Genomic DNA, 288,358 nt, shown 5'->3' with positions numbered 1-288,358 from the left:
GAAGGAGGTTTGCACTCAAAATCTCACGATACATGGCCCCATTCATTCTTTCATGTACCCGGATCAGTCGTCCTGGCCCCTTTGCAGAGAAACAGCCCCAAAGCATGATGTTTCCACCACCATGCTTTACAGTAGGTATGGTGTTTGATGGATGCAACTCAGTATTCTTTTTCCTTCAAACACGACAAGTTGTGCTTCTACCAAACAGTTCCAGTTTGGTTTCATCAGAGCATAGGACATTCTCCCAAAACTCCTCTGGATCATCCAAATGCTCTCTAGCAAACTTCAGACGGGCCCGGACATGTACTGGCTTAAGCAGTGGGACACGTCTGGCACTGCAGGATCTGAGTCCATGGTGGCGTAGTGTGTTACTTATGGTAGGCCTTGTTACATTGGTCCCAGCTCTCTGCAGTTCATTCACTAGGTCCCCCCGCGTGGTTCTGGGATTTTTGCTCACCGTTCTTGTGATCATTCTGACCCCACGGGGTGGGATTTTGCGTGGAGCCCCAGATCGAGGGAGATTATCAGTGGTCTTGTATGTCTTCCATTTTCTAATTATTGCTCCCACTGTTGATTTCTTCACTCCAAGCTGGTTGGCTATTACAGATTCAGTCTTCCCAGCCTGGTGCAGGGCTACAATTTTGTTTCTGGTGTCCTTTGACAGCTCTTTGGTCTTCACCATAGTGGAGTTTGGAGTCAGACTGTTTGAGGGTGTGCACAGGTGTCTTTTTATACTGATAACAAGTTTAAACAGGTGCCATTACTACAGGTAATGAGTGGAGGAAAGAGGAGACTCTTAAAGAAGAAGTTACAGGTCTGTGAGAGCCAGAAATCTTGATTGTTTGTTTCTGACCAAATACTTATTTTCCACCATAATATGCAAATAAAATGTAAAAAAAAAAACAGACAATGTGATTTTCTGGATTTTTTTTTCTCAGTTTGTCTCAGTTTGTAGTTGAGGTCTACCTATGATGTAAATTACAGACGCCTCTCATCTTTTTAAGTGGTGGAACTTGCACTATTGCTGACTGACTAAATACTTTTTTGCCCCACTGTATACTCGCCTCTGGCTATCAGGGATGCCAGTTCTAGTTTCTTGCCGCCTGACTCTGGAACTGGAGTAGTTGTTTGAGGAGGCGTTTGGAGTGTTTATCTAAAGACTCTATGCAAATTGCCTCTTCTGAGAAAAAGAGGACTTAAACTCTATAGCGCCACCTGTTGGAAGTAGCGATCCTACAAGTCACAATCAACTCTTTAACGAGTCGTGCAATATGACTTAGGATAAAAGCCAAATTAGTATCTCAATTCGCAGACACGGTGTTTCGGGCTGTTGGCCCTCGTCAGTGCGAAGCATAAGAACTAATTTGGCTAGGTGAGAGGCTCTGGACTGGGGTCTAAGGGGTATCGTTTCTCCTTATGGAGAGTGACATACCATCTCTGGCTTGTAAAGGTAAGGAGGCTTATTCGCCATGCAATGCTCCTCTGGGAAATATAATATGCAAATTGCCTCTTCTGTTCCTTGGTTATTCGATTGTGTGAACATTCCTATCCTCTCCTATTTATTTTTTATCTTCCTTCACTCCTCGGTGTACCTTTCTGTTTGTTTGTGAGTGCATATTTGTGTGATTTGGTATTTTCCTTTATCCCTGTATGTATTCCCTTGTTTATCTGGTTTGTGTATTTTCATACACTACACTACTACTCCCCACTTCCCTGGGTAGGGAAGGAAACAGATTAAAGGCGGATTCAAGCAAGGTTGAATTCAAGATTCAAGCAAGCTCAGCAAGGTTCAAGACCCCAGCGTTTTTAGCATTTGAAGTAACCCAGGGAGCAGAGATAGGTAGGGCACCCCTAATGCTAGGGACAGGTAAGGAGCCCCTGCTCCAAGGATATCAGACAACAGAAAAATGACAATACGGCTGCTGACAAATCTTTTTCTGACCCATCTTCAATCGGCCACCGCGTACCATCCCTGTGGGTGCACTTCCCGGGCTGTAAGCGTGGGAAAGGATGGGGCTTTGCTGAACGGAGCGAGAGTTCTCATACACTGTGTGCTTAGTGCGGTCTTCCTTCAAGATGCCATACCTCACTCCCTGTGAAATAGCAGTGCCATTCCCCATGTCTTCAGTTCAGCCAGTTCCTCGTCATCTGGGTTCTCACTGTGACGCTTGTCACAACCCACGGACAGGCCATGAGTCAGCAAAGTCAGATGTTCCGGAGTCAATACCAAAAGACCACGTAGTTAACCAAAAGAAATACTCAAGCTACTTACCGGTAGCGGTGTTTTTCAGGAGCCCATGACAGCACCAACGAGAGGGGATCTGCTCTTCGGGGACAGGAAACCTACAGACATAAACGGGCTGTACCTCTCTCCCGCATCAGTTGGATTACAGAGCATGAAAGGACCTCCTTGGTTAGTAGCACATAAACAACTTATATATTTCGCCCATGTGAATAAACTTAAAGCTCCAAAGAAACGAGGTGTTAACCCATATAGGAAAGGGAGGGAATATAAGGGTGCTGTCATGGGCTCCTGAAAAACACCTCTACCGGTAAATAGCTTGAGTATTCAGTCGCCATGACAGCACCAACGAGCGATTTACAGAGAAAAGAGTCTTAGGGAGGGATTACTGCCTCCAGCACCCTTCTTCCAAACGTGAGATCAGAAGAGCCACCCAGATCTAGTCCATAATGCTTAAAGAAAGTAGATGGAGATGACCATGTGGCCGCCTTACATATGTCCTCAATCGACACCTCCGACCTCTCCGCCCAGGAGGTTGCCAGAATTCCAGAATTTCCATGCTACCTGCTGAATAAGCAGGTAGCTTATTCCCTAATCCATCTGCCTAAGGTGTTTTTGGACACTCTAAAGGTACCTTCACATTAAGCGACGCTGCAGCGATACCGACAACGATCCGGATCGCTGCAGCGTCGCTGTTTGGTCGCTGGAGAGCTGTCACACAGACCGCTCTCCAGCGACCAACGATGTCGGTAACCAGGGTAAACATCGGGTAACTAAGCGCAGGGCCGCGCTTAGTAACCCGATGTTTACCCTGGTTACCATGCTAAAAGTAAAAAAAAACAAACAGTACATACTTACCTACAGCCGTCTGTCCTCCAGCGCTGCGCTCTGCTTCTCTGCTCTCCTCCTGTACTGTCTGTGAGCCGGAAAGCAGAGTGGTGACGTCACCGCTCTGCTTTCCGGCTCACAGACAGTACAGGAGGAGAGCAGAGCACAGCGCTGGAGGACAGACGGCTGTAGGTAAGTATGTACTGTTTGTTTTTTTTTACTTTTAGCATGGTAACCAGGGTAAACATCGGGTTACTAAGCGCGGCCCTGCGCTTAGTTACCCGATGTTTACCCTGGTTACCAGTGAAGACATCGCTGGATCGGTGTCACACACGCCGATCCAGCGATGTCCACGGGAGATCCAGCGACGAAATAAAGTTCTGGACTTTCTTCAGCGACCAACGATCTCCCAGCAGGGGCCTGATCGTTGGTCGCTGTCACACATAACGATTTTATTAACGATATCGTTGCTACGTCACAAATAGCAACGATATCGTTAACGATATCGTTATGTGTGAAGGTACCTTTAGTCCTTTCCTAACTCCCTCAAAGGATACAAATAAGGAATTATCTTTCTTCCAAGAGTCTGTTACTGAAATATACCTGAGCAGACATCTTTTTACATCTAACGAATGAAGCTTGAGCTCCTTTTAATTAGTGGGATTAGGACAAAAAGAGGGAAAAATTATTTCCTGTAGTCTGTGGAACTTTGATGCTACTTTTGGAAGGTAAAGAGGATCAGTTCTTAGCACTACTCTATCATCTCTAAACTGAATGTATGGAGGTTGTCTAGAGAGGGCCTGTAGATCACTAACGCTTCTTGCAGATGAGGGCATCTAAAAGGGCTGTTTTAAAGGACAGGACTTTTATAGGAGCAGAGTCAATAGGTTCAAAGGGGGCTTCAGTTAAAGCTGTAAGTACCAGGTTTAGGTCCCATGGAGCTAGCTTTGTCTAACAATGGATCTTGACCTAGCCGCTGCCTTGATGAATCTAGCAACCCAGTAATTGCTAGCTAAATTACAATTGTATAGTGCTCCTAGAGCTGACACTTAAACTTTCAGAGTGCTTGTCGCTAGACCCATCTTTAAATCCCTCTGCAGGAATTCCAGAATCTCACTAATAGAGACTTTTTGACCAATCTCCGATCCCGAAACTGCTAAGAATTTTTTCCATATTCTAACAAATATTTGTTGTAGAAGGCTTCCTGCTTTTCAGCAAGGCATTTACAAGTTCGTGGGAAAACCCTTTCTCTCTTAGTAATGCCCTTTCAAATTCCACGCCGCCAGATGTAAATTGGACACTCGTGGATGGAGAATCGGACCTTGGTAGAAGAGATCTGGGAGCTCCGGAAGAATCCAAGGCTGAGAAACGGACATCTTCCTCAGCCAGGGGAACCATGGTCTCCTTGTCCAGAATGGTGCTATTAAGATTACCCGAGCTCTGTCCTCCCGTGTCTTCCTCAGAACTATCGGGATTAAGTTCAATGTGGGAAAGGCATAAGCTAGACTGAAATGCCATGGAATTAAGAGTGCGTCCACTGCATATGGGTTTTCACTGGGATTTAGGGAGCAAAACCGGTGTATCTTTCTGTTTCCTTTGTTGGCGAAGAGGTCTATGTCTGGGTACCCCCATAAAAGCCTGATCTGATTGAAGACGGCCTGATTCAGGACCCAATCTCCTTGTCTGAGTCTGTTGCGACTTAGGTAATCGGCCATGATGTTGTGTTTCCCTTTTATATGAAGAGATGTGAGTGACAATAGATGAGCCTCGGCTATCTGAAAGATACGATTCGCCACATCCATTAATGACCTGGACCGAGTCCCCTCTTGATGGTTAATGTAGGCTACAGTTACCACAGTTACCTGGTTGTCTGAAAATAGCCTGACGTGTCGGCCATGTAGGGATATAAGGAAATAACTTCGAGCTCGATCTACAGCTAATAACTTTAAGGTTGGAAGATAAAGTTTGTTCGGATTGGGTCCAAATTCCCTGGACCCTCATGTCACCCATGTGTGCTCCCCAACCCCTGGGGCTAGCATCTGTAGTTAGCACTTGAGATATATGGTTTATCGAGGGAACACCTGTCCGTAGGTTTGGTATGTGCAACCACCAAGGATTGTATAGAAGTAGCGGACAAGGAAAATCTACTCTCAAGGTGGCCTTCTAGACGACGATCATTGTACAGTACATCCCACTGCAGGGTTCTGGTGTGGTACTGGGCCCAAAGAACAGCCGGGATGCATGACGTGAGTGAGCCTAACAGTGACATGGCCCCTCTTAATGTGACTGATGGATTATTAACGACCCTGAGTGTCTGCCGTCGAATATTGTCCACCTTTGCCTCTGGTAGGCGGAATTCCTGCAAAATGAGGTCTAGGATGAGACCCAGGAATTCCTGTACTCTTAAGGGTTGCAATCGTGATTTTTGAAAATTAATAATCCACCCCAATCTCTGTAAGGCTGATATTACTTTCCTTAGTTGGGCAGAGCAGTGTGATTCTGAGTGTCCAACAATTAATAGGTCATCCAGATATGGAACTACTAGCACATCCTGTTCATGCAGACGTGCTATGACCTCCACCATTATTTTAGTGAAAACGTAAGGGGGCAACTGCAACCCCAAAGTGGAGTGCTCTGAATTGGAGGTGTTCTACTGTCCCGCCCAGTGAAACTGCTACTCTTAAAAACTGTTGGTGGTCTGCGTGTATAGGGACATGATAATAGGCGTCTTTGAGATCTAAGACTACCATGAAACAATTGTTAAACAGTAGCTTTATTGCTGTTTTTACAGACTTCATTTTGAACGAATGGACCAGTAAGAATTTATTCAGGCCTTTCAGATTGATAATAGTACGAAAGGAGCCATCTGGCTTTTTAACCAAGAAGAGGGGGGGAGTAAAACCCCTTACCTCTTTGTGCTTCAGGAACTTTTATCAATACACCCTTGTGTTGAAGTTCCTGGACCTCAGATTCTAGCGCTAGTTGTTCTGTAGGTGAAGAACGGATAGGCGTTAAAAGAAACTTATTCTGAGGTATCTAATGAAAATCAAATTTTAGCCCTGTCTTAATAATGCTTAGGATCCATGGGCTATTAGAAATGTTTAACCAGGCCGGATAGAAGGCTAAGAGCCTGCCTCCCACTCGGTCTGGCAATCATTGTGGTTTTCTATTGTTCCGAAAGGAGTTGAACATAAAGCCTCTACCTTTCCTCCTATTGGCGTCATATCTGGTCCTTTCTCTAGTAGACCTTCTACGGTCGAACCACCTTCTATTAGTAGCCCGTCAGTATGAGGGTCTTCCTAAGTAAGGGAACCATTTTTTACTATCGCCCGCCTTTTCTAGTAGTTCATCCAGAACTGAGACGAATAGATGTATCCCTTCGCATGGAATGCTGCACAGTTTTGACTTGGCCTGCATGTCCCCCAGCCAGCATTTCAGCCATATGGCTCTACGGGCAGCATTAGAAAGAGCTGCTGAACTGGCTGCCAGCTTTACGGAATCTGCTGATGCATCAGAAAGGTAAGCCGCCACTCCCTGAATTATGGGAAGGGAGGATAAGATCTCATCTCTAGGAACCTTTCTTTAAGTTGGTCCTCTAAGTGGTCTAGCCATACCATTAGAGATCGTGCTGTACAAGTGGCTGCAATTGAAGGTCTGAGAGCTCCCGCTGATGTTTCCCAAGCTCCTTTAAGGCTAGTTTCACATTTGCGTTAGAATCCGCAGCGTTTAATCCGCAACAGCAAATGAAGGAAAACCACTTTGAAACGCGTACAAACACAGAGTTTTTTAGACGCATATGTCAACGCATGCGTTTAAAAAACGCTGCGTTTTCACGCTTTTCCATGCGTTTTGCATGCGTTTGCGTTTTTTGTACGCATGGTGAAAAATTTAACAGAAACAAAATCTAGACAAACAGACACCGCCAATGGGACTACAGTGGGCGTGTATTATGGGATATCTATATATAAACCCTTGGACTGCTGAAATCTTTACAGTTTGCTACTGTATCCTGTGTCATGATGGATCTTCTCATGGAGAGCTTTTATTTCAACCTGGATTTAAGCATCAAGCTGTTTCTTGCCTGTGCGTTTGCTTGGGAGCAACAAAGAAATAGAGAACGACAGAGAAGGACACGGCATAGGCGTTTTTGACACCCCATTATTGAACTCCGGGAGAGCCGTGGAGCCCACCACACGCTATATGGCGAGCTTAATGCCAACCCGGACAAATTCCCGGAATATACCAGGATGTCTCAAGACTCTTTCCGGGAATTGCTTGGTCGTGTCCAAGGAGCCATCCAGAGACAGGACACCCAGCTCCTTAGAGCGATTCCAGCAGAGGAACGTCTCCTGGTTACATTAAGGTACATAATAATTCTAAAGAAATGCCAGTCATAATTATTATTGGTCTCCCATGTATTATTTGTATTTTCCTTTAGGTCTTTAGCTAAACACCACCATAAATGGAATTGATTGTAAATTTATTTTTTTATTTTTATTTCAGATTTCTGGCAACTGGAGAGAGCTTATCATCCCTCCACTTTCAGTACTGGCTTGGAATTTCCACCCTGTCTGGAATAGTTGCGGACACCTGCCGGGTTTTGTGGAATGTTCTTCGGGATGAGTTTATACCCCTACCCACGGAGGATATGTGGATTGAAATTGCTGAAAAATTCTGGAGTGTGTGTGATTTCCCCAACTGTTTGGGAGTGGTGGATGGAAAGCACATACGCATTATCAAACCCGCCAGAACTGGATCGGAGTACTTCAACTAGAAAAATATTTTTCAGTTGTGCTCATGGCAATAGCAGATGCAGACTGTCACTTCATCGCCGTGCACATTGGAGCCTTTGGCCGTGGGAATGACTCACAGACTTTCAAGAACTCGGATATGGGCCGACGTGTGTATGGAAGAAATTTTAATTTTCCACTGCCACGACCTCTCCCCAACACTCAAGGCCCACCGATGCCATTTGTTATGGTTGGGTATGAGGCCTTTCAGATGTGTGAAAACCTACTGAAGCCATATCCCAGTCGGGACTTGAACCACACTGAAAGGATTTATAACTACAGACTGACCAGGGCCCGAAGAACAGTGGAGTGTACCTTAGGGATTCTTGTTTTAAAATGGAGCATTCTTGCGACAGCCATTAATCTAAAAATGGAGACAGTCAATGAGGTGGTCAAAGCCTGTGTGGTTCTCCACAATTACATAATGGCTAAGAAGCGACCCAACATTGAACTGGATGAACCAGTTGCAAACCCATTGCCAGATTACCAGCATCACCCGCTGTGGTCAACAGTTGAAGTTGGCCATATGCGGAACCAATTTGCTGCCTATTTTGATTTTAATATTGGACGTGTGGCATGGCAAGACAATATTGTGTAAAATTTCCTGTTGGGTTTGGCCTGTACCAGTTATGTTTTAAATGTTAATAATATTTTTTTGTTAATAAAATTCGTGTTTTGCTATCTTGACCAAGTCTCCTATGTATTTCCTCTAAAAACCACTTATGTTGATAGTGGAAAGGTAGTTGACTTTATTACGTCCAGATTCTGTTCTGCAGTATCTATTGGACGCAGACTGAAGAGAAGATGGAGGTATAATAAAAAGCAGATCTACACTCATCAAGTCAGGTGTCAGAAATAATGAATTCATGATGCACAAATAACAGCCTCATGAATTATTTCTGACACCTGTCCAGGTGAGTATAGATATGCCTTGTATAACCTACATCGTCTCTTCGGTTTGTGTGAAATAGATTACGTACACTGAAGAAAAAATGAAAAATGGAGGTTATACAAGGCAGTTCTCTACTCACCAGGTCAGGTGTGATATATAATGTGTTCATGACGCAGAGTTTTGTGTATCATGAACTCACTATTTATGACACATGACCTGTTGAGTATAGTTCTGCTTTGTATTACCGCCATTTTATCTTCAGTCAGCAACACAGATTAATCAGACTGAAGAGATTATGGAGAAAATACAAGTTATATTTTTTTTGCCACCCCATAGCTCTATACCAAACACACAAAGCTGCAGTCTTGTACTTAATAACTACTGGAGCTATGATTTGGCAAAAAAAAAAATACTGTGCGGTGCAGTGTTTTATAGGTGCACGGTGTATGTTGCCGGCGGCGAAATACACAAATAACCAAACATTATTGGGGGCAAAAAAATTATTATTTATTTATAAATCCCAAAAAAAAAAATTAACTGCACCTGCTTGGGGTAGAGTGACGGAACTGGGGGTTGTGTAGCTGTGAGGACTGGCTAAGTGTGGACGACGCAGGGGTGGCAGGAGAAGGGGCAATTAACGTAGTGGGATCTGTGAGTTCGGGGATGGGGCTTGACGCATGAGAGGGCTGAGACATACTGGAAGGGTGAGACAAACCTGACATTACAGACTCTCTCCAATTGAAATCGGGGATCTGGACTCTATTCCTTTAACGCCTCTATCCTGAGATAGGGATTTGACCGAACCCCTGACCTCCTGTCTGACCATCTGTCTTAGGCTGGTGGCAAAGTCTGGTGTCTCCTTAGCTATCAAACACTGAATACATGGTCTGCATAGTTTCTTTACATGGCCGTCTGGAAGTGGAACCCCACATTCAGCACATTCCCTATGCTAAGCCTTAGCGGACCGTTTTTTCCCCTGATAGATACGGAGAGAGTGAACATAAGGGGAGACAACACATCACAAAGTGAACTTTCTCGAAGATCACTTACCCCTGACATACTAAAGAGTGGTACCGTAGTCTGCGGGGGTCCTTCTCAGCCTATGACTCATCTCTATGGCTTGAGGACTTGCCGGGCTTAGATTTTTGAGTGGTTCTATCTCCTCCAGGGAAACTACTGCCACTAGATCACCGCTGGGTAATCGTTGCTTGGGGCTTCTCTAAGGGCTGACACTGCTGCTCTGGAGAGTGCTGCAGCGCTTCTTGCTCCTGAGACTCCATTTTCAAAATGGCCGAGAAGCATATGGCAGCCCACAACGATTTCTTAAGTTGCCGGCCTCCCCTCAAGGAACTTCCCATGGACGGGGTCAGCAGGCCAATCCGGTTGATCTGCCCGGTACATAATACGTATGCCACTGGAAGGCCCCTCTCACATGAGACCTCATCCCCGCTCACTGTGCCGCGTGTCCCAGCTCACCACACGGCCTCGGTGTCTACCTGTGACCTGCTTCCGGAGCGTGAGCCCCACCGTATCGCGAGTCACCATCATGTTGGCAACCCGCGGTGCTTCACAGGGCCACGCCAAACCAGACGATCACCATCGCAGCATCGACCGTATATCCCCAACTTATCATCAGGTCGCACCATCGGCCGCATCATGAAGGACCACCCCTTCTGGCTCTTCTGGGCTATAAATTTAGAACCTTCCTTAGGGGTGCACGCAAGTGGGGGTGCACGCTAGCGTCCCATAAGCAAAGCGTCACAGAAGATAAGCGTCGTGATACCGCAGTTATTTCATGGCAGTTAGTCAGGGCAGGAGTCAGGTAACCCACACTCTGATCTCCCTTCTATCCATGTGCTTTATTCCTATCCTCCTATGTTCCCTTGTAATCCACTTTCACCGCCCAATCCCCCCTCCATCACGACTTATATACATCAGCTCCTCTCTCCTTCCCTCTCCCATGTATAGCTCCCATGCACTTCTCACCTTCCTGAAAAACCTCAGTCCATCTTACCCAAACAGACTGCATAAAAAAACTTCATACAATCCCAAAAGCTACTTGCTTTTTATCTTCCTACTCCTGCTGATATCAGGAGACATCTCCCCAAACCCCGGTCCACCATCCACCAACCTCAACCCCTACCCTACCTCACATCGAAACCTTAATAATCTTACTAATATTAATTGCACTCCTTCATCTCCTCCTTCTTTTAATTGTGCCCTTTGGAATCCACGGTCTGTATGTAACAAGCTTCCTTTCCTACACAATTACTTTCTGAAAAACTCTCTGAATCTGCTGGCCCTCACGGAAACCTGGATTCAGGATTCTGACACTGTCTCTCCTGCTGCCATAACCCATGGTGGCTTACAATTCTCCTATTCCCCGAGACCAACAAACAGACCTGGTGGTGGAGTTGGCATACTCCTGTCCCCACAATGCACTTTCCAGGTCATCCCCTCAGTTCCATCACTCTCATTCCCTTCTTTTGAGGTCCACACAATCAGGCTCTTTCGTCCCCTCTCCCTCAGAGTAGCGGTCATATACCGGCCCCCAGGCTCACCCACCCGCTTCCTGGACCATTTCTCTGCCTGGCTGCCGCACTTCATGTCCTCAGAACTACCAACCCTTATCCTGGGAGACTTCAACATCCCCATTAACAGGCCCACTTCCACATATGCATCCCAGCTTCTGTCACTAACCACTTCTCTCGGCCTCTCACAGCTCTCAACCTCTGAAACACACAAAGACGGTAACACCCTGGACCTGGTTTTTGCCCGGCTCTGCTCAACCTCCTACCTAGATAACTCACCGCTTCCCCTCTCTGACCACAACATTCTCTCCTTCACACTCACATATCCTCGCTCACCCCAGCACCCTCCTACACACCATTCAGTCAGAAATCTACAAGCTATTAACCCTCTTACACTTTCAGACTCCCTACGCTCATCATTGTCCCCAATCTCTTCCTTTTCCTGTCCTGATCTGGCTGTACATCACTTCAATGACACTCTTAGAAGCACCCTGGACCAAGTAGCTCCCCTCACCCTCAGAACCTCCAAACACAGAGTGAAACAGCCCTGGCTCACATCGCAAACCCGATTTCTCCAGCGATGCTCTAGGTGTGCTGAACGCTTATGGAGGAAATCACGCACACCAGAAGACTTCATACACTTCAAATTTATGTTAAGGACCTATAACTTTGCCCTTCACTTCGCTAAACAGACCTACTTTACCACTCTGATCTCCTCACTATCCAACAACCCCAAGAAACTTTTTGACACCTTTCACTCCCTCCTCAGGCCAAAAGCACAAGCCCCTATCACAGATATTTGTGCTGGTGACCTGGCCTCCCACTTTATAGAGAAAATAGACAATATCCGTCAGGAAATCCGCTCCCAACAACTAAGTTCAGTGACTCCCATCCCTCCCCTCATTGCCCCTGGCTCACTCTCCACATTCGATCCCATCACAGAAGAAGAAGTCTCCAAGCTCCTCTCCTCTTCTCGTCCGACTACATGCACTACCGACCCCATTCCCTCACATCTCCTCCAGTCTCTCTCTCCAGTTGTCACAAGTCACCTAACTACAATCTTTAATCTCTCCCTCTCCTCTGGCATTTTCCCCTCCTCCTTCAAACACTCTATCATTACTCAATTACTAAAGAAACCCACCCTCGACCCATCCTGCACAAACAACTACAGACCGGTCTCCAATCTCCCCTTCATCTCTAAACTCTTGGAGCGCCTGATATACTCCCGCCTTACCCGTTACCTCTCCACTCACTCCCTCCTAGACCCTTCACAGTCCGGTTTCCGCCCCCTACATTCGACAGAAACTGCACTCATCAAAGTGACCATTGACCTTCTGACAGCAAAACGTAATGGTGACCACTCTCTGCTCATTCTTCTCGATCTCTCTGCAGCTTTCGACACTGTTGACCACCCTCTCCTTCTCTCTAGGCTCCAGTCACTAGGCATTAAGGACACTGCTCTCTCCTGGTTCTCCTCCTACCTTTCTGACCGCTCCTTCAGTGTTCTGTTCTCTGGCTCCACTTCATCTCCTCTTCCTCTCACTGTTGGGGTACCTCAGGGCTCAGTCCTTGGCCCCCTTCTGTTCTCTCTCTACACGGCCCCAATTGGACAGACAATCAGCAGATTTGGCTTTCAGTACCATCTTTATGCCGACGACACACAACTATATACGTCATCCCCTGACCTTACCCCCGCTGTACTACAGAACGCCACTGACTGTCTGTCCGCAGTCTCCAACATCATGTCCGCTCTCTATCTGAAACTCAACCTCTCCAAAACTGAACTTCTTCTGCTCCCACCATCTACTAACCTCCCTAAATCTGACATTTCCCTCTCCGTGGGTGGCACCATAATAACACCCCGGCAGCAGGCGCGCTGTCTGGGTGTTATGTTTGACTCCGATCTCTCCTTCACCTCCCATATACAATCTCTTGCCCGCTCGTGCCGCTTACACCTAAAGAACATCTCCAGAATCCGCCCTTTTCTCACCATGGAGACAGCTAAAACCCTCACTGTCGCCCTGATCCACTCCCGCCTGGACTACTGTAACGCTCTATTAATTGGCCTCCCCCTCACTCGACTTTCCCCTCTCCAGTCCATCCTTAATGCAGCAGCCAGGGTCGTCCATCTGGCTAATCGTTACTCGGACGCGTCCGCTCTTCGCCAGTCGTTACACTGGCTACCCATTCATTACAGGATACAATTCAAAGTACTTGTTCTCACCCACAAAGCTCTCCACAGTGCGGCACCCCCTTACATCTCCTCCCTCATTTCTGTCTATCAGCCTAACAGACCACTGCGCTCTGCAAATGTCTTTCGATTAACCTCTGCACTAATCCGTACCTCCCACTCCCGACTCCAAGACTTCTCCCGTGCTGCGCCAATCCTCTGGAATGCTCTACCCCAAGATATTAGGACCATCCATAATTTGCATAGTTTTAGGCGCTCGCTCAAAACACATTTGTTCAGAGCGGCCTATCACGTTCACTAATCAAAGTTATGTTATGTTTGTGTGTGTGTGTAGCCCATTCACTATCCCCATCTATTCCCCAACCCCTGAAGATGGCTGGACCATGATTGTAAATACATCATTGTAAATACACACCTGTACTTTGCATCTCCCCCACCTCATTGTAGATTGTAAGCTCTCACGAGCAGGGTCGTCTTATTTTGCTTTAATTATTGTATTGTTAACGTTGTTACTTATGACTTTTGTGTTTGAAACTGTTAAACTGTAAAGCGCTGCGGAATATGTTGGCGCTATATAAATAAAGATTATTATTATTATTATTCCGGCTGCGTCATCCAGGCCGTGACCTGGCCACGTAAGGAAGCGCCGTACGCGCTACGCAGGGACACTGCACCCAGCGACACAATCCGGGAAGAAAGGCCCCCAGTGGCTAATACTTACCTGTACCTGCGGCGATGGATCACCAAAAAGCAAGCACTCCCCCTGAAGGTTGCTTTCTCCTGCCGCTGCCTACCCCCACAGCCCTCTGTGGTGTGGCACTTCCAGCACACCGGACAGACCGAGGAAGGGGACCCTCGCCTCCTGAACCGGCCTGCCGGGCCTGGGTACAATCTTCCGTCTTTACCTTTCTTCATAAGGTATGTCTGAAGGGGTCCCCTGTCAGGGACAGGAAACCAACTGATGCGGGAGAGAGGTACCACCCTTTTATGTCTGTAGGTTTCCTGTCCCCGAAGGGCGGATTCCCTCTCATTGGTGCTGTCATAGCGACTGAATAAAATACAAATTCACAAGTCAGGTCACATTCCAGGTTAATAATACCAGGAAAATAGCGAATAAGCAAAGGGGCATTAACAAACGGGTAGTCCCCATTTTGCAGTCCACTCCTCCCTCCCCTCTATCGTTTGCGGTCCTCCTCTCCCCTTGCTTTTTCATTTACAGTTCCCCGCCTTACTCCCCCTCCATCATTTGTGGTCTCCCTCTCTTCATCATTTGCAGTCCCTCTCCATCATTTGCGGTCCCCATCCTCCCTCCCCCTACATCATTTGCTGTCCCCCTCCTCCAACCCGCCATCATTGGCAGTATCCCTCCCTTCATCATTTGCAGTCCCCCTCCTCCCTCCATCATTCGTGGTCCCCCTCCCCCTCCCTTCATCATTTGTAGACTCCCTCCCCCTTCATCATTTGCGGTCTTCCTCCCTCCATCATTTGCAGTTCCCCTCCTCCCTCCCCTCTATCATGTGCGGCCCCCTCACCCCTTCAGCATTTGAAGTCGCCTCCATCATTTGCGGTTCCCCCTGCAGCACTGTACCACAGTCCAGTAAGTGGGAGTCCTATTCTCAACCTGTGGTTCCACTTCCTCTTTCCTCCTAAAGGAATTAGTTTTGCCACTATGGCCGGTACTTAGCTTATGAGCTTCTGACGCCTTTGTCTCTCTTCATCTCGCGTTCCTTGATTTGTCCCCGCCTGTTACCTCTCAGAGTTATAAACTCGGGGCCTTACTGCTATGCATCCTGTTCCAGAACCCATCTCAGGTTGACCACTCCTTTCTTCTATCAATTTTCCTTCCTCTTTATTCAGGATCACGCTATCCCCTGCCTCGGTCTCCACTCACGTCAGGGACACCCACGTCACATGGCTCTGCTAACTAGTCAGACCTTAGGTCTGCTCCTGCTGCATGTTGAACCATATCTAACTTACTGACAGCAAACGGTCTTCCTCCCTTCACCCTAGCCCCTCCCACTCTGGGTTAGTTCCATAATAAAGAAAAAACATCCGAAAAAATTGGAAAAAGGGAAAATCAAAAAGCGTGTAACATATATACTCCCTTTAAAACATATAGTTTTATTTAGAAATAGTCTAAAAAATACCACTTCCCAGTGAATACAGAAAAAAGGAATACAATAACGAATCCAATAGTGCACCTGTCCTCACAAATACCCTACACTCACCTGCTATCCCTTCCTAACAGTGGAGGTTGGCACCCTGATAGATGTTTTGGCTCCCCCACTCCGCGACGGCTGACACCTGCTATCCCTGTTAATGTAACTAGTCAGCTAAAGGAGGGAAAACAATGAGCAATAAAAAGAGATGAAGGAAGATATAAGGTAAAGAAACAAAGGTGCACTAAAAATAGATATATCGTCCTCCCTCAAAAATATCCCATATTGCACAGCGAGACACTGAGACAAAAAATATATAAATAATAGTATGCTCACAACGTCTCAGTGTCACGGTCCCAGAGTATATACGCACGGGACATGGCTCTGTGCATAGAAGGCGAGATGACAGTGGGAGGACTGGTATACAAATAGCAAAAGACCCGGTTCAGTCTAAATTTGACAAAATGCACAGTAGTACCCCCTTGGTAGAACGGTCAGTGTATTTCAAAATGTGAAGCAATACAATACGTCTCAGTAAAACTGTAGCATAATACTATATTGATAAAGGAAACCCAGAGGAATATTATGGGCTACACATTGGGTAAACTACACAACATCTAGTGGGCTTACATGACCAGTAGTGGGTACCTATGTGAATGCATAGTCAGAAATAGACAAAAAATATAGATAATGTCCACAGCAATCAGTGAAGGGGGTATTGACCCAACACTTAACACTTAGCTGTCAATAAAAACGCCCCGACGCGTTTCCCCGTCATACGGTTCCTCAGGGGGCCAGGATGATAATAAACCAGAGGTCATAGATACAGGTGCCGTGATGTCCAGGCAAACCTGACTAGATCCAAGAGGAAGGGGATTCATATAATAGCATGTGTCACCAATTGACCAATCGGCAGGGGACAGCCCCTTCCTCCTCCCAGAATCCAGAGACACCGGGTATGTTTAATCAAAGTCCATAGGTACGGACCACTAGATAAGCCCATGTCCATTGTAGTGTGGGGTTCCCCTCCCCAATCACACAAAAACAGATCATTAATTATGCAAACAATAAAGATCATACCGCACCGGACACCGATCCCAGAGAGACGCTCCTATCCACATGGTTGTAGCCGGGCGCCGCCATTGTGTATCTAAGACGCCAAAAGAACCACGCAGGCGTACAGCTCCAATGCTAGGCTACGGGGCGGCGCCTGCGCATTCGGACCGGAAGGATTGAGGGCCACATCGCGCATGGTCCGTGCCGTGCCCCGCCATGTTTGGTGCGTCCGTATAGAGGCGGCGCCTGCGCACTCGATACCAGCCCTGTGGAGCGCCTGACTGTGACGCGGCGCCTGCGCACTGGGATACAGCGCCGGAGCGCGCACAGTCAGTGCCAGGCGCCGCCATGTTCGGTAAGCCCACACAAAGGCGGCGCCTGCGCACTGGGGCCAGAAGGGTAGACCGCCGGAGCCCACATAGTCCGAGCCGGGCTCAGCCACACTTGATTAACCCTACAGTTTCCGCATTTGAGCCCAGACATAGGGACAGACGTGGCATGAGCGTACCCAGCCTACCCAGGTCATACCTAACAGGCCTATAGTTCCAAAAGAAACGGCGCGTGTGCACTGAAGATATACATCCAGGTACCCCCCCAGAACCAGACATCAATATGTCGATATATTAAAGAATGTTGAATAAAAATAAAGATAAATAATGAGTCACAGTAGGCACCCACAAAAAAGCCAGGCCCCAAATGTCATGGACATCCCATGTTGATACAATAGGCCTATTCCCATAGATACGGGATTCACCACTTGAGGGGCACCAAATTAACACCAGCAAAAGCGCCATCCGCACAAACAATAGATCGGTGCGTGAGCCGGAGATAAGCACCTCCTTTTTGATATAAAGAAGACCTATGTGTCCAGGGGACCAAAATCCCAAAGGATGCCCACTCTGATGGACCATATGCCTGAATGATGTGTATGTGGAACACTATCGGTACCTGAAAACCAGGAAGCCAGAACGGTCCCAGGACGTATCTGTGCGGTATTAATAGAGAAATAACCAATTATAAGTCTCAATATTCGTCACAATCGACATCTGCATACTAACTGCAGGGGTTTGATATAGCGGTTCCAGGGTCAGTCAGCCCATAAATCAATGCCACCATGAGCACAGGGGCAAAGCAAAGCCTCAAAAGTGTATAACCGATACGAGAAAACGCTGTGTTATAAAAAGCAAGCATAGGTTAGAGATTCATTTAGTCCTCTTGGCGACATAGACTGCATGCGAAAAATCCACTCTGCTTCCCGTTTCAGGAGATCCTTATCGAAGTCACCTCCACGTGTCTAAAGGTACCTTCACACATAACGATATTGTTAACGATATCGTTGCTATTTGTGACGTAGCAACGATATCGTTAATGAAATCGTTATGTGTGACAGCGACCAACGATCAGGCCCCTGCTGGGAGATCGTTGGTCGCTGAATAAAGTCCAGAACTTTATTTGGTCGCTGGATCTCCTGCAGACATCGCTGGATCGGCGTGTGTGACACCGATCCAGCGATGTCTTCACTGGTAACCAGGGTAAACATCGGGTAACTAAGCGCAGGGCCGCGCTTAGTAACATAGTAACATAGTAACATAGTTAGTAAGGCCGAAAAAAGACATTTGTCCATCCAGTTCAGCCTATATTCCATCATAATAAATCCCCAGATCTACGTCCTTCTACAGAACCTAATAATTGTATGATACAATATTGTTCTGCTCCAGGAAGACATCCAGGCCTCTCTTGAACCCCTCGACTGAGTTCGCCATCACCACCTCCTCAGGCAAGCAATTCCAGATTCTCACTGCCCTAACAGTAAAGAATCCTCTTCTATGTTGGTGGAAAAACCTTCTCTCCTCCAGACGCAAAGAATGCCCCCTTGTGCCCGTCACCTTCCTTGGTATAAACAGATCCTCAGCGAGATATTTGTATTGTCCCCTTATATACTTATACATGGTTATTAGATCGCCCCTCAGTCGTCTTTTTTCTAGACTAAATAATCCTAATTTCGCTAATCTATCTGGGTATTGTAGTTCTCCCATCCCCTTTATTAATTTTGTTGCCCTCCTTTGTACTCTCTCTAGTTCCATTATATCCTTCCTGAGCACCGGTGCCCAAAACTGGACACAGTACTCCATGTGCGGTCTAACTAGGGATTTGTACAGAGGCAGTATAATGCTCTCATCATGTGTATCCAGACCTCTTTTAATGCACCCCATGATCCTGTTTGCCTTGGCAGCTGCTGCCTGGCACTGGCTGCTCCAGGTAAGTTTATCATTAACTAGGATCCCCAAGTCCTTCTCCCTGTCAGATTTACCCAGTGGTTTCCCGTTCAGTGTGTAATGGTGATATTGATTCCCTCTTCCCATGTGTATAACCTTACATTTATCATTGTTAAACCTCATCTGCCACCTTTCAGCCCAAGTTTCCAACTTATCCAGATCCATCTGTAGCAGAATACTATCTTCTCTTGTATTAACTGCTTTACATAGTTTTGTATCATCTGCAAATATCGATATTTTACTGTGTAAACCTTCTACCAGATCATTAATGAATATGTTGAAGAGAACAGGTCCCAATACTGACCCCTGCGGTACCCCACTGGTCACAGCGACCCAGTTAGAGACTATACCATTTATAACCACCCTCTGCTTTCTATCACTAAGCCAGTTACTAACCCATTTACACACATTTTCCCCCAGACCAAGCATTCTCATTTTGTGTACCAACCTCTTGTGCGGCACGGTATCAAACGCTTTGGAAAAATCGAGATATACCACGTCCAATGACTCACCGTGGTCCAGTCTATAGCTTACCTCTTCATAAAAACTGATTAGATTGGTTTGACAGGAGCGATTTCTCATAAACCCATGCTGATATGGAGTTAAACAGTTATTCTCATTGAGATAATCCAGAATAACATCCCTCAGAAACCCTTCAAATATTTTACCAACAATAGAGGTTAGACTTACTGGCCTATAATTTCCAGGTTCACTTTTAGAGCCCTTTTTGAATATTGGCACCACATTTGCTATGCGCCAGTCCTGCGGAACAGACCCTGTCGCTATAGAGTCACTAAAAATAAGAAATAATGGTTTATCTATTACATTACTTAGTTCTCTTAGTACTCGTGGGTGTATGCCATCCGGACCCGGAGATTTATCTATTTTAATCTTATTTAGCCGGTTTCGCACCTCTTCTTGGGTTAGATTGGTGACCCTTAATATAGGGTTTTCATTGTTTCTTGGGATTTCACCTAGCATTTCATTTTCCACCGTGAATACCGTGGAGAAGAAGGTGTTTAATATGTTAGCTTTTTCCTCGTCATCTACAACCATTCTTTCCTCACTATTTTTTAAGGGGCCTACATTTTCAGTTTTTATTCTTTTACTATTGATATAGTTGAAGAACAGTTTGGGATTAGTTTTACTCTCCTTAGCAATGTGCTTCTCTGTTTCCTTTTTGGCAGCTTTAATTAGTTTTTTAGATAAAGTATTTTTCTCCCTATAGTTTTTTAGAGCTTCAATGGTGCCATCCTGCTTTAGTAGTGCAAATGCTTTCTTTTTACTGTTAATTGCCTGTCTTACTTCTTTGTTTAGCCACATTGGGTTTTTCCTATTTCTAGTCCTTTTATTCCCACAAGGTATAAACCGCTTACACTGCCTATTTAGGATGTTCTTAAACATTTCCCATTTATTATCTGTATTCTTATTTCTGAGGATATTGTCCCAGTCTACCAGATTAAGGGCATCTCTAAGCTGTTCAAACTTTGCCTTCCTAAAGTTCAATGTTTTTGTGACTCCCTGACAAGTCCCCCTAGTGAAAGACAGGTGAAACTGCACAATATTGTGGTCGCTATTTCCTAAATGCCCAACCACCTGCAGATTTGTTATTCTGTCAGGTCTATTAGATAGTATTAGGTCTAAAAGTGCTGCTCCTCTGGTTGGATTCTGCACCAATTGTGAAAGATAATTTTTCTTGGTTATTAGCAGAAACCTGTTGCCTTTATGGGTTTCACAAGTTTCTGTTTCCCAGTTAATATCCGGGTAGTTAAAGTCCCCCATAACCAGGACCTCATTATGGGTTGCAGCTTCATCTATCTGCTTTAGAAGTAGACTTTCCATGCTTTCTGTTATATTTGGGGGTTTGTAACAGACCCCAATGAGAATTTTGTTACCATTTTTCCCTCCATGAATTTCAACCCATATGGACTCGACATCCTCATTCCCTTCGCTAATATCCTCCCTTAAAGTGGACTTTAGACAAGACTTTACATAGAGACAAACCCCTCCTCCTCTCCGATTTTTACGATCCTTTCTAAACAGACTGTAACCCTGTAAGTTAACTGCCCAGTCATAGCTTTCATCTAACCATGTCTCGGTTATTCCCACTATGTCAAAGTTACCTGTAGATATTTCTGCTTCTAGTTCTTCCATCTTGTTTGTCAGGCTTCTGGCGTTTGCGAGCATGCAGTTTAGAGGATTTTGTTTTGTTCCAATCTCCTCACTGTGGATTGTTTTAGAAATGTTCTTACCTCCCTTCTGAGTATGTTTTCCTGGGTCGTCTTTGTTCGAGTCTAATGTTTTTCTTCCCGTCCCCTCTTCTTCTAGTTTAACGCCCTCCTGATGAGTGTAGCGAGTCTTCTGGCGAATGTGTGTTTCCCAGGTTTGTTGAGGTGTAGTCCGTCTCTGGCGAGGAGTCCATCATACCAGTAATTCACACCGTGGTCCAGGAATCCAAATCCTTGTTGTCTGCACCATCGTCTTAGCCAGTTGTTTGCATCAAGGATCCTGTTCCATCTCCTGGTGCCATGCCCGTCTACTGGAAGGATAGAAGAAAAAACTACCTGTGCATCCAGTTCCTTTACTTTCTTCCCCAACTCTTCAAAGTCCTTGCAGATTGTCGGTAGGTCCTTCCTTGCCGTGTCATTGGTGCCAACATGTATCAGAAGAAATGGGTGGACGTCCTTGGAGCTGAAGAGCTTTGGTATCCTATCGGTCACATCCTTGATCATCGCACCTGGAAGGCAGCATACTTCTCTTGCAGTTATGTCCGGTCTGCAGATGGCTGCTTCGGTGCCTCTCAGTAGTGAGTCTCCCACCACCACCACTCTTCGTTGCTTCTTGGCTGTACTTTTTGCTGTCACTTGTTGCTGTGTGCCCTTTTCTTTTTTGCTTGCTGGTATTGCTTCATTCTTAGGTGTGCCATCTTCATCCTCTACAAAGATTTGATATCGGTTCTTCAGTTGTGTGGTTGGTAATTTCTCCATGGTCTTCTTGCTTCTTTTGGTCACATGCTTCCACTCATCTGCTTTTGGAGGTTCTCTGACACTTTTTGCACCTTCTGTGACCAGTAGAGATGCTTCTGTTCTGTCTAGAAAGTCTTCATTCTCTTTGATGAGTTTCAAAGTTGCTATTCTTTCTTCCAGACCCCGCACCTTTTCTTCTAAAAGGGCCACTAGTCTACACTTCTGACAGGTGAAATTGGATTCTTCTTCTGGTCGATCTGTGAACATGTAGCACATGCTGCAGCTCACCATGTAGGTTGTCACATCTGCCATGTTGCTCCTAGATCCTGCTGACTTGCTGTGTGTTTTCCTTCTTGTGTAATCTACTCAGCCAAGCTCTCTTGCAATAATGTCCTACAGGCACCATTGCTTTCTTGGACCTTACTATCTTGAAGAACAGTAGCGGGGGTATTAGTACATATACGTACCGTAAACCGACTGCAACAAACAGTCTGTTGCAGTGGCAGAGTCACCATCCTACCCCTCTCAAGCGTGGGATACCGAAAGGGCAGTTTCTGCGGATTCGTAGAAACTGCTCTGAGGTGGATACTTTTAAACATCAGGCTAGTGATCTACATCGTAGATTCAGGGAGAGGGGCTACCCTCCAGAAGTACTTGCCAAACCCTATAAGGAGGCATTGCTAAGTGATAGGTCTACCCTATTGAGAACCCGGCCTAAATCTAGGGAGGCCCCGGACCTGGTCAGACTTATAGGGACCTTTGATAACCAGTCTGACAAAATCTATCAGGTTATTAAAAAACATTGGGGTATCCTTCAGGCGGACCCTGGATTGAAAGATTTTATCTCCCCCACACCCAGTATCACCTATAGAAGGGGGAGATCGATCGGGGACCGCCTAGTACACAGCCTATACCAAAAACCACAGGGAGCAGGCACGTGGCTTGAGAGGAGACCTCTTGGGTTTTTTAGGTGTGGCAACTGTTCTAAGTGCCAATACGCGAGACAGACCAAACAATTTAGGAGTGCGGCGAATGGCAGATGTTTTGACATCAGAGACTTTGGCAATTGCAAGTCATCAGGAGTGATATATAAGATCACTTGCCCTTGTCCGCTTGACTACATTGGTAAAACGAGAAGAGAACTTAGAACAAGGTTCGGGGAACACCTTGGGGATATTAGGCACAATAGGGACACTCCGGTTGCCCGGCATTTTAATCAGGTACATGGGGGCACTATGGAAGGGATTACCTTCTGCATGATTGAACTGCTGAAACCTAAGACACGTGGAGGTGACTTCGATAAGGATCTCCTGAAACGGGAAGCAGAGTGGATTTTTCGCATGCAGTCTATGTCGCCAAGAGGACTAAATGAATCTCTAACCTATGCTTGCTTTTTATAACACAGCGTTTTCTCGTATCGGTTATACACTTTTGAGGCTTTGCTTTGCCCCTGTGCTCATGGTGGCATGGCTGACTGACCCTGGAACCGCTATATCAAACCCCTGCAGTTAGTATGCAGATGTCGATTGTGACGAATATTGAGACTTATAATTGGTTATTTCCCTATTAATACCGCACGGATACGTCCTGGGACCGTTCTGGCTTCCTGGTTTTCAGGTACCGATAGTGTTCCACATACACATCATTCAGGCATATGGTCCATCAGAGTGGGCATCCTTTGGGATTTTGGTCCCCTGGACACATAGGTCTTCTTTATATCAAAAAGGAGGTGCTTATCTCCGGCTCACGCGCCGATCTATTGTTTGTGCGGATGGCGCTTTTGCTGGTGTTAATTTGGTGCCCCTCAAGTGGTGAATCCCGTATCTAGGGGAATAGGTCTATTGTATCAACATGGGATGTCCATGACATTTGGGGCCTGGCTTTTTTGTGGGTGCCTACTGTGACTCATTATTTATCTTTATTTTTATTCAACATTCTTTAATATATCGACATATTGATGTCTGGTTCTGGGGGGGTACCTGGATGTATATCTTCAGTGCACACGCGCCGTTTCTTTTGGAACTATAGGCCTGTTAGGTATGACCTGGGTAGGCTGGGTACGCTCATGCCACGTCTGTCCCTATGTCTGGGCTCAAATGCGGAAACTGTAGGGTTAATCAAGTGTGGCTGAGCCCGGCTCGGACTATGTGGGCTCCGGCGGTCTACCCTTCTGGCCCCAGTGCGCAGGCGCCGCCTTTGTGTGGGCTTACCGAACATGGCGGCGCCTGGCACTGACTGTGCGTGCTCCGGCGCTGTATCCCAGTGCGCAGGCGCCGCGTCACAGTCAGGCGCTCCACAGGGCTGGTATCGAGTGCGCAGGCGCCGCCTCTATACGGACGCACCAAACATGGCGGGGCACGGCACGGACCATGCGCGATGTGGCCCTCAATCCTTCCGGTCCGAATGCGCAGGCGCCGCCCCGTAGCCTAGCATTGGAGCTGTACGCCTGCGTGGTTCTTTTGGCGTCTTAGATACACAATGGCGGCGCCCGGCTACAACCATGTGGATAGGAGCGTCTCTCTGGGATCGGTGTCCGGTGCGGTATGATCTTTATTGTTTGCATAATTAATGATCTGTTTTTGTGTGATTGGGGAGGGGAACCCCACACTACAATGGACATGGGCTTATCTAGTGGTCCGTACCTATGGACTTTGATTAAACATACCCGGTGTCTCTGGATTCTGGGAGGAGGAAGGGGCTGTCCCCTGCCGATTGGTCAATTGGTGACACATGCTATTATATGAATCCCCTTCCTCTTGGATCTAGTCAGGTTTGCCTGGACATCACGGCACCTGTATCTATGACCTCTGGTTTATTATCATCCTGGCCCCCTGAGGAACCGTATGACGGGGAAACGCGTTGGGGCGTTTTTATTGACAGCTAAGTGTTAAGTGTTGGGTCAATACCCCCTTCACTGATTGCTGTGGACATTATCTATATTTTTTGTCTTTTTCTGACTATGCATTCACATAGGTACCCACTACTGGTCATGTAAGCCCACTAGATGTTGTGTAGTTTACCCAATGTGTAGCCCATAATATTCCTCTGGGTTTCCTTTATCAATATAGTATTATGCTACAGTTTTACTGAAACGTATTGTATTGCTTCACATTTTGAAATACACTGACCGTTCTACCAAGGGGGTACTACTGTGCATTTTGTCAAATTTAGACTGAACCGGGTCTTTTGCTATTTGTATACCAGTCCTCCCACTGTCATCTCGCCTTCTATGCACAGAGCCATGTCCCGTGCGTATATACTCTGGGACCGTGACACTGAGACGTTGTGAGCATACTATTATTTATATATTTTTTGTCTCAGTGTCTCGCTGTGCAATATGAGATATTTTTGCGGGAGGACGATATATCTATTTTTAGTGCACCTTTGTTTCTTTACCTTATATCTTCCTTCATCTCTTTTTATTGCTCATTGTTTTCCCTCCTTTAGCTGACTAGTTACATTAACAGGGATAGCAGGTGTCAGCCGTCGCGGAGTGGGGGCGCCAAAACATCTATCAGGGTGCCAACCTCCACTGTTAGGAAGGGATAGCAGGTGAGTGTAGGGTATTTGTGAGGACAGGTGCACTATTGGATTCGTTATTGTATTCCTTTAGTTCCATAATAATAATAATCTTTATTTTTATATAGCGCTAACTTACTCCGCAGTGCTTTACAGTTTGCACTAGTGATGAGCGAATATACACGTTACTCGAGATTTCTCGAGCATGCTCGGGGATCCTCCGAGTATTTTTTAGTGCTTGGAGATTTAGTTTTTATTGCCGCAGCTGAATGATTTACATCTGTTAGCCAGCATAAGTACATGTGGGGATTCCCTAGCAACCAGGCAACCCCCACATATACTTATGCTGGCTAACTGCAGCCAGAAGGAACAAATCTTTACCTCCCGGGCATAAAAGTTAACTGGAAGGGTATCAGAGGCCTCCAGTGGAAACAGGTGTTCAAGGAGATGGTTGGCATAGCAAGGATGGCGGATGTTATGAACTGGTGGTTTAGGAGCAACATGGGATGAGCTCTGAAGGAGGTGGTACCTGTACTGACCGCAGTCCCTAAGCTCAACACAACACTAGAAGTAGCCGTGGGATGCTCCTGTCACTCCCTAGGCACCTCGTCACAGCCTGAGGACTAACTACCCCTAAAGATAGAAACAGGAAAACTATCTTGCCTCAGAGAAAATCCCCAAAGGATAGATAGCCCCCCACAAGTAATGACTGTGAGTGGAGAGGGAAAAGACATACACAGAATGAAACCAGGATGTAGCACAGGAGGCCAGTCTAGCTAGATAGATAGGACAGGATAGAATACTGTGCGGTCAGTATTAAAAACTACAAAAATCCACACAGAGTTTACAAAAATCTCCACACCTGACTAAAGGTGTGGAGGGTAAATCTGCTTCCCAGAGCTTCCAGCTTAACTGAATTAATCCATACTGACAAGCTGGACAAAACATAGAATGCACAGAACGAATAAGTCCACAACATGTGGACAGAAAAGAGCAAAGCAAGGACTTATCTTTGCTGAACTGGTCAGGATATCAGGGAAATCCAAGAGAGATGTGAATCCAACCAGGAACCATTGACATGTGGCACTGGCTGAAGGAAAGAGCCAGGCATAAATAGCCGAGCAGAAAGACAATCAGTGGAAGCAGCTGCAGACAGCTAAATCCAAGGAGCAGCCATTCCACTTAAAACCACCGGAGGGAGCCCAAGAGCAGAACTCACAAAAGTGCCACTTACAACCACCGGAGGGAGCCCAAGAGCGGAATTCACAACAGGCGGAACACCCGGTGATAATGGTGTTACACGCGGGTGGCAATGACCTAGGTAAACAAAAGGTGGCCGAATTGTACAAATGGATGACAACGGATATGGAACGGTTCAGCTGTCTATTCAGGAACATAATACTGGTGTGGTTGGATATAACACCACGGGCCGTCTGGCGAGGAGCAAGAGATAAAAAAGCCGTAGAGCGGACAAGGAGTAAATTCAATGCTCGGATTGGAAAATTTGTGAGAGGAAGAGGAGGTATCGTGATTCGTCACCACCAGCTACAAGGGGATAACACGCCACAATTAACACCGGACGGAGTTCACCTAACGGACATTGGCCTCGATATTTTTCTGTCTGGTTTACAGGATGGGGTTGAACAGGCGCTAACATTGATGGGTGGGGTCGGAGTCCCGTGTAGGGCTAATGGAGATACTAACCTGCGGGATAATGTAAATTTGTAAATTCTATTGCAATAAAAAATAAAAAAAAATGTATATACGTATGTTGATATAACTAACCTTAGTAATCTTTATTAAGTCACAGCGGAAAAAGCGGAGGAGGGCAAAGGTCGTAACCGCTCGTTGGGCCAATTCCCCTGTCGATCACGGACAGGAGCTCGGCGCAAGACGCCCATTACAATATGTAATTGCCTTTCTCTGCTTATTTAATTAATAAACTGTGACCGACCTGTTCAACCCACCTAGGACTGTGTGTGTTTCATTACAGGAGTGATGGGAGGGGGGAAGGCACTGGTTACGACACCCAGGTTTCCACAGTCTGCCTTTATATGCATGAACTCTGTCTGTGCTCTGTTTCAGTCACAAATCTCTTTACAGTATGATGTTAAGTTTTCGTGAAATATCTAATTTTTTCATACCTTGTCCAAGGCATTGCACTGTTTAATGCTTTTCAGCAGCAGAGAGATCCTTTTAACATGGGAAATATTGCTTGAAACCTGTGGCCTGCTTAATAATGTGGAACATCATTTTTAAGTAGTTTTCCTTTAATTAGAATCACCTGGAAACCTAATTATCACGTGTTTAAGATTGATTTCAATGATCCATTGAGCCCTGAGACACAATACCATCCATGAGTTTATTTGAAAAACAAAACAATTCAATCTTTATGACAGTTAAATCCAATTTGCATAATAATTTGGAACACAGTGTACAAACTTCTTGCAGATTTTGTCCTTGGTGGGATTTGAACACAAGACTCCAGCGCTGGAAGGCTGCAGTGCTAACCATTGAGCCACCGTGCTACCTGTATCTAAATATTAATACTAACTCTCCCAGCTGTAGGGCGGAGACAACACTATTATTATTATTTATTAATTTATTATTATTATTTATTTCATAGCGCTTTACATGTGAGGAGGGGAATACATAATAAAAACAAGTACAGTAATCTTAAACAATACAAGTCATGACTGGTACAGGAGGAGAGGGGACCCTGCCCACAAGGGCTCACAATCTACAAGGGATGGTATCACCAATAAGGCTTGTCACTGCCATGACTCCACTACTCAAGGTGTCCTAGGGATGCTGCGAATGTCAGTTCTGCCGTCCTATGGGATAGAGGGCTGGCTGAGCTGTCAGAATTGTTAGTTACACTTCTACTGCCCAGTCTGAGGCAGAGGAGTTAATATTGTGATTGCTGAGCCTTCCTATCTGGCTGGGTCCTGTAAGAAAGTCCTTACTGAGAGCTGGAAGAGCCGGGAAAAATATGTAGACAACTCCTTTTATCAAGCCGAGAATTAAGTTTATTCGGAGATTCGCAGCAGGACAGCACATGGATAGTCAGAGAAATAAAGCATGTGAGCACGAACAGAAGTCCAGACAGACAAAGTATCGCTGGGATATCTGGCCGATGGTCTGGCCATAGCTTGGCCATGGTGTGGCACAGTGGCAGAAGGGCGATGGAATGGCCATGTTGTGGCACGGCAGCAGGTTGGCGATGTAATGGCCCCGAATAACAGTAACAGGGGCTTTTTATACATGATACAGACAAAGAAAACTCATTGCGGCAAAAAGGGCGTATACATGATAACATCATACTGCAGAGAAAAACATATTCACATTCAAAACAATGGATATATGTAATGACTTTTAGGCTCTTTACGCCAAACTCTATTAGAACTCGTAAATCTCTATGTTCCTCTTAAGGTACCGTCACACATAGCGACGCTGCAGCGATACCGACAACGATCCGGATCGCTGCAGCGTCGCTGTTTGGTCGCTGGAGAGCTGTCACACAGACCGCTCTCCAGCGACCAACGATCCCGAGGTCCCTGGTAACCAGGGTAAACATCGGGTAACTAAGCGCAGGGCCGCGCTTAGTAACCCGATGTTTACCCTGGTTACCATCCTAAAAAGTAAAAAAACAAACGCTACATACTTACATACAGCCGTCTGTCCTCGGCGCTCTGCTTCTCTGGTCTGGCTGTGAGCGCCGGGCAGCCAGAAAGCAGAGCGGTGACGTCACCGCTCTGCTTTCCGGCTGACCGACGCTCACAGCCAGAGCAGGAGGAGAGCAGAGCACAGCGCTGGAGGACAGACGGCTGTAGGTAAGTATGTAGTGTTTGTTTTTTTACTTTTAGGATGGTAACCAGGGTAAACATCGGGTTACTAAGCGCGGCCCTGCGCTTAGTTACCCGATGTTTACCCTGGTTACCAGCGAAGACATCGCTGAATCGGTGTCACACACGCCGATTCAGCGATGTCTGCGGGGAGTCCAGCGACGAAATAAAGTTCTGGACTTTCTTCCCCGACCAGCGACAGCCCAGCAGGGGCCTGATCGCTGCTGCCTGTCACACTGGACGATATCGCTAGCCAGGACGCTGCAACGTCACGGATCGCTAGCGATATCGTCTAGTGTGACAGTACCTTTAGTAACTGTCATTGTTCACTTAATACACTTATTTATTACCATATGATTACCCTTTTTCTATTCTCATTGCCCTGCAGCTGATCCAAATACACACATGTTATGTCTACTATACCTGCTAATGGTTAAGATCTCATCTTGTGTGTCCAATCTGTCTATGACTTTCAGAAGTACATCTTAGAATTAGTTGGTTTCTAACTTTGCACAAGATGGCTGCTAGAGCCAACATGGCTGTTCAATGTGTTATCACTGAGCATTCTTTTACAGGTCTGTGGCATCTCCTGTAGGTGTCATCCATTCTGGGTGATTACAGGGCTATTTATCACTCGGTCAATTGTCAAACCGGCAAATTATAGCTTTGTTCTAGTAGTGTGTGTGTACTTGCTCTGTACTCTGAGTTATATTCTGATCTCCGTTGCCGACGTGGGATTTACCTTTTTGACCAGCTGTCTGACTTACCCCGTTGTCTTGAACCCCTATTTTGCTGATTCTCACACTTCTGTTACCTGTCTATGCTTTTGCCTTTTCATTTTGTCTATTACGAGCCTTCTTGGTATTAACCCCGGACCTCTTGACTATCCTTCCTCACGGTAAGTCCATGAGTGGTGTCTAGCATCACATTGAGTATTGAATAGCATCACAGTCACAATACACATCACATGTTAGAATACAATTCAACAATACATGTGTCTTAAATGGAGAACATGGCCAGTGTGTTCATCTCCTTACATGCAGCTTCGTAACTGATCAGTTCCAGCCGCAGCCAACACTGGGAACAGCTGATCGGCAGCATTGATAGGCCATCAATGTTAAAGTACCGGACAACCTCTTTAAATATTTTGTGAGGCAGTGACGGTATTATATGCGACACTATGTATTTTATTTTTGGAGCGAACTGCATGATGGTAGTGGAGAAGTTCGGGTCCTACAAGTGGCCCATGGCCACAGATTCCATTTAAAAACCCTGCAGTAAAGGTTTTGGGTGTGTCAGTGTTTCTTTTGCAAGCGGCAGAGCAGGTGTCTCTGCAACATCCTGCTTGTGTGAGGTAACACAGAGCCAAGAGGAGCAAACACCTTGCACCCCTCAGCGTGACTGAGTGGTGCAGTCACCCACGGCAACCGGTCTCAGATAAGGACTGTTTTTGACGCCCCGGCTGCGATCTGAAGGATACCTTGTGCTTTTAGTTTTGCGTGAGTTTTTGGACATTAAACACGTTTTGCTTTGAACTTTCCTGGGTCACTGCCTCATTACTGCACGATGTGAACACCACTGCACTACAATTTGTAAACTAAAGCGTGCACCAGTGCCTTAGTTTGAACAGTCATTCTTTTCTGACTTCATCCCTTTAATATACAAACAACTGCCGCACATTTTAATAAGCAGTACATATTAAAAGTGCTTGTTATTCCAAGCATTAGCCAATATTAACCAACTATGGAGATGGGAATACTCCTTTAAATTCACAGTAAACATGCCCTGGGAAACCTCAGCCTGCTTTTTTTCTATCAATGAGGTAGATAAATTACATATTGAAATAGCTATAAATCATAACCTTTGTTATTGGCAAAAGTTTCTATTCCAATTACAAATGTAATTTGGTCACACTTTTCATGTCCGGGCTACTGTATACTGTATCTTTATGTGTATGGTTAATGGACCTCTGCTTGGGAAAATGAGGAAGGCATACCAGTTTTTCTAACGCTGGCAGGACCAGTTTTACAGGTGTGTAAATAGGCAGAATAGGAGGGGCATCCTCCTTCCATGGAGTCCGTCAGCAGTTTGGACAGCACTATATACGATAGGTGACACGTAAGGAATACCTGTTTTGTTGCTCAGATTAGTTGCATAAGACAGAGCTCAGAGGATTCATTTTTGCTGAGTTTTCCCTAGAGACCAAATAAAACATTGTTCCTATTAGCTGAGTGTAATATGTGATTTGTACCTAGTGTTGATGTACACAACCCCCGTACATGTGTTACACGTCATGCATTTCAGAGCATTACCCAACGCGTTCCACACATCATTCGAATAGTTTTATGTCACCCCCAAACTGCTTCACACCTTCCATCTCTCATTAGTGTTCTCTTCACAGCTCACATTTACCTACCACCCCCATATAATTCACTCTGGATAGCTCTTGTTTCAATTCAGAAATCTTAATATTCAGATTGTGGTAGCATTGCATAGCTCAAAGTTTATGGAAATTCTAGACGTTTTCTATCCAGGCTTTACACCTGAGAGCACATTTATATGACTTTAATCTTAGAATAATTAAAGGGAATTTGTCAGTAGGATCAACCTTAAGACTTCTCTATGGGCATGTAGGTCATAGGAAGCTGAATAAAATAATATCTTGATATCTGTGATACAATGTTTTATTCCAGAAAAATACATGTTTTCCTTATATGAAAATGAGTGGTTATTGGACGCAACACTCAGACAACGATAATGCGAAAGTAACCAAATAAATGTTTTATTTTCTGGGTGCAAATTTAATAAGGGGGTGATGTGAACGGAAAGTAAATTGTGAGGAACTAGGTATTTGCAGACTACAATATTCAATATATAATAATAGCAAACTTGTCAACGCACGATAACTTTCAGTGCAAATTCACTACATTATATACAGTAATGGCCGACAGTGTTAGCAGTGTTCCAGAAGGTTAAGTATTTCTCCTAGAAAATTATTGCAATTACACGTTTTGTTATACATGTTTATTTCCATTGTGTGTATTGGAACAACACAAAAAGAAAAACAGAAAAAAAGGGCAAATAGGACATATTTTCACACAAACCCCCCAAAATGGTCCACCTTTCCAAAAATGTGGGTAAACAACTTTGTTTCAAGAATATGATGCTTGTTCAAACTCATGTGCAGCATGTATCAGTTGTAGGCTATATGAAAATCACACCTGAAACCAGATAAAAAGGAGAGAAGTTGACTGCATTATGTGTCTGTGTGTGACACACTAAGCATGGAGAACAGAAAAGAGGAGAAGACCACTGTCAGAGGACTTGAGATTAGTGATGACGGAGCATGCTCGCCACTACTCGGTACTCGCCCGAGCATCTCACTGGTCGAGATGCTTGGAACTCGCAGAGTATTTCCGGGGTTGCTGTTGTGAATTCTGTGGCCAAGCTCCCTCCTGTGGTCGTGAGTGGTACTGCGGCTGGTTCTGTCTATAAGCTTCCTTTGGTGGATGAGAGTGGTACTGCGGCTTCTGAGTTTCCTTCCTCAGGTGATGAGGTTAAGTCGTTAGGTGCTGCTCTGTTTAACTCCACCTGGTGCTTTGATCCTGGCCTCCAGTCAATGTTCTAGTATTGGTCTTACTTCCTCCTGGATCGTTCCTGTGACCTCTCTATCCTGCATAAGCTAAGTTCTGCTTGTGTTATTTTTGTCTGCTATATTTTCTGTCCAGCTTGCTATATTGGTTTTTTCTTGCTTGCTGGAAGCTCTGAGACGCAGAGGGAGCACCTCCGTACCGCTAGTCGGTGCGGAGGGTCTTTTTGCCCCTCTGCGTGGTTGTTTGTAGGTTTTTGTGTTGACCGCAAAGCTATCTTTCCTATCCTCGGTCTATTCAGTAAGTCGGGCCTCACTTTGCTAAATCTATTTAATCTCTGTGTTTGTATTTCATCTTTACTCACAGTCATTATATGTGGGGGGCTGCCTTTTCCTTTGGGGAATTTCTCTGAGGCAAGGTAGGCTTATTTTTCTATCTTCAGGGCTAGTTAGTTTCTCAGGCTGTGCCGAGTTGCATAGGGAGCGTTAGGCGCAATCCACGGCTACCTCTAGTGTGGTGTGTTAGGATTAGGGATTGCGGTCAGCAGAGTTTCCACATCTCAGAGCTTGTCCTATGTTTTTGGTAAATGTCAGGTCACCTTGTGTGCTCTGAACTTCAAGGTCCATTGTGGTTCTGAATTACCTGTTCATAACAGTATTGGAGGCCCAAAGTATTAATGCTTCTCAATAGAGGGAAAAGAGAAGTTCTGAGACCATTTTTTTTCTTTGCACTGTGTTCTGTCTTTCTTTTCCCCTTTACATCAGGGTGGTTCAGAACACAGGTGTGGACATGGATATTCAGGGTCTGTCCTCTTTGATGGATAATCTCACTATAAGAGTACAGAACATTCAAGATTTAGTGGTTCAGAATCCTATGTTAGAACCTAAAATTCCTATTCCTGAGTTATTTTCTGGAGATAGAGCTAAGTTTTTGAATTTTAAAAATAATTGTAAACTGTTTCTGGCTTTGAAACCCCGCTCCTCTGGTGACCCAGTTCAACAAGTTAAAATCATTATTTCTTTATTACGTGGCGACCCTCAAGACTGAGCATTTTCCCTTGCGCCAGGAGATCCTGCATTATGTAATATTGATGCGTATTTTCTGGCGCTCGGATTGCTGTACGACGAACCTTATTCAGTGGATCAGGCAGAGAAAAATTTGCTGGGTCTGTGTCAGGGTCAGGATGAGATAGAGATTTATTGTCAGAAGTTTAGAAAGTGGACCATGCTCACTCAATGGAATGAATGTGCGCTGGCAGCTATTTTCAGAAAGGGTCTCTCTGAAGCCCTTAAGGATGTCATGGTGGGATTTCCTATGCCTGCTGGTCTGAATGAGTCTATGTCTTTGGCTATTCAGATCGGTCGACGCTTGCGCGAGCGTAAATCTGTGCACCATTTGGCGGTATTATCTGAGCATAAACCTGAGCCTATGCAGTGCGATAGGACTTTGACCAGAGCTGAAAGGCAAGAACACAGACGTCAGAATGGGCTGTGTTTCTACTGTGGTGATTCCACTCATGCTATCTCCGATTGTCCTAAGCGCACTAAGCGGTTCGCTAGGTCTGCCACCATTGGTACGGTACAGTCGAAATTTCTTTTGTCCGTTACTTTGATCTGCTCTTTGTCTTCCTATTCTGTCATGGCATTTGTGGATTCAGGCGCTGCCCTGAATTTGATGGACTTGGAGTATGCTAGGCGCTGTGGGTTTGTCTTGGAGCCCTTGCAGTGTCCTATTCCATTGAGAGGAATTGATGCTATGCCTTTGGCCAAGAATAAGCCTCAGTATTGGACCCAGCTGACCATGTGCATGGTTCCTGCGCACTAGGAGGATATTCGCTTTCTGGTGTTGCATAATCTGCATGATGTGGTCGTGTTGGGGTTGCCATGGCTACAAGTCCATAACTCAGTATTAGATTGGAAATCAATGTCTGTGTCCAGCTGGGGTTGTCAGGGGGTACATGGTGATGTTCCATTTCTGTCTATCTCATCATCTACCCCTTCTGAGGTCCCAGAGTTCTTGTCTCATTACCGGGATGTATTCGATGAGCCCAAGTCCAATGCCCTACCTCCGCATAGGGATTGTGATAGTGCTATCGATTTGATTCCTGGTAGTAAGTTTCCTAAGGGTCGACTGTTTAATTTATCTGTACCTGAGCACGCCGCTATGTGGAGTTACGTGAAGGAGTCTTTGGAGAAGGGTCATATTCGCCTGTCATCGTCGCCATTGGGAGCGGGTTTCTTTTTTGTGGCCAAGAAGGATGGTTCGCTGAGACCTTGTATTGATTACCGCCTTCTAAATAAAATTACAGTCAAATTTCAGTACCCCTTGCCGCTGCTGTCTGATTTGTTTGCTCGGATTAAGGGGGCTAGTTGGTTCACCAAGATAGATCTTCGTGGTGCGTATAATCTTGTGCGTATCAAACGGGGCGATGAATGGAAAACAGCATTTAATACGCCCGAAGGCCATTTTGAGTACCTGGTTATGCCATTCGGACTTTCAAATGCTCCATCAGTGTTTCAGTCCTTTATGCATGACATCTTCCGAGAGTACCTGGATAAATTCCTGATTGTATACTTGGATGATATTTTGGTCTTCTCGGATGATTGGGAGTCTCATGTGAAGCAGGTCAGAATGGTGTTCCAGGTCCTGCGTGCTAATTCTTTGTTTGTGAAGGGGTCAAAGTGTCTCTTTGGTGTTCAGAAGATTTCATTTTTGGGGTTCATTTTTTCTCCTTCTACTATCGAGATGGACCCTGTTAAAGTTCAGGCCATTTATGATTGGACTCAGCCAACATCTCTGCAGAGTCTGCAGAAGTTCCTGGGCTTTGCTAATTTTTATCGTCGCTTCATCGCTAATTTTTCTAGCATTGCTAAACCGTTGACTGATTTGACCAAGAAGGGTGCTGATGTGGTCAATTGGTCTTCTGCTGCTGTGGAAGCTTTTCAGGAGTTGAAGCGTCGTTTTTCTTCTGCCCCTGTGTTGTGCCAACCAGATGTTTCGCTTCCGTTCCAGGTCGAGGTTGATGCTTCCGAAATTGGAGCAGGGGCTGTTTTGTCGCAGAGAAGTTCTGATTGCTCGGTGATGAAACCATGCGCCTTCTTTTCCAGGAAATTTTTGCCTGCTGAGTGAAATTATGATGTTGGCAATCGAGAGTTGCTAGCCATGAAGTGGGCATTCGAGGAGTGGCGTCATTGGCTTGAAGGAGCTAAGCATCGCGTGGTGGTCTTGACTGATCACAAAAACTTGACTTATCTCGAGTCTGCCAAACGGTTGAATCCTAGACAGGCTCGTTGGTCGCTGTTTTTCTCCCGTTTTGACTTTGTGGTTTCGTACCTTCTGGGCTCTAAAAATGTGAAGGCGGATGCCCTGTCTAGGAGTTCAGTGCCCGATTCTCCGGGTTTGTCTGAGCAGGTGGGTATTCTCAAAGACGGGGTAATTTTGTCTGCCATCTCCCCTGATTTGCGGCGGGTGCTGCAAAAATTTCAGGCTAATAGACCTGACCGTTGCCCAGCGGAGAAACTGTTTGTCCCTGATAGGTGGACGAATAAAGTTATCTCTGAGGTTCATTGTTCGGTGTTGGCTGGTCATCCTGGAATCTTTGGTACCAGAGATTTGGTGGCTAGATCCTTTTGGTGGCCGTCTCTGTCGCGGGATGTGCGTTCTTTTGTGCAGTCCTGTGGGATTTGTGCTCGGGCTAAGCCCTGCTGTTCTCGTGCCAGTGGGTTGCTTTTGCCCTTGCCGGTCCAGAAGAGGCCTTGGACACATATCTCTATGGATTTTATTTCGGATCTCCCCGTCTCTCAAAGAATGTCGGTCATTTGGGTGGTTTGTGATCGCTTCTCTAAGATGGTCCATTTGGTGCCCTTGTCTAAATTGCCTTCCTCCTCTGATTTGGTGCCATTGTTTTTTCAGCATGTGGTTCGTTTACATGGCATTCCAGAGAACATCGTTTCTGACAGAGGTTCCCAGTTTGTTTCGAGGTTTTAGCGAGCCTTTTGTGCTAGGATGGGCATTGATTTGTCTTTTTCCTCGGCTTTCCATCCTCAGACAAATGGCCAGACTGAACGAACCAATCAGACCTTGGAAACATATCTGAGATGTTTTGTTTCTGCTGATCAGGATGATTGGGTGTCCTTTTTGCCTTTGGCTGAGTTCGCCCTTAATAATCGGCCCAGCTCGGCTACTTTGGTTTCGCCGTTTTTCTGCAATTCTGGGTTCCACCCTCGTTTCTCTTCAGGGCAGGTTGAGTCTTCGGACTGTCCTGGTGTGGATACTGTGGTGGATAGGTTGCAGCAGATTTGGACTCATGTAGTGGACAATTTGACTTTGTCCCAGGAGAAGGCTCAACGTTTCGCTAACCGCAGGCGCTGTGTGGGTCCCCGACTTCGTGTTGGGGATTTGGTTTGGTTGTCATCTCGTTATATTCCTATGAAGGTTTCCTGTTGTGAATTCTGTGATCAAGCTCCCTCCTGTGGTCACGAGTGGTACTGCGGCTTCTGAGTTTCCTTCCTCAGGTGATGAGGTTAAGTCGTTAGGTGCTGCTCTATTTAACTCCACCTAGTGCTTTGATCCTGGCCTCCAGTCAATGTTCTAGTATTGGTCTTGCTTCCTCCTGGATCGTTCCTGTGGCCTGTCTGCTCAGCATAAGCTAAGTTCTGCTTGTGTTCTTTTGTTGCTATATTTTCTGTCCAGCTTGCTTTTTTGGTTCTGCTTGCTTGCTGGAAGCTCTGAGACGCAGAGGGAGCACCTCCGTACCGTTAGTCGGTGCGGAGGGTCTTTTTGCCCCTCTGGGTGGTTGTTTGTAGGTTTTTGTGTTGACCGCAAAGCTATCTTTCCTATCCTCGGTCTATTCAGTAAGTCGGGCCTCACTTTGCTAAATCTATTTCATCTCTGAGTTTGTATTTTCATCTTTACTCACAGTCATTATATGTGGGGGGCTGCTTTTTCCTTTGGGGAATTTCTCTGAGGCAAGGTAGGCTTATTTTTCTATCTTCAGGACTAGCTAGTTTCTCAGGCTGTGCCGAGTTGCATAGGGAGCGTTAGGCGCAATCCACGGCTACCTCTAGTGTGGTTTGATAGGTATAGAGATTGCGGTCAGCAGAGTTTCCACGTCTCAGAGCTCGTCCTATGTTTTGTGGTTTTTGTCAGGTCACTTGTGTGCTCTGAACTTCAAGGTCCATTGTGGTTCTGAATTACCTATTCATAACAGTACTGGAGGCCCAAAGTACTATGCTTCTCAATAGAGGGAAAAAAGAAGTTCTGAGACCATTTTTTTTTCTTTGCACTGTGTTTTGCCTTTTTTTTCCCCTAGACATTTGGGTGGTTCAGGACACAGGTGTGGTGATGGACATTAAAGGTCTGTCTTCATGTGTGGATCTTCTCACTGCAAGAGTACAAAATATTCAAGACTTTGTGGCTCAGAATTCTATGTTAGAACCAAGAATTCCTATTCCTGATTTGTTTTCTGGAGATAGAGCTAAATTTCTGAGTTTCAAAAATAATTGCAAACTCTTTCTGGCGTTGAAACCTCGCTCCTCTGGTGACCCAGTTCAACAAGTTAAGATTATTATTTCTTTATTACGTGGCGACCCTCAAGACTGGGCATTTTCCCTTGCGCCAGGAGATCCTGCATTATGTAATATTGATGCGTTTTTTCTGGCGCTCGGATTACTGTACGATGAACCTAATTCAGTGGATCAGGCAGAGAAAAATTTGCTGGCTCTGTGTCAGGGTCAGGATGAGATAGAGATTTATTGTCAGAAGTTTAGAAAGTGGTCTGCGCTCACTCAATGGAATGAATGTGCTTTGGCAGCGATCTTCAGAAAGGGTCTCTCTGAAGCCCTTAAGGATGTCATGGTGGGATTTCCTATGCCTGCTGGTCTGAATGAGTCTATGTCTTTGGCCATTCAGATCGGTCGACGCTTGCGTGAGCGTAAATCTGTGCACCATTTGGCGGTATTATCTGAGCATAAACCTGAGCCTATGCAGTGCGATAGGACTTTGACCAGAGCTGAAAGGCAGGAACACAGACGTCAGAATGGGCTGTGTTTCTACTGTGGTGATTCCACTCATGCTATCCCCGATTGTCCTAAGCGCACTAAGCGGTTCGCTAAGTCTGCCACCATTGGTACGGTACAGTCTAAATTTCTTTTGTCCGTTACTTTGATCTGCTCTTTGTCTTCCTATTCTGTCATGGCATTTGTGGATTCAGGCGCTGCCCTGAATTTAATGGACTTAGAGTTTGCTAGGCGCTGTGGATTTGTCTTGGAGCCCTTGCAGTGTCTTATTCCATTGAGAGGAATTGATGCTACGCCTTTGGCCAAGAATAAGCCTCAGTACTGGACCCAGCTGACCATGTGCATGGCTCCTACGCACCAGGAGGATATTCACTTTCTGGTGTTGCAAAATCTGCATGATGTGGTCGTGTTGGGGTTGCCATGGCTACAAGTCCATAACCCAGTATTAGATTGGAAATCAATGTCTGTGTCCAGCTGGGGTTGTCAGGGGGTACATGGTGATGTTCCATTTCTGTCTATCTCATCATCCACCCCTTCTGAGGTCCCAGAGTTCTTGTCTGATTACCGGGATGTATTCGATGAGCCCAAGTCCAATGCCCTACCTCCGCATAGGGATTGTGATTGTGCTATCGAGTTGATTCCTGGTAGTAAGTTTCCTAAGGGTCGACTGTTTAATTTATCTGTACCTGAGCACGCCGCTATGCGGAGTTACATAAAAGAATCCTTGGAGAAGGGTCATATTCGGCCGTCGTCATCACCATTTGGAGCAGGGTTCCTTTTTGTGGTCAAGAAGGATGGTTCGCTGAGACCTTGTATTGATTACCGCCTTCTAAATAAAATTACGGTCAAATTTCAGTACCCCTTGCCGCTGCTATCTGATTTGTTTGCTCGGATTAAGGGGGCTAGTTGGTTCACCAAGATAGATCTTCGTGGTGCATATAATCTTGTGCGTATTAAACGGGGCGATGAATGGAAAACTGCATTTAATACGCCCGAGGGCCATTTTGAGTACCTAGTTATGCCATTCGGACTTGCCAATGCTCCATCAGTATTTCAGTCCTTTATGCATGACATCTTCCGAGAGTACCTGGATAAATTCCTGATTGTATACTTGGATGATATTTTGGTCTTCTCGGATGATTGGGAGTCTCATGTGAAGCAGGTCAGAATGGTGTTCCAGGTCCTGCGTGCTAATTCTTTGTTTGTGAAGGGATCAAAGTGTCTCTTTGGTGTTCAGAAGGTTTCATTTTTGGGGTTCATTTTTTCCCCTTCTACTATCGAGATGGACCCTGTTAAGGTCCAGGCCATTTATGATTGGACTCAGCCGACATCTCTGAAGAGTCTGCAAAAATTCCTTGGCTTTGCTAATTTTTATCGTCGCTTCATCTGTAATTTTTCTAGTATTGCTAAACCATTGACCGATTTGACCAAGAAGGGTGCTGATGTGGTCAATTGGTCTTCTGCTGCTGTGGAAGCTTTTCAAGAGTTAAAGAGTCGTTTTTCTTCTGCCCCTGTGTTGTGTCAACCAGATGTTTCGCTTCCGTTCCAGGTTGAGGTTGATGCTTCTGAAATTGGAGCGGGGGCTGTTTTGTCGCAAAGAGGTGCTGATTGCTCGGTGATGAAGCCATGCGCCTTCTTTTCCAGGAAGTTTTCGCCTGCTGAGCGAAATTATGATGTTGGCAATCGAGAGTTGCTGGCCATGAAGTGGGCATTCGAGTAGTGGCGTCATTGGCTTGAAGGAGCTAAGCATCGCGTGGTGGTCTTGACTGATCACAAGAACTTGACTTATCTCGAGTCTGCCAAACGGTTGAATCCTAGACAGGCTCGTTGGTCGCTGTTTTTCTCCCGTTTTGACTTTGTGGTTTCGTACCTTCCGGGCTCTAAAAATGTGAAGGCGGATGCCCTGTCTAGGAGTTTTGTGCCCGACTCTCTGGGTTTGCCTGAGCCGGCGGGTAGTCTCAAAGAGGGAGTAATTGTGTCTGCCATCTCCCCTGATTTGCGGCGGGTGCTGCAAAAATTTCAGGCTAATAAACCTGATCGTTGCCCAGCAGAGAAACTGTTTGTCCCTGATAGGTGGAAGAATAAAGTTATCTCTGAGGTTCATTGTTCGGTGTTGGCTGGTCATCCTGGAATCTTTGGTACCAGAGATTTGGTGGCTAGATCCTTTTGGTGGCCGTCTCTGTCGCGGGATGTGCGTTCTTTTGTGCAGTCCTGTGGGATTTGTGCTTGGGCTAAGCCCTGCTGTTCTCGTGCCAGTGGCTTGCTTTTGCCCTTGCCGGTCCCGAAGAGGCCTTGGACACATATCTCTATGGATTTTATTTCGGATCTCCCCGTCTCTCAAAAAATGTCGGTCATTTGGGTAGTTTGTGATCGCTTCTCTAAGATGATCCATTTGGTACCCTTGTCTAAATTACATTCCTCCTCTGATTTGGTGCCATTGTTCTTCCAGCATGTGGTTCGTTTACATGGCATTCCAGAGAACATCGTTTCTGACAGAGGTTCCCAGTTTGTTTCGAGGTTTTGGCGAGCCTTTTGTGCTAGGATGGGCATTGATTTGTCTTTTTCCTCGGCTTTCCATCCTCAGACAAATGGCCAGACTGAACGAACCAATCAGACCTTGGAAACATATCTGAGATGTTTTGTTTCTGCTGATCAGGATGATTGGGTGTCCTTTTTGCCGTTGGCTGAGTTCGCTCTTAATAATCGGGCCAGCTCGGCTACCTTGGTTTCACCGTTTTTCTGCAATTCTGGGTTCCATCCTCGTTTCTCTTCAGGGCAGGTTGAGTCTTCGGACTGTCCTGGTGTGGATACTGTGGTGGACAGGTTGCAGCGGATTTGGACTCATGTAGTGGACAATTTGACCTTGTCCCAGGAGAAGGCTCAACGTTTCGCTAATCGCAGACGCTGTGTGGGTCCCCGACTTCGTGTTGGGGATTTGGTTTGGTTGTCATCTCGTTATATTCCTATGAAGGTTTCCTCTCCTAAGTTTAAGTCTCGTTTCATTGGCCCGTATAGGATTTCTGAGGTTCTTAATCCTGTGTCTTTTCGTTTGACCCTTCCAGATTCTTTTTCCATCCATAACGTATTCCATAGGTCATTGTTGCGGAGATACGTGGCGCCTGTGGTTCCATCTGTTGATCCTCCTGCCCCGGTTTTGGTGGAGGGGGAGTTGGAGTATATAGTGGAGAAGATTTTGGATTCTCGAGTTTCGAGACGGAAACTCCAGTATCTGGTTAAGTGGAAGGGTTATGGTCAAGAAGATAATTCCTGGGTCTTTGCCTCTGATGTCCATGCTGCCGATCTTGTTCGTGCCTTTCATATGGCTCATCCTGGTCGGCCTGGGGGCTCTGGTGAGGGTTCGGTGACCCCTCCTCAAGGGTCTTGCTTCCTCCTGGATCGTTCCTGTGGCCTGTCTGCTCAGCATAAGCTAAGTTCTGCTTGTGTTCTTTTGTTGCTATATTTTCTGTCCAGCTTGCTTTTTTGGTTCTGCTTGCTTGCTGGAAGCTCTGAGACGCAGAGGGAGCACCTCCGTACCGTTAGTCGGTGCGGAGGGTCTTTTTGCCCCTCTGGGTGGTTGTTTGTAGGTTTTTGTGTTGACCGCAAAGCTATTCAGTAAGTCGGGCCTCACTTTGCTAAATCTATTTCATCTCTGTGTTTGTATTTCATCTTTACTCACAGTCATTATATGTGGGGGGCTGCCTTTTCCTTTGGGGAATTTCTCTGAGGCAAGGTAGGCTTATTTTTCTATCTTCAGGGCTAGTTAGTTTCTCAGGCTGTGCCGAGTTGCATAGGGAGCGTTAGGCGCAATCCACGGCTACCTCTAGTGTGGTGTGTTAGGATTAGGGATTGCGGTCAGCAGAGTTTCCACGTCTCAGAGCTTGTCCTATGTTTTTGGTAAATGTCAGGTCACCTTGTGTGCTCTGAACTTCAAGGTCCATTGTGGTTCTGAATTACCTGTTCATAACAGGTTGCTCGGCGGGAGCTCGCGTCCCAGCCCTGCATGTTTGGCGCTCTTTAGAGAGCCTATGAACATGCAGGTATTGTCTGCCACACACTGTAATGTCGCTGCCATGTTGGTTGTGGCAGTACAGTTATTGGCTGGCTGCGCAGTATCATCAGCTTTATATCAGACCTGGTGCCTCCATGCTCGTCACAGTCTACTCCAGAATCAGGCACTGTAGGGAGAGGTGCTGCTGAGCTAGAGAGAGATTTGCTTGTTTCTTAGATAGTGTAGGTATACCACAATATATTATACACATATCCATCTCAACTAACAGTCCTTCTGAGGACTAATCCAGCTGCATAGATATCAGTGCTAAGCAGGCATGCAGTGTATGTGGCAGAATGTAGTGCATATAGCAAGAGAGTCCATTCCAGTTCTGAATTGATATTTCTAGATATTTTTAGACATGGTATCAGGGGCATGGAATAATTTTTTTTTTAGATCTTAATCCTGATTATTTGCTTAAAAAGCAATCCAGGGAGCACTGTTTTTCTGCTCCATTTGCTTGTTGCTACTGCAGAACACAGCCAGATCCTTTCCATATTACAGCGCTAAAAATCCATCTATTTAAAACTGGTTTGTCCATCACATGGATCACATGTAGTGTGCTCAAAATTCTAACATTTCTGGCCTCCATTTAAATTTTGTTGCAGTGTGTTAGCGGTTATTGACTACGGTTTGCTGTTAAAAATAGTTACCTATAGGCCAGCTATTTAAAACTGTGGTTTGTCCATCACACGGATCACATATAAGTGTGCTCCAAACTCAGCTATTTTTAGTAAAAGTGGAAAATATTGTCCTCCATTTAAAATGGGCAAGGCACGTGGCAAAGCACGGGGAACTGGAAATGATGGTGATGGTGCATGCAGAGGCCGCGGCCGTGGGCAAGCTAAAATTGTACCACAACAAACGCCCACATCTTCTCACCCGACCTTCCTGTCACAATTGCTAGGGGACCGCAACACACCACTATTGAACCCAGAGCAGTGTCAAAAGGTTGTAGGTTGGATAGCGGATAATGCTTCCAGTCACTTTGCCGCCACCACCACCACCACCATCCTATCTTCCACACGGACAAGTCTCACTAGCCGTGAGTCTGGACTGCATATTCCTCTCCCTGATCCTCCTTCTTCCCACCATGCCGAGTGCCTAGAGACAACTGATCCCACACTTGGACTCTTCGAAGAGCCCGGTCCACTTGAAACGGGGCAAGAGGAGATTGCATGTAGCGATGCCCAAATATTTGAGCAGCCATAGTCACACGAAGGCGATGGTAAGAAAGTGTCACAAGAGGTGGATGATGATGAGACACAATTGCGAAAAAGTCAGGAGGAAGACCAGGGTGCGCAAGTGGACGACGAGGTGGTGGATAATATAGTAACTGACCCAACTTGGCAGGAGGACATGCAGAGCGAGGACAGCAGCACACAGGGGGAGGGAGGCGTAGCACCCCAACAGGCAGGAAGAAGCAGTGTGGTGGCTGCAGACAGAAGGCGGGCAACCGTTCCCCTTAACACCAACATGACAGAAGTTGCCAGTCCAACTGTTAGGTCTTCCCAAGTCTGGTTCTTTTTTAAAGACTCTGCTGATAACCTCAAAAAGGCCATTTGCACCACCTGCCAGGCCAGCATCAGCTGGGGTAGCAAAACTACCTGCCTGCCCACCACCAGCATGATCAGGCACATGGCAGCAAAGCACCCAACTTCGTAGGCCGAACCCCAGGAACAGTGTCTGTGTGCGACACCACTGCTTCTTCCACTGTTGTGCGTGCAAGCCAATCCCCTGTCCATGGCGCATGCAAAGATGCCTCCTGCCCTGCACCTGTCGTTGCACACACTCAACTACTACCATCAGTAAGCACTGTCGTGCTCGCGCCCTGACTGGTGGGCGTGAGCTCGGGGGGTTTGTGGCCCCTTTGTGCCACAAACCAGATTACCCTGTAAGGGGCGTGACTATGACAGCTGCCTGGGTTTTCACTGGAGCCTCTGATGGCGTGGTCAGCAGGCAGCTGCCAGGTGCTACTCCAGGGTGGTGTCTGGCTGTGGCTGCTGATCCCACTTGGAGAACAGGAACACTAGGACAGGTGCGAGCATCAGGCAGGACTGGCAGAAGAGCACGGCTGAAACTCAGACGAGTAGGCTGGCACGGCTGAGACACAGGGTTGGCAGAGACACGGCAGAGAACACAGTGCTGGCAGAGACACGGCAGAGAACACAGGGCTGGCAGAGACACAGAACACAGGGCTGGCAGAGACACGGCAGAGAACACAGGGCTGGCAGAGACACGGCAGAGAACACTGGACTGGCAGGGATGGCAGGAACACTGGACTGGCAGGAACACAGGACTGGATGGTGTGGTGTATGAAGGAACAGGTAGGGACCTGTTCACACAGGAGGTGCAGGTATGGATATGTAGTATGAAGAAACAGGTAGGGACCTGTTCACACTGGAGATGCAGGTAAGAAAACAAGCAGAAAGGAATGAAGGAACAGGTTGGGACCAGTTCACACAGGAGATGCAGGTACGGAAACAAGCCAGAAGGGAAGGAGAATGAAGGAACAGGTTGGGACCTGTTCACACAGGAAGAGAAGTGCAAGGCTGCAGATATGAGCGGAAGAGCAGCAAGAGATAGCGTAGCAAGAAAAGCTAAGCAGAGCAGAACCGCAAGGAATGCGGAGAGGAGCTGCAGCAAGAGATCTCTGCAGAAGCTAGGCAGAGCGGAGCCACAAGGAATGTGGAGAGGATCTGCAGCAAGAGGTTTCTGCAGCAACGGGAGCAGAGTAGAGTAGAACGGAGCAGAACCACAGGAGTGCGGAGCAGAGGTAAAACCACAAAGGTACAGAGCAGGCAGAGCCGCAAGAGTGCAGAGTGTAAGCAGACTGAGAACACAAGGAAAGACACAGCAGGGAAGGAAGCCACAGACAAGGAGACCGAGATAAGACTAAGTACAGACAAGGCAATGGAACAAGACACAAGGACAAAGACACAGGGACCAGGATATTCTGCCTCCTGGAGGGCGGACAACAAGATCAAGACAAGAACACAGCGAAAGACCACTAAAGAGGGAGTAACAGAGCAAGGCCTGGCAAACTCAGAAGCAAGACACAAACTGAGCTAACACATTGCACAGGCCCAGACCACTGGGTGGAGCTGCACTATATACTGGAGGCCTCTTGGTAATTGGTCAGGAACACATTAGACAGATGCACCTGATTCCTATAAGAACCAGAGAGTTCTCCTATACACACAGCCAGGAAGCATGCAGAGAGCAGGGGCACAGAATATGAAGCTGGCATGAAACAGAAACCACATCACGTCCACGTCCTTGTCCCAGCGCAGCATTCAGTTGTCCATACCCCAGTCCTTGGGACGCAAGCACAAATAAGCAGCCAACGCCTCAAAGGCCACACTACTAAATTCCCACATTTTGCGACTGCTTGCGCTCAAAATATTGCCTTTTAGGCTTGAGGAGAGGGAAGCTTTCCGCAACCTGATGGCGGCGGACGTCCCTAGGTACTCGGTCCCCAGCCGCCACTATTTCTCCCAGTGTGCCATCCCGGCATTATACAAGCACCTGTCCCACAACATTAACATTAGTTACTGGGAAAGTCCACCTAACCACGGACACGGGGACAAGTGCTTGTGGGCAGGGACAGTACATCTTGCTGATGGCACACTGGGTTAACATCGTGGAAGCCGGGACCCAGTTGGACCTTGAGATGGAACACGTCCTCCTGACGCCGAGGATTGCGGACCCTAGGTCAATCAGAGTTGCGCTCACAGTCTACACCTCCTGCACCTCATCCTCCTCTTCTGCCTCCATCTCCGAAATTACCACATCAGTCACAAACTGGAAGCACTGCAGCTGCAGCACTGCCTCAGCCAAGCGGCAACAGGCTGTGCTGAAGCTAATATGCTTAGGTGACAAACCGCACAATGCTGAAGAGTTGTGGACAGCTCTGAAAGAGCAGGCAGATCTGTGGCTGACACAGCTGAACCTACAGCCAGGCATGGTCGTGTGTGACAATGGCCGGAATCTGGCTCTGAGGCGAGCTCACACACTTACCATGCCAGGCCCATGTGCTTAACCTCGTAGTTCAGCGGTTTCTCAAAAGCTACCCGGAGCTGCTAGATCTGCTTGTCAAAGTACGCCATCTGTGTGCTCATTTTAGAAAGTCAGACTACAGCTTCCGCCGCCCTTGCCGTGCTTCAGCAGTGTTTGCAGCTTCCAGCTCAGCGACTGGTGTTTGATGTCCCCCATGCATTGGAACTCTGCACTGCAGATGTTGGGAAGGATTTGTGAGCAGAAGAGGGCAGTTGTTGACTACCAGCATCAACAAGTCGGTCGGTATTCAGTTCAGACTCCACACATAAGACCTCAGGAGTGAACATGGATGTCAGACATATGTACCATCCTCCAAAATTTTGAGGACTTCACCATGATAGTAAGCGGCGATCATGCCCTAACTAGCATCACCATCCCGCTTCTCTGTGTTCTGAAACGCTCTCTACTCACAATCAAAGAGAATGCATTGTAGGACGAGCATGAAGAGATGGAGCAAGGAACCATACAGCAGGGGTGTCAAACTGCATTCCTCGAGGGCTGCAAACAGGTCATGTTTTCAGGATTTCCTTGTACTGCACAGGTAATAATTTAATCACCTACACAAATAATGAGTTGGTGATTAAATTATCACTTGTGCAGTACAAGGAAATCCTGAAAACATGACCTGGTTGCAGCCCTCGAGGAATGCAGTTTGACACCCCTGCCATACAGGGTGATTACACACAGCCCAGCCTCATGTCATCCCAGCATGGATTGGGTGACAATGAGGAAGAGGAGGAACAGGAGCTAGTTTAATCCGCTATAGACGGTATTACCTGCACAACTGTCATGCCATCTGTTCAGCGTGGATGGCCTGAAGACAAGGAGGAGGAATGAGAGCATGGTCAGTCGTCCTCTTGGTGAGGACACAGAAGTCTTGCCTGTTAGCAGTCTAGCACACATAGCTCAGTTTATGTTACCAAGAGGTATTGGAGTGCCTCCAAATTTCTGGCAGCCTTGCATTCACTGCATAGGCAAACACTGTGGGAGACCCACTTCCTAATAATGGGAACATTTTTTTCATGAGGCCCTCTGACCTCTACATCTCATCCAAGGGGCATTGAAGTTCCTCCAAATTTTTGGCAGCCGTTGCTTCACTGCATAGGCACGCACTATGAGAGACCCACTTACTAATAATGGGAACATTTTTTTCATGATGCCCTCCTCTACTTCTCTTCCAAGGGGCATTGGAGTGCCTCCAAATTTTTGGTAGCCCTTGCATTCACTGCATAGGACAACACTATGGGAGACCCAATTCCTAATAATGGGAACATTGTTTTCATGAGTCCCTCCTGTATGTCTCTTCAAAGTGGTATTGAGGTGCATCCAAATTTTGGGCAGCCCTGCCACTCACTGCATATGCAGTAACAGTATAAGAGACCCACTGTTTAATAATGGGAACAACAAAGCATAACCGTCTGATGGCTCTCTAAGAATAATGGGGGATGACTGCTGGCCCTTTAAGAAGTGTAAAGGCTGCCTGATGGTCCTATAAAAATAGGCTTTGTGACTTTCAGAGTCCCTCCTTCATAAATGAAACAGGATGTGTCTGATGATGTGTCACACACCACATGGCCAGATAAGGTTGTAACATGCTAAAATGACATTTCCCAGTGAATGCATTTGTCTTGGTTGAAAGCAATGACAAAGTTCAAAAACACATAAAAAATGCTATGTGTGAACAGAGCCCAAGGAGTGGAGGAGCATTTTTGTTTTTGGTTATTTATTTTGCCTTATATACAAGTCATTACCCTGGAAAGGATGTTCTTTAACTTATTTCCCCAAAAAAATCCATTTTGGTTTTGTTTTTGTATGTTTTATTGTGAGTCTGTAAAAGTGGCGTAAGACTCTGACAACATTGTTCACAGCAGTCACTTGGGAGTCAGAAATGCTTCCAGGGGGTGTTCCCTATGCAACTCCCATGTCATTCCAGGGGGCCGCCGGAAAAATGCTCGAGTTTCCCATAGACTTACATTGGGCTCGTTGCTCAGATCATGCACCCGAGCATTCCAATTTGCTGAACCCGAGCATTTTAGTGCTCGCCCATCACTACTTGAGATCCAAAATTATTGAAAAATATCAACAATATCAAGGTTTCAAGTCTGTCTCCAGAGATCTTGATGTTCCTTTGACCACTGTGCGCCACATAATCAAGTTTATAACCCGTGGCACTGTAGCTAATCTCACTAGACATGGACTACAGAAGAAAATTGATGAAAGGTTGCAAGGCAGGATAGTCCGGATGGTGCATAAGCAGCCCTAAACAAGTTCCAAATAGATTCAAACTCCTGCAGGCTCAAGGTGCATCAGTGTCCAAACGAACTATCCGTCAACATTTTAATGAAATGAAACGCTATGGCAGGTGTGAGGCAGCGACCAGTGCTATATGCAAGGGTGGCTATGTATCCCCCAGGATGTGCAAAGAAGCATATGGAGGCCGTGGAAGTGCACTGCAGTCACAGTCGTAGCTATGATTGCAATGCAGAATAAAAGTGAGTGTTGGCTTTGGGAAAGCTACCGTATTTGTCCAAGGCAGATTTAGGAAAACCTGTCATTGGCTTTTATTTTTGAAACCGACTACAGGAAGGTAGTGGGGTTGGTCCGTTTCATCCCAAGGTTTTCCATGTGGCATATGGCCACAGATTCAAGTTAAAAACCCTGTAGTAAAGGGTTTGGGTGTGTCAGTTTTGGTCTTGCAAGCAGGTAGTGCAGAAGGCTCTGCAGAGCTCAACCTGTGTAAGCTAGCACAAGGCCAAGTGGAGCCAAAAAGCCTGGCATCCTCAGAGTACACGGCAGCACAGTCACCCATGGCAACCGGTTACTGACACAAAAACAAATCAAGGGTAACAATGTCCTTTCATCTGCAGGTGGTCTCAACCTGCAGGCACCAGGCAATGTCCTCCGCTCCTCCTTGGAGCTATGTGGGAGTACTTCCTTTTCCAAAACACCACCCAAACTGTCTCACATGTCCAGGTATTTATCCAGGACCATGTGATGATCACATGATTGTGACATCACCGCAGGTGCTACTAGTACACCTGCCGGTGTCAGCTGCAGAAGAGATATGGTGAGCACTCTCCTGCCCACTCTATGAGTGCTCACATAACACCAGCCCATGTATACATCTCACTTTAACCATCCCAACACTTTTTGTGCTGGAAAAAAAATATCCTTGTTTCATACCACTGACCCCAACATGCAAAGTGACACATATCTCCCCCCATACACTGTCCCAGTGACCCTGTCACACCACATAGGTGTATAAACTACATGATTTTTCCACTCTTATGTGGATAACTGGTGGATAACCAATTATCTATCATTTTTATTTTTGTTATTTTTATTTGTGTGGCACTTGGTGAAATAATATTGCCTATGGTGATTCCACATTTAGAGACAATAGGTAACCTTTTTGTAAAATACTTTTAAAGAGTTGTCTGTATATAGAATGGGTAAATATTTTTTTAATGATACTCGTGATCTGATAATAGCGCAACATCTTTACTATGTAAGTTTCTGTGTAAATGAGCGACATCCAGTGGCTGTAACATCATTCATGCAAGATTCATATTATTTGTTTATTATATCAGATAGAATTCTCTGTATGAGTAGGTGGCCTTGTGCATGGGTAATGAAGAACCTACCCCGTGGGTGGACCCAGGGAAGAGAGTAATGTTCCACTTCAAACCCAATGATGGATTATTTATTTTACTAATTTATATAGTGCTTTACAAACATTATTGGCACTGTTTTTGATTTGGTCCCTAACTCTTCCTATAAAACCTGACCAAACCCTCTCTGTCGTACCAGTGAAAGCTCTTTTTCCTTGCCCTTAGGAGATGCTTTGCTGAATAGGAGTTTGTTGTTGCTATTGAAGATCCGTCTTCCTGTGATGTGGGCTTAAGCTAAGTGTTTTTGAGAGATGTTGTAGAGGTGTTCTGCTGTACATGTGTTTACCTCATGGTCCCTTTCCTCCTTCCTATTGTTTTTGGTTTTCTCATCGTATCCGAAACTAACCGGGACTGCCCCTGGGTGAGTATAATCTATCCTCTTTTTCTCATCTTTCAGGTTACATCGGGGGGGGGGCCTATCTTATAGTTGTGTGATAGGATTATGGGTTGCGGTCAGCAGAGCTCCCACTTCCCAGAGCTTGTCCTGTGTGAGTTTAACCATCAGGTCGTTCCGGGTGCTCCTAACCACCAGGTCCATAACAGTACAGCTGGCCCAAAGTATTAATGCATCTCAATAGAGGGATAAGAGAAGTTCTGAGACCATTTTTTTTTCTCTGCAGTGTTTTTTGTCTTTCTTTTCCCCTTAACCTCTGGGTGGTTCAGGACACAGGTGTAGATATGGACATTCAAGGTCTGTCCTCTTGTGTGGATCATCTCACTGCAAGGGTACAAAACATTCAAGATTTTGTGGTTCAGAATCCGATGTTAGAGCCTAGAATTCCAATTCCTGATTTGTTTTCTGGGGGTAGATCTAAATTCCTGAATTTCAAAAATAATTGCAAACTGTTTCTAGCTTTGAAACCCCGCTCCTCTGGTGACCCCGTTCAACAAGTAAAAATCATTATTTCTTTGTTGCGTGGCGACCCTCAAGACTGGGCATTTTCCCTTGCGCCAGGAGATCCTGCATTGCGTGATGTAGATGCGTTTTTTTCTGGCGCTTGGATTGCTTTATGATGAACCAAATTCAGTGGATCAGGCAGAGAAAATCTTGCTGGCTTTGTGTCAGGGTCAGGATGAAGCGGAGGTGTACTGTCAGTAGTTTAGAAAGTGGTCTGTGCTTACTCAGTGGAATGAGTGTGCCCTGGCGGCAATTTTCAGAAAGGGTCTTTCTGAAGCCCTTAAGGATGTCATGGTGGGATTTCCCACGCCTGCTGGTCTGAATGAGTCTATGTCCTTGGCCATTCAGATCGATCGGCGCTTGCGTGAGCGCAAAGCTGTTCACCATTTGGCGGTATTCTCTGAGCATAGGCCTGAGCCTATGCAATGTGATAGGACTTTGACCAGAGCTGAACGGCAAGAACACAGACGTCGGAATGGGCTGTGTTTTTACTGTGGTGATTCCACTCATGCTATCTCCGATTGTCCTAAGCGCACTAAGCGGTTCGCTAGGTCTGCCACCATTGGTACGGTACAGTCTAAATTTCTTTTGTCCGTTACTCTAATTTGCTCTCTGTCATCCTATTCTGTTATGGCATTTGTGGATTCAGGCGCTGCCCTGAATTTGATGGACTTGGAGTTTGCCAGGCGCTGTGGTTTTTTCTTGGAGCCCTTGCAGTATCCTATTCCATTGAGAGGAATTGATGCCACGCCTTTGGCCAAGAATAAGCCTCAGTACTGGACTCAATTGACCATGTGCATGGCTCCTGCACATCAGGAGGATATTCGCTTTTTGGTGTTGCATAATCTGCATGATGTGGTCGTTTTGGGGTTGCCATGGCTACACGTCCATAATCCAGTATTGGATTGGAAATCTATGTCTGTGTCCGGCTGGGGTTGTCAGGGGGTACATGGTGATGTTCCATTGCTGTCAATTTCGCCTTCCACTCCTTCTGAAGTCCCTGAGTTTTTGTCAGATTACCGGGATGTATTTGAAGAGCCCAAACCCGGTGCCTTACCTCCTCATAGGGATTGCGATTGTGCTATTAATTTGATTCCTGGTAGTAAGTTTCCTAAGGGCCGACTGTTTAATTTATCTGTGCCAGAGCACGCCGCTATGCGGAGTTATATAAAGGAATCCTTGGAGAAAGGTCATATTCGCCCGTCGTCATCACCGTTGGGAGCAGGGTTCTTTTTTGTGGCCAAGAAGGATGGCTGTTTGAGACCTTGTATTGATTACCACCTTCTTAATAAGATCACAGTCAAATTTCAGTACCCTTTGCCGCTGCTGTCTGATTTGTTTACTCGGATTAAGGAGGCTAGTTGGTTCACCAAGATAGATCTTCGAGGGGCGTATAATCTTGTGCGAATTAAACAGGGCGATGAATGGAAAACAGCATTTAATAGGCCCGAGGGCCATTTTGAGTACCTGGTTATGCCATTCGGGCTTTCTAATGCTCCATCTGTGTTTCAGTCCTTTATGCATGACATCTTCCGAGAGTACCTGGATAGATTCATGATTGTATATTTGGATGATATTTTGGTCTTTTCGGATGATTGGGAGTCTCATGTGGAGCAGGTCAGAATGGTGTTCCAGGTCCTTCGTGCGAATTCCTTGTTTGTGAAGGGGTCGAAATGTCTCTTTGGGGTTCAGAAGGTTTCATTTTTGGGTTTCATTTTTTCCCCTTCTACTATCGAGATGGACCCTGTTAAAGTTCAGGCCATTTATGATTGGACTCAGCCGACATCTGTCAAGAGCCTGCAGAAGTTCCTGGGCTTTGCTAATTTTTACCGTTGCTTCATCGCTAATTTTTCTAGTGTTGCTAAACCGTTGACTGATTTGACCAAGAAAGGTGCTAATGTGGTCAATTGGTCCTCGGCGGCTGTAGAGGCTTTTCAGGAGTTGAAGCTTCGTTTTTCTTCTGCCCCTGTGTTGTGCCAGCCAGATGTTTCGCTCCCGTTTCAGGTTGAGGTTGATGCTTCTGAGATTGGAGCAGGGGCTGTTTTGTCGCAAAGAAGTTCTGATGGCTCGGTGATGAAACCGTGTGCCTTTTTTTCTAGAAAATTCTCGCCTGCTGAGCGCAATTATGATGTTGGCAATCGAGAGTTGTTGGCCATGAAGTGGGCATTCGAGGAGTGGCGACATTGGCTTGAAGGAGCCAAGCATCGCGTGGTGGTCTTGACGGATCACAAGAATTTGACTTATTTCGAGTCTGCCAAACGGTTGAATCCTAGACAGGCTCGATGGTCGCTGTTTTTCTCCCGTTTTGATTTTGTGGTTTCGTACCTTCCGGGCTCTAAGAATGTGAAGGCTGATGCCCTGTCAAGGAGTTTTGTGCCTGACTCTCCGGGTGTTCCTGAGCCGGCGGGTATTCTCAAAGAGGGGGTAATTTTGTCTGCCATCTCCCCTGATTTGCGGCGTGTGCTGCAGAAGTTTCAGGCTGATAGACCTGACCGTTGTCCAGCGGAGAAACTGTTTGTCCTTGATAGATGGACTAGTAGAGTTATCTCTGAGGTTCATTGTTCGGTGTTGGCGGGTCATGCTGGAATCTTTGGTACCAGATGTTTGGTGGCTAGATCCTTTTGGTGGCCTTCTTTGTCACGGGATGTGCGTTCTTTTGTGCAGTCCTGTGGGACTTGTGCTCGGGCTAAGCCCTGCTGTTCTCATGCCAGTGGGTTGCTTTTGCCCTTGCCGGTCCCGAAGAGGCCCTGGACGCATATTTCCATGGATTTTAGTTCAGATCTCCCTGTCTCTCAAAGGATGTCGGTCATTTGGGTGGTTTGTGATCGCTTCTCTAAGATGCTTCATTTGGTACCCTTGTCTAAATTGCCTTCCTCCTCTGATTTGGTGCCATTGTTTTTCCAGCATGTGGTTCGTTTGCATGGCATTCCGGAGAACATCGTCTCGGACAGAGGTTCCCAGTTTGTTTCGAGGTTTTGGCGGTCCTTTTGTGCTAAGATGGGCATTGATTTGTCTTTTTTTTCGGCTTTCCATCCTCAGACAAATGGCCAAACCGAACGAACTAATCAGACTTTGGAGACATATCTGAGATGCTTTGTTTCTGCTGATCAGGATGATTGGGTGTCCTTCTTGCCTTTGGCGGAGTTCGCCCTTAATAATCGGGCCAGCTCGGCTACTTTGGTTTCGCCTTTTTTCTGTAATTCTGGTTTCCATCCTCGTTTCTCTTCAGGGCAGGTTGAGCCTTCGGACTCTCCTGGTGTGGATACGGTGGTGGACAGGTTGCAGCAGATTTGGACTCATGCGGTGGACAATTTGACATTGTCCCAGAAGGCTCAATGTTTCGCTAACCGCCGGCGCTGTGTTGGTCCCCGACTTCGTGTTGAGGATTTGGTTTGGTTGTCATCTCGTCATGTTCCTATGAAGGTTTCCTCTCCTAAGTTTAAGCCTCGTTTCATTGGTCCGTATAAGATTTCTGAGGTTCTCAATCCTGTGTCATTTCGTTTGGCCCTTCCAGCTTCTTTTGCCATCCATAATGTGTTCCATAGGTCGTTATTGCGGAGATACGTGGCGCCTATGGTTCCCTCCGTTCATCCTCCTGCCCCGGTGTTGGTCGAGGGGGAGTTGGAGTATGTGGTGGAGAAGATTTTGGATTCTCGTATTTCGAGACGGAAACTCCAGTACCTGGTCAAGTGGAAGGGTTATGGTCAGGAAGATAATTCCTGGGTTTTTGCCTCTGATGTTCATGCTGTCGATCTAGTTCCTGCCTTTCATTTGGCTCATCCTGATCGGCCTGGGGGCTCTGGTGAGGGTTCGGTGACCCCTCCTCAAGGGGGGGTACTGTTGTGAATTCTGTTTTCGAACTCCCTCCTGTGGTCATGAATGGTACTTCGGCGAGTTCTGTCCATGGACTCCCTCTGGTGGCTGTGAGTGGAGCTGCTGCTTCTGAGGTTCCTTCCACAGGTGACGTAGTTTATTCTTTGGCTGGCTGTTCTATTTAACTCCACTCAGATCGTTACTCCATGCCAGCTGTCAATGTTCTTGTACTGGTTCAGTTCGCTCTTGGATCTTTCTGGTGACCTGTCTACTCCAGCAGAAGCTAAGTCCCTGCTAGTTAATTATTTGTTCATTGTTTCCTTGTTCAGTTGGCTATCATGATTTTGCCTTGCTAGCTGGAAGCTCTGGGATGCAGAGTGGCACCTCCGCACCGTGTGTCGGTGCGGAGGTCTTTTTGCACACTCTGCGTGGTCTTTTGTAGTTTTTTGTGCTGACCGCAAAGTTACCTTTCCTATCCTCAGTCTGTTTAGTAAGTCTGGCCTCCCTTTGCTGAAACCTGTTTCATTTCTGTGTTTGTGACTTTCATCTTAACTCACAGTCAATATATGTGGGGGGCTGCCTTTTCCTTTGGGGAATTTCTCTGAGGCAAGGTAGGCTTTATTTTCTATCTTTAGGGCTAGTTAGCTCTTAGGCTGTGAAGAGGCGTCTAGGTCGTGTTAGGTACGCTCCACGGCTAATTCTAGTTGTGTGATAGGATTAGGGGTTGCGGTCAGCAGAGCTCCCACTTCCCAGAGCTTGTCCTTTGTGAGTTTAACCATCAGGTCGTTCCGGGTGCTCCTAACCACCAGGTCCATAACAGGTGGTGCAACAAAATACTAGTGATGTTTGAGTGTTTTTTGTTTGTTTGTTTTTCATGATTCCATAATTTTTTCCTCAGAATTGAGCGATTCCCTAATTTTTCCCCATGCTTGGTTAAAAAAAAAGTAACCATTACTGACTACCACATTTTTTGTTCTTGATTTCTTTTACTGTTTCTTAAAGCCAGAAAGTTGCCACTTGAAATGACTTTAGTTTTGTGCCATGTATGTGATCTGCTTTTTTTCTACAAAATTAAACAACTGAATGAACATCCTCCAAGGCCGGTGATTCCATAATTTTTGCCAGGAGTTGAAGTTTCCAAAATAGGGTCACTTGTAGGGGAGGTTTCCACTGATTAGGCACATTAGGGACTCTGCAAACAAGATATGGCATCCACTATCTGTTCCAACCAATTTTGTTCTCCAAAAGTCAAATGGTGCAACTTCCCTTTCAAGCCCTTTTCGCCATATACGGGTATCAATGTACTGAAGAGAAATTGTGCAATAATTTTTCTGGCTATAAAAAACGCATAAAAAACACATACATATGCATCCCATTATAATGCATTCTGCAATTTTTGTGCACATGATGCGTTTTTTTCCGCAAAAAAAACAAAAACGCATCGCTGTAAAAAACGCATCATGTTCATTAATTTTGCGGATTTTTCGCGTTTTTCCTGCTAGGTAATGCATTGGGAAGCTCCGAAAAAAACGCTAAAAAATTGCACAAAAAAGCATGCGGATTTCTTGCAGAAAATGTCCAGTTTTGCTCTGGAAATTTCTGCAAGAAATCCTTACGTGTGCACATACCCTCACCCTTGTGAAAATGGATTACCGTATTTTTTTGGGATAAGACACTCCGGATTATAAGACCCACCCCAAATTTTGAGGAGAAAAATAGGAATTTTTTTAAATAAAATGATGGTGTTTCTTATAATCCATGTGTCTTATTGCTTACCGGGGGTGGTGGCTGCAGTGAAACAGGGTCCCAGGGTCACTGCTGAAGGAGGCAAGAATGGGGTGATGCTGTAGGCCGCAGACTGGGATGAGGGGGTGTTCCGATGTGCGGAGCACCACTGTGGGGCGTGTCTAGAGCTGCGGGGCTCTGCAGACATTTTGTGAAAGGCCAGAGGCCCCGCAGTTCCATGGTTTCCTGTGCGTTGGATTCCGGGGAAATGGCTGGCGCATCTGAGATCTCATATCCCGAGGTCTCCATCTGAGCATGCACCGCCCCCGGTGGCCATTTTCCCGGAGTCCACCGCACAGGAAACGATTGAACTGCGGGGGCTCTGGCCTTTCACAAAATGTCGGCAGAGCCCAAGCAGAACCGGAAACACCCTCAGCAGTGCCGAAGAAACCCACAGCAGCGCCGGACACCCCCGCAGCACCGTTGGGCACCCGCAGCACCGCCGGACACCCCCCTCATCCCAGCCTGCGGCCTGCAGCAACAGTACCGGTAAGGTATATCCGCATTATAAGAAGCACTCCCATTTTCCCCAAAAATTGTGGGGGGGGGGGGGGGGGGAATGGGAGGGGGGGAAGAGCGTCTTATAATCCAAAAAATACAGTATTTGAGGTGAAAGCAATACTTGTGTGAACATTTTTTATTTTTCCCTTCCACATTGCTTTAATTCCTGTGAAGCACCTAATGGGTAAATAAACTTCTTTAATATGGTTTTTGAGCACTTTAAGGGGTGCAGTTTTTAAAATGATGTAACTTTTGGGTATTGTCTGTCACATAGGCCATTTAAAGTGGAGCAAGTTCAGAGAAGAGCTACGAGGAACAGTTAAAGGATCTGGGAATGTTTAGCTTGCAAAAAAGAAGGCTAAGAGGAGACTTAATAGCTGTCTACAAATTACTGAGGGCTGTCACAGTGTAGAGGGATCATCCTTATTGTCATTTGCAGATGGAAACACAAGAAGCAATGAAATGAAACTGAAAGGAAGAAGATACAGATTAGATATTAGAAAAACTTTTTGACAGTGAGGGTGATCAATGAGTGGAACAGACTGCCACGAGAGATGGTGAGTTCTCCTACAATGGAAGTCTTCACACAGAGGCTGGACAGACATCTGTCCAAGATGGTTTAGTGAATCCTGCATTGAGCAGGGGGTTGGGCACGGTGACCCTTGACGTCCCTTCCAACTCTAACATTCTAGGAATCTAAAGTCTCTTCAAATGTGATGTGGTCAAGAAAAAATGGTTTTGTAAATTTTCTAGGAAAAATAGTTTCAAAGATTATGCTCCTGTAAAGTAGACATGTGGTTAATGTTATTTATTAACTGTTTTGTGTGGTATAACTATCTGATTTAAGGAGAAAGACTGGAGAGAAAATAGCGCAATAAGGTCTGACCTGACAAAAATTCAGAGCATAGCAGATTATACTAAAGTGATCTGAAAAATTATGAGCTTTGGAATGTCGTTCAGCTGCTGCGGATCCACGGATTGTCAGACCAATGGGAATAGAGAGAAGGAAAATTTGTGGACTTGTTCGCACTGCTAAATTTCCAGGTTTAACAGACTAACGGTTTTAGTCTTCGTGTTTCGAAGTATAATACAATTCTTCCTAAGGGAAAACCATAAAGCTGTATGTCTATTTAACCTTCTGGAAATTGGCGTCTTTAATAATCAGCAGCACGAACAAGTCCACAAATTTCCTTTTTTATCTGATTTAATGGCATATAAAAAGTGAAATTTTAAAATGTTTTGCCAATTTTTCAAGATTTTCATAAACGTAAATCGCATTGACCAAAATTTACCACTAACATGAAGTACGATATGTCATGAAAAAAAAAAAAACATAATCAGTGGGATCCGTTGAAGCGTTCCAGAGCAAGAACGACAAAGTGACAGTGGTCAGAATTGTAAAAGTTGACCTGGTCGTGAAGGTGAAAACAGCTTTGGGGGTAAGGAGTTAAAGACTAAAACTTTAACTTCTTTGCCTTGTTGCTCTAAAGAACCTAAGTGTCTCCGAAAAGACTAAATGGCAGTTTGTGCATGTGACCGGTGTATGGCCTGCCGGCAGGGAGTACATTGTGTGCATGACGCTGGGAATTATTGCCCTTTTGGCAAGTGCTGGCAGCACGGTGAGTGTTGGGTGTGTAGACTGGTTGGGGGTATGTTCTGTGTTCAACCTGTAGCCCAAGTGAGGGACGAATGTCAGATTGAGCAGAAACATATGCACCACTTCTGTATTTATTACCCACTCCTGGTTTTGGCTCACAAATACTGAGGATACAAAAAAATAATCACCAAATACTGAACGTGTGAACGTGGCCCTATATTCACTCCCATGACATGTCACAGAGGCTGAGTGAGGGCCTGACTGTGACATCCCCAAATGGCTAAAAGGTAACATCTGGGTAATTAAAAAGAAAAAAAAATGTATATACTGTATATCTGGCCTACTGAAGAGATATGATAAAATAATAAGACCACGATATAAACAATAGAAGTTTATTTCACCAATGCAAGATATGTCAGAGGCATCAACTTCAGCAAAATAACACTTAACATAATTAATGTTTGCTACAGTTACATGGCTCTGTCCACAACAGTTATCTATTAGCTCATTAAAGGCAATGTGACCACTTTCTTTCAGCATACACAGAATAATGGATACCGTATGTGGATACAAAATTCACATCATAATCACGTTTTGGTTTATGGCAGACAGGTTGGACCCTTGGGTAGACAGTGTATGTGACGCACCTGATGCATCCAGTTTGCACCATTTTAAGTATAGCACTGCCCTAAAGGGAGCAACTTTGTGTAATAATAGCCGTTTTCTATAAAAGTAATGCAGCACGTGAGAGTAAAAAGGGCAACAGCCTCTGTATACAATGTTGTAATGAAAGGTTACAATTGGGCTACATATAATCAGTTCCTAAATAACAGATGGAACCTCATTCATGTCTTTGAAGATTTTCCATATAATGTTTATCGTGCAATGTAGACGTCTGGAATCTGAAGAATACATCACACGTAAGACCAGCAATCCTGCTCAATTCAGACAACTGACAACTTCCTGAAATGTCTGCAAATAAAAAAGTAGACTAAATTGTAATGGAAAGAAAAAGAAAATTTTACCAACGTGTAGAATCTTTTACTTACAGAAAACTTTGTGAACAAATAAGACATTGCTATAAAAAGGGTCTTCTCTTTATCATCAAATCGCCAGCAGTGAAGCACATGACCTGACAAAGAAAAATGGAGAAGGAGTCGGATGGTCCATGGCAAAGATATTCAATTAAAAAAAAACTGTCTATGTTTTGGTATAAAAGTCTCTTAGACATAGTGTATCTAGCTCACCTTAAAATATAGGCTCATAATTCAATACATAAGAGAAGGGCACATTTAGGGTAGGTGCACACGAAGCCGCTAGCTGGTTTTACTGTAGTGTTTTGCCCTGAAACCAGGATATTTTTCCTATTTAGTTATAAAGAGCAAGAAAAATAAGCATGCCCCTTCTCTCAACTACTTCATGGTTTCGGAACCCTGAAACAGTTAAAAGAAGTAATAAAAGCCTGATCATGTGCGCAGCAATGTTGTTTTTACACTGCTGTGTAGTATGTTGATTTATTTTTAGCAGTATTGCGGTGCTTTTCTGGTGGGTTACTCCTACGGCATCCACACAGCGTCTCCCAATCACGTATTTCGCTCTGCCCTGCTGAGGTCAGGGCCATGTACTGTAATGCGCACACACTGAGAGACCCAAAATTAAAGCCAGCCCATGCACACGCATCATCCACATGAAGCAGGGCAGGAGGACGGCGATTGTGATTAGAAAAGAGGTGCCAAAGTAAGACCAGCAACGACCATTGGACAGGAACACACTGCATGTGGGGACTATGAAAGGTATTTTTGTGCTATGCTGAGGGGATTTACATACAGCTTACTAGAATACTGTAAAAGAGGCCTTACCCCCTTCACGACCTTGGACGTATACATACGTCTAGGTTGGTAGGTACCTACTGACCTTGGACATATGGATACATACAAGAAATTTTGCAAGCAAAGACGCTGTACGCATGCGACTGCAGCCAGGTGTTCACCTGACATGACATCTGACACCCAGTACTCACTGCCAGCAGTTTAACCCTCTAAATCCTGCGATTAATATCAATCGCAGCATTTAGAAGGCATGTAGATATAGGGGGTTGCTTCTGCCCTCTGATCGGTACCCATGCAACGTCATCAAGAGAGACCGATCATTGCCATGGTGACCCGACATCCACGTCACCATGCACTACCAAGCTTGTTTGACTATGTGCAGGGCATGGTCTAACAAACTTGTGTCTGCAGCACTGACAGGTTATAAAGCATAGCAATGCTCCTGCCATGCTATGGTTTATAACAGAGATCAGACAGCAAAAAGTTAAAAGTTCCATAGTGGGAATAAGTAAAAAAAGTAAAGATATTAAAAAATATAACAAAATAATAATAATTAGTGATGAGCGAGTATACTCGTTGCTCGGGTGACCTCCGAGTATTTGTTAGTGTTCGGAGATTAAGTTTTCATCGCTCATCACTAATAATAATAATAAATATTTTTTATGAAAAGAAATAGAACAAAAAATGTATACATATTTGGTATGGCCATGTCCAAAACGACCCAAACTATTAAACTGTCTCACTAGTTAATCCCTTCAGTGAATACTGTAAAAAATTATTTAAAAAATGGGGGCAAAAAACAATGCTTTTTCATCATACAGCCGAACAAAAAGTGGAATATAATGCGATCAAAAAGACGAATGGAAATAAAAATGGTACCACTGAAAACATCATCTCATCCGCAAAAAAACAGCCGCCATACAGCCCCATCAACAGAAAAAAAAAGCATTAAGCTACTTACTGGTAGCGGCGTTTCTCGGAGGCCCATGACAGCACGACAGAGAGAGGGGATCCGCCCATTAGGAACAGGAAACCTACAGATACAAAAGGGCGGTACCTCTCCCTTGTCTCAGTTTGTATTTCAGAGTCTTGAGAGGACTACCGCGGTTAGTGGCACAAAAAATATACACTATATACAAAATTATATACAGATTATATACAGATTCCCAACTATATATTTGAAACTGGTATCATGTGTGAGATATATATATCTATAGGAAGTGCAACCCCCATGTGAATAGGGAGGGAACTAAGGGTGCTGTCATGGGCCTCCGAGAAACGCCGCTACCAGTAAGTAGCTTAATGCTTTACTCGGACTCCCATGACAGCACGACAGAGAGAATTACAGAGATGTAAGGTACCTTAGGGAGGGACTATGGCCTTTAGCACCCTTAACCCGAATGTGAGATCAGAGGAAGCTCCCAAATCCAACCTATAGTGCTTAAAGAAGGTGGACGGGGATGACCATGTGGCCGCCTTACATATCTGGTTGATTGATACTCCAGATTTTTCCGCCCAGGATGTAGACATGGCCCTGGTGGAATGCGCCCTCAGATTCTGCGGAGCTGGACCCCCACCTGCAGTATAAGCCAGAGAGATAGCCTCCCTAATCCACTTTGCTAGTGTGTATTTAGATACCCTGAGTCCTTTTCTAGGATTTTGGAAGGATAAAAATAATGCATCATCTTTCCTCCATGTGTCGGTAACAGAGATGTATTCTAGCAGGCATCTCCTAACGTCTAATGTATGGAGTATCTCTTCCTTAGGGTTAGCAGGATTAGGGAGGAAGGATGGTAAAATTATCTCTTGTGACCTGTGAAACCGTGATGACACTTTAGGCAAATAGGCTGGGTCCGGTCTGAGGATTACTCTGTCTGGTAGAAACTCTGTATAAGGGGATACCCTGGAGAGAGCTTGTATGTCTCCTACTCTACGGGCAGATGTAATAGCTACCAGAAACGCTGTTTTAAGAGAAAGGGCCTTAATTGAAGCTGATCGTAAAGGTTCAAATGGTTCTTTAGTCAGGGCTGATAGAACTAAGTTGAGATCCCAAGGCATAGACCTATCTTTCTGAATGGGTCTAGATCTACTGGATGCCTTAATGAACCTTGAAATCCAATAATTATTGGCGATGTTACAGGAGAATAGAGCCCCTAGGGCCGAGACCTGTACCTTTAAAGTACTAGTAGATAGACCTAGTTCTAAGCCTTTTTGCAGGAATTCTAATATCTGATTTACAGGAATTCCTTCTTCTAAATTGAACTCAGAAGAGGCCAGAAACTTTCGCCAGGTCCTAGCGTAGATCGTTGTAGTTATTTGTTTCCTACTTTTCATAAGGGTTTCAATCAAACTCGGGGAGAACCCTTTGTCTTTCAGTAACGCCCTTTCAAACTCCATGCCGTTAAATGCAGGTTCTTTATCTGCGGATGGCTGATCGGCCCCTGGTAGAGTAAATCCGGAATCTCCGGAAGCACCCAGGGATCCTCCACTGACATGATCCTGAGCCAAGTGAACCAGGCCCTTCTGGGCCAGAATGGGGCGATCAATATAATCCTGGCTCGATCTTCTCTTATTTTCCTGACTACTAAGGGTAATAGGCCTAGTGGAGGGAATGCGTAAGCCAGCTGAAAATCCCAATTGATCAGAAGGGCGTCTACTGCCAGAGGATTCTCCCTGGGATTTAGGGAACAGAATTTTTTTGTCTTCCGGTTGTCCCTGGTAGCAAATAGATCTACCTCTGGATGTCCCCATTTGCGGACAATCTGATCGAATACGCCATTGTTTAGGGACCATTCCCCTTGCCTCAAGGTGTTGCGGCTTAGAAAGTCCGCCTTGGCGTTTTCCTTTCCTCTTATGTGCAGAGCAGATAGGGATAAAAAGTGACTCTCTGCTGTCTGGAACAGACGATCTGCCACTCTCATCAGTGACTCGGAATGAGTTCCACCCTGATGATTTATGTATGCGACCGCCACCTGGTTGTCCGATAGGATCTTGACACGATGACCCTGCAGATATGAGAGGAATTTATTTACTGAAAACTCTACTGCCATTAACTCTTTCTGGTTGGAGGAGGTTGATGTTAGGGAAGGGGGCCACAGCCCCTGAACCGTCATGTCATCTACGTGTGCTCCCCACCCTGCTGGGCTAGCATCAGTTGTTACCACACGTGTTACGTGAGACACCCAGGGAACCCCTGCTGATAAATTCTCACTGTCCAGCCACCACCTAAGGGAAGTGAGCGCTTTTGGACCTAAAGTAACCTGACTCTGCAGGGACCCCTGTAACCTCTTATCATTAACCAGGACCTCGGATTGTAATGGTCTGGTGTGAAATTGGGCCCAACGGACAGCGGGAATGCAAGAAGTTAAGGAACCCAATAGAGACATAGCCCGTCTAAGGGTCATGGATGGTTTGTCAATTGCCTTAGATACTTGTTGCTGGATGTGCACTGTTTTGTCGGGTGGCAGACAACACTGTTGTAACTCTGAGTTTAATGACAAACCTAAGAATCTCTGTATCTTTTGAGGCTGTAAGCGAGATTTCTCATAATTTATGATCCACCCCAGACGCTCCAGTCTGGATGTGGCCGACTCTAGCTGGGACAAGCAATGATCTGCTGAGCTCCCTACTATAAGGAAGTCATCCAAGTAAGGAATGATCAGGATGTCGGACTCTCGCAAGTGTGCCATGACCTCAGCCACTAGTTTCGTGAATACCCTAGGAGCCGCTGATAAGCCAAAGGGAAGAGCCCTAAACTGGAAATGGCGAATGTTACCCTCCATTAACACTGCTACTCTCAAGAATTTCTGGAAATCCTCATGTATTGGAACATGATAGTATGCATCTTTAAGATCTACGACTACCATAAAGCAGTGATCAAACAAAATCTTTATTGCGGAATTAATTGTTTCCATTTTGAAGGACTCATTAACCAGGAATTTATTAAGACACTTTAGATTAATGATCGTTCTAAACGATCCATCTGGTTTTTTGATCAGAAAAAGAGGAGAATAAAATCCCCTTCCTTTTTCTGAAACTGGAACCTCCACCAATACATTCTTGGTGCATAAGTTTATGACTTCAGCCTCTAGGGCTGCTTGCTCCAGGGGGGAGGAACGATAAGGGGTTAATTTGAATTTATCCCGAGGCCAATGATTAAAGTCCAACTTTAGACCTTTAGTAACAATGTCAATGACCCATCTACTGTTTGAAATGTCAAGCCATGCTGCGGAGAATGCTGACAGTCTGCCCCCCACAGGGACTGCTAGTCATTGATCTGGTTTTTTCTGATCCTTTGAGGAACGACGAAACATATATCCCGTACCTCTACCGCGTCTATCTTCCCATCTGAAACTCTCTCTAGTGGGAGAGGACCCTCTTTTCTTTCCACGACCAAATCTTCTTCGACTGAAGGGTCTGCGGTAGGATGCTGAATACAGGCTGGGAAATTTCTTTTTATCATCGCCTGCCTTTTCCAGCAACTCGTCCAGTGTTGGACCAAAGAGATACTGTCCTTCACATGGAATGGTGCAGAGCTTAGTTCTGGACTGGATGTCACCTGACCAGCATTTTAACCATAAGGCCCTGCGAGCTGCGTTAGACAGACCTGCCCCTCTGGCCGCCATCCTGACAGAGTCCACAGAAGCATCCGATAGGAAGGCTGCAGCGTTCTGAATTGTCGGAAGCGCTTTGAGAATAGAATCTCTGGATGCCCCATCCTTCAGCTGAGACTCTAACTGGTCTAGCCAGACCATTAATGACCTGGCTGTGCATGTCGTGGCCACTGCTGGTCTGAGGGATCCAGCCGCCATCTCCCAGGTACTTTTTAGAAAGATATCTGCTTTTCTGTCTAGGGGATCTTTGAGGGTCCCCATATCCTCAAAGGGTAATGAGGCTTTCTTTGACGCCTTTGCTACAGCCGCGTCCAACCTTGGAGCTTTATCCCATGTCTCCACCACTGGATCATCAAAGGGATATCTGCGCTTTAAAGCTGGCGGTAAGGCCCCCTTTTTTTCAGGCTTTTTCCATTCTCGGAGTATCAACTCTTTGATCTTCTCATTTACTGGGAAAGATCTATGTTTCTTACGATCTAACCCACTAAACATTAACTCCTGTTTAGAAGGCTGTGATTTGGGTTCCTCTATACCCATCGTGCCTCTAACTGACTTGACCACCTTATCAACCTTATCTAGGGGTAGACAAAATCGTCCAGATTCCTCGTCTGATGAAGAGGAGAAAGGACTAGAGAGATAAGTATCTTCTTCTCTTTCCTCTTCTGACGAATTAGCGTCCAGAGGGTTCCCATGTTTCGGGCCTTCCGCTTGGGATAGGGATCGTAACGACTCCCTTACTTCCAGCCGTATCATTTCTTTTAAATTTGCCGTACTCACGGACTCTTCTGCTACCTGGGGGAGGACAATATAGGTGATAACCACTATCTGACCTAAGGTCACTTCCACCCAACCACTCCTGTAGACCTCACCGTCTGTTGTATACAGGGGGCACATAACTTTTTAGTACAGGAGTCGGGTAAGGGGACTCCACAGAGGGCACACTCCTTATGTTTGGATTTCTCCGTACTTTTCTTCCCCTAGAAAGATAAAGTATAAGGGCCCCGCGTCACAGAGTGAACTTTCCCGTAGATCACTTACCCGTGCGCCCAATCAAGTACCGAAATCCGAGGGGGTTCTTTTCTAGTCGAAGCTCTGGATCCTTGTTCGGATGAGCTCTTTCGACTGGGTTGGTCACCTCTATCCTTCTTGGGCTTCTGACGCATCTCGTCTGACAGCTGCTGCTGCTGCTGCTGCTCACCACCACTCTCCATGACGGAATACAACCAAAAGCAAGGTACTGACCATGTGACCTGCTTATATCCCCCTTGGATCCGGTCAGCAGATAGGTCAGCGCTAACCCTATTGGCCCTGGACACCGCAAGGAGGGCAGAGGGCTATCTGGGTGAACCGGCATTCAGATGCAATGGGCGCCGCCATCTTGGAACGCCCGCGCATGCGCAGACGCCCGGCGACCCGGAAGCGACAACCAAACTCCGCCCCCAGACGTCACCGCACCCGGAAACGCTCCAGCACACGCTGAGAGCGGTGCAGGACACTGGGGACTGACCGGCAGCGCTCCGGAGCTCGACCACGCATCCGAGCCCGGTACCCGCAGCCATGCCGCACCTCTGCGCCACCAATGGGAATACTTACCTGCGCTGACTCTCCTGGATGCAGGAAATCCTCCGGACTCCGCTCCCTGCTGCGAACGCCACCGCGTGCAATCCATCCAGGACCACCGTGGCGTCTCCAGGGATCTCCGCACCGGCCGAGGTAGGAGACCCCCCGCTACCGTAATCGGCCGGCCGGCCTGGGCTTCCATTCTCTGTAGGAACCCGTCCCCTCAGGAACAGGAAACCAAACTGAGACAAGGGAGAGGTACCGCCCTTTTGTATCTGTAGGTTTCCTGTTCCTAATGGGCGGATCCCCTCTCTCTGTCGTGCTGTCATGGGAGTCCGAGTAAATATATATATATATATATATATATATATATAGCTTTCAGAATAAATCGATACAAAAAAATGATTTTATTCTATAATAAAATAGTTTTTAGTGTATAAACCCCCCCCCCAAAAAAAACAACAACTTTATAAACGTGGTATCTCTGTAATCGTAATAACTCAAAGAATAAAGCTGCCTTACCAATTTTAACACATGTGGAATGGCATTAAAAAAAAATTAAAAAAAAATTCCTGAATTGCTGGTTTTTGTTCATTCTGCCTTCCAAAAATTTAAATAGAAAGCAATGAAAAAATGTAATGTGACAAACACGTGAACTCGCCCCGCAAAAAAATATGACAAACATGACTGTCGGCAAAAATACGGAAAAATTATAGTTCTCAAAATATGGCGATGCCAAAACTTGTTTTTGCAAAAAAAAAGCATATTTTAGTTTGTGATAGCAGCCAAACATAAGAAACTATAATCGCACCGATCTGAATAGTAAAGTCGTCTAATCACTTATAGCGCATGAGAAACGGCGTAAAAAAACAAACAAAACTAAATTCTTTACCTGATGTTGATTTGTTCATTCTGCCTCCCAAAGATCGCAGTAAGACTCGTCTTACATTCATCCTAAGTTCTACGCTGAGCGCTTATACTGGGGTTTCCGTGCAAATCTCTGAAATACGCGATTCAGACAGAACCCCTGGCGTAAGATTCCCTATAATAAGGCAGATAGAGGCACTGTGGACACTGTCTGGCCTGTGAACCGTCGATGTCTGTCTTTTTAAGCGTGCATAAAAGTGCCTTCTGCCACAGTATTGTGCACCTCTGGAAAGAAGGAAACCGCTGAACAGAGGCCAGACAGAGTCCAGAGTAACTCTGCTGCCTCATTATAGTGAATGAATCCCTTGAGGTTTCATCTGAATCATGTAATTCTGAGATTTAGATGTAAACCCTAATATAAGTGTCCAGCGTAGAGCGCAGTATAAATGTGATCCCAAATGTTATGTAAAATGTTCCTAACAAAAGCTTCAAATCAATCCACAAAAAAAAGCAAGTCCCCACTCAGGTCCCTCATCTGTTAATGGAAATATTGGTGGCTTCATGTTACTGGTAGTACAATTGCTCTGGAAAAGCAAAATGGCTCCTCAACGCTCAAAAGAAATTCAGCAAATTCTGCGCTCTCAAATCCAAATGCCTCTCTCCCTTCTGAGCCCCTGTGTGTCTAAACCAAATTTAGAGTCCACATGTTTGGCATTTATGTAGCCATGACAGCCTGTTTAATTTAGGAGTGCATGTCTCCAGAAGCATGAGCTGGGCATAACATACTGGGCACTACAATGTACGAGCACTACAATGGCAGTTTGCAATTTTCACTCAGCAACATCCACTGCTGTTGGTTCCTGAAAAACACCCATGCCTTTTGCCTTCTGAGTTTTGCACTGTGCCTCACAAGTCGTTTTAGACCACATATAGGGTATCGGTGGACTCAGGAGAAATTGCACAACATATTGTATAAGGCAATTACTCCTATTACAATTGTGAAAATAGAAAAATTGGGGTTTAAAAAAAACAACATTTTTGTGGGAATTTTTTATTTTATTTTCAAAGCTCAATATTATAAACTTCTGTGAAGCACTTGGTGGCTCAAGGTGCTCACCACACATCTAGATACATTACTTGATGGGTCTAGTTTCCATAATTGCATCACTTGTGCGGGGTTTCAACTGTTTAGGCACATCAAGGGCTCGCCAATCGCGACATGGCGTTCACTAATGATTCCAATTTCACGTTCAAAAAAATCAAATGGTGCTCTTTCTCTTCCAAGCCCTGCCGTACGCCCAAACAGTAGTTTTCCCCTACACATAGAGTATCTGTGTGCTCAGGAGAAAGTGCACAACACTTTTTGGGGTCCATTTTCTCCTGTTACCCTTGTGAAAATAAAAAATTGGGGGCTAAAGTAACATTTTTGAGAAAAAAAGATAAATGTTTGTTTTTTCCCTTCACAATTCCATTAATTCCTGTGAAGCACCTGAAGGGTTAACAAACTTCTTGAATGTGGTTTTGAGGAGTGCAGTTTTTAGAATGGTGTAAATTTGGGGTATTTTCTTTCATATAGGTCCCTCAAAGTCACTTCAAATGTGAGGTGGTCCCTAAAAAAATGGATTTGTAAATTTTGTTGGAAAGAAGAGAAATCGCTGGTCAACTTTTAACCCTTATAGCGTCCTAAAAAAAAAAAAGTTTCAAAAATGTTGCTGATGTCAAGTAGACACGTGGGAAATGTTATTTATTAATTATTTTGTGTGACAGAACTCTTTAGTTTAAGTGCATGAAAATAAAAATATTGAAAATAGCTACATTTTGGCTATTTTTTTTTTTTACAAATAAAGGCAAGTTGTATTGAACAAATGTTACCGCTATTATGAAGTACAATATAAGTACAATCTATACACTTGGCCTGGGACAACTCATAAAGTCCCATGGATTCCAGTACCACCTTTATGCTGATGACGTCACCTCTCTGCTGTCCAGAATCCCGGAGTGTCTATCAGCCATATCCTCCTCCTTCTCCTCTCGCTTCCTCAAACTCAATGTGGACAAATCTAAACTCATCATCTTTCCTCCATCGCATAGATCTTCCTTACCTGACCTATCTATCGCAATTAATGACATCACGCTTTCCCCCATACCGGAACTCCGCTGCCTCGGAGTAACCCTTGACTCTGCCCAGTCCTTCAAACCGCACATCCAAGCTCTTTCCACCTCCTGCTGCCTGCAGCTCAAAAATATCTCCACAATCCGTCCTTTCCTCAACCGTCAATCTACTAAAATGCTTGTGCATGCCCTCATCATCTCCCGCTTTGACTACTGCAACATACTTTGCTGTGGAATCCCGGCTAAAGGTACCGTCACACTAGACGATATCGCTAGCGATCCGTGACGTTGCAGCGTCCTCGCTAGCGATATCGTCCAGTGTGACAGGCAGCAGCGATCAGGCCCCTGCTGTGCTGTCGCTGGTCGGGGAAGAAAGTCCAGAACTTTATTTGGTCGCTGGACTCCCCGCAGACATCGCTGGATCAGTGTGTGTGACACCGATTCAGCGATGTCTTCACTGGTAACCAGGGTAAACATCGGGTAACTAAGCGCAGGGCCGCGCTTAGTAACCCGATGTTTACCCTGGTTACCATCCTAAAAGTAAAAAAAAACAAACACTACATACTTACCTACCGCTGTCTGTCCCCGGCGCTGTGCTCTGCACTCCTCCTGTACTGGCTGTGAGCGTCGGTCAGCCGGAAAGCAGAGCGGTGACGTCACCGCTCTGCTTTCCGGCCGCTGTGCTCACAGCCAGTACAGGAGGAGTGCAGAGCACAGCGCTGGAGGACAGACAGCGGTAGGTAAGTATGAAGTGTTTGTTTTTTTTTACTTTTAGGATGGTAACCAGGGTAAACATCGGGTTACTAAGCGCGGCCCTGCGCTTAGTTACCCGATGTTTACCCTGGTTACCGGCATCGTTGGTCGCTGGAGAGATGTCTGTGTGACAGCTCTCCAGCGACCAAACAGCGACGCTGCAGCGATCCGGATCGTTGTCGGTATCGCTGCAGCGTCGCTAAGTGTGACGGTACCTTAACACCCTTGCACCTCTCCAGTCCTTCCTTAACTCTGCTGCCCGACTAATTCATCTCTCCCCTCGCTACTCCTCCGCTTCCCCCTCTGCAAATCTCTTCACTGGCTCCCATTCCCTCAGCGTATCCAGTTCAAATTACTAATACTAACCTATAAAGCCATCCATAACCTGTCTCCTCCATATATCTCTGAAATAATCTCCCAATATCTTCCCTCACGTAATCTTCGATCCTCCCAAGACCTCCTTCTCTGCTACACACTTATTCGCTCCTCACCCAACCGCCTCCAAGACTTCTCCCGAATATCCCCCATCCTCTGGAATTCTTTGCCCCAACACGTCCGACTATCAACCACATTCGGATCCTTCAGACGGAACCTGAAAACCCATCTCTTCAGGAAAGCCTACAGTCTGCACTGACCTCGCTGCCTCCTCACCAACAACGGAGCTCCTGCAACCCACGACCTATTGTCTCCTTCCCCACCATCCTGTAGAATGTAAGCCCGCAAGGGCAGGGTCCTCGCCCCTCTGTATCAGTCTGTCATTGTTAGTTTGCTTACTGTAAGTGATATCTGTAATTTGTATGTAACCCCTTCTCATGTACAGCACCATGGAATCAATAGTGCTATATAAATAAATAATATGTCACGAAATAACATTCTCAGAATCAGTGGGACAAGTTGAAGCATTCCAGAGTTGTTACCTCATAATGTGACACTGGTCACAATTGTAACGTTTGGCCCGGCCATGAAGGTGAAAACAGGCTTCGGGGTGAAGGGGTTAGATACAGTAGGTAGCTGTAGTTTATATTGGGAAAGCTGGTGACAGGTTCCCTTTAAGTGAACTGATCTGTATTGCTCAGTGTACGGAGCTGTCTACATCTGGCTGCAAAGGGAGCTACAAACAGCTGACTATTTGGAGTGCTGATTGCTGGACCCCCAAAGTGTTATGAAATGTGCATCTCGCGGAAATACCAATAATTTCAGCATCCAGTTCACTTTTTTATGGCTTTTGAACCAGGGCAGTTGTCACTTCTGCCCCACCAAATTTCCATCTGGTCTCATGGGTGCGTCTGAAGAAACATGGGCCTAGCAAGCTCCAGCGCTGCCCAGGATGCCAGCTAGAGGATTTCCAGCTCAGAGGGCAGGGATCTTTTTGCACATCTCTAGTAATTTGGTCTGGTTAATTAACAACTGGCAGAGAGAAACAGAATAGGCAGCACAGATGGGTAAATAATGCATCAGTTGTAGTGGAGAGTGACAAGGAGAAGGATGAGCATTACTGCACATAATACCTTGCTCTTTCTGAGAACATCCTCCAGAGTCATCACCTATGAAAAACATCCCTTCATCAAAGCTGATCTGATCATATTTTTCCAAATTTACTAAGAGATGTGATGTGACCGGATAATACAATGTGCTGCCATTGGGTTTCCACTTCTCTGACTGGAAGATTCCTTTGTTAGGAAGCATTTGTACAAAGCAGGTTGCTGAAAAGAAAACAAACACCTACATGTTACCCCAATTGTCGTGGTCTGAACAATAAGTGTGACAACTATAAAATGGCCACCTCCCAACAACTAATCTTGTATTATGGCGTGTGTACTGCGACACCAGACAGCGTACTTCATATAAGAGAAAAAGCAGCCAGCTCACCAATGACGATCGCAGGTGCACGGATCTCCGTTGCAAGCAAACGAGTAAATCCTCCGAAGAAAAAGTAGATGAGATCCAGCTCCATAAAACGTAATATTTATTGATATCCAAACGATAAAATTCCACAGACATAGAATATTCAGGCTCCCTCCGGTATGAAGCCCCTGCGCTGGAAAGGCTAAACGGCAACGCGTTTCGATCCGAAGATCTTTTTCAAAGCCATGGCTTTGCCGTTTAGCCTTTCCAGCGCAGGGGCTTCATACCGGAGGGAGCCTGAATATTCTATGTCTGTGGAATTTTATCGCTTGGATATCAATAAATATTACGTTTTATGGAGCTGGATCTCATCTACTTTTTCTTCGGCAGACAGCGTACTGCATGTAGGAGCTAACTATATCAATGCCCATGTGGAAGCCATGTAATCAGACAGCTACGCATGTGTCTCATCCATACAGGAAGCAGCAGTGGTTTCTCCAGTGCTGGAAGCAGGCAGTCACGTTACTGCAAGTATGCAACCTCACATCGCACGTACCACATACTGTGAAGATTCACTGACACCGTGAGTGGGCCGTCATGGGGTCACAAGTATATGTGATTTGCATACATGCAGTCACGTGCCAACTAGACATCGACTAGACGTGTCTGGCTTTGCTCAGAGTGTTGCCGGAATGATGCAAATCGCATATACTTGCGACCCCGTGACGGCCTACTGATGGTGTCAGTGAATCTTCACAGTATGTGGTACGTGCGATGTGAGGTTTCACAAGTTTGCAGTCACATAGAGTAACTGCATACTTTAACCTCAAGCCTGGACAACCCCTTTAAGTGTATATGTATTGAGTAGATAGGGGATAGCTGTCGGTTAAATGCTCATTCAGCAGAGAGATCTGAGGTGTATGAACATCTGAAAAGATGCGAGTTTCCGTGACATTTGGTCACTGAGTAGAAGCAGGAGAACAATGTGATGTGCACCCGAGTGACATACCTCTTGACCTGATGGGACTTCCATCTTCTTTGCAGCCATTAAAGTCATGTGGACATCCATTGTCATATCTCTTTCTTTTCGGAGCCGTGCCATTAGACTGTAAGTCATTAGTCCATGCAGACAAACTTGTGTTACACACACCATAGTTGAATGAACTTTCACATTCCATCCTTGGATCACACAAGTTCCTGGTGAAGAAAAATACAAATGACTTTCTTGTCACACATATCAAGCAGCCCTGTGGAAGAGGCGCTCACAGCCTCCAAGGACTAAACCAGCTAACAGGTGAGTCCCCTACAGTGGTGGCTCACCCCAAACAGTGCTGGCACACTGCTAGGCTGCAATTGTTGGTGCTCTGACTGCTGTGACCCTGAGAAATCTCTAAGTGCGCTGCCAGTGGCGTTAGGTAAGCATTCTCCAGTCATTGTCAGCTCTACTCAAGCACTGAAGTCAAGCAGGCATGGGACATGGCCTTTCTCTAGCACGGCTTCTTCCTGGAAACAACCTAAAAACACTAAAAAAAACAAAACATCAATGTGAAAATGACTTGCTGTGCACAAGCATTGTCTTCTGCAACTTTTAACCGCTTCAAGCTTCCAAAGCCATGAAGCGGTTAAAACAAGCTATTGGACCATTCTTCTGTTTGCTTCCACTTGGAGGACGCTCACTAATAATACAATTAACAAAGACCCCACAAAAGATATCAGTAAAGATGTTCCAGGAAAACATCCAGGCGTTTATCTGAACACAGACGCTGACTTCTAAAGGAAATGCTTCCCTTAAAGTGATTGTCCAGTTTCAGAATTAGAAACCCAGGTGCAGTATGTTTTGTAAACACTGATCTTTTCTCACCCTTCCCAGGTCCGCTGCTGAGTCTCTGTGATGCCCCCAGTGTCAATTATTCTATGCAGAGCTGACATCATGTTGACAGCGCTGCAGCCAATCAGTGACCTCTGATCGTACTTGGGCCGACCAGCTCAGATCAATTACTGACTGCAACTCGACAGACAGTAACAGACACTGGGAGCAGCAGAGACTCAGTGCTGGACCTGAGGAGGGGGAATAAACCGGAACAACAAATACTGGTGGTGTATTCTAAGGAAATGGCAGCCAACCAGATTCTTTTTTTTTAACCTTAAAAACACATTCTGCTTCACTTCAGGGAACGTAAAATCCAGCATTACTACTCCCACGGGTCACATCACATTGTTGTGTCATGGGGTTGCTGCAACCAAACTGCTCTTATGAAACAGTAGAGGCTGTAGCCTATCAGCAGCCACCGATTGGCTATTGCAGTCATGTGACAACACTTCCTAATGGGAGAAGAGAGAGTTTGTTTCAGCCCCAGAGTTCAGGTCTGTTTCATTGGGTTTCGAGCTCTGGTTGAAATTCAGGTGCTTTGGAAATACAGTAAGTTTGGGTAGAGAACCAGAACCCGAACTTCCACCCTCATCCCAAAACAAGACCTTTATTACAAGACTAGATGGTGGCCCGATTCCAACGCATCTGGCATTCTAGAATATGTGTAGTAGTATTTAGCACAGCCCACGCAATATATTGCACAGCCCGCGTAGTATATATCACAAGCCCGCGTAGTATATAGCACAGCTCGCGTAGTATATAGCACAGCTCGCGTAGTATATAGCACAGCTCGCGTAGTATATAGCACAGCTCGCGTAGTATATAGCACAGCTCGCGTAGTATATAGCACAGCTCGCGTAGTATATAGCACAGCTCGCGTAGTATATAGCACAGCTCGCGTAGTATATAGCACAGCTCGCGTAGCATATAACAAAACCCACTTAGTATATAACAAAGCCCACGTAGTATATAGCACAACCCACGTAGTATATAGCACAGCTCACGTAGTATATTGCCCAGCCACGTAGTATATAACAGCCCACAAAGTATATACAGTTGTGGCCAAAAGTATTGACACCCCTGCAATTCTGTCAGATAATACTCAGTTTATTCCTGAAAATAACGGAAATGACAAATTCTTTGGTATTATTATCTTCATTTAAATTTGCCTTAAATGAAAAAACACAAAAGAGAATGAAGCAAAAAGCAAAACATTGATCATTTCACACAAAACTCCAAAAGGTACACACAAGGACACAGGACAGAGGTTGAGTTAACTTTAATCCATGTCAACTGGCTGCAAGTGTGATTTATTTATTGCCAACACCTGTTAGGTGCCACAGGTAAGTTACAGGTGCTGTTAATTACACAAATTAGAGAAGCATCACATGATTTTTCGAACAGTGCCAATAATTTTGTCCACCCCCTTTTTTATGTTTGCCGTAGAATTATATCCAATTTGGCTTTAGGACAATTCTTTTGTGTTTTTTCATTTAAGACAAATTAAATGAAGATAATAATAACAAAGAATTTGTGTTTGCAATCATTTTCAGGAAGAAACTGAGTATTATATGACAGAATTGCAGGGGTGTCAATACTTTTGGCCACAACTGTAACATAGCCACGTAGTATATAACACAGCCCACGTAGTATATAGCACAGCTCACGTAGTATATTGCCCAGCCATGTAGTATAACACAGCCCACGTAGTATATAACACAGCCCACGTAGTATATAACACAGCCACGTAGTATTTAACACAGCCACGTAGTATTTAACACAGCCACGTAGTATTTAACACAGCCACGTAGTATTTAACACAGCCACGTAATGTATAGCACAGCCCACGTAGTATATAGCACAGCGCACGTAGTATATAGCACAGCCCTCGTAGTATATAACACAGCCACGTATTATATAGCACAGCCACGTATTATATAGCACAGCCACGCAGTATATAGCACAGCCCACGCAGTATATAGCACAGCCCACGCAGTATATAGCACAGCCCACGCAGTATATAACAAAGCCCACGTAGTATATAGCAATGTGGGAACCATATCCCTGTTAAAAAAATTATTAAAATAAAAAATAGTTATATACTCACCTTCCGGCGGTCCCCGGATCCAGCCCAGTCCTTTAGTGATGCTCCTCGCGACGCTCCGGTCCCAAGAATGCAGGGGTGAATTTGCAGCCGGACTGTGCCCGTCGCTGATTGGTGACCAATCAGCGACGTGGGATTTCCGTGACAAACAGACGGAAGTGACCAACAGACGGAAGTGACCCTTGGACGATTATATGCAGAGATTTCACAATGCAACCTGTATACATTATTAAATAGCTCTCTTACACCTAATAGTGTACTTACTTTTACAATCTATAGCTCGCTGCCTAATCCTGATAGTAAAATGATTCTAGCTGAAGAAAGGAAACAGCTGATGAGGCCCTGTAGTCAGTCTGCGCTCACCCAGACAGCTTGTACTGAGCAGGATAAGCTCTCAGCAGGGAGCTGGGACACTGAGGGGTCAGGCAGCCTAGATGGGAGGGGATGGAGTTCTATTACATAAGGATTATCCAGCCACCTGGTAACAGATCTGACAGAACACACAGGGCAACAAACTCCATCAGATGAGCTCCATCTGCCCAGATTACTATTCCACCTAGAGGGTTGTCACACCTAGCTACCAGACAGCTTGTAGTGGGCAGGGTAAGCTCTCAGCAGGGAGCTGGGACACTGAGGGGTCAGGGAGCCTAGATGGGAGGGGACGGCGTTCTATTACATGAAGGATTATCCAGGCATCTAGTAACAGATCTGACAGAACATCATATGGGGCAGCAAACCCCAATGGGCGCCATCAGATGAGCTTCATCTGCCCAGATTACTATTCCACGTAGAGGGTGTGTCACACCTAGCAGCCAGACAGCTTGTAGGGGTAAGCTCTCAGCAGGGAGGTGGGACACTGAGGGGTTAGGGAGCCTAGGTGAGAGGGGACGGCGTCCTATTACATGGGATTATCCAGGCATCTGGTAACAGATCTGACAGAACATCACAGGGCAGCAAACCCCAATGGGCGCCATCAGATGAGCTTCATCTGCCCAGATTACTGCGCCACCTAGAGGGTGTGTCATGCCTGGCAGCCAGACAGCTTGTACTGAGCAGGGTAAGCGCTCAGCAGGGAGGTGGGACACTGAGGCGGTCAGGCAGCCCAGGTGAGAGGGGACGGCGTTCTATTACATGAAGGATTATCCAGGCATCTGGTATCAGATCAGACAGAACACACAGGGCAGCGAGCCCCATTGGGCGCTCATCTGCCCAGATGACTGCGCCACCTAGCGGGTATGTCACACCTAGCAGTCAGACCGAGGGGCTACGCTTCCCACCTCTTTCCTCCACAGCAGGTCGTGTCCACCTCACGCTACTTCCCCCAGGAGCCACACACGCAGCACGGCATAGCACAATGCTCTTCTCCCTACAGACACACGAACTTCCCGGACCACAACAATGGAAAGCGGGCTTCCTTCTCACTGGTCGCCGTGCAGCTGCCCGTAGTCACATGACCTCTTAGCGTTTCCTAGCATACAGAACAGTGCCGTCCAGCCGGTCAATGCAAGAAGTTTGTCCCTTCAATTGCTCCGTACCCCGGAAGTAGAACACGGAAGTGTTGCGCTCTGCTCCCCAGCTGTTTCCTGGGGATTAGGGCTCCGACAGGGGCACTGACGGCAGAGCCATGAAGGTGGGCTCGTCGGGCTGGGCCTGCTGCTGCCTCCTAGTGCAGGTGCTGGGCCTGGCTCTGTTCCTGCGCGGCTTCTTCCCCGTCCCTGTCCGGTCCCAGACCAGGAAAAGCCGCGTGTCTGAGATCGCAGCAGAGCCTTGGGCAGGTAACTCCTCCCTCCAGCTAGGAGCCTCTGCACCAGTGCGTGTCCCCCCGTGGGCCGTGTCCCCCTCCCCCCCGTGGGCCGTGTCCCCCTCCCCCCCGTGGGCCGTGTCCCCCTCCCCCCCGTGGGCCGTGTCCCCCTCCCCCCCGTGGGCCGTGTCCCCCTCCCCCCCGTGGGCCGTGTCCCCCTCCCCCCCGTGGGCCGTGTCCCCCTCCCCCCCGTGGGCCGTGTCCCCCTCCCCCCCGTGGGCCGTGTCACCCCTCCCCCCCGTGGGCCGTGTCACCCCTCCCCCCGTGGGCCGTGTCACCCCTCCCCCCGTGGGCCGTGTCACCCCTCCCCCCGTGGGCCGTGTCACCCCTCCCCCCGTGGGCCGTGTCACCCCTCCCCCCCCGTGGGCCGTGTCACCCCTCCCCCCGTGGGCCGTGTCACCCCTCCCCCCGTGGGCCGTGTCACCCCTCCCCCCCCGTGGGCCGTGTCACCCCTCCCCCCCGTGGGCCGTGTCACCCCTCCCCCCCGTGGGCCGTGTCACCCCTCCCCCCCGTGGGCCGTGTCACCCCTCCCCCCGTGGGCCGTGTCACCCCTCCCCCCCGTGGGCCGTGTCACCCCTCCCCCCCGTGGGCCGTGTCACCCCTCCCCCCCGTGGGCCGTGTCACCCCTCCCCCCCGTGGGCCGTGTCACCCCTCCCCCCGTGGGCCGTGTCACCCCTCCCCCCCGTGGGCCGTGTCACCCCTCCCCCCCGTGGGCCGTGTCACCCCTCCCCCCCGTGGGCCGTGTCACCCCTCCCCCCCGTGGGCCGTGTCACCCCTCCCCCCCGTGGGCCGTGTCACCCCTCCCCCCGTGGGCCGTGTCACCCCTCCCCCCCGTGGGCCGTGTCACCCCTCCCCCCCGTGGGCCGTGTCACCCCTCCCCCCCGTGGGCCGTGTCACCCCTCCCCCCCGTGGGCCGTGTCACCCCTCCCCCCCGTGGGCCGTGTCACCCCTCCCCCCGTGGGCCGTGTCACCCCTCCCCCCCGTGGGCCGTGTCACCCCTCCCGCCCGTGGGCCGTGTCACCCCTCCCCCCGTGGGCCGTGTCCCCCCCATATGTTAGTGTTGTCATCCCCATCCTCTGAGAGCCATGACTTCTGTGCTTGTAACACTTCTACTACCTGTATGCCCATACCTATACGTCCCGGGGGGATTTATGCTGCTTATATCTAAGGCATCATGGATCAGCACCCGACCGATGATTCTAGCCAGGCATCTTTCACCCTATGTGCCCATAATCGGGGTGTAGCAGCACTTTGGATTCAGTGTATTTTTGCTGCATTCTAATCATGCAGGTAAATTCACATGTATTCCCTGAACAGTGCCGATTTACCGCATCCAAATGCATTCTGTTGCAGAGTCTAGTGTCTCCACAAGAGAGATTGACACGCTGCAGCTTTCATGTCCGTCCGTCTCCATGGGTGATCCACAGGTGCACATACACGCATAGTGGACATGGGATTTCTAGAAATGTGCTGTAACCACTGCCTGCTGCATAATTCCTGATTGTGGGCACGTACCCTCAAATGCTTTGCGTGACAGCAAAAACATACTTTGAAAAAAAGGTCAGCGACTATGGGCCCGATTCATTGTGCATGCTAGTCTTGATGAGCGGACGTGCCGGAGTCAGACGCTTCTGATCCATAACAGGGTTACACCCATCTTCATGAATCAAGAGTGCCTTACTGGTGGTGTGCACCTTTGTGCGCTGTGCCAGAAATCGTATTCCAGTGAGGGACTGGAGTGCGATATCTGGTGTAGGGAACGCTACAGCTCATCATGAATTAGACGAGCTGTGGCATCCCGCCGCACCCCCTGTCCTGCCACAGCTCCCCCCATTTTGTTGAAGTTTGGAGAAACTTGTGAAAACGCCAAGAATTGCTAACTTTTGCCACAATTCCGAGATGTGCCAAAATTTAGTGACTTTTCAAAACTTTTACTTCAGAGTGAAAGCTTTCATGAATCGGGCTCTATTTGTCTCTGCTTCTCCTCTCTCTGGTCCCTGACCGACAGATTTGTTTGTTAGGGAATCCCCACATGCGTCCCCTCAGCGTATCTGGAAGCCGTAAATCATGCAACTGAGGCGATGGAAACTATATCTCCGAGCAATAACAAATACTCGGAGGTCACCTGAGCAACGAATACACTCGCTCATCACTAAAAATGACCTAAATGTCCTACTGTTGCCATTTCTTGTTCAGCGCACCTGATGCTGTAAACAGCAATTCATTCATCACAAATGGTACTTCTTGAGTGGCGAGCAGCCAAGTTTCATCAATGCAAGAAATAAAGAAATTATGGGTCTCAGAAATCATGATGACCGTGTTAAAGTTAAACCATTGGTGGAATTGAATATTTAGATTTTTTTTTCTTTTCATTTTTCAGCACATCGTATGTTAAAACGAATGGTGTCATTGAAAACCACAGCTACGACTGCTTTGAGGCTATGTGCCCACGTTGCATTTTTAAGCGTTTTTTTTTTGTTGCTGAGGAAATGCTTAAAAAACGCTTACAAAACGCATCCCATTATTTTTAATGGCATTCTGCAATTGCTGTGCCCATGCTGCGTTTTTTTCCACAGCGGAAACGCATCATGGAAAAAAAAGGCAGCATGTTCATTAATTTTGCGGAATCATGGCGATTTCAGCGCTATAGCATTGTATTGGGACGCTTGAAAAAAAAAACGCAAGAAAAACGTGACAAATACGCGATAAAAATGCAAAAAAAGCGGATTTCCTGCCAAGGGAGTTTGGTTTTGATGAGGAAAATTCTGCTTAGATTCTGCAACGTGAGCACATAGCCTTATATTGATGGAATACAAATATATAGCTTTTAGAAGAAGGGTAGGCGTGAAGGATCCGCACCTCACCTGACATCAGTATTACATTAGGCCATGTGCTCACGCTGCGGATTCCATTGCGGAATTTTCCGCAGCAGTTTTGATAAATCCACAGTGCAAAACTACTGTGGTTTTTACTGCGGATTTATTGCAGTTTTTATTGTGGTTTCCGCTGCGGGTTTTCACCTGCAGTTTCCTTTTGGAGCAGGTGAAAAACCACTGCGGATTCCGCACAAAGAATTGACATGCTGCAGAATGTAAACCGCTGTGTTTCCGCGCGTTTTTTTCCACAGCATGTGCACTGCGGATTTCATTTCCCATAGCTTTACATGGTACTGTAAATGCATGGGAAACCGCTGGGGATCCGCAGCGAAATCCGCAGCGTGTGCACATACTTTTAGTGGGATCACGTGGTAAGGTTTCCTCACTTGTACCAACGTGACGTTTCACACCCCCTGGGGACACGCAAGGTCAGCTTTGCACAGTTTTACACACACCCCCTGTCCACACAGGCACGGGGAGTGAGAGGATGTGGCCAACGCTGTCACTGACGTGGCACCACACTCGCTCACAACCCTGAGAGGCCCCTTTCACAAAAACCAGTGAAACAGAGCCTTATCAGCCAGGTAGAACTGCCACCAGTTCTTCGTTTGATATACGCCTGGTCCATTAACAGGGTTATATTGGGCCAGAAACCAGCCTTGTAGCATGGAAACTTAAACTGAGAAAAAGATTTGTGGACCAAGATAATAGAGCAGCACAAGGTTAAATTAAATATTTAGTCGCCTTAAGTGCATACTAGACAATACACTATATATACAATGGTTATACATATGCAATGGTCAGATATGCAATTAAAGGTTAATAATAATCTTTATATGGTGCCAATACAGGTCCTTCTCAAAAAATTAGCATATAGTGTTAAATTTCATTATTTACCATAATGTAATGATTACAATTAAACTTTCATATATTATAGATTCATTATCCACCAACTGAAATTTGTCAGGTCTTTTATTGTTTTAATACTGATGATTTTGGCATACAACTCCTGATAACCCCAAAAACCTGTCTCAATAAATTAGCATATCAAGAAAAGGTTCTCTAAACGACCTATTACCCTAATCTTCTGAATCAACTAATTAACTCTAAACACATGCAAAAGATACCTGAGGCTTTTATAAACTCCCTGCCTGGTTCATTACTCAAAACCCCCATCATGGGTAAGACTAGCGACCTGACAGATGTCAAGAAGGCCATCATTGACACCCTCAAGCAAGAGGGTAAGACCCAGAAAGAAATTTCTCAACAAATAGGCTGTTCCCAGAGTGCTGTATCAAGGCACCTCAATGGTAAGTCTGTTGGAAGGAAACAATGTGGCAGAAAACGCTGTACGAGAAGAGGAGACCGGACCCTGAGGAAGATTGTGGAGAAGGACCGATTCCAGACCTTGGGGAACCTGAGGAAGCAGTGGACTGAGTCTGGTGTGGAAACATCCAGAGCCACCGTGCACAGGCGTGTGCAGGAAATGGGCTACAGGTGCCGCATTCCCCAGGTAAAGCCACTTTTGAACCATAAACAGCGGCAGAGGCGCCTGACCTGGGCTACAGAGAAGCAGCACTGGACTGTTGCTAAGTGGTCCCAAGTACTTTTTTCTGATGAAAGCAAATTTTGCATGTCATTCGGAAATCAAGGTGCCAGAGTCTGGAGGAAGACTGGGGAGAAGGAAATGCCAAAATGCCTGAAGTCCAGTGTCAAGTACCCACAGTCAGTGATGGTGTGGGGTGCCATGTCAGCTGCTGGTGTTGGTCCACTGTGTTTCATCAAGGGCAGGGTCAATGCAGCTAGCTATCAGGAGATTTTGGAGCACTTCATGCTTCCATCGGCTGAAATGCTTTATGGAGATGAAGATTTCATTTTTCAGCACGACCTGGCACCTGCTCACAGTGCCAAAACCACTGGTAAATGGTTTACTGACCATGGTATTACTGTGCTCAATTGGCCTGCCAACTCTCCTGACCTGAACCCCATAGAGAATCTGTGGGATATTGTGAAGAGAAAGTTGAGAGACGCAAGACCCAACACTCTGGATGAGCTTAAGGCAGCTATTGAAGCATCCTGGGCCTCCATAACATCTCAGCAGTGTCACAGGCTGATTGCCTCCATGCCACGCCGCATTGAAGCAGTCATTTCTGCCAAAGGATTCCCGACCAAGTATTGAGTGCATAACTGAACATTATTATTTGTTGGTTTTTTTGTTTGTTATTAAAAAACACTTTTATTTGATTGGATGGGTGAAATATGCTAATTTATTGAGACAGGTTTTTTGGGTTATCAGGAGTTGTATGCCAAAATCATCAGTATTAAAACAATAAAAGACCTGACAAATTTCAGTTGGTGGATAATGAATCTATAATATATGAAAGTTTAATTGTAATCATTACATTATGGTAAATAATGAAATTTAACACTATATGCTAATTTTTTGAGAAGGACCTGTATATTCCGCAGCGCTTTACAATTCAACAGTTCATATAAACAGTCATAAGTAACAATGTTAAAGATAATTAAAGCAAAATAAGACGACCCTGCTCGTAAGAGTTTACAATCTGCAGTGAGGCGGAGGGAGACAGAGTACAGGTGCTTTTTTACAATGATGGTCCGGCCATCTTGAGAGAATGGGGGGTAGAGAAAGGCTGCATGAGCTGGTCACCAGCCAGTATTTAGGGTGCTTTTGGGTGCAGTTGAGTTTGATGGAGAATTATGAAGTACAAAGTATATAAGCAGATGGATCATGTCAATGACCAGTTGATGTTCGATCATGTGAAGGCAGGGCCTCAGCCAGCATTGACTTCCTGCTGGGTCCTAGGTCCTTCACAGCATGTTACTGGACCTGATTGTATGTAACCGGTGTGTGCCTAGGGCGTATGATAAGCCCATATTCTCCTTAAAAATCCTAGCTGTCTGAACAAAGCAGACCGCATGGTTTGGATCCACAGGGGATCTTCCTGTAGGAGCTGGATTCTAGTTAGCTGGAGGGGCTGTGAATTCTGACTTTGCAGCTGATGGGATGCCCGCACTGCCCCCGACTGTTTAACACTTCAAATTACAGCATTTAGAAGGCAGGTAAATCAGTAGGCCCGATTGCTTTCATGGCGACCCGAGGTCAAATGATGACCTCTGGGTCTGCCAGCTACAGTGGCCTGTTAAGACCATACCAGCATAATGGTTTAAAAGGCGATCTGCTAGTGTTATACTGACAGGTATAATGCATTGTAGTGATGGTGCATTGCAATGCATTATACCAGTGATTAAACTAATACAACTTCAAGTCCCATAGAGGGACTAGGTAAAAAAGTGAATAAAAGTAAAAAAAAAAAAAAAAAAATTCAAATATTTAAACCTGAAAAACAAAAGAAAGAAAAAAAACAAAAAAGTTCACATTTGATATCGCTGCGTCAGGAACTACCCATCTATAAAGCTGTCATACCAGTGAACCCCTTCAGTGAACACCGTGAATAAAACAAATGGCAGAAAAGATTTTTTCATCATACCTCCATGCAAAAAGTGGAATAAAACGTGATAGAGGTGAATGCAAATAAGTGGTATCGCTGAAAACGCCATTTTGTTCCACAAAAAACAAGCCCACCACTCAGCTCTCAGCAGAAAAATAAAAAAGCTATAGCTATCAGAATAAGCCACAAAATATTAAAATTATAAATGTCATCACTGTAATTGTACTGACCCGAAGAAAAAAAAAAAAAGCTGTTTTCTCCTTCGCCTCATTGGGGGACACAGGACCATGGGTTATGCTGCTGTCACTAGGAGGCTGACACTAAGCTGAGACAAAAAAGGGTTAGCTCCTCCCCTGCAGTATACACCCTCATGCTGGCATGCAGAGACCCAGTTTAAGCTTAGTGTCCGTAGGAGGCACACTGATTTTTTCTCTCTTTTTTCATCTATTCCGGACGAAGGGGGCGACGGATTCTTCTAAGGTCCGATCTCCCCCGAACCAACAACAGGCGAGCACGGGAGTTTCACCTCACCGTATCCTCTCCTGCGACGTGGGAGCCACTGCCTGAGCTGTCCTTTTTTTGGGCGACGGTTTCTCCCCTAATGGGCCCCGATCTCCCCTTATACAGACGAGCACTGGTGTTCCTACCTCCAGTATCCTCCTCTGCAGCCAGGCCTTTTTATTGCCGGACATCTGCCCTGTCCACCAGGTTCTACCCTCGGCTGTACAGTGGCTTTATCCCAGTGGCGTCCGTGCAGACCACACTGCATCACCAATGTGACTTGTGACTCAGGTGGTGGACGGTTCCTCTCCACCCCCCATGTGGGGTAGGTGGATAGAAGGCTTCCCAACCCCTGCACCGTTCCTATATATGGCACCATGGTTCCCTCTCACCTCCATCTTCAGGGTAAGTGCCCGGTGGGGGGACTGGGGGGGGGTGTCGCCGGCGGTCAGGAGGGCTCCTCATCCCTGGGCTCCATCTGCAGGCTTTTTGGGCGGTCCCTGTCCCTTTCCGGCGCTCGCGACCGCGCGCCGGGCCGAGGCCGCAAATTTAGTCCCCGGCTTCGGCCTAGCCGCTGGTCGCCGCCGCTAAGCTCCGCCCACTCCAGCCAGTGTCTGTGGCGCCGCCCCCCGCTCCTGGCGCTTCTCACAGCCGCCGAGATTTCTCTTCCTGATCTCGGCGGCCATCTTGGTCCCTCTCCTCAGCGCCGCAGCTCCTGCCTGTCGCATCTCTGGCGCGTCAGTGGCCCACGTGCAGCCGGCTTCCTCCTCTCAGAGTGAACACCCCAGCAGTTCGTCTCTCCTGGATAGCGGGACACAGGACCGGGGTAAGGAGACATCGTTAGCTCCCCTCTGCAGCGCCCTCTCAGTCACTGGTCACCTCTATATAGACCCTGTAATTTTGTCTGCATTAGCATCATGTCGCAGTCAAGGTCTAAAAAATCTTCTAAGGTGCATACAACCTTCTTTTCTGCGTGTACCACCTGCCAGGCCCCTCTTCCCAGGCCTCAAAGCTCTCCCCTCTGCTCTGCCTGCGATGCCCCGTGTGCCCAGGAGCCCTCCACCGCCGCCGACCCTGGAGTACCTAGCCCCCCCCCCGTGGGTCGCCTCGCTTTCTCAGTCCGTGGATTTCTTAGCTAACGCCATCAAGTCCATTCAAAATCCTCCCGGGGAACGGGGCAATCCGCTACAGGTGCTAAGGGATCCCTCCATAGCAGGGGAATCGTCGGCCAGCAGGGGCCGCTCGCCTCTTAAAGAGGCACGGTCGTCCAGAAAACGGACCCGTACTACCTCTCCGGAGCGTTCTCCTCGTCACTCAGACTCTGGCAGCTCCACCTCTCGCTCACCCTCTTTGGGGGCTCGAAGCGTTCAGGACTCTGAACATGAGTCTGAAATTTCTTTGGATCCGGAGGCTCCGGAGTTCAGAGCCACGGTTGACTCCCTCATCGTAGCAGTCAATCACGCACTAAAGGTGGATGACGATTCTAATTCCGCTCCGGAACATGCGGTCTCCTTTTCCAGAACCAAGCGTTCTCACAAAGCTTTTGCCTCTCATCCAGCCTTCCTGGACATAGTCAGGCGTCACAGGGAACACCCAGACAAGCGCTTCACGGGTAAGAAGGTCTTGGTTTCCAAGTATCCCTTCTCAGCTGATCTCGTGAAAGACTGGACGGATCCCCCCACGGTAGATCCGCCGGTCTCGCGCCTGGCTTCTAAGACTCTTCTCTCAGTCCCGGAGGGCGCTTCAATTAAGAGTCCCACCGAACGCCAGATAGACTCTCTAGCTCGCTCGGTGTACGAAGCCTCTGGCTCGTCCCTGTCTCCCTCCTTCGCCGCGGCCTGGGTGTCCAAGGCTATGGTTTCCTGGGCGGATGCCCTAGCGAAATCCATTAATGAGCAGGACCTCCCCTCGGAGATGGCGGACCTGGCTAAGCAGCTAGCCATGGCCAGCGATTATGTTATGTTCGCATCTCTCGACGCGGCAAATTGCGCTGCTTCGGCGGCTTCCAACGCCATCGCTATTAGAAGGGCCCTTTGGCTCAGAGATTGGCGCGCAGACTCTTCCTCTAAAAAATCCCTGATTTCTCTCCCTTTTCAAAGCGGGCGTCTTTTCGGCGAAAAGCTTGACCAGCTTATTTCCGACGCCACAGGGGGAAAGAGCAAGTTTCTTCCCCAACAGAGGCCCAAGGCGGCTTTCCAGCGCCAGCCTTACTTTCGTTTTCGGCCTTTTCGTACCAACTCTGCCTGGTCCAATCCCTCTGGCCTTCCCAGATCGGACCGCTCCGCCCGCGCAGACAGAGACGTTCGTCCATCCTTCAGACCTAATCCCTCCTGGCGCGGGAAACCGAGGCAGCCCCGAACCAGAGGTTCCAGACCTCCCAGATTCCCTTCTCAATGACTCGGGAACAGCGCCAGTCGATCCCAGAAGAGTAGGCGGTCGTCTACTCCTTTTTCAACAAGCCTGGCTCTCCGTCGTTCACGACGAATGGGTCAGAGATCTGGTATCGTCTGGCTACAAGATAGAGTTCTCCTCTCCCCCTCCCACTCGGTTCTTCCCCTCTCGTCTTCCCAGTTCGGGAGCTCAGTCTCGCGCCCTTCTTTGCGCCATCCACTCCCTCCGCCAGAGCGGGGTCATCGTGCCGGTCCCGGAACACGAGAGGTTCAGAGGCTTCTACTCAAACCTCTTCGTCGTGCCAAAGAAGGACGGGACCGTTCGTCCCATTTTGGATCTGAAGCTTCTGAACAGGTGCGTGAGAGTCCGGCACTTCAGGATGGAATCGCTCAGATCAGTCATCTCCTCCATGGAAAGAGGGGAATTTTTGGCCTCGATAGACATCAAGGATGCCTATCTTCACATCCCGATCTTCCCGCCTCATCAGAGGTTCCTTCGCTTTGCCATTCGAGAGGACCATTTTCAGTTCACAGCCTTGCCCTTCGGTCTCGCCACGGCGCCCAGGGTGTTCACCAAGGTCATGGCGGCTGTCATGGCCATTCTTCACTCTCGAGGAGTCGTCGTATTACCTTACTTAGACGATCTCCTCATAAAGGGCCCGTCGTTTCAGGCCTGCGAGTCAAGCGTCCACATTACCCTGGATTCGCTTTCTCGCCTGGGCTGGCTGATCAACTTAGACAAGTCATCTCCCGTTACTTCCCGTCGGATCTCCTTTCTGGGAATGATCCTGGACACTTCAAGGGGGCTGGTTTTGCTTCCTCGGTCCAAGGTCCAAGCGCTCCAGCAGGGAGTCCGTACACTCTGCCATCCTCGCCCGCGAACCATTCGGTTCGCCATGAAGATCCTGGGAAAGATGGTTGCGGCAATCGAAGCTGTTCCCTTCGCTCAACTCCATCTCCGCCCCTTACAACAGGCTCTGCTGGACAACTGGGACAGGAGTCTCTTTTCTCTCGACCTCCCTTGTCCCCTGTCTCCTCGGGTCAGACATTCTCTCATTTGGTGGACCCTGGGACCATCTCTTCTCCAGGGGAAGTCCTTCCTCCCGTTCCGCTGGTTAGTGGTAACCACCGACGCCAGTCTTCTTGGCTGGGGGACGGTGTTTCTTCACCACTCGGCCCAGGGTCGTTGGACTGCTCGGGAATCCAGCCTCCCCATCAACATTCTGGAGATTCGTGCTATCAGACTTGCTCTGATTCACTTCCACGCTCTGCTTGCGGGTCACCCAATAAGAGTCCAATCGGACAACGTCACGGCGGTGGCTTACATCAACCACCAGGGGGGTACCCGCAGCAGGGCGGCGATGAGGGAAGTCTCTCTCATCCTTCGTTGGGCCGAGACCAACCACTCCATCATCTCGGCGGTGCACATTCCGGGAGTCGAGAACTGGGCAGCGGACTTCCTGAGCCGCCAGGGCCTTGCCTCGGGGGAATGGGAACTTCACCCAGAAGTTTTTCACCAGATCTGTCTTCGCTGGGGGACCCCGGACGTGGATCTGATGGCATCCAGATGGAACGCCAAGGTCCACAACTTCATCGCTCGATCTCGGGATCCCCAGGCCATTGGAGTGGACGCGCTAATTTCTCCGTGGCATCATTTTCAACTCCCATACGTGTTTCCTCCTCTTCCCTTACTGCCGAAGGTCATCCGAAAGATCAGGACGGAGGGAAGACCGGTCATTCTGGTCGCCCCAGACTGGCCTCGTCGCGCTTGGTACGCGGAGCTCGTTCAGCTCGTAGCCGACGTCCCCTTGCGGTTGCCAGACCGCCCAGACCTACTTCGCCAAGGACCGATCTACCATCAGAGCTCAGGGGCCCTACGTTTGACGGCGTGGCTGTTGAAACCTGGATTCTAGCTCGTGCTGGTTTCTCTCAGCAGGTCATTCCTACCATGCTAAGTGCTCGCAAGGCGTCCTCTGCCTCTATCTACCACCGCGTCTGGAAGACCTTCTTTTCTTGGTGCAGGCTCCGAGGGCTCCCTCCGCTCAGCTTCTCCATCCCTTGTATCCTGAATTTCCTTCAGTCCGGTCTGGATTCCGGTTTGGCCCTGAGCTCTCTTAAAGGTCAGATCTCAGCCTTATCCGTGCTGTTCCAGCGTAGGATCGCCACCAACCTTCAGGTCAAGACTTTCATTCAGGGAGTCTCCCATGTTGTTCCTCCTTACAGGATGCCTTTGGAGACCTGGGATCTCAATTTGGTCCTGGGGGCTCTCCAGGAACCGCCGTTCGAACCCCTTCAAGACGTTCCGCTCTCTGTTCTCTCTTGGAAGGTTGCCTTCCTGGTAGCGGTGACGTCCATCAGAAGGGTTTCAGAGCTCGCCGCTCTATCCTGTCGGGCACCTTTCCTTGCCTTTCATCAGGACAAGGTAGTCCTACGTCCTTCTCCCGCGTTTCTTCCAAAGGTGGTCTCATCTTTCCACCTTAACGAGGACATCATCCTTCCCTCCTTTTGTCCGCAGCCTAAACATAGGGTCGAGAAGGCTCTCCATACTCTGGACGTGGTACGGGCTCTCAGGAGGTACATTTCCAGAACGGCACACTTCAGAAAATCGGACGCCCTTTTCGTGCTCCCGGAGGGTCACAGAAAGGGTTTGGCGGCGTCTAAATCCACGATAGCTAGATGGATCCGATCTGCTATCCAGGAATCCTATCGGGTCAGGGGCAGTCCTATCCCGGCGGGGATTAGAGCTCACTCCACTCGGTCGATGGGTGCTTCCTGGGCCATCCGGCACCAGGCATCAGCGGAGCAGGTTTGCAAGGCCGCAACGTGGTCCAGCCTGCATACCTTCACAAAGCATTACAATGTGCATATCCAATCCTCTGCGGACGCGGCCCTTGGCAGGCGTATCCTGCAGGCGGCCGTTGCGCATTGGTAGTCAGATGGTACATGAAGTTACGTGGTTGTATTGTTTCCCTCCCAGGGACTGCTTTGGGACGTCCCATGGTCCTGTGTCCCCCAATGAGGCGAAGGAGAAATAGGGATTTTTGTGTGTACTCACCGTAAAATCCTTTTCTCCGAGCCACTCATTGGGGGACACAGCACCCACCCTGGTAGCCTTACGGCTAGTTATCTTTTTTAGTCTTTGACTGTTGTTTGACATGTTATGTTCCAATGTTTTTTGATATATTGTTCTCATTATCCTACTGCTTTTGCACTTAACTGGGTCTCTGCATGCCAGCATGAGGGTGTATACTGCAGGGGAGGAGCTAACCCTTTTTTGTCTCAGCTTAGTGTCAGCCTCCTAGTGACAGCAGCATAACCCATGGTCCTGTGTCCCCCAATGAGTGGCTCGGAGAAAAGGATTTTACGGTGAGTACACACAAAAATCCCTATTTATCACTTTTACCACACGGAAGAACAGCATTAAAAAGAAAAAATATCCTGAATTGCTGATTTTTGTCTATTCTGCCTCCAAAAAATCGGAATAGAAAGCGATCAAAAAATATATTCAGGAAAATGGCACCAAAGGAAAAATCAAGTCTTCCCGCAAAAAAAAAGCGCTCACATTACAGAAAAATAGAAAAATTATAGCTCTTAAACTATGGCATGCAAAACCTTTTTTTTTCTTTTTTTAACTTTTTAAATAAAAAAAATGAAACTTGTGATCGCAATCAAACATAAAAACAAAACAATATTATTCTGATATCTCTGTAACTGCGTTGACCCGCAGAATAAAGTCGCCATATCACTTATACCACACGAGGAGCGGCATAAAAAATAAATAGAATAAATTCTTTAACCCCTGTTGATTTTTTTTTATTTCTTTTTTCCCTTTCCGCTTCCCAAACATCGTAGTAAGGCTCGGCCCACATTTATCCTGCATTTTGCGCAGAGCTCTTACATCAGGGTTTCTGTGTAAGTCTCTGAAATACGTGATTCAGACGGAACCCCAGCAGAAGATTCCCTATATTGAGGCCAATGGAGGCACTGTGGACGCTGTCTGACCTGTGATCTGGTGGTGTCCCATCTTTTTAAGCATGAACAAAAGTGCAGACGGCCACAGTTTTGTGCACTTCTGAAAAGGACACCGCTCAACAGAGGCCAGATGAAGTACAACGTAACACTGCTGCCTCATTATAGTGAATAGACCCTTGTGGGTTTCATTTGATCCACATAATTTGGAGATTTAGATGGAAACCCCAATGTAAGTGCTCAGCTTAGAGCACAGGATAAGGCTATGTGCACACGTTCAGGATTTCTTGCAGAAAATTCCTGAGAATTCCGGACATTTTCTGCAAGAAATCCGCAAGAAAACCGCATGCGTTTTTGCCGCGGTTTTGACGCGTTTTTGCCGCGTTTTTTTCCGGACACTTCCCAATGCATTTTGGAGTGGGAAATCCGCAAAAAAAACGGAAAATTAATGAGCATGCTGAGTTTTTTGCCGCAATGCGTTTTTTTTTTGCGGAAAAAAACGCATCATGTGCACAAAACATGCGGAATTCATTCTAAATGATGGGATGCTTATTGTATGCGGTTTTTTTGCGGTTTTATAGCGTTTTTATCGGGAAAAACCGTGAAAAAACTTCAACGTGTGAACACAGTCTAAATGTGATCCAAACTGTTATGTAAAACATGTTCCTAAGGAAAGATTCGACTCATTCCACAAAAAAAACAAATCCCCACTCGGGTCCGTCATCTCTCAATGGAAATATAGGGGACTTCCATGTTTCAAGGGCTCTGTAAAAGTGTTATGAATCCTCGCACAGAAAAATAAATCCATCCCATTCTCCCAAATCCCACTGCCCCCCTACCTTCTGAACCCCACAGTGTGCTTAAAGGGAACCTGTCACCTTGTTTTTTGAGATTGAGCTATAAATACTGTTAAATAGGGCCTGCGCTGTGTGTTCCTATAGTGTATGTAGTGTACCCCGATTCCCCACCTATGCTGAGAAATAACTTACCAAAGTCGCCGTTTTCGCCTGTCAATCAGGCTGGTCAGGTCGGGAGGGCGTGGTGACATCGCTGGTTCTTCCTCAGCTTTACGTTGGTGGCGTAGTGGTGAACAAGCAGCGCGCGATCTGCGCTGTCATCCCTTTCGTCGGTGGGGGCGGCCATCTTCCTGGGGCCGCGCGTGCGCAGATCGAGTGCTCTGCTGCACGGGGCTTCAGGAAAATGGCCGCGGGATGCCGCGCGTGCGCATTAGAGATCGCGGCGGCCATTTTCCCAAAGCCGAGATGCAAACTCGGCTTTGGGAAAATGGCCGCCGCAATCTCTAATGCGCACGCGCGGCATCCCGCGGCCATTTTCCTGAAGCCCCGTGCAGCAGAGCACTCGATCTGCGCACGCGCGGCCCCAGGAAGATGGCCGCCCCCACCGACGAAAGGGATGACAGCGCAGATCGCGCGCTGCTTGTTCACCACTACGCCACTACGCCACCAACGTAAAGCTGAGGAAGAACCAGCGATGTCACCACGCCCTCCCGACCTGACCAGCCTGATTGACAGGCGAAAACGGCGACTTTGGTAAGTTATTTCTCAGCATAGGTGGGGAATCGGGGTACACTACATACACTATAGGAACACACAGCGTAGGCCCTATTTAACAGTATTTATAGCTCAATCTCAAAAACGGGGTGACAGGTTCCCTTTAAGGTCTCTTTCACATGTCCTTATAATTCTGGTACTGGAAAAAACAATACCGGAGATGTCAGTGTTCATGTGTTTCATACTTTAGACAACCATGTGCTGCATCAGTATCACAAGTATCAACACCTGAGAAAAGCCGGCACATTTCTCACTGTTCTTAGACGCTGGGAGCTGAAGACATCTCACACCTTTGTCCCCAGCTCTGCCTGTGATTAGCGCAAGCAGGGGACAATGTTGAGAGTTGTATTCAAGTGTAAAATTAAGAATTAAATAAAAAAAACAACAATGTCCCTCACCTGTATGAAGCTGAAAGAATCCATAGGAGGCAACCACTCACGCTGAAGAGCAGGGGAAAATGACTTGCTGCTTTGACCCCAATGAGTGCTGCGCTTATGAGCAGTTCAGGGGCCCAGCTGGGAACGCATCCTCAGTAACCTGAGGTAACATTGATGATGTCACTGATACTCTGCTTGCAACTCATTCTCCAGTAGTTTTCAGCCTGGTCAATCGCATCTTGGCACCGTCAAGGTTGAAAACTATTTATCGCAGATATGGATCACTGTGTGGGATAGAAAGCTGGACAGGTGAGGGATATATATATTTTTTTTACAGGAGTCGAGGGCTTCGATGGAATGTGCGTTAGGTGAGTGTATAACTGTGTTTATTATTTTTAAATAAAAAAGTACTTTTTTTATTACAAATAAAGGATTTTATTCTTGCTGTGTTTATTTACAATACAACTATATGATTCTTAGTGGATAGGTGTCTTATAGAAGCCTCTCCATTACTAACCCGTGGGCTTGATGTCACCGGACAATACAAAGGTGACATTAACCCCACAAATATTACCCCACGTGCTACAGGGCAAGTGGGAAGAGCTAAGCGCCAGAATTGGTACATCTAATAGATGCGCCTTTTCAGGGGCGGCTGATATTTTTAGGATTTGGAGGGCCAATAGCCATGTAGCCTCTTGCCAGCTTGAGAATACCATCCCAAACTGTCTGCTTTAGCTTGATTGTCGAAAATGGGAGGACCCCTCCTTGTTCTTTAAATTATTTAAATAACGCGTAAGGGTCCCTCTATTCTTGCTTAATGCTTCAGGGCACCGCTGATTCCCAGGCTCTGGTACGTGTTACACGGATGTAATCCGTGTGTCATCAGTGTGCACGTGTGGAGCGTTTTGCAGCTCTTGCTGCAGCTAAAAAATGGCATGTCAGCGTGTTTTTTCCTATGGACACACCGTCCATGGAAACACACTGACGTGTACAGACCCATTCACTTTGAATGTTTTTGCAGGAAAATGTATTTTTTTCATTTTCACAGCTCAATGTTATAAAATTCTGTGAAGTACCTGTGAATTCAAGGTACCTACTCACCTCACCTCTAGATAAGTTCCTCTACGGGGTGTAGTTATCAAAATGGGATCACTTGTGGGGGCTTTGCAAACGCGACATTGTGTCTATTGCTTCCACCCAATTTTGCACTCCAAAAGTCACATACCACATAAAGTAACGCTGGTCAGAATTGTATATTTGGCCTGGTCAGGATGGTGAAAACTGTTTGGGGGCTGAAGGGGTTAAAGGGTAAACAGATGGAAATAAAATATATATTTTTTTTCTTTCCAGGTAAAACATCAAACTGGACACAACTTCCCAATCCAGTGTTCAAGAAAGTAGTCATTATTCTCATAGATGCGTTGAGACAGGACTTCGTATTTGGTGTCAAAGGCAAAGAACACATGCCTTATACAAGACAACTTATAGAAAAGGGGTCAAGCCTCAGCTTTATCGCAAAGGCCGCAGCTCCCACTGTGACAATGCCTCGTATTAAGGTTCGTTCACATTTGTTTGTGCTTGTTAATGTATTGGGGTCTTCTGTTCAGGACTATCAGCTATTAGTGCGGACAGAGAGAAGCTTTGAAGAGTGTCTCTCTCTCTCTCTCTGGAGGACCCATTATATCCATGAAGTGCCTGTTTCCCACTATAGCTGCACTGCTTTCCATTGTGCCAGACAGTACCAACTGAATGGTGCATTATTGACTGTTCAATGCAATGTTTGACTGTGCTGAATACTATGACGTATGCGAACTGTTGTATTACTATTAGTGATGAGCGAATATACTCGTTGCTCAAGATTTCTCAAGCATAAGTACATGTGGGGGTTGCCTGGTTGCTAGGGAATCCCCACATTTACTTATGCTGGCTAACAGATGTAAATCATTCAGCTGCGGCAAGAAAAACTAAATCTTCGAGCACTAAAAAATACTCGGAGGACCCCCGAGCATGCTCCAGAAATCTTGAGTAACAAGAATATTCGCTCATCACAAGTGATGAGCGATACCTTCCGATATCGGGAAATATCGGTATCGGATTGGATTTGCCGATATCCAAAAAATATCGGATATCGTCGATACCAATACCGGAAACCAATGCAAGTCTATGGGACACAAATATCGGAATGAAAATAAGCCCTTTCTTTACCTGCACATCTAGTTCCGGAGCGGGGAAGAGTGTGGGCGGTCTTTGCAGGCCTGGCGGGGGTCTGTACGGGCCTCTTGGGGGTCTGTGTGGCCTGCCGGGGGTCTGTGCGGCCTGCCGGGGGTCTGTGCGGGCCTGCCAGGGGTCTGTACGCGCCTGCCGGGGGTCTGTGCGGGCCTCTCGGGGGTCTGTGCGGGCCTCTCGGGGGTCTGTGCGGGCCTCTCGGGGGTCTGTGCGGGCCTACCGGGGGTCTGTGCAGGCTGCCGGGGGTCTGTACTGGCTGCCGGAGGTCTGTGTGCAGGCATCGTCCGATGGGACTACAAGTCCCATCGGGTGATGCCTGCTACAATGACAGTGATTGACACATTAGCCAATGATGGGACAGTAGTAGTAGTAGAATGTAAAAGAAAAAGAAAAAATACTACATACATACATACATACATACATACATACATACATACATACATACATACATACTACATACAATACAGACATACAGTACATATAACATAGATTACATACTCACCATCACTTGTCACTTTGTTCCCCGAAGCCAGTGTCATCTGTAAAAAATATGAAAATAACAAACACTATACTCCCTGATCCGCAGAAATCCACGAGTGTCCCACGACGATCTCCCGTGGAGAATGGCAGCATCAGCTTATGCGACCGCTCTCTAGTGGCTCCAGGAATCCAATGACGAGAGGAAGGTATCCTTCCGCACTGTATTCCTCCGCCGCTGTAAAAAAAAAAAAATAGTTCCTAGTCTCACTTTTGGCATTGCTGAGTGAGAAATTTCCCATGCAGCAATTGCCATAAAGTGAGACTTTGAAATCAGGTAACCTCAGTGATGCACTGCAGGAGCCTTTTTTCCGTTCCAATGGGTGGCGTTTCGTCTTCATTTCTCCACCCCATCCGACCCTGTTGTCCGCAATATGTTCGAGAATTGGAGTACTTGTCCTCCATAGTTCGCACATGCGCAATGCAATCTGCAAGACTGCATAGCGCACGCGCGAACTATGGAAAACAAGTACTCTAATTCTCGAACATATTGCGGACAACAGGGACGGATGGGGTGGAGAAATGAAGACGAAACGCCACCTATCGGACCGGAAAAAAGGCATCTACATATCCTGCCAATTTGAGGTGACAGATTCCCTTTAACCGTCACAGGCTCTGCAGGTACATGGCCTCACCTTGTGCTCTTCAGGAATCCTGTCCACTCTCAGGACCTTCCAGCACAGACCATGTGACCATACCACAGTCTCATTATCTCGCATGAGACACACCCCTTGCTGGGATGTAGGTGGTTGGCCAGAACCGCCCAGCTCTCCAGCCAACCCTTTAAGCCCAGCCCTTACAAGCTAAACAGAGCTCTTGGAACTACATGTCCCAGAGCAACATTTCAGGCTTACAATGCAGAGGACCTCCTCCGTGACACATACCGGCCATTCACAACAGCGCCAGTCACATAGGTTAGAATTTTTCGAAAAGAAAAGCGATTCAGGAAACTCTATTTTTATCCCTGTAATCCCTGCATTTTTAGTGTTTCTTTTTGTTTGGCTGTTCTTATTGCACTTATTTTATGTTTTTCATTGAAAGTTTTCATTGTTTCCAAGACTTTTTTGTATGTACATTGAACAATAAAGAAACAGCTAGCAGTTTTTGAAGCAGAGACACTGGCAAAAAACCAGCTAACTAATAACACCTGGACGTAATTTTAGCCTTCCCATTCACTTCTATCATGAAGTAGAGAGCATCTCCAGAGCAGAAACCTGAAACGTTGTGTGGGCCATCATACTATTTGAAGGGCCAGGTAGGGACCATTTTACTATTCGGAGTGCTATGTGGGGGCAATTATATTGTTGGGGAACTATTTGGAAGACCATCGTACAGTGTGGAGGGACCATTATATTGTTTGGAGGTACACTTGTATAGAGCGAGACCACTTTCAATAGTTCTGACTGCAAACTTGTAGAAATTTAGACAGAAAGTGCCGCTTTAATATATTTATGTACTAAAAATGGATCTTCTAGCCTGGGGAAAAAAGGCACCTTAACGAGTGTGGTTTTTTTATTTATTATTATAGACCGTGATGGAATAAATTCAGTCTTGCCAAGACTACTCGTGTAAAAATGCCATAGTAGGGAAATTTGAAGCCGACAGTAGCTACTAAAATCCCCTATTTCCGAGATGTGTAAGACAACACCTGTAATGTCCTCTTAAATGTCTACTATAGTCCTAAGCATCACTTCTTCAGTCCCTTGCTTGTTTACCTTTCTGTCCGATCTATGACCTGTTTCCTATTCTATGTCTCCAGGCATTGATGACAGGCAGTATACCCGGTTTTATTGACATTGTAATGAATCTCAACTCTGCTGAACTACTGGAAGACAACTTGTTATGGCAGGCAAAGCAAGCTGGAAGAAGCATAGTGTTTTATGGTGACGACACGTGGATAAAACTTTTTCCAAAGCATTTTGTGGAGTTTGATGGGACAACATCATTTTTTGTTTCTGACTTCACAGAGGTATGCTAAAGAGCACCTTTCATCTCTACTTACCTGACCATTTTGGTATAAATGTATTTCCTATATAACATAACAATTCTGGGGCTTGTTTTCCTAGAATTCTTTGTTGTGCTGTTCCTCTGTTATCTCGGACTAGTCATCCAAGATAAATGGTTCCAGAATGGCTTTTCAAAGTATGTTGGACGTAAAACGCCACAGCATTTCAGAATAAAACATACCTGACTGCAATAACTCAGCCAGTGTCTGAATCATGCCATCCTCTTGAATGGCTTGTTGATCTGCTAAACCTAACGATGTTCATGTATGTGGTTTGTGGTTTTTTTCACATGCCTATCTCAACTTTAATTAGTGCTGTATTTGTATATTGCTTCTATACATCAATATTTTTCAGGTTGATGATAATGTCACCAGGCATTTAGATGATGTTTTAAAGAGGAATGATTGGGAAATGCTGATTCTTCACTATCTGGGATTAGATCACATTGGGCATTTAACTGGACCACATAGCCATTTGATTGGCCCAAAGCTTTATGAAATGGATCTTGTCTTGAAAAAGATTCACTCGTCATTGCTTTCAAAGGTAGGAAGCTTCCATTACTCTTTTACAGTACATTGTTTTTATAATTTAAATTATTTTAAAGATTTCAAAATATTAATTTGGGGTATTTCTCAAACATCCTAAAGTGTAAAATAAATGTGTTAATTATAACAAGTTCATACTTGTTTTGCCTGTACACTAATATTCCAAGAAATTACATAAAAATAATTCTTAGTTTTTATTGGGAGAGTAGAAATGGCCTACACTCTACTGTTTTTATGATAGCGATATTGAGGCTCTGTGAATACGATGCGTTTTCGTGGCTTTTTTCCATGCTGAAATGGTCCAAAAACGCAATCAATGGCATCCTTATTCAAGGTAATTCAATGACAATCCTGAAGTGTTGTGCACATGATCAGTAAATTTGCATCCGTATTTGCAGTGTTTTTTTTTTTTTTTTTTTCTTTTTGCGTTTCTGCATTCATTGACTTCAATTGACTCAGTCAAATTCGCAGCAAAAACTCAGGTATGAAAATGTTTGCTGATTTGCTGTGGATTTGCTGAGTTTTTGTTTTGCATTTTACCGTCTTACTATGGTATTTTCCACACTGTCATCTGTGTGACAGTGTTGGAAACGCTGGCGCATAAGTTCTTATCGGTGGGAATGCTACCGCCGGTAAGACCGTCGGTTAGAGCGCTGCAGGATCATGCGTGCTCACAGTTTAAAAAAAAAAAAAGTAAAATTATACATATTCAAATAAAAGTAAAAAAAAACCCATTATACCCACCTTAACACCCAATCCCTGATGTCCTTGTCTCCTAGAAATAATGTAAAATAATAAACCAACATATCCTAACCTGTTAGCTGTAGTCTAGGTAATCCAGTGTGTCCCATGGCGATTTCACGTGTAGAACAGTCACATCGGGAGATGTGACTGCTCTACCCAGCTGCTGGCTATACACTGACAGGAGGTAATCGCCTTCGCAGTGTATCACTGAGCTGCCGTGAGAGTCCACCGGAGCTCCACAACTTCGGCATTCTCACTTAAGGCACCGCTGCATGAGAACTTTCCCACACAGTGCTGTTGCCATAAGGGAGCTCATCGGAGCTGATCAGCTGATGAACTCCGGTGAAATCTGTCACGGCAGCTCAGTGATACACTGACAGGAGGTAATCGCTCCCGCAGTGTATCGCCGGCTGCCTTTGAGAGCAGTCACATTAGTGACTGCTCTCAAAGTGATTAGGATCGTTGTGGGAGATTATGGATTACATTCTCTCTGGACAGGTGAAGAATATTGTGGTTTATTTTATTTTTGTTGCAGGAGATGGCGTCGGTGGGTAAGGCATTTGGTGAGTGGTTTAATTAAGATTATTAAAGGAGTCTGTGTCATTATTTCAAATAAAGAACTTTGTCTATGTTTTTATACAATGTCACTATGGGGTTACTAATGGATGGATGTCTTATAGACTCCTCTTCATTACTAACCTGTGGGCTTGGTGTCACCTGGCAATACAAAGGTGACATCAACCCTGCAAATATGAACCCCACTGACACCAATATCCATGGTCCCTTCCTAGGCTATTAATATCAGCCTGCAATTGTTTGCCTAGCATTTGCTGGTTAGATTTTATAGGGGGACCCTATGTCAATTTTTTCTGAGGTTCCCCTGTAAACTAGTCAGTAAAGTCTAAGCAAACCACTGCGTGCTGATATTAATAGCCTGGAACTTTTATGGCTATTAGCTCCTTCCTAGAATGTTAACAACAGCCCTCAGCTGTCAGCTTTCTCTCTGCTGGTTATTAAAATTACACGGGAACCCACACAATTTTTTTTTTTCCTCTAAAATTAACAGTTGCTGTCTGGTTACAGCCTATGTACGTTCGTTCTGCTAACGCTCCTACATAGGCTGGTGACAATGTGTGTGTTTATGTTTACTTATCGGCTTAGTAATTAGGGTGTCGGGATGATGACCTCCTGATCCCCAGGCACTAGCAAGATCATTAGACCATGCAGAGTGCATGATCTAACTAACTTGCGTCTGCAGGGCTGACAGGCTTCACGGTATACAATGTTCCTGCATTGGTATACCTTATAACTGCGATCAGAATGCAGAAAGTCCCATAGTGGGAAAAAGTTTAAAAAAAATCATCATTATAAAAATCAAAAAATAATTAAAAAAAATATAAAATATTTATATTGCACTCAAAAATATATATTTTTATGAAAAAGCAAAACCAAAAAGTATCGCCATGTCCGGAATGACCTGACCTCTAAAACTTTCCCTCCAGCTAACCCCTTCAGTGAACACCAGAAAAAAAAAGGCAAGAAAATTATGCTTTATCATCATACCGCCAAACAAAAAGTGGAATAAAAGTGATAAGAGACGAATGTAAATCAAAATGGTATAGCTAAAATCTACATTTTGTCTCTCAACAAACCAGCCTCCATACAGCTCAATCAGCGGGCAAATGTATAAGTTATAGCTCTCAGAATAAAATGATGCAAAAATAATTGTTTTCTATAAAATAGTTTTTATTCTGTAAAAATCACCAAAACATAAAACAATATGCGGTAAATGTGGTATCGCTGTATTCGTAATGACCCAAAGAATAAAGCTGCCTTATCAATTTTACCACACGGTGAACGGCATAAAAAATAACCCCACCAAAATTTCCTGAATTACTGCTGTTTAATTCTGCCTCCCAAAAATTGGAATAGAAAGCGATCAAAAAATGTCATGTGCCCCAAAAATGGTACCAATAAAAACGTCAACTCGTCCCACAAAAAACATGACTCTATCGGTAGAAATATGGAAAAGCTCTGAAAATATGGCGATGCAAAGCGTCTTTTAGTGTGTGACAGCAGGCAAACATAAAAACCTGATAGAACTCTGCTTACTCTATAATTGCACCTACCCGAAGAATTAAGTGATCTTATCACTTATTCCACATCGGGAACGACATAAAAAATAAGTAAAGCCCCCGTCACACATAGCGAGATCGCTAGCGAGATCGCTGCTGAGTCACAAGTTTTGTGACGCAACAGCGACCTCAGTAGCGATCTCGCTATGTGTGACACGTAGCAGCGACCAGGCCCCTGCTGTGAGATCGCTGGTCGTGTCGGAATGGCCTGGACCTTTTTTTGATCGTTGAGGTCCCGCTGGGTAGCACACATCGCTGTGTTTGACACCTTACCAACGACCTCGTTGACAGGACGTCCCATTGAATCGTCATGAAATAGCATCGTTGTACAGGTCGCTACAGGTCGCCGCATCGCTGCTGCGTCGTTGGGGAGATCTCACTGTTTGACATCTCACCAGCGACCACATAGTGACGCAGCAACGATCCCTGACAGGTCGTATCGTTGTCTGGATCGCTTTAGCGTCGCTATGTGTGACGGGGCCTTAAAACCAATTCTTCACCTGCTGTTCATTCTGCCTCCCAAGGATCGCAGTTTATCCAGTGCTCACATTTATCCAGTGCTCTACGCTGAGCGCTTGTTCTGCGGTTTCTGCATAAATTTCTGATAGGTGATTCAGACAGAACCCCCTGCAGAAGATTCCCTATAATGAGGCAGAAGAATGAACTGTGCTCACTCTCTGATCCGGCGGTGTCCGTTTTTTATGTGTGCATAAAAGCGCAGTTCGCCACAGTATTGTGCACTTCAGCTGTTTCGAGAGTAACTCTGCTGCCTCATTATAGTAAATGGATCCCTCAGAAGTTTCACCTGAATCGCGTTATGTAAAATCTTACCAATAAAAGCTTCAGCTCAATACACAAAAAAAGCAAGTCCCCACTCAGGTCTGTCACCTGTCATTGGAAATATATGGGGCTTCCACGTTACTGGTAGCACCAAGACTTTGGAAAAGTGCTATGGCTTCTTGCATCCCCAAAGAAATCTAGTGAATTCTGCAAATCCAAATGCCCCCCTCCCTTCTGCGCCTCAGTGTGCCTAAACGACATTTAGCGTCCACATGTTTGTCATTTCTGTAGTGATGAGAGCCCTCCTAATTTACGAGTGCATGTCTCCAGAAGCACAAGCTGGGCACTACAACATACGGGGCAGTTTGCAATTTAATCAGTAACATCCACTACTGCTTGTTTCTGGAAAGTGCCCATTGTCACTACACCTGTTGATAAATTCCTAAAGGGGTATAATTCCTAAAATGGAGTCTCTTGAGGGGGGATTCTGCTCTTCTAGCAATTGGGGACCATGTATATGGTGTACGCAAACTATTGTACGAAAATCTGCACTCCAGGAGGCAAGCAGCACTCTGTCCCTCCCGAGTCTCGCCGTATGTCTGTGACATACTGTACAGCCACATATGGGGTATTTCTACATTCAGCAGAAATTGTGGGACAAATTTTGGTGCCATTTTATCCCACTCCTATTTGTGAAAATGTAAAATCTGGGGCTAAAGCAAAATTTTTGTGGTTAAAATGTAATTTTCTGGTTTTTTTCACTGCCCTATGGTATAAAATTCTGTGACCAACCTGTAGTGTCAATATGATAACTGCACCAGTAGATTAATTCACTAAGGAGGTGTATTTTTTTAAAATGGGGTCATTTAGGGGGGTTCTGCTGTTCTGGCGCCTCAGGGGCTCTCCCAGTGGGTCATGGCACCCACAAACCATAACAGTAAAATCTGCACTATAATATGGCGTGCTTTTCCTTCTGAACTTTGCTCTGTGCCTGAAATATTTTTCCTGTTTACATGTAGGATATTGGTGTACTCGGGAGAAATTTTTACAACAAACTGAGCTCTGTTTTTTCCTATTAGCCCTTAGAAAAGTAAATGCTTTGGGCTAAAACAACATTTTAGTGGTAAAAATGTAATTATTAGAGATAGGCGAACCCGAACAGTAAAGTTTGGAGTCCATACTGAATACCTACTGTTTGTGGTTTGTGCATGAACCCTGAACATGGAGTTCTCCAGGAAGATCTGTGTTACTGTTCGCGTTCCGCACCCCTAACATCGGGTGTTTCTCGTGCTGTCATATGCTGCTTCTGATCGGCGGTAAAATCAAGCTAATAACAGCGAGAGCAGGCGGGGGCTGAAGGGAGTATTCATCAACCAGCGCCTGAGTTCTAAATAAATAATTAAGAAAAACAAAGCTGGGTGGGTTCCCATTTAGTTTTGATAACCAGCCAGGCAAAACTAACAGCTGGGGGTTGCAACTCTCAGCTGTCAGTGTTGGCAAGGCTGGTTATCAATAATAGGGGGGTCCACACGCCTTCATTTTAAATTATTTATTTAAAAGTAAATAATTAAAAAAAAAAAGTCTTGAGATTTTTTTCTCATTGTGCTAGTGGTGGTTACCGCAGTTCAGTGGCCCACTCACTGCAATTCATTCTTCTCTGCTTCTCAGCATGAACGGTCGCATGATGCCACCGTTCATTCTGAAGAGCACATATGGCACAGATGGATTACGGCGTGGGACATTATGAATTCCATTCATCCCTCATCCACCCATCATCCATCCATCTCTCATCCATCCATGCCACTCAGCCTCAGTGACCGGCAGTAACCTCGATGACGTCACCGCTGGTCACTGATGCTGCTGGACACTGACGCGGCTCATTTCTCAGTGGTTATCTGTCTGTACGGTCAAATCTTGGCATGGATTACGGCGTCAGACAGAATAACGGACAGGTGAGGGATATGGTTGTTTTTTATTTTTATTATATGACAGTAGACCATGACTTCAATGGAGTGGGTGTTAGGTGAATATATCTGTGTTTTGTTATTTTAAATTAACAAGTGTTTTTTTTATTTCAAAATAGTTTATACTTGCTGTGTGTTTATTTACCATGTAACTATAGGATTAGTAATGGCTAGGTGTCTTATAAACTCCTCTCCATTACTAAGCCGTGGGCTTGATGTCACCTGACAATACAGAGGTGACGTCAACCCCACAAATATTACCCCACTTGACACTGCTACAGGACAAGTGGGAAGAGCTGGGCAATGCATCAGAATTGGCAAATCTAATAGATGCACGTCCATGCCTCCTGAAACCGACCGGCTGTGGTGGGCTAGTGGGTAGGAGACAGGTGCCTGGACCAATGTTAGGATCACCTAAACACTATTTTGTGTTAGGGGTTAGGGTCCTGCTGGCTAGACATACGAGGATACAGGGTGGCAGTGCACACCGTACTCCTTGTCTCCACGTGGGAGTACAGTTGTGACTGTTCACACTGTATCCCTCCAAAGGTAAGGGTAGGAAATCCATCTGAAAAAGAGACTTTACTGGAAAATGACGAAAACCGAGGTAGAAATGGGTCTAGTAAAAGACCCGTGTCTACCTCCTACTGACACAAAGCTAAATTGATTAACCTAGTGCTGGTCGGTGGGGTGTTCACTGCAGAGGAGGAGCTAACTTTTTTGTGCATAGTGGCAGCAGCATACACCCATGGTTTCCTGTGACCCCAATGAAGGCTCCAAGAAACAGATTTTACGGTGAGTAGCCTAAAACCCTGTTTTCTGCTCCACAATAGTTTTCAACTGGAGGTGCATGTGAGAACGCACGTGCTGTTGAAAATAACGCTGGGCACAGCTACACCTTCTGAGATTCAGGGTTACACTCCTGAGCATACCTTTTTATGAGCATACCTTTTTAGACTGTGTTCACATCTGTGTTTTTCATCTTTGTTATTTTAGTCCACCATAGGAAAATACCAACAAAAATTGTGACAGTGGATCTAATTTGACCAGGAAAAAGAACAAAAGATTATGTCCACACATATAGGAGCACCACAAACAAATATCGAAAATGCTAAAAGTTTTTATTGATAAATCTCACAAGAAATATGTACAGCAAAAAACAACTGACGCAGAAAACATGTCTAAAAACATTTAAAAGTGCAACAAACAGCCCAAAAGTCATATCCTAATATGGGGAAAATGACAAACCACATCCCTGTCCCCTCAGAAGGTAGAAGTATACATACATATGTGTGTGTGTGTGTGTGTGTGTGTGTGTATATATATATATATATATATATATATATATATATATATCTATATCTATATCTATAGATATAGATATATATATATATATATATATATATATATATATATATATATATATATATATATATATATATATATATATACACATGCATACAAATGAAATGCAATGACCTATAGTGTGACCATACACAATGTAATCAATATGCCAAAAAGTAGGGCATGTTTGTGTGTGTGTGTGTATATATGTGTGTATATATATATATATATATATATATATATATATATATATATATATATATATATATATATATATATATATATATATATATATATATTTCCCAAATCACAGCAACAAGTGCAATGTGTGCATATGCATAAACCTGCTAATATCACAGTACCATATAGCCCTATGAAAATGGATCAAAATAAATGCTGGTAGGCAAACAAATAGTTGATGCCTAGACGGCTACAAAAAGTGAAGCCAGACAGATAGAAGGTCCACTAAATATGATAGGGTCCATGCACATCTAAATCAAGCACCTAGTGGGATCCAAATGTTGGTGTTGGATCAAGACCATGTGTGCACTCATAAAGGAGAGAGGAAAGGAGACAGGAATGTGGGGTGCGAGCCCACACGTATCGCCGCAGCAGTGGCGGCTTCCTCAGGGCAAGATAGCTCATTTTTCCTGGTCAGATTGTAGTTTTGCAAGTCCATGGTGAGCCCCAATATTTGTATATTTAGCGGTGCCCTCCGCCTTTTTGTATTTACAGTGCTGGATCTAATTCTATCAGCTCAAGAGACCACATTGACTAAAATGGTGTTGGGTGTCTGTCAGTGTTCATACTTTAACAATGTCAAATAGTTTAACCCCTTAGCCACCGCTAAGGGTACTTATTTCCTCATTGATGTTTTAAAACGGCGATTGGGAATAAGGCTGTAGCGTCCCCCAGAGTCAGAAAATCTCGGCTACTGAGGATAGCTGAGACCCCAGAGAACAAGATCAGGTACGGATTTTCAATGTCCGGTCACGTGATATCCGTTATTCAGTGAATAACAGTGGTCACAAAAAAAAAGTGTCAGCTGTTGCAATGATTTATCTCTCTTTTGACATGATGTACCGTATATACTCTAGCATAAGCCGACCCGAGTATAAGCCGACCCCCCTAATTTTGCCACAAAAAACTGGGAAAACTTATTGACTCGAGTATAAGCCTAGAGTGGGAAATGCAGCAGCTACTGGTAAATTTCAAAAATAAAAATAGATACCAATAAAAGTAAAATTAATTGAGACATCAGTAGGTTGTGTTTTTGAATATCCATATTGAATCTTGAGCCCCATATAGTGCTCCATAAAGTTAATGATGGGCCCCTATAACATGCTCCATACAAAATACGCCCCATATAATGCTCCATAAAGTTCATGATGGGTCCCATAAGATGCTCCATATTAAAATATGCCCCATATAATGCTGCATAAAAGGTTAATGATGGCCCCATAAGATGGTCCATAGAATATTATGCCCCATATAATGCTGCACAAAGGTTGATGGCCCCATAAGATGCTCCATAGCATATTATGCCCCATATGCTGCTGCTGTGATAAAAAAAAATGACATACTCATCTCTCGTTGCTCAGGCCCCCGTCGCTTGTGATATTCACCCATTCCACCGCCACGCGCCGCTGTATCTTCCAGGTCTCTGCAGAGACTGTTCAGGCAGAGGGCGCTCACTAAACACTTCATCGCGCCACCTGAATGTCACAGCAAGAGGAGGCGGAAGATGGAGCCGGCGGTGGATTGGGGACAGGTGAATATAGCATGGCTCACCCTCCCCCATCATACTCACCCCCTCCTGACACAGTCCCTGCTTCTCCGCTGCGATGGTTTCTGGCGCTGGCAGCTTGTTCCTGTGTTCAGCGGTCACATGGTACCGCTCATTAAAGTAATGAATATGCGCTCCACCCCTCTTGGAGTGGAGTCGCATCCATATTCATTACTGTAATGAGCGGTACCACGTGACTGCTGAACACAGGAATAAGCTGCCGCATCAGAGGCAATCAGAGAAGCAGGTACCGCACCAGGAGCAGGTGAGTATGATGTGACTGCTGCCGCACCCCTCCCCCGCCAACCCCCTAAGACAATGACTCGAGTATAAGCCGAGAGGGGCATTTTTAGCCTATAAAAATGGGCTGAAAATCTTGGCTTATACTCGAGTATATACGGTACATGCCAGAGAGAAATGATGCCCTCCAAAAAACCACTGTACCTCCAGCGGCCCGGCGTCATCTTCTTGTAAAAAAGGCATGAGTAGTGCGCCTGCCAAGATCTGCCGGCCGGTATTCGGCAACAACGGGAAATTTTTCCTATTGGTTCCTTTTGATCACTGGGATAGATCACATCACAGTGATCAAAATATAAAAAACGTAAATCAAACCCCCCATCCACTTAGTTGAAAATGATAATATACGGTATATAATTTTTTTTCCATTCTTTGCAGTCGGGCTTGGGGTAAGGGGTGTGTTAGGATTGGTTATCATAAAAATAAAAATTGCCGTAACAAAAAATGACGATATGACTGCTAGTATTAAGCGCAACTACTTGCTACTCGAGTTTGAAACTGGTGCTCGGCTTTGCACAGAGCATCACGGGTCTGCGCATGTTTTTTTTTTTTTTTTTTTTGGTGTTGACAGCCATGAAACATGCGGAGCATGTCACTCGGGCACCCGCGATATTTGGTGCATTCACAAGCACCCGATGCAAACTGGACTAGTGAGCACTTGCTCAACACTAATGACGACGTAATGTTCAAAATGCTCACTATCCCCCTGAATACAATCCTTGACAGGTGTGGTTTCCAAAATGGGGTCACTTGTGGGGGATTTTCACTGTTTATGCACATCAGGGGCTCTATAAACGCGACATGACGTCCGCTAGTTGTTCCAGCAAATTTTGCATTCAAAAAGTCAAATGGCGCTCCTTCCCTTCCGAGTCCTGCCGAGCGCCCAAACATTGGTTTTACCCCACATAATGGGTATCGGCATGCTCAGGAGAAATTGCGTAACAAATTTTGTTTCGTTTTTCCTGATACCCTTGCAATAATAAAAAAATTTGGTCTAAATTAATGTGAAAATTGTTCATTTTGTTTCTCCATATTACAAAAATTCCTGTGAACCACCTAAAGGGTTAATAAACTTCTTGAATGTGATTTTGAGCGCCTGATAGGTCACTTTTGGGTACTTTCTGTCATGTAGACTCAGTCACTTCAAATGTGATGTTGTCCCTTAAAAAAAAAAAAAAAAAAAAAAGTTTTGTAAATTTTGTTGCAAAAATAAGAAATCGCCGGTCACCTTATTAACTACCTTATTAACTACCTAACAAAAAAAATGTTTTAAAAATTTTGCTGATGTAAAGTAGACATGTGGGAAATGTTACTTATTAACTATTTTGTGTGACAGAACTCTTACTTAAGGGCATAAAAAGTAAAAGTTTGGAAATTGCTAAGATTTCAAATTTTTTTTTTTTACAAATTTTGAGTTTTTTCACATATGAGCTCAAGTTACAGTTGCATCTCACAAAATTAGAATATCATCAAAAAGGTAATTTATTTCAGTTCTTCAATGCAAAAAATGAAACTCGTATATTATTTAGACTCATTACAAACCGTGTGATCTATTTCATGTGTTTATTTCTGTTAATTTTGCTGATTATGTCTTACAGCCAATGAAAACCCAAAAGTCATTATCTCAGTAAATTAGAATACTTTATAACACCAGCTTGAAAAATCCAAAATATTGGTCTACTGAAATGTATATTCAGCAAATGCACTCAATACTTGGTCAGGGCTCCTTTGCATCAATTATTGCATTAATACGGCGAGGCATGGAGGTGATCAGCCTGTGGCACTGCTGAGGTGTTATGGAAACCCAGGTTGCTTTGATATTATCATGCAGCTTGTCTGCATTATGGGGTCTGGTGTCTCTCATCTTCCTCTTTACAATACTCCATAGATTCTCTATGGGGTTATGGTCAGGCGAGTTTGCTGGCCAATCAAGCACAGTGATACGTTTTTTTTTAAAACCAAGAATTGGTACTTTTGGCAGTGTGGACAGTTGCCAAGTCCTCCAGGAGAATTAAATTTCCATCTCCAAAAAGCTTGTCGGCAGAGGGAAGCATGAAGTGCTCTAAAATTTCCTGGTAGATGGCTGCATTGACTTTGGTCTTGGTAAAACACAGTGGACCTACACCAGCAGATGACATGGCTCCCCAAACTATCACTAATTTTGGAAACTTCACACTAGACCTCAAGCAGCTTGGATTGTGGCCTCTCCACTCTTCCTCCAGACTCTGGGACCTTGATTTCTAAGGTCTAGTGTGCAGTATCCACAATCAGTGATGGTTTAAGGTACTGTCACACTAGACGATATCGCTAGCGATCCGTGACGTTGCAGCGTCCTCGCTAGCGATATCGTCCAGTGTGACAGGCAGCAGCAATCAGGCCCCTGCTGGGAGATCGCTGGTCGGGGAAGAAAGGCCAGAACTTTATTTCGTCGCTGGACTCCCCGTAGACATCGCTGAATCGGCGTGTGTGACACCGATTCAGCGATGTCTTTGCTGGTAACCAGGGTAAACATCGGGTAACTAAGCGCAGGGCCGCGCTTAGTAACCCGATGTTTACCCTGGTTACCATCCTAAAAGTAAAAAAACAAACTACATACTTACCTACAGCCGTCTGTCCTCCAGCGCTGTGCTCTGCTCTCCTCCTGCTCTGGCTGTGAGCGTCGGTCAGCCGGAAAGCAGAGCGGTGACGTCACCGCTCTGCTTTCTGGCTGCCCGGCGCTCACAGCCAGACCAGAGAAGCAGAGCGCCGAGGACAGACGGCTGTAGGTAAGTATGTAGCGTTTGTTTTTTTACTTTTTAGGATGGTAACCAGGGTAAACATCGGGTTACTAAGCGCGGCCCTGCGCTTAGTTACCCGATGTTTACCCTGGTTACCGGGGACCTCGGGATCGTTGGTCGCTGGAGAGCTGTCTGTGTGACAGCTCTCCAGCGACCAAACAGCGACGCTGCAGCGATCCGGATCGTTGTCAGTATCGCTGCAGCGTCGCTATGTGTGACGGTACCTTTAGGGAGCCATGTCATCTGCTGGTGTAGGTCCAATGTGTTTTATTAAGTCCGAAGTCAGCACAGCCGTCTACCAGGAAATTTTAGAGCACTTCATGCTTCCCTCTGCTGACAATCCTTTTGGAGATGGAAATTTTATTCTCCTGAAGGACTTGTCACGTGTCCACACTGTCAAAAGTACCAATTCTTGGTTTCAAAAAAACAGTATCACTGTGCTTGATTGGCCAGCAAACTTGTCTGACCTTAACCCCATAGATTGTCAAGAGGAAGATGAGAGACACCAGACCTCACAATGCAGATGAGCTGAAGGCTGCTATCAAAGCAACCTGGGCTTCCAGAACACCTCAGCAGTGCCACAGACTAATCGCCTCCATTACATGCTGCATTGATGCAGTAATTGATGCAAAGGCGCCCCGACCAAGTATTAAGTGTATTTACTGGACATACATTTCAGTAGGCCAACATTTCAGATTTTAAAATCATGTTTTCAAGCTGGTGTTATAAAGTATTCTAATTTACTGAAATAATGACTTTCGGGTTTTCATTGTCTGTAAGCCATAATCATCAACATTAGCAGAAATAAACACTTGAAATAGATCACTCTGTTAGAGTAATTACAATCTAATATAGGAGTTTCACTATTTGTATTGGAAGAGCTGAAATAAATTAACTTTTTGATGATATTCTAATTTTGTGAGATGCACCTGTATATCGAGAAAAAAAAAAAATATATATATATATATGTGTATATGTATATTACTATCATTAAGTACAATATGTCATGAAAAAACAATTTCAGAATCGTCTTAAAAATAGATGTGAATACATTCTTATTGCTTCATAATGTGCAACATTAAGTTTTAAGAGCAACCCCTTTATATGCTAAATAATGGCAAATAGAAAAAAAACCTACAATACTTGGCAGCCCTTTCCAGGTCCTCTCCAGCATCACAGGATCATATTTGTGACTTGCGGAATCACGCAGTTCTTCATTGTGAGCGGAGGTCACTTTTTGAACGGAATGAGGCTAGAGAGCATCTTTCTGAGTTTCATTGTCTTATATTGATAATGTTTAGAAAGTGACCTCCACTCAACCCCTCAGACGCTGTGATTCAGCGAGTCACAAATGTGGTCACGTGACACGTGCTGGAAGCAGCCAAACACTCTCTGCATACTGATAATACATTTAATAGAAGAGAAAATTTTTAAAAATCACCTAAGTGCTTTTTTATATGCTGTCAGTTTTTGTGTGCCTTTTTTGCGGTACTCAGCATGTATGGCTATAAAACTCAACAGTCCGTATTCATTTTTTTCTTCTACAGGATGAAGATCCATTATTCCCAAGTTTAATTGTTGTCTGTGGTGATCATGGGATGTCAGAGGCAGGAAGTCATGGAGGATCATCTGATGAGGAAGTGCAGACCCCACTCTTGTTAATTAGTTCTGCATTTCAAAACAAAGCAGGTACTGCATTGCTGGAAACACATTCCAATTAGGTAGTTGTGTCCTAGTCATGGTGATTGTGTATAACCTACATACAGTGGGGCAAAAAAGTATTTAGTCAGTCAGCAATAGTGCAAGTTCCACCACTTAAAAAGATGAGAGGCGTCTGTAATTTACATCATAGGTAGACCTCAACTATGGGAGACAAACTGAGAAAAAAAATCCAGAAAATCACATTGTCTGTTTTTTTAACATTTTATTTGCATATTATGGTGGAAAATAAGTATTTGGTCAGAAACAAAATTTCATCTCAATACTTTGTAATATATCCTTTGTTGGCAATGACAGAGGTCAAACGTTTTCTGTAAGTCTTCACAAGGTTGCCACACACTGTTGTTGGTATGTTGGCCCATTCCTCCATGCAGATCTCCTCTAGAGCAGTGATGTTTTTGGCTTTTCGCTTGGCAACACGGACTTTCAACTCCCTCCAAAGGTTTTCTATAGGGTTGAGATCTGGAGACTGGCTAGGCCACTCAAGGACCTTGAAATGCTTCTTACGAAGCCACTCCTTCGTTGCCCTGGCGGTGTGCTTTGGATCATTGTCATGTTGAAAGACCCAGCCACGTTTCATCTTCAATGCCCTTGCTGATGGAAGGAGGTTTGCACTCAAAATCTCACGATACATGGCCCCATTCATTCTTTCATGTACCCGGATCAGTCGTCCTGGCCCCTTTGCAGAGAAATAGCCCCAAAGCATGATGTTTCCACCACCATGCTTTACAGTAGGTATGGTGTTTGATGGATGCAACTCAGTATTCTTTTTCCTCCAAACACGACAAGTTGTGTTTCTACCAAACAGTTCCAGTTTGGTTTCATCAGACCATAGGACATTCTCCCAAAACTCCTCTGGATCATCCAAATGCTCTCTAGCAAACTTCAGATGGGCCCGGACATGTACTGGCTTAAGCAGTGGGACACGTCTGGCACTGCAGGATCTGAGTCCATGGTGGCGTAGTGTGTTACTTATGGTAGGCCTTGTTACATTGGTCCCAGCTCTCTGCAGTTCATTCACTAGGTCCCCCCGCGTGGTTCTGGGATTTTTGCTCACCGTTCTTGTGATCATTCTGACCCCACGGGGTGGGATTTTGCGTAGAGCCCCAGATCGAGGGAGATTATCAGTGGTCTTGTATGTCTTCCATTTTCTAATTATTGCTCCCACTGTTGATTTCTTCCCTCCAAGCTGGTTGGCTATTGCAGATTCAGTCTTCCCAGCCTGGTGCAGGGCTACAATTTTGTTTCTGGTGTCCTTTGACAGCTCTTTGGTCTTCACCATAGTGGAGTTTGGAGTCAGACTGTTTGAGGGTGTGCACAGGTGTCTTTTTATACTGATAACAAGTTTAAACAGGTGCCATTACTACAGGTAATGAGTGGAGGAAAGAGGAGACTCTTAAAGAAGAAGTTACAGGTCTGTGAGAGCCAGAAATCTTGATTGTTTGTTTCTGACCAAATACTTATTTTCCACCATAATATGCAAATAAAATGTAAAAAAAAACAGAAAATGTGATTTTCTGGATTTTTTTTTCTCAGTTTGTCTCCCATAGTTGAGGTCTACCTATGATGTAAATTACAGACGCCTCTCATCTTTTTAAGTGGTGGAACTTGCACTATTGCTGACTGACTAAATACTTTTTTGCCCCACTGTATGTTGGGTCTTTCTTCCTTCCATGTACTGGTTTCTGTAATTGGGCGTTTTCTCTGTCAGTGCTTGCTGAATTGGTGAGTGTCATGTCACTCGTGTGATGTCAGACCTAGTGATGAGCGAGCTCGGATAAGGTGTTATGCTATCACGCTCGTGTCCTAATCGAGTATTTTTGGCGTGCTAAAGAAAAATGCTCCAGTCACCGCGGTTGCATGTCTCCCGGTTTGTTAGGCAATCCCTTCATGTGTTGCGAGACATGCAACTGCAGCGACTTGAGCATTTTTTTCGAGCATGCGGAAAATGCTCGATTAGGACACGAGCGTGCTTGAATAACACCTCATCACAAGTCAGAACTCTTCTAGGTCTTACTCTACGCTCACAGCATTCATCTCGTGCACAGGCTATGGCTTCATTCACATATCAGTTTTTGGTCTGTTTTGATCATTGTTTCTAAGCAAAAATTGTGAGTGTAACCTGTGAAAAAAAAAATACGCAAGTTAAAGTGCCCCCGATGTCTTGCCAGACATGCACTTTGCATCACTAACATGTTTATCTCAAGCAAAACATCCAAGTATTTAGTGCAATAATCCATTTTTATACTTTGATTGCCCTACATACCTTCTGTTTCAGTCATGGGGTGGGGACCTCTAGCTTTTCAGTCATGGTCAATAAAATGCATTTTGAAATTATCCACGCCCATAGTTCTATTATTCCTGCCCGTCACTGCTTCCTACAGAACCGCAATGCCCCATCATGGCGAGCGGTTTGACAGGCGTGCATAGCGTGTGCGTTCACAAACTGTCATGTTGCCACTGATGCTCAGCAGCTCTTGAACATGCTCGGAAAGCTCAGAGTCACTGCCCAAGTGCGGGATCTGCTGGGAGATTGTGGTGTCACGTAGGGAGCAGTGAAGGGAAGGAATAATATGATGGATGTGGGTGAATTTAAAAGACATTTGACTGACTGTGACTAAAAACTAGAGATCCCCACCCCTATGCCTGAAGCAGAAGGTATGTGGTGCAATCATCACAGTATAAAAAGTGATTTCTACACTAAATGCTGGGATGTTTTGTTTGAGACAAAAGTGCTAGTGATCCGTGATGAGCGATTATACTCATTACTCGAGATTTCTCGAGTACGCTCGGGGGTCTTCTGAGTATTTTTTAGTGCTCGGAGTTTTAGTTTTAATTGCTGCAGCGGAATGATTTACATCTGTTAGCCAGCATAAGTACATGTGGGGATTCCCTAGCAACCAGGCAACCCCCACATGTACTTATGCTGGCTATCAGATGTAAATCATTCCGCTGCGGCAATAAAAACTAAAACCAAGTGTGCTCGAGAAATCTCGAGTAACGAGTATATTCGCTGATCACTACTAGTGATGCAATGTGCATGACTATGAAGACATGTGGGGCATCACGGTGGCGCAGTGGTTAGCACAGCAGCCTTGCAGCGCTGGAGTCCTGGGTTCAAGCCCCACCAAGGACAACATCTGCAAAGAGTTTGTATGTTCTCTCCGTGTTTGCGTGGGTTTCCTCCGGGCACTCCGGTTTCCTCCCACATTCCAAAGACATACTGATAGGGAATTTAGATTGTGAGCCCCATCGGGGACAGCGATGATAATGTGTGCAAACTGTAAAGCGCTGCGGAATATGTTAGCGCTATATAAAAATAAAGATTAAAGATTATTAATAGCAATAAAGCAACAAAAATAAACAAAAAAACCCTCTGACCACCATGGATCAGAGACCTTGTGACTTTATTGTGGGCTCCCGATTGTTGCCATGGTTACCCAGTATCAACATCTGGGTCATCAAGCAGCCATGCAGCTCCATCAGCCAAAAAAAAAAAAAAAGATACAGCTCTCAGAATAAAGCGATGCAAAAACAATTATTTTTTTCTATAACATAGTTTTTATTGTGTAAAAGCGCCAAGACATAAAAAAAACTAAATGTGGTAACGTTGATGAATACAGCTGACTTATCAGTTTTACCACACATGGAACAACATAACCAACACCCCCCCCCCAAAAAAAAAAAAAAAAATTCTGTATTACTGGTTTTTGTTCATTACACTTCTCAAAAATCGGAATAGAAAGCGATCAAAAAATGTAATGTGCCCAGAAATGGTACCAATGAAAACGTCAACTCGTCCCTCAAAAAAGAAGCTGTCACATGACTGTCGGGCGAAATATGGAAAAACTATAGCTGTTTAAATATGGCGGTGTAAAAATTATTTTTTGCATTAAAAAGTGTCTTTTAGTGTGTGACAGCAGCCAAACATTCGATATAAATCTGTTATCACTGTAATCGCACCGACCCAAAGAATGCAGTCATCTAATCACTTATACCGTATGAGGAACGGTGTAAAAAATAAACCAATTCTTAACCTGCTGTTGTCTTTTTCATTCTGTAAGGCTCGGCTCACACTTAACCTTCGCTGAGCTCTTGCACAGGGGATTCCGTGTAAAATCTCTGAATTACGTGATTCAGACGGAATACCTGGCGCAAGATTCCCTATAACGAGGCATATGGAAGCACTAAGGATGCCATTTGACCTGTGATCCGGCGGTGTCCTTCTTTTATTAGGAGTGCATAAAAGTTCAGTCGGCCACAGTTTTCTGCACCTCTGAATAAAAAGGACATTGCTGAACAGAGGCCAGATTGAGTCCCAAGTAACTCTGCTGCCGCCTCATTATAGTGAACGGATCCCTCGGAGATTTCATTTGAATCACATCATTCAGATATTTAGATGGAAATCCCACAGTATGTTCTCAGTGTAGAGCACAGGATAAATATGATCCCAAATGTTATATAAAATGTTCCCAATGAAAGTTTCAACTCGATCAACAAAAAAAGCAAGTCCCCACTTAGCTCCGTCATCTGTTTACGGTAATATAGGGGGCTTCCACATTACTGGTAGACTTTTCAAAAAAATAAATGACCCTCGCCTTCTCAAAAGAAATTCAGTAAATTCTGCACTCTCAAACCAAATGCCCCCCTCCCTTCTTAGCCCCAGTGTGCCTAATCCCCATGTAGCGTCCAAATGTTTAACATTTCTGTAGCGATGAGAGCCCGCCTAATTTACAGGTGCATGAGCTGGTCACTGCAACTTCAGTTTGCAATTTTCACTCGGCAACATCCACTGCTGCTTGTTTCTGTAAAACTCCCATGGAGTCAAAATAGTCACGACACTTTTAGATAAATTTCCAAAGAGGTATAATTTCCAAAATGGGGTCACTTGAGGGGGGATTCTGCTCTTCTAGTACTTAGGGGCCCTGTATATGGAGGCCGCAAACTATTATAGAATAGTCTATCACAGTGATCAAAATAAAAAAAAATAGTAAATCAAACCCCTCTTTATCACCCCCTTAGATAAAAAATAATATATATATATTATATATATATATATATATATATATATATATATATATATATATATATATATATATATATATATACGGTATATACATACATACATACATACATGCATGCATGCATGCATGCATGCATGCATGCATGCATACACACACATATGTATATATATATATATTTCCATTAGGGTTATGGTTGGGGTTTTTAGCTAGGGTTGGGCTTACAGTTATAATTGGGGTTATAGGTTGGATTAGGGTTGGGCTAAAGTTAGGGTTGGGTTAGCTTTGGGCTAGGGTTAGTGTTGTGTTTAGGGTTGGGATTAGGATTGGAATTAGGGTTAGGTTTAGGGTTGGGGTTAGGGTTAGGGTAGGGATTAAGGTTAGGTGTGTGTTGGAGTTATGGTTGGAGTTAGAATTGGGGGAGTTTCCACTGTTTAGGTACATCCCGGGGTCTCCAAACACGACACTGCTGCATTGATTCCAGCCAATTTTGCATTCAAAAAGTCAAGTGGTGTTCCCTCCCTTCTGAGCCTTGCCATGCGCTCAAACAGTGCATTTTCCCCACATACGGGGTATTGGCGTACTCTGGAGAAATTGCACAACAAATTTTGTGGTCCGTTTTCTCCTGATACCCTTGTGAAAATATAAAAAATGGTTCCAAAGTAAATGTTTTGTGAAAAAAGTAAAATGTTAATTTTTTCCTTCCACATTGCTTTAGTTCTCATGAAGCACCTGAAGGGTTAATAAATTTTTTGAGTGTGGTTTTGCGCACCTTGAGGGGTGCAGTTTTTAGAAAGGTGTCACTTTTCGGTATTTTCTGTTATATTAACCCCCCCCCCCCCCAAATTCACTTAAAATGCGAGGTGGTTTTGTAAATTTTGTTAGAAAACTTAGAAATTTCTGGCCAACTTTTAACCCTTATAAAGTCCTAACAAAAATAAATTGTTTCCAAAATTGTGCTGATGTAAAGTTGACATGTTTGAATTGTTATTTATTAACTACTAGATGGCAGCCCGATTCTAAAGAATCGGGAATCTAGAATCCATATATACTTTATTTATTCAAATGTAAGAATAATACAATTAATAAATAATAGTAAGAAAGAACAAAAATAATAGGCAGTATATGGAGAAAACACCAAACAAAAGTTCAAAATTGGTGTGAAAATGTCACTGAACCACTTCACAACTAAATATATATAGTTTTGGTAAATGGTATTATCATTTTTTTGACGAAATTCGGCAGGAGCTTGAAGAGCAACGTCACTGGGCCCGCCTCCACGCAGTAGAAACTTGCTGTGAGGTAAAAATTCAAAAATCACACCAAAATGGCGGGTGGAGTGTGTCACAGTACGGCACGTTTCTGATTGGTCGCTCGCAGCAGGCGGCAACCAATCAGACACTGGACACTGTTGACGTCACTTATCTCCGGACATTAGCTCCGGATATTAGCTCCGGACATTAGCTCCGGACAAAGCCACGGAAGTTGGCACAAATTGCAGGAAGTAGTATTCTAGGCAATTATATATTAGATTTTGTGTGACACCACTCTCTGATTTAAGGATACAAAAATTAAAAGTTAGAAAACTCAATTTTTTTCATAAATAAACGCAAGCTATATGAAAGAAATTTTACCAGTAGCATGAAGTACAAAATGTCAAGAAAAAACAATCTCCGAATCAGTGGGATATGTTAAAGCGTTCCAGAGCTATAGCTTCATAAAGTGACAGTGGTCAGAATTGTAAAAATTGACTTGGTCATTAAGTACCAAATTGGCTCTGTCACTAATGGGTTAAGGGAATTGAACCTGCTGTGGTCTGACTACTTTATAAACAGCAATACTAAAGGTACCTTCACACTGAACAACTTAACATCGATATCGCTAGCGATCCGTGACGTTGCAGCGTCCTGGATAGCGATATCGTTGTGTTTGACACGCAGCAGCGATCTGGATCCTGCTGTGACATCGTTGGTCAGAGCAGAAAGGCCAGAACTTTATTTCGTCGCTGGATCACCCGCTGACATCGCTGGATCGGCATGTGTGACGCCGATTCAGCGATGTCTTCACTGGTAACCAGGGTAAACATCGGGTTACTAAGCGCAGGGCCGCGCTTAGTAACCCGATGTTTACCCTGGTTACCATTGTAAATGTAAAAAAAAAAAAACAGTACATACTTACATTCCGACGTACACACAGCGACAAAACAGCGACGAAACAGCGACGCTGCAGCGATCGGCATCGTTGCCTATATCGCTGTAGCGTCGCTTAATGTGACGGTACCTTAAGTGTCGCTTTATAAAAAAACAAATCATGGTCTCCTTTGAAAACCAGTCATAGGTTGAAATTTACAGAAATACTATTGAGTAATGTACACTATTCTTTTAGCCAAATTAATGAAAAAAAATTAAAAGCTTCACAGAATTTTTAACTTTTTAGCCTTTTTACTCATTCTTCTACAGTTTATTATTATTTATTTATATAGCACCATTAATTCCATGGTGCTGTACATGAGAAGGGGTTAAATACAAATTACAGATATCACATAGGCTACTTTCACACATCAGGTTTTTTGCATAAGGCACAATCCTGCGATTTTTTTTTTTTTTTTTCTTTTTTTTTTTTAAACTGATCCGTTTTTTTCTCAGAGTTGTATTAACGCAGGGTTGTGCCTGATGTCTCAACCTTTCATCTGTTTTTTGCCGGATCCGTCAAAAATTAGTTTTCCGGCTGACAGAGAAAACGTCCAGAGCAACGTTTTTTCTGTCCGTCAGAAAACCGCGCAACGACTGATCCTGCAAAAAACTTATGAAACGTCGGTAGAAATGGCCGAATCCGACGCCCGGATCCAGTTTTTAACGGATCCAGTTTCTAACAGAAATGATTCATTTTCCATTCTGGAATCAATCTCTCTCTCTCTTTTTCTCTCTCTCTCTCTCTCTTCTCTCTTTTCTATCTTTTCTATCTTTTCTCTCTTTTCTGTCTTTTCTCTCTTTTCTGTCTTTTCTGTCTTTTCTGTCTTCTCTCTCTTCTCTCTCTTCTCTCTTCTCTCTCTTCTCTCCTCTCTTTTCTCTCTCTTTTCTCTCTTCTCTCTCTTTTCTCTCTTCTCTCTCTCTTTTCTCTCTTCTCTCTCTCTTTTCTCTCTTCTCTCTCTCCTTTCTCTCTTCTCTCTCTCTCTTTCTCTCTTCTCTCTCTTTTCTCTCCTCTCTCTCTTTTCTCTCCTCTCTCTCTCTCTTTTTTCTCTCTTCTCTCTTCTCTCTCTCTCTTTTCTCTCTCTCTCTTTTCTCTCTCTCTTTTCTCTCCAGGCAAAATAATATATAATTTATTTATTCGATATTACTTGCGTTTATTTGTGACGTAAACAAATTTGACAAAATGTTGCCATTTTCAAACTTTTATGCCCTTAAATCAGAGTTTTGTTTCTGTAACACAAAATAGTTAATTAATAAAATTTCCCACATGTCTACTTTACATCAGCACTATTTTTGAAACATGATTTTTTTTTTTTTGTTAGGAAGTTAGAAGGGTTAAAAGTTGACCAGCGATTTCTCATTTCGCGAACAAAATTCACAAAACCATTTTTTTAGGTCTGTATGACAGAAAATACCCCAAAGTGACACCATTCTAAAATTGCACCCCTCAGGGTGCTCAAAACTGCAATCTAGAGCTTTAACTCTTCAGGTGCTTCAAAGGAACTGAAGCAATGTGGAAGGAAAAAAATGAACATTTAACCCCTTCCCGACCTTTGACGCATACGCTGCGTCATGAAAGTCGGTGCCATTCCGACCCATGACACAGCGTATGCGTCATGGAGGAATCGCGTTATTGCAGGCCAGGTGAAAGGGTTAACTGTAATTTCACCCGGCCTGCAGGGACAGGAGGAGTTGTACTTTAGCCCCCCCCCCTTATACTTACCTAGCCTCCCGGGGTCCGTCCGTCTTCTTTCCTGGGCGCCGCCGGCAGATTCGTTCCAGAGTGAATTTTGATCACTGTGATAAAACCTCACAGTGATCAAAATAAAAAAAAAAGTAAATGACCCCCCCCCTTTGTCACCCCCATAGGTAGGGACAATAATAAAATAAATAATTTTTTTTTCCCCACTAAGGTTGGAGTTAGAACTAGGGTTAGGGGTAGGGTTAGGGTTAGGGTTAGGAATGTGCACACGTATTCTGGTCCTCTGCGGATTTTTCCGCAGCGGATTTCATAAATACGCAGTGCTAAACCGCTGTGGATTTATCGCGGATTTACCGCGGTTTTTCTGCGCATTTCACTGTGGTTTTACAACTGCGATTTTCTATTGGAGCAGTTGTAAAACCGCTGCGGAATCCGCAGAAAGAAGTGACATGCTGCGGAATGTAAACCGTTGCGTTTCCGTGCAGTTTTTCTGCAGCATGTGTACAGCGATTTTTGTTTCTTATAGGTTTACATTGAACTGTAAACTCATGGGAAACTGCTGCGGATCCGCAGCGTTTTCCGCAGTGTGTGCACATACCTTTAGAATTAGGCTATGTGCACACGGTGCGGATTTGGCTACGGATACGCAGCAGTGTTCCATCAGGTTTACAGTACCATGTAAACATATGGAAAACCAAATCCGCTGTGCCCATGGTGCGGAAAATACCACGCGGAAACGCAGCGTTGTATTTTCCGCAGCATGTCAATTCTTTGTGCGGATTCCACAGTGTTTTACACCTGTTCCTCAATAGGAATCCGCAGGTGAAATCCGCACAAAAAACACTGACAATCCGCGGTAAATCCGCAGGTAAAACGCAGTGCCTTTTACCCGCGGATTTTTCAAAAATGGTGCTGAAAAATCTCACACGAATCCGCAACGTGGGCACATAGCCTTAGGGATAGGGTTGGGTTGGAATTAGGGTTGTGGTTAGGGGTGTGTTGGGGTTAGGGTTGTGATTAGGGTTACGGCTACAGTTGGGATAAGGGTTAGGGGTGTGTTGGGGTTAGTGTTGGAGTTAGAATTGAGGGGTTTCCACTGTTTAGGCACATCAGGGGGTCTCCAAACGCAACATGGCGCCACCATTGATTCCAGCCAATCTTGTATTCAAAAAGTCAAATGGTGCTCCCTCACTTCCGAGCCCCGACGTGTGCCCAAACAGTGGTTTACCCCCACATATGGGGTACCAGCATACTCAGGACAAACTGCGCAACAATTACTGGGGTCCAATTTCTCCTGTTACCCTTGAGAAAATAAAAAATTGCTTGCTAAAACATCATTTTTGAGGAAAGAAAAATGATTTTTTATTTTCACGGCTCTGCGTTGTAAACGTCTGTGAAGCACTTGGGGGTTCAAAGTGCTCACCACATATCTAGATAAGTTTCTTGGGGGGTCTAGTTTACAAAATGGGGTCACTTGTGGGGGGTTTCTACTGTTTAGGCACACCAGGGGCTCTGCAAACGCAACGTGTTGTCCGCAGACCATTCCATCAAAGTCTGCATTTCAAAAGTCACTACTTCCCTTCTGAGCCCCGACGTGTGCCCAAACAGTGGTTTACCCCCACACATGGGGTATCAGCGTACTCAGGAGAAACTGGACAACAACTTTTGGGGTCTAATTTCTCCTGTTACCCTTGGGAAAATTAAAAAATTCTGGGTTAAAAAATTATTTTTGAGGAAAGAAAACGTATTTATTATTTTCACTGCTCTGTGTTATAAACTTCTGTGAAGCACTTGGGGGTTCAAAGTGCTCACCTCACATCTAGATAATTTCCTTTCGGGGTCTAGTTTCCAAAATGGGGTCACATGTTGGGGGTTTCTACTGTTCAGCCACATCAGGGGCTCTGCAAACGCAATGTGACGCCCGCAGAGCATTCCATCAAAGTCTGCATTTCAAAACGTCACTACTTCACTTCCGAGTCCCAGCATGTGCCCAAACAGTGGTTTACCCCCACATATGGGGTATCAGCGTACTCAGGAGAAACTGGACAACAACTTTTGGGGTCAAATTTCTCCTGTTACCCTTGGGAAAATTAAAAAATTGCGGGCTAAAAAATCATTTTTGAGAAAAGAAATTTTTTTTTTAATTTTCATGGCTCTGCGTTATAAACTTCTGTGAAGCACTTGTTGCATTTGGAGAGCCCCTGATGTGTGTGCCTAAACAGTGTAAACCCCCTACAAGTGAACTCATTTTGGAAACCACACCTGTCAATGATTTTATACATGGTGATAGCATCTTGAACCCACAAGTACGACACAGAATTTGATAACATTAGATTGACATATTGACTATGTCGTCATTCGTGTTGAGCACAAGTGCTAGTGACTATAGTTTGCATCGGGTGCTCTGGTGTCCACCAAACGTGGCTGATGCTCGAGTGACATGTTCGAGTCCCTGTCCCGCATGTTTCGCGGCTGTTAGACACCTGCAAAAAAGCATACGGGGATCTGCGATGCTCCGTGCATACCTGAGCACCTGATGCAAACTCGAGTAGCGAGCACTTGCGCCCAACACTAGCCATCATATTGTCATCAGAATTTTTTTTTTTTACTTTTGAAAAAACACATTATTATTATTTATTAATATAGCACCATTAATTCCATGGTGCTGTACATGTGAAAAGGGGTTACATTCAGGGTTTTAGATATCATTAACAGTAAACAAATTTACAATGACAGACTGGTACAGAAGGGAGAAGACCCTGTCCTTGTGGACTTACATTCTTCGGGATAATGGGGAAGAGACAGGAGGTTGGTGTGCTGCAGCACTGGTGGTGAAGAGGCGGCAGCTCGGGTGGTTGGTGAAATCTAACCCTAACTAAGGAGGTGACCATGGGGAATTTGTTTTACTATTTTTTTCTTTTGATTACTGTGATGGGGTCTATGACAGTGATCAAAAGGAACCAATAGGAAAAATGTCCTATTGTTGCCGGGTACCTGCCAGCAGATCTCGGCGGGTGCACTGCTGCCATCACGTGATCGGAGACAGGAAAATCTGGTCCTGATCATGTTCTTCGGGGTCTCAGCAACTCTAGGTAGCCGAGACCCCAGAGATTTTCTGACTCTGGGGGGCTCTACAGCCTTATTCCTGATCGCCGTTTTGAAACTACGACGAGACAATAACTACCCTTAGCGGTCGATGTTTTAATGCGTATTGGCGGTAAAGTGGTTAAATTGGCATATTATTAAGGCTTATCTTCTGCATATGGCTTTCTTGTTAGGTACTTTTGAAGAACCTGAGATGATACAACAAACCGATTTGACTCCCACTTTAGCACTTGGCCTTGGACTGCCAATTTCCATGAACAGTTTAGGAATGCTTTTACCAGCAGTAGTAGAACATAAAACCTTGAGAGAACAATTGCGGTTTTTCCATTTAAACGGTTATCAGCTTTGCAAACTCCTAAAAGAGAATCTGAAGACATATGAGAAAGGTAGGTACTTATATCCTGATTTTAGTCTTACTACAGGTTCTTCAATTCATACCTTTTAAAGGTCATGTTTTATGTTCTTTATGTGACTGTATGTTGTCTCATTGCACATTTGAAGGTTGTAGGAATTGTTGGCATGAAATATAAGTAATCACTAATCTCTTTTTTCAGCTTCTTAGACTATCATTCATGACAATGCAAGAATGGCAAATTTCTGGTCCCATTCTTAGTAGAGAAGTTGGCATTAAGTGTGTCAGGGTGTCTTGAGCCAGCTGAGGTGCTGAGCTTGCTGCCAAATGGCTGATGTCAAATATTAAATTGCCGGCATGTTTATTGAACAGCTATGGCGAAAGATAAGCTCTAATCGCTGCTAATTATTTAACTTCCGCTACTGCACCGCATCGGCTCCTATTGGCCGCCCACAATGCTATCTTGGGGCACCGATGGGTTACCATGGCAGCTGAGGGCCTCTTAATGTCTTTATTCCTGCCACCTTTGCACCCATTTTAAGGAAGGGCTGAGCTCCTTAGGAGACTGGGATTTTCAATATATACTGAAATAAATAGTACTATATTATGGTATAATATTATGAGTAGAGAGATGAGCGAACATGTTGATGTTCCGGTTCGACAAACATACAGTAAAAAGTTTAAAGGGCCACTGTCACCCCCTCCAGCCATTATAAACTAAGGCTACGTTCACATTAGCGTTGCGCGCCGCTGCGTCGGCGACGCAACGCATGACGCACAAAAAAACGCGCGCAAACGCACGCAAAAACGCTGCGTTTTGCGACGCGTGCGTCGTTTTTTGACGAAAATCGGACGCACGAAAAATGCAACTTGTTGCATTTTCTTGCGTCCGACGCTAGCGTCGAAAACGACGCACGTGTCGGAAAACGCAACAAAAAAAACGCACGCGTCCCCCATGTTAAACATAGGGGCGCGTCGCCGCTGCGTCGCCGACGCAACAGCGACGCACATTAGCGGAACGCTAATGTGAACGTAGCCTAAAAGAGCCACCTTGTGCAGCAGTAATGCTGCATTCTAACAAGGTGGCTCTTTTAGTTTTAGGTGCATTTATTCCCAAAATAAAGCATTTTATAACTTCTCCAAAATATGCAAACTCGGCTTTGGGAAAATGGCCGCCGCGATCTCTAATGTGCACGCGCGGCATCCCGCGGCCATTTTCCTGAAGCCCCGTGCAGCAGAGCACTCCATCTGCGCACGCGCGGCCCCAGGAAGATGGCCGCCCCCACCGATGACAGGGGGTAATAGCGCAGATCGCGCGCTGCTTCTTCACGTGCGCTCAGTGGATTCGTCACTGCGACATGCGCACACCACTACGCCACCAACGTAAAGCTGAGGAAGAAACAGTGCTGTGACCACGCCCACCCGTCCTGACCAGCCTGATTGACAGGCGAAAACGGCGACTTTGGTAATGTATTTCGCAGCATAGGTGGGGAATCGGGGTACACTACATACACTATTGTAACGCACAGCACAGGCCCTATTTAACAGTATTTTTATCTCAATCTGAAAAAACGGGGTGACAGGTTCCCTATAATCCAGAAGCACATGAAGAGAAGGACAGCACCACAGCAATTGTGAAAAAACAGCTCCAGTATTTATTCTGCCATCTGCAACGTTTCGGTCCGTAGGTTCCCCATAATGTCATGTGGGGAACAAATTGTCAAAAAGAAAAAGTCAGTGTGATCTCACATGCCTTTCAGTAATACAGCAGCTCTTACTGCACGTACACATGTAGAAGACCCTCTAATCACGGGGTCTAATTGTGCTAAGTAGTAAGCTATCGGTCTCTGTTTCTTTCTATGTTGTTGTGTCAGTACTGCGGTAGCATGTCCACCCTGCTCTGTGTAAAATAAGAAAAATGGCTGATGATAGTTTGGAATGTCTGACACAATGAGCAGCTTGAGAGAGTGGAAGGAGTCAATTGCTTCTTGAGTGAGATTGTAGGGGTCTGATGGCAAACAGTCATAGAGTGGGTGCATCATTTGTGAAGCAGACCTTATCCAAGGCCTACATTAGGTCACCAAACCTAGAAAAGTGCGTAGATGCTGGTGTGACCTGGGTAAAGAGAGATTTGTATGGCCTGTTTTCTGTCTTCAGTCAGGTGTCTTGTACCTTCAGCAATACAATGTCCTAAAAATGTCACCTTTTGTTTGCAATACTGTAATTTGTCACGTGAGACTCTGCAACCCTTTTCTGCCAAAAAAAAAACACAGCAAGGAAACTGTAGCTTCCGGACATCTGGTCCGGGCAGCAGAGCAAGAGGTCATCCACGTACTGTAATAGTACAATCTGTGGATGAGGTGAAGAATGCATTTGCCAAATCAGTGACTGTGAAACATTTTGACGTGGCGGGGATCTGTGACCGTACGGTGTGTGTATTAGGGACAGTTGAGGTCACATTCACTGTAACATCATTAATAGCCCGTTAGTCATGAACTATTCTGTAAGTGTCAGGGGAACCCTTGAGTCCTTTTTTTCTTAATGGGATACAAAGGGGTGTTGCAGGGGGAATATCTCTGCACTAGAACCCCTGCCTTAACATACTCTTTAATATTCCTGCTCAGGGCCATTGATTTGACTAGACTTAAGGGGTATTGCCTTAACCAATGAGGAGTGATTCCTTTTCTTGATTTATCATGACAGGGGGAATGGGCAGCCGACCCATATTAGATTTTCCCCTTGCCCAAACGGTGTCTGGTACCTGACTCTTTTTTTTTCCCTGTCTTCAGACATTCTGGTGTCAGGTGTTACTTTCACTACTCTTGCCATATACACCATTTCTGCAATATTACACAAGTGTTTATATAAGTCACACATTAATGTCCAAATATTTATACCCGTATTTGATTGGGTAGAGTACCCCTTAAAAAAAAACTAAATTTGATTCACAAAATGTTACCAAAAGAAAATTATATATATAATTACGAAATATACTGAGTCATAAAACGGGGGAGCACAATGCCATAGGCCACAGCAATGTACAATTCTAAGAAAGTAACATCCCTATATAAATCCATAACTAACAGTTCCAAATACAAAAAGAAGGGGTTTGAAAAATACCAAATATCAATGCCAGTTGCTTGTGATAAGGTATAGGAAGTGGAAAAGACAAATAAACAGTGACTATGGTTTGAGCCAATATAATGAATGGCTAAAAAACTATATATCATATGAAGACAACCTAGAAATAGACGGTAACTATACCATCTTGTGTAAGGAAACTACTAACCTGGCAAATGAATGGAATTAAGTGTAACTATAATAGGGCATGATTTACCTGTGGTATAATGTGCACGTGGAAGACCCTGGCGTCCCTCTGCCCCAAGTGTTTATATGAAATAGACTTGTGACTGTAATACCCTCAGGAGAGTACTGTATAGTGGCCTAGACAGCACTCAACTCTGCTCCCAGCAAATTTATAGGGGTATTGTCACTAACAATAAGTTTGTAAGCACCTCTTGGCTGTCTCGTGACTCTAGTATTTTCTTGTTTAGTCATAGGGGTTTCAGTCGCTTGTCCCCCTACCCTCATGTATTTCACAGTCTCGTCAGTAATCATGTCTGGCAGTATCAAGTCTTTGTGTACTAGTCCCAGCTGCCCCAGTGTCGGTCAAGAATTCTGTCTATTTCCCTACCAACATTGGTATGGTGGTCATCAAGGCAGGACCAGGTCTGGAGGGGACAAGAACAGGGCACACATTTGTCACTGGGTTGTCAGTATCCTAGTCTGAAGGTGAAGGAGGTGGAAGATTGGTCTGAGTGTCCATTTTCTCCACAATCCCAGCATTTCATTGTTTCTAAATCCTTAGGTCCCTTACTACGTCTCTACTGTTTTCCTCGTGTTCCAGCATACATGACACGTTGTCTTATTGTCCTAGTTTGTTCAACTCCTTTAACAACTTTCATGAGATCTTTTTAATCTACATTTCTCCATTCAGGTCTGGCTGTCTGTACTGCATCTCGTAAGCCTTTGGTCATACTGTTAATGAACGTATTTACCAATATTTTAACATCAAGTGGGTTTACTGGACTGTACCCCATGTCTGCCCATTTCAGCTGTAACCGTCCAAAGTACATCTCTACACTCTCTCCTTTTGTCACATCTGTAAAAGTCTTAATTTGCATCCTAGTACGTCACCTGCTTTTGTGCCCACCAACTCTCTAGGTCTGCCCAGGTGCACTTATACGTCCATCATATTGTCTTTATTTGTCTGTAAAATGGGAAAGGTTTGTTCTCAGGGTCAGCCAATTATTTTAGCGTAGCTAGCTAGTCAGAGGGCTTCCAGGGATAATACTCCTGTATCTGTCTTACACTACCTGATGTGGTTGGTTCTCTGGTGGTGGGGGTGACTAGATGACCGGTTGGGGGTGACATGACATGCTGGTCTACAGCTCCTTCCCAAAAGGATTACTGTCAGCTTCCCCCCAAAAGTTAATGTCTCCACTACCCACTAACCACAATCCTGTGTCAGCTTCTTATGTCACTACATGTGATCTTGTCTGGACAGGATTCAATGTAATTCACTTAGATTGGGTTGCAGCACAGATCATACAAGTATTTCTCCAGTCTGGGTTTGTCTGACCGCAATGTTTACAAGTCCATCTGTCTTGTCTTGGTCTCTGGTTATACAAAGGTATGACGGTAACAGTAATGTGTCAGTCATAGTCGGACTTTTAAGCATCAAAACATTCATAATACTCCTTAGTTCCGTCCTGCTGCACTTTCTCAGATGCCATTTATTCACATGCTATTTTCTTCCCTTGTCTGTGCCTTTTTGTACATCCCAACATCCACACTCTGGCATTTTTGCCTTTTTCAATATTGGTCTCACATCTTTCACTGCTTCCTTTTTCCAATCTGTACAGCGGTTTTTGGATCCCATTGGGGGCCCTGACTGCACACAGAATAAGTTGCCCATGGCTTCAACTTATCCGCTCAGACAACTCACCTCTAAAAATGCCCTTTTTAGTGTGCCTTGCCTTAAACCAGGGTTGCAACACGTGACAAGTCAGAGCGAGTGTCAAGGTTTAGCGGGCAGGTTACACCACCTACCACCCGGTAGACCTAAAGGATTCTAGCGGCCAGGTTAAACCACCTACCACCCGGTAGATCAGCTGGCTAGCACAGCTCCATGGAACGGCAAGGTTAGACCACCTATGTGCCGTAGGCTGACTGTAGCAGGTTACACCACCTATTACATCAGCCGTGCAGTTGGCTACCTCCTCCGTTGATCCTCAGTTTGCTATATATCAATCACTCAACTTGAAGCAGGTGAATCTTTTACCAATCTTTCAATCACTTACAAGTTTCCTCTAAAATAGGCACAATTCTTTCACTTTCAAATTCCAACTTGAACTTACCATATTTCTTTCTACTTCAATACATACAGTACTATTGCTTTAAACACAAATCTCTCAGCGTGTACTGAACCAAGGACAGAATATGCACAACTCCATATTCTTCAGCACAGCTGCATGGCCCCCTTTCCTCTGGCCCGCAGCACAAAGAGGAGAAATCAAAAACAATTCGCACAGGGGTTCGCCCCTCCCATCAGGTATAAACACAGATAAGAGCTTGTCTTACACACAGAAACAGAATGCAGCAGTTTTCAGACTTAATCTCTACAAAACATTCATCCTCTCGGAATTAAAAACAGTTTCTCTATACAGGCAGATCACTGCACAACTTGAATAAGCTGATTCTGACCGCATCCGGCCAAAACACATATAGAAACCTATCCAATGTCAAACCATATATAACACGGGTTTCACTGAATCTCAGATGTAAATTAAATGTACATTAAAAATATCCACAACTCATTCATCCTGGACAATTAACAACAGTTAGATAAGTAATGATACTTATGTGATCACTCATTCATACGTGCTCATTCAGGGATTGTTGTTTCTTTTCCTTTCACTTTTCAGTTGATTTTTACAAGAAGAAAATCCCTTATCTCAATCACTCCACCTAATTCAGCTCAAACGGAGTTGAATAATGTCTTCTGTCACATACAGAGGACCACACCTAACGGAACCCCTAATCAATCAGGGATTTACTTATTTATCCCTTATACTCATTTACTCACCTCTTATCTCATTCAGAGGTTCTCATAGACATACATACAAGGTTCACACAGCCTGCCTATTTTGCACTTTGGAATTAACACAACTCTATATAACAAAAACTGCAGCAGTGTCCACTGACACTCTGAAAGCACTTTAAGGCCAAACAACAAAAACCACGGCCCTAATACAAAATACAGCTTCATATAATGTACTGCCAATCCAAAATGGCCAAAATAACAACACTGCACATAGTCTATTCCAGCTCTGTATTACACACACTAAACAAATACACAACCAATTAGGATATTGACAGAAAATACAGATAACAATTATCACAATTATTACTCTATTATTCAAATCTCATACGGACATAAACAGACAAAACACAAAACTCACTGGTGATGTGGATTCTTTGAACCGTGTTCGCAGCCCTTTACCCAGAGGTATGGAGAGATCCAGATGAGAGATTGCAAGTGCAAAACAGATTGTAAGAATAATATTTCTCACCTTGCTGCAGCTGGTGTTTTGCATGTCCAATCTCCCAGGAGCTCCCACATACGGATTCCGAATAGTGCTGGTTACACGGCCCCACGTTGGGCGCCAAAACTGTCGTAGCTGTTTTCGTTCTGACCAATGTCAGCTGACAGATCACCAGTGAGACCAAATTGTGGAGTTACACCCGTCATTTTACAAGCGCGCTTGGAGACAAAAAGACACCTCACACACATCCTGTGAGCAAGTCACTTTTATCTGAAGTAATAGAGCAAGAAGCAATATTTTATACCATTTACAACAAATGTAATTCTCAATGCAATTCATGTAGCCCCCACCATCACCCAGGGTCATACTGACCTTTAATCTATCACGTACCAAATAACATGTTGTGACTGAATATTGAGAACATACATGATAAGAAGTGTAGTCTCCTTGAAGTGGAGACACCAAGACTACTGCATCAACAGATTCTAGTAATTCTAACAATTAAAGGCAAAAAGGCACTTAAAGGCAAACTATTAACCCTTCTATATCATATGCAAAGAGCTACTTGAGACTGAAGCAATGGAGTTGGTACGGGTAAGGTTTTCATTCTTCCTCCACCTGTAAACCCTGTTCTGCTGGTAATTCATTTGATCTCTCTGGAATTTCTGAGTTTTAGTTTTCTTAAGATCTTGTTCCCATTTTATATAGTCTCTATCCAATTCCTCCTCAAATGCAGTCATTTCCACTGTTGACATTTTCTCTTTGAGTCTATCTTGAGTAATCCGTATCTGCCCCTCTATTGCCTCCAATTTTTTCTGGTCAAGAGAAATTAATAGTTCCAGAAATATTTTGGAACAATTTTGACAGGCTTCTTCCCACTTATTCTTAATCCCCATATCCTCAACAATAAAGGAGGGAAATATTTGCACACGCAACCCTCTTGGGACAAGCTTACGTTGTAGGTACTGTTCAAGAGTTTTACTATTCCACCAGGTTTTGGTGCGTTTAAATAAAAGATCCCTTAGCTGTCGTCTGTCTGTCATTAAAGCATCAACATTAGTATCAACAACCACATTCTTATCTGGATTGTCCCCAAAAATTGTAGATATCTGATATTTACCCCATACACACGCAGTATGACAGGCCCCCATACACACGCAGTATGACAGGCCCCCATACACACGCAGTATGACAGGCCCCCATACACACGCAGTATGATGACCCATCTAGACCCCCCACATGGTGGCAGCCTCAGGCCAGACAGGAATATAATGGATATGGCCACCGCACTGCAGTTTGCCCAGGTTTTTAGTAGGTGAATGCAATAAACACACATATTATTTTTTCATTCTTAGTTGGTGTGAACACTCTACTTATCGTACAATTGTGATATTGCTAACTGTAATTTTGGCATAATATTGTCTTCTCATGAATGATCTATCTTCTACATTTTTTTATAAATGAATGTTATTGATTTTCAGATGATGGTGTAGAAAAATTTAAGAGTGCAGAAAAGTTGCATGCAAATTGGATCAAGCTTTACCTTGATGGGAATACTTCAGAAGTTCTTACGAACCTTGGCAGAAAACTAATCAAACAGTATTTAGAGGCCCTGCAGAAGCTCAGCATGTCCTTAAGCAAACAAGTTGCAGAGTATGACATCTACTCAATGACAGTTGGAGGCATTATAACGCTAGAGGTAGAATGATCTCATCTGTTAAATGTCTAATGTATTGCTTCTGATGACTGTTTCCTTTTTACTGCATGTACGTAACTGTGGGGAATTACGAGTATTGACAGCTTCAACCTTACTGGATGGGTATATTCACAATTAACATCTACAAGGGGAAATTATCTTGACCTTTTATTCATAAAATGGCCATGCTCTTTAACCTTGTGATTATTTTTGAGAAAGTCAATGGGCTCTTTAAAAGGTAGCTGTCAGCTGATTCGTACTGCCCCAAAAATTGCCGTCTTCCCTATACAGTGTGGACAATGGGGCTGTTCTCCTTTTGGAGAGTGACAAGCTGGCGTAAGCAGACTTAAAGGTCATGCAATTTCAGTCAGTGACCAGATGGGGATATATCTGTTCGATTAGTCAACTTGTCCCTGGCAGTGCTTTCTACCATGTTCTCTGAAACGCCACAGTGATTTAAAGTAAAACCTATACAGTACAGACCAAAAGTTTGGACATACCTTCTCATTTAAAGATTTTTCTGTGTTTTGATGACTAAGAAAATTGTACATTCACACTGAAGGCATCAAAACTATGAATTAACACACGTGGAATTATATACTTAACCAAAAAATTATGTCTTATATTCTAGGTTCTTCAAAGTAGCCACCTTTTGCTTTGATGACTGCTTTGCACACTCTTGGCATTCTCTTGATGAGCTTCAAGAGGTAGTCACCGAAAATGGTCTTCCAACAATCTTGAAGGAGTTCCCAGAGATGCTTAGCACTTGTTGGCCCTTTTGCCTTCACTCTGCGGTCCAGCTCACCCCAAACCATCTCGATTGGGTTCAGGTCTGGTGACTGTGGAGGCCAGGTCATCTGGCGTAGCACCCCATCACTCTCCTTCTTGGTCAAATAGCCCTTACACAGCCTGGAGGTGTGTCTGGGGTCATTGTCCTGTTGAAAAATAAATGATGGTCCAACTAAACGCAAATCGGATGGAAATTTTGAATAACTCCCCAATAGTGTCACCAGCAAAGCACCCCCACACCATCACACCTCCTCCATGCTTCATGGTGGGAACCAGGCATGTAGAGTCACCTTTTCTGCATCGCACAAAGACACTGTGGTTGGAACCAAAGATCTCAAATTTTGACTCATCAGACCAAAGCACAGATTTCCACTGGTCTAATGTCCATTCCTTGTGTTCTTTAGCCCAAACAAGTCTCTTCTGCTTGTTGCCTGTCCTTAGCAGTGGTTTTCTAGCAGCTATTTTACCATGAAGGCCTGCTAAACAAAGTCTCCTCTTAACAGTTGTTGTAGAGATGTGTCTGCTGCTAGAATCTGTGTGGCATTGACCTGGTCTCTAATCTGAGCTGCTGTTAACCTGTGATTTCTGCGGCTGGTGACTCGGATAAACTTATCCTCAGAAGCAGAGGTGACTATTGGTCTTCCTTTCCTGGGACGGTCCTTGATGGTTTTTGCCACTGCACTTGGGGACACTTTCAAAGTTTTCTTAGTTTTCTTAATTTTTCCAACTGATTGACCTTCATTTCTTAAAGTAATGATGGCCACTCGTTTTTCTTTACTTAGCTGCTTTTTTCTTGCCATAATACACATTCTAACAGTCTATTCAGTAGGACTATCAGCTGTGTATCCACTAGACTTCTGCACAACACAACTGATGGTCCCAACACCGTTTATAAGTCAAGAAATCCCACTTATTAAACCTGACAGGGCACACCTGTGAAGTGAAAACCATTCCGGTGACTACCTCTTGAAGCTCATCAAGAGGATGCCAAGAGTGTGCAGAGCAGTTATCAAAAGCAAAAGGTGCCTACTATGAAGAACCTAGAATATAAGACAGAATTTCAGTTGTTTCACTCTTCTTTGTTAAGTACATAATTCCACATGTGTTAATTCATAGTTTTGATGCCTTCAGTGTGAATGTACAATTTTCATAGTCATGAAAATACAGAAAAATCTTTAAATGAGAAGGTGTGTCCAAACTTTTGGTCTGTACTGTATATTTAGAATGCATAAACCAGAATCTGATTCATAGTGTCTTTCTTTAGAAACTTTATCAAATCAAGTTTATAGTCTGTTGTTATTGAACCTTTTCCTATCTCCACGACAGCACCCACTACGAGAGAAGGGATCCGCCCACCATCCGTGACAGGAACCTACAGGTTAAAAAGGGGTGCCCCCCCTCGCTTCTCCAGTTTGGGTTCCTGTCCACCAGGCCTCTCCGCGCTGTGCACGGGAACGGCTGAATCGGGGACTCTGGAAGCAGCGTCGGGGGTCTAGTGGGTACAGACCCCCCCTTGTCTGGTCGGAACGATGCGATCCCAGGTATTGGGGAAATGCCGCCCTGGGTCGCATAAGCATGGCGCTTCTGCGCAGATGCGGGCTGGAGCGCTTGTGACCCGGAAGTAGTTTTTTACTTCCGGGGGCGACCGGGAGGAGAAGCGCGGTATTCATTTAAAAAAGGAGCTGCAGCAAGGGGGAAGCGGGCGCTGAGATGTCCTCTGTAGGGGACGTCGAGCACCTGCAGGAAAAGAGCCGCTCACGCAGCAGCGATGTGTTACGCAGGAGGCAGAGTTCAAGAACCCCAGAGTCACGTGGCACTTCACCTCCTCCGGAATCGGTACTCTTTCATCAGCCTTGGGTGAATGTATGATTCTACACCTAGTAGCTGACAATTCCGTTTTCCTATGCTTTGGTATAGGATAAGAAGGCCTTGAAAACAAAACACGAACAGTGTGCCTTATACACAGAACCATTGCCAGACAGCTATATTAAAAAGTTGTCAGGCTTGTATTTGCCGTACGTTAGAAGAGGAAGCTCCCCTCCGTACATTAAGGTTAATGGAGGTTATTAGGGAAGAAATCAGAAGTTCCCTTAAAACTAGACAGCAAGGAGAAAATCAGTGTGGATATGTTGTCTGATTCTAGCCCCTCTCTACAGGAGGGTGAATGCTCAGATGCTTCTTCGCCATCCTCCTCGGATGAGGAAGGAAGACCGTGCTTTGCTATGGAAAATATGGAAACCTTAGTTAAAGCGGTTCGGTCAACCATGGGTGTCACAGACAATAGAGAACCTAGATCCACCCAGGAGATCATGTTTGCTGGATTATGACAGGAAAATCGCAGAACTTTCCCAGTAGTTGATACTGTCAAGGATCTGGTTAGAAGAGAATGGGTTAAACAGGATAAGGGTTTTTTACCATCATCTGCAAAAAGAAGATACGCCTTTGATGATGAGCTTTTGTCCCAGTGGGTTAAAGTCCCTAAAGTGGACGCAGCGGTGGCTTCCACCTCAAAATCCGCATCTTTGCCACTTGAAGATGTAGGATTGCTTAAAGATTCATCTGACAGGAAAGCAGACATGTTCCTAAAGAAAGTATGGGAATCATCTTCAGGAGCCTTTAAACCTGCGATCGCCAGTACTTGTACGGCTAGATCTATAATGGTCTGGGTAAGTCAGCTAGAGGACCAGCTTAAAGTAAAAATTCCCAGAGACAAATTGTTAGACTCCCTGTCCCAGATCCGGGAAGGAGTAGCCTACTTAGCAGACGCGTCGGTGGACTCTTTGAAGTTGGCAGCAAGATCGGCTGGTCTTTTGAATGCTGCCCATCGCGCACTTTGGCTTAAAACCTGGAAAGGGGATGCACAGGCTAGAGCCAAGTTGTGCACTGTTCCATGCAGGGGTGAGTACCTATTTGGCCCCGTGCTGGATGATATCCTTGCGAAAGCAGAGGATATGAAGAAAGGTTTTCCTAAGGTGTTTAATCCTAATTTTAGAAACGCCTTTAGAAGGCGGATGCCTTTCCGAAGATTTCAGTCTGACCACCCGGGTTATAGCCGAGATAGGGAACCAGCGGAACAGAAGAAAAAAGGTGCATACTTCGGGACCTCCTCTTCATCATCAAGATGTAGACACAACTATAGATAGAACTGAGCTTCCTGTAGGGGGTAGATTAAAATCCTTCCTTAACCAATGGACCAAGACAACTTCTAGTAGCTGGATCCTGGGGGTACTTGCAACAGGGTTGAAGGTGGAGTTTCAGAAGATGCCTCCGAATCAGTTTATATTGACTACTCTTGATTCTCCGGCTCAGCAACATGCCTTAGAGAAAGAGATCCAGCAATTAGTTAAAAAGCGGGTTAATTGTAGAAGTTCCAAAGGATCAGGAGAAGACGAGGTTTTATTCTCCTCTATTTTTGATTTCTAAACCTGATGGGCCCTTTAGGACTATCATAAATTTACAGAAATTGAATAAATTTCTCCAATATCACGCTTTTAAAATGGAGTCCATTAAATCGACAACTAAACTTTTGTTTCCCAGGTGTTACATGTTGGTACTGGATCTAAAAGATGCGTACTACCATCTACCAGTTTACAGGGACCACGTGCAGTTCCTCAGAATGGCGGTGCGGTTAAAAGATCAGGTTAGGCATTTTCAGTTTTTAGCAATGAACATTCTTCCAAAACATTTTAGGCTTTTTCATGTAAGTTTTGGCAAACTCCAGCCACGCTTTTTTATGTCTCTGGGTAAGAAGAAGGGTCTACCTGGGTCTCCTACCATACAGTTCCTTTTCATTCAGATGCCGACGGATAGTACGGGTTGACACTGTTGTACCCTCGGACTGCAGGGCAGCTTGAACTTGTTTGGATGTTAGTCGAGGTTCTTAATCCAACATCTTGCATTGAAATCTCTTTTCAATTTTTATTTTCCGTCCACATCTAGGGAGGTTAGCCATAGTGCCATAGGCTTTAAACTTCTTGATGACACTGCGCACGGTAGACACAGGAACATTCAGGTCTTTGGAGATGAACTTGTAGCCTTGAGATTGCTCATGCTTCCTCACAATTTGGTTTCTCAAGTCCTCAGACAGTTCATTGGTCTTCTTTCTTTTCTCCATGCTCAATGTGGTACACACAAGGACACAGGACAGAGGTTGAGTCAACTTTAATCCATGTCAACTGGCTGCAAGTGTGATTTAGTTATTGCCAACAGCTGTTAGGTGCCACAGGTAAGTTACAGGTGCTGTTAATTACACAAATTAGAGAAGCATCACAAGATTTTTCGAACATTGCCAATACTTTTGTCTGCCTCCTTTTTTATGTTTGGTGTGGAATTATATCCAATTTGGCTTTAGGACAATTCTTTTGTGTTTTTTCATTTAAGACAAATTAACCCCTTCCCGACCTGTGACACAGCGTATGCGTCATGAAAGTCGGTGCCAATCCGACCTGTGACGCATATGCTGTGTCACAGAAAGATCGCGTCCCTGCAGATCGGGTGAAAGGGTTAACTCCCATTTCACCCGATCTGCAGGGACAGGGGGAGTGGTAGTTTAGCCCAGGGGGGGTGGCTTCACCCCCTCGTGGCTACGATCGCTCTGATTGGCTGTTGAAAGTGAAACTGCCAATCAGAGCGATTTGTAATATTTCACCTAAAAAAATGGTGAAATATTACAATCCAGCCATGGCCGATGCTGCAATATCATCGGCCATGGCTGGAAATACTAATGTGCCCCCACCCCACCCCTCCGATCGCCCCCCCAGCCCCCCGATCTGTGGCCCGCTCCCCTCCGTCCTGTGCTCCGCTCCCCCGTCCTCCTGTCCGCTCCCCCGTGCTCCAATCACACCCCCCCGTGCTCCAATCAAACCCCCCCGCACTCCGATCCCCCCCCGTGCTCCGAACCACCCCCCCTGCACACCGATCCCCCCCCCCTGCACACCGATCCACCCGCCCGCACACCGATCACTCTCCCCCATGCTCCGATCCCTCCCCCCCCGTGCTCCGACGCCCCCCCGTGCCCTGATCTCCCCCCCCTGTGCCCTGATCTCCCCCCCTTATACTTACCAATCCTGGCGGGGTCCGTCAGTCTTCTTCCCCGAGCGCCGCCATGTTCCAAAATGGCGGGCGCATGCGCAGTGCGCCCGCCGAATCTGCCGGCCGGCAGATTCGTTCCAATGTGAATTTTGATCACTGTGATATAATCTATCACAGTGGTCAAAATAAAAAAACAGTAAATGACCCCCCCCATTTGTCCCCCATAGATAGGGACAATAATAAAATAAAGAATTTTTTTTTTTTTCACTAAGGTTGGAGTTAGAACTAGGGTTAGGGTTAGGGGTAGGGTTAGGGGTAGGGTTAGGGTTAGGGTTAGGGGTAGGGGTAGGGGTAGGGTTAGGGGTAGGGTTAGGGGTAGGGTTAGGGGTAGGGGTAGGGGTAGGGTTAGGGGTAGGGTTAGGGGTAGGGGTAGGGGTAGGGTTAGGGGTAGGGTTAGGGGTAGGGGTAGGGTTAGGGTTAGGGTTTCGGTATGTGCACACGTATTCTGGTCCTCTGCGGATTTTTCTGCAGCGGATTTGATAAATCCGCAGTGCTAAACCGCTGCGGATTTATGGCAGATTTACCGCAGTTTTTCTGCGCATTTCACTGCGGTTTTACAACTGCGATTTTCTATTGGAGCAGTTGTAAAACCGCTGTGGAATCCGCAGAAAGAAGTGACATGCTGCGGAATGTAAACCGCTGCGTTTCCGTGCAGTTTTTCCGCAGCATGTGTACAGCGATTTTTGTTTCCCATAGGTTTACATTGAAATGTAAACTCATGGGAAACTGCTGCGGATCCGCAGCGTTTTCCAAAGCGTGTGCACATACCTTTAGAATTAGGCTATGTGCACACGGTGCGGATTTGGCTGCGGATCCGCAGCGGATTGTTCCATCAGGTTTACAGTACCATGTAAACCTATGGAAAACCAAATCCGCTGTGCCCATGGTGCGGAAAATACCGCACGGAAACGCTGCGTTGTATTTTCCGCAGCATGTCAATTCTTTGTGCGGATTCCGCAGCGTTTTACACCTATTCCTCAATAGGAATCCGCAGGTGAAATCCGCAGGTAAAACGCAGTGCCTTTTACCCGCGGATTTTTCAAAAATGGTGCGGAAAAATCTCACACGAATCCGCAACGTGGGTACATAGCCTTAGGGTTAGGGTTGGGTTGGAATTAGGGTTGTGGTTAGGGTTAGGGGTGTGTTGGGGTTAGGGTTGTGGTTAGGGGTGTGTTGCGGTTAGGGTTGTGGTTAGGGTTACGGCTACAGTTGGGATAAGGGTTAGGGGTGTGTTGGCGTAAGAATTGAGGGGTTTCCACTGTTTAGGCACATCAGGGGGTCTCCAAACGCAACATGGCGCCACCATTGATTCCAGCCAATCTTTTATTCAAAAAGTCAAATGGTGCTCCTTCCCTTCCGAGCCCCGACGTGTGCCCAAACAGTGGTTTACCCCCACATATGGGGTATCAGTGTACTCAGGACAAACTGGGCAACAATTACTGGGGTCCAATTTCTCCTGTTACCCTTGAGAAAATAAAAAATTGCTTGCTAAAACATCATTTTTGAGGAAAGTAAAATGATTTTTTATTTTCACGGCTCTGCGTTGTAAACGTCTGTGAAGCACTTGGGGGTTCAAAGTGCTCACCACATATCTAGATAAGTTCCTTGGGGGGTCTAGTTTCCAAAATGGGGTCACTTGTGGGGGGTTTCTACTGTTTAGGCACACCAGGGGCTCTGCAAACGCAACGTGACGCCCGCAGACCATTCCATCAAAGTCTGCATTTCAAAACGTCACTACTTGACTTCCGAGCCCCGACATGTGCCCAAACAGTGGTTTACCCCCACATATGGGGTATCAGCGTACTCAGGACAAACTGGGCAACAATTACTGGGGTCCAATTTCTCCTGTTACCCTTGAGAAAATAAAAAATTGCTTGCTAAAACATCATTTTTGAGGAAAGAAAAATGATTTTTTATTTTCACGGCTCTGCGTTGTAAACGTCTGTGAAGCACTTGGGGGTTCAAAGTGCTCACCACATATCTAGATAAGTTCCTTGGGGGGTCTAGTTTCCAAAATGGGGTCACTTGTGGGGGGTTTCTACTGTTTAGGCACACCAGGGGCTCTGCAAACGCAACGTGACGCCCGCAGACCATTCCATCAAAGTCTGCATTTCAAAAGTCACTACTTCCCTTCTGAGCCCCGACGTGTGCCCAAACAGTGGTTTACCCCCACATATGGGGTATCAGCGTACTCAGGAGAAACTGGACAACAACTTTTGGGGTCCAATTTCTCCTGTAACCCTTGGGAAAATAAAAAATTCTGGGCTAAAAAATTATTTTTGAGGAAAGAAAACGTATTTATTATTTTCACTGCTCTGTGTTATAAACTTCTGTGAAGCACTTGGGGGTTCAAAGTGCTCACCTCACATCTAGATAAGTTCCTTTCGGGGTCTAGTTTCTAAAATGGGGTCACTTGTGGGGGGTTTCTACTGTTTAGCCACATCAGGGGCTCTGCAAACGCAACGTAACGCCCGCAGAGCATTCCATCAAAGTCTGCATTTCAAAATGTCACTACTTGACTTCCGAGCCCCGACATGTGCCCAAACTGTGGTTTACCCCCACATATGGGGTATCAGCGTACTCAGGAGAAACTGTACAACAACTTTTGGGGTCAAATTTCTCCTGTTACCCTTGGGAAAATAATAAATTGCAGGCTAAAAGATCATTTTAGAGAAAATAAAATTTTTATTTTATTTTCATGGCTCTGCGTTATAAACTTCTGTGAAGCACTTGGAAGTTCAAAGTCCTCACCACACATCTAGATTAGTTCCTTTGGGGGTCTAGTTTCCAAAATGGGGTCATATGTGGGGGATCTCCAATGTTTAGGCACACAGGGGCTCTCCAAACGTGACATGGTGTCCGCTAATGATTGGAGCTAATTTTCCATTTAAAAAGCCAATTGGCGTGCCTTCCCTTCCGAGCCCTGCCGTGCGCCCAAACAGTGGTTTACCCCCACATATGGGGTATCAGCGTACTCAGGACAAACTGGACAACAACATTTGCGGTCCAATTTCTCCTATTACCCTTGGCAAAATAGGAAATTCCAGGCTAAAAATCATTTTTGAGGAAAGAAAAATTATTTTTTATTTTCATGGCTCTGCATTATAAACTTCTGTGAAGCACCTGGGGGTTTAAAGTGCTCAATATGCATCTAGATAAGTTCCTTGGGGGGTCTAGTTTCCAAAATGGGGTCACTTGTGGGGGAGCTCCAATGCATAGGCACACAGGGGCTCTCTAAACGCGACATGGTGTCCGCTAACAATTGGAGCTAATTTTCCATTCAAAAAGTCAAATGGCGCGCCTTCCCTTCCGAGCCCTGCCGTGTGCCCAAACAGTGGTTTACCCCCACATATGAGGTATCGGCGTACTCGGGAGAAATTGCCCAACAAATTTTAGGATTCATTTTATCCTATTGCCCATGTGAAAATGAAAAACTGAGGCGAAAAGAATTTTTTTGTGAAAAAAAAAAGTACTTTTTCATTTTTACAGATCAATTTGTGAAGCACCTGAGGGTTTAAAGTGCTCAATATGCATCTAGATAAGTTCCTTGGGGGGTCTAGTTTCCAAAATGGGGTCATTTGTGGGGGAGCTCCAATGTTTAGGCACACGGGGGCTCTCCAAACACGACATGGTGTCCGCTAACGATGGAGATAATTTTTCATTCAAAGAGTCAAATGGCGCTCCTTCCCTTCCGAACCTTACCATGTGCCCAAACAGTGGTTTACCTCCACATGTGAGGTATCGGTGTACTCATGAGAAATTGTCCAACAAATTTTAGGATCCATTTTATCCTGTTGCCCATGTGAAAATGAAAAAAATTGAGGCTAAAAGAATTTTTTTGTGAAAAAAAAGTACTTTTTCATTTTTACGGATCAATTTGTGAAGCCCCCGGGGGTTCAAAGTTCTCACTATGCATCTAGATAAGTTCCTTGGGGCGTCTAGTTTCCAAAATGGGGTCACGTGTGGGGGAGCTCCAATTTTTAGGCACACGGGGGCTCTCCAAACGTGACATGGTGTCCGCTAAAGAGTGGAGCCAATTTTTCATTCAAAAAGTCAAATGGCGCTCCTTCCCTTCCAAGCCCTGCCGTGCGCCCAAACATTGGTTTACCCCCACATATGAGGTATCAGCGTACTCAGGACAAATTGGACAACAACTTTCGTGGTTCAGTTTCTCCTTGTACCATTGGGAAAATAAAAAAAATGTTGCTAAAAGATAATTTTTGTGACTAAAAAGTTAAATGTTCATTTTTTCCTTCCATGTTGCTTCTGCTGCTGTGAAGCACCTGAAGGGTTAAAAAACTTCTTGAATGTGGTTTTGAGCACCTTGAGGGGTGCATTTTTTAGAATGGTGTCACTTTTGGGTATTTTCATCCATATAGACCCCTCAAACTGACTTCAAATGTGAGGTGGTCCCTAAAAAAAATGGTTTTGTAAATTTCGTTGTAAAAATGAGAAATCGCTGGTCAAATTTTAACTCTTATAACTTCCTAGCAAAAAAAAATGTTGTTTCCAAAATTGTGCTGGTGTAAAGTATACATGTGGGAAATGTTATTTATTAACTATTTTGTGTCACATAACTCTCTGGTTTAACAGAATAAAAATTCAAAATGTGAAAATTGCGAAATTTTCAAAATTTTCGCCAAATTTCCGTTTTTATCACAAATAAACGCAGAATTTATTGACCTAAATTTACCACTAACATGAAGCCCAATATGTCACGAAAAAACAATCTCAGAACCGCTAGGATCCGTTGAAGCGTTCCTGAGTTATTACCTCATAAAGGGACACTGGTCAGAATTGCAAAAAACGGCCAGGTCATTAAGGTCAAAATAGGCTGGGTCATGAAGGGGTTAAATGAAGATAATAATAACAAAGAATTTGTGTTTGCAATAATTTTCAGGAAGAAACTGAGTATTATCTGACAGAATTGCTGGGGTGTCAATACTTTTGGCCACAACTGTATGTTTCCCCGTGTTTGCGTGGTTTTCTTCTGGGTACTCCATTTTCCTCCCACACTCCAAAGACATACTGATAGGGCTCACAATATAAATTCCCTATCTGGGACAGCGTTGATAATGTGTGCAAAACTGTAAAGCGCTGCAGAATATGTTAGCGCTATATAAAAAGTATTATTATTACTCCCACTGTGGGACATGTACTATTTTTATTCTGATCCCTTGTCTCATACACTACTGTACTCATGCTTATTGCTGGATCTCACAGACCACCGTACCCTGGGGTCATCACATGACCTCAGGGTACCATGGTTACCATTGGGACCTTCGATTTTCATCGTGGGGGTCCGATGATTACTAAGTGGGTCATGTGACCCCCTTGTAACAACTTAAATATCGCTGTCTCGATTGACAGTGGTATTTAAGGGGTTAATTGACCCCGATCAGTCGCAAAACTGGCTGGGTCTGATACTGCAGGGTGTCAGCTGTCACAGCGGGGTGTCAGCACCGCTTGGCGGTGCTATACTCTTATTCCGCAGCGCTGAGGAATAAGGCCCTTCACCACCACCGTTAAAAGGCGTATCAGTAGTTGTTAAGGGGTTAGAAATTGAAACGCCTCCTGACGCACCCTACTGAGTAACATCCCTACACGATAAACTTCAGTGGCCGAGTCTGGTCCGCAAAACAGATGCTTCGCTGGCTGGAGAAACGGATCCATTTTTAAAACTGTTGTGTGTATGGGTCAGTAAAATTCTATAGGTCATTGTACTGTGTGAGAAAAAAAAATCAAACTTAACACGAACGGATGTGTCACACGGATGTGTGAATGTAGCCTAACCATAATATCTAGAAGTATAGTATTCCACAATATGTCATTTCTGTTAATCGAACTGTTTTTTTTTATAGTTCTTATACAGCTCATGTATTTATTTAGGATAACATTTTCTTTTCATTTTTTTTTTTGCAGATGTTCGTTCTTCTTATACTCAGCATTCCAAGTGCTTTTAGCAGCATGGCTGAGTTTGATTTGCCGTTAGCCTCACCAGTCTTCTCCCTCTTCTTTTATATGATGTGTCTTGTGCTTGGTGCCATTCATGTCATTGTATGCACATCAAGTGAAAACATGTGCTTCTTCTGCAGCATATCATGGATGATGGCGATGGCCATTATGGTTCTCATATCAGCTCTTCTTTGTATTCTTCTGTCGGTTTTAGGAAAGATTATTTTAAAACATAAATCATCTAATGAGGTAGGTAAAGTTACCATAATGCCGAAATGCAATATATTGTGCTGTTGCAGAAATTGATTAGACTGTTTTGTGTTTTACTTGTGGGAATATATATACTGTGGTTTGCTCCATTCCACCAGCTAAATAGTGAACTGATTTGTCTGGATTAAATTTGACAATTACGGAACCCAGTATGCTCTCATAAATGTTCAGACTCGCAATGTAACATTTTGATATACTATGTCTGACCTTTGAGACACTCCAATCCAGGGTATGAAAGGGCAGCATCACTGTTGTAAGATTGCATATTGGCACTCCCGGATCTGCAGCTGCCCTCCTTTTATTTGAGAGGGAATTCTCTTCAAGTCTCTGCACCTAAGGCTACTTTCACACTAGCGTTTTCTGCAATCCGTCACAATGCGTCGTTTTGCAAAAAAAACGCATCCTGCAAAAGTGCTTGCAGGATGCGTTTTTTCCCCATAGACTTGTATTGACGACGCATTTGCGACGGATTGCCACACGTCGCATCCGTCGAGCGACGGATGCGTCGTGCTTCTGCTGACCGTCTGGAGCAAAAAACGCTACATGTAACGTTTTTGCTCCTGACGGACCACTTTTTCCGACCGCGCATGCGTGGCCGGAACTCCGCCCCCACCTCCCCGCACCTTACAATGGGGCAGCGGATGCGCCGGAGAAATGCATCCGCTGCCTCCATTGTGCAATGCGCTAAACGCTAGCGTCGGAATCTCTCCCCGACGCATTGCGACGGGGAGATTCCGACGCTAGTGTGAAAGAAGCCTAAGATGGCTTGACCTCGGCTGTGGGTGAAAAATCGTGAATGAGATGCAGAGCCAGTTTCTTTGTTGCAGCCTCTTTATTATTAGGATTGGTGGTGTTCTCACCAAAGATAAAGTGATGGCATGTCCAAGTGATATGCCATCATTTTTCTAAATGGAAATGCCCTTTTAATTCATCGTTTTTTCTCTTCTTGCAGCTGCCAGTAGGACCGCTTGCTGCATAATGTATTACTATTGATCTCAGGTTGTATATAGAATGTGGTTAGCTTCCTCATTTAACTGATGCAGATAGACAGTATTCTCATTTACCTTTCTATGCTGGTAATTTGAAGTTTTGTGTAAAATGGAGCTCTGACAGCTGTAAAACATATTGAGACATTATTCAACACAGAAAGTTGTATCTAAAATTGATGACATTAAAGAGGACCGATCAAAAGTGGTCTAATTTTACTCTTATTTATACCTTCTGCATCCAGTATTTTTTTTTTTTTAAATCCTTCTTACGGTTCCAGAGATTTGGGCCTTTTTAGCTAGTGGTTAATTTTTTAAACACTAAAAAGGAGACGTTGCTCAGAGCGTAATTAGGCAGAGCAGCCTAAAGACATCATGCCTCTTAGTAAAGCCATAAAAATTAGGACTAAATATAAAGGCCGATTTCTTTGAAACCGTATAAAAAAGATACACTGGGAAGAAGTGGGAATAAAATAAGAGCAAAAACTGTCCACTAATCTGGTGACTGGTCTTTTATAGAGGGCTAGTAATCTTGTGGCTAAATGTTGTAAGAGGCCCTTAACCCCCTCTCTTTACATCAGCCATAATTTTTGTTTTCATTGACTAGGCTGTATTGGCTATGTCTCATGGTTTGAGTTCAGTTTGCCTCCTTTCATGGCTGCACAGGGTATCATGATTGTACTTGGGTCAAGGCCTCATGTTTGTTTTCATTTTGTGGTTGAAGTGCACCACAATGTTTTCTTTGTTGTCCACTAAACCTTTATTAGTCTAACTACTCCACATTATCGCTGTGAATACTGCCCTTCAGCTACGCCTCAGTAAGGCTACGTTCACATTGGCGTTCCGCCAATGTGCGTCGCTGTTGCGCCGGCGACGCAGCGGCGACGCGCCCCTATGTTTAACATAGGGGACGCGTGCGTCGTTTTGGTGGCATTTTTCGCCACGTGCGTCGTTTCCGACGCTAGCGTCGGACGCAAGAAAACGCTACATGTAGCATTTTCTGTGCGTCCGATTTTCGTCGGAAAACGACGCACGCGTCGCGCAACGCTAATGTGAACGTAGCCTAAGGCTTTTTCAGGTGGGGCTAGTCAAACAATTGAGCTATCCCAATCAGAGTGAAGGTTTATCATAAATTCAGATGGATTATTCTCTTAAATGTAAGTCTAATCTAATGCTGTGAGAAGGTCATGGTAAAATACTGAGGGGGGGAGATGTGTGTCACTTCGAATGTTAGCCTCAGTGATATGAACCTGGAAAAATGCTCCAGCACACTGTTAAGGGTTGAGTTTTTGTGGACAGTTGAGGAATGGGTGGGAGGCTGTAAACCATATCTCCTCCCTCTGGGTGTGGTCCAGAAGGTAAATGTGGACCCTTTGGACTAATTCAGTGTTCGGTGTTTCTGGAGATGAGCTCTCCAGAACTCTTCTCGTTTTAAAGAGAACTGTTCCTTTGTTTTTGTTCCTCTGAGTGGGCAGATCCTCGCAGCCACACAAAAAGTACTGTAGGCCATTTTGTTTTTCCCATTATGCCGTGTGTGTTTACCTAATTTTGGACTGGTTTATGCAGTACTTTTTGATAAACTAGTTGAGAACTTAAATGAGTGAGTCGATCTACCAAAGATGGTGCTAGAAGTGTGGACAACTTCCCTAGGAAGAACCTGTTACGATTGTAGACAAACTTCATGTCTTGGGTGGAAGTGACTATAAGCCAGGAAGCGACGTCGGACTGCATGGAGGAGCTGATCAAACACCTGGTTCAAGTCTTGCAACAGTAGCAGCTAGCACTACAGGAAACAAATAAACTGTTGGTGAAGCAGCTGGATCAGCTGTCTCGGCAACACCTAAGAAGGATAGTAAGAAGTCAGGAAAGGGTAGAAGATGTGCTATCTATAACGTCAAACTACCAGATACCTGGCAGAAACCCCTATGCTAACCCTGCACTTCAAAAATTATCAGAAAAGAGCAGAATTCTCTGATTATGGACCTCATGTCCGACAGCAAAGAAGAGGTCCAGGTATCCGTTTCTGGGATAGTACACGCTCATACCCCACAGCCTGAATCCCAGGGTGGGTCCCGTAAAAGACCAAGAAGAAGGGAAAGTATTTACTGACCTAGCAGAGGGAGGGAAGAAATATCTCTTTTCCTCCAAGGACACGGATCATCTCCTCCATGCGGTACAAAATACCATGCAGGTGGAGGAAACCCCAAAACCCCTCTCTGTACAGAACGAGATGTTTGGGGGTTTACGATCCCAGAGAAATAGAGTATTCACAGTCAACAGCCACATTCGTTCAATGATTATGGAGGAATGGGAGGATGCGGAAAAAAGACGGGTCGTTCCTAGAGACTTCAAACTTCGCCTACCCTTTCAGCCAGAAGACATCAAAGCCTGGGACAATATCCCTAAGATCGATGTTAGAGTAGCCAAAGTGGCAAAGAGAACCTCAGTCCCGTTTGAAGAGTCCTCCATCCTGAAAGACCCATGGAACGGAAGGCGGACGGTCTCCTAAAGATAACCTGGGAAACATCGGCAGCCATAATCTGGGCTAACATCGCGGCAACATCGGTGGCTCGATCTATGCATTTATGGGTCGAAGAATTGGAAGAATACTTGAGGTCTAAGACCCCCAGAGACATCATGCTAAAGTCAAACTTATTGAGAATTTCACAAGAAAAACAATGGTGTGCTTGGTTTTAACATAACTTTTTTCTTTCATGAGTTATTTACAAGTTTATGACCACTTATAAAATGTGTTCAAAGCGCTGCCCATTGTGCTGGATTGTCAATGCAACCCTTTTCCCCCACTCTTGACACAGTGATATCAACACCGCAGAAGAAATGCTAGCACTGACTTCCAGTATCCGTTGTTTCAGATGCTGCACATCTCGTATCTTCACAGCATAGACCACCACATTATGGGTATCAGGTCCGAGCATTCCTACATGAACAGTTTCCTTGAAAGTGGATTGGTCGTTGTGGGCCAGTTGAATGGCCACCAAGGATTACTGATCTGACCCCCTTAGACTTTTAACTTTGGGGTCATCTGAAGGCAATTGTCTATGCTGAGAGGATGCTAGAGATGTGCAGCATCTGAAACAACAGATACTGGAAGCCTGTGCTAGCATTTCTTCTGCGGTGTTGCTATCAGTGTGTCAAGAGTGGGAGAAGAGGGTTGCGTTGACAATCTAACACAATGGGCAGTACTTTGAACACATTTTATAAGTGGTCTTAAACTTGTAAATAACTCATGAAAGAATAAAGTTACGTTAAAACCAAGCACACCATTGTTTTTCTTGTGAAATTCGCAATAATTTTGATGTCACATGACCCTCTTCCCATTGGAAAAAATAAACTTGTATCCAAAATGGCCGCCATGGTCACCACCCATCTTGAAAAGTTTTCCCCCTCCCATATACTAATGAGCCACAAACAGGAAGTTGATATCACCAACCATTCCCATTTTATTTAGGTGTATCCATATAAATGGCCCACCCTGTACATTCTGTCAGCAGATTCTAGTTCCATGTTTGTGTATGTGTATATACAGTGTGTATGTATATATATATATATATATATATATATATATATATATATATATTCAGGGTCTGAATACTTATGACCATGTGATATTTCAGTTTTTCTCTTTTAATAAATTTGCAAAGATTTCTACATTTCTGTATATATATAACAGTGGGTACAGAAAGTATTCAGATCCCTTTAAGTTTTTCACTCTTTGCTTCATTGCAGCCATTTGGTAAGTTCAAAAAAGTTCATTTGTTTTCTCATTAATGTACACTCTGCACCCCATCTTGGCTGTAAAAAAAAAAAACAAATGTAGAAATTTTTGCAAATTTAATAAAGAAAAACTGAAATATCACATGGTTATAAGTATTCAGACCCTTTGCTCAGACACTCATAATTAAGTCACATACTGTCCATTTCCTTGTGATCCTCCTTGAGATGGTTCTACTCCTTAATTGGAGTCCAGCTGTGTTTAATTAAACTGATAGGACTTGATTTGCAAAGGCACACATCTGTCTATATAAGACCACACAGCTCACAGTGCACGTCAGACCAAATGAGAATCATGAGGTCAAAGGAACTGACCAAGGAGCTCAGAGACAGAATTGTGGCAAGGCACAGATCTGGCCAAGGTTACAACAGAATTTCTGCAGTACTCAAGGTGCCTAAGAGCACAGTGGCCTCCATAATCCTTAAATAGAATTGAATAGTACGTATCTCTCCTCAAAGTGGGCTTAAATCAGACAGTCAGACAATGTTCTTGGACCGGCACCTCCCATCTTCTTACGATATCTACAGTCTCCCCTGCATCGAGCTCCTACGCAGGCGTACTTCTGTTGAGGGAAGAGCAAAGTACTGCAGTGTGCATGTGCCAGGGCTCTTTGATCATTCCTGGCACCTGTGCACTGCAGTACTTTGCTCTTCCCTCAACAGAAGTACGCCTGCGCAGGAGCTCGATGCCAGGGAGACTGTTGGATGAAGTAGGGACGCGTCATCGACACAAAAAGCAAGTACGACAGCGATCGTTAGAAGATGGGAGGTGCTGGACCAAGAACATAGACACCCCTCGTACCGGACAGCCCTGCAGATGAGTATTATAAAAGGTCTTTTTCTTCTTACAGATCGGGTTGGGTGCATCCTATTATGTTGTATAGCCTCACAGGTGGTGGCCGTATCTCATATCGGCCAAACCTGCTGACAGGTTCGCTGTTAGAATTGCTTACTCGTGCATGTGTCATCTTTGTCATTTTTTTTTTTTTTTTTTTACTAATTTTCCTGTAAGCTCTTTACATTTTATGTTAAAGCTTAAAACTTGAATAAACTTGATCTTTGTGTGCTCAGAGAATGTGTGGCTTTTGACTGTTGGACAGCAGTGTGGATTTAATGAATGGAGGCAGTGTGTTATGTATCTGGGGTGTGTGGACCGTGTTGGGGTCTGCTTTGTATTCCTTTTGCAGCCTGAGTGGAAATAGATTAACCCCTTGCAGTCGCACCCATGTCATGTCCTGAGAATTATGACTGTGACAACTTGGTAGCTGCGTTGTGATAGAAGTGTATACATGGCAGTGAGGTATAGTTTTCTGGTTTTTGTTGTCTTCCACTACCATGGGCATTAAAATAAATTTTTATAAAAGTGGACTGAAGGGTTGTTCTTAAATTTCATCTTCAGGAATGCTTCGATACCCAGGCATCTGGCTTCCTGTTTGGGCTCTACGCTCCAGAAGATTTACAATTTAGACTAGCTGCCCCACTAGCCTGAATTGTGCACTTTCCGATGCTGAAGCAGGAGTGTGCTCCAGTGATCCTAGACAGCATTAGATCAGCACTTACATGTTCTTTCACCTATTTACTGCACAAAAGTCGGTAACCTAGGCAACATACAGTTAGCAATCCCTCTGTTTTTGAGAACCAAGAGGATTTTTTATAAGATGTAGTTTGCCAAGTTGCTAGTATTTACAAACACTGCAATTTTAACCATTGGTGATGTTACGAGAACCTTTTTAAGTTGTAAACTATAGTTTAAAGCTCAAGAGTTGAATAAGTATTTTTAGTGCCATAACATATAGTACAATTGATTTTAATAATTTTTGGTTTGTGTATGGTCTCTGTAGAAACTTACAACCGTTCTTTCTTTAATATTTGTGATGATTATATGTTTTTCAGAAAACAAACTCCAACATCTCAACATGGTCAGAACTAGACCTTCTTCTGTTGGTGGGGACACTTGGACATGTTTTAAGTATGGGGGCTAGTAGCTTTATTGAGGAGGAACATCAAACCTGGTATTTCCTTGTCAATACCTTGTGTCTTGCTTTATCTCAAGAAATATGTAGAAAATACTTTCTTCTAAGAAAAATAATTAAAATGAGCACTACAGACTTAGACCATGAGCCACAAGGAGATGTTTACATTAATGAAATTTATGATGCACACAAAAAGGAGTTAAGAGAAGTCCGGTCAACAATTTTAGAACGTTTTATTAAAGACAATGAAAAATGGATTGCATTGACAAGTCCTGGTGTTATCCTCATATGTTGTCGTTTATTACGTCCCTTGAATCAGACTGGAATTCAGTGGATACACCGATCTGATTTTGGCCACTGGCTGACAAGGTAACTATACAATATGTGTGTTTTCTTTCTAGCTTCTTTAGTGTATTGATTATTGGGTTGTGGGACATAGGTCATACAATGCACAATTGATTGTGACTTGTTTCCCATGGGGGACCCCTAAGGCCTGCTTCACACGTCAGTGGCTCCGGTACATGAGGTGACAGTTTCCTCACGTACCGGAGACACTGACTAACGTAGACACATTGAAAGCATGTGTTACTGCACATGTCAGCGTGTTTTCACGGATCGTGTGTCCGTGTGCAAAACACGGAGACATGTCCGTGTTCGTGGGAACGCACGGATTACACGGACCCATTAAAGTCAATGGGTCCGTGTAGAGCATGTACCACACACGGACGCTGTCCGTGTGCAGTCCGTGTGCCGTGCAGGAGACAGCGCTACTGTAAGCGCTGTCCCCCCCACGTGGTGCTGAAGCCGCCATTCATATCTTCTCTCCAGCAGCGTTCGCTGGAAAGAAGAAATGAAAAATCCTTTTATTTTTTTTTTTGTCCTCGTGTTTAAAATAAAGATCCCTGTGGCTCCCCCCCCCCGCTGTTACTAAAATACTCACACGGCTCCCTCACAGCGTCCTGTCCTTGCCGCACCTTCTCCTATATGAGCGGTCACGTGGGACCGCCGATTAGTCATGAATATGCGGCTCGACCTCCCATACGGGTGGAGCCGCATATTCATTACTGTAATAAGCGGCACCACGTGACCACTCATACAGGAGAAGGTGTGGCGAGGACAGGACACTGCGAGGGAGCCGGGTGAGTATTTTGGCTAAGCAATACTGTGCAGCTACATATGGGGTATTGCCACGTTCAGTAGAAATTGTGGCAAAAATTTTGGTGCTGTTTTTACCCATTTCTCAGAATGAAAATGTAAAACTTGGGGCTAACACACAATCTTGGTGGTAAAAATGTAAATTATTTTATCTTCCATGCTCGGTATAAAAGTCTGTGACACACCTATGGTGTCAATATAATCAATGCACCCCTAGATGAATTCATTGAGATGTTTAGTTTGTAAAATGGGGTCACTTATGGTGGTTATGCTGTTCTGGCACCTCAGGGGCTCTGCCAATATAACATGGCACCCTCAAACCAGTGCTGCAAAATCTGGAGTGTAATATGACGTTTCTTCCCTTCTAAACTTTGCACTGTGCCTCAAAAGTAGTTTTCGCTGACATATGGGGTATCGGTGAATTCAGGAGAAATTGCACAACAAATTTTGGGGTACATTTTCTCCTGTTACCCTAGTGAAAATGTGATTTTTTTATTTTTACAGCTTAACGTTATAAACTTCTGTGAAGCACCTGTGAGTTCAAGGTGCTCAATATACATCTAGATAAGTTCCCTAAGGGGTCTAGTTCCAAAATTGTGTCGCTTGTGGGAGGTTTTCACTGTTAAGGCACATCAGGGGCTCTCCAAACGCGACATAGTGTCCGCTAATTCCAGCAAATTTTACATTCAAAAAGTCAAATGGCGCTCCTTCCCTTCCAAGCTCTGCCATGCGCCCAAACATTATATTTCCCCTATATATGGGGTATCGGCGTGCTCAGGAGAAATTGCACAACAAATTGTATGGTACATTTTCTCCTGTTACTCTTGCAAAACTTTTAAAAAATAGGTCTAGAGGAAAATTTTTGTGAAAGAAAAATAAATGTTAATTTTTTCCTTCCACATTCCAAAAATTCTCGTTAAGTACCTGAAGGGTTAATAAACTTCTTGAATGTGGTATTGCACACCTTGAGGTGGGTGCAGTTTTTAGAATGGTGTCACTTTTGGGTATTTTCTATCTTATAGGCCCTTCAAAGTCACTTCAAATGTGATGTGGTCCCTAAAAAAAAATAAATTTGCAAATTTTGTTGTAAAAATTAGAAATCGCTGGTCAACTTTTAACCCATATTACAAACTAACAAAAAAAATTGTGCTGATGTAAAGTAGACATGTGGGAAATGTTATTTAATACTAGTTTTGTTTGACACCACTCTCTGATTTAAGGGCATAAAAATTAAAAGTTTGAAAATTGCAAAATTTTCAACATTTTCCGTTTGTTTAACAAATAAATGCAAGTCATTTCAAATAAATTTTACCACTAACATGAAGTACAATATGTTACGAGAAAACAGTCTCAGAATCACCGGGATCCGTTGAAGCATTCTAGAGTTATGACCTCATGAAGTGACAGTGGTCAGAATTGTAAAAATTGGTCTGGTCAGGAAGGTGAAAACAGGCTTCGGGGCGAAAGGGTTAAAAACAAAACAATGGTATACATGGGGGGCAGCAGTGAGAATAATGGTCTGGTTTGACCTGGTGAAAGCTCCTCTTTAAATGTCATGATTGCTACTGTGTGTGCATTGGTTCCCATTAAAGAACATCACAATAGCGGGGTTCTTATGGGTTGTCATGACAACTTGGGAACTGTTGAAGATGGTCTTTTGCTGTCATCTTAGACCTCTTATTAACCCCAGCCTGTAGATTGGCTTAAAGGTAACCTGTCAGCAGGATTGTGCCTAGTAGCCTTACACAGTGTCAGGTCGGTGCTGTTATACTGAATACAATGATACCTGGGTTGATGAAATCCATCTTGTGGTTGTTCCTTAATCTTTATTTTCAGTTTTGTGTTAATCAGATTCTCGTGCCCTAAGGCAGGGCTGGTGCATGTGGTGCTCTGATTAGGTATTCATAATGCAGACTGCTGACAGGACACTGATCCCTCACTGACCCGCCCTCTAGTTTGCATAATGAATACCAGCACATACTGAACGAAAAAAACAAAAAAAGCTGAATGCTTATGCAGTCAGGTGCAGCGCCCATCGGAGAAGACGGACAGCGGGAGGGACACCGGGACTTGGGAGGTACGGGGGGTGGGATCGGAGTGTGTGTGTGGGGGGGGGGGGATCTGAGGACAGGACGGAGGGGAAAGGAGGACAGGACAGAGGGGAGGAAATACTGTCAGTCGTGGGGGGGCAGATCGCAGTCTCAAGCCGTGGCCGATGATACTGCAGCATTGGCCATGGCTGGATTGTAATATTTCACCAATTTTCATTGGTGAAATATTACGATTGCTCTGATTGAAAGTGAAACAGTCACTTTCAACAGCCTATCAGAGCGATCGTAGCCACGGGGGGCAATCCCCCCCCCCCCGGGCTCAAGTACAAGCCCCCCTGTATCTGCAGGTCGGGTGAAATTTCAATTAACCCTTTCACCCGACCTGCAGGAACGCGATCATTCTGTGACACAGCATATGCGTCACAGGTCGGATTGGCACCGACTTTCATGACGCATACGCTGTGTCACAGGTCGGGAAGGGATTAAACAATACTTTTTATGGATATCTTTGAGAAATGGCTTTCTTCTTGCCACTCTTCCATAAAAGCCAGATTTGTGCAGTGTACGACTGATTGTTGTCTTATGGACAAACTATCCCACCTCAGCTGTAGATCTCTGCAGTTCATCCAGAGTGATCATGATCCTCTTGGCTGCATCTCTGATCAGTCTTCTCCTTGTTTGAGATGAAAGTTTAGAGGGACGGCCGGGTCTTGGTGGATTTGCAGTGGTATGATACTCCTTCCATTTCAATATGATTGCTTGCACAGTGTTCCTTGGGATGTTTAAAGTTTTGAAAATCATTTTGTATCCAAATCCGGCTTTAAACTTCTCCACAACAGTATCACGGACCTGCCTGTTGTGTTCCTTGGTCTTCATGATGCTTTCTGTGCTTCAGACAGAACCCTGAGACTATCACAGAGTAGGTACATTTATACAGAGACTTGATTACACACAGGTGGATTATATTTATCATCATTAGGCATTTAGGAGAACATTGGATCAATTCAGAGATCCACAATAAACTTCTGGAGTGAGTTTGCTGCACTGAAAGTAAAAGGGCCGAATAATATTGCACGCCCCACTTTTCAGTTTTTGAATTTCCCAAAAAATTTAAAATAACCAATAAATTTCATTCAACTTCACAATTGTGTTCCGTATAATAAATGATTTCATTAACAGCCAGCAGAATAAAACATTGCATAGAAGGAAATTAATGCATAATACTTGGTACTGTGGTACGTATCTACTATATACGGTAATTGTCTAATGGTCACTTCCATCTTTCTGTCTGTCCTTCTTTCTGTCACGGATATTCATTGGTCGCGGCCTCTGTCTGTCATGGAATCCAAGTCGCTGATTGGTCTCGCCAGCTGCCTGTCATGGCTGCTGTGACCAATCAGCGACGGCCACAGTCCGATTAGTCCCTCCATACTCCCCTGCAGTCAGTGCCCAGCGCCCGCTCCATACTCCCCGCAGTCACCGCTCACACAGGGTGAATGCCAGCGGTAACGGACCGCGTTATGCCACGGGTAACGCACTCCGTTACCGCCGCTATTAACCCTGTGTGACCAAGTTTTTACTATAGATGCTGCCTATGCAGCGTCAATAGTAAAAGGATCTAATGTTAAAAATAATTTAAAAAATCATTATATACTCACCTTCCGCCGCCTTTCCCGCTCCTCGCGACGCTTCGGTAACCGCTCCATCCAAGCGGCAGGTTCCGGGGACAAGGATGGTATGCGACAAGGACCTGCCATGATGTCACGGTCATGTGACCGCGACCTCATCACAGGGCCTGCGCAAGAAGGACCTGCCATGACGTCACGGTCATGTGACCGTGATGTCATCACGGGTCCTGCGCTACCAACCCTGGGACCAGAAGCTGCCGAGTGCACCGCACACAGGCGACATGACTACAAGGGCTCCCTCAGAAGGTGAGTATATGTTTTTATTTTTTGTTTTTTAACCTGTGACATACGTGACTGGCCAATATACTACATGGCTAGCCAATATACTACGTGGCTCTGTGCTGTATACTACATCTCTGTGCAATATACTACGTGGCTCTGTGCTGTATACTACGTCACTGGGCAATATACTACGTGGCTCTGCTGTATACTACGTCACTGGGCAATATACTATGTAACTGGGCAATATACTACGTGGCTGGGCAATATACTACGTGGCTGGGCAATATACTACGTGGCTGGGCAATATACTACGTGACTGGGCAATATACTACGTGACTGGGCAATATACTACGTGACTGGGCAATATACTGTGTGACTGGGCAATATACTACGTGACTGGGCAATATACTACGTGACTGGGCAATATACTACGTGGCTGGGCAATATACTACGTGGCTAGGCAATATACTACATGGGCTCTGCAATATACTACGTGGACATGCATATTCTAGAATAACCGATGCGTTAGAATCGGGCCACCATCTAGTATATATATACTGCTCAAAAAAATAAAGGGAACAATTAAACAACAGAATATAACTCCGAGTGAATCAAACTTCTGTGAAATCAAACTGTCAACTTTGGAAGCAACACGGTTTGGCAATGCTGTTGTGCAAATGGAATAGACAACAGATGGAAATTATTGGTAATTGTCAAGACACTCTCAATAAAGGAGTGATTCTGCAGGTGGGGACCACAGACCACATCTCAATACCAATGCTTTCGGGCTGATGTTTTGGTCACTTTTGAATGTTGGTTGTGCTTTCACACTTGTGGTAGCATGAGACGGACTCTACAACCCACACAAGTGGCTCAGATAGTGCAGCTCATCCAGGATGGCACATCAATGCGAGCTGTGGCAAGAAGGTTTGCTGTCTGTCAGCATAGTGTCCAGAGGCTAGAGGCGCTGCCAGGAGACAGAGCAGTACATCAGGAGACGTGGAGGGGGCCGTAGGAGGGCAACAGCCCAGCAGCAGGACCGCTACCTAAGCCTTTGTGCAAGGAGAACAGGAGGAGTACTGCCAGAGCCCTGCAAAATGACATCCAGCAGGCCACAAATGTGCATGTGTCTGCACAAACGGTTAGAAGCCGACTCCATGAGGATGGTATGAGTGCCTGACATCCGCAGATCGGGGTTGTGCTCACAGCCCAACACCGTGCAGGACGCTTGGCATTTGCCACAGAACACAAGGATTGGCAAATTCGCCACAGGCGCCCTGTGCTCTTCACAGATTAAAGCAGGTTCACACTGAGCACATGTGACAGACGTGATAGAGTCTGGAGACGCCGCGGAGAGCGATCTGCCTGCAACATCCTTCAGCATGACCGGTAGCCTCACTGCTATTAGGTACCGAGATGAGATCCTCAGATCCCTTGTGAGACCATATGCTGGTGCTGTTGACCCCAGGTTCCTCCTAATGCTGGACAATGCGAGACCTCATGTGGCTGGAATGTGTCAGCAGTTCCTGCAAGATGAAGGCATTGAAGCTATGGATTGGCCCGCCCGTTCCCCAGACCTGAATCCGATTGAACACATCTGGGACATCATGTCTCGCACCATCCACCAATGTCACGTTGCACCACAGACTGTCCAGGAGTTGACTGATGCTTTATTCCAGGTCTGATAGGAGATCCCTCAGGAGACCATCCACCACCTCATCAGGAGCATGCCCAGGCATTGTAGGGAGATCATACAGGCACGTGGAGGCCACACCCACTACGGAGCATCATTTCCATGTCTTGAGGCATTTCCACTGAAGTTGGATCAGCTTGTAACTTAATTTTCCACTTTGATTTTGAGCATCATTTCAACTCGAGACCCCCGTGGGATATTAAGATTAACAACCACTGACATATTGGAAAACACTTAAGAAAATACTGATCCTGTGCACCAGGATCTAGAGTGAGAGTGCTGAACGCTACTCCAAAATATAAGATAAACCTACAAGAAAGACAGGAGTCTATACTCTCAATAGTGTGGATACAGTAAATAAATCGAGCTCAGGTATCAGTAATATCATATCAAAAAAAGTTTAATTGGTACAAAAAGGCTCAATAACAATAAATAATGGCCAAAAGCCAATGTTACAACATGACGAGAATGAAAGGGACAAAAACACAGTTAAAAACCATGTGTGATCAGCCACTCAACATGTCTCCCTATTAGAAAAAGCCTGGAGCTAAATGTGGTTCAATAAGTAAAAGAGCATCCCAATAATTGTATATCCCATCTGGTACTAGGGAGCCCATACCAGCACACTGCTGGTTCTAATAGGCACAAGAAGTGTATAAGCCCGCCAGCTAGTTAAGAACGTAACACAATCTTACCCATGTGGGAGAGAGACCGCGGATGGCTGAAGACACCGAGAGACCCCGACGCGCGTTTCGCGTAGTTGGCTTCCTCGGGGGGCCGTATGTCAAACCCTTCAGTGCCCCGTATATATATAGAGATCATTGGTGCTGAAAAAATGCGCGCCCGGTGTGGCGCATGCGCCGTGTGCACCCCCCAGCGTCCACCGTCACTTCCGGCAGTCCAGGCCGGGAGCGGGTAAAGGAAAACATTTTCCTGTGACGTCAGAAACCCGCGCCCGGCCTTAATGGACGCCTTCAGCGACGCGAGCACGCACGGGGTCACACTGCGCAAGCGCGCGGCGCAGCAGTCATCTTGAATGCTGGATGAACTATGGGCAGCACCACGGAGCACTACGGTTTCATAGAAAAGTGCGGTATGTGGCCAAAAGTAATTATGAACATAAACAATAACATAATACACGAACAGACACATAAGGGCAAAGGAAGAGACAAAAAACAACAACAGGGCATTGATACAAAGGAGCTACAGTTAGGAGGTAATCATATAATAAGGGGTATCTTCTTAATATTGTCTGTTCATATCATCTGTTCCAAACATATAGTGATCCCCAAATACGATTCCTTCCATGTGCTCCATAGGATATGTTGTTTCCATGGTGAAATAAATAAGTGCCCTTCCATGATGGTTCACGTGGGACATGATAAGAATCGCATGGGAAAAATTCTTCCAACCAGTATGTGACTGTACAAAATAATAAAAGAGAGAAGAGAAAGAACAAAAGCAATGAATAAAAGCACATACAACACATATGCGAGAGAGACTGATAGTGGGATGTGAGTGAAAAATCACTCAATATACAACCAGGGTCGAAGACAATTATAAAATAAGATGGAGCTATTGACTCAACAGGGGGAAGGCTAGAGGAATGGGGCAAAGGACAATTTCTCATTTAGCCCATGCGGGGACATCGTGCCGAGAGTCACGATCCACCGACACTCCATCTGCGCCAAAACACGTCTCTGATCACCCCCCCTGATGCCACAGCGGGCCCTATCAATTCCACGTACTTTAAAAGATGAGGGGTCAGAATCATGGCGCAGTTTGAAGTGTCGGGGGATCGTTTTGAGCTCATCAATCTCCTCAACCTGTTTAGCAGCAACGATGTCCCGCACGTGCTCACGTGTCCTAATCCTGAGCTCGCGGGATGTAAGGCCCACATATCCCAAATTACAGGAGCACCGTGCATAATAAACCACATAAGTGGTATTACAAGTGATGTAATGAGTAATACGGTACTCCTTATCACCATTCACCGATGAAAAAGACGTTGCTCTCTCGAGCTCTCGCGAGCTCAGGATTAGGACACGTGAGCACGTGCGGGACATCGTTGCTGCTAAACAGGTTGAGGAGATTGATGAGCTCAAAACGATCCCCCGACACTTCAAACTGCGCCATGATTCTGACCCCTCATCTTTTAAAGTACGTGGAATTGATAGGGCCCGCTGTGGCATCAGGGGGGGTGATCAGAGACGTGTTTTGGCGCAGATGGAGTGTCGGTGGATCGTGACTCTCGGCACGATGTCCCCGCATGGGCTAAATGAGAAATTGTCCTTTGCCCCATTCCTCTAGCCTTCCCCCTGTTGAGTCAATAGCTCCATCTTATTTTATAATTGTCTTCGACCCTGGTTGTATATTGAGTGATTTTTCACTCACATCCCACTATCAGTCTCTCTCGCATATGTGTTGTATGTGCTTTTATTCATTGCTTTTGTTCTTTCTCTTCTCTCTTTTATTATTTTGTACAGTCACATACTGGTTGGAAGAATTTTTCCCATGCGATTCTTATCATGTCCCACGTGAACCATCATGGAAGGGCACTTATTTATTTCACCATGGAAACAACATATCCTATGGAGCACATGGAAGGAATCGTATTTGGGGATCACTATATGTTTGGAACAGATGATATGAACAGACAATATTAAGAAGATACCCCTTATTATATGATTACCTCCTAACTGTAGCTCCTTTGTATCAATGCCCTGTTGTTGTTTTTTGTCTCTTCCTTTGCCCTTATGTGTCTGTTCGTGTATTATGTTATTGTTTATGTTCATAATTACTTTTGGCCACATACCGCACTTTTCTATGAAACCGTAGTGCTCCGTGGTGCTGCCCATAGTTCATCCAGCATTCAAGATGACTGCTGCGCCGCGCGCTTGCGCAGTGTGACCCCGTGCGTGCTCGCGTCGCTGAAGGCGTCCATTAAGGCCGGGCGCGGGTTTCTGACGTCACAGGAAAATGTTTTCCTTTACCCGCTCCCGGCCTGGACTGCCGGAAGTGACGGTGGACGCTGGGGGGTGCACACGGCGCATGCGCCACACCGGGCGCGCATTTTTTCAGCACCAATGATCTCTATATATATACGGGGCACTGAAGGGTTTGACATACGGCCCCCCGAGGAAGCCAACTACGCGAAACGCGCGTCGGGGTCTCTCGGTGTCTTCAGCCATCCGCGGTCTCTCTCCCACATGGGTAAGATTGTGTTACGTTCTTAACTAGCTGGCGGGCTTATACACTTCTTGTGCCTATTAGAACCAGCAGTGTGCTGGTATGGGCTCCCTAGTACCAGATGGGATATACAATTATTGGGATGCTCTTTTACTTATTGAACCACATTTAGCTCCAGGCTTTTTCTAATAGGGAGACATGTTGAGTGGCTGATCACACATGGTTTTTAACTGTGTTTTTGTCCCTTTCATTCTCGTCATGTTGTAACATTGGCTTTTGGCCATTATTTATTGTTATTGAGCCTTTTTGTACCAATTAAACTTTTTTTGATATGATATTACTGATACCTGAGCTCGATTTATTTACTGTATCCACACTATTGAGAGTATAGACTCCTGTCTTTCTTGTAGGTTTATCTTATATTTTGGAGTAGCGTTCAGCACTCTCACTCTAGATCCTGGTGCACAGGATCAGTATTTTCTTAAGTGTTTTCCAATATGTCAGTGGTTGTTAATCTCAGTATCATTCTGTGTATTTTCACAGCTTCTTTGACTGACTCCATGGATCACAAAGCACGTGAGCAAACGTGGCTAGTTAAACTTGATGAGATGTTTGGGGAGGAACCACCCGTGGTTTCTCATGTGAGGGAGACTGGTGATGCTATAACTAGGCTTAAGCATCTGTACAACAAGAAGACACGAATCTGGTGGAATAAGTCGTTCTTAGAACGATATATTTCAAAGGGACTGATACCAAGGGGCCTTAGGGTCCAAGTGTTCCCGTCTTTCTCTATTGATAATGAAAGTTTCAAAAAAGAATGGGAAGACTTTTCTACCAACTGCTCGAGGGGATTCATGGGTTTACTTATTAAATCCAATGAGTCCACTTTGGGTGAACTGGAGTTAGAGATCAACACAATAGAGAATGATCTGAGGAACAATATGTCTAATGAAGCTATTGCCAAACTTAATAAGGAGTTGGAGGGTGATTTTGCTAAATGGGAAAAGGAGATCTTGTCCTCAAAAACAAAAAAATACCAACGTGATGTATCAGATTTCTCGAACAACCGGGTATATAGATGGAGGAAGAAACAGGTGATACCCTCTACTAATGTTAGACCTCATCGCAATTCTTTCTCCTCGGCCTCATCAATGGATGAAGAGGTGTCTGTGGGTAGCCATTCCATGGTCCAACAAAATTTGCGTTTGGGGATTGGTAAACATCCCTTCAAGAAAGGGCCGATGCAAAATAAAAGGAAATTGACACCCCCACAATCATTGGAGAAAAAATCCAAAACAACTACAAGGTTAGAGGTAATTAATCTCTCAAAATATGTTTTATCTAGGTCCCAGGAAGAAGTTTTGAGACTGGGTCTGACATTTGTTCCTAATAATAATTTTGATTACTTTGTAGCTATGAAGGATTTACAGTTATTCCTACGGAAGGTTTTACTCCGCAAACTTCATGCAAGACCTTCCGAGGCGGATAGTCCGGATACCACAATAGATCGTGAAATTCTGGCTGTTTTGGAAGAACTGGAGAATGAAAGCCGGACCCCTACTCAAGGTACCTTTCCTACTTCCGTTGTCCCGAGGTCTTCCACATTCCCCCCCTTCTCTATATGCCCACAAATTGAGATTTTTAACAAGTTAGTTTTGGCTGATTTTAAGTTGATATCACAGAAAAGGGGTCGTGATAATTTAACAAGATCCCAACGCCAAGCTTTGAAGGAGTTAAAATCTATGCAGGATGTTGTTATTAAGCCGGCTGACAAGGGGGGGAATGTGGTCATCTGGCCAGCGGAAATGTACGAGAGGGAAGCCTTCCGTCAACTTAGGGACAAGGAGGGTTATACCCTGCTACCTAAAAACCCAGTGACGGCATTCTCCAGATCTTTATTTGAAATATTAGATAGGGCATTCCAACAGGGTATCATTCCTAAGAAAATCTTTGAGGGGCTATGTGTGAAGACCCCGGTTATACCAACTTTATACCTTTTACCTAAGGTTCATAAGGACCCCATCACTCCCCCAGGGCGTCCGATTGTCTCTGGCATAGGGGGGCTTTGTGATCCAGCTTGCAAATTTATTGAATATTATCTGCACCCCTTAGTCGAGACGCTGCCCTCCTATGTTAGGGACACGACGGACGTCCTGGGTAGGTTGGATGGTGTGGTGATGGAACCGGATATGCTGCTCGCTACAATTGATGTGGAATCATTGTATACAAGCATCAGACACGCTGATGGCATTGGAGCTGTTAGATTCTATTTAGAATCGAGTAACCTTGACCCTGACCTGTGCTCCCTCGTCCTGGAACTGCTGGATTTTATTTTGAAACACAATTTTTTCACCTTTAAGGACCGTTTCTTTTTGCAACAACGCGGCACTGCGATGGGCGCGGCGTGTGCGCCATCCTACGCAAACCTCTTTCTCGGTTTTTGGGAGAGGGAGGTTTTCGGGGATGGCGCGCGCGCCGCCTCCCAGGCGCAGTGCTGGTATAGGTACATTGATGATGTCCTTACAATTTGGCAGGGTGACGAGTCGGGGCTTCGGCATTTCATCCATGAACTTAACCAGAATCAATATAACATCAGATTAACGTATAAAATTGCGTCCAGAATGATTGACTTTTTGGACATCAAAATTCTGGTTGATGACCTTGGAATGCTGCAGACTGATGTCTTTCGCAAGGAGACATCAGTCAATGCATTACTGCATGCCTCAAGTGCACATATTTCTTCAACTATACGGGCTGTCCCAATTGGACAGTTTTTGCGTATGAAAAGGATATGTTCATTGGATGGAATGTTCGAGGCCCAGGCTCGGGATTTATCCAGCAGATTCCGGGAGAGGGGGTACAGTAATAGAAACATCAAACAAGGCTACCAGCGTGCCAAGCGGGTACCAAGAGAACAACTTCTTTGTACTATTAAAAAGGATGCCAAGAGAGAGCAGCCTCTTCGTTTCATCACCACATTTAACGATCAATGGGGTTCGATTCGTAATATTTTGTCTAAACATTGGCCTATCCTTAAGACTGAATCCACCTTAGGACACCTTATTCCCGACAACCCCCTTTTGACAGCAAGACGGGGCAAGAACCTAAAAGACATCTTAACAAGAAGCCACTATGTGGCAAAAATTCCCACTCCCTTTGGGACAGGTAAACAGAAATGGGGTTTTTTTCCTTGCGGCTCTTGTGCAGCGTGTCGTAACTTCGAGAGAGCAACGTCTTTTTCATCGGTGAATGGTGATAAGGAGTACCGTATTACTCATTACATCACTTGTAATACCACTTATGTGGTTTATTATGCACGGTGCTCCTGTAATTTGGGATATGTGGGCCTTACATCCCGCGAGCTCAGGATTAGGACACGTGAGCACGTGCGGGACATCGTTGCTGCTAAACAGGTTGAGGAGATTGATGAGCTCAAAACGATCCCCCGACACTTCAAACTGCGCCATGATTCTGACCCCTCATCTTTTAAAGTACGTGGAATTGATAGGGCCCGCTGTGGCATCAGGGGGGGTGATCAGAGACGTGTTTTGGCGCAGATGGAGTGTCGGTGGATCGTGACTCTCGGCACGATGTCCCCGCATGGGCTAAATGAGAAATTGTCCTTTGCCCCATTCCTCTAGCCTTCCCCCTGTTGAGTCAATAGCTCCATCTTATTTTATAATTGTCTTCGACCCTGGTTGTATATTGAGTGATTTTTCACTCACATCCCACTATCAGTCTCTCTCGCATATGTGTTGTATGTGCTTTTATTCATTGCTTTTGTTCTTTCTCTTCTCTCTTTTATTATTTTGTACAGTCACATACTGGTTGGAAGAATTTTTCCCATGCGATTCTTATCATGTCCCACGTGAACCATCATGGAAGGGCACTTATTTATTTCACCATGGAAACAACATATCCTATGGAGCACATGGAAGGAATCGTATTTGGGGATCACTATATGTTTGGAACAGATGATATGAACAGACAATATTAAGAAGATACCCCTTATTATATGATTACCTCCTAACTGTAGCTCCTTTGTATCAATGCCCTGTTGTTGTTTTTTGTCTCTTCCTTTGCCCTTATGTGTCTGTTCGTGTATTATGTTATTGTTTATGTTCATAATTACTTTTGGCCACATACCGCACTTTTCTATGAAACCGTAGTGCTCCGTGGTGCTGCCCATAGTTCATCCAGCATTCAAGATGACTGCTGCGCCGCGCGCTTGCGCAGTGTGACCCCGTGCGTGCTCGCGTCGCTGAAGGCGTCCATTAAGGCCGGGCGCGGGTTTCTGACGTCACAGGAAAATGTTTTCCTTTACCCGCTCCCGGCCTGGACTGCCGGAAGTGACGGTGGACGCTGGGGGGTGCACACGGCGCATGCGCCACACCGGGCGCGCATTTTTTCAGCACCAATGATCTCTATATATATACGGGGCACTGAAGGGTTTGACATACGGCCCCCCGAGGAAGCCAACTACGCGAAACGCGCGTCGGGGTCTCTCGGTGTCTTCAGCCATCCGCGGTCTCTCTCCCACATGGGTAAGATTGTGTTACGTTCTTAACTAGCTGGCGGGCTTATACACTTCTTGTGCCTATTAGAACCAGCAGTGTGCTGGTATGGGCTCCCTAGTACCAGATGGGATATACAATTATTGGGATGCTCTTTTACTTATTGAACCACATTTAGCTCCAGGCTTTTTCTAATAGGGAGACATGTTGAGTGGCTGATCACACATGGTTTTTAACTGTGTTTTTGTCCCTTTCATTCTCGTCATGTTGTAACATTGGCTTTTGGCCATTATTTATTGTTATTGAGCCTTTTTGTACCAATTAAACTTTTTTTGATATGATATTACTGATACCTGAGCTCGATTTATTTACTGTATCCACACTATTGAGAGTATAGACTCCTGTCTTTCTTGTAGGTTTACCCCGTGGGATATTAGTTGTTAATTACGTTGATCATTTTTAGGTTTTATTGTTCCCAACACATTCCACTATGTAATGAATAAAGATTTACAACTGGAATATTTCAATCAGTGATATCTAGGATGTGGGATTTTAGTGTTCCCCTTATTTTTTTGAGCAGTGTATATGTATGTATATATGTGTATGTGTGTGTGTATATACAGTATTTACTATATAATTGTCTAAGGGTCACTTTCGTCTGTCCTTCTGTCTGTCACGGCTATTCATTGGTCGCGTCCTCTGTCTGTCATGGAAATCCAAGTCGCTGATTGGTCGCCGCAAAACAGCCACGACCAATCAGCGACGGGCACAGTCCGGAAGAAAATGGCCGCTCCTTACTCCCCGCAGTCACTGCCCGGCGCCCGCGTACTCCCCTCCGGTCACCGCTAAGCGCTAACACAGGGTTAATGCCGGCGGTAACGGACCGCGTTATGCCGCGGGTAACGCACTCCGTTACCGCCGCTATTAACCCTGTGTGTCCCCAACTTTTTACTATTGATGCTGCCTATGCGGCATCAATAGTAAAAAATGTATTGTTAAAAATAATTAAAAAAAACAAAAAACCTGCTATACTCACCCTACGTTGTCCGCAGAGCCGGCCGCCATCTTCCGTTCCCGGCGATGCATTGCGAAATTACCCAGAAGACTTAGCGGTCTCGCGAGACCGCTTAGTCATCTGGGTAATTTCACAATGCATCCTGGGAACGGAAGATGGCAGCAGCCGCGCGCCTATCGCCGGAGCACCGCAGGACCCCACGAGGTGAGTATATAACTTTTTTTTTTATTTTACTTTTTTTTTTTTTTTAACAGGAATATGGTGCCCACACTGCTGTATACTATGTGGGCTGTGTTACATACTGCGTGGCTCTGTGCTGTATACTACATAGGCAGTGTTATATACTATGTGGGCTGTGTGATATACTCCGTGGTCTGTGCTATATATTACGTGGCCACTGTTAAATACTGCATGGGCTGTGCTATATACTATGTGACTGGGCAATATACTACGTGGCTCTGTGCTGTATACTACATGGCTGGGCAATATACTATGTGGCTGTGCAATATACTACGTCGTTGGGCAATATACTACGTGACTGGGCAATATACTACGTAGCTAGGCAATATACTACGTGGCTCTGTGCTGTATGCTACGTAGCTGGGCAATATACTACGTGACTGGGCAATATACTACGTGACTGGCCAATATACTACATGTCTGTGCTGTATACTACGTCGCTGTGCAATATACTACGTCGTTGTGCAATATACTACGTTGTTGGGCAATATACTACGTGACTGGGCAATATACCACGTGGCTGGGCAATATACTACGTGGCTCTGTGCTGTATACTACGTAGCTGGGCAATATACTACGTGACTGGCCAATATACTACGTGTCTGTGCGATATACTACGTAGCTGGGCAATATACTACGTGACTGGGCAATATACTACGTGACTGGCCAATATACTACGTGTCTGTGCTGTATACTACGTCACTGTGCAATATACTACGTCGTTGTGCAATATACTACGTCGTTGTGCAATATACTACGTCGTTGGGCAATATACTACGTGACTGGGCAATATACCATGTGGCTGGGCAATATACTACGTGGCTGAGCAATATACTACGTGGCTCTGTGCTGTATACTACGTAGCTGGGCAATATACTACGTGACTGGGCAATATACTACGTGACTGGGCAATATACTACGTGACTGGCCAATATACTACGTGTCTGTGCTGTATACTACGTCGTTGGGCAATATACTACGTGACTGGCCAATATACTACGTCTCTGTGCAATATACTACGTCGTTGGGCAATATACTACGTGACTGGGCAATATACTACGTGACTGGGCAATATACTACGTGACTGGGCAATATACTACGTGGCTGGGCAATATAAAACGTGGCTCTGTGCTGTATACTACGTAACTGGGCAATATACTATGTGGCTCTGTGCTGTATACTACATCACTGGGCAATATACTACGTGGCTCTGTGCTGTATACTATGTAGCTGGGCAATATACTACGTGACTGGCCAATATACTACGTGTCTGTGCAATATACTACGTCGTTGGGCAATATACTACGTGGGCTGGGCAATATACTACGTGGCTCTGTGCTGTATACTACGTCACTGTGCAATATACTACGTGGCTCTGTGCTGTATACTACGTAGCTGGGCAATATACTACGTAACTGGGCAATATACTACGTGACTGGCCAATATACTACGTGTCTGTGCTGTATACTACGTCGCTGTGCGATACACTACGTCGTTGGGCGATATACTACGTGGGCTGGGCAATATACTACGTGGGCTGTGCAATATACTACGTGGCTCTGTGCTGTATACTACGTCACTGCAATATACTACGTGGCTCTGTGCTGTATACTACGTAGCTGGGCAATATACTACGTAACTGGGCAATATACTACGTGACTGGCCAATATACTACGTGTCTGTGCTGTATACTACGTCGCTGTGCGATACACTACGTCGTTGGGCGATATACTACGTGGGCTGGGCAATATACTACGTGGGCTGTGCAATATACTACGTGGCTCTGTGCTGTATACTACGTCACTGTGCAATATACTACGTGGCTCTGCTGTATACTACGTAGCTGGGCAATATACTACGTAACTGGGCAATATACTACGTGACTGGGCAATATACTACGTGACTGGCCAATATACTACGTGACTGGCCAATATACTACGTGTCTGTGCTGTATACTACGTCGCTGTGCGATATACTACGTCGTTGGGCAATATACTACGTGGCTGTGCAATATACTACGTGGACATGCATATTCTATAATACCCGATGCGTTAGAATCGGGCCATCATCTAGTGTATATATAATATTCTATTACATGTAATGCATTTCATGATTGTATCAATAAAAATTACAGCCTTCACACTGAAAACAGGAATCGGGTCAATTGATGGAAAATAAGAATTATATTTTCTTTGCAATTAAAACAGAAACAAACTATACAAGTTGGTTATCTTATGGGAACTGTACTGACCTGGAAAATCTGGTGTGGTAAAAATGGCTGCCTGATAGCATGAACACTATAGAAACCAAGCCCACCCCCCTTCCTCTCTATATTGCTTCTGTTTTACATTTTGCTGCACTTGGATTTTTTTTTATATTTTTGCGTACTTTGTTTGGTAAAATGAAAGGTGTCAAACAAAACTACAAGTCCTTCCACGAAAAAACAAGCCCACATACATCTGTCAATGGAAAAATTAAAAACTTTGTGCTTTTGGAAAACGATGAAGATAAAATGTATGCACAGAAGTGAAAATTGGCTGCGATGGGAAGGAGTTAAAGGTCTGAATGATCATTGCGGTCCCCTGTGCCAATCCTAGATGGTTCTAGTTGACATGCCAGTTTCTTTTCTGATTCCTTTTTTTCTCTGTATTTGCAGCTCTGAACACAAGGCTGAACTGTCATTTTTGGTGGGAATCTGCTTAGTGATGATCTTCATTTTGATTCAAGGAAAATGCTCATTAGTTTCTAAAGTAGCACTGGTATTTGGATTACTGGGGATTTATTGTTACAGAGCCGCCATAGGCCATGTTTTGTATCCTTGGCAACAAAATTCTAAAGACATCACAAAGTAAGTATATGGTGCGTATATTTTTTACTTTAAAACCATACGCTCTTGTTTTTTTTAATTATTCTTTCTTTGTAGCATGATATCTCTATAGCCACTGTTACGTATACATGTCACATGACAAGGTGTTATACAGAATAAAAAGAATTATATTCAGTAATAAAATGGAAATAAAATGTATAATTGTGTACTAAATTGTAAAACACTGTCACTGATAAAGACTTGGGTGTGTGGGTGGATGACAAACTGCACTTTAGTGACCAGTGTCCTGCAACTTAAGGCAAGGCAAATAAAATAATGGGAGGCATAGATGCTCATGAGGAGAACATATACAGGTGCTTCTCACAAAATTAGAATATCATAAAAGAGTATATTTCAGTTCTTCAATACAAAAATTGAAATTTGAATATTATATAGAGCCATTACAAATAGTGATCTATTTTAAGTGTTTATTTCTGTTAATGTTGATGTTTATGGCTTAGGCCGGCATCACACTCAGCGTATGAAAATACGGTCCGTTATTTACAGCCGTAATACACAGAAAGGTCCCCAAAATAGTGATCCGTATGTCATCCGTAGGCAGGGTGTGTCAGCAGTGTGGCAGCGGTGACGTCACCGCTGTGCTCTGCTTTACGGCTGGCCGGCGCTGACACAGTGCAGGGAAGCTGAGGCCGGGGGACAGACACCGGAATGTAAGTATGTACTGTTTGTTTTTTTTTAACTTTTACAATGGTAACCAGGGTAAACATCGGGTTACTAAGCGCGGCCCTGCGCTTAGTAACCCGATGTTTACCCTGGTTACCAGGGGACTTCGGCATCGTTGGTCGCTGGAGAGCTGTCTGTGTGACAGCTCTCCAGCAACCACACAATGACGAAACAGCGACGCTGCAGCGATCGACATCGTTGTCTATATCGCTGCAGCGTCGCTTAATGTGACGGTACCTTTAGTGTGTGACGGCTGCCAATCATAAAAATCCGCTAGAAAACCTGCTAGAAAAGTAGATCAAACCCCCCTTCATCACCCCCTCAGGGAAAAATAAAAAAAAAATTAAAAAATGTATTTATTTCCATTTTCTCATCAGGGATAGGGATAGGGTTAGGGCTACAGTTAGGGTTCGGGCTAAAGTTAGGGGTTAGCATTGGGGCTAAAGTTTGGTTTAATGTTGGGGCTAAAGTTATGGTTAGGGTTTGGGTTAGGGGTGTGTTAGGGTTACCGTTGGGATTAGGGTTAGGGGTGTGTTTGGATTAGAGTTTCAGTTATAATTAGGGGGTTTCCACTGTTTAGGCACATCAGGGGCTCTCCAAACGCGACATGGCGTCCGATCTCATTTCCAGCCAATTCTGCGTTGAAAAAGTAAAACAGTGCTCCTTCCCTTCCGAGCTCTCCCGTGCACCCAAACAGGGGTTTACCCCAACATATGGGGTATTAGCGTACTCAGGACACATTGGACAACAACTTTTGGGGTCCATTTTTTCTTGTTACCCTTGAGGAAAAAAAAATGGGGGGCTAAAAAAAAAACATTTTTGCGGGAAAATTTTTTTTTATTTTCACGGCTTTGCGTTATAAACTAGTGAAACATTTGGGGGTTCAAAGTTCTCACAACACTTCTAGATAAGTTCCTTGGGGGGTCTAGTTTCCAATATGGGGTCACTTGTGGGGGGTTTCTACTGTTTAGGTACATCAGGGGCTCTGCAAACGCAATGTGATGCCTGCAGATCATTCCATCTAAGTCTGCATTCCAAATGGCGCTCCTTCCCTTCCGAGCCCTCCTATGCGCCCAATCGGTGGTTCCCCCCCACATATGGGGTATCAGCGTACTCAGGACAAATTGGACAACAACTTTTGGGGTCCAATTTCAACTGTTACCCATGGAAAAATACAAAACTGGGGGCTAAAAAATATTTTTTGTGGAAAAAAAAAAGATTTTTTATTTTCACGGCTCTGCGTTATAAACTTGTGTGAATCACTTAATGGGTCAAAGTGCTCACCACACATCTAGATAAGTTCCTTAGGGGGTCTACTTTGAAAAATGGTGTCACTTGTGGGGGGTTTCAATGTTTAGGCACATTAGTAGCTCTCAAAACGCAACATGGCGTCCCATCTCAATTCCAGTCAATTTTGCATTGAAAAGTCAAATGGCGCTCCTTCGCTTCCGAGCTCAGCCATGCGCCCAAACAGTGGTTTACCCCCACTTATGGGGTATCGGTGTACTCGGGACAAATTGTACAACAACTTTTGGGGTCCATTTTCTCCTGTTACCCTTGTTAAAATAAAACAAATTGGAGCTGAAGTAAATTTTTTGTGAAAAAAGTTAAATGTTCATTTTTATTTAAACATTCTAAAAATTCCTGTGAAACACCTGAAGGGTTAATAAACTTCTTGAATGCGGTTTTGAGCACCTTGAGGGGTGCAGTTTTTAGAGTGGTGTCACACTTGATTATTTTCTAAAATATAGACCCCTCAAAATGACTTCAAATGAGATGTGGTCCCTTAAAAAAAAATGGTGTAAAAATGAGAAATTGCTGGTGAACTTTTAACCCTTATAAATCCCTAACAAAAAAAAAATTTTGGTTCCAAAATTGTGCTGATGTAAAGTAGACATGTGGGAAATGTTACTTATTAAGTTTTTGGTGTGACATATCTCTGTGATTTAATTGCATAAAAATTCAAAGTTGGAAAATTGCGAAATTTTCAAAATTTTCGCCAAACTTCCTTTTTTTTTTTTTTTTTACAAATAAACGCAGGTAATATCATAGGAATTTTACCACTTCCATGAAGTACAATATGTCACGAGAAAACACTGTCAGAATCATTGGGATCCGTTGAAGCATTCCAGAGTTATAACCTCATTAAATGGACAGTGGTCAGAATTGAAAAAATTGGCCCAGTCATTAACGTGCAAACCACTCTTGGGGGGTAAAGGGGTTAAAAACATTTTTTTCTTTCCGTTTTACTTTTGACATTCTTCAATAATCTCAATGGGAGACTCGAAGCTGCCATAATCCGATCAGCTCTACTTTATACAATCGATGAACACCTGTATGTAGCAGAAGTGCTCACTTGCTATGATCATTGACCACTGGGCGGCACTTAGCCCCTTTCTGATCTCGGACGGGATAGTACGTCCGAGGTCAGAAGCCCCTCTTTGATGCGGGCTCCGGCGGTGAGCCCGCATCAAAGTCGGGACATGTCAGCTGTTTTGAACAGCTGACATGTGCCCGCAATAGGTGCGGGCAGAATCGAGATCTGCCCGCACCTATTAACTAGTTAAATGCCGCTGTCAAACGCAGACAGCGGCATCTAACTACCGCATCTGGCCGGGCGGCTGGAAATGACGGCATCGCCGACCCCCGTCACATGATCGGAGGTCGGCGATGCTTCAGTATTGTAACCATAGAAGTCCTTGAGACCTCTATGGTTACTGATCGCCGGTAGCTGTGAGCGCCACCCTGTGGTCGGCGCTCACAGCACACCTGATTTTCTGCTACATAGCAGCGAACAGCAGATCGCTGCTATGTAGCAGAGCCGATCGTTCTGTGCCTGCTTCTAGCCTCCCATGGAGGGTATTGAAGCATGGCAAAAGTTAAAAAAAAAAAAAAAAAAAAAAGTTTAAAAAAGAATGTGAAAAAATAAGAAAAATATAAAAGTTTAACTCACCCCCCTTTCGCCCCAATCGAAATAAATCAATAAAAAAAAATATCAAACCTACACATATTTGGTATTGCCGCGTTCAGAATCGCCCGATCTATCAATAAAAAAAAAGCATTAACCTGATTGCTAAACAGCGTAGCGAGAAAAAAATTCGAAATGCCAGAATTACGTTTTTTTGGTCGCCGCGACATTGCATTAAAATGCAATAACGGGCGATCAAAAGAACATATCTGCACCAAAATGCTATCATTAAAAACGCCAGCTCGGCACGCAAAAAATAAGCCCTCAACCGACCCCAGATCATGAAAAATGGAGACGCTACGAGTATCGGAAAATGGCACAATTCTTATTTTTTTTTAGCAAAGTTTGGAATTTTTTTTCACCACTTACTTAAAAAATAACCTAGTCATGTTTGGTGTCTATGAACTCGTAATGACCTGGATAATCATAATTTTAGGTCAGTTTTAGCATTTAATGAACCTAGCAAAAAAGCCAAACAAAAAACCAGTGTGGGACTGCACTTTTTTGCAATTTCAACTGCACTTGGAATTTTTTTTCCCGTTTTCTAGTACACGACATGCTAAAACCAATGATGGCGTTCAAAAGTACAACTCGTCCCGCAAAAAATAAGCCCTCACATGGCCAAATTGACGGAAAAATAAAAAAGCTATGGCTCTGGGAAGGAGGGGAGTGAAAAACGAACATGGAAAAACGAAAAATCCCAAGGTTATGAAGGGGTTAAAGCCATTCGGCAGAGACAACCAAAGAGGTCTGCTGGAGAACTCAGGTTGGCATACCAACCCATCGGTGACTTGCGATCACATGACGGGGTCACCTATGGGCAGGATTTCTGGTGCGCTTGCCGGAAGCGCGCTTTAAATGCCTCTGTCAGAGTGAGTATATTTGTATAATTGGTGTTTTCTTTTATCCCTGTTTGTGTTATATTGTTAGTCTGGTTGGTGTTTGATACCTGTGAGGCAGTGACCCCTGTTACAGCTAGGGGGCTCTGTATGTGCTCTCCAGAATGTGCAAGGAAGCGTAGTGAGGCCATGAGAGCGTACTACAGACACAGGTGTGGCTGTAATTAGAATAGTGAAGCAGTGACTGATTAAAAAGCCCTGTAGTACTGGGGGAGGTGTGTCAGTGTGTTCTTGGAAGCAGACAGGGCAGTTGTCTGGAGAGCTCTTTCTGTGTGGAGCAGCACAGAGGCTAAATGAACCAGAGAGACTGACACCCTGCGTCTTGGGCTGTCTTATGTGTACCTGGCTGCACTCCAGAGGATAAAGAGTGCAGTGCGCTGAGTGAGTACAGAGACTTGTTACCGGCGTGCGGTCACCCAGGGAAACTGAACAGAGGGAAGTTCGGCCTGTGTATTGACTCAATCATATAGCCATGCATTATTAATGGACTGTACGAAGAAGCTGTATACTATATTGACTGTGTGAAGTAACACAATAAAAGAACGTTTTGTTTGAATTTGCTTGGGTCACTGCCGTTTCACTGTGTATGGTCCTACCGCTGCATCACATACCCTACAACTCCCCTCTTTCCTGGCTGGAGGAAGGGTTCTGACTGAGGGCGGATTCAGGAGCTAAAGGCAAGGTACGTGGCCCAGGCGTCTTCACCATCAGAAGTAATCAGAAGAAAACAAGGCGAGTTTGGGACAGGGAAGGAGCCCCTGGTCCCAGGACACCCGACATCAGAGCTGTGACACTACCACACATCCATGGACTAATAAATTTATTTCTGACTTGCACAACTCGCATATGCTGACCTGATGCACTCTACACAACTCACGTATGCCACTACATTAAAAAATTAACTTACCAGGAAAACACTAGATCAATTCCAATATAGGGTCACTAGTAGGGGGTTTCTACTGTTGAGGCACATCAGGTGCTCTCTGGACATGACACCTGCAGACCGTTCCATCAAAGTCTGCATTCCAAAATAAAAATATCGCTACTTCCCTTCAGAGCCCTGCTGTGCGCACAAACAGTGTTTTTTCTACACATATGGGGTATCCATGTACTCAGGTGAAATTGCACAACAGATTGATTTTAGGGTCCATTTTCTCCTGTTACTGTTGTGAAAATAAAAAAAAAAATTGGGCCTAAAATAACATTTATTTCCACTACTCTTATAATTTTCTGTGAAGCACCTGGGGGTTCAAGATGCTCTCTACAGAGCTAGAAAAATTTCTTGGGGAGGTCTCCAAACGCAACATGGCGTCCACTCTCAATTCCAGCCAATTTTATGTTCAAAAAGTCAAATGGTGCTCCTTCTCTTCCGAGCCCTGCCATGACCTCCAACAGTGGCTTTCTCCCACATATGGGATATTGGCAAACTCATGAGAAATTGCACAACAAATGTTGGGGTTCATTTTCCTGTTACCGTTGTGAAAATTAACAAAAAATTTTGTGAAAAAAAAAAAGGGTTTTTTTCCTTCCACATCATTCCAGTTCCTGTGAAGCACCTGGCTGGTTAATAATCTTCTTGAATGTGGCTTTGAGCACTTAGAGGGGAGCAGGTTTTAGCATTGTGTCAACTTTGGGTATTTCTATGATTTAGACTCCTCAAAGTTACTTAAAATGTGATGTGGTCCCTAAAAATAAATTGGTTTTGTACAGTTTTTGGGGAAAAATGAGAAATCACTGGTTAACTTTAAAACCTTCTAACTTTCTAACAAAAAAAAATTGTTTCAAAAATTGTGGTGATGTAAAGTAGACATCTGGGAAATGTCATGGGAATTGTTATCTATTTTGTGTGACATATATCTCTGGTCTAAGGGCATAAAAATTAAATGTTTGAAAATTGCAAAATATTTCCTTTTTCACAAATAAACGCAGGTCACATCGAACAAATTTTTCCACTGTCATGAAGTACAATATGTCATAAAAAAAACAGTCTCAGGATCAGTGGGATAACGAAGCGTATAAAGTGACACTGGTCAGAATTGTAAAATATAGCCTGGTCATGAAGGTGAAAACAGGCTTGGGGAGTGAAGTGGTTAAACTATAAAACTATGAATTAGAGTTACAAAGAAATTGTGTATTGCAATATACAGTGGAGGAAATAAGTATTTGATCCCTTGCTGATTTTGTAAGTTTGCCCACTGACAAAGACATGAACAGTCTATAATTTTAAGGGTACCGTGGGTTAATTTTAACATTGAGAGATAGAATATCAAAAATAAATTCCAGAAAATCACACTGTATAAATTATATAAATGTATTAGCATTTTGCAGTGAGAAATAAGTATTTGATCCCTCAGGCAAACAAGACTTAATGCTTGGTGGAAAAACCCTTGTTGGCAAGCACAGCTGTCAGACGTTTTTTCCATGTTAGTCTGGTTTCTGGCACAGTGGGGCCACACCCCCATGCTCGCGCCAACCGGTCAGAAATAAAAATGAAGGAGAGCCCAAATATGATGTTACTATAAGAAATTAACAGATGCAGTGGCGATATATATATATCATAGGTGAGCACCTGAGAAAGTAGCATGTACTAGCTACGATAGTATGGACTCTGTAAGCAGATGTCACAAAGTGGGTAATCCAGTGGCATTAGTATGGATACCAATCAAGCCGAGGATATGTCCAAGGTAACTAGGAGTTATATAAAAATGTCCTCTACTCAAATATACTGACCTAACAGGCCAAGGCTAATATACTGGTTTGAACACAGGTATAAGGCAAGGATTCTTAATATGCAAATAATGATTAATCGCGCCCCTATAGTCCAGAGGTCGATTAACCCTCAATAGATGGCAAAAACAGACAAAAAAAGACCTAAGCTACCATAACAATGGTAGGATATAACAAACGCCATGCATTCTATTAAGAATATACGAATCCCTGTAATGAGACAGCAGAGAGTAAAGGTACCGTCACACTAGACGATATCGCTAGCGATCCGTGACGTTGCAGCGTCCTCGCTAGCGATATCGTCCAGTGTGACAGGCAGCAGCGATCAGGCCCCTGCTGTGCTGTCGCTGGTCGGGGAAGAAAGTCCAGAACTTTATTTGGTCGCTGGACTCCCCGTAGACAGCGCTGAATCGGCGTGTGTGACACCGATTCAGCGATGTCTTCACTGGTAACCAGGGTAAACATCGGGTAACTAAGCGCAGGGCCGCGCTTAGTAACCCGATGTTTACCCTGGTTACCATCCTAAAAGTAAAAAAAACAAACACTACATACTTACCTACAGCCGTCTGTCCTCCAGCGCTGTGCTCTGCACTCCTCCTGTACTGGCTGTGAGCGTCGGTCAGCCGGAAAGCAGAGCGGTGACGTCACCGCTCTGTTTTCCGGCCGCTGTGCTCACAGCCAGTACAGGAGGAGTGCAGAGCACAGCGCTGGAGGACAGACAGCGGTAGGTAAGTATGTAGCGTTTGTTTTTTTTTACTTTTAGGATGGTAACCAGGGTAAACATCGGGTTACTAAGCGCGGCCCTGCGCTTAGTTACTTGATGTTTACCCTGGTTACCAGCATCGTTGGTCGCTGGAGAGCTGTCTGTGTGACAGCTCTCCAGCGACCAAACAGCGACACTGCAGCGATCCGGATCGTCGGTATCGCTGCAGCGTCGCTAAGTGTGACGGTACCTTAAGTCAAAACATATAGGCAGGATAGACCGAATCTATGAATGGGACCCATGGTTTGTTTCTAGACTTTGTCCTGTGAAGAATACTATTACGGTTTAAGTGAAGCCAAAACCTTCATTGATTCAGAAACCAGTATAAAGTACTGCCCCTTACAGTCATGCATATTATACCCTAGGGTGCTAAGGCCTCGAAAATGGAGACTTCAGATCAATAAAGAGTACAACCATACAGAAGATGAAGTCCCCTAGAGAGATTATCTAATCAAAGGACAAAATACAAGAGCTAGAGATTGGAATGAAATAGACACACTGATAAAGTTTCAGTCTAAGGGTACCGTCACACTATACGATTTACCTACGATCACGACCAGCGATACGACCTGGCCGTGATCGTAGGTAAATCGTAGTGTGGTCGCTGGGGAGCTGTCACACAGACAGCTCTCCAGCGACCTACGATGCCGAAGTCCCCGGGTAACCAGGGTAAACATCGGGTTACTAAGCGCAGGACCGCGCTTAGTAACCCGATGTTTACCCTGGTTACCAGCGTAAAAAAAAACAAACAGCACATACTTACATTCCGGTGTCTGTCCCTTGCCGTCTGCTTCCCGCACTGCCTGACTGCCGGCCGTAAAGTGAAAGCACAGCACAGCGGTGACGTCACCGCTCTGCTCTGCTTTCACTTTACGGCCGGCAGTCAGTGAGTGTGGGAAGCAGACGACAAGGGACCTGACGGACACCGGAATGTAAGTATGTGCTGTTTGTTTTTTTTTTACATTTACGCTGGTAACCAGGGTAAACATCGGGTTACTAAGCGCGGCCCTGCGCTTAGTAACCCGATGTTTACCCTGGTTACAAGCGAACGCATCGCTGGATCGGGGTCACACACACCGATCTAGCGATGACAGCGGGAGATCCAGCGACGAAAGAAAGTTCCAAACGATCTGCTACGACGTACGATTCGCAGCAGGATCCCTGATCGCTGCTTCGTGTCAGACACGGCGATATCGTATGGATATCGCTGGAACGTCACGAATCGTACCGTCGTAGCAATCGAAATGGCATTGTGTGACGGTACCCTTAGTAAGACTGTTTAAAAATGTTGTTTCCATGTATTTATTTCTGATCATTTGCATATCATTAACATGTCTATTGATCCAGAGATTTCCATAATTGAGAATTGTGTATAGCTGTTGCGGAGTGATATAGCGTATTTACTTCTCTTTGCTCTCTAGAACCATGCTGCTGCCGTAGTGTAGCAAATACATTGAAATGTTTTGGGAAAATAGAATTAATTTATAACCAGTGGTTAATTAAGTAATTTTATATTAATGTAAGAATGGACATATTTTGGTTGGGTGTAAAAACAACTAACCGTGTTTTTATTACTTTTATTTTTTATATAGAGGAATCACAGAAGCGCGTTTTGTCTACATATTTGTACTTGGGATCCTTATAACTGGAATAAAAGACTTGTTGAAAGCTCATGTTATGTGCACAGATTTTAAAGCGAAGACCATGGGATTATGGGAAGTATACAGTGGATTAATCCTTCTTGCAGCACTTTTATTTAGACCACACAACCTTGTGGTTTTAGTATTCTGTCTCCTCATCCAGATTATCCTAACTAGGTTCATATGGCAAATACTGAAGTTTGATGCAGCTCAGATCACCATAATGCACTATTGGTTTGGACAAGCTTTTTTCTTTTTCCAGGTAGGTGACATTGCAGATGATATATTTTTTAGACTAAGATTTTGATTTTAGAAATAAAAGACCATTCTAAAAAGTGTATGCATATTATATTTGAAAGCTAGGGGTGTAAAGAACGTGTCCGTGTAGCACTACTAGCACTCTGCTGTCACACATCTTTGTTGTATGGTCCATCTGCAGGTTTCCTGATCAGAACTCTACATCCCCGAATTCCAAAATAATGTAATGGTGTGTAAATCCAGCCTTCGGCTATGTTCACACAGATAAAAATCCCTGAACATAAATTAATGTAATTTAAAAAAGGGTGAGAAATCAAAATGTCTGTTAAAGAGGATTTTTCACCCAATTGTTGAACTACACACTTTAAAAAAAAAAAAAAATGTTTCTCTTCTCTGTTGCAGAGATATCAGCAATCAAACTATTTGGCACCTAATATATTGACTTTTTTTCATTATTTATTTATTTTTATTTTTTTTTAAGTCCAAGCTGGTGTTATCAGGTAGTTTTCACTGGGAACATGCATTTCTCCCTGTATGATGCTGACCAATCATAAGCAGGCAGCAATGCTCAGCAGAAAAAGGACACGCCTCGATAATAGCTTTACTCTTTAGGTGCCAAATACTTTGATCACTAATATCTTTGCAACAGAGAAGCAAAATAAAAAATAGAAAAATTACACCACTCTGCAGCCACTATTACATCGTGAGTCCAGTTAAACATATAACAAAATGTTGATTAGTCCTCTTTAACCCCTTTCTGACATCGGACACACTATCCCGTCGAGGTGGGGTGGGCCCCTATGACCACCGACGGGATAGTACGTCCAGCGCGATCGGCGGCGCTCACGGGGGGAGCGCGGCCGATCGCGGCCGGGTGTCAGCTGCCTATCGCAGCTGACATCGGGCACTATGTCACGGACCGCCCCCGGCACATTAACCCCCGGCACACCGCGATCAAACATGTGCCGGCGGTGCAGGGAAGCATCGCGCAGGGAGGGGGCTCCCTGCGGGCTTCCCTGAGCCCCCTGCAGCAACGCGATGTGATCGCATTGCTGCGAGGGTCTTACCTCCCTCACTGCCTGCTCCAGACCCGGATCCAAGATGGCCGCGGATCCGGGTCCTGCAGGGAGGGAGGTGGCTTCACAGAGCCTGCTCAGAGCAGGCACTGTGAAGCCTGCAGCACTGTAAGTCAGATCAGTGATCTGACAGAGTGCTGTGCAAACTGTCAGATCACCGATCTGTGATGTCCCCCCCCCCTGGGACAAAGTAAAAAAGTTTAAAAAATTTTTTCCAAATGTGTAAAAATAAATAAATAAATAAAAAAAAATATTCCTAAATAATGAAAAAAAAAAAAATATTATTCCCATAAATACATTTCTTTATCTAAATTAAAAAAAAACAATATCGCCGTGTCCGTAATGGCCCGACCTATAAAACTGGCCCACTAGTTAACCCCTTCAGTAAACACCGTAAGAAAAAAAAAAAAAAACGAGGCAAAAAACAACGCTTTATTATCATACCGCCGAAAAAAAAGTGGAATAACACGCGATCAAAAAGACATATAAATAACCATGGTACGCGGAAAACGTCATCTTGTCCCGCAAAAAACGAGCCGCCATACAGCATCATCAGCAAAAAAATAAAAAAGTTATAGTCCAGAGAATAAAGCGATGCAAAAATATTTTTTTTCTATAAAATAGTTTTTATCGTATAAAAGCGCCAAAACATAAAAAAATGATATAAATGAGGTGTCGCTGTTATCGTACTGACCCGAAGAATAAAACTGCTTTATCAATTTTACCAAACGCGGAACGGTATAAACGCCTCCCCAAAAGAAATTCATGAATAGCTGGTTTTTGGTCATTCTGCCTCACAAAAATCGGAATAAAAGGCGATCAAAAAATGTCACGTGCCCGAAATCTTTACCAATAAAAACGTCAACTCGTCCCGCAAAAAACAAGACCCCACATGACTCTGTGGACCAAAATATGGAAAAATTATAACTCTCAAAATGTGGTAACGCAAAAAATATTTTTTGCAATATAAAGCGTCTTTCAGTGTGTGACGGCTGCCAATCATAAAAATCAGCTAAAAAACCCACTATAAAAGTAAATCAAACCCCCCTTCATCACCCCTTTAGTTAGGGAAAAATTTTAAAAAATGTATTTATTTCCATTTTCCCATTAGGGCTAGGGTTAGGGTTAGGGCTAGGGTTAGGGCTACAGTTTGGGTTGGGGCTAAAGTTAGGGTTAGGGTTGGGGCTAAAGTTACAGTTAGGGTTTAGATTACATTTACAGTTGGGAATAGGGTTGGGATTAGGGTTAGGGGTGTGTCAGGGTTAGAGGTGTGGTTAGGGTTACTGTTGGGATTAGGGTTAGGGGTGTGTTTGGATTAGGGTTTCAGTTATAATTGGGGGGTTTCCACTGTTTAGGCACATCAGGGGCTCTCCAAACGCGACATGGCGTCCGATCTCAATTCCAGCCAATTCTGCGTTGAAAAAGTAAAACAGTGCTCCTTCCCTTCCGAGCTCTCCTGTGTGCCCAAACAGGGGTTTACCCCAACATATGGGGTATCAGTGTACTCAGGACAAATAGGACAACAACTTTTGGGGTCCAATTTCTCCTGTTACCCTTGGGAAAATACAAAACTGGGGGCTAAAAAATAATTTTTGTGGGAAAAAAAAGATTTTTTATTTTCACGGCTCTGCGTTATAAACTGTAGTGAAACACTTGGGGGTTCAAAGTTCTCACAACACATCTAGATACGTTCCCTGGGGGGTCTAGTTTCCAATATGGGGTCACTTGTGGGGGGTTTCTACTGTTTAGGTACATTAGGGGTTCTGCAAACGCAATGTGACGCCTGCAGACCATTCCATCTAAGTCTGCATTCCAAATGGCACTCCTTCCCTTCTGAGCCCTCCCATGCGCCCAAACGGTGGTTCCCCCCAACATATTGGGTATCAGCGTACTCAGGACAAATTGATCAACAACTTTTGGGGTCGAATTTCTCCTCTTACCCTCGGGAAAATACAAAACTGGGGGCTAAAAAATAATTTTTTGGGGAAAGATTTTTTTTTAATTTTCACGGCTCTGCGTTACAAACTGTAGTGAAACACTTGGAGGTTCAAAGCTCTCACAACACATCTAGATGAGTTCCTTAGGGGGTCTAGTTTCCAATATGGGGTCACTTGTCGGGGGTTTCTACTGTTTAGGTACATTAGGGGCTCTGCAAATGCAATGTGACACATGCAGACCATTCCATCGAAGTCTGCATTCCAAATGGAGCTCCTTCCCGTCCGAGTTCTCCCATGCGCCCAAACAGTGGTTCCCCCCCACATATGGGGTATCAGCGCACTCAGGACAAATTGTACAACAACTTTTGGGGTCCAATTTCTTCTCTTACCCTTGGGAAAATAAAAAATTGGGGCGAAAAGATAATTTTTGGGAAAAAATGATTTTTTATTTTTACGGTTCTGCATTATAAACTTCTGTGAAGCACTTGGTGGGTCAAAGTGGTCACCACACCTCTAGATAAGTTCCTTAGGGGGTCTACTTTCCAAAATGGTATCACTTGTGGGGGGTTTCAATGTTTAGACACATCAGTGGCTCTCCAAACGCAACATGGCGTCCCATCTCAATTCCTGTCAATTTTGCATTGAAAAGTCAAACGGCGCTCCTTCCCTTCCGAGCTCTCCCATCCGCCCAAACAGTGGTCTACCCCCACATAGGGGGTATCAGCGTACTCAGGACAAATTGTACAACAACTTTTGGGGTCCAATTTCTTCTCTTACCCTTGGGAAAATAAAAATTTTGGCGAAAAGATAATTTTTGGGAAAAAATATGATTTTTTATTTTTACGGTTCTGCATTATATACTTCTGTGAAGCACTTGGTGGGTCAAAGTGCTCACCACACCTCTAGATAAGTTCCTTAGGGGGTCTACTTTCCAAAATGGTGTCACTTGTGGGGGCTTTCAATGTTTAGGCACATCAGGGGCTCTCCAAACGAAACATGGCGTCCCATCTCAATTCCAGTCAATTTTGCATTGAAAAGTCAAATGGCGCTCCGTCGCTTCCGAGCTGTGCCATGCGCCCAAACAGTGGTTTACCCACACATGTGGGGTATTGGCGTACTCAGGACAAATTGTACAACAACTTTCGGGGTCCATTTTCTCCTGTTACCCTTGGTAAAATAAAACAAATTGGAGCTGAAGTAAATTTTTTGTGAAAAAAAGTTAAATGTTCATTTTTATTTAAACATTCAAAAAATTCCTGTGAAGCACCAGAAGGGTTAATAAACTTCTTGAATATGGTTTTGAGCACCTTGAGGGGTGTAGTTTTTAGAATGGCGTCACACTTGGGTATTTTCTATCATATAGACCCCTCAAAATGACTTCAAATGAGATGTGGTCCCTAAAAAAAAAATGGTGTTGTAGAAATGAGAAATTGCTGGTCAACTTTTCACCCTTAACTCCCTAACAAAAAAAATTTTGGTTCATGTGGGAAATGTTACTTATTAATTATTTTGTGTGAGATATCTCTGTGATTTAATTGCATAAAAATTCAAAGTTGGAAAATTGCAAAATTTTCATAATTTTCGCCAAATTTCCGTTTTTTTCACAAATAAACGCAGGTACTATCAAAGAATTTTTACCATTGTCATGAAGTACAATATGTCACGAGAAAACAATGTCAGAATCACTGGGATCCGTTGAAGCGTTCCAGAGTTATAACCTCATAAAGGGACAGTGGTCAGAATTGTAAAAATTGGCCCGGTCATTAAAGTGCAAACCACCCTTAAAAACATATTTAAATGAAAAAACACAATTCTCCAATTGTTTTTGGTGACTTACTTTTGCAGTGTTCATTGTGTAGTATGAAAATAACCAGATAAAATGATTCTACAGGTCAGACTATGGTATTTATAAAGATGCCAAACTTTTATAGGTATTTTATTATCTTAGTGACTTAACTCATTAATAACCTTTGATGTTTATTTTCATCATAGATTGCTAGGGAAAGTATGAAGCCACCGCAGGAATGAAGCCTGGTTCATATCAGGCAGGTCGCTTAAGTTTAACCATTTAAATGTCACTATCAATCACTGACAGTGACTATTAAATTATGTCATTGCTGCAGCACACCCACGGTCTCATTGCCCTCATCCTTGCCCAATGTGATCATCGTGAGCCTATGAATTTTCATGCACTGCTTGCCTGCTGAAAGCCTCTGTAACTGCCATGTTAGTTTCTTATTGAAGGGTTGTCCTAAGCTCTGCTTTAAAGGAGAATTGCGATTACACTATATGCTACATATTGTACCGCAGTATTTAATATAAAAAGACAATTGCAGTTTCAAGTGAAAGCAAAAATCTATAATATAACGCTGGGAGCGTCACTCTGTCCGAAGCCTCTATAGACTGCGCAAGCGCCGGCGCAGTCTGGGCCTCACAGAGCGACGCTCCCGGGAAATCGCGGTATGCTTAAGCACTGAACGCATACCGCGATCTCCACCGGAGAGTCAGGGACCGCCAGGAGGGAGGGTAAGTATACTCACCTTTCCCGGTTCCAGCGCTGCTTGCGGCTCCGTCTCCCGGCTCCTCTGCTCCCGGCTCCGGAGGGCGCAGACTGCGCAGGCGCCGATTCCTGCTGCCGGAATCGGCGCCTGCGCAGTCCGCGCTTTCCGGCGCCATTTTCTTGAAGACACACTCCGGCTCCACTGCAGGTGTGTCTTCAAGAAAATGGCGCCGGAAAGCGTGGACTGCGCAGGCGCCGATTCCTGCTGCCGGAATCGGCGCCTGCGCAGTCCCCGCTTTCCGGCACCATTTTCTTGAAGACATACCTGCAGTGGAGCAGGACGATAGGTGAGTATGGTATTTTTTTTTTTTTTATATGGCAGCAGCATTCGGGGGCATACACAATGGAGCGGGGGGCATATAATACAATGGTGGCGCAGGATGGGAGCAGCACATGACAGAACGGGCGCAGGATGGCAGCAGCACATGACAGAACGGGCGCAGGATGGCCGCAGCACATGACAGAACGGGCGCAGGATGGCCGCAGCACATGACAGAACGGGCGCAGGATGGCCGCAGCACATGACAGAACGGGCGCAAGATGGCCGCAGCACATGACAGAACGGGCGCAGGATGGCCGCAGCACATGACAGAACGGGCGCAGGATGGCAGCAGCACATGACAGAACGGGCGCAGGATGGCAGCAGCACATGACAGAACGGGCGCAGGATGGCAGCAGCACATGACAGAACGGGCGCAGGATGGCAGCAGCACATGACAGAACGGGCGCAGGATGGCAGCAGCACATGACAGAACGGGCGCAGGATGGCAGCAGCACATGACAGAACGGGCGCAGGATGGCAGCAGCACATGACAGAACGGGCGCAGGATGGCAGCTGCACATGACAGAACGGGCGCAGGATGGCAGCAGCACATGTCAGAACGGGCGCAGGATGGCCGCAGCACATGACAGAACGGGCGCAGGATGGCCGCAGCACATGACAGAACGGGCGCAGGATGGCCGCAGCACATGACAGAACGGGCGCAGGATGGCAGCAGCACATGACAGAACGGGCGCAGGATGGCCGCAGCACATGACAGAACGGGCGCAGGATGGCAGCAGCACATAACAGAACGGGCGAAGGATGGCAGCAGCACATGACAGAACGGGCGAAGGATGGCAGCAGCACATGACAGAACGGGCGCAGGATGGCAGCAGCACATGACAGAACGGGCGCAGGATGGCAGCAGCACATGACAGAACGGGCGCAGGATGGCAGCAGCACATGACAGAACGGGCGCAGGATGGCAGCAGCACATGACAGAACGGGCGCAGGATGGCAGCAGCACATGACAGAACGGGCGCAGGATGGCAGCAGCACATGACAGAACGGGCGCAGGATGGCAGCAGCACATGACAGAACGGGCGCAGGATGGCAGCAGCACATGACAGAACGGGCGCAGGATGGCAGCAGCTAATGACAGAACGGGGACGCAGGATGGGAGCAGCAAATGACAGAACGGGCGCAGGATGGGAGCAGCAAATGACAGGATGGGAGCAGCAAATGACAGAATGGAGGCGCAGGATGGGAGCAGCACATGACAGAACGGGGGCGCAGGATGGGAGCAGCACATGACAGGATGGGGGCGCAGGATGGAGCAGCACATACCAGGATGGAGACCATATACCAATATAAATGCTCGCCACCCGGGCGTAGAACGGGTTCAATAGCTAGTGTAATATATATGAAAATATATATTATAATTGGGCCTAGGAGTGTTTGCACAGTGACACAAGTTTTGTCATTTTGACGGTTTACTAAAATATATTCAAGACAGTTATATTATCAATATGGGCTTAATCCCTTCACCCCAGGCCTGCTTTTACCTTCATCACCAGGTCAAGTTTTAGCATTCTGACCAGTGTCACTTTGTGGTAATAACTCTGGAACGCTTTAATGGATCCCAATGATTCTGAAATTGATTTTTCTTGACACATTGTAATTAATGTCAGTGGTAAATTTAGGTACAAATTTTTGCGATCTTTGTGAGGCAGAATGAACAAATCAACAGCAGTTGAAGAATTGGTTTTACTTATTTTTTATGCATTTCCTTGTGCGGTATAATTGATTAGATTAATTTATTCTTCAGGTCTGTGCGATATCAGCGATACCAGATTTTTATATGTTTTTTTATGTTTGGCTGCTATCACACACTAAAGCTGTGTGCAAATTGTGTTTTTAATGCTTTTTTACGGCGCTTTTTCTACCCCGAAATGGGCTAAAAACGCTATGGAATTCTTAAGTAAGCTAGTTCAATGACAATCCTGAAGTCATAAATCAACATTGGAGAGGGGAAAAAAGATTTTCACAGTGCTCACCAGAGTATCACAGGACCACGGGTGCCAGGTTCAATGTGGCTGAAGTCCACTTGTAAATGCAGGCAAAAAAGGGAAAACCAGCACCGGGTGATTTCAAGTTTTGTTTTTTATTTAATCCATTGTTTGTAAAAAGTTAAAAACATACATATCATAGAGTCTCAAGGGGCGCAAACATCCCCCGCAAGTCTGACACGTTTCGGAGTTTGTTCTTACTCATAGGCATCTAAAGTTACAATGAACACAAAAGGTTTATAACACACATACAAACCCAGCCCCACATGTGAAAACAATTGCAAAACAAATGGACCAATCATTATATGGTGGAATCAACCTTCGAATCTTAATCTAGAGAAAGCAGAATTAGAAACATGCGGCAAACAAATATTGTTCTATCAAATATTTCCCTTAACATTTCTAAACAAACATAGAAAAATAGAACAATTAGTTGACACATATTCAAAAACTTACAATGTTAATAAAAAAGTGTTCACTATTTCAACTGTGATACAATATATGCACCAATAATCAAAACTATTGCCCACAGCACCTCGTAGCATCACAGGGTTAACTTTTACACGTAGTAGAAGCGCACGTCAAAATCCAGGGAGTCCTTCCTGGAGAACGTCCAAACATCAAATATAGAGTAGAGACAGCACTTCACAAGTTGGTGAATATCACATCTCCTTTATTCTGCCTTCTGTGGCGACGTTTCCATCTACATGATCTTTATCAAGCACAGCACATGTCAAAATAACCCCATTTAAATAGTGTGAAAAAACCACCCCTTCATTAGAATCCACCAATAACAAATGTACAACAGACAGATCCACAAACGAGGGCAAAACGCCCTCCAAAATTTGTCAGAAACAATATCGGTAGGGATCCCATGTAATTACAATCTCTCTGATAAAAATTTTCACCCTGATTTAGGCGTTAGATAAAGCGGGTAGCGCAATAAAATGTGACATTTTGCTGAATCTGTCCACCACCACCAAATTTACAGTATTACTTGCCAACACAGGTAGGTCAGTGATAAAATCGACTGATAAATGAGTCTAAGGTCTGCTGGGAATCGCCAATGGTTGGAGAGACCCAGACTGACGAGTATGAGAGGTTTTAAAAAGTGTACAGACACTGCAAGCAGCTACATACTCCCAGACATCCTGATGTAACCCTGGCCACCAAAAACGCCAAGATCATCAGTAGTGGCTTTAATACCAGCGTGTTTGGCCAAGACCGAATCATGATGTTCACTAAGAACTCTCAGATAGAGATTCACAAGTACAAACAGTTTCCCTAATGGACAGGCAGCAGGGGGTCCCCCTGAGCCTCACTAACCTCTTTCTCAAGATCAGAGCATATAGACGCAATAACCACCCCTTTTTGTAGTATGGGAACCGGTTCACAATTCTCTCTACCCTCAGGAAAACAACGAGATAAAGCCTCCGCCCTAATGTTCTTGTTCCCCGGCCTATATGTAACCAAAAAGTTAAACCTGATGAAGAACAATGCCCATCTTCCCTGTCTAGGCGTTTGACGTTTCACAGACTCTACATATAGAAGGTTCTTATGACCCGTGATTACCATAACTGGATGAATTGTCCCCTCCAGAAAATGATGCCACTCTTCAAAGGCCGGTGGATGACAAAACATATCCTAGAAAAGGGATCTCCTCAACCAAGAACATACATTTCTCTGGTTTGACAAATAACTTATTGTCTCTTGAGTATCTGTTATGCCTGCCTGTGACTCAAGGCCAGGTAAATATATTAATATGTCATCAAGATAGATTACGACAAATCTACCTACCACATGACTAAAGATGTCATTTACAAAGTGCTGATATACGGCGGGAGCATTAGTCAACCCAAATGGCATCACAAGGTTCTCAGTGTCCCTCAGGTGTATTGAAAGCTGTTTTCCACTCATCTTTTTCTCTAAAATGAATGAGATTATACACCTCCCTAAGATCCAGTTTAGAAAACTGTTTGCTCCTACAATCTGACTGAAGAGGTCCGGGAGGAGAGGGAGCGGATACAGATCTCGGACCGTGATTTGATTGAGTTCGCAGAAATCTAGGCAAGGTCGTAACACCCCCATCTTTCTTATTTACAAAGAAAAACCCCGCAGCAATGGGGGATGAGGATGGTCTGATATGACCCTTTGCCAATCTTTCAGCGATATAGTCCTTCATGGCCTGCCTCTCTGGACCGAAGATATTATAAGTTGAATAGGGTTGATTCTGTAGTATTAGATTTCTTTATTGAATTAGTTCCATCTTTAAGCTGTCCAGCACCATAACATGAAATGTATGCCAACTATGAGCTGAAGTAGAGGTCCACTATAAATTACACCAACTTCTGCCAAACATAATAGTTGGCATAATAAAAGAAAAGGGCACACAGCAACAAGTGACAGCAAAAAGTACAGCCAAGAAGCAACGAAGAGTGGTGGTGGTGGGAGACTCACTACTGAGAGGCACAGAAGCAGCCATCTGCAGACCGGACATAACTGCAAGAGAAGTATGCTGCCTTCCAGGTGCGATGATCAAGGATGTGACCGATAGGATACCAAAGCTCTTCAACTCCAAGGACGTCCACCCATTTCTTCTGATACATGTTGGCACCAATGACACGGCAAGGAAGGACCTACCGACAATCTGCAAAGACTTTGAAGAGTTGGGGAAGAAAGTAAAGGAACTGGATGCACAGGTAGTTTTTTCTTCTATCCTTCCAGTAGACGGGCATGGCACCAGGAGATGGAACAGGATCCTTGATGCAAACAACTGGCTAAGACGATGGTGCAGACAACAAGGATTCGGATTCCTGGACCACGGTGTGAATTACTTGTACGATGGACTCCTCGCCAGAGACGGACTACACCTCAACAAACCTGGGAAACACACATTCGCCAGAAGACTCGCTACACTCATCAGGAGGGCGTTAAACTAGAAGAAGAGGGGACGGGAAGAAAAACATTAGACTTGAACAAATAAGATCCAGGAAAACATACTCAGAAGGGAGGTAAGAACATTTCTAAAACAATCCACAGCGAGGAGATTGGAACAAAACAAAATCCTCTAAACTGCATGCTCGCAAACGCCAGAAGCCTGACAAACAAGATGGAAGAACTAGAAGCAGAAATATCTACAGGTAACTTTGACATAGTGGGAATAACCGAGACATGGTTAGATGAAAGCTATGACTGGGCAGTTAACTTACAGGGTTACAGTCTGTTTAGAAAGGATCGTAAAAATCGGAGAGGAGGAGGGGTTTGTCTCTATGTAAGGTCTTGTCTAAAGTACACTTTAAGGGAGGATATTAGCGAAGGAAATGAGGATGTCGAGTCCATATGGGTCGAAATTCATGGAGGGAAAAATGGTAACAAAATTCTCATTGGGGTCTGTTACAAACCCCCAAATATAACAGAAACCATGGAAAGTCTACTTCTAAAGCAGATAGATGAAGCTGCAACCCATAATGAGGTCCTGGTTATGGGGGACTTTAACTACCCGGATATTAACTGGGAAACAGAAACCTGTGAAACCCATAAAGGCAACAGGTTTCTGCTAATAACCAAGAAAAATTATCTTTCACAATTGGTGCAGAATCCAACCAGAGGAGCAGCACTTTTAGACCTAATACTATCTAATAGACCTGACAGAATAACAAATCTGCAGGTGGTCGGGCATCTAGGAAATAGCGACCACAATATTGTACAGTTTCACCTGTCTTTCACTAGGGGGACTTGTCAGGGAGTCACAAAAACACTGAACTTTAGGAAGGCAAAGTTTGACCAGCTTAGAGATGCCCTTAATCTGGTAGACTGGGACAATATCCTCAGAAATAAGAATACAGATAATAAATGGGAAATGTTTAAGAACATCCTAAATAGGCAGTGTAAGCGGTTTATACCTTGTGGGAATAAAAGGACTAGAAATAGGAAAAACCCAATGTGGCTAAACAAAGAAGTAAGACAGGCAATTAACAGTAAAAAGAAAGCATTTGCACTACTAAAGCAGGATGGCACCATTGAAGCTCTAAAAAACTATAGGGAGAAAAATACTTTATCTAAAAAACTAATTAAAGCTGCCAAAAAGGAAACAGAGAAGCACATTGCTAAGGAGAGTAAAACTAATCCCAAACTGTTCTTCAACTATATTAATAGTAAAAGAATAAAAACTGAAAATGTAGGCCCCTTAAAAAATAGTGAGGAAAGAATGGTTGTAGATGACGAGGAAAAAGCTAACATATTAAACACCTTCTTCTCCACGGTATTCACGGTGGAAAATGAAATGCTAGGTGAAATCCCAAGAAACAATGAAAACCCTATATTAAGGGTCACCAATCTAACCCAAGAAGAGGTGCGAAACCGGCTAAATAAGATTAAAATAGATAAATCTCCGGGTCCGGATGGCATACACCCACGAGTACTAAGAGAACTAAGTAATGTAATAGATAAACCATTATTTCTTATTTTTAGGGACTCTATAGCGACAGGGTCTGTTCCGCAGGATTGGCGCATAGCAAATGTGGTGCCAATATTCAAAAAGGGCTCTAAAAGTGAACCTGGAAATTATAGGCCAGTAAGTCTAACCTCTATTGTTGGTAAAATATTTGAAGGGTTTCTGAGGGATGTTATTCTGGATTATCTCAATGAGAATAACTGTTTAACTCCATATCAGCATGGGTTTATGAGAAATCGCTCCTGTCAAACCAATCTAATCAGTTTTTATGAAGAGGTAAGCTATAGGCTGGACCACGGTGAGTCATTGGACGTGGTATATCTCGATTTTTCCAAAGCGTTTGATACCGTGCCGCACAAGAGGTTGGTACACAAAATGAGAATGCTTGGTCTGGGGGAAATTGTGTGTAAATGGGTTAGTAACTGGCTTAGTGATAGAAAGCAGAGGGTGGTTATAAATGGTATAGTCTCTAACTGGGTCGCTGTGACCAGTGGGGTACCGCAGGGGTCAGTATTGGGACCTGTTCTCTTCAACATATTCATTAATGATCTGGTAGAAGGTTTACACAGTAAAATATCGATATTTGCAGATGATACAAAATTATGTAATGCAGTTAATACAAGAGAAGATAGTATTCTGCTACAGATGGATCTGGATAAGTTGGAAACTTGGGCTGAAAGGTGGCAGATGAGGTTTAACAATGATAAATGTAAGGTAATACACATGGGAAGAAGGAATCAATGTCACCATTACACACTGAATGGGAAACCACTGGGTAAATCTGACAGGGAGAAGGACTTGGGGATCCTAGTTAATGATAAACTTACCTGGAGCAGCCAGTGCCAGGCAGCAGCTGCCAAGGCAAACAGGATCATGGGGTGCATTAAAAGAGGTCTGGATACACATGATGAGAGCATTATACTGCCTCTGTACAAATCCCTAGTTAGACCGCACATGGAGTACTGTGTCCAGTTTTGGGCACCGGTGCTCAGGAAGGATATAATGGAACTAGAGAGAGTACAAAGGAGGGCAACAAAATTAATAAAGGGGATGGGAGAACTACAATACCCAGATAGATTAGCGAAATTAGGATTATTTAGTCTAGAAAAAAGACGACTGAGGGGCGATCTAATAACCATGTATAAGTATATAAGGGGACAATACAAATATCTCGCTGAGGATCTGTTTATACCAAGGAAGGTGACGGGCACAAGGGGGCATTCTTTGCGTCTGGAGGAGAGAAGGTTTTTCCACCAACATAGAAGAGGATTCTTTACTGTTAGGGCAGTGAGAATCTGGAATTGCTTGCCTGAGGAGGTGGTGATGGCGAACTCAGTCGAGGGGTTCAAGAGAGGCCTGGATGTCTTCCTGGAGCAGAACAATATTGTATCATACAGTTAGGTTCTGTAGAAGGACGTAGATCTGGGGATTTATTATGATGGAATATAGGCTGAACTGGATGGACAAATGTCTTTTTTCGGCCTTACTAACTATGTTACTATGTTACTATGAATGTTGGGGCGCTGGGACCATACTGCCATCAGACATGTCTACCACTGTAGGATGTCAGTACGTCTATATTCAGAACTAGTGTCTATTATTTTCACTATGACATAGACTTATATAGACATTAGGAAGCATATCTAATAGAATGTACCGTATATAATTGTTTCTGTGAATACCTTATTGCACTACCTCATGCATGTATGGTCCTCCATTGCGTTACTCTGCTTTTTTTTTTTACACAATTTTGTATACATATTTGGATTTATTAATAAAGACATAGTTTTACTTGAGATATTTATGCACCATTTACTGGTATTATCTGTTAGGTGAGTCTCTATGGCCGGAGGTCACACTGGAGTTTTACGGATGTATGAGAGGCGCAAAAGCAATGCATTGCACACGGACCAATGACTCTCTATGGGGCAGCTTCTATCTGCCGTATATTTCGCAGCCGTATTTTACGGGCGTAGAAAATCGCAGCATGCTGCGTTTGTCAGCGTATTGCGCAAAAAATCCGAAAATGAAAGTCTATGGGGACGAGAAAAATACAGATTACACACGGACCTTCAGTGTGAATTGTAAGAAATACTCAGCAGTGTTCTATAGAAAAACCGGTAATTCAGTGCGATGTACAGTAAAATCACACTGACCGAATAGAATAGATAGAATAAATGTTTACACATAGTATAGGTAGATATATATATGTCATTGAGACACACATATATATATTTAAATTTAATACAGAGCTAGATAGCTTAAAAGCCGGTAATTCAATTGCTGGCTTTTGCTATCTTCTTATCAAGCCCGACAGGATATGAGACATGGATTACATACAGTAAACCATTTCATATCCCTTATATTTTTACATATTCCTCACTACTAATGTTAGAAGTGTCTGTGTGTAAAATTTGGGGGCTCTAGCTGATAAAATAAAGGGTTAAATCACGGAAAACAGTGGCGTGGGCTCCCGCGCCACTGGGAAAGCCAGTGACTGAGGGCAGATGTTAATGGCCTAGAGAGGGACCATGGTTTTGCCCCCAAGGCTAAAAACATCTGCCCCCAGCCACCCCAGAAAAGGCACATCTGTAAGTTGACACAGCCCCCCCCCAAGGAAGCTCAGAACGCGAAACGTGTTGTGAATTCTGTGGTCAAGCTCCCTCCTGTGGTCATGAGTGGTACTTCGGCTGGTTCTGTCTATGAGCTTCCTCTGGTGGATGTGAGTGGGGCTGCGGCTTCTGAGTTTCCTTCCTCAGGTTACGAGGTTAAGTTGTTAGGTGCTGCTCTATTTAACTCCACCTAGTTCTTTGTTCCTGGCCTCCAGTCAATGTTCCAGTATTGGTCTTGCTTTCTCCTGGATCGTTCTTGTGGCCTGTCTGCCCTGCATAAGCTAAGTTTTGCTTGTGTTACTTTTGTTTGCTATATTTTCTGTCCAGCTTGCTATATTGGTTTTTCTTGCTTGCTGGAAGCTCTGAGACGCAGAGGGAGCACCTCCGTACCGTTAGTCGGTGCGGAGGGTCTTTTTGCCCCTCTGCGTGGTTGTTTGTAGGTTTTTTTGCTGACCGCAAAGCTATCTTTCCTATCCTCGGTCTATTCAGTAAGTCGGGCCTCACTTTGCTAAAATCTATTTCATCTTTGTGTTTGTATTTTCATCTTAACTCACAGTCATTATATGTGGGGGGCTGCTTTTTCCTTTGGGGAATTTCTCTGAGGCAAGGTAGGCTTATTTTTCTATCTTCAGGGCTAGTTAGTTTCTCAGGCTGTGCCGAGTTGCATAGGGAGCGTTAGGCGCAATCCACGGCTACCTCTAGTGTGGTATGATAGGATTAGGGATTGCGGTCAGCAGAGTTCCCACGTCTCAGAGCTCGTCCTATGTTAGTAACTATCAGGTCACTTTGTGTGCTCTTAACCACTAGGTCCATTGTGGTTCTGAATCACCTGTTCATAACAGTACTGGAGGCCCAAAGTACTAATGCTTCTCAATAGAGGGAAAAGAGAAGTTCTGAGACCATTTTTTTTTTCTCTGTACTGTGTTTTGTCTTTCTTTTCCCCTAGACATTTGGGTGGTTCAGGACACAGGTGTAGTGATGGACATTAAAGATCTGTCTTCTTGTTTGGATCATCTCACTGCAAGAATACAAAATATTCAAGACTTTGTGGTTCAGAATTCTATGTTAGAGCCAAGAATTCCTATTCCTGATTTGTTTTCTGGAGATAGAGCTAAGTTTCTGAGTTTTAAGAATAATTGTAAACTGTTTCTGGCTTTGAAACCCCGCTCCTCTGGTGACCCAGTTCAACAAGTTAAGATCATTATTTCTTTATTACGTGGCGACCCTCAAGACTGGGCATTTTCCCTTGCGCCAGGAGATCCTGCATTATGTAATATTGATGCGTTTTTTCTGGCGCTCGGATTGCTGTACGACGAACCTAATTCAGTGGATCAGGCAGAGAAAAATTTGCTGGCTCTGTCTCAGGGTCAGGATGAGGTAGAGATCTATTGTCAGAAGTTTAGGAAGTGGTCTGTGCTCACTCAATGGAATGAATGTGCGCTGGCAGCAATTTTCAGAAAAGGTCTCTCTGAAGCCCTTAAGGATGTCATGGTGGGATTTCCTATGCCTGCTGGTCTGAATGAGTCTATGTCTTTGGCCGTTCAGATCGGTCGACGCTTGCGTAAATCTGTGCACCATTTGGCGTATTATCTGAGCATGGACCTGAGCCTATGCAGTGCGATAGGACTTTGACCAGAGCTGAACGGCAAGAACACAGACGTCAGAATGGGCTGTGTTTTTACTGTGGTGATTCCACTCATGCTATCTCCGATTGTCCTAAGCGCACTAAGCGGTTCGCTAGGTCTGCCACCATTGGTACGGTACAGTCGAAATTTCTTTTGTCCGTTACTTTGATCTGCTCTTTGTCATCCTATTCTGTCATGGCATTTGTGGATTCAGGCGCTGCCCTGAATTTGATGGACTTGGAGTATGTTAGGCGCTGTGGGTTTTTCTTGGAGCCCTCGCAGTATCCTATTCCATTGAGAGGAATTGATGCTACGCCTTTGGCCAAGAATAAGCCTCAGTACTGGACCCAGCTGACCATGTGCATGGCTCCTGCGCATCAGGAGGATATTCGATTTTTGGTGTTGCATAATCTGCATGATGTGGTCATGTTGGGGTTGCCATGGCTACAAGTCCATAACCCAGTATTGGATTGGAAATCAATGTCTGTGTCCAGCTGGGGTTGTCAGGGGGTACATGGTGATGTTCCTTTTCTGTCTATTTCATCATCCACCCCTTCTGAGGTCCCAGAGTTCTTGTCGGATTACCGGGATGTATTTGATGAGCCCAAGTCCAGTGCCCTACCTCCGCATAGGGATTGTGATTGTGCTATCGATTTGATTCCTGGTAGTAAGTTTCCTAAAGGTCGACTGTTTAATTTGTCTGTGCCTGAACACGCCGCTATGCGGAGTTACGTAAAGGAATCCTTGGAGAAGGGTCATATTCGCCCGTCGTCGTCGCCATTGGGAGCAGGGTTCTTTTTTGTGGCCAAGAAGGATGGTTCGCTGAGACCTTGTATTGATTACCGCCTTATAAATAAAATCACGGTCAAATTTCAGTACCCCTTGCCGCTGCTTTCTGATTTATTTGCTCGGATTAAGGGGGCTAGTTGGTTCACCAAGATAGATCTTCGTGGTGCGTATAATCTTGTGGGTATTAAACAGGGCGATGAATGGAAAACAGTAGGGTTGAGCGAAACGGGTCGTTCATTTTCAAAAGTCACCGAGTTTTGGCAAAGTCGGGTTTCATGAAACCCGATCCGACCCCTGTGCGGGGTCGGCCATGCGGTACGCGACTTTCGCGCCAAAGTCGCGTTTCAATGACGCGAAAAGCGCCATTTCTCAGCCAATGAAGGTAAACGCAGAGTGTGGGCAGCGTGATGACATAGGTCCTGGTCCCCACCATCTTAGAGAAGGGCATTGCAGTGATTGGCTTGCTGTCTGCGGCGTCACAGGGGCTATAAAGGGGAGTTCCCGCCGACCGCCATGTTACTGCTGCTGATCTGAGCTTAGGGAGAGGTTGCTGCCGCTTCATCAGAAGCAGGGATAGCGGTAGGCAGGGTCCATTAACCACCAAACCGCTTGTGCTGTAGCGATTTCCACTGCCCAACACCACCTTCGGTGTGCAGGGACAGTGGAAGCTACATTTTTTTTTTTTTTCCCCCTCAGCGCTGTAGCTCATTGGGCTGCCCTAGAAGGCTCCCTGATAGCTGCATTGCTGTGTGTACGCCGCTGTGCAAACCAACTGCTTTTTTCAAAGCACAAATCCTCTTGTTCCTTCCTTTCTGCACAGCTATCTTTTTGGTTTGTACACACTTTTTATTTAATTTGTGCATCAGTCCACTCCTTATTGCTGCCTGCCATACCTGGCTGAGATTACTGCAGGGAGATAGTAATTGTTGGACACTCCCTGTTTTTTTTTTTGTGGGAGATTAAGATTGACATTTCTGCTAGAGTGCCATCCCTGTCTGTGTCATCTCTCACTCAGTGGGCCATAGAAAGCCTATTTATTTTTTTGCTTGATTTTGGTTCTAAAATCTACCTGAAAAAATCACTACATCAATCAGTGGGAGAAAAATATTGGCCTCAGGGCTTGTGTGCCACTCCTGACTCCTGTGTGCATCATCACTCACTCAGTGGGCCATAGAAAGCCCATTTTTTTTTTTTTTTTGCTTTATTTGGGTTCTAAATTCTACCTGAAAAAATCAATAAATCAATCAGTGGGAGATTAATATTGGCCTTTGGGCTTGTGTGCCAGTCCTAAGCGTGCCATCTCTCTCTCTCAGATAGTGGGCCATAGAAAGCCTATTTATTTTTATTTTTTTTATTGGGTTTATAAATTTTCCCTGGGAAAAAAAAAAAGTGGGAGATTAATATTGGCCTCTGGGCTTGTGTGCCAGTCCTGAGCGTGCCATCTCTCTCACAAATAGTGGGCCATAGAAAGCCTATTTATTTATTTTTTTTTTGGTTTTATAAATTCTCCCTTAAAAAAAAAGGGAGATTAATATTGGCCTTTGGGCTTGTGTGCCAGTCCTAAGCGTGCCATCTCTCTCTGTCTCTCAGATAGTGGGCCATAGAAAGCCTATTTATTATTTTTTTTATTGGGTTTATAAATTTTCCCTGGAACAAAAAAAAAAAAGTGGGAGATAAATAATGGCCTCTGGGCTTGTGTGCCACTCCTGACTCCTGTGTGCGTCATCTCTCACTCAGTGGGCCATAGAAAGCCTTTTTTTGTTTTATTTGTTTTCTAAATTCTCCCTGAAAAAATCATTTTATTTTATTTGGTTTCTAAATTCTTCCTGAAAAAATCATTTTATTCTATTTTTTTTTTTCCTAAAGTCTCCCTGAAAAAAAAAACAAAAAAAACAAATCAGTGGGAGATTAATATTGCCCTTTCTGCTTGTGTGCCAGTCTTGACTCCTGGGTGTGCCATCTCTCTCTCCAATTGTGGGCCATAGAAAGCCTATTATTTTTTTTAGCTTGATTTGGGTTCCAAAATCTACCTGAAAAATCACTACATCAATCAGTGGGAGATAAATATTGGCCTCTGGGCTTGTGTGCCACTCCTGACTCCTGTGTGCGTCATCTCTCACTCAGTGGGCCATAGAAAGCCTTTTTTTGTTTTATTTGTTTTCTAAATTCTCCCTGAAAAATCATTTTATTTTCTTTGGTTTCTAAATTCTTCCTGAAAAAATCATTTTATTCTATTTTTTTTTTTCCTAAAGTCTCCCTGAAAAAACAAAAAACGAAAAAAAACAAATCAGTGGGAGATTAATATTGCCCTTTCTGCTTGTGTGCCAGTCTTGACTCCTGGGTGTGCCATCTCTCTCTCTCTCTCCAATTGTGAGCCATAGAAAGCCTATTATTTTTTTTAGCTTGATTTGGGTTCCAAAATCTACCTGAAAAAATCACTACATCAATCAGTGGGAGATAAATATTGGCCTCTGGGCTTGTGTGCCACTCCTGACTCCTGTGTGCGTCATCTCTCACTCAGTGGGCCATAGAAAGCCTTTTTTTGTTTTATTTGTTTTCTAAATTCTCCCTGAAAAAATCATTTTATTTTATTTGGTTTCTAAATTCTTCCTGAAAAAATCATTTTATTCTATTTTTTTTTTCCTAAAGTCTCCCTGAAAAAAAAAAAAAAAAAAACAAATCAGTGGGAGATTAATATTGCCCTTTCTGCTTGTGTGCCAGTCTTGACTCCTGGGTGTGCCATCTCTCTCTCTCTCTCCAATTGTGGGCCATAGAAAGCCTATTATTTTTTTTAGCTTGATTTGGGTTCCAAAATCTACCTGAAAAAAATCTACATCAATCAGTGGGAGATAAATATTGGCCTCTGGGCTTGTGTGCCACTCCTGACTCCTGTGTGCGTCATCTCTCACTCAGTGGGCCATAGAAAGCCTTTTTTTGTTTTATTTGGTTTCTAAATTCTTCCTGAAAAAATCATTTTATTCTATTATTTTTTTTTCCTAAAGTCTCCCTTAAAAAAAAAAAAATCAAATCAGTGGGAGATTAATATTTACATTTGTGCTTCAGTGACAGTCCTGCGTGTGTGGCATCTCTCATTTGTTGCCACCAACAACAGAGTGTGTAACATTGTGCCTGATTTTCGTTGTGGTCTCACTCACCTGTAAAGGGGTAGCTAAATCATACTGAAGTTATAGCTCACCGTGTAATTTGTGTGACAGCAACAAATACCGTTAGTTTGTTTACGTTTTTAAAACAATGAGGAAGTATGGTGGAAGAGGTCGTGGCCGGGGGCGTTCATTGTCAGCTGGTGTAATGAGATTATGCTATTGTTCTATGGAGACCGATGACGTGAGTCAGAATGATGACAAACACGGTATATCACAGTTCAAGATATATATATATATATATATATATATATATATATATATTGTAGGAAGATGAACTTCAGATAACTGATAAACTGCAGCTTTACAGATAAGCAATTAAACAGTCTCAAGAATATGCAGATATTAGAAGTACAGACCGAGGGTGCAAGTACAAGTCCAGCAATGCAGTATCCAGAGGTCAGAGTCCAGGCTGGCTCCCAGCTGAGGGGCAGACCGTAGCAGAGGTGGGTGCAGAGCAGGTGAAGAGTAACAGAGTCTTTCCGGTGGTACGTAGATCCAGAAGCAAGCGGGGTATCCCGAGGAGTAGAAGAACAAGCAGGTTGCAAGTCCTTGAGCTTGGCAGCAAGTGAGATACAAGATACACAAGCAAGGTATAGTGTGCAGAGTTCCTTTATATATGCAGCAGACAGGAAACAAGGAGTATCAGACAGGAAACAAGATGGCCCCCATGAAGCCAGCCACTCCATCTTGGGTAAGGGCAGAATCCAACAGAACTAAGGGCAAGAACAGACAAAAACAGGTATGCAGTCTCAGTCCTTACATTACTCTCCTCTTTAAAGATGTCCTCTGGACGTTCTTATATCTGGTTTATTGGGATATCTGCTGTGGAACTCTCTGATCAGATGAGGAGCGTGAATATTTTCTAGAGGTTCCCAGGAATTCTCCTCAGATGAATATCCTTGCCACTTTAACCGATACTGAAGTCGTCGCCTATGAATCCGAGAATCGATGATCTTCTCCACGATGAATTCCTCCTGCCCATCTATGAGAATTGGATCAGGAGGAGCAGATTTGCGCCCGGAGAAAGGATTTGCCACTACCGGTTTAAGCAGGGAAACATGAAAGACAGGATGTATTTTTAAAGAATTAGGCAACTTGAGTCGGCATGCTACAGAACTCACTATGCTACTGATCTTGTACGGACCAACATATTTTTGCCCCAATTTAGATGTTGGAACCCTGAGTTTCAAGTTCTTTGTTGAGAGCCAGACCATGTCTCCTACCTTGTATGTGGGTACTGGTTTACGGAATCTGTCTGCTGCCTTCTTGTATCTTTCTTGTGCTGTGGTCAGCGTCTGCTTTAGAACTTCCAGATTCTGCTGCAGAGACGAAATGCGGTCGGCTACCGCAGGTACAGACATGTCTATCGGAAGTCTAGGAAGAATGCTGGGATGATATCCCTTATTAGCAAAAAATGGAGACATTTTGGTGGATGCACTCTGTGAGTTATTGTATGTGAATTCAGCCAGCGGAAGCAGATTCACCCAGTCATCCTGTAAGTGACAGACACAAGTTTGATTGGTCCGTTCAGTTTGGCCATTAGACTGCGGATGGAAAGCAGATGACAAATTTACCTTGATGTCCAGAGCAGCACAAAAACTTTGCCAAAATTTTGAAGTAAATTGGACCCCTCGATCAGCTATTACTTCATCCGGGACTCCATGTAATCGAAAAATATTTTGTACGATAAGATCCGCAGTCTGTTTGGCCGTCGGTAACCCGGTACAAGGAATGAAATGAGCAGCTTTGGTTAATCGGTCAACTACTACTAGAATCGTGCTCTTCCCTTGGGATGTAGGCAACTGTACGATAAAGTCCATAGATATAGACCCCCAGGGACGAGATGGAATAGGAAGAGGTTGCAATAGTCCAGTAGGCGAGGAGCGAGGAACTTTTGATCTGGCACATACCTCACATGATGACACGTACAGTCTCACGTCTTTTTGGAAAGTTGGCCACCAAAAGAAACGAGACACAAATTCTTGAGTTTTCTGAACTCCTCTATGACCGGCAATCTTAGAGTCATGCATCAGTTTCAGTACTCTTAATTTCATTGTTTCCGGGACATACAGACGTTGTCCCTGAAGCCAAACGCCATTTTTCAAGGTTAAATTTACCTGATTAGGTGGTTGAATTAAAAGTGAATCTGTGGCGTAGGCCTCCTTAATATCCTTTAATAGATCTTGATTATGCAGCATACTTACAAAGTTTCATTCTGATAGTATGGTCCTTGAAGGTGAAGCTGAGGTTGCGTCATCCGAATGAATCCTGGATAGAGCGTCGGCCTTCCCATTGCGAGAGCCTGGTCTATAGGAAATAATGAAATCAAATTGGTTAAGAAACAGATTCCACCGAGCTTGTCTGGGTTTTAGACACCTTGCCGACCTCATGAATTCAAGATTTCGGTGATCCGTGAGCACAACAGTCTGTTGGGATGCTCCCTGTAGCAGATGCCTCCATTCTTTGAATGCGGCTATAATCGCCAACAACTCTTTATTCCCAACGTCGTAATTCTTTTCTGCAGGTGACAACTTTTGGGAGAGAAAAGCACAAGGGTGTAGAAGATCTTTCTCACCTGTTCTCTGCGAGAGTATGGCCCCTATAGCACAGTCCGAGGCATCGACTTCCACTATGAAGGCCCGATCTGGGTCTGGATGCACGAGAATAGGGGCCGAAGTAAATTTAGCCTTCAATTTAGAAAATGCTAGTTGTGCCTGTGGTGACCAAACAAACGGCGTCTTCTTCCGAGTCAATTGAGTGATGGGTGCGACGATCTCCGAAAAGTTTTTAATGAACCGCCTGTAAAAATTGGCGAATCCAATGAATCGTTGAACCTCCTTCACAGAACTGGGAATTGGCCACTCTTGAATAGCTTGCGTCTTGCTCGCATCCATGCTGAGGCCCTGGGGAGAAATAACATAGCCCAGAAATTGTATTTCCGTTTTGTGAAACTCACATTTCTCCAGTTTGATGTATAAATGGTTTTGCCTTAAACGATCCAGAACCATTCTCACATGCCGCTGGTGATCCTCGATATTGCTGGAAAAAATTAAAATGTCATCCAAATAAATCACAACAAAAATATCGAGTATGTCTCTAAAAATATCATTTGCCAGATGTTGGAATGTAGCCGGTGCATTGCGCAAACCAAAAGACATAACGAGATACTCAAAATGTCCATAACGTGACCGGAAAGCTGTTTTCCACTCGTCCCCGGGTCGAATCCGTACTAAATTGTAGGCACCACGGAGATCTAATTTTGTGAAGATCTTGGCGTGTCGCACCCTCTCGAGTAATTCGGGAATTAGTGGAAGTGGATAAGAGTTTCTAATAGTAACCTTGTTAAGTTCACGGTAGTCAATACACGGGCGGAGAGAGCCATCCTTCTTTTTGACCAGATTGGGGCACCTGCTGGGGAGGAAGATGGTCGTATAAATCCCTTTGCCAAGTTCTCGTCAATATACTCTTTCAGAGCTGTTAATTCAGGTCCAGACAAGGGATAAATATTCCCAAATGGAATCGCGGCACCAGGGAGTAGTTCTACAGGGCAGTCGTATGGTCGGTGCGGTGGCAATTTGTCTGCATTTTTTTATCGCATACATCCGCAAAATCTTGATATTCAATTGGTAATTTTAACTCAACTGTAATTGCTGACCTGACTGAAGTTAATTCTCCAGATGATGTCTGTTTACTTGGAAACTGCAATTCTTTCGTCTTCCAATCAATAGTGGGATTTTGCCGCTGTAACCATGGTAACCCTAGAATTATAGGGAAGTGAGGAGAGGAAATTAACAAAAACGACAGTTTTTCAGAATGATCTGCTCCCATACGAATTTTCAGAGGTGTTGTTTGAAAGTCTACTGGCCCAGATACCAACGGAGACCCATCTACGGTCTCCATTAACACCGGTGAGCGTCTCTTCTGCGAGTGTATACCATGTTTTGTAGCGAATGCAAGGTCCATGCAATTGCCGCTAGCCCCAGAGTCAATCATGGCTGTACTAGTAACCCAACAGGATTGCACCCAGATCTTAATGGGAATAGTACAAAGTGAGTCTTTTCTGACATCGTCTGAGATTGACGTAGCAGAACTTATTGAAAATACATCCCCACCCACAGGTGACGATGCTACTGAACTACAATCAGGAAAGTCTGGATTTTCATCTGACATCACTTTTGCGCAAGAAATTGACTGAGAGCATACAGAAGAGACATCAGAAAAGTCACATTCGATTACCGCAGCTGCGGACTTGCGATTTTTTCCCGGACAGACCGAAATGTAGTGACCTGATTTTCCACAGTAGAAACATAAATTTTCTTTGAAGCGATGTTCCTTGCGTGCGTCGATGGTACTCCTCCGAACCGCATCAACCTGCATAGGTTCAGGCTCTGCTGGAGAAGACGACCTGTTTTGAGTTTCCCTGGAGGAGGATGGGAGGAATATAGGGTTATTACGATTGGCCTCCGCCCACTTCTCTTGCCGGCGTTCGGTGAGACGAATATCTATCTGGATACAATGATTTATAAAGTCAGTCAGATTAGTAGGTGATTCACCCCGAGCCAATTCATCCTTAATAATAGCAGACAAACCCCTTCTGAATACTGCATATTTTGCTGAGTCACACCATGTAGTGTCCAGCACCCACCTCCGAAATTCCATAGCATATTCCACAGCCTCTGCAGTGAGGTTTCGGTTGGGATCGTCGAACATCTGACACATTGCAGTAATAAAGTCATTCAGAGAATTTAGACATGCATCATTGGTTTCAATCAGAGGATTAGCCCAGGCTAAGGCTTTGTTTGTCAGCAACATTATCATGGTTAACACCTTGTCCCGTTCAGTTGAGAACTGAGCTGCACGTGCTGAAAAATATAACTGACACTGATTCAGAAACCCACGGAATTTCTCTTTCTCCACCAAACCTGAATGGTGGGAGTTTGGGAAAAACCGGACCCGGAGCTGGACTTGGAACTGGGGCTGGAACCGCAGCTACAGCTGTAGTCTCCACATGTGAGAGGCGAGTGGCTAGAGACTGGATAGATGTATCAGCCACATTTGCATTATGATTAGTTGGAGACTCCAATGCCCCCAGCTGTGTCTTAATTGCCTGAAGCTCTGCATGCAGTCCTGTGACAAATGAGCACAGCTTTTTCACCCGTGCCTCCATAGAATCTGACCCAGTGATCTCCATTTTCTTTGAGGCTTGTGTATTCTGTAATGAGATTATGCTATTGTTCTATGGAGACCGATGACGTGAGTCAGAATGATGACAAACACGGTATATCACAGTTCAAGATATATATATATATATATATATATATATATATATATATATATATATATATATATATTGTAGGAAGATGAACTTCAGATAACTGATGAAAACTGCAGCTTTACAGATAAGCAATTAAACAGTCTCAAGAATATGCAGATATTAGAAGTACAGACCGAGGGTGCAAGTACAAGTCCAGCAATGCAGTATCCAGAGGTCAGAGTCCAGGCTGGCTCCCAGCTGAGGGGCAGACCGTAGCAGAGGTGGGTGCAGAGCAGGTGAAGAGTAACAGAGTCTTTCCGGTGGTACGTAGATCCAGAAGCAAGCAGGGTATCCCGAGGAGTAGAAGAACAAGCAGGTTGCAAGTCCTTGAGCTTGGCAGCAAGTGAGATACAAGATACACAAGCAAGGTATAGTGTGCAGAGTTCCTTTATATATGCAGCAGACAGGAAACAAGGAGTATCAGACAGGAAACAAGATGGCCCCCATGAAGCCAGCCACTCCATCTTGGGTAAGGGCAGAATCCAACAGAACTAAGGGCAAGAACAGACAAAAACAGGTATGCAGTCTCAGTCCTTACAGCTGGTAATGAGGGTAGTGGTAGTGGTGGAGCATCAGCTGGTCATGGGAAAAAAAATATTGCACCTAAGTCTGGAGCTGTGGAGCCAGGTTCGTCGTCTGGCTACACAAGGCCTCGAACGCTCCCTTTTCTGGGAGTAGGAAAACCGCTTTTAAAGCCGGAGCAGCAAGAGCAAGTTTTGGCTTATCTTGCTGACTCAGCCTCTAGCTCTTTTGCCTCCTCTCGTGAAACTGGTAAATGTCAAAGCAGCGCGTCGTTAGTGGATGTTCACGGTCAGGGACAAGTCGCTTCCTTGTCCTCTTCAGCAAAAACAACAACAGAGAAGAATGCAGCAGGCGACACAACGGGTTACTCCATGGAGCTCTTTACACATACCGTCCCTGGCTTAGAAAGTGAAGCAGTTAACAGTCCATGCCCATTACAAGTTGAATCTGACATGGAGTGCACTGATGCACAGCCACAGCCAGACTACTATGCTGGTCCTTTGACTCAGACCACAACATTGCCCTCGCAGGGTGCTGATCAAGAATCAGACCCTGATGAGACTATGTTGCCCCATCACGAACGCTATACCACCGACCGACACGGTGACACAGACGAAGTTGTCTGCCATGTCCACCGGCACCCCCGCTAGTTCCACGATCTCCAGCTCTCCAGTCCAGCTCACCCTACATGAGACTATGGTTAGAAAAAGGAAGTACTTAGCCTCGCATCCGCGTACACAGGGTTTGAACGCACACATAGCTAGACTAATCTCGTTAGAGATGATGCCCTACCGGTTAGTTGAAAGCGAAGCTTTCAAAGCCCTGATGGACTACGCTGTACCACGCTACGAGCTACCCAGTTGACACTTTTTTTCCAGAAAAGCCATCCCAGCCCTCCACCAGCATGTTAAAGAGCGCATCGTCCATGCACTCAGGCAATCTGTGAGCACAAAGGTGCACCTGACAACAGATGCATGGACCAGTAGGCATGGCCAGGGACGTTACGTGTCCATCACGGCACACTGGGTAAATGTGGTGGATGCAGGGTCCACAGGGGACAGCAAGTTTGGGACAGTTCTGCCTAGCCCACGGTCTAGGAAACAATTGGCTGTAGCCGTTCGCACCCCCTCCTCCTCCTCTTCGTCCTCCTGCAGAAGCGAGAGCTCGTCCACAGACCGCAGTCGCACAACCACTCCATCCGCAGCTGCCACTGTTGCACACCAGGTCTCCCATTATGGGGCAGCTACTGGCAAACGTCAGCAGGCTGTATTGGCTATGAAGTGTTTGGGCGACAACAGACACACCGCGGAAGTTCTGTCCGAGTTCTTGCAGAAAGAAACGCAGTCGTGGCTGGGCACTGTAGATCTTGAGGCAGGCAAGGTAGTGAGTGATAACGGAAGGAATTTCATGGCTGCCATCTCCCTTTCCCAACTGAAACACATTCCTTGCCTGGCTCACACCTTAAACCTGGTGGTGCAGTGCTTCCTGAAAAGTTATCCGGGGTTATCCGACCTGCTCCTCAAAGTGCGTGGACTTTGCTCACATATCCGCCGTTCGCCCGTACACTCCAGCCGTATGCAGACCTATCAGCGTTCTTTGAACCTTCCCCAGCATCGCCTAATCATAGACGTTGCAACAAGGTGGAACTCAACACTGCACATGCTTCAGAGACTGTGTGAACAGAGGCGGGCTGTTATGTTTTTGTGGGAGGATACACATACACGGGCAGGCAGTAGGATGGCAGACATGGAGTTGTCAGGTGTGCAGTGGTCGAAGATTCAAGACATGTGTCAAGTCCTTCAGTGTTTTGAGGAATGCACACGGCTGGTTAGTGCAGACAACGCCATAATAAGCATGAGCATCCCCCTAATGCGTCTGCTGATGCAAAGTTTGACGCACATAAAGGATCAGGCGTCTGCAGCTGAGGAAGAGGAAAGCCTTGATGACAGTCAGCCATTGTCTGGCCAGGGCAGTGTACAGGACGAGGTAGCGGGCGAAGAGGAGGACGAGGAGGATAATGGGGATGATTATATTTTTAATGAGGAAGCTTTTCCGGGGCCACTGGAAATTGGTGGCGCGGCAAGGCCGGGTTCTGGTTTTTTGAGGGACACAAGTGACGTGGATTTGCCTGAAACTGCCCCTCAACCAAGCACAACCGCAGATTTGAGAACTGGAACTTTGGCCCACATGGCGGATTATGCCTTACGTATCCTCAAAAGGGACACACGCATAACTAAAATGATGAATGATGACGATTACTGGTTGGCCTGCCTCCTTGATCCTCGCTATAAAGGCAAATTGCAAAATATAATGCCACATGAGAACTTGGAACGAATATTAGCAACCAAACAATCAACTCTTGTTGACCGTTTGCTTCTGGCATTCCCTGCACACAGCGCCCGTGATCGTTCTCACACGAGCTGCAGGGGCCAGCAGACCAGAGGAGTTAGAGGGGCAGAAATCAGAAGTGGCGTTGGCCAGAGGGGTTTTCTGACCAGGTTGTGGAGTGATTTTGCTATGACCGCAGACAGGACAGGTACTGCAGCATCAATTCAAAGTGACAGGAGACAACATTTGTCCAGTATGGTTACAAACTATTTTTCATCCCTTATCGATGTTCTCCCTCAACCGTCATTCCCATTTGATTACTGGGCATCAAAATTAGACACCTGGCCAGAATTGGCAGAATATGCATTGCAGGAGCTTGCTTGCCCGGCAGCTAGTGTCCTATCAGAAAGAGTATTCAGTGCTGCAGGTTCAATACTAACAGAAAAAAGGACTCGTCTGGCTATCCAAAATGTAGATGATCTAACCTTCATTAAAATGAACCACAACTGGATTTCGAAATCTTTTGCCCCACCTTGCCCGGCTGACACCTAGCTTTCCTATGAAAAGGTCTTGCCTGTGGACTATTCTGAATGCCTTTTCCAATCTCGTAATTTTCTGCACCTGATTGTCCAGCATACGACATGTTTACACCTCACTAAATGGCCAAACTCCCCACACGGGGCCGTGGTATCGACACTTGGCGACAGCACCCGTGTGAGTGCAGTTTGTCTGAAGAGGTGGGTGAGCCCGCTTTTGGTCGACGGCACTGCCACCGGGTCCCTCCTAGTACAATAAAGTGTCTCTGGCGGTGGTGGTGCGCACCCAACGTCAGACACACCGTTGTAATATGAGGGGCCCTGGGCCTGTACCGCCGGCCACAAGACAGTTTCCCCCCACCCCAGCTCAAACAGTGCTCTACCACTTGCAAAATTATCTCACAGCTCCACCAATGTTTAGTCTATGCGCTGACATCCTTCAATGCCTGCCACTGACAATACCATTGTATTGACATTTTTGTTATGTTAGGCCTTCGATGCCTGTCTGCGGTGACTCCTTCCACTAGGCCTCCACTGACCACACCACTGCTGCCCGTGTACCCCTGGAACCAATTTAAAATTGCCTACAGCCATGTGTTATTATTTTAGGCCTTCGATGCCTGTCTGCGGTCACTCCTTCCACTAGGCCTCCACTGACCACACCACTGCTGCCCGTGTACCCCTGTAACCAATTTAAAATTGCCTACAGCCATGTGTTATTATTTTAGGCCTTCGATGCCTGTCTGCGGTCACTCCTTCCACTAGGCCTCCACTGACCACACCACTGCTGCCCGTGTACCCCTGGAACCAATTTAAAATTGCCTACAGCCATGTGTTATTATTTTAGGCCTTCGATGCCTGTCTGCGGTCACTCCTTCCACTAGGCCTCCACTGACCACACCACTGCTGCCCGTGTACCCCTGTAACCAATTTAAAATTGCCTACAGCCATGTGTTATTATTTTAGGCCTTCGATGCCTGTCTGCGGTGACTCCTTAAACTAGGCCTCCACTGACCACACCACTGCTGCCCGTGTACCCCTGCAACCAATTTAAAATTGCCTACAGCCATGTGTTATTATTTTAGGCCTTCGATGCCTGTCTGCGGTGACTCCTTCCACTAGGCCTCCACTGACCACACCACTGCTGCCCGTGTACCCCTGGAACCAATTTAAAATTGCCTACAGCCATGTGTTATTATTTTAGGCCTTCGATGCCTGTCTGCGGTGACTCCTTCCACTAGGCCCCCACTGACCACACCACTGCTGCCCGTGTACCCCTGGAACCAATTTAAAATTGCCTACAGCCATGTGTTATTATTTTAGGCCTTCGATGCCTGTCTGCGGTGACTCCTTCCACTAGGCCTCCACTGACCACACCACTGCTGCCCGTGTACCCCTGTAACCAATTTAAAATTGCCTACAGCCATGTGTTATTATTTTAGGCCTTCGATGCCTGTCTGCGGTCACTCCTTCCACTAGGCCTCCACTGACCACACCACTGCTGCCCGTGTACCCCTGGAACCAATTTAAAATTGCCTACAGCCATGTGTTATTATTTTAGGCCTTCGATGCCTGTCTGCGGTCACTCCTTCCACTAGGCCTCCACTGACCACACCACTGCTGCCCGTGTACCCCTGGAACCAATATAAAATTGCCTACAGCCATGTGTTATTATTTTAGGCCTTCGATGCCTGTCTGCGGTCACTCCTTCCACTAGGCCTCCACTGACCACACCACTGCTGCCCGTGTACCCCTGTAACCAATTTAAAATTGCCTACAGCCATGTGTTATTATTTTAGGCCTTCGATGCCTGTCTGCGGTCACTCCTTCCACTAGGCCTCCACTGACCACACCACTGCTGCCCGTGTACCCCTGTAACCAATTTAAAATTGCCTACAGCCATGTGTTATTATTTTAGGCCTTCGATGCCTGTCTGCGGTGACTCCTTCCACTAGGCCTCCACTGACCACACCACTGCTGCCCGTGTACCCCTGGAACCAATATAAAATTGCCTACAGCCATGTGTTATTATTTTAGGCCTTCGATGCCTGTCTGCGGTCACTCCTTCCACTAGGCCTCCACTGACCACACCACTGCTGCCCGTGTACCCCTGTAACCAATTTAAAATTGCCTACAGCCATGTGTTATTATTTTAGGCCTTCGATGCCTGTCTGCGGTCACTCCTTCCACTAGGCCTCCACTGACCACACCACTGCTGCCCGTGTACCCCTGGAACCAATATAAAATTGCCTACAGCCATGTGTTATTATTTTAGGCCTTCGATGCCTGTCTGCGGTCACTCCTTCCACTAGGCCTCCACTGACCACACCACTGCTGCCCGTGTACCCCTGTAACCAATTTAAAATTGCCTACAGCCATGTGTTATTATTTTAGGCCTTCGATGCCTGTCTGCGGTCACTCCTTCCACTAGGCCTCCACTGACCACACCACTGCTGCCCGTGTACCCCTGGAACCAATTTAAAATTGCCTACAGCCATGTGTTATTATTTTAGGCCTTCGATGCCTGTCTGCGGTCACTCCTTCCACTAGGCCTCCACTGACCACACCACTGCTGCCCGTGTACCCCTGTAACCAATTTAAAATTGCCTACAGCCATGTGTTATTATTTTAGGCCTTCGATGCCTGTCTGCGGTGACTCCTTAAACTAGGCCTCCACTGACCACACCACTGCTGCCCGTGTACCCCTGCAACCAATTTAAAATTGCCTACAGCCATGTGTTATTATTTTAGGCCTTCGATGCCTGTCTGCGGTGACTCCTTCCACTAGGCCTCCACTGACCACACCACTGCTGCCCGTGTACCCCTGGAACCAATTTAAAATTGCCTACAGCCATGTGTTATTATTTTAGGCCTTCGATGCCTGTCTGCGGTGACTCCTTCCACTAGGCCCCCACTGACCACACCACTGCTGCCCGTGTACCCCTGGAACCAATTTAAAATTGCCTACAGCCATGTGTTATTATTTTAGGCCTTCGATGCCTGTCTGCGGTGACTCCTTCCACTAGGCCTCCACTGACCACACCACTGCTGCCCGTGTACCCCTGTAACCAATTTAAAATTGCCTACAGCCATGTGTTATTATTTTAGGCCTTCGATGCCTGTCTGCGGTCACTCCTTCCACTAGGCCTCCACTGACCACACCACTGCTGCCCGTGTACCCCTGGAACCAATTTAAAATTGCCTACAGCCATGTGTTATTATTTTAGGCCTTCGATGCCTGTCTGCGGTCACTCCTTCCACTAGGCCTCCACTGACCACACCACTGCTGCCCGTGTACCCCTGGAACCAATATAAAATTGCCTACAGCCATGTGTTATTATTTTAGGCCTTCGATGCCTGTCTGCGGTCACTCCTTCCACTAGGCCTCCACTGACCACACCACTGCTGCCCGTGTACCCCTGTAACCAATTTAAAATTGCCTACAGCCATGTGTTATTATTTTAGGCCTTCGATGCCTGTCTGCGGTCACTCCTTCCACTAGGCCTCCACTGACCACACCACTGCTGCCCGTGTACCCCTGTAACCAATTTAAAATTGCCTACAGCCATGTGTTATTATTTTAGGCCTTCGATGCCTGTCTGCGGTGACTCCTTCCACTAGGCCTCCACTGACCACACCACTGCTGCCCGTGTACCCCTGGAACCAATTTAAAATTGCCTACAGCCATGTGTTATTATTTTAGGCCTTCGATGCCTGTCTGCGGTGACTCCTTCCATTAGGCCTCCACTGACCACACCACTGCTGCCCGTGTACCCCTGGAACCAATTTAAAATTGCCTACAGCCATGTGTTATTATTTTAGGCCTTCGATGCCTGTCTGCGGTCACTCCTTCCACTAGGCCTCCACTGACCACACCACTGCTGCCCGTGTACCCCTGTAACCAATTTAAAATTGCCTACAGCCATGTGTTATTATTTTAGGCCTTCGATGCCTGTCTGCGGTCACTCCTTCCACTAGGCCTCCACTGACCACACCACTGCTGCCCGTGTACCCCTGTAACCAATTTAAAATTGCCTACAGCCATGTGTTATTATTTTAGGCCTTCGATGCCTGTCTGCGGTGACTCCTTCCACTAGGCCTCCACTGACCACACCACTGCTGCCCGTGTACCCCTGGAACCAATTTAAAATTGCCTACAGCCATGTGTTATTATTTTAGGCCTTCGATGCCTGTCTGCGGTGACTCCTTCCACTAGGCCTCCACTGACCACACCACTGCTGCCCGTGTACCCCTGGAACCAATTTAAAATTGCCTACAGCCATGTGTTATTATTTTAGGCCTTGGATGCCTGTCTGCGGTCACTCCTTCCACTAGGCCTCCACTGACCACACCACTGCTGCCCGTGTACCCCTGTAACCAATTTAAAATTGCCTACAGCCATGTGTTATTATTTTAGGCCTTCGATGCCTGTCTGCGGTGACTCCTTGCACTAGGCCTCCACTGACCACACCACTGCTGCCCGTGTACCCCTGTAACCAATTTAAAATTGCCTACAGCCATGTGTTATTATTTTAGGCCTTCGATGCCTGTCTGCGGTCACTCCTTCCACTAGGCCTCCACTGACCACACCACTGCTGCCCGTGTACCCCTGGAACCAATTTAAAATTGCCTACAGCCATGTGTTATTATTTTAGGCCTTCGATGCCTGTCTGCGGTCACTCCTTCCACTAGGCCTCCACTGACCACACCACTGCTGCCCGTGTACCCCTGGAACCAACATCAGAAAATATAAAAATAAGTATTTTGCTTATAAAAAAGAAAATACTGGAGAGATATCAAATGCAGACATTTTAACATTAAAAACAAACACATACAACAAAAATCTGGTACAGTACTAAAAATGGCCACCAGCTACAATAACTTTCTCCTGCAAGTAGTTAACTGACAGGTTTTTTCAATTTTAAACACAGATATGGCATCCACCGAGTGTTGTCCTGTCGCGTCTTCTTTATATTATTGCCAAGAAGATGCAAAACAATGAAAATAATAAAATCATTATTTACCAAAAAAATAGAGTAAGTCAAAACCACATTGCAAATAAACATTCATTACAAATAAAGAAGCAGGGCGCGTCCGAGGGTGAGTATATACCTAATAAGAATATAATCACCCTCGGACGCGCCCTGCTTCTTTCCGACAGCCTTCCTTCCTAAGAATCAGCCCTTCCGTGGTGTAGAGAGAGGGTTTGTTACACTCCAAGGTGTTCCCCAGGTTGCCTTTCCTGAGCTTCGATCTTCCGGCTCTCGTTTAGTAGTTGTTGGAAACTACGCTGCATTGGGCCTACAAATTGGGTATGGGGTGTAGAGAGATGGTGTGTTCCACTCCAAGGTGTTCCCCAGGTTGCCTTTCCTGAGCTTCGATCTTCCGGCTCTCGTTTAGTAGTTGTTGGAAACTACGATGCATTAGGCCTACAAATTGGGTATGGGGTGTAGAGAGATGGTGTGTTCCACTGTAGAGAGATGGTGTGTTCCACTCCAAGGTGTTCCCCAGGTTTCCTCTCCATTGCTTCGATCTTCCGGCTCTCGTTTAGTAGTTGTTGGAAACTACGCTGCATTAGGCCTACAAATTGGGTATGGGGTGTAGAGAGATGGTGTGTTACACTCCAAGGTGTTCCCCAGGTTTCCTCTCCATTGCTTCGATCTTCCGGCTCTCGTTTAGTAGTTGTTGGAAACTACGCTGCATTAGGCCTACAAATTGGGTATGGGGCGTAGAGAGATGGTGTGTTACACTCCAAGGTGTTCCCCAGGTTTCCTCTCCATTGCTTCGATCTTCCGGCTCTCGTTTAGTAGTTGTTGGAAACTACGCTGCATTGGGCCTACAAATTGGGTATGGGGTGTAGAGAGATGGTGTGTTCCACTGTAGAGAGATGGTGTGTTCCACTCCAAGGTGTTCTCCAGGTTGCCTTTCCTGAGCTTCGATCTTCCGGCTCTCGTTTAGTAGTTGTTGGAAACTACGCTGCATTAGGCCTACAAATTGGGTATGGGGTGTAGAGAGATGGTGTGTTACACTCCAAGGTGTTCCCCAGGTTTCCTCTCCATTGCTTCGATCTTCCGGCTCTCGTTTAGTAGTTGTTGGAAACTACGCTGCATTAGGCCTACAAATTGGGTATGGGGTGTAGAGAGATGGTGTGTTCCACTGTAGAGAGATGGTGTGTTCCACTCCAAGGTGTTCCCCAGGTTTCCTCGCCAATGCTTCGATCATCATGCTCTCGTTTAGTAGTTGTTGGAAACTACGCTGCATTAGGCCTACAAATTGGGTATGGGGTGTAGAGAGATGGTGTGTTCCACTCCAAGGTGTTCTCCAGGTTGCCTTTCCTGAACTTCTATCTTCAGGCTCTCATTAAATTGTGGTTAAACGGAACAACTGCATTTGGCGTACTAGTTGGTTTGGGGCCTACTATCGGTGTCTGCCGCTCCTTGCTGTTCTCCTGGTTTCCTGTCCTGAAATTCCGTTTTCAGGCGCTCGTTAAGTAGTTGTTAATGTTAGATTGCATTTGGCCTACTAGTTGGGTTGGGGCCTACTATCGGTGTCTGCCACTCCTTGCTGTTCTCCTCCACTGAACAAAGCTGTGCCGCCTGTTTACTACTGTTGCCAATTTTGAACTGCATTTCGACTACTTACTGATTTGGGCCTACTCTCTGTGTCAGCCTCTCATTCCAGTTGTCCTCCACTGCAATGCCCCCTGATTAGTCCTGTGTTACCAATTTTGAACTGCATTTAGCCCACTTTATTCTTTGGGCCTATATCTGTGTTTCCTCCTCATCCTGCCCATTGCCCAGCCAGTGATAGATGAGTCTGCTGGTACATTGACCCATAACGCAACATTTCCCGTGCACGCTACACTGCAAGATTGTGACCCTGCTGAAAGTCAGGTCCCCCTTCCCGCATACCATACCACCTTACACGGGGACAAACAGGAAGGTGCAGATGAAAGTGCAGGTTCCTTCATCAGGTGGGGGGAGGAATACTAGTTGGCGACGTCACTGGCACAGGGCCTCTCATGGTACGCAAAAGTGTTGCTGCCGGTGGGAGGCGCCCCCGCCGTGCAAACACACCGCTGTACTTTGAGGGGCCCTGTGCCAGTGCCAATGCCAACGAGTGGGCCCCCCCTGCTTGCTCAGGTTCACAGCACTTGCAAAGTTGAAATACTTACCTCTCCCTGCTCCACTGCCGTGACGTGGTCCAGATTTCCTGGGCCCACTAATTACTTGAACCAGCCCTACCCACCACAACTTTAGCCAAATGACCCCCAATTTCAAATGCCTTCCAATTATTATAAGGTAAATTACGCTTGACAAGCTTCATTAAGAAGAATGGATGGTTTTGACATTAAAATGGGCACTCTAGGTGTTTTCCTGGCCCCCACTCACTGCCGACTATGCTGCCCCATTGACTTGCATTGGGTTTCGTGTTTCGGTCGATCCCGACTTTACGTCATAATCGGCCGATTTCACTCGACCCGACTTTTGAGATAGTCGGGTTTCGCGAAACCCGGCTCGACTCTAAAAAGGTCAAGGTCGCTCAACTCTAGAAAACAGCATTTAATATGCCCGAGAGCCATTTTGAGTACCTGGTTATGCCATTCGGGCTTTCTAATGCTCCATCAGTGTTTCAGTCCTTTATGCATGACATCTTCCAAGAGTACCTGGATAAATTCCTGATTGTATACTTGGATGATATTTTGGTCTTCTCGGATGATTGGGAGTCTCACGTGAAGCAGGTCAGAATGGTGTTCCAGGTTCTGCGTGCGAATTCTTTGTTTGTGAAGGGGTCAAAGTGTCTCTTTGGAGTTCAGAAGGTTTCATTTTTGGGGTTCATTTTTTCCCCTTCTACTATCGAGATGGACCCTGTTAAAGTTCAGGCCATTTATGATTGGACTCAGCCGACATCTCTGAAGAGTGTGCAAATGTTCCTGGGCTTTGCTAATTTTTATCGTCGCTTCATCAATAATTTTTCTAGTATTGCTAAACCGTTGACTGAGTTAACCAAGAAGGGTGCTGATGTGGTCAATTGGTCTTCTGCTGCTGTGGAAGCTTTTCAAGAGTTGAAGCGTCGTTTTTCTTCTGCCCCTGTGTTGTGCCAACCAGATGTTTCGCTCCCGTTCCAGGTCGAGGTTGATGCTTCTGAGATTGGAGCAGGGGCTGTTTTGTCGCAAAGAAGTTCTGATGGCTCGGTGATGAAACCATGCGCCTTCTTTTCCAGGAAGTTTTCACCTGCTGAGCGTAATTATGATGTTGGCAATCGAGAGTTGCTAGCCATGAAGTGGGCATTCGAAGAGTGGCGTCATTGGCTTGAAGGAGCTAAGCATCGCGTGGTGGTCTTGACTGATCACAAGAACTTGACTTATCTCGAGTCTGCCAAACGGTTGAATCCTAGACAGGCTCGTTGGTCGCTGTTTTTCTCCCGTTTTGACTTTGTGGTTTTGTACCTTCCGGGCTCTAAAAATGTGAAGGCAGATGCCCTGTCTAGGAGTTTTGTGCCCGACTCTCCGGGTTTGTCTGAGCCGGCGGGTATCCTCAAAGAGGGGGTAATTTTGTCTGCCATCTCCCCTGATTTGCGGCGGGTGCTGCAAAAATTTCAGGCTAATAGACCTGACCGTTGCCCAGCGGAGAAACTGTTTGTCCCTGATAAATGGACGAGTAGAGTTATCTCTGAGGTTCATTGTTCGGTGTTGGCTGGTCATCCTGGAATCTTTGGTACCAGAGATTTGGTGGCTAGATCCTTTTGGTGGCCGTCTCTGTCACGGGATGTGCGTTCGTTTGTGCAGTCCTGTGGGATTTGTGCTTGGGCTAAGCCCTGCTGTTCTCGTGCCAGTGGGTTGCTTTTGCCCTTGCCGGTCCCAAAGAGGCCCTGGACACATATCTCTATGGATTTTATTTCGGATCTCCCCATCTCTCAAAAAATGTCGGTCATTTGGGTTGTTTGTGATCGCTTCTCTAAGATGGTCCATTTGGTACCCTTGTCTAAATTGCCTTCCTCCTCTGATTTGGTGCCATTGTTCTTCCAGCATGTGGTTCGTTTACATGGCATTCCGGAGAACATCGTTTCTGACAGAGGTTCCCAGTTTGTTTCGAGGTTTTGGCGAGCCTTTTGTGCTAGGATGGGCATTGATTTGTCTTTTTCCTCGGCTTTCCATCCTCAGACAAATGGCCAGACTGAACGAACCAATCAGACCTTGGAAACATATCTGAGATGTTTTGTTTCTGCCGATCAGGATGATTGGGTGTCCTTTTTGCCTTTGGCTGAGTTCGCCCTTAATAATCGGGCCAGCTCGGCTACTTTCGCCGTTTTTCTGCAATTCTGGTTTCCATCCTCGTTTCTCTTCAGGGCAGGTTGAGTCTTCTGACTGTCCTGGTGTGGATACTGTGGTGGATAGGTTGCAGCAGATTTGGACTCATTTGGTGGACAATTTGACATTGTCTCAGGAGAAGGCTCAACGTTTCGCTAACCGTAGGCGCTGTGTGGGTCCCCGACTTCGTGTTGGGGATTTGGTTTGGTTGTCATCTCGTTATATTCCTATGAAAGTTTCCTCTCCTAAGTTTAAGCCTCGTTTCATTGGTCCGTATAGGATTTCTGAGGTTCTTAATCCTGTGTCTTTTCGTCTGACCCTTCCAGCTTCTTTTTCCATCCATAACGTATTCCATAGGTCATTGTTGCGGAGATACGTGGCACCTGTGGTTCCATCCGTTGATCCTCCTGCCCCGGTTTTGGTTGAGGGGGAGTTGGAGTATATAGTGGAGAAGATTTTGGATTCTCGTATTTCGAGACGGAAACTCCAGTACCTGGTTAAGTGGAAGGGTTATGGTCAGGAAGATAATTCCTGGGTCTTTGCCTCTGATGTTCATGCTGCCGATCTGGTTCGTGCCTTTCATTTGGCTCATCCTGGTCGGCCTGGGGGCTCTGGTGAGGGTTCGGTGACCCCTCCTCAAGAGGGGGGTACTGTTGTGAATTCTGTGGTCAAGCTCCCTCCTGTGGTCATGAGTGGTACTTCGGCTGGTTCTGTCTATGAGCTTCCTCTGGTGGATGTGAGTGGGGCTGCGGCTTCTGAGTTTCCTTCCTCAGGTTACGAGGTTAAGTTGTTAGGTGCTGCTCTATTTAACTCCACCTAGTTCTTTGTTCCTGGCCTCCAGTCAATGTTCCAGTATTGGTCTTGCTTTCTCCTGGATCGTTCTTGTGGCCTGTCTGCCCTGCATAAGCTAAGTTTTGCTTGTGTTACTTTTGTTTGCTATATTTTCTGTCCAGCTTGCTATATTGGTTTTTCTTGCTTGCTGGAAGCTCTGAGACGCAGAGGGAGCACCTCCGTACCGTTAGTCGGTGCGGAGGGTCTTTTTGCCCCTCTGCGTGGTTGTTTGTAGGTTTTTTTGCTGACCGCAAAGCTATCTTTCCTATCCTCGGTCTATTCAGTAAGTCGGGCCTCACTTTGCTAAAATCTATTTCATCTCTGTGTTTGTATTTTCATCTTAACTCACAGTCATTATATGTGGGGGGCTGCTTTTTCCTTTGGGGAATTTCTCTGAGGGAAGGTTGGCATATTTTTCTATCTTCAGGGCTAGTTAGTTTCTCAGGCTGTGCCGAGTTGCATAGGGAGTGTTAGGCGCAATCCACGGCTACCTCTAGTGTGGTATGATAGGATTAGGGATTGCGGTCAGCAGAGTTCCCACGTCTCAGAGCTCGTCCTATGTTAGTAACTATCAGGTCACTTTGTGTGCTCTTAACCACTAGGTCCATTGTGGTTCTGAATCACCTGTTCATAACAGAAACGCGCGTCGGGGCTATCTGTCTGGCACCGCTAGCAGGAGTTCACACACATGTGTAAGCATAACATGCGGCATTCTATCTAGCTAGATTTGCACTTTATGGGCACATTGCAATATGGGTGGATTTAGGAGGGATATGGTAGAGCAATGCTCAGGGGTTACTGGCTACTTAGCTTAAGACCACTTCATACTCTTTAAGTATTTGCTGTTTTTTGCCCTGTTTAATTTTTACTTTACATGCTGTTGGTGTTGGCACCAGTACAGATGTTATGTGTGTGTCTCCATGTAGTTGGTGTCTTTCAGTCATCTACCATTTCCTCATCACAGATTTGTTTTATTATTTTTTGTTTTTGTATTTGTGAATTAAAATTTATACGTTTCTTACAAAATCATTGATGTCATGAATATTTTTGGGGCATTATGCTCTTGGTTGTTTATAGGACTAAACATCTGTAAGATGCATCTATTCCGGCACTTAGCCTCTCTCTTCCCACTCCCGAGTACCGGTGGGATATGGGGTAATAAAGGGTTAATGTCACTTTGCTAATGTAAGGTGACATTAAGCCAGGTTAATAATGGAGAGATGTCAATAAGACACCTATCCATTATTAATCCAATAGTAGTAAAGGGTTAATAATACACACACACATTAGGAAAGAAGTATTTTAATGAAATAAATACACACATGGGGTTGTAAAATCTTTATTGTATGCTTAATCTACCTGAAGACCCTCGTTCTGAAAAAGAAAAAATTAACAATATCCCATACCTGTCCGTTGTGCAGTCATGTCCCACGCTGTAAATTCATCTGAAGGGGTTAAATAAATTTACAACCAAGAGCCTGCTAATGCAGCTGTTGCTACTGGTTGTAAAAACTGGGGAATTAATGCAATGCAGGGGAACGTAGCTACCTAGACTTGCGGTGCTGCGCCCCCTGCTGGCATAAACTCATATGAACTAAAGCGTGAGAAAATATTCAGAAAAATTCCCACGCTAGAGTTCATATGAGTTTATGCCAGCAGGGGGCACATCACCTCAAGTCTACGAAGCCACGTTCCCCTGCATTCCATTAATTCCCCAATTTTTACAACCAGGAGCAACAGCTGCATTAGCAGGCTCCTGGTTGTAAAATTATTTAACCCCTTCAGATGGATTTACAGCGTGGGTCATGACTGCACGCCGGAAAGGTATGGGATATTGTTGCTTTTTTTCTTTTTCTTTTACAGAACGAGGGTCTTCAGGTGGGTTAAGCGTACAATAAAGATTTTAAAACCCCGTGTGTGTTTATTTCACTGTTAGGGAACATTTCTGCGTATTACGCCTGTAAAAAATGGACCGTATTTCCCTACGCTAAGTGTAACCCCGGCCTAACATTCAGTGTTATATATATGCTCAGTATCTTGTTGGTCCAATTTTAGTGAATCTGTTGGGCCGTTGTTGACCACACACTACCATTCTGCACCCTAAGCATTTTTAGAAAAGTGAAAAATGCAAATATTTTGCGTAATTATGGATTTGTGATTGTGTAGAAGAAATATGCACAGAAAGATTTGGTTGCCATAGAAAACCTTTTGCAGTATCCCTGTGATGTAATTAATTTGTGGGGGAGGCAAAAGGGACCAAAACCTGACTACATACTGTAATAATAATAACATATTACCTTAGTTATACTTGTGTTGAATGTAAAGCCAATAGTGCAATGAGGCTTTGATTTGAGACGTGATGCTTACAGGTGGTTTGAATGTATCCTTGTATCACTAAGTCTTATTTGTTCCTTATTTTTTCAGGGAAACTCCAACACCATAAGTACAGTGGATGTCTCAGCTGGTTTTGTTGGCCTTGAAAACTATGTTGAGATGCCAGCTATTTTCCTCACTGCGTTTGTGACTTACACCGGGCCTTTACTTTGGTCTATGCATCTGTTGTGTTACCTGAGTGGAGAAACGAACAAGTAATTATACAATTAATAAAATACTAATCTGAAATTGAAAAAAACTCAAGTAAAAATAAGTGCAAAAAATAACTAAGTAAGATAATAATTTTTTATTGTTAAAAAAAATCTGTAAAAAAAAAAAAAAAGTACACAAGTTAGCCAGCAGGTGGCACCAAATTCAATACCTAATAATCTTGAAAGCACATAGAGAGAATCATGCAGCAATAACGTATTGCTCCCGGGACCCGGCACCATTTACAACAAGGGTAATATGATTTTTCAGCTCATCCTTACACATTTCCAAACCAGTGATGAGGTTTTTGTTATGAGTCATCTTATATGCACTAATGGTTAACAGGTTATACTATATAGGACACTTTATGCATCCTTGTATATACTCTATTAGCATATGTTATACTTTACTATTATATGGGATACTATATGTGGTGGTTTTACATGATTATCACAAAGGACATAAGACATGCTTCTATATACGCCTCATTAGGCAGTATTTGATTACTGCATGATTCTTTACATGTGCTCCCAGTATTATGTGCCCTATAGGATATTTCTAGGTTTTTATATGTGCTTCCAGAATTATATGCCACATAGGATAGTATAGATCAGAGGTCTCAAACTGAACTGGGTATGTGGGTCGCACGTAGAAAAAAAATGAATTTGTGGGGCTGCATTCTTTGCATGACAAAGTGACATTTATACATCTTTTTATCATATTTTTAACATTTTTGGCATGTTTATTTTATTTTTTAGATGCCATTCGTCGTATAGGTTATGGGACAGTTTTATAACTTGGGTCGCTATGTTTGTGGCTATAAGAAACATTTTGTTTATTTTAGTTTATATATAAAACAGCATTTTTAGTGGCAAAATATTTCTTCATTCTTTTACTTTAATTTATTTTTATTTTTTTTACAATTTTGTTTTCCTCCAATTGGCCGTGTACCATCTTGTAGTAACGCCCCATCCTGGTCCTCTTCTTATAGTTACCATATGTGCCATTCTAGTCCTCTTCTTAGGCTCCAGTCAGGCTAATGTCGGTGTCCCCTGGACTGGGCTGCGAATGACAAGCGGTTTAAAGTGCCTGCAGGCCCCATGAATCAGCCTCGAGACGCGTGTTTGAGACCCCTGGTGTAGGTGATTATATAGACCTTAATGGGCAATACGTTATTGCTGCACGATTCTCTCTGTGCTTTCATGATTATTAGGGATTGAATTTCCCTCCCTAAGGCTGCCACCTACTGACTAACTTGTGTACTTACATATTTTTATATGTAAAATATTTTTTTATTAAATTGATCATTTTTCTTATTCAAAATTTGTATTGTTTTATTATACAATACGCAACTAAAACAAACATATGAACAGGTTCAAACGAAGACACCATATGGCATAGTAACTACTAAATTGATCATTTTTAACAATAAAAAAATAGTCTTACTTGTGGTCTACATTTGGAGTATGTCCCTCTCGTCATATATCTTGTACTCAGACTTGTTGATTACATTTGCTTCTTATCTGTTGAAATACTGTAACTTGCATATCTATGCAAGCGCTGATTTCTCAATAAGAACGAAGAGAAAACCTGACACACAGTCCAAAATGGAGTATGCTATAACAATCTTTATTATTAAAAAAAAAAAAATATATATATATATATATATATATATATATATATATATATATATATATATATATATATATATATACATATATATATATCAACTGATCAGTTAGGAGGAACGGACTTGCCAATGTTATTGTCTGACTCGTCTATGAAAGAGCATATAAGTAGGTTGAGGGGTGAAATCCTGCTGACAGATTCCCCTTAAGAGTTTTATTGTCCTAATATATTGTTGACGCCTCGATAGGTGAGAATAATGAGCTTCCAGCACCTCCACCATCCAGCTGTTACACTCTCAAGGAGCAGCTGTATGGAAACATATGGAAGAGAGCTGGGCTGAACAGCCCCATTCTTTCTGGAATAAGGCCATTTTTTTTATTGATATCATTTTGGTATAGATAACAGGAAAAAGCGTAGTCCGCTTACCTAATCTGTGTTAGGACTCCCTGATGCCAGCCAATGCCTCGCACGGATCAGGTTGAGCAGCCAAAGTAATTTGCGCTTATTTTGGGATAAATATTACTTTTTGATTACTTGTTATACCATTTTTTGCGGGACTGTAGCGACCAAAAACTCATAATTTTGGCGTTCTTGACTTTTTTTTTTTCGTTTATGGTGTTTACTGATCTGGTTAATTATTTTTTTATTTAGATAGATCGGACTTTACTGAGCGCGCTGAATCTACAGAGCTAACCTCCACCCGCTATTGTTATAGGGCACAGTGAGATGGCCATATAACAAGGACGACAATCGCATCGCAATGCTCTCCCAGCCCAAGCGCGACAGCCTGTATTTCTATGCCGCTGTCACTCTCCGATAAGGAGAGCCGCTGGCCAGTCTGAACTGCGATGTCATCGTCACCCATGTTACCCCTAAAGGCAGGTCCTGGCTGTAACACGTGTCGTGAAGGGGTTAAAGACAGTCTGAGTAGTTAACAAAGTGATCTAAATGTCCTCCTGTTTTACTGATTTTATTCTTTCTTTAGAAACTATAGAATTCCAGCCTGTTGGAATACAGAAGCTAATTTGTAAATGTTCTCTTCCAGGACTTCTCCAGCTGTGGCACATGGATGTTACTGCTATGCCATCATCCGGTCACTGCCAGTGACTGCCTACATTCTTTTGGTTACAGGTCTTCGTTACCATTTGTTCATTTGGAGTGTCTTTTCTCCGAAGCTGCTTTACGAGGTCATACATCTAGTTATCTCAGCTGGGATTTGTGTGACATTTACTGTGGTAGATAAGAACCAAGTAGCAAAAAGCGAAGTTTAAATAGTGTTACTGGTAAGCCTCTCCATGCACATTAGATAACTAGCGGCCGGACGGTGGGTATACCACGTCTCGCTGACCTATAAGCAAGAGTGTTGTGTTTACCATGAGAGACTTCTCTGGCGTCTCAATATAAAAAAATGACCTATTGTTTATATCAGGATTTTGCGTTAAATGTATCTTATGTTTATTTCTTCTTCCATATCACAATCTTTATTAAAAAATAGATTAAAAAAGAAATTTTGCAATTTTCATAGTGATCCCTGAGACTTTTTTTTATTTTTTTATTCTAGTCTCTAGTGGTTTCAGGAAACAACACATGGACATTAGCCACAATGGTCAGACCCCAATCCTATCTTTTGTATTGTAGCATCTAATGAGTGTGTGCAGAGGTCATTCTGAAAGGAAGGGGAGCAGGGTCAGCTGTGACAACACCTGTTGGGATTGGTAGATCCTGTGTTATCAGCTGTTTATATAGGTTTTATCTGTCATAGTGATTTTACCCATGCTGATAAGAAGCTTTCTGACAATTCTTCCTGAAATGACTGTCAGAATGAGACTAAAAATGTCATATTGGCCAATTTGAAAATTGCAAGATTGCTACTGTATTTTTTGGACTATAAGACGCCCCGGACCATAAAACGCACTCCAAATTTTGGGGAGGAAAATGATGGGGGGGGGGAGAGATTTTTTTAGAAGATGGAGGTCCGTCTCATAGTCTGAATTTAAGGTATCTTACCTGGGGGGGGGGGGGGCAGTGAAGTGGGCTCACAGGAGGCATGGTCCCTTCCTCAGGAACCCGACGGCGGCAGAAGTGAGGAAATATTGTGGGCCCTTAGTGGGAGAAGGGGGTGGCCCAGTGGTGCAATACTGCGGGCCCGGTATTGGTGGTGAGGCAGAGCAGAGTGCATTGCTTTCCCAGTGGCTATTCCCCTGAAGCTGTGGGCCACCAGAGGCGTTGCATGCGCACACTGTTGGTTCAGGGAAATAGCCCACTTCTGTATTTATCACCCACTCCTGGATGTGGCTTACAAATACTGATGTAAGATACTGACCAAATACTGCTAGTGTGACGGCAGCCTCAGAAATTTTTTAGGGAAAAAGTGCGTCTTATAGTCTAAAAAATACGTTCATTTTGATTTTTAGTAAGAAGTATGACAGTATGAAAAAAAAATTGTCAACTTTTTTTTAAGCCACTTGTAGCAAAAATCTGATTTAAACAGTAGGTCATTTCTGATATCTTCTCTTTAAACTAAAGTTCTATGTTCTTAATATTGTTACAGTACTCCAAATTGTAATCGGAGGGAGAAAAGAAGGTTACTACTTAGTGTTATTATTCAGTCCAGTGTACAGTCCTAGGAACTCTGTAACAGGAAAACAGCTCTGAGTGCTCGAGATTTATCAGCATAGAATTTTGGACCTGTTGACATAATTAAAAAAAAACAACACATGGGCCCCTATCCATCATAACATTTGTCTTTTTTGTCAAGTTTTGTGTGTTTTATACCCTTTGTTTGTTTGCTTTGCACCCAGTTCATTATTCTATTTGCTCGCCTGTTTTGTTTTTTTGTTTTTTTCAGTTTGTGAGTGAAATCTAGCAATTCCAGAAGTTGCAGCCTGATTCATCAATTGTGATTTTTTTTTTTTTTTGAGTCACAAAACTTGGCAAAACGTTAGTCCTCGCACTGTGTATTTTTGAGTACTAGCAATTTTTTTTAAAATTTAGGTGCAAAAAGTCACAAAAACAGTTCAAGACCGGAAGAAAGACCATTTTTGACTTTGTGCCAAATCCGTGAATCATGTGCACCGTTTTGATGAATTTGGCACAAAAACAATAATTAATACAACAAAATCAAAAAGGAAAATGACTTAAAAAACCAAAGCAAACGAAGTATTGGAGCGATGTTGTTCAAGTTTACATCTAAATTAATTAAAGGTGTTTTTTTTTTTTTTTTTTTTACTTTTAACTTCAACAAAGGCTATAATGCCAGCAGACACTGTAAGGGCTCGCTCACCCGAGTGTATACATCAGACAAGTGCTATGCCATGTTTCATAGGATAGCACTTGGCCCAATGTTATTCTATGGAACAGTTCTCATGAGTTTTTTTTCCGGTATGAGGAAAAACAAATCACAGCACAAATTGGATCATGCGCACCCATTCAAGTCTATGGGTACATGGAAAACATCGGACTTCACTCGGGTGATATCTAAGTGCAGTCCAACATTCATGAACTCAAACAATGGAGAAGTTTGTTCTCCACCTTCTCCTGTGTGACGATTCTGTCAGCTGAGAGAATCTGATCATGGTAAGATGACTCTTGGCTCAGACTCTGATTAGACTTTGATCTGAGTGTCATTTGCATAATCAATCTGATTCCTTGCATGAGAGCATCTACACTCGTTTGACCCCAGCCTAATATTTCCTAATGACATTTTGGACCCCAGGGTTCCAGTGTTCAGAGTGCTAAACAAGCAGAGGCTTTGGGGTTCTTGAGGGAAATTTGTTTTGTGAACAAAACACTTTTTGATAACAAATGTAAATTATGTGTTCTGTCTACTAGGACTTGAATATTGTGGGAGTACATCTTCATCTGACTGTACAGCTATTTGAAGGTCCAATGTTATATATAACATGCGCACACTGCACTATGCGCCTTTTTATTCAAGACACTTTGTATGCAAAAAAAAAGTCACCGGATAGGGCGATATGCGCACGCACCGACTCCGGTGCCATTTTATTGAAGAATTCTGCTACAGCGTCATCACTGCAGTGCACATGCGCCGGTCATCGTCATAATCCCTATGGCCGGCAAATGTGCATGGCTATGTTTATGTTGTAGTACATTACTTCAATAAAATGGCGCCAGAGTCAGCGCATGTTTACATCACGATCTCCAGCGCCATTTTATTGCAGACACTGTATAAATGTACCAATAAAAATGTTCGCCACCTGGGCATAGAACGGGTTCAGTAGCTAGTAAATACGGTAATATAAAAAGCTGAAAAAAGTGTAAATAGCTTTAGAGTGTATTATTTTTCTAAAAAAAATAAATGGGTTTTATGAGCTTAATATGTTATACTTGTTAGTTACTCCACTGTACTTTTGTATGTATATTAGACCTCTGAAAAAGCAATGGGCGAAAATGTAAAATATAACCTTTAATCAAAAAGTATTAAAACGGGTTACTCCAAGGGGCCATTACTTACATATATGGAGAAACTGCTTGAGTATCAGTATATCTATGGATCAAGTGAATGGTCTCAGACTAAGTTTTCAACAATGGGGTTACCCAAAAAAAAGATATTTTATAGAAAGTGCGCAGCTCTTAAACACAGTTAAGAAATCAAAAGCTAATGAAGTTGTAAGATGTATTACCACCTTCAGTAATGAAGTGAAGGAGGTCAGAACCATTCTTGAAAGATTTTTGCTCATTTTGGAGGTGGACAAAGACATCAAAATAAAAAAGGGGAGAAGCCAACGCTGCTTATGGTCAGAACGCAATACTCCCTTTTTTTATTTTGACAAAGACATCAGTCCTATTTTGGGTGATTATCCACATATTGGGAACAAAAAGGGACGTTCTTAATTTGACAGACTGGTGCACCAGTCATTTCTGTGCTCCACAAACAGAAACCTGACTGCACATAACTTAGGGTTGCTAACAATGCAGCATTGTATTACCGGTCCATTTATTTGTTGTGGGAAATCTTAGAGGTACAAACTCTGACAGAAATTACCATATGTTATTCTGGCTTTCATTAATTGTCAAATTCAGGGTGTTGTGTTTAAGGTCACTTGCCTTTGTGGACTCGAATATATAGACAAAACCAAGAGAGAGTTCAAACGCAGATATCATCTTGGAGACACGGAGCAGAAGAGGGACACCCAAAAAATATATAGACACATCAATGAGATACATGGAGGAAATAAGGCATCAATAAAAATTCATGGGTATTAAGAAAATTGTGAAACTGCGATTGGGTTATCTTCCAGAAAGAACCAAAGTGGATTTTTCACCTCAATACAGTATTGCCACATGGTCTGGTGCATATTTTCTATCCCATTAGCCCAACATTAATCTTGCAATAAATGGAGGAAAACAAAATAACCTTTGGAGGGATGTATACATACAACTTACAAATTGGGGAGAACCCCAAATAAACCCCCACCAGAAGGCCGTAAAATTTAACTTTTATTTTGATTTTAAAATATGAACGAAGGGGATCAAAAGTTGTAGTCCCGAATCTGCCTCTATTGTTGCGAATAAATTTAGGCAGTGTGCCTGCTACTTTATATTATTAATGTGTAAAGCACCCAGGATGTCAACCCTTATCTGGCAGAATAGGAAAGTGAATTTCAACACCAGCATTCCCCCAACATGTTTCACTACGCTAGTGGCATCATCAGGGGATGGATCATAGGCTTGAATGACCTAGGCCAGTTCAGTATCCCATTAAGGATAATATAGACCTTCCATGGTAATTCCTCCAAGCCTCCCATATTTAATAATATTTATGCATAGCCCTCTGATTTCTGTAACCCCTTACTCCAGACATAGAAGCAAAAACATTTTATCCATGAATTCTCTGAATTTTGGTGGTGCGTTATGCAGCCAGTGAGATTCAATAATCTTCCTAATTAGATACAGAATCCTCTTAAGTGCCATCCTTACATTCACATCCTTCGTTATACCATCTACCAAGCCCAGAATGCACACTACAGGCTTTTTAGGAATCCTAAGTTTAACCCCTTAACGACCGCGAATACGCCTGTTAATGGCGGCAGTTAAGGGTACTTATTCCTCAGCGCCGCTTTTTAATGGGTCTGAGAAATAAGTGTATAGCGTCCCTGAGATCTTGGCTACCAGAGGTAGCTGAGATCCTGGATAACATGATTTGGGTCGGTTTTTACCGTCCACAGTCATGTTACTGTTTGGGGGGGGGTTAGGGTTGTGTTGGGGATAGGATTAGGGTTAGGGGTGTGTTGGGGTTAGGGCTGTGTTAGGGTTGGGGTTAGAATTGGGGGGTTTTCAAAAGCAAAAAAAAAATGATATGACAGCTAATGTTGAGCGCAAGTGTTCTCTATTCAAGTTTGCATCGTGTGCTCAATATGCACCGAATATCACAGATCTCCGCATGTTTTTTTGGGGGTGTCTAGCAGCCACAAAACATGCGGGCAGGGACTCGAGCACCCGTGATATTTGGTGCATACCCGAGCACCTGATGCAAACTGGAGTAGCGAGCACTTTCGCTAAACTCTAATTACAACATATTCAATATGAGGACTTAATGTTATCAAATTCTGTGACATACCTGTGGGTTCAAAATGCTCACTATACCCCTAGATAAAATTCTTTAGGGGTGTGGATTCCAAAATGTGGTCACTTGTGGGAGATTTCCTCTGTTTAGGCACATAAGGGGGTCTCCAAACTTAACATGGTGCCCGCCATTGATTCCAGCCAATTTTGCGTTCAAAAAGTCAAACAATGCTCCCTCCCTTCTGAGCCCTGCCGTGTGCCCAAGCAGTGAATTTCTCCCACATATGGGGTATCGGTGTACTCAGGAGTAATTACACAACACATTTTGTGGTCTATTTTCTCCTGATACCTTTGTGAAAAGAAAAAATTTTTGTCTAAAATACATTTTTTGTGAAAAAGTTAAATCTTAATTTTTTTCTTCCGCATTGCTTTAGTTCTCGTTAAGTACCTGAAGGGTTAAGAAACTTCTGAATGTGGGTTTGAGCACCGTGAGGTGTGCAATTTTTAGAATGGTGTCACTTTTGGGTATTTTCTGTCATATAGGCCCCCTAAATTCTTTTCAAATTTGATGTGCTCCCTTAAAAAAATGGTTTTGTAAATTTTATTGTAAAAATGAGAAATTGCTGATCAACTTTTAACCTTAACATGCTAACAAAAAAAAAAAAGTTTCCAAAATTGTGCTGATGTAAAGTTGACATCTGGGAAATTTATGGTTGTGGTTATTTATTAACTATTGTGTGTGACAGAACTCTCTGATTTAAGGGCACAAAAATTAAAAGTTTGAAAATTGCAAAATTTCCGTTTTTTATTTCATAAATAAAGGCAAGTCATATTGAAGAAATGTTACCACTAACAAGAAGTACAATTTGTCATGAAATGCAGTCTCAGAATCAGTGGGATCCGTTGAAGCGTTCCAGAGCTATAACCTCATGGTCAGAATTGTAAAAATTGGCCTGGTCATTAAGGTCAAAATTGGCTTTGTCACTAAGGGGTTAAGCACATTATCAATATAGTTTAAAGTCCATTTCCAAAAGTTCCCAATAACACCACAAGTCCAGAACATGTGCATAGTATCTGCTGGACCCACCCCACATCTTGGTCACAAGTCGTCCGATCTCACCCCTATTTTATACAGTTTTTAGGAAATCCATAAACCCACTGTAATAAATACAGTTGTGATAACCTGTGGGCCTCGCAAGTGGACAGCTGTGGGACTGATTACATACATATGATTTTTACATAATTAATTTGCATTTTATTGCATGAAATAAGTATTTGATACAATAGAAAAACAGAAGTTAATATTTGGTATAGAAGCCTTTGTTTGCAATTACAGTTCAGATGTTTCCTGTAGTTCTTGATCAGGTTTGCACACACTGCAGCAGGGATTTTGGCCCCTTTCTCCATACAGATCTTCTCCAGATCTTTCAGGTTTCGGGGCTGTTGCTGGGCAACATTGGGTTTCAACTCCCTACAAAAATTTTCTTGAAATGCTTCTTATGAAGCCACTCCTTGTTTACTTTGACTGTGTGTTTAGGGTCATTATTAGCGATGAGCGAGTATACTCGTTACTCGGATTTTCCCGAGCATGCTCGGGTGACCTCCGACTATTTGGATGTGCTCAGAGATTTCGTTTTCGTCGCCGCAGCTGCATGATTTGCGATTGCTAGACAGCTTGAATACATGTGGGGGTTGCCTGCGGCGACTAAAATTGAATCTCCAAGGACATCCAAATACTCGGAGACCACCCGAGTATGCTCAGGGAAACCTGAGTAACGAGTATACTGGCTCATCACTAGGCATTATCATACATGAAGACCCAGCCACGACCCATCTTAAATGCTCTTACTGAGGGCAGGAGGTTGTTTGCTAAACTCTCATGATGCCTGCCCAATCCATCCTCCCTTTGATACAGTGCAATTGGTTGGTGTTTTTTCCATTTTCTAATAATTGTGCCAATAATTGTTGCCTTCTCACCAAGCTGCTTGTCTATTGTCCTGTAGCCAATCCTAGCATTGTGCAGGTCTACAATTTTGTCTACGGTGTCCTTAGACAGCTTTTTGGTCTTGGCCATGGTGGAGATGTTGGTGTGTGATTGGTTGTGTGGACAGGTGTCTTTAACACAGGTAACAAGATCAAACAGATGCAGTTAATATAGGTAATGAGTGCAGAATAGGAGGGCTTCTTAAAGAAAAACTAACAGGTCTGTGATGCCGGTTTCACACATCCTGATATTTCCGGTACCAGAAAAAACGGTACTGGAGATATGTGTCCGTTTGTCCGAGTGTACCATCCGTTTGGCATCCGTGTGCTGTCCGTGTCCATGTATTGAAATAATTTGTTTAAATTTTAACCCTATGACTTTAAAAACGTACACTGACGCCATCCGTGTGCAGTACGTGTTTACACGGACCCATTGATTTGTATTGGTCCGTGTGATCCGTGCTGTCGCTCAAGAACAGACATGTCAGCATGTTTTGCACATGGACATACGGTCCGTGAAAGCACGCTGACATGTGCATAGACCCATTCGTTTGAATGGGTGTACGAGTGTCAGTGTCTCTGGTACGTGAGAAAACTTGTCACCACACATACTGGAGACACTGACGTGTGAAACCGGCTTGAGAGCCAGAATTCTTGCTGGTTGATAGGTGATCAGATACTTATTTCATGCAATAAAATGCAATTTAATTATTTAAAGGGAACCTGTTTCAGGGCTTATCTACAGCATTTTGTAATGCTGTAGATAAGCCCCCGATCCAACCTGCAAATGAAGAAAAATAAGTTTTATTACTCTCACCCAGGGGGGCTGTCCGGTCTGATGGATGTCGCAGGTCCGGGTCTGGCGCCTCCCAGCTTCTTGCGACGACGCCCTCCTGCTTCTTCCTCGCTCCCCAGCATCCATGCTACTTAGCAGGCGTACTTTGCCCTGTTGAGGGCAGAGTAAAGTGCTGCAGTGCACAGGTGCTGGGCCTCTCTGACCTTTCCCGGCGCCTGCGCACTGCAGTACTTTATACTCTGCCCTCAACAGGGCAGAGAAGTACTACAGCGCAGGAGCGCCGACGCGGGGGAGCGATGAAGAAGCAGGAGGGCGTCGTCGCAAGAAGATTGGAGGCGCCAGACCTGCGACACCCATCAGACCGAACCGCCCTGCAGGTGAGTATAATAAAACTTGTTTTTCTTATCTTTCTGGTTAGATCGAGGGCTTGTCTACAGCACTATAGAATGCCTTAGATAAGCCCCGAAAGGCAGTGGCCGCAGCTTATAGCGGCAAAACAAGGTGACAGGTTCCCTTTAAAAATCATACAATGTGAGTTTCTGATTTTTATTTTTAGATTCTGTCTCTCACAGTTGAAGTGTACCTACGATAAAAATTAGAGACCTTTCCATTCTTTGTTGGTGGGAAAACTTCCAAAATAGTCAGTGTATGAATTACTTATTTTCCCCACTGTAAATAACCCATCGTTGATTTGACTGGTGCTGCGTCACGCCCCCTGTGGGCAGGCACATATAGTTTAAATACTGATGGGTACGCTGTTATTATTTAATGGGGCATTTCCTCACTCCTGGAAAAATAATGTGCTCAGTGTGAAAAACAAGATAATCTCGTAGTTATGATACCTTTTAATGGCAAACAAAAATAAAATAAATGATGTTACAAAGCAAGCTTTTGGGACTTCTTAGGTCACTTCCTCAGGCACGGTATCACAAAGTTTCTAAATAAACACAAATATATGAACTAACAAACCGCAAAAATAAAAAAAAGAGGGGCATGGTATAATAAATGGAGTTTTGATGAGCTCAAAGACTGAATCCTTCATTGGATTAGATTAGTGGTGTGAAAGTTTTATAGCCCCAATATGCATTTAAGGTCAGAGAACTGGTGCCCTCACCTTCTTTGGAGCAGATTCCCCAGAATCTGTAGTGAGTCATAAATCCTTCGGACAGATTTAGTCATGTGTGGATGGAATCAAACTCGTTAAGAAATTTGTTTTCCCAAACCCTGCAATGTTTTTGTGATTTAAAATTGCCTTTTAATATGACATGTTGCATATTGTTTGTTGTGTCCTTCCTGGACTACAGAAATGTTTCATCACTGGTAAATGGGTTTTCTTTATATGCAGTTGTATGGCGATGAGGCCTCATCCTTGCTGTCAGTTTCTCCCACATAAGAAGCCCCCAATAGGACATATAGTGCACAGAATTAAGTACACCACATTGGAAGAATAACATGTGAATGTCCCGGGAATCTTATAGTCCTGCTGTGCTTCCAACCTTTACATGGCTAAACTGGAAAATGACTTTAGCATCCTGCTCCATCAAACCCTTGGCTTATTTCCGTTATATTGATGACATCTTGGTAATCTTGACTGAGTCTGAACAAGAACTTCTAAAATTCCATGATAAATCCAGTACATTTCACCCCACATTAAACCTCACATTGGACCACTCAAAAACGGAAATCAACTTTCTGGATATCACTATAAAAATTCAAAATGGTTCAATCCAGGCTTCGGTGTATTGGAAACCAATTGACCGTCCCACATACCTCAGATGGGACAATTTCCACTCGTCTACAACCAGGCTCTTAGATATAATCGTATCTGTTCCAGCCCAACAGATCAGAATGAACACTTAACACATCTTAAAAAGACATTTTTATATCAAGGCTACCACCCCACCTCCATTGATGATCAAATCATTAGAGCCACAAGGATCCCTAGAAGTTAATTACTTCAATATGGAGAAAAAGAAGAACATAATCATGTACCTCTGGTGGGGACCTACAACTTGAGATACTAAGGAAAAACAGCTAGAAAATGTCACCACATCTTACGCATGGATGACCGGCTAAAGACCATATTCAAAGATCCCCCCTTGTTGTGCTACAGGCAACCTTCAAATTTAAGAAACCTCATGATCCAAAGTTCTATACCCTCAGATACACCAAGAGGAACTTATCTGTGCTATGTGAAGATAACCTCCACTCATGAAGAAAACCTCCACTCATGTAGAGACCAAAGACAGGATACCGATTCCCAACACACAGCAGGACTATAAGATTCCTGGTACATGCAAATGTTAATTGTAAAGTGCTGCAGAATATGTTGGCGCTATATAAATAAAAATTATTATTCCAATGTGGTGTACTTAATTCTGTACACTGTATGTCCTACTGGGAGCCTCTATGTGGGAGAAACAGGACAGAAACTGAGAACAAGGATGAGGTTACATCGCCACACAATTGCAGTTAAAAAAAAAAAAAATTACCAGTGGCCAAACATTTCTGTAGTCACGGACACAACATAAATAATATGAATGTTTTTTTTCATTGTTAAAGCACATCCCTATTATATCTTATGGTGCTGTGCACATGTTCATGATCTTAAACAGACTTTGTGTCTGTGCAAAACACACGGAAATGTGGCCATTTTTTTACAGCAGCACTGTTGACAAGTGCGAATACAACTCTGTGAGTCCGTAAAAAACACAGATGGCATTCGTGTGCCATCCGTATCCTGTCAGTGTTTAACATTGCAAAGTATAGGAGAAGCTTTGATTCATGGTAAAGCTTGACCCATCTATGTCAGAATGGTGGAAAATACTGATGGCAGCAGTATGTCATGTACAGTCATGGCCAAAAGTATTGACACCCCTTCAATTCTGTCAGATAATACTCATTTTCTTCCTGAAAATGACTGCAAACACAAATTCTTTGGTATTATTATCTTCATTTAATTTGTCTTAAATGAAAAAACACAAAAGAGAATGAAGCAAAACATTGATAATTTCACACAAAACTCCAAAAATGGGCCAGACAAAAGTATTGGCACCCTCAGCCTAATACTTGGTTGCACAACCTTTAGCCAAAATAACTGCGACCAACCACTTCCAGTAACCATCAGTGAGTTTCTTACAAAGCTCTGCTGGAATTTTAGACCATTCTTCTTTGGCAAACTGCTCCAGGTCCCTGATATTTGAAGGCTGCCTTCTCCAAACTGCCATTTTTAGATCTCTCCACAGGTGTTCTATGGGATTCAGGTCTGAACTCATTGCTGGCCACCTTAGAAGTCTCCAGTGCTTTCTCTCAAACCATTTTCTAGTACTTTTTGAAGTGTGTTTTGGGTCATTGTCCTGCTGGAAGACCTATGACCTCTGAGGGAGACCCAGCTTTCTCACACTGGGCCCTACATTATGCTGCAAAATTTGTTGGTAGTCTTCAGGCTTCATAATGCCATGCACACGGTCAAGCAGTCCAGTGCCAGAGGCAGCAAAGCAACCCCAAAACATCAGGGAACCTCCGCCATGTTTGACTGTAGGGACCGTGTTCTTTTCTTTTAATGCCTCTTTTTTTTCTCCTGTAAACTCTATGTTGATGCCTTTGCCCAAAAAGCTCTACTTTTGTCTCATCTAACCAGAGAACATTCTTCCAAAACGTTTTAGGCTTTTTCAGGTAAGTTTTGGCAAACTCCAGCCTGGCTTTTTTATGTCTCGGGGTAAGAAGTGGGGTCTTCCTGGGTCTCCTACCATACAGGTTCTTTTCATTCAGACGCCGACGGATAGTACAGGTTGACACTGTTGTACCCTCGGACTGCAGGGCAGCTTGAACTTGTTTGGATGTTAGTCGAGGTTCTTTATCCAACATCCGCACAATCTTGCGTTGAAATCGCTTGTCAATTTTTCTTTTCCGTCCACATCTAGGGAGGTTAGCCACAGTGCCATGGGCTTTTAACTTCTTGATGACACTGTGCACTGTAGACACAGGAACATTCAGGTCTTTGGAGATGGACTTGTAGCCTTGAGATTGCTCATGCTTCGTCACAATTTGGTTTCTCAAGTCCTCAGTGTTATGACCTGGTGGTTAGGAGCACCCGGAATGACCTGATAGTTAAACCACATACAGGACGAACTCTGGGATGTGGGAACTCTGCTGACCGCAAGCCCTAATCCTATCACACACACTAGAAATAGCCGTGGAGCGCTCCTGACTAGGGTTGAGTGAAACTGATCGTTAATTTTCAAAAGTCGCCGACTTTTGGCAAAGTCGGGTTTCATGAAACCCGACCCGACCCCTGTGCGGGGTCGGCCATGCGGTACGCGACTTTCGCGCCAAAGTCGCGTTTCGTATGACGCGCTTGGCGCCATTTTTTCAGCCAATGAAGGAGCGTGGGCAGAGTGATGACATAGGTCTTAGGGGCGTGGACGCCTATCGCCATGTTGTCACTTGTGCACTGTAGCGATTTGCACTGTGTAACACCAGCTTTTCAGTTCAGCGACGGAGGAGAGAGAGAGAGAGAAAAAAAAAATTAATATTGACTTTGCATTGGGTTTCGTGTTTCGGTCGATCCTCGACTTTTCGCCATAATCGGCCGATTTCACTCGACTCGACTTTTGAGATAGTCGGGTTTCGCGAAACCCGGCTCGACCCTAAAAAAGTCAAGGTCGCTCAACCCTACTCCTGACCAGACCTAGGCGCCTCGTCACAGCCTAAGGGCTATCTAGCCCTAGAGAAGGAAAATAAAGCCTACCTTGCCTCAGAGAAATTCCCCAAAGGTAAAGGAAGCCCCCCACATATATTGACTGTGAGTAAAGATGAAAGTCACAAACGCAGAAATGAAACAGGTTTCAGCAAAGGGAGGCCAGACTAACTAAATAGACAGAGGATAGGAAAGGTAACTTTGCGATCAGCACAAAAACTTACAAAGACCACGCAGAGTGAGCAAAAAAAAGACCTCCGCACCGACTCACGGTGCGGAGGGGCCACTCTGCATCCCAGAGCTTCCAGCTAGCAAGACAAAACCATGAAAACCAGCTGGACAAGAAAACAGAGAACAAAATAAGACTATAAGGAACTTAGCTTCTGCAGGAGAAGGCAGGCCACCAGAGAGATCCAGGAGCGAACTGAACGAATGCAAAAACATTGACAGCTGGCCTAGAGTAACGATCTGAGAGGAGTTAAATAGAACAGCAAACCAAAGGATAAACCACGTCACCTGTGTAAGGAACCTCAGAAGCCGCAGCTTCACTCATAGCCACCAGAGGGAGCCCATAGACGGAACTCGCCGAAGTACCATTCACGACCACAGGAGGGAGCTTGACAACATAATTCACAATAGTACCCCCCCCTTGAGGAGGGGTCACCGAACCCTCACCAGAGCCCCCAGGCCAACCAGGATGAACCAAATGAAAGGCACGAACAAGATCGGCAGCATGAACATCAGAGGCAAAAACCCAGGAATTATCTTCCTGACCATAACCCTTCCACTTGACCAGGTACTGGAGTTTCCGTCTCGAAACACGAGAATCCAAAATCTTCTCCACCACATACTCCAACTCCCCCTCGACCAACACCGGGGCAGGAGGATCAACGGAGAGAACCATAGGCGCCACGTATCTCCGCAACAACGACCTATGGAACACATTATGGATGGCAAAAGAAGCTGGAAGGTCCAAACGAAATGACACAGGATTAAGAACTTCAGAAATCTTATATGGCCCATTGAACCGAGGCTTAAACTTAGGAGAGGAAACCTTCATAGGAACGTGACGAGATGACAACCAAACCAAATCCCCAACACGAAGTCGGGGACCAACACAACGCCGGCAGTTAGCGAAACGTTGAGCCTTCTCCTGGGACAATGTCAAATTGTCCACCACGAGTCCAAATCCGCTGCAACCTGTCCACCACCGCATCCACACCAGGACAGTCCGAAGGCTCAACCTGCCCTGAAAAGAAACGAGGATGGAAACCAGAATTACAGAAAAACGGAGAAACTAAAGTAGCCGAGCTGGCCCGATTATTAAGGGCGAACTCAGCCAAAGGCAAGAAGGACACCCAATCATCCTGATCAGCAGAGACAAAGCATCTCAGATATGTCTCCAAAGTCTGATTAGTTCGTTCGGTTTGGCCATTAGTCTGAGGATGGAAAGCCAAAGAAAAAGACAAATCAATGCCCATCTTAGCGCAAAAGGACCGCCAAAACCTCGAAACAAACTGGGAACCGCTGTCCGAGACGTTCTCTGGAATGCCATGCAAACGAACCACATGCTGGAAAAACAATGGCACCAAATCAGAGGAGGAAGGCAATTTAGGTAAGGGTACCAAATAGACCATCTTAGAGAAGCGATCACAAACCACCCAAATGACCGACATCCTTTGAGAAACAGGGAGATCAGAAATAAAATCCATGGAAATATGCGTCCAGGGCCTCTTCGGGATCGGCAAGGGCAAAAGCAACCCACTGGCACGAGAACAGCAGGGCTTAGCCCGAGCACAAGTCCCACAGGACTGCACAAAAGAACGCACATCCCGTGACAAAGAAGGCCACCAAAAGGATCTAGCCACCAAATCTCTGGTACCAAAGATTCCAGGATGACCAGCCAACACTGAACAATGAATCTCAGAGATAACTCTACTAGTCCATCTATCAGGGACAAACCGTTTCGGACAACGGTCCGGTCTATCAGCCTGAAACTTTTGCAGCACACGCCGCAAATCAGGGTAAATGGCAGACAAAATTACCCTTCTTTAAGAATACCCGTCGGCTCCGGAACACCCGGAGAGTCAGGCACAAAACTCCTTGACAGGGCGTCAGCCTTCACATTCTTAGATCCCGGAAGGTATGAAACCACAAAAATCAAAACGGGAGAAAAAGAGCGACCATCGAGCCTGTCTAGGATTCAACCGTTTGGCAGACTCGTGATAAGTTAAATTCTTGTGATCCGTCAAGACCACCACGCGATGTTTAGCTCCTTCAAGCCAATGTCGCCACTCCTCGAATGCCCACTTCATGGCCAACAACTCCCGATTGCCCACATCATAATTGCGCTCAGCAGGCGAGAATTTTCTAGAAAAGAAGGCACAGGGTTTCATCACCGAGCCATCAGAACTTCTTTGCGACAACACAGCCCCTGCTCCAATTTCAGAAGCATCAACCTCCACCTGAAAAGCGAGCGAAACATCTGGCTGGCACAACACAGGGGCAGAAGCAAAACGTCGCTTCAACTCCTGAAAAGTCTCTACAGCCGCAGAAGACCAATTGACCACATCAGCACCTTTCTTGGTCAAATCAGTCAACGGTTTAGCAACACTGGAAAAATTAGCGATGAAGCGACGATAAAAATTAGCAAAGCCCAGAAACTTCTGCAAGCTCTTCACAGATGTCGGCTGAGTCCAATTGTAAATGGCCTGAACTTTAACAGGATCCATCTCGATAGTAGAAGGGGAAAAAATGAAACCCAAAAATGAAACCTTCCGAACTCCAAAGAGACACTTTGACCCCTTCACAAACAAGGAATTCGCACGAAGGACCTGGAACACCATTCTGACCTGCTTCACATGAGACTCCCAATCATCCGAAAAGACCAAAATGTCATCCAAATATACAATCATGAATCTATCCAGGTACTCTTGGAAGATGTCATGCATAAAGGACTGAAACACAGATGGAGCATTAAAAAGCCCGAATGGCATAACCAGGTACTCAAAATGGCCCTCGGGCGTATTAAATGCCGTTTTCCATTCATCACCCTGTTTAATTCGCACAAGATTATACGCACCACGCAGATCTATCTTGGTGAACCAACTAGCCCCCTTAATCCGAGCAAATAAATCAGACAGAAGCGGCAAAGGATACTGAAATTTGACTGTGATCTTATTAAGAAGGCGGTAATCAATACAAGGTTTCAAAGAACCATCCTTCTTTGCCACAAAAAAGAACCCTGCTCCCAACGGTGATGACGACGGAAGAATATGACCCTTCTCCAAGGATTCCTTTATATAACTCCGCATAGCGGCGTGCTGTGGCACAGATAAATTAAACAGACGGCCCTTAGGAAACTTACTACCAGGAATCAAATTAATAGCACAGTCGCAATCCCTATGAGGAGGTAGGGCACCGGATTTGGGCTCTTCAAATACATCCTGGTAATCTGATAAAAACTCAGGGACTTCAGAAGGAGTGGAAGGCGAAATTGACAGCAATGGAACATCACCATGTACCCCCTGACAAACCCAGCTGGACACCGACATAGATTTCCAATCCAACACTGGATTATGGACCTGTAGCCATGGCAACCCCAAAACGACCACATCATGCAGATTATGCAAGACCAAAAAGCGAATATCCTCCTGATGTGCAGGAGCCATGCACATGGTCAATTGAGTCCAGTACTGAGGCTTATTCTTGGCCAAAGGCGTAGCATCAATTCCTCTCAATGGAATAGGATACTGCAAGGGCTCCAAGAAAAAACCACAGCGCCTGGCAAACTCCAAGTCCATCAAATTCAGGGCAGCGCCTGAATCCACCAATGCCATTACAGAAAAGGACGACAGAGAGCAAATCAGAGTAACGGACAAAAGAAATTTAGACTGTACCGTACCAATGGTGGCAGACCTAGCGAACCGCTTAGTGCGCTTAGGACAATCAGAGATAGCATGAGTGGATTCACCACAGTAAAAACACAGCCCATTCCGACGTCTGTGTTCTTGCCGTTCAGCTCTGGTCAAAGTCCTATCACACTGCATAGGCTCTGGCCTATGCTCAGAGAACACCGCCAGATGGTGCACAGCTTTGCGCTCACGCATGCATCGATCGATCTGAATGGCCAAAGACATAGACTCATTCAGACCAGCAGGTCTCACTAAATAGAGGATAGGAAAGGTAACTTTGCGATCAGCACAAAAACTTACAAAGACCACGCAGAGTGAGCAAAAAAAAGACCTCCGCACCGACTCACGGTGCGGAGGGACCACTCTGCATCCCAGAGCTTCCAGCTAGCAAGAGAAAATCATGAAAACCAGCTGGACAAGAAAACAGAGAACAAAATAAGACTATAAGGAACTTAGCTTCTGCAGGAGAAGGCAGGTCACCAGAGAGATCCAGGAGCGAACTGAACGAATGCAAAAACATTGACAGCTGGCCTAGAGTAACGATCTGAGAGTAGTTAAATAGAACAGCCAACCAAAGGATAAACCACGTCACCTGTGTAAGGAACCTCAGAAGCCGCAGCTTCACTCATAGCCACCAGAGGGAGCCCATAGACGGAACTCGCCGAAGTACCATTCACGACCACAGGAGGGAGCTTGACAACAGAATTCACAACACCTCAGACAGTTCTTTGGTCTTCTTTCTTTTCTCCATGCTCAATGTGGTACACACAAGGACACAGGACAGAGGTTGAGTCAACTTTAATCCATGTCAACTGGCTGCAAGTGTGATTTAGTTATTGCCAACACTGTTAGGTGCCACAGGTAAGTTACAGGTGCTGTTAATTACACAAATTAGAGAAGCATCTCATGACTTTTCGAACAGTGCCAATACTTTTGTCCACCTCCTTTTTTATGTTTGGTGTGGAATTATATCCAATTTGGCTTTAGGACAATTCTTTTTGTGTTTTTTCATTTAAGACAAATTAAATGAAGATAATACCAAAGAATTTGTGTTTGCAATCATTTTCAGGAAGAAAATGAGTATTATCTGACAGAATTGCAGGGGTGTCAATACTTTTGGCCATGACTGTATGTGTGAAGGAGGCCTAAGAAGCCGCACTTTTGTATTCCAGTATAATTAAGGTTAAACAGAATTTAATTGAATATTTTATCCCCTACCTCTACTTGAATGATTGTACAGGACTATGTTTTAACTCTTGTGTAGTGGCAGTAAGTGCTACTAATAATATTAAAGAAAATCCAACCACATTTACTTTGTTAAAATGTTTTATTTATTTTCAAGTGTTGATTAACTAAAAAAATATCATATGGCACAGTTTTGGTAGGCGTGTAGTTCTTGCAGGCAACAAGAGAGCAATTACCTTTCAGGAGAACTACAAGTGCTATACATTCAGGCCAGCCATTCTTCCTTTACCTAGCAATGACTCTGGACTATCCCATTGGTCAGTCTTGTGAAGTGTTTTGCACTAGTTACAATTTTTGTTCATTTCACTACGCTCTTTAACACCATAAGGACCAGATGATTTTTCAATTTTGCACGTTCAATTTTCTCCTTCCCTTCATCCAAGAGCCATAACTTTATTTTTCCTACAATACAGTCATATGAGGGCTTGTTTTAGACCGAATAACTTTTAGTTTTGAATGACACCATTTCTTTTACCCTATAATGTAATGGAAAATGGGAAACAATTCCCAGTGGGGTGAAAAAATAAATCCTGAAATTGTTTTTTGTATTTTACTTTTTTCAGCATAGCAGTATGATTATTCAGGTCAGTACAATTATGGTGATACAAAACTTAAAGATTTTTTTATTTTAGTGGTTAAAAAATTTAAGGACTTCTGTAAAAATAATGTGGTTTTCTGAGATCAGTACTTTTTTTTATTCTTCCATAAGTGGACCTGTGCAATTGCTTGCTTTTTGAGCAGTTAGTTTTATTGAGGCACAAACAGCTGGTGAAGGAAAATAAGTACGGTAAATGTATGTCTAAAGGTGCTATTAACATTAAAATCTTACCCGATGTTGGTAACAACCCATCCTATCCACACAGGAAAATCAAACCACAAATGTCCATTAACCCCTTCCCGACCCATGACGCCACGTAGGCGTCATGAAAGTCGGTGCCAATCCGACCCATGACGCCTATGTGGCGTCATGGAAAGATCGCGTCCCTGCAGATCGGGTGAAAGGGTTAACTCCCATTTCATCCGATCTGCAGGGACAGGGGGAGTGGTAGTTTAGCCCAGGGGGTGTGGCTTCACCCCCTCGTGGCTACGATCGCTCTGATTGGCTGTTGAAAGTGAAACTGCCAATCAGAGCGATTTGTAATATTTCACCTATTATAACGGGTGAAATATTACAATCCAGCCATGGCTGATGCTGAAATATCATCGGCCATGGCTGGAAATACTAATGTGCCCCCACCCCACCCCACCGATCGCCCCCCCAGCCCCCCGATCTGGCCGGTACACTGCTCCGGCTCCCCTCCGTCCAGTGCTCCGCTCCCCCCCGTGCTCTTGTCCGCTCCCCCCGTGCTCCAATCACCCCCCCTGCACTCCGATCCACCCCCCCGGTGCTCCGTTCCACCCCCCCGTGCTCCATTCCAGCCCCCCCGTGCTCCGTTCCACGCCCCCGTGCTCCGTTCCACCCCTCCCGCGCTCCGATTCCCCCCCCCGTGCGCCGATCCCCCCCCCCCCCGTCATACTTACCGATCCAGCCGGGGTCCCGTCCGTCTTCTCCCTGGGCGCCGCCATCTTCCAAAATGGCGGGCGCATGCGTAGTGCGCCCGCCGAATCTGCCGGCCGGCAGATTCGTTCCAAAGTGCATTTTGATCACTGAGATAGATTATATCTCAGTGATCAAAATAAAAAAAATAATAAATGACCCCCCCCCCCTTTGTCACCCCCATAGGTAGGGACAATAAAAAAATAAAGACATTTTTTTTTTCCACTAATGTTAGAATAGGGTTAGGGGTAGCGTTAGGGTTAGGGGTAGGGTTAGGGGTAGGGTTAGGGCTAGGGGTAGGGTTAGGGCTAGGGTTAGGGCTTCGGTATGTGCACACGTATTCTGGTCCTCTGCGGATTTTTCCGCTGCGGATTTGATAAATCCGCAGTGCTAAACCGCTGCGGATTTATGGCGGATTTACCGCGTTTTTTTCTGCGCATTTCACTGCGGTTTTACAACTGCGATTTTCTATTGGAGCAGTTGTAAAACCGCTGCGGAATCCGCACAAAGAAGTGACATGCTGCGGAATGTAAACCGCTGCGTTTCCGTGCAGTTTTTCCGCAGCATGTGTACAGCGATTTTTGTTTCCCGTAGGTTTACATTGAACTGTAAACTCATGGGAAACTGCTGCGGATCTGCAGCGTTTTCCGCAGCGTGTGCACATACCTTTAGAATTAGGCTATGTGCACACGGTGCGGATTTGGCTGCGGATTCGCAGCAGTGTTCCATCAGGTTTACAGTACCATGTAAACATATGAAAAACCAAATCCGCTGTGCCCATGGTGCGGAAAATACAGCGCGGAAACGCTGCGTTGTATTTTCCGCAGCATGTCAATTCTTTGTGCGGATTCCGCAGCGTTTTACACCTGTTCCTCAATAGGAATCCGCAGGTGAAATCCGCACAAAAAACACTGGAAATCCGCGGAAAATCCGCAGGTAAAACGCAGTGCCTTTTACCCGCGGATTTTTCAAAAATGGTGCGGAAATATCTCACACGAATCCGCAACGTGGGCACATAGCCTTAGGGTTAGGGTTGGAATTAGGGTTGTGGTTAGGGGTGTGTTGCGGTTAGGGTTGTGATTAGGGTTATGGCTACAGTTGGGATTAGGGTTAGGGGTGTGGGGGGGTTAGTGTTGGAGGTAGAATTGAGGGGTTACCACTGTTTAGGCACATCAGGGGTCTCCAAACGCAACATGGCGCCACCATTGATTCCAGCCAATCTCGTATTCAAACAGTCAAATGGTGCTCCCTCACTTCCGAGCCCTGACGTGTGCCCAAACAGTGGTTTACCCCCACATATGGGGTATCAGTGTACTCAGGATAAACTGCGCAACAATTACTGGGGTCCAATTTCTCCTGTTACCCTTGTGAATCTAAAAAAATGCTTGCTAAAACATAATTTTTGAGGAAAGAAAAATGATTTTTTATTTTCACGGCTCTGCGTTGTAAACGTCTGTGAAGCACTTGGGGGTTCAAAGTACTCACCACATATCTAGATAAGTTCCTTGGGGGGTCTAGTTTCTAAAATGGGGTCACTTGTGGGGGTTTCTACTGTTTAGGCACACCAGGGGCTCTGCAAACGCAACGTGACACCCGCAGACCATTCCATCAAAGTCTGCATTTCAAAAGTCACTACTTCCCTTCTGAGCCCCGACGTGTGCCCAAACAGTGGTTTACCCCCACTCATGGGGTATCAACGTACTCAGGAGAAACTGGAAAACAACTTTTGGGGTCCAATTTCTTCTGTAACCCTTGGGAAAATAAAAAATTCTGGGCTAAATAATTATTTTTGAGGAAAGAAAACTTATTTATTATTTTCACGGCTCTGCATTATAAACTTCTATGAAGCACTTGGGGGTTCAAAGTGCTCACCACACATCTAGATAAGTTACTTTGGGGGTCTAGTTTCCAAAATGGGGTCACTTGTGGGGGGTTTCTACTGTTAAGCCACATCAGGGGCTCTGCAAACGCAACGTGACGCCCGTAGAGCATTCCATCAAAGTCTGCATTTCAAAACGTCACTACTTCACTTCCGAGCCTCGGCATGTGCCCAAACAGTGATTTACCCCCACATATGGGGTATCAGCATACTCAGGAGAAACTGGACAACAAATTTTGGGGTCAAATTTCTCCTGTTACCCTTGGGAAAATAAAAAATTGCAGGCTAAAAGATCATTTTTGAGAAAATAATTTTTTTTTTTTATTTTCATGGCTCTGCGTTATAAACTTCTGTGAAGCACTTGGGGGTTCAAAGTCCTCACCACACATCTAGATTAGTTCCTTTGGGGGTCTAGTTTCCAAAATGGTGTCATTTCTGGGGGATCTCCAATGTTTAGGCACACAGGGGCTCTCCAAACGTGACATGGTGTCCGCTAATGATTGGAGCTAATTTTCCATTTAAAAAGCCAAATGGCGTGCCTTCCCTTCCGAGCCCTGCCGTGCGCCCAAACAGTGGTTTACCCCCACATATGGGGTATCAGCGTACTCAGGACAAACTGGACAACAATATTTGGGGTCCAATTTCTCCTATTATCCTTGGCAAAATAGGAAATTCCAGGCTAAAAAATCATTTTTGAGGAAAGAAAAATTATTTTTTATTTTCATGGCTCTGCGTTATAAACTTCTGTGAAGCACCTGGGGGTTTAAAGTGCTCAATATGCATCTAGATAAGTTCCTTGGGGGGTCTAGTTTCCAAAATGGGGTCACTTGTGGGGGAGCTCCAATGTTTAGGCACACAGGGGCTCTCCAAACGCGACATGGTGTCCGCTAACAATTGGAGCTAATTTTCCATTCAAAAAGTCAAATGGCGCGCCTTTCCTTCCGAGCCCTGCCGAGTGCCCAAACAGTGGTTTACCCCCACATATGAGGTATCGACGTACTCGGGAGAAATTGCCCAACAAATTTTATGATCCATTTTATCCTACTGCCCATGTGAAAATGAAAAAATTGAGGCGAAAAGAATTTTTTTGTGAAAAAAAAGTACTTTTTCATTTTTACAGATCAATTTGTGAAGCACCTGAGGGTTTAAAGTGCTCACTAGGCATCTAAATAAGTTCCTTGGGGGGTCTAGTTTCCAAAATGGGGTCACTTGTGGGGGAGCACCAATGTTTAGGCACACAGGAGCTATCCAAACGCGACATGGTGTCCGCTAACGATGGAAATAATTTTTCATTCAAAAAGTCAAATGGCGCTCCTTCCCTTCCGAGCCTTACCATGTGCCCAAACAGTGGTTTACCCCCACATGTGAGGTATTGGTGTACTCAGGAGAAATTGCCCAACACATTTTAGGATCCATTTTATCCTGTTGCCCATGTGAAAATGAAAAAATTGAGGCTAAAAGAATTTTTTTGTGAAAAAAAAGTACTTTTTCATTTTTACGGATCAATTTGTGAAGCACCTGGGGGTTTAAAGTGCTCACTATGCATCTAGATAAGTTCTTTGGGGCGTCTAGTTTCCAAAATGGGGTCAATTGTGGGGGAGCTCCAATTTTTAGGCACACGGGGGCTCTCCAAACGTGACATGGTGTCCGCTAAAGAGTGGAGCCAATTTTTCATTCAAAAAGTCAAATGGCGCTCCTTCCCTTCCGAGCCCAGCCGTGCGCCCAAACAGTGGTTTACCCCCACATATGAGGTATCAGCGTACTCAGGACAAATTGGACAACAACTTTCGTGGTTCAGTTTCTCCTTTTACCATTGGGAAAATAAAAAAATTGTTGCTAAAAGATAATTTTTGTGACTAAAAAGTTAAATGTTCATTTTTTCCTTCCATGTTGCTTCTGCTGCTGTGAAGCACCTGAAGGGTTAATAAACTTCTTGCATGTGGTTTTGAGTACCTTGAGGGGTGCAGTTTTTAGAAAGGTGTCACTTTTGGGTATTTTCAGCCATATAGACCCCTCAAACTGACTTCAAATGTGAGGTGGTCCCTAAAAAAAATGGTTTTGTAAATTTCGTTGTAAAAATGAGAAATCGCTGGTCAAATTTTAACCCTTATAACTTCCTAGCAAAAAAAAATTTTGTTTCCAAAATTGTGCTGATGTAAAGTAAACATGTGGGAAATGTTATTTATTAACTATTTTGTGTCACATATCTCTCTGGTTTAACAGAATAAAAATTCAAAATGTGAAAATTGCGAAATTTTCAAAATTTTCGCCAAATTTCCGTTTTTATCACAAATAAACGCAGAATTTATTGACCTAAATTTACCACTAACATGAAGCCCAATATGTCTCGAAAAAACAATCTCAGAACCGCTAGGATCCGTTAAAGCGTTCCTGAGTTATTACCTCATAAAGGGACACTGGTCAGAATTGCAAAAAACGGCAAGGTCTTTAAGGTCAAAATAGGCTGGGTCATGAAGGGGTTAATTAAGTTATGTGTAATAATGAGAAATGACAGAAGGAAAAAGTATTGTACAAATGACGAAAAAGAGGTGTGGAAAGTCATGGCACCAGCTGAAATCTTCCAGTAATTAGAAAGTAATATTGCCATTTAGTGAAAAATATCAGCTGGTCGACCTGATGGCCTATACAAAGGTGTCTCATTACCAAGGTGCCACACAAGAAAATTCTCATGATTTGTAAAACCAGTGAGCTATTTCAAAACCTTTGCAATCTTAGGTCATGTGCACACGCTGCGGATTTTGCTGCGGATCCGCAGCGTTTCTGCAGCTGTGGGTCCGCAGCGGTTTCCCATTCATTTACAGTACAATGTAAACCTATGGGAAACACAATCCGCAGTGTACATACTACGGAAAAAAACATGCGGAAACGCAGCAGTTTATTTTCCGCAGCATGTCAATTCTTTGTGCGGATTCCGCAGCGGTTTTACACCTGCTCCATAATAGAAAACCGCAGGTGCAAAACCACAGTAAATCCGCAGGAAAACGCACTGTTTTTGCCCTGTGGATTTATCAAATCCGCTGCGGAAAAATACGCAGTGGACCTTTCTAAGTGTGCACATACCTTTATTGTTTGAAAACATGGTTACAGAAGAATTTAAAAAAATAAAAAAAAAATGCAGTAAGAGGCTATCAAAACATCATATAGACCACAAAATTGTATCAATGAAAACATCCACTCATGGCGCAAAAACAAGCCTTCACACAGCTCCATATCCCGAAAATTTAAAATGTTACTGCTTTGGCATCAGAAGGAATTTTTTTTTTTTTATAAATTTCAGAATTTTTTTTCACCACTTAAATAAAACAAAAACTAGCATGTTTTGTATCTGTTTAATTGTTCTGACCTGGAGAATCCTATTGTCAGTTCATTTTTACAAGAAAATGAACTCTGTAAATAAAAAATTGCAGAATTGCACTTTTTTTTTTTCTATTTTGCCATACTTGGATTTTTTTTCCACTTTCCATTACATCATATGATAAAATGATGTAATTCCTGCAAAAAACAAGCCCTCACCCTTTTTTCTCTGTTGATATAGCTAGCATGCAGAAACAAGCGTCACCCCTGCAGTGATGTCACCCTACAGAGGTGGTGCTAGTCTTTGCACATCTGTTATTCTTACAGCGTGCTCTCTTGCTGACATCTTTCCATTACTAACCCCAGGGGTTGATTGCAGCTGTGATTTTTGACAAATCACAACTGACATCAATCCCAACTATCATTACATTGATTGCTACTGCACCAGGGCAATCGGGAAGAGCCGGGCACAGCGCCATAGTTGCCGCTTCTAACCTGTGCTGGTTAGCAAAAATGAGGGGGACTCCACATTTTTTGTTTTAATTATTTATTAGCTTAAGACTACTACCGTAAAATACTAATGCGACTTTCGGTTCCGGCGCTGATCATGTAAAGACGCGTCTCTCTGCGCTCCGGACATCCCCACAGACCGGTTCATCTTAACTAGTCACTTTTTGCACAGAAATGTACATCCAACCATCTGAAAGCCTGTTCCTTATTTATGGAACAATACCTATTGTGCAGTGTATCAAAAACAAAGGATCCCCAACCGCGACCTAAGCAGCTTGAGTTAAACATGGTGCCAACACTTCTTGCTTTTCGCGCCACTGAGGGAGAAAACGTTCAGGAGACAATTACCAACATGGACAACTCAAACCTCATAGACATGCAGGTACCTGCATTACATGATAAAAAAACTGGCCTCTGAGGTAGCCAGCAAGCTGTTACCGGAGATATCGCACACTCTGAAGGGAATAATTTCTAATGCACTGAGTGCGATGCAGGAACAGGTAAATGAAACGGCAGAACAAGTAAACACTCGAGTCCAGAATATCTACCACTAAAGATGATGCACATACAGACAATGCAACATTGTGGCGACTTTCCAGAGAAAATGTTTCTGAGAAATCTTATAGATGACATAGAAAACAGGTCCAGATGAAGTAATCTTGGAATAATGGGATTGCCTGAGTCCTTTCCATATGGGAAGCTGAGAAACCTGTGAAAATGATATCCCTAAAGCACTGAGCTTTGCAGCTGTTAGAATCTGTTTAGTGTGTGACTATCCGCCATTTTCTTGTGGAGTTCTGGCTGCTGGTCTTTTTCCTCTGGTACTGGGTTTGTCTTGGGTCAGGTGTTTTTCACTCTTTATTAACCAGCACCTGCCTCCCAGTCCTTGCTGGACAACAGTGTTTATCTGCTTGAGCTCTAGCTTGGTGCTTTGCTTTGTCTTCTGTGGGTGTTATTTGTGCAGTGCTGGTACCTCTGGTTCTGCTATCCTTAGTTTCTGTTTTCTATTGGTTTCTGCAGCCTTCTCTTTGTTCTCTATTAAGAGGTGACCCGTTTTTGTACTCAGTCCTTAGTTCTTTTAGGGAACCCCTTCCCCTTATCTATAGGTCTTCGCTTGAGATTAACCTAGGATCGTCAGTGGGTCTATTCGCAAGGAATGGGTCACCCACTCCATCGTAGGGTTTCAGCGTAGTCATAGGAAAGAAATATATATTTGTACCGTAGCCTAGTCATAGTGCAGAGTCAGTTTTCCCCTTCTACCTTAGTCCTGTGTTGCAGATCCGTAACAGCAGCTGGACATAAGACTGAAAGGGTGCATCGCATTGGTCCCCTGAGAAAAGGCACAGATAAGGGAGATAACAGAAGACCAAGGCAAGTTATGGTAAAATATCTTGACTTTACTGATAAGAACGATATCGTACAAACATATCATCGCTTTAAACAGCCCCTTATGGTCAAAGTGTAAAAATTGCTCCTTTTTGAAGATTTTTGTTTATTGTTTATAACCTTGTTTTTATTGAACAAAAAAACTACATACATCAATGCAAATATTACCTGCAGCATACATACTAATGACAGATTAACCAACGCCTACTATCATATGTGTGTTATGCTGTTATGAGTTGGTGGGTAGCAAAATACCTATTCCAGGCATAATTACATTGATTCAAAAGGAAAATAAACCAAAAACTGGGGAGGGAAGGAGGGGAGAAACTGAAACAGGTACATATCTTACATATTGATAACCCAACATAGGTGCATAACCTTAAAAGTTGTGTAGGGCCCACGAACACCAGTTTAGACCCCTAATACCCAGAAGCATCTCTATGCCGAGGTTCTCATAAAAATATTTATATATACACAACAGCTTGACAAAATGATTTTAACCCCTTCCCGACCTGTGACACAGCGTATGCGTCATGAAAGTCGGTGCCAATCCGACCTGTGACGCATATGCTGTGTCACAGAATGATCGCGTCCCTGCAGATCGGGTGAAAGGGTTAACTCCAATTTCACCCGATCTGCAGGGACAGGGGGAGTGTAAGTACAGCCCAGGGGGGGTGGCTTCACCCCTCCGTGGCTACGATCGCTCTGATTGGCTGTTGAAAGTGAAACTGCCAATCAGAGCGATTTGTAATATTTCATCTATTAAAACTGGTGAAATATTACAATCCAGCCATGGCCGATGCTGCAATATCATCGGCCATGGCTGGAAACACTGGTCTGCCCCCCCCCCCCCCAGTCCTCCGATCAGTCCTGTACACTGCTCCGCTCCCCTCCATCCTCCTGTCCGCTCCCCCCGTGCTCTTGTCCGCTCCCCCCGTGCTCCGATCCACCCCTCCCGTGCTCCGATCCACCCCCCCTTGCTCCAATCCACACCCCCCCCCCGGTGCTCCAATCCACCCCCCCCGCGCTCCAATCCACCCCATCATACTTACCGAGCCTCCCGGGGTCCGTCCGTCTTCTCCATGGGCGCCGCCATCTTCCAAAATGGCGGGCGCATGCGCAGTGCGCCCGCCGAATCTGCCGGCATTTTGATCACTGTGATTAAACCTATCACAGTGATCAAAATAAAAAAATAGTAAATGACCCCTCCCCCCCCCCCCCCCCTTAGTCACCTCCATAGGTAGGTTTTTTTTCCATTAAGGTTGGGGTTGGAACTAGGGTTAGGGTTGAGGTTTCGGTATGTGCACACGTATTCTGGTACTCTGCAGATTTTTCCGCAGTAGATTTGATAAATCCGCAGTGCTAAACCGCTGCGGATTTATCGCGGATTTACCGCGGGTTTTCTGCGCATTTCACTGCGGTTTTACAACTGCGATTTTCTATTGGAGCAGTTGTAAAACCGCTGTGGAATCCGCAGAAAGAAGTGACATGCTGCGGAATGTAAACCGCTGCGTTTCCGTGCAGTTTTTCTGCAGCATGTGTACAGCGATTTTTGTTTCCCATAGGTTTACATTGAACTGTAAACTCATGGGAAACTGCTGCGGATCCGCAGCGTTTTCCGCAGTGTGTGCACATACCTTTAGAATTAGGCTATGTGCACACGGCGCGGATTTGGCTGCGGATCCGCAGCAGTGTTCCATCAGGTTTACAGTACCATGTAAACCTATGGAAAACCAAATCCGTTGTGCCCATGGTGCGGAAAATACCCCGCGGAAACGCTGCGTTGTATTTTCCGCAGCATGTCAATTCTTTGTGCAGATTCCGCAGCGTTTTACACCTGTTCCTCAATAGGAATCCGCAGGTGAAATCCACACAAAAAACACTGGAAATCTGCAGGTAAAACGCAGTGCCTTTTACCCGCGGATTTTTCAAAAATGGTGCTGAAAAATCTCACACGAATCCGCAACGTGGGCACTTAGGGTTAGGGTTGGAATTAGGGGTGTGGTTAGGGTTGTGATTTAGGGTTATGGCTACAGTTGGGATTAGGGTTAGGGATGTGTTGGGGTTAGTGTTGGAGGTAGAATTGAGGGGTTTCCACTGTTTAGGCACATCAGGGGTCTCCAAACGCAACATGGCGCCACCATTGATTCCAGCCAATCTTGTATTCAAAAAGTCAAATGGTGCTCCCTCACTTCCAAGCCCCGACGTGTGCCCAAACAGTGGTTTACCCCCACATATGGGGTATCAGCATACTCAGGACAAACTGCGCAACAATTACTCCTGTTACCCTTGTGAAAATAAATTGCTTGCTAAAACATAATTTTTGAGGAAAGAAAAATGATTTTTTATTTTCACGGCTCTGCGTTGTTCAAAGTGCTCACTGTTGTGGATTCTGTTTTTGGGCTCCCTCTGGTGGTTACAGATGGTGCTGGGTGACTTGTGTTCTCTGCGGTCTCTGGTGTCCACCTGTTCTATCAGGATATGGGAGTTTCCTATTTAACCTGGCTTTCTTGTCATTTCCTCGCCGTCAATGTAATCAGTGTGTCTTGTTACCTCTGCTTCCCGCTTCTGTATTCTTCAGGACAAGCTAAGTTTTTGATTTTCCTGTTCCACGTTTTGCTTGATTTTTGTCTTGGTCCAGCTTGCAGATATGTGATTCCTTTTTGCTGGTTGCTCTAGTGGGCTGATATTACTCCTCATGTTCCATGAGTTGGAACATGAGTTCAAGTAATTTCAGGATGGTTTTTTGTAGGGTTTTTCGCTGACCGCGCAGTTCACTTTTGTATCCTCTGCTATCTAGCTTTAGCGGGCCTCATTTTGCTGAATCTGTTTTCATAACTACGTATGTGCTTTCCTCTCATTTCACCGTCATTACATGTGGGGGGCTGCTATTTCTGTGGGGTGTTTCTCTGGAGGCAAGAGAGGTCTGTGTTTCTTCTAATAGGGAAAGTTAGTTCTTCGGCTGGCGCGAGACGTCTAGAATCATCGTAGGCACGTTCCCCGGCTACAGCTAGTTGTGTGTTGATGTTCAGGATCGCGGTCAGCTCAGTTTCCATCACCCTAGAGCTTGTTTTGTTTTTTGTGCTTGTCCTTTTGTGATCCCCTGCCATTGGGATCATGACAGTATAGCCGGCCAAAAAGTGGTAATCATATTGGCTGAAGTAGGAGGAAAAGTAGTCTGAGGAAGTTTTTTTTTTTTTTTTTTTTTTTCCCCCCCCTCAGAGTTTGCTGCATAGCCTTAATTGCAGCCTGGCTGCGTCTTACCTCCTCTTAATCCTTGAATGGCTCTGACCTCAGCTGTTTATCATGGACGTCCAGAGTTTGGCTTCCAGCCTGAATAATCTTGCTGCTAAGGTTCAAAATATACAAGATTTTGTTGTACATGCTCTTATGTCTGAACCTAGAATTCCTATCCCAGAGTTTTTTTCTGGAGATAGATCTAGTTTTCTGAATTTTAGGAACAATTGCAAGTTGTTTCTTTCTTTGAAATCTCGCTCTTCTGGAGACCCTGCTCAGCAAGTCAAGATTGTTATATTTTTCCTGCGGGGTGACCCTCAGAATTGGGCATTTGCATTGGCACCAGGGGATCCTGCGTTGCTCAATGTGGATGCGTTTTTTCTGGCATTGGGTTTGCTCTATGAGGAACCTAACCTAGAGATTCAGGCTGAAAAAGCTTTATTGGCTCTCTCTCAGGGGCAAGATGAAGCAGAAATATATTGTCAGAAATTTCGGAAATGGTCGGTGCTTACTCAGTGGAATGAGTGCGCCCTGGCTGCAAGATTCAGAGATGGCCTTTCTGAGGCCATTAAAGATGTCATGGTGGGGTTCCCTGCGCCTACAGGTCTGAATGAGTCTATGATTATGGCTATTCAGATTGATCGGCGTTTACGGGAGCGCAAACCTGTGCACCATTTGGCGGTGTCTTCTGAACAGGCACCTGAGACAATGCAATGTGATAGAATTCAGTCCAGAAGTGAATGGCAAAACTATAGGCGGAAAAATGGGTTGTGTTTTTATTGTGGTGATTCAGCTCATGTTATATCCGCATGCTCTAAACGCACAAAAAAGGTTGATAAGTCTGTTGCCATTAGTACTTTACAGTCTAAGTTCATTCTGTCTGTGACTCTGATTTGTTCATTATCAGCCATTTCCGTCGATGCCTATGTGGATTCAGGCGCTGCCCTGAGTCTTATGGATTGGTCATTTGCCAACCGCTGTGGGTTTAGTCTGGAGCCTCTGGAAGTCCCTATTCCTTTGAAAGGAATTGACTCTACACCTTTGGCTATGAATAAACCTCAGTACTGGACACAAGTGACCATGCGTATGACTCCCGTTCATCAGGAGGTGATTCGCTTCCTGGTACTGTATAATTTACATGATGTCTTAGTGCTTGGTCTGCCATGGTTACAAACTCATAACCCAGTCTTGGACTGGAAAACGATGTCTGTGTTAAGCTGGGGATGTCAGGGGGTTCATGATGATGCACCTCCGATTTCTATCGCTTCATCTACTCCTTCTGAGGTTCCGGTATTTTTGTCTGATTATCGGGATGTTTTTGAGGAGCCTAAGCTCAATTCGCTTCCTCCTCACAGGGATTGCGATTGTGCTATAGATTTGATTCCTGGCAGTAAATTTCCTAAAGGTCGTTTGTTCAATCTGTCAGTGCCAGAGCATACTGCTATGCGGGATTATGTTAAGGAGTCCTTGGAAAAGGGACATATCCGTCCATCTTCGTCCCCTTTGGGAGCAGGTTTTTTTTTGTGGCCAAAAAAGATGGTTCCTTGAGGCCTTGTATAGATTACCGTCTTTTGAATAAGATTACAGTTAAATATCAGTATCCTTTGCCATTGTTGACTGATTTGTTCGCTCGCATTAAGGGGGCTAAATGGTTCACTAAGATTGATCTTCGGGGTGCGTATAATCTTGTGCGGATAAAGCAGGGTGATGAGTGGAAAACCGCATTTAATACGCCCGAGGGCCATTTTGAGTATTTGGTGATGCCTTTTGGACTTTCTAATGCTCCTTCTGTCTTCCAGTCCTTTATGCACGATATTTTCCGTGAATATCTGGATAAATTTATGATTGTGTATTTGGATGATGTTTTGGTTTTTTCGGATGACTGGGAGTCCCATGTTCAGCAGGTCAGGAAGGTGTTTCAGGTCCTGCGGGCCAATTCTTTGTTTGTGAAAGGTTCAAAGTGTCTCTTTGGAGTCCAGAAGATTTCTTTTTTGGGGTATATTTTTTCCCCTTCTACTATTGAGATGGATCCCGTCAAGGTTCAGGCTATTTGTGACTGGACGCAGCCTACATCTCTTAAGAGTCTACAGAAGTTCTTGGGCTTTGCTAATTTTTATCGTCGTTTCATAACTAATTTTTCTAGTGTTGTTAAGCCTTTGACGGATTTGACTAAGAAGGGTGCTGATGTTGCTGATTGGTCTCCTGCGGCTGTGGAGGCCTTTCAGGAACTTAAGCGCCGGTTTTCTTCTGCTCCTGTGTTGCGTCAGCCAGATGTTTCGCTTCCTTTTCAGGTTGAGGTTGATTCTTCCGAGATTGGAGCGGGGGCGGTTTTGTCACAGAGAAGCTCCGATTGCTCAGTGATGAAGCCATGTGCGTTCTTTTCTAGAAAGTTTTCGCCCACTGAGCGGAATTATGATGTTGGTAATCGGGAGCTTTTGGCCATGAAGTGGGCATTTAAGGAGTGGCGTCATTGGCTTGAGGGTGCTAGACATCGTGTGGTGGTCTTGACTGATCACAAAAATCTGATTTACCTTGAGTCTGCCAAGCGTCTGAATCCTAGACAGGCTCGTTGGTCACTGTTTTTCTCCCATTTCGATTTTGTGGTTTCATACCTGCCAGCTTCAAAGAATGTGAAGGCGGATGCTCTTTCTAGGAGTTTTGTGCCTGACTCCCCTGGAAATTCTGAGCCCACTGGGATCCTTAGGGATGGGGTGATTTTGTCGGCTGTCTCCCCAGACTTGCGACGTGCTTTGCAGGAGTTTCAGGCGGATAAACCTGATCGTTGTCCGCCTGAAAGACTGTTTGTTCCGGATAATTGGACCAGTAGAGTCATCTCCGAGGTCCATTCTTCTGCGTTGGCAGGTCATCCTGGAATATTTGGTACTAGAGACTTGGTGGCCAGGTCTTTTTGGTAGCCTTCCTTGTCGAGGGATGTGCGTTCTTTTGTTCAGTCTTGTGAAGTTTGCGCTCGGGCTAAGCCTTGCTGTTCTCGGGCCAGTGGATTGTTGTCACCTTTGCCTATCCCGAAGAGGCCTTGGACGCACATTTCCATGGACTTTATTTCGGATCTCCCTGTCTCTCAAAAAATGTCCGTCATATGGGTTGTGTGTGACCGCTTTTCTAAGATGGTTCATCTGGTACCCTTGCCTAAGTTGCCTTCCTCCTCTGAGTTGGTCCCTCTGTTTTTTCAGAACGTGGTTCGTTTGCATGGGATTCCGGAGAACATCGTTTCTGACAGGGGATCCCAGTTTGTGTCTAGATTTTGGCGGACGTTCTGTGCTAAGATGGGCATTGATTTGTCCTTTTCGTCTGCATTCCATCCTCAGACGAATGGCCAGACGGAACGAACTAATCAGACCTTGGAAACTTATTTAAGGTGTTTTGTTTCTGCTGATCAAGATGACTGGGTTACCTTTTTGCCGCTTGCCGAATTTGCCCTTAATAATCGGGCTAGTTCTGCTACCTTGGTTTCTCCTTTCTTTTGTAATTCGGGGTTTCATCCTCGTTTTTCCTCTGGTCAGGTGGAGCCTTCTGATTGTCCTGGAGTGGACATGGTGGTGGATAGGTTGCATCAGATTTGGAGTCATGTGGTGGACAATTTGAAGTTGTCCCAGAAGAGGGCTCAGCAGTTTGCTAATCGCCGTCGCCGCGTGGGTCCTCGACTTCGTGTTGGGGACTTGGTGTGGTTGTCTTCTCGTTTTGTTCCTATGAAGGTCTTTGTTCCTAAGTTCAAGCCTCGGTTCATCGGTCCCTATAGGATCTTGGAAATTCTTAACCCTGTGTCGTTTCGTTTGGATCTCCCGGCATCGTTTGCTATTCATAATGTGTTCCATCGGTCGTTGTTGCGGAAGTATGAGGTACCTGTTGTTCCTTCGCTTGAGCCTCCTGCTCCGGTGCTGGTGGAGGGAGAATTGGAGTATGTTGTGGAGAAGATCTTGGATTCTCGTGTTTCCAGACGGAAACTCCAATATTTGGTTAAGTGGAAGGGTTATGGTCAGGAGGATAATTCTTGGGTGGTTGCCTCTGATGTTCATGCTGCTGATTTGGTCCGTGCATTTCATAGGGCTCATCCTGGTCGCCCTGGTGGTTCTCGTGAGGGTTCGGTGACCCCTCCTCAAGGGGGGGGTACTGTTGTGGATTCTGTTTTTGGGCTCCCTCTGGTGGTTACAGATGGTGCTGGGTGACTTGTGTTTTCTGCGGTCTCTGGTGTCCACCTGTTCTATCAGGATATGGGAGTTTCCTATTTAACCTGGCTTTCTTGTCATTTCCTCGCCGGCTATCAATGTAATCAGTGTGTCTTGTTACCTCTGCTTCCCGCTTCTGTATTCTTCAGGACAAGCTAAGTTTTTGATTTTCCTGTTCCACGTTTTGCTTGATTTTTGTCTTGGTCCAGCTTGCAGATATGTGATTCCTTTTTGCTGGTTGCTCTAGTGGGCTGATATTACTCCTCATGTTCCATGAGTTGGAACATGAGTTCAAGTAATTTCAGGATGGTTTTTTGTAGGGTTTTTCGCTGACCGCGCAGTTCACTTTTGTATCCTCTGCTATCTAGCTTTAGCGGGCCTCATTTTGCTGAATCTGTTTTCATAACTACGTATGTGCTTTCCTCTCATTTCACCGTCATTACATGTGGGGGGCTGCTATTTCTGTGGGGTGTTTCTCTGGAGGCAAGAGAGGTCTGTGTTTCTTCTAATAGGGAAAGTTAGTTCTTCGGCTGGCGCGAGACGTCTAGAATCATCGTAGGCACGTTCCCCGGCTACAGCTAGTTGTGTGTTGATGTTCAGGATCGCGGTCAGCTCAGTTTCCATCACCCTAGAGCTTGTTTTGTTTTTTGTGCTTGTCCTTTTGTGATCCCCTGCCATTGGGATCATGACAGCTCACCACATATCTAGATAAGTTTCTTGGGGGGTCTAGTTTCCAAAATGGGGTCACTTGTGGAGGGTTTCTACTGTTTAGGCACACCAGGGGCTCTGCAAATGCAACGTGACGCCCGCAGACCATTCCATCAAAGTCTGCATTTCAAAACATCACTACTTCACTTCCGAGCCCCGGCATGTGCCCAAACAGTGGTTTACCCCCACATATGGGGTATCAGCGTACTCAGGAGAAACTGGACAACAACTTTTGGGGTCAAATTTCTCCTGTTACCCTTGGGAAAATAAAAAATTGCGGGCTAAAAAATCATTTTTGAGAAAAGAATTTTTTTTTTATTTTCATGGCTCTGCGTTATAAACTTCTGTGAAGCACTTGGGGGTTCAAAGTGCTCACCACACATCTAGATTAGTTCCTTTGGGGGTCTAGTTTCCAAAATGGGGTCATTTGTGGGGGATCTCCAATGTTTAGGCACACAGGGGCTCTCCAAACATGACGTGGTGTCCGCTAATGATTGGAGCTAATTTTCCATTTAAAAAGCCAAATGGCGTGCCTTCCCTTCCGAGCCCTGCCATGCGCCCAAACAGTGGTTTACCCCCACATATGGGGTATCAGCGTACTCAGGACAAACTGGACAACAGCATTTGGGGTCCAACTTCTCCTATTACTCTTGGCAAAATAGGAAATTCCAGGCTAAAAAATCATTTTTGAGGAAAGAAAAATTATTTTTTATTTTCATGGCTCTGCGTTATAAACTTCTGTGAAGCACCTGGGGGTTTAAAGTGCTCAATATGCATCTAGATAAGTTCCTTGGGGGGTCTAATTTCCAAAATGGGGTCATTTGTGGGGGAGCTCCAATGTTTAGGCACACAGGGGCTCTCCAAACGTGACATGGTATCCGCTAACAATTGGAGCTAATTTTCCATTCAAAAAGTCAAATGGCGCGCCTTCCCTTCCGAGCCCTGCCGTGTGCCCAAGCAGTGGTTTACCCCCACATATGAGGTATCTGCGTACTTGGGAGAAATTGCCCAACAAATTTTAGGATCCATTTTATCCTATTTCCCATGTAAAAATGAAAAAATTTAGGCGAAAAGAAATTTTTTTGTGAAAAATAGTACTTTTTCATTTTTACGGATCAATTTGTGAAGCACCTGAGGGTTTAAAGTGCTCACTAGGCATTTATATAAGTTCCTTTAGGGGTCCAGTTTCCAAAATGGGGTCACTTGTGGGGGAGCTCCAATGTTTAGGCACACAGGGGCTCTCAAAATGCGACATGGTGTCCGCTAAAGATTGGAGCCAATTTTTCATTCAAAAAGTCAAATGGCGCTCCTTCCCTTCCAAGCCCTGCCGTGCGCCCAAACAGTGGTTTACCCCCACATATGAGGTATCATCGTACTCAGGACAAAATTGGACAACAACTTTTGTGGTTCAATTTCTCCTTTTACCATTGGGAAAATAAAAAAATTGTTGCTAAAAGATAATTTTTGTGACTAAAAAGTTAAATGTTCATTTTTTCCTTCCATGTTGCTTCTGCTGCTGTGAAGCACCTGAAGGGTTAATAAACTTCTTGAATGTGGTTTTGTGCACCTTGAGGGGTGCAGTTTTTAGAATGGTGTCACTTTTGGGTATTTTCAGCCATATAGACCCCTCAAACTGACTTCAAATGTGAGGTGGTCCATAGAAAAAATGGTTTTGTAAATTTCGTTGTAAAAATGAGAAATCGCTGGTCAAATTTTACCCCTTATAACTTCCTAGCAAAAAAAAAAATTTTGTTTCCAAAATTGTGCTGATGTAAAGTATACATGTGGGAAATGTTATTTATTAACAATTTTGTGTCACATAACTCTCTGGTTTAACAGAATAAAAATTCAAAATGTGAAAATTGCAAAATTTTCAAAATTTTCACCAAATTTCCGTTTTTATCACAAATAAATGCAGAATTTATTGACCTAAATTTACCACTAACATGAAGCCCAATATGTCACGAAAAAACAGTCTCAGAACCGCTAGGATCCGTTGAAGCGTTCCTGAGTTATTACCTCATAAAGGGACACTGGTCAGAATTGCAAAAAACGGCCAGGTCATTAAGGTCAAAATAGGCTGGGTCATGAAGGGGTTTTAAGACCCAAAATGTTGGCCTACTGAAATGTATGTTCAGTAAATGCACTCAATACTTGGTTGGGGCTCTTTTTGCATCAATTACTGCATCAATGCAGCGTGCCATGGAGGCAATCAGCCTGTGGCACTGCTGAGCTGTTATGGAAACCCAGGTTGCTTTGATAGCAGCCTTCAGCTCATCTGCCTAGTTGGGTCTGGTGTCTCTCATCTTCCTCTTGACAATACCTCGTAGATTTTTCATGGGGTTAAGGTCAGACAAGTTTGCTGGCCAATCAAGCACAGTGATACTGTAGTTTTTAAACCAGGTATTGGTACTTTTGGCAGTGTGGACAGGTGCCAAGTCCTGCTGGAGAATTAAATTTCCATCTCCAAAAAGCTTGTCGGCAGAGGGAAGCATGAAGTGCTCTAAAATTTCCTGGTAGATGGCTGCGCTGACTTTGGTCTTAGTTAAACACAGTGTACCTATACCAGCAGATGACATGGCTCCCCAAACCACTGATTGTGGAAACTTCACTAGACCTCAAGCAGCTTGGATTGTCTCTCCACTCTGCCTCCAGAACTCTGGGACCTTGATTTCAAAACGCCGACTTCAGAGGCATCCATCTGAAGCACAAACAACTTAGTGAAATCTGGTGCAACCAAGACTGCCCAGGACGAGCCTCAGTTCCTGGAATGCCATCTCGGCTTCAGCGGACTACTTGACTATTGTCGACTTTGTGGCCTTGAGAAGATTCATCAAGGGGGCAGCTATCATGGCGAAATTCGGGATAAATCGCCAATAATATCCAACAATTCCCAGAAACGACCAAACCTGCTTCTTGGAAAATGGCTGCAGCCACTTTTGGATTGCCACCACTTTGTCTACTTATCTTGCCCCTTCCTACGATGTAGTCCAAGTATTTTGCCTCTTTTTTCTCAAGGGCGCACTTTTTGGGTTTATAGTAAACCCTGCCTTCCTCAGTGTATCCAGTACCGCCTGGACCTTCTGTAGGTCACTTCCCCACTCCAGGCTGAAGATCATGATGTTGTCCAAATAAGCGGCAGCATACTTCTTGTTAGGGGCTAGGATCCAGTCCATTGCCCTATGGAAGGTAGCTGGGGCTCCTTGTAGACCGAACAGCATTTTGCTATACTGGAAGCATCCATCAGGTGTAGAGAAGTCCGTTTTCTCCTTGTCGCTTGGGGAGAGGAGAATCTAGTAACATAGTTAGCAATGCCGAAAAAAGAAATTTGTCCTTCCAGTTAAGCCTATATTCCATCAGAATTAATCCCCAGATTTATGTCATTCTAAAGAACCTAACAACTGTAAGAAACAATATTTTTACGCTCCAGGAAGACATCCAGGCCTCTCTTGAAGCCCTCGATTGAGTTCGCCTCCACCACCTCCTCAGGCAAGGAATCTGCCAGTCCCCTTTTGTTAGGTCCAGGGTGGTGATGTATCTGGCTGACCCTAGCCTCTCAATGAGCTCCTCAACCCAGGACATTGGATACACGTCAAATTTGGACACCTCATTTAGCTTTCTGTAATCGTTACAGAAGCGCTACTCTCCCTGAGGCATCGGTACAAGGACAATAGGGCTGGACCAACCGCTCTTTGACTCCTCGATGACGCCCAGGCTCAACATTCTCTTCACCTCCTTGGAGGTCACCTCACGGCTGGCTTCAGGAATCCGATACGGCCTCTGATTCACCCTCACATGTGGTTCAGTCAGGATCTCATGCTCTACAACCTGCATACAACCTGGTAGCTCCGTATATAGGTCCCGGTTCCGCTGAAACAGCTCATGGCACTGTTGTTTCTGGGCCAGTGACAGTGTCTCTGCCAATGTGAGATCCTCGACCCTGGTTTCAGGACTGGCTCCAAGGCACGCAGCCTCCCCCGGTTCCCGGTCTTGCCACGGTTTGAGCAGATTGATGTGGTACACGGTACAGCTTTCATCTCCCTGGTTGGTGAACCTTGTAGTTGACGTCACTCAACTTTTTGACCACCTTGTATGGCCCTTGCCACTTGGCCAGGAATTTACTTTCCTTGGTGGGAATCAGCACCAACACCTGGTCTCCAAGACTAAACTGTCTCAGCCTATTGGCTCAGTTGTAGACACTCGCCTGGGCTTCTTGTGCTTGAAAGAGGCTCTCCACAATCGGCATCACCCTAGCGATCCGGTCCTTCATTTGGGCCACATGCTCAATAACGCTCTGGTCGGATGTAACTTCTGCCTCCCAGGTCTTTGCAACATCTAGAAGTCCACGAGTGTGTCATCCATATAAGAGCTCGAGCAGCAAGAATCCCGTAGAGGACTGAGGAACTTCCCTGATAGAGAACAACAGGTACGGCAGTAGGCAATCCCAGTCTCTACGACCTTCTTAAGCATGGACTTCAACGTATTGTTGAATCTCTCCACCAGGTCGTCCGTCTGCGGATGGTACATAGACGTGCGAAGTTATGTAACCTGGAGAGCTTTACACAACTCCATCACTTTGGATATAAATGGTGTGCCTTGGTCTGTCAGGATCTCTTTTGGCAGACCCATCCAAGAAAAAATATGGACTAACTCTCGGGCTTGCTCCTGGTGGAGGAGTTTCTAAGGGTTACTGCCTCCGGGTACCGTGTTACATAGTCCATCACCACTAGAATATATTGTGCCCCCTGGCGGACTTAACAAGTGCCCCACAAGGTCCATAGCAATCCTGTCAAATGAGACCTCTATAATGGACAATGGAACTAGGGGACTTCGGAAATGGGACACGGGAGCTGTAAGCTGACAAGTATGGCAGGACCAATCTCCCTCTGACAACCAGGCCAGTAGAACCTCCTAAGAATCTGCTCTTATGTTTTGTCTACTCCCAAAAGTCCATCCAAGATATTAGAATGAACTAGGTCTAAAATCCACTTCCTCTCTTGCTTTGCTTTGCTTTGCGCAGGCGTGTACTACGGAGGACAGAGAATGAACTTCAATCCAATATTGCGGCCAGCATGCAGCCAGCGGGTAAGGAAAGGGTGAATCAAACACCCGAAAACTCCGCCCATGTGACCCAAAACCAGTCCCGCCAAATTCAGGTGACAGGTTCCCTTAAAAAGGAACTGGGGTATTTTTTGCAAGAAGAGTGGGCATCTTTACCATCTGAGAAAATAAAGTACTTCATCCACAACTACCACAAAAGACTTCAAGCTGTCATTGATGTTAGAGGGGACAATACACAGTATTAAGAAATGTGATATGTAAACTGTTAATCAGGGTCATTTGGATGTTTTGGGTTGTCATTATGATTTAAAAAGATGAAACACCGTAGTTTGGCAATAAATGTTTTCACCCAACCACTAACCATGAGTGGAAAAAACGTTTTGGTGTTATCATTCATATTCTCTGAAAAAAAGGCCAAGAAAGCAAAAAATTCTGCCAGGGTATGTAAACTTTTGAGCACAACTGTACATCGCAGGAGACTCTGGGTACACTTACATCACAGGAGACTCCATGGGCACATACATCATATGAGAGTCCGGGGACATATACACATCACTTGAGACTCTGGTGGCATATACACATCACAGGAGACTTTGGGGGCACATTCAGTGGGGAAATAAGTATTTGATCCCTTGCTGATTTTGTAAGTTAATCCACTGACAAAGACATGAACAGTCTATATATTTAAGGGTAGGTTAATTTTAACATTGAGAGATAGAATATCAAAAATGAAATCTAGAAAATAGCATTGTATAAATTATAAAAAATGTATTTGCATTTTGCAGTGAGAAATAAGTATTTGATCCCCTACCAACCATTAAGAGTTCTATCTCCTACAGACCAGTTAGACACTCCTAATCAACTCTTTATCTGCAGTAAAGACAGCTGTCTTACATAGTCACCTTTATAAAAGACTCCTGTCCACAGACTCAGTCAGTCAGACTCTAACCTCAACAGCATGGGCAAGACCAAAGAGCGTTCTAAGGATGTCAGGGACAAGATCATAGACCTGCACAAAGCTGGAATGGCTACAAAACCGTAAGTAAGATGCTGGGTGAGAAGGAGACAACTGTTGGTGCAATAGTAAGAAAATGGAAGAAACAGAAAATGACTCAATAGAGTCCACCGCGTGCTTCCTGTTGCTGATGAGGCGGATAGTGTGCACTATTCCTGCAGCCCAGACTGGCGGTGTATACCGTGTGGCCCCTGCTTCATTCAGCAGTTTGTGCCTACCCCTTGAGCACTATTTTGCAGCCCATACTGGCAGTACATACCGCGTGCCTCCTGCTTCATTCAGCAGATAGTGTCAGTCCGTGACACATTACCCTATCTCAGTAGCTTGTGTCTACCTCATGCGCACTATTTCGCAGCCCATACTGGAAGTACATTCCGCGTGGCTCCTGCTCCATCCAGCAAGTGGGTCCGCCGTAGCACATGCCCATATAGTACCAGCAGTTCACAGTGCCATATATGTCACACCTTCCTCTCTCGTGCAGTTAGTGTCACTTGTGACACACCATTGTATCTCTGCGGCTTGTGCCTACCCCCACGACCTATATGTCTTCAGGCTTTTTATTGATGCAATCTAACCTTGCTACTCGGGGCTTCTCTAAGCATACTAGTATATTAGCACACTGATGAAGGTCCAGTAACGACCGAAAAGTTTGTGAATACTGTATGTAAATAAAAACCCCACTTTGCATCACAACACTTTTGGAGTGTGCTAGTCACTTGCATTTTACATAAAGGCTTGGGAACCTATGACCGTGCACCTCCTGGCTTTATTGTATTGTTAATGTTGTTACTTATGACTTTTGTGTTTGAAACTGTTAAACTGTAAAGCGCTGCGGAATATGTTGGCGCTATATAAATAAAGATTATTATTATTATTATTATTACCTCCGCCTTTTGGCTGTGCTGAACATTTTCTATATAACCAAAATTCCTCCTGACATGGGCACAAACCTCATCATCAACTACAAAAAACGTTTGACTGCGGTGCTTGCCAATAAGGGTTTTGCCACCAAGTATTAATCCTTGTTTGCCAGAGGGATTAAATACTTATTTCACACTGCAAAATGCAAATAAATTTATATAATTTATACAATGTGATTTTCTGGATTTTATTTGTGATATTCTATCTCTCAACGTTAAAATTAACCTACCCTTAAAATTATTATGATTGTTCATGTATTTGTCAGTGGGCAAACTTACAAAATCAGCAAGGGATTAAATACTTATTTCCCCCACTCTACCAATCACAGGAAACTCTGGGGGCACATACATCATAGGAGACTCTGGAGGCACATATGTAAGGGGAGACGGCCACAGTGTGCTTTTTCCAGAACGAGTCTGGAACCATCGGTGCTGTCACCCGTGTTGCAGGGGGGAAGAGTTTTGTTCCCTGGACAGACCTTTGAACTTAAGACCAGGGGGCGTGGAGGACATAAAAGGGGGACAATACTCGGGAGCCATGTCAGTTTGGGCGGGAAGCTATAGTGTGCAGGAACAGAGTGTGAGCCTTCCTGCACAGCACTGTCTGGGCGAAATAGGCCTAAGCCAGAGGGGCCTACGCCAGCTTACCAGAGATCACAGGTGCAGACGCTTCCAGAGACCTCTGACTGTGCCGACTACCATAGCGTTACCGACCTTGAGCGGGTCCTCACTGCAGCTAGACCGTAGAGGGCGCACCCCCAGATGAGACCACCAGGCCGCAGACAGTGTACGGCTTTCTGACATACCCACTCCTGTATGCTACCGTACCCTGTCGGTACCTAAGAGAAAGGACTATTCCTCCTTCAGTGAATTTTCTCCTTGGACCCAGAACCTGCAACCGGACATTTCAGGACCACCGGCGACACCAGGATTCAAGGCCTTTTCCAAACCAGGACAACTCCGGATTCTCCAGGAATACAGGCAAGAATGCCACCGCAACCATCTCAGAGACTATCCCTCATCGACGCCAGATTGATAAGTTTATGCTTTTGAACTCTCTTTTGTCTAATCATATATAGGTTGCTCCTAAGTTAATTGTATATAGCTGTACTGTCCAATATTTCATTTATTCCCTCCCTGTGTGGAGTAATGCTGTTAGATTAAATTCCCCTGTGAACCCTTGCTATGCCTCCGACCGTTACCTCATCCGTTCACCTGCTTTCACATACTTCAAAGGAGGGGCTGGGGGCACATACATCACAGGAGAGTCTGGGTGGATACACACATCACAGGATACTCTGGGGGCACATACATCACAGGGTACAGTGGGGGATATACATCACAGGAGGCTCTGGGGGCACATACATCATAGGAGGGGTTGAGGGCATAAATACATTGCAGGAGGGACTGCTGCTTTTGTCATTGGTGGGACTGGTGCTTAGAGCCCACTGATGCCTCCCACAAAGTTTGTCCTGGCACGCTTCAGGACGTAATCCTTCATTCCATGCACTGAAGTGTTCAGTACTCAGTGTCAGCAGCAATTAAAGGGCCAAGAGGCAGGAGAAAAGGATGCCACTGGCCACAAGGCTGGCAAAATGGGACTATTAAATACAGTAAAAAGTGAAAAAAATTAAAAAATATGACACAAAACAAAAGTTCAAATCACCTCCCTTTTTCCCCCATTAGCCCCTTTCTGACATTAGACGTACTATCCCGTCGAGGTGGGGTGGGCCCCTATGACCACCGACGGGATAGTACATCATACGCGATCGGCCGCGCTCACGGGGGGATCGCGGCTGGGTGTCAGCTGCCTATCACAGCTGACATCTGGCACTATGTGCCAGGAGCGGTCACGGACATGATCGCGACGTGCCGCGCGGTACAGGGAAGCATCGCGCAGGGAGGGGGCTCCCTGCGGGCTTCCCTGAGCTCCCCGCAGCAACGCGATGTGATCGCGTTGCTGCGAGGGTCTCACTACCTCCCTCCCTGCTCCAGGCCCGGATCCAAGATGGCCACGGCATCCGGGTCCTGCAGGGAGGGAGGTGGCTTCACAGAGCCTGCTCAGAGCAGGCACTGTGAAGCCTGCAGTGCTGCAAGTCAGATCGGTGATCTGACAGTGCTGTGCAAACTGTCAGATCATCGATCTGTGATGTACCCCCCTGGGGCAAAGTAAAAAAGTTAAAAAAAAATTTTTCCAAATGTGTAAAAAAATATATATATATATTCCTAAATAATGAAAAAAAAAAAATATTCTTCCCATAAATACATTTCTTTATCTAAATTAAAAAAACAAACAATAAAAGTACACATATTTAGTATCGCCGCGTCCCTAAAGGCCCGACCTATAAAACTGGCCCACTAGTTAACCCCTTCAGTAAACACCGTAAGAAAAAAAAGAGGCAAAAAACAATGCTTTATTATCATACCGCCGAACAAAAAGTGGAATAACACGCGATCAAAAAGACAGATATAAATAACCATAGTACCGCTGAAAGCGTCATCTTGTCCCGCAAAAAACAAGCCGCCATACAGCATCATCAGCAAAAAAATAAAAAAGTTATAGTCCTCAGAATAAAGCGATGCAAAAATAATTATTTTTTCTATTAGGGTATGTTCACACGTTCAGGATTTCCATCCTTTTTTTTTCAGGACAGTTTTTTTTAAAAAACTGCAGCTCTTGGCAGAAAACGCAGGTCCTTTTTTTGTCCTTTTTTGATGCGTTTTTTGATGCGTTTTTTGATGCGTTTTTTTATCCTTTTTTTACTGTGTGTTTCCTAGGAAGCTTTTTAGGGCTAAAATGGCTGAAAATACCTAACCCTACCCCTAACCCTACCCCTAACCCTACCCCTAACCCTACCCCTAACCCTAACCCTACCCCTAACCCTAACCCTACCCCTAACCCTACCCCTAACCCTACCCCTAACCCTAACCCTACCCCTAACCCTAACCCTATTCTAACCTTAGTGAAAAAAAAAAAAAAAATTCTTAATTTTTTTTATTGTCCCTACCAATGGGGGTGACAAAGTGGGGGGGTGTCATTTACTATTTTTTTATTTTGATCACTGAGATAGGTTATATCTCAGTGATCAAAATGCACTTTGGAGCGAATCTGCCGGCCGGCAGATTCGGCGGGCGCACTGCGCATGCGCCCGCCATTTTGCAAGATGGCGGCGCCCAGGGAGAAGACGGCCGGACGGACACCGGGACGCCGGGTAAGTATAAGGGGGGGAGATTAGGGCACGGGGGGGCATCGGAGCACTGGGGGGGGCATCGGAGCACGGGGGGGGGCATCGGAGCACGGGGGGCGGGATCGGAGCACGGGGGGGCAGCCACACTCCGCCCACGCACTTCCGCCCGCTCCCCCGCACTTCCTGCTGCAGCGGTTCTGCACATCAAATCGCAGTAAAACCCGCAGATATAGTTTTGATCTGCGGGTTTTACTGCGATTTTGACCTCACAATGGAGGTCTATGGGTGCAGAACCGCTGCGGTTCAGGAAGAAGAATTGACATGCTCCTTCTTTTTTCCGGGAGCTATTCAGCGCGTCTTTTTTTTTACAATTTCCGGACCATGTGCACAGTGTGTCCTGTTTTCCATAGGGTACAGTGTACTGTACCCTGCATGGAAAACAGCTGCGGAACCGCAGCGGCAAAACCGCCGCGGTTCCGCGGTAAAAAACGCACTGTGTGAACATGGCCTAAAATAGTTTTTATCGTATAAAAGCGCCAAAACCTAAAAAAATGATATAAATGAGGTATCGCTGTAATCATACTGACCCGAAGAATAAAACTGCTTCATCCATTTTACCAAACGCGGAATGGTATAAACACCTCCCCCAAAAGAAATTCATGAATAGCTGGTTTTTGGTCATTCTGCCTCACAAAAATCGGAACAAAAAGCGATCAAAATGTCACGTGCCCGAAAATGTTACCAATAAAAACGTCAACTCGTCCCGCAAAAAACAAGACCTCACATGACTCTGTGGACCAAAATATGGAAAAATTATAGCTCTCAAAATGTGGTAACGCAAAAACAATTTTTTGCAATAAAAAGCGTCTTTCAGTGTGTGACGGCTGCCAATCATAAAAATCCGCTAAAAAACCCGCTATAAAAGTAAATCAAACCCCCCTTCATCACCCCCTTAGTTAGGGAAAAATTAAAAAAATGTATTTATTTCCATTTTCCCATTAGGGCTAGGGTTAAGGCTACAGTTAGGGTTGGGGCTAAAGTTACGGTTAGGGTTTAGATTACATTTACAGTTGGGAATAGGGTTGGAATTAGGGTTAGGGGTGTGTCAAGGTTAGAGGTGTGGTTAGGGTTACTGTTGGGATTAGGGTTAGGGGTGTGTTTGGATTAGGGTTTCAGTTATAATTGGGGGGTTTCCACTGTTTAGGCACATCAGGGGCTCTCCAAACGCGACATGGCGTCCGATCTCAATTCCAGCCAATTCTGCGTTGAAAAAGTAAAACAGTGCTTCTTCCCTTCCGAGCTCTCCCGTGTGCCCAAACAGGGGTTTACCCCAACATATGCAGTATCAGTGTACTCAGGACAAATTGGACAACAACTTTTGGGGTCCAATTTCTCCTGTTACCCTTGGGAAAATACAAAACTGGGGGCTAAAAAATAATTTTTGTGGGAAAAGAGATTTTTTATTTTCACGGCTCTGCATTATAAACTGTAGTGAAACACTTGGGGGTTCAAAGTTCTCACAACACATCTAGATAAGTTCCCTGGGGGGTCTAGTTTCCACTGAGGTCACTTGTGGGGGGTTTCTACTGTTTAGTTACATTAGGGGCTCTGCAAACGCAATGTGACGCCTGCAGACCATTCCATCTAAGTCTGCATTCCAAATGGCACTCCTTCCCTTCCGAGCCCTCCCATGCACCCAAACGGTGGTTCCCCCCCACATATGGGGTATCAGCGTACTCAGGACAAATTAGACAACAACTTTTGGGGTCTAATTTCTCCTCTTACCCTCAGGAAAATACAAAACTGGGGGCTAAAAAATAATTTTGGGGGGAAAGTTTTTTGTTTTTTTTTTCACAGCTCTGCATTACAAACTGTAGTGAAACACTTGGGGGTTCAAAGCTCTCACAACACATCTAGATGAGTTCCTTAAGGGGTCTAGTTTACAAAATGGTGTCACTTGTGGGGGGTTTCTACTGTTTAGGTACATTAGGGACTCTGCAAACGCAATGTGACATCTGCAGACCATTCCATCTAAGTCTGCATTTGAAATGGCGCTCCTTCCCTTCCGAGCCCTCCCATGCGCCCAAACAGTGGTTCCCCCCACATTTGGTGTATCATCTCACTCAGGACAAATTGGGTAACAAATTTTGGGGTCCAATTTCTCCTGTTACCCTCGGAAAAATACAAAACTGGGGGCTAAAAAAATAATTTTTGTGGGAAAAATTTTTTTTTATTTTTACGGCTCTGCATTATAAACTTCTGTGAAGCCCTTGGTGGGTCAAAGCGCTCACCACACATCTAGATAAGCTCCTTAGGGGGTCTACTTCCCAAAATGGTGTCACTTGTGGGGGGTTTCAATGTTTAGGCACATCAGTGGCTCTCCAAACGCAACATGGCGTCCCATCTGAATTCCTGCCAATTTTGCATTGAAAAGTCAAACGGCGCTCCTTCCCTTCTGAGCTCTCCCATGCGCCCAAACAGTGGTTTACCCCCACATATGGGGTATCAGCGTACTCAGGACAAATTGTACAACAACTTTGCGGGTCCAATTTCTTCTCTTACCCTTAGCAAAATAAAAAATTGGCGGTGAAAATATAATTTTTGTGAAAAAATGATTTTGTATTTTCACGGTGCTGCATTATAAACTTCTGTGAAGCACTTGGTGGGTCAAAGTGCTCACCACACCTCTAGATAAGTTCCTTAAGGGGTCTACTTTCCAAAATGATGTCACTTGTGGGGGGTTTCAATGTTTAGGCACATCAGGGGCTCTCCAAACGCAACATGGCGTCCCATCTCAATTCCTGTCAATTTTGCATTGAAAAGTCAAACGGCGCTCCTTCGCTTCCGAGCTCTGTCATGCGCCCAAATCAGTGGTTTACCCCCACATATGGGGTATCGGTGTACTCAGGACAAATTGTACAACAACTTTTGGGGTCCATTTTCTCCTGTTACCCTTGGTAAAATAAAACAAATTGGAGCTGAAGTAAATTTTTTGTGAAAAAAAGTTAAATGTTCATTTTTATTTAAACATTCCAAAAATTCCTGTGAAGCACCAGAAGGGTTAATAAACTTCTTGAATATGGTTTTGAGCACCTTGAGGGGTGCAGTTTTTAGAATGGTGTCACACTTGGGTATTTTCTATCATATAGACCCCTCAAAATGACTTCAAATGAGATGTGGTCCCTAAAAAAAATGGTGTTGTAAAAATGAGAAATTGCTGGTCAACTTTTAACCCTTATAACTCCCTAACAAAAAAAATGTTGGTTCCAAAATTGTGCTGCTGTAAAGTAGACATGTGGGAAATGTTACTTAAGTATTTTGTGTGACATATATCTGTGATTTAATTGCATAAAAATTCAAAGTTGGAAAATTGCGAAATTTTCATTATTTTCACCAAATTTCCTTTTTTTCACAAATAAACGCAGGTACTATCAAAGAATTTTTACCACTATCATGAAGTACAATACGTTACAAGAAAACAGTGTCAGAATCACTGGGATCCGTTGAAGCAATCCAGAGTTATAGCCTCATAAAGGGACAGTGGTCAGAATTGTAAAAATTGGCCCGGTCATTAACGTGCAAACCACCCATGGGGGTAAAGGGGCTAAAAAATAAAAATTATATTTGGTATCATTGCATTTGTAAAAGTCCAATTAATGAAAATATAAAATGAATTAATCTGATTAGTAAACAGCATAACAAAAAAAATCAAACCTCCTGAATTATGTTTTTAGCCACCGCAACGTTGCAATAAAATTGAGTAAAAGGCAATAAAAACATCGCATCTACCCCACAATGGAATTAGTAAAAATATTAGCTCAGGGCATAAAAAATAAGCCCTCACAGAGCCCCATATCCCGAAAAATGAAAATGTTATGGATATGGGAATATAATGGCAAAAGCAAAAAAAAAGGTTTTCTTACAAATTTCAAATGCTTTTTCACCACTTAAAAAAAAATCTATACATGTTTGGTATCTGTGTACTCATGCTCACCTGGAGAACCACATTGTCAGGTGAGTTTTACCATATAGTAAGCATAGTAAATAAAAAAGATTGTGGAATGTCACTTTTTTTGCAATTTCAACAATTTTGTAATTTTTTCTCCCGTTTTATAGTACATTATGTGGTAGACTCGTCCTGCAAAAGACAAGACTTCATATTTGCTGAAAGATAAAGTTACTGCTCTTTGAAGAAGAGGAGGAAAAAAAATGGCCATGTCATTAAAGGGTTTAATTCACTGACTAATGTTGCAGCTTTTTTTTTTTCCTTTTACGTCTGATGTTCGCTGCGGGCCAGCAGAGAAGCGGCACCAATCTATATTAGCATTGGAGAAACAAAATAAACGTGGTCCAGCACCAATATGCTTTTTCACTATTGCCTATTTCATGGCCACTGACTCAAATATGATTTACGTTATCAATTTACAAATAATGACAAAATAGACTCTACGATAAGTAACATGAATGTACATAGGATTACATATAGACCATGTTCACACTCTCAGTATTTGGTCAGTATTTTACATCAGTATTTGTAAGCCAAAACCAGGAGTGGGTGATAAATGCAGAAGTGGTGCATATGTTTCTATTATACTTTTCTTCTGATTGTTCTACTCCTGGTTTTAGCTTATAAATACTGATGTAAAAAACTGACCAAATATTGAAATACAATGGCAAATATGTGTAATAATAAAAGGAAAGATCACTGTCCTAAATTGGCACAGGTTTTGGCAAGTCCCACTAATAATTTTGCATAAAATTCGAAAATTATAGCGTTAATGTATAACTTTGTAAAAAAACGTTTTGGCAAAGAAATACAAACATGGTGGGATCGCAGCACATTACCATCCTATATGAAATGTTAAATGATCCCACTAGGTTTTAGATTAGAAGAAAAAAAACTACATATACTGTATATTTTTAAAGGATTTTCTACATAAATGGAATGACGTTGTATATGACTGTTCATTAAAATTAATGGGATTAATTGTTAATGAAGACGAAAATAAGATGAAAATTAATCTAGATGAAATCAACAAAATGCAAATCTCTCTTTCCAAATTTACCGCCCACCCTTGATGCGATCACATGTATGAAAAACTACTGCAAAATATTGAGATAAAAAAAAAATATTATGGAAACTAAATAAAGAAAATTCCAAAAAGACTGTATGGATTATAAAAACAATAAGATATGAGTGGAACAGAAAACAACATGCGATATTTTTCTGATTACAAGACCCACTTTTCAGTAAGATAAAGTCTTGCTAAAATAATAGACGTTGTAGCCAGCTCACCCAGTCTTTCATCCTTTGGAGATCAATCACTGCCAGGAAGCCGCACGGAATTGAAATGGGAGAGGCACAACCATGATGCAATAGCCACAGTATGCAACAACAAATTCCAGCGAATCTTTCCTACTTGGCAATTAAAAACCATTTTATTCTTTCATCTTTAAAATAATCCATATGACAGAAGTCCTTAATATACACAAGCGACACTGCTGCTTTATGCATGCAGGCTATGCATTTCGACCTTCTTAAGTCTTCTTCTAGGTCTCAAATGTGTCCAAGGAAGTAATATACCCTGCTCCTTGAAACTTAGTCCAATTAGTAATCTGGTAATTTACATAAATAAAATAAGGTGTGTACCTTTATATAAACATATACCAAAATTTCAGGGCTTTCTAAAGGGTTAAGTTTTGCCCTTACAAATCGGTTTAATGTCTTCAGAACCATATTGGATGTCAACTGTTTAGCGAGATCTCTTACTTTGAAATGTCATTTAAAAATCAAATAACATTTGAACAAGTTGGCTCTACGAAAGAAATTTTAGAAGACAATCTGTTTTTGTTTGAAGACCTGATCACTTTGGTGAATATGAAAATCCACAAAAACATCTTTCCTCCCCCATTGAGGCCAATAGTAGCAGGCATAGGGAGTCTAGGAGAAAAATTAGGGGAGTGGATGGATTTCTATTTGCAACCTTTAGCTAGAAAAATTCCCAGCTTTGTGCAAGATACAAAAGCAGTTATCAGTATGACATGCGTCACTTGTGACGTTATAAGCCTATACCCCTCGATACCATTTAATGCAGCGATGGAAAGCTTACATTACTATCTAGAAACATACAGTGACTATAAGACAGAGATAAAAGGTTTTTTGTTAGATGGAGTTGAATTTTTATTGGAACATAATTATTTCAGATTTTGTGATACATTTTTTCTCCAAACTAAAGGAGTTAGTATGGGTGAAAAATTCTCACCGTGTCTTGGAAATTTGGTAATGGGACGGTGGAAAGAAATGCACCTATACAATCAGATGAATCCTTTTAAAAAACCATCATCTGGATGGGTCGCTATATTGATGACCTTTTATTTGTTTGTATATGGAGGAAAAAAGGGAAAAGGGGAACAAAGTCAGCTCACCAGTCTCTAAATGATCCTCTGTTAGTCCTCGCACAAAGACACCATGATCAGGGGCATTGTCTGTAGCAAATGCAGGAAAAGAAATCTCCAGCGTGAAACTCCATTTCAGTAAAAAGTCCAATGCTTTATTGATAACAAATGCAAAAATCCAGCATCAAAATTGCAAAGACATGATGACAATGGGGTCCCTAATGGTCTGATGCCGACGCGTTTCGACCGTTCAGGGATTTCTCATGGCATAAAAGAGACCTAGAATGTCAACCTTATATCCAAAAATACATACAATACACAGGTGCACTAATTAAAAACATGTGGAAAAAGCAAGGAAAGGAGACTCCCACAGCATTTAACTCTTTTGCAGACATACACAATAATACAACCATTGTATAGATTAAACACAGGTATTATAATAGGAAACACAGTGACTATATTAAAGAAATGATTTTCTTTCATATGGCAATCCTAAACAAAAAAGTGCTTGAAATCTATAAGAATTAATTATTCAGGATTTTCCTTTAAGCTCTTGCATGCAAAAATAAAAGAACCTTTGAGCACATTAATGCGGCCAGGAGACTGTTTTTATACCGCATAAATTAGTTCAATTGCAGGACCAAATCTAACCGCTTGTTCAGACCTAATGGTACACTTGTGTTTAATTTGAAACTCCAAAAGGACTCTCTATTCAGGATTTTCCTTCTATGATCCCCTCCAATTGCGGTAACTTTGAGAATATTTATATTGCCTACATAAATGGTTGCCTATTATGACTGGTCACACTAGAGGCTTCTGATACATGTTATCTAATCCTCTTTTTCAGAGGACGAGTGGTGCAACCTACATATTGTAGTTTGCAAGAAATACATTCAACCAAATAGATAACCCCCTCTGAATTACAATTCATGAAGGTCTGAATAGGATAACAGGGATGATGTCCACATTTAAAAAAGCCCTTGTATTTCAACCAACTTTTGTTATCCGCAGTGTGAACACTGCTGCAATAAAGACTGGGTGACTCATTTCACTTAAAGAAGGAGCTTTTCGAGCTATGTAGCGAATGTGAGCGTTGTTAAGAATCTGTGCAAGTTTTATAAAGTGTGGGAACATATTTTTTCACAATATTAATGATCTTCTTGTACTGTGGGCTGTATTCAGTAGAGAAATTAACCATAAAACGAACATTATTTACAGTTAAGTCGATATAGATTTGGATAGAGACAACATTTTTCTAATTTTGGTTATAGACATTACCACAATTAATTTTAAACAAAACAATTCAGATGCAGTTGAAGTTTAGACTTTCAGCTTTCATTTGAGGGTATCCACATTAAAATTGGATGAAGGGTTTAGGAGTTTCAGCTCCTTAATATGTGCCACCCTGTTGTTAAAGGGACCAAAAGTACCGTATATACTCGAGTATAAGCCGACCCGAGTATAAGCCAACCCCCCCTAATTTTGCCACAAAAAAACTGGGAAAACTTAATGACTCGAGTATAAGCCTAGGGTGGAAAATGCAGCAGCTACCGGTAAATGTCAAAAGTAAAAATAGATACCAATTAAAGTAAAATTAATTGAGACATCAGTAGGTTAAGTGTTTTTGAATATCCATATTGAATCAGGAGCCCCATATAATGCTCCATAAAGTTTATGATGGCCCCATAAGATGCTCCATATTAAAAATATGCCCCATATAATCCTGCATAAAGGTTAATAGTGGCCCCATAAGATGCTCCATAGACACATTTGCCCAATATAATGCTGCACAAATGCTGATTATGGCCCCATAAGATGCTCCATAAAGATATTTGCCCCATATAGTGCTGCATAAACCTTGATTATGGCCCTATAAGATGCCACTTGCCCCATATAATGCTGCACAAACGTTATGGCCCCATATAGTGCTGTACAAACGTTATGGTCCCATAGATGCTCCATACAAACACTTGCCCTATATAGTGCTGCACAAACATTATGGCCCTATATAGTGCTGCACAAACGTTATGGCCTCATATAGTGCTGCACAAACATGGCCCCATATAGTGCTGCACAAACATTATGGCCCCATACAGTGCTGCACAAATGTTGTGGCCCCATATAGTGCTGCACAAACGTTATGGCCCCATAGATGCTCCATACAGACACTTGCCCCATTTGCTGTTGCTGCGATAAAAAAAAAATCACATACTCACCTCTCCGTCGCTCAGGCCCCCGGCACTTTCAATAGTCACCTGCTCCTTGTTCCATCTTCAGCGTCTTCAGCACTGAGGTTCAGGCAGAGGGTGCGCACTAACCAATTCACCACGCCCTCTGTCCTGAGCACCACTGTTGAAGACAGAGCGGCGCCCGAAACGGGGAGCAAGTGAATATCGCGCAGCGCTCCCCCTCCCCGTTATACTCACCTGCTCCTGGCGCTGTGCAGTCCCTGCTTCCCCGATGCCGCAGCTTCACCCTGTACTGAGCGGTCAGGTGGAGGTGGAGCCGCATATTCATTACTGTAATGAGCAGTACCATGTGACCGCTCAGTACAGGACGAAGCTACCGGCGTCGGGGAAGCCAGGGACCTGCAGAGACCGCACCAGGAGTAGGTGAGTATAATTAGACAGCCGTCGCTCCCCCTACCCTGCCGATCCCTGGGTATGACTCGAGTATAAGATGAGAGGGGGACTTTCACCCCAAAAAAGTGGGCTGAAAATCTCAGCTTATACTCGAGTATATACGGTAATTGGACCAATTAAATAATTTTAAATAAAATGTTCATTTCTAGTACTTGGCTGAAAACCCTTTGTTGGCAATGACTACCTGAAGTCTTGAACTCATGGACATCACCAGACGCTGTGTTTCCTCCTTTTTGATGCTCTGCCAGGCCTTCACTGCGGTGGTTGTCAGTTGCTGTTTGTTTGTGGGCCTTTCTGTCTGAAGTTTAGTCTTTAACAAGTGAAATGCATGCTCAATTGGGTTGAGATCAGGTGACTGACTTGGCCATTCAAGAATATTCTACTTCTTTGCTTTAATAAACTCCTGGGTTGCTTTGGCTTTATGTTTTGGGTCATTGTCCATCTGTAGTATGTAACGACAACCAATCAGTTTTGCTGCATGTGGCTGGATCTGAGCACACAGTATGTCTCTGAATACCTCAGAATTCATTCGGCTGCTTCTGTCTTGTGTCACATCATCAATAAACATTAGTGACCCAGTGCCACAGGCAGCCATGCATGCCCAAACCATCACACTGCCTCCGCCGTGTTTTACAGATGATGTGGTATGCTTTGGATCATGAGCTGTACCACACCTTCGCCATACTTTTCTCTTTCCATCATTCTGGTAGAGGTTGATCTTGGTTTCATCTGTCCCAAGAATGTTCTTCCAGAACTGTGCTGGCTTTTTAAGATGTTTTTAGCAAAGTCCAGTCAACCCTTTTTATTCTTGATGCTTATGAGTGGCTTGCACCGTGCAGTGAACCCTCTGTATTTACTTTCATGCAGTCTTCTCTTTATGGTAGATTTGGATATTGATACGCCTACCTCCTGGAGAGTGTTGTTCACTTGGTTGGCTGTTGTGAAGGGGTTTCTCTTCACCATGGAGATTATTCTGCGATCATCCACCACTGTTGTCTTCCGTAGGTGCCCAGGTCTTTTTGCAATGATGAGTTCACCAGTGCTTTCTTTCTTTCTCGGGATGTACCAAACTGTAGATTTTGCCACTCCTAATATTATATTTAAACAAACAAACGACCAAGATCAGCATAATGAAGAATCCCACAAAGGAAATCAAAAGAATAGAAAATATAACAATGCTGACATAAATAAGGACAAAGTATACGAACTAGTCGCTAATATACATAGAAGAGGAGTGGGTCAGAAGACCTCAAAAACGACCCAAAATTCAAAGAATAACGGAATATAAATAATCTTTATTAATAAAACCGTAGCAAACAGGTAGGGGTATGACGCAGCATGGCATACAAAAACACTGCACAGTCGTGTATAATACCAAGGGCGCACGGAGCCGGGGAATCAACACACCCAAATACTATTAAGAATCTCCATAGAGAACCATGCATTCCCCATATAAGGGGAGAAAATTATAAGGCATATACATATAGAAGACATGGATGCACTTCAAGCATGAAGATAGATATAGGACCACCAATATATTAAAAGTGAACCATTGTAGGAGATGTAACAAATACAGGATAAATAGTCCCCATGTTATATTGCAAGATGAAAAAGTGCTAATTACCTTTTGGATGTGAGACTCCCAGGGTCCGTGCGCCCACCCCGACACGCGTTTCGGTAACATACCTTCCTCAAGGGGCTTGGTAAAAGAGTACCAGAGATGACGCTTTATACTCATAAATGCCGGAAATGAACCCAGCGTAATCCTGGGAGTGTTATAGGGTAACCGTAGAAACCAATGCTAACTGCCCACCACTAACAATAAAAACATAGGCGTTTAATAAGGGCAGTTGCTAACCACACGACCGACCTCCCCAAAATGTCCGGCACTCGCTCCGCCGGTCAGCAGACAGATCACGGGGCCCCGTGTTGTCTGATGCCAGACGTGCAGCCAGCACAAACGCCGAGTAAAGCAGGGAAGACCGCGCGCGTGCGCAGTAGACTCCCGAATAGTAAGACGCCATATTACAAAAGGGAAACAAGTGTGAGCACACAACAGGTAGATAAAAACATGAAAGTGAAATGGAATTAAACATACATGAAGGGGGAAACCTGTTATGATCTGGTGGTTTAGGAGCAACATGGGACGAGCTCTGAAGGAAGTGGTACCTGTACTGACCGCAGTCCCTAAGCTCAACACAACACTAGAAGTAGCCGTGGGATGCTCCTGACACTCCCTATGCACCTCGTCACAGCCTGAGAACTAACTACCCCTAAAGATAGAAACAGGAAAACTATCTTGCCTCAGAGAAAATCCCCAAAGGATAGATGGCCCTCCACAAGTAATGACTGTGAGTGGAGAGGGAAAAGACATACACAGAATGAAACCAGGATGAGCACAGGAGGCCAGTCTAGCTAGATAGATAGGACAGGATGAAATACTGTGCGGTCAGTATAAAACACTACAAAAAATCCACACAGAGTTTACAAAAATCTCCACACCTGACTAAAGGTGTGGAGGGTAAATCTGCTTCCCAGAGCTTCCAGCTACACAGAATTAATTCATACTGACAAGCTGGACAAACATAGAAAGCACAGAACGGATAAGTCCACAACCTGTGGACAGAAAAGAGCAAGCAAGGACTTAGCTTTGCTGAACTGGTCAGGATAACAGGGAAATCCAAAGAGATGTGAATCCAACCAGGAACCATTGACAAGTGGCACTGGCTGAAGAGAGAGCCAGGCATAAATAGCCGAGCAGAAAGACAATCAGTGGAAGCAGCTGCAGACTGCTAAATCCAAGGAGCAGCCATACCACTTAAAACCACCGGAGGGAGCCCAAGAGCAGAACTCACAAAAGTGCCACTTACAACCACCGGAGGGAGCCCAAGAGCGAAATTCACAACAGAAACCACATACAAAGATAAGTACGTGGCTAATGTATAATGCTACATCGTCACCCGCACGGAAATGGAGAAAACGCCTGTGCACTATTAACCCTTGCAGTGACCGGATAAAATGCAGCAAATAAACCCTCAGCCATCCAAGGGTTTTAATCATCTGGATGAATATGAACGGGTCTTCAATTGGTACCACTAAGTGTAATATATATAAAAAAGCAAAAACTCATAGCTCATTACTGCAGTACAACATTCATCCAGCTTATTGTCCCTTGAAAAGGCGTCCCGGTTAAAAGCTCTTTATTCAAAATAGTCCTCCATGCATGATGAGACTTATCCAGTTGTCCTAAGCAAACCAAGGGATGAAGATCCGATACACCAGACTAGATCACAGCTGACTCCCCCACAGGGGGTCGCTACAGCAAATAGTAAATTCCCTTCATCACAAGTCCATACTTCCAAGATATCCAGGAACACTAACCAAAAAATACACTGTGACAAAGCCTAGAATAAAATATAAAGCAAAAAATTTAAAACAAACACCTGTAATAGAGTCAAGTACAGAACGCGCAGCAAGCGGTGATCACAAAAAGGATGAAAAGCTAAGACTCTCATTCAGACCCCGTGGATGTACCGTCCTCAGAGTCCAAATCCATCTTGCCTCTAACTTTGCTAGACGTTGGGTAATTTTGCCACCACGAATACCCAAATCTATAATGTCAATACCCTTGACCCGCAGTCCCCTACTGTCACAATTGTGATGGGTCTTAAAATGTCTGGGTATTGCAGCCCTCTTGAAAACAATACCCAGGCTAGATGGATTTGAGCTTGAGGAAGCCATAGATTCAAAGGACGTAGTAAAGCTGACTTTGCGGTTTTTATACTTGAAACCAGAAAAACCATGCTGTTTACGCTTATTGTCATTATTCCAGGGATGGAACTTTTTCAAGGAGAATAAACCTGATTTTGTTCAAAATCTCTTTTGTCTCTTTCAAGTTTGCTGAGTTTAATGTCAGCCACATGCTCCTCCAGTTTGGTCAAATTCTTCTCCATTTTCTGATTAAATTTATTGAAATCATCCAAATTGTTATGTTTATTTAATGACGTTTGTGTGATGGTGATATCCTTCTTTAGGCCGGCATCACACATAACGTATAAAAAAAATCAGTACGTTTTTCACAGGCGAGAATCGCAGAAAATGTTCCCGAACAGTGATACGTATGTCATCCATGTGCAATGCGAGGATGCGATTTTCTCGCGTCTAAGCATCCGTGTGACATCCGTATGGCGAGATTTTCTCGCCGGCTTGCAAAATGGACAAACCGTGCCTCTCTCTTCCCATTGCCCTGTGGGGGTGGCATATGGGGTAATAAGGGGCGAATGTCACTTTGCTATTGTAAGGTGACATTAAGCCTGGTTAATAATGGAGAGATGTCAATAAGACACCTATCCATTATTAATCCAATAGTAAAAGGGTTACAAAAATGCACACACATTAAGAATAAAGTCTTTTAATGAAATAATTAAACACAGGTTTTCCATCTTTATTACACTCTCAATCCAAGCGAAGCCCTCATTCTCCTGTAAAAAGTCCAAAATAAAAAAGCAACAATATCCCATACCTGTCCGCTGTACAGTCAAGTCCCACGCTGCAATCCATCAAGGGGTTAAATAGTTTACAACTGGGAGCGGTGCTAATGCTACAGCCTCGACTGTAAACCACTGTGTAATGAATGAAAAGCTGCCTGCGCAGCCTCCCAGCCTGACCGGACATGAACTTTTTAGCGTGGGAAAGTTTCTGATCTTTTTCCCACGCTGCTGAGTTCACCTCAGGTCAGGCTGTGAGTCTGCGCATGCTCAGTGACGTCAGCAGTAGTCACTGAGGCTTTTGCCCCACCTGACCTGAGGTGAACTTGGCAGCGTGGGAAAAAGATCAGAAACTTTCCCACGCTAAAGAGTTCATGTCCGGTCACCTACATCTCCAAAGTTTTACACACACACACACACACACACTAACATTATTAGTCAGGGACATATATAAATCTAACTGATATGCAATGGTTTACTGTATGTAAACCATGTGTCATATCCTATCAGCTTCTGCAATGATTTTACAGAACTTGACAATTGAATTATCGACTATTCTGCTGCCTATCTCTCTTTGAAATATACAGTAAATATATATATATATACAGTGGGGCAAAAAAGTATTTAGTCAGTCAGCAATAGTGCAAGTTCCACCACTTAAAAAGATGAGAGGCGTCTGTAATTTACATCATAGGTAGACCTCAACTATGGGAGACAAACTGAGAAAAAAAAATCCAGAAAATCACATTGTCTGTTTTTTTATCATTTTATTTGCATATTATGGTGGAAAATAAGTATTTGGTCAGAAACAAAATTTCATCTCAATACTTTGTAATATATCCTTTGTTGGCAATGACAGAGGTCAAATGTTTTCTGTAAGTCTTCACAAGGTTGCCACACACTGTTGTTGGTATGTTGGCCCATTCCTCCATGCAGATCTCCTCTAGAGCAGTGATGTTTTTGGCTTTTCGCTTGGCAACACGGACTTTCAACTCCCTCCAAAGGTTTTCTATAGGGTTGAGATCTGGAGACTGGCTAGGCCACTCCAGGACCTTGAAATGCTTCTTACGAAGCCACTCCTTCGTTGCCCTGGCGGTGTGCTTGGGATCATTGTCATGTTGAAAGACACAGCCACGTTTCATCTTCAATGCCCTTGCTGATGGAAGGAGGTTTGCACTCAAAATCTCACGATACATGGCCCCATTCATTCTTTCATGTACCCGGATCAGTCGTCCTGGCCCCTTTGCAGAGAAACAGCCTCAAAGCATGATGTTTCCACCACCATTCTTTACAGTAGGTATGGTGTTTGATGGATGCAACTCAGTATTCTTTTTCCTCCAAACACGACAAGTTGTGTTTCTACCAAACAGTTCCAGTTTGGTTTCATCAGACCATAGGACATTCTCCCAAAACTCCTCTGGATCATCCAAATGCTCTCTATCAAACTTGAGACGGGCCCGGACATGTACTGGCTTAAGCAGTGGGACACGTCTGGCACTGCAGGATCTGAGTCCATGGTGGCGTAGTGTGTTACTTATGGTAGGCCTTGTTACATTGGTCCCAGCTCTCTGCAGTTCATTCACTAGGTCCCCCCGCGTGGTTCTGGGATTTTTGCTCACCGTTCTTGTGATCATTCTGACCCCACGGGGTGGGATTTTGCGTGGAGCCCCAGATCGAGGGAGATTATCAGTGGTCTTGTATGTCTTCCATTTTCTAATTATTGCTCCCACTGTTGATTTCTTCACTCCAAGCTGGTTGGCTATTGCAGATTCAGTCTTCCCAGCCTGGTGCAGGGCTACAATTTTGTTTCTGGTGTCCTTTGACAGCTCTTTGGTCTTCACCATAGTGGAGTTTGGAGTCAGACTGTTTGAGGGTGTGCACAGGTGTCTTTTTATACTGATAACAAGTTTAAACAGGTGCCATTACTACAGGTAATGAGTGGAGGAAAGAGGAGACTCTTAAAGAAGAAGTTACAGGTCTCTGAGAGCCAGAAATCTTGATTGTTTGTTTCTGACCAAATACTTATTTTCCACCATAATATGCAAATAAAATGATAAAAAAACAGACAATGTGATTTTCTGGATTTTTTTTTCTCAGTTTGTATCCCATAGTTGAGGTCTACCAATGATGTAAATTACAGACGCCTCTCATCTTTTTAAGTGGTGGAACTTGCACTATTGCTGACTGACTAAATACTTTTTTGCCCCACTGTATATGTGTGTGTGTCACTGACATATATATACTGTATATCTATCTATATATATATATATATATATATTTATATATATATGCCTATACCATGTGTATACATTTATTTCTTCTATTCTATTTTAACCTGTCGGTTTGATTTTACATTACACTGCACTGAATTGCCAGCTTTTCTAAAGGACACCGGTGCATATTTATCGCAAGTCACACTGATGGTCCGTGTGGTGTGCGAGTTTTTCTCGCACCCATAGACTTTCATTGGCGAGTCTTGGCTGATATACCATGCAAATCGCAGCATGCTGCGATTTCACTCGCATGTATAATACAGCCAAGAAAAAAGTGTGATTTTTTTTCTTTTTATAGCATAGCACTCATCCATATTATACGGTAGTGTGACTCCAGCCTTACACTCATAATCTATTTGTCTGCTACTTTCTGCTACGTACTATATATTTATCTCCTAGGTATTCCACATTTCTCTACCTCTATAGTATATCTCAGATGAGAATTTGTTCCTATGTATGTTCTGTCTTCATACAGGTTGATACGGTGTGTGATCCAACATACAGCATAAACCACTTCTGTCTTCCAAATAAGCAGACTGTTTTCTGTAGTCTAACTTGTTTATTGGTAACAGGTATTGAAATGCGGTAAAACTAAAGGAATACAAAAGACATATATAAGTATTGGGCTAAACAATCACACAGCTGATACTTTACAACTGACAAAGAAAGTATACAGTATGATGCAACCTATGTACATAACTACATACAGTAAGTCCCTGGTAATCACATTTCCTGTGTACTGACTGCTATACAGTTAATCATATTCTGTACAACACTACATTGTAAGAACAGGGATAATGATCTTACCGGATAAACTTAACCAGGATGGCAAGTAAGTGAGGTAGTTCCAACACAACAGAAGAACACGTGTGTCCAGGAAGAACATGTGTGTCCAGGAAGAACACAGGGAGAAAATGGAGATTCCTCATCCCAAAATGCCTTGGTGCAATCCCACAATGCAACACTCTAATTATTACTGAAAACATAGGTAATGAATTTAACCACCACTGGGTGGTGCTATAAAACCAACACTAATAGTAGTGAACTTTTAATGCATAATTGGAATCCTACTGTCCTTGTGAATGGACTGAACAATGTATTATGATCTATTGTATGCACCCTTATGACCTATATGTGGGTCTATATATATAAAATTGTATTTGTTTATCTGTTGTATTTTAGTTCTGAAGAAGGCCAGTATAGGCCAAACGAAAATGTCAAATACATAATTGTATTCTTTTTCTATGTGCAATAAACTTGTATAATTTCAGCATCTAATACTGGAGTGCCAAATTCCTTTTTTTCTATTTACTGAGTGGATCCCTATTTGAGCCCCCTACAAGAGTGCCACACAGCCTTTTAGTACAAGACTTAACACTGGAAATCCAGGTTGCCAGAGCATCCAAGCAGGAAGCTTCAAGACTCCAAGATGAACAGTTTAACACCTGCACTGCTGAACGAAACCTGCACCATTTAATATGAAGGTGAAGTGCTTCTAGTCAGCAAGAGTAGGACAAATCAGATGCTGTGGTCTTCTGGCTCCTCTCTGTCGCGGTAAACGCGTTACACTGGTTGCGGTCTTCTGGCTCCTCTCTGTCGCGGTTAACGCGTTACACTGGCTGCGGTTTCTGGCTCCTCTCTGTCGCGGTAAACGCGTTACACTGGCTATATGAACTAAGACAGCTATGTGTTAGGGGTCGAGTTCCCGCTTCTGCACAGGGGGAATCTCAGGCCATTTCTGCTGCGGTCTCCCATTCTTCTCCTGCCGCAGTGGCACCTGCTCAGCAGAGACGACGGTCCTTGCGTCTGGCTCAGTCTCACTCTGTGCTTAGGCTTGCTGTTGCTTTTCCAGCTTTTGCCATTAAAGCCAGTGCTGGGCAGCAGCGAGCGGATGCTTTTGGGACTAAGTCCTGCTTTTTCCCTTCTGAGCATGCCCAGGGTGAGATCTCCTGTTGGAGATCGAGGGTCACATGCTCAGATGCTGCAGCGGTTCCCATTGGTCCTCCTGGCAGATCCTGAAGGTACTAACTTCTGTGGCAGCTTCCCATTGGTCCTTTATTGGAAGGTCCTGAACGTGCTGCAGCTATATAAGCTTCACATGACCGCACG

The 288,358-nt window shown here is 44.5% G+C and overlaps 1 protein-coding gene across 2 annotated transcripts; it reads left to right on the top strand.

The window, feature by feature from the left end:
• The first annotated feature begins 78,451 nt into the window (after positions 1–78,451).
• Positions 78,452–274,692, top strand: PIGG (phosphatidylinositol glycan anchor biosynthesis class G (EMM blood group)). Of its 2 annotated transcripts, XM_069739010.1 has the most exons (14): positions 78,452–78,602; positions 95,136–95,341; positions 98,308–98,517; positions 98,909–99,097; positions 112,474–112,615; positions 124,836–125,048; positions 133,104–133,321; positions 145,121–145,402; positions 152,095–152,543; positions 170,598–170,789; positions 180,441–180,750; positions 222,559–222,722; positions 225,392–225,629; positions 274,568–274,692. In XM_069739010.1, exons 1-13 carry the CDS (start codon positions 78,452–78,454, stop codon positions 225,615–225,617), a joined length of 2,952 nt encoding a protein of 983 aa, XP_069595111.1. In that variant the 3' UTR covers positions 225,618–225,629; positions 274,568–274,692. The 2 variants fall into 2 exon arrangements, with proteins under 2 accessions (XP_069595111.1, XP_069595102.1); XM_069739001.1 differs by lacking the exon at positions 274,568–274,692 and having other exon boundaries at positions 225,392–227,074.
• Positions 274,693–288,358: the final 13,666 nt, after the last annotated feature.

This window comes from Ranitomeya imitator, chromosome 1, assembly GCF_032444005.1.
Source record: "Ranitomeya imitator isolate aRanImi1 chromosome 1, aRanImi1.pri, whole genome shotgun sequence".
Classification (NCBI taxonomy): domain Eukaryota; kingdom Metazoa; phylum Chordata; class Amphibia; order Anura; family Dendrobatidae; genus Ranitomeya; species Ranitomeya imitator.
Note: the sequence above shows the minus strand (reverse complement) of the source record. Positions and strands in the feature narration are given on the sequence as shown.

Coding starts and splice junctions, on each gene's coding strand:
- PIGG (XM_069739010.1), top strand. CDS start 78,452: ATGAAGGTGGGCTCGTCGGGCTGGGCCTGCTGCTGCCTCCTAGTGCAG. Junction 133,322..145,120: donor GAGGCATTATAACGCTAGAG/GTAGAATGATCT, acceptor TTTTTTTTGCAG/ATGTTCGTTCTTCTTATACT. Junction 152,544..170,597: donor TTTGGCCACTGGCTGACAAG/GTAACTATACAA, acceptor CTGTATTTGCAG/CTCTGAACACAAGGCTGAAC.